This window comes from Sus scrofa, chromosome 14, assembly GCF_000003025.6.
Source record: "Sus scrofa isolate TJ Tabasco breed Duroc chromosome 14, Sscrofa11.1, whole genome shotgun sequence".
Taxonomy (NCBI): Eukaryota; Metazoa; Chordata; class Mammalia; order Artiodactyla; family Suidae; genus Sus; species Sus scrofa.
Window position 1 is genome coordinate 42,419,381 of NC_010456.5, and position 255,392 is coordinate 42,674,772.

General features: G+C 46.2%; 2 protein-coding genes and 1 long non-coding RNA gene across 13 annotated transcripts; 2 read left to right on the plus strand and 1 right to left on the minus strand.

Moving 5' to 3' along the window:
- CMKLR1 (chemerin chemokine-like receptor 1) lies at positions 786 to 48,700 on the plus strand. 3 transcript variants are annotated; one of them, NM_001123100.1, is given in 4 exon segments: positions 965 to 1,089; positions 14,297 to 14,425; positions 40,548 to 40,629; positions 41,560 to 42,693. In NM_001123100.1, a coding segment is annotated over 1 exon segment (1,092 nt). In that variant the 5' UTR covers positions 965 to 1,089; positions 14,297 to 14,425; positions 40,548 to 40,629; positions 41,560 to 41,562; the 3' UTR covers positions 42,655 to 42,693.
- Positions 63,543 to 165,008, minus strand: WSCD2 (WSC domain containing 2). 7 transcript variants are annotated; one of them, XR_002338358.1, is made up of 11 exons: positions 164,461 to 165,008; positions 113,785 to 114,731; positions 107,068 to 107,182; positions 103,661 to 103,845; positions 89,977 to 90,098; positions 87,008 to 87,182; positions 81,561 to 81,725; positions 79,725 to 79,925; positions 68,044 to 71,828; positions 66,411 to 66,556; positions 63,543 to 63,720 (listed from the first exon to the last, which is right to left on the minus strand). XR_002338358.1 is itself a non-coding variant. In XM_021072411.1 (9 exons), exons 2-9 carry the CDS (start codon positions 114,161 to 114,163, stop codon positions 71,476 to 71,478), a joined length of 1,695 nt encoding a protein of 564 aa, XP_020928070.1. In that variant the 5' UTR covers positions 114,164 to 114,731; positions 164,461 to 164,765; the 3' UTR covers positions 63,543 to 71,475. The 7 variants fall into 7 exon arrangements, 3 of the variants coding, with proteins under 3 accessions (XP_020928070.1, XP_020928071.1, XP_020928072.1); XR_002338359.1 differs by having other exon boundaries at positions 63,543 to 66,556; positions 68,044 to 68,095; positions 69,077 to 71,828; positions 164,461 to 164,765; XR_002338357.1 differs by having other exon boundaries at positions 63,543 to 68,095; positions 69,077 to 71,828; positions 164,461 to 164,765.
- Positions 126,642 to 156,099, plus strand: LOC110256611. Of its 3 annotated transcripts, none has more exons than XR_002338361.1 (3): positions 126,642 to 126,728; positions 128,220 to 128,320; positions 155,449 to 156,099. It is a non-coding gene; the product is annotated as an uncharacterized LOC110256611 (long non-coding RNA). The 3 variants fall into 3 exon arrangements; XR_002338362.1 differs by lacking the exon at positions 155,449 to 156,099 and adding an exon at positions 135,585 to 137,806; XR_002338360.1 differs by lacking the exon at positions 155,449 to 156,099 and adding an exon at positions 131,170 to 131,311.

Here is a 255,392-nt window from a genome sequence, read left to right on the forward strand (position 1 = left end):
ATACAATCATTGAATGAAAAAGCAAGTTACAATATGGTACCCAAAGTAGGACTGAGTCATTTTACTTTTATCTTTAAAATGTATGTGTGTGTTCATTCCAAACTGTTAATGATATTTACCTCTGGGAAGCTGGGTCTGGGATGAAAATAGAATTAATACTTAACGCAAGGTCTGAAAGTGGTTAAAGGTTTGTTGCAGTTTGTTATCACTCTAGAAATGGTACATGAATGTATTTGTCAATGGTGTCTAAGGTTTTTGCTTCCCTGTAACATTTACTAAAATCAAACTCTATAGAACATTTTAATTTTTTCATTTGATGCTTTAAAAAAACCCACCTCGTTGCTATTTTAATTTACAAAAAAAAAATAATAATACTAATAAAGAGGAAAAAAAGGAAGTAGGGGGTTATCAGGCCACAACTAGGGGCAGGAAACAGGAAGGGCACCCAGGTGGAAGGAACAGCATGCACAAACGCTGGGGTTAGGAGGTGACCCAGGGATATCCGGCAGCCAGTCTCGTCTGTGCATAGTCTGGCTGGAGCTCCAGAGGCCCTGGCAAGGAGCAGAAGTGGTTCCCACAGCCACGGAGAGGCCTGCATGTGCTCCTGGTTTGTGCTCAGATGGTGGGCACGGCTCCCGGCTCCCAGAGGGGCCGGTCCTCCCCAGCAGGCTGCGCCACCAGCCACCACCCACAAGCCCCAGCAGCCTCCCCTGTCGGTCCCCACTCCACGCAGCTGGCCGCCCCCGCCCTCGGTCAGCCCGGTTTCCTGCCCCTCCCTCTCTCCTCCCTCCAGCTGTTTCTCTGGCAGAGCTCTGGCCCATTCAGGACGGCAGCCCTGCTGAGCAAAGAGCGCACAGAGTGGGTCTCCCTGGGAGCCTGCGAGAGATGAGGATGTTCTGGGGGGCTGTGCTCTGGGGGATTGGAGGGGGTCTTGTATGAATGCATGAACTGCTTTCTGGGCAAACAGCCACAACCCAAGAACAGTGTGATTTCAAGAAAGAAGTCGGGGAACACAGGTCTCCTGCACAGCCTCCAGTGGCCTGAAGCCACGAAAGCCTTGGGAAGATCTGGGTGGAGACCAGCCACAAGGTATCATGCTTGGGTTTGATATCAGCCAGAGGGGCCTGGGAAGGGGAACCCTAGCAGTGACAGAAGCTCTTTGGTTCTTGCTAAAATGTAGTTTTCGTCCAAATGGAAACAGCTATATTACGACTTTGAGAGTTCCAAAGAGATGCATGCTAATTGTAAAGAACAGTGAGGTCACCGTGGTGATAAAAGCAGTGAGTTCAGTGTTTCCCTTTGGTACTTGGTCAATGCTTACAGCAGTCTGAGGAGGGAGGGACTTTCATGGTCCCCATTTTACTGGTAAAGAAACTGAGGCTCAGATTGGGGGAGGCACCTGCTCAGCATGGTGGAGATGGTAAGCTGGGGGCTGAGGTCAGAATGAATGAGAGTCTGCACAGCCCACCTTCCTAGCCGCTAGGCCATCCTACCTCTCAGCCACAGAGAGGAAAGACGGAGTTCCTAATCCAGGGGTGGACTGCTAGGTGCCTCTCTGTACCACTCATTCACGTGCTCACACGCTGATTTAGTTATGAAGCTTGTTGAGTGCCTACAATGTACCAGACACATAGGAGTGTCTCAGTGTGGACACACACACACTTTTCCACTATCTACTGTGGTAACCTACCTTGTCCTTAACCATGGATGGTGACCTTCCATCTGTACTATCCATGTTCCTCCAATGTACATTTTTATGGCTGCACAGAGACGATGACTTTATTAACCATTCCTCAATGTGGTTGCTGCTGCTTCTTTTTTCCATTAATATAAATGGCATTGCAATGTCTGCTTCTGTATATCATCTTTACGTGTTTTCCTATGGATACCTTTCCAGAGGTAAAATCATTGGCTCAAAGTTTTGCCTATTTTTAAGGCTTCCAAGGCTTTTGTCCACACCACCCTGGAAGATTGTGCTGGCTTGCACTCCCCTGGCACGATATTGGGGTGTGATAGTCTCGCACGGTTTCCCCAACCCCCTACATCCCCATTGTTCCCCATCTCCTACAACCCCCCTGATGGGAAAGCTGAGGATAACATCTGGCTATTTGACTTGATGTTTCTTTATTCATGCTGATTATTCTCTAGAATCTTACTGTTCACTTTTAGGACTGTCCTGTTCAAGTCTATTGCCATTTTTTTTCCCCCTTGCTGGCATGTCTGTCTTTATCTTATTGAGATTTAAGAGTTCTTTGCATATGAAGGATATGAACCCTTAGCCAGGGCTATCTGTCAGAAATATTCCACTCCCCATTCTGCTTTCAGACTAGCACATTTTAAATGGGTAAGCCATTCAGGCCAGCGTTTGGTAAAATGACAAGCAAACAACACGTCGTTATACTCAAGTAACTGCTACTTGATGACAGTCTGATCACTCAGACTATGTGGTTCAGGGAGCCAGCAGAGCGGCCAAGCCTTGGGTCTGTCTTCTCCCTCCATTCAAGAGCCTGGCCCCTTCGGCATCCCCAGCCTGTTTTTCAAAACCAGTCTTCTCCATGGTTCTTACTATCTCTCCTGATTTCTTCAAACTTGCTCAAAGGACAGTCTCCTTTAAACACCTCTGTTGCTGAGATGAATGTGTTTGGTCAATCCAGGAGGCCACTGGCGGGAGGAGGGCAGCTTGGCATTTTCTTAAAGTTTAACTTGAACCACTGATGCCCAAGTGGTGGGTCAGGCATTGAGAAGCCCATGGGAAGAGTTATCCGCTGGCACACAGGGACCTTCTCTGGACTCCTCCAAAACGTCAGGGAATAATAGATTTCACTTTGGGCAGGTCACTCCCCTCATTGATTTGACACCTTCTGAAAAGTGCTCTCCCCCCAACTGGGTCAAGGCCTGCCCACTAGACTCTCCCAGTACACGTACTCCACCCATCACAGTACATATTACACTGTGTAGTAATCGTCAATCATCTTGACTGTCTCTCCTGCTGGCCTGGAGGCTCCTTGAAGCCAGACGTGGGCTATTTTTCTCTTTCTGCACAAGACCTCGCTTACAGTAGGTGTTCAGGAAAGGTTCACTGAGTAAATAAAGTAACCAGGCCTCGGTTTCCCCACCCATAAAATGGGACGGGGGAGTGAGACTAAAGTCTCACTTCTTAGGTGTTTCCTTAATAACTCTTCTCAGTTTACAAACCACTTTATCGCCATGACTCTCTTGACTCCTCACCACAGCTGTATGATAAAGATATTCTTAACATGCCCATTTTATAGATTAGGAAACTGAGGTCTGAAGAGGGTTTCTGGTGTTAGACCTCCACAAGAGGTAGCAGAGCATTGTGGCTATTGGATTGGGCTCTGCTGGGTGAGTTTTAACCACCAACTGAGTGTCTACACAGCTTAATTTTATGCTCCAGTTTCTTCATTGGTAAAATGGGAAGAGGAACAGTAACTACCTCATAGGATTATTATAAAGATTAAATGAGATGATATATGTTGGACACTTTGCAGAGAGCTTGTTGTGTCAGAAGATGCTATAAACATTAGCTATTATTCTATTATCATTTCTATATCACCATGCTGACCATACCTGTCACCCATCTGAGCCAAAGAGAAATTATGATTGATTTCTTTACCAGTAAATTATTACTGCTCAGGTTCCAGCCAGTGTACAAGAAAACCAAGAGCCCATTTCATGCTCTTAGAGCTATGCTACATAGGCACAGTTACCATTGAGAGTTTCCAGGCTGTGAATCAGACTCAAGGCTTCTCAAAGGGCAATCTTGGGACCTCTAGCATTAGAATAATTATGAACATTTCCTAAAGCTTTGGTTTGTTTTTGTTTTGCTTTTAAGGGCCACACTTGGGGCACATGGAAGTTCCTGGGTGAGGGATTGAATTGGAGCTGCAGCTGCCAGCCTATGCCCCAGCCCCAGCAATGCCAGATCCGTGCCGCATCTGTGAACTATGCTGCAGCTTGCAGCAATTCCTGATCCTTAACCCACTGAGCAAGGCCAGGGATCAAATCTGCATCCTCATGGACACTAGTCAGGTTCTTAACCTGCTGAGCCACAACAGGAACTCCAGCCTTGGTTTTTTGAGTCAGAGGATGAGGTTTTTCGAGTCATCTCTGAGGATGAGGTGTGGGTGTCTGCATTCTGAACCAGCACCCCTGATGATTTTGATATACCCTAAAACTTGAGAATCACTGAGATGGAATACTTGAATATCTTTCCTTTTTGCCCTTTATCCAGGTTTCTGGGTTCTTTGCTGCTCACGGAGACATTTTTTTCCTTTCTAAGCAAATATCTATGCACTTCTGTGAGTCTGCATGTCCTATGTCAGCAGTTGAGGCCAAGAGGCAATGGTGGAGAAGAAGCGAAACTTGGTCTTATACCACAGAAAGTCAGATCCCTTAGCAATCACCCAGTGTGTGGCCTTTGACATTATTTTAAGTCACAGAACCCTTTCATCCAATGAAGATATATGGAGTGTATTCCTGTTGTGGTGCAGTAGAAATGAATCCAGCTAGTATCCATGAGGGGGTGGGTTCAATCCCTGGCCTTGCTCAGTGGGTTGGGGATCTGACATTGCCGTGAGTTGTGGTTTGGTTGCAGATGTGGCTCAGATCCCATGTTGCCATGACTGTGGCTGTGGCCTGCAGCTGTAGCTCCAATTTGACCCCTGGCTGGGAATTTCCACATGCTGCAGGTGTGGCCCTAAAAAGCAAAAAAAAAAAAAAAAAAAAAAAAAAAAAGACAGAAAAGAGAAAAAAAGAAAAAAAAACATATAAAGAACTGCAATTTGAAGACAGATAAAGTGGTGCTATTCTAGTTGAAGCAGAAGTGGAAGACTCTATACAGCAGCTCACTGAGCCTCACTGTCACTGCCGAAGGCCTCTAGGAATCCTCTTGAAAACTGCAAATCTACTCCAAATTGTTAAGACAACAAAGTTCTTAACCATTGCTGAGTTTGTTGTGTGACCTTAGGCAATGTATTTTCACTCTCTAGCCATAATCTTCTCATTTGTAAATAAGGAGATTGAATGTTGTATTAGTCAGGGAAGTAACAAATAGACCCAAACAAGTATCACGGCTCAAACAAAACACAAGTTTATTATAAGGCAGGTATTTCTGTGTGGGGGGTGGCGATTCAGGAACCCATCTCATGTCCCTACCATCCCTTGGACATCATCACTGGTGAAAGAAAGGATGGAGGGGGCATGTTTGCTTCTTAACTGCTTTCTGCCACACATGAGAACTAGGCATGTGGCCAATCCAATTGCAAAGGAGGCTGTGAAATGTAGTTCTTGGCAAGGGTGACTCAGTCTCACCTACAGCTGTGTACTGTGGAAGGGAGGACAAATTTTTGTGGACAGCTAGCTGTCTCTGCCACAAATACGGTGACTGCTTGGGTCTCTTCCAGTCCTGATTCTAAATTCTAAATTTTCACTAGTCAATCTTAAAATTAACAGGATAACGTGGGGCCCACAAATACTTTCCTATCCTCCAGATAATCCTCATCAAATACACTGAGTAAATCTCCACATTCCAGTCCCCTAAACATAGATTTTCCTAGAACTTAGGCAACTGCTGTTCTTGTTCCCTCCTGGAAAAAGGAACTATAATAATGGTATAGAGCTAAGCACGCTTGCTGAGCCAAAGGTTTTCATATCCATTATCTCACTGAACCCCCCTACAACCCTACATGGAAAGGCTTCATGGTTAGCATTTCCATTTTATAGATGAAGAAAATGAGGCTCAGAGAGGTAAAGGGACTCTCCCAAGGTCACACAGCTCTTAAGAAAAAGAACTGGGATTTCAACTCAGAAAATCCAACTCCTGTCCTAAGGTCCCATTGCACATTGGAGCACATGTGTGCAAGGTGTGTGTGTGTTTGTGTGTGTGTGCACACACACGCACGTGCATGCATGCACGAGTGTACTTCAAGACCACGTATGGGGTTAGGGTAGGGGATTTCCTTGGGCTGTATTCCCCCAGCGTGGGGTATAAGGAAATGGATATGAAGGAATCATTGTCTAAGACCCCAGAATGGGCCAGATTTGCTGATCAGAAGGCAGCTGGGTGGTTGTCTTGGGCTCAGGAAGCCCAGTGTGATTAGGTGTTACAGTCACTGGCCAGAAAAAAGAGGAGATGGCGTGTGAGGATGGACTGAAGCCATCTGTGCATCCTGGATGATGCTGAGGCCTTGACTGTGCTGGGAACAGGGTGGGTGCCTAGGGACAATTTCCTATGTGAATAAACTCATGAAGAGCGAAAGCTGTACCCAGGTGAGAACTTAAGATGGATCAGGCCCAGTCCCTCTTCTGAAGGCCTTTAGGGGAAGGGAGGCAAACCTGTCACTTAGACTTTTATTCAGTCACTCAACAAACATTCATTAGCACCTTTTCTGTGCCTGGAACTCCACAAGGCAGGATGGTGAAAAAGACAGGATTCCTGCCCTCATGGGACTTTGGAGGGGCCATGGGGGTAGTTACATTTGCCCACGTGTTAGATCTGCGGAAAGCGAGGCTCTGATTGTTTAAGTGACATTTCCAAGGTCACTTGGTAGGATTAGGATCCAGGGCTTTTGGTTCCCAGGCCAGAACTCAGGACTGGCTGAGGGTGAGGCCCTAGGCTTGAGCCTGAATACAGGGAAGGGGTCCTGTGGGTTGGCAGTGACCTTGTGCTGATGCTGTTTTAAGGCAAAATAGCGGTTAATTTACTTCTCTTTTGGAACCTGTAGATTTTTGCATAAGCTTAATTGAGAAATGGTAGAATTTCTTTTTTTCTTTTCTTTTTTTGTCTTTTTTGCTATTTCTTGGGCCGTTCCCACGACATATGTTGGTTCCCAGGCTAGGGTCGAATCAGAGCTGTAGCCACCGGCCTACACCAGAGCCACAGCAACGCGGGATCCGAGCCGCATCTGCAACCTACACCACAGCTCACGGCAACGCCGGATCGTTAACCCACTGAGCAAGGGCAGGGACTGAACCCGCAACCTCATGGTTCCTAGTCGGATTCGTTAACCACTGCGCCACGACGGGAACTCCGAGAAATAGTAGAATTTCTTGACCTGCTGGTTGGAACCCAGAGGCCATGTTATTTCTACCTGGTGCTGTCACAGAAAGATACACTGATGTCTGCTTGGCATTACTGACAGTGTGACATGGTCATAGATGCCACAGCCACCTGCTCTAGAGTTCAGATCCTGTTTCGGCCCTTTCACCTCCTGCCTCCTCAGTGTCCTCATCTGTAAGGCAGGGAGACTCTTGGGGGTTAAGTGAGTTAATATACATAAATATATACATGAGGACGGCACGTGGTCAGCTCAATGAAGTCACCTCTATTTTTATTTTCAGGAAAGTGGGAATTGAAATTTGCCTTTGTATGTGTCAGTTGATGGGGGCATCTGGTGCCTTGCGACCTTGGGCTCCCAGGGTAGAAAATGTCGTTTTGGCCAGTCTCCTTGCTTCCTGCCATGCCCCATGGAGAAGTGCTGGGCTCCAAGGGCGGGGGTGGGGAACGGGGGACGGGTAGGGGGTAATGGGGGGGTCAGGGAAGAGGGTGCTCCAGCCCCACTGACACATTGTGGCAACCTTGAAAGTATCAGCAGCTGACTCAGCAGGGGGGTCAGCTGCTCTTCAGGCAGAATGCTGGAATCGGTTCTGCTTTCTTGGGGTCTTGGGTCCTCTGATCTTAGCCTTGTGCTCCTGCTGAGGGCAGCTCTTGTGCAAGGAGGTGGGTGGGTAGGGTGATTGGCGCAAGAAACAGTGGCTAGCACGCTCAGTTTTTCCTTCTGTGGATCAGGGATCAGAGGGACAGGAGGGCTGGTGGGGTGCCATCAAGCAGATCTGGTTCTGGTCTTGGGAACCAGTCACCTGAGTGAGCTCAGGCAAGTCACATGACCTCTTTAAGCCTCGATTTCCTCTTGACTCAGAGCTGTGGCAGTGCTCAACTAATGATCTGGGGTGGTGATCAGGGACCGAGGGCATTCAAGATAGGCCTATCCCTCGTTATCAGAATTTGTTGGAATCTGTGAATTCCTGAGTCTGGGATGGACTAAGAGCCCTGTGAGTCAGTGTATGAGCCTGTTGCCTCTCTAATAATCGCTGCAAGCTCTGTGGCTTTAAAACAATACACATTTATGATCTTATATTTCTGGAGGTTGAAAGTCTCAAATGGGTTCACCTGGGCCGTTTCGACTGAGCGCTTATTGTTAAAGACTCACATCAGTGCCCGCCTGGTGCATTCAGTGTGCAGAGTAGCCCAGGAGCAAAGAGATGGGTAGCTTTGACTGGGGAAGTCGGGAAGCAGTGCCTGGAGAAGAGAGCATGTATTTGAGCTGGTTCCAAGGATGAGTTGGCTTTGAGTGCCTGGATGATAAGTTGGCCAGAAATAAAAGATATTTCTGTCTGGGAGAGCAGAGTGAGCAGAGATTTTGGAGGCTTGATGAGCAAGGGGTGTCTGGTGCAGTGGATGGAAGCAGGGAGCAGCCGGGGGGAGCCACATGTTCTGCCGGGCCTCGAAGATCCCATCCAATGTTCTGGGTGGTCCCATATGTCCCCATTTCACCAAAATAGCATCTTGTTGTCCCCAGACCTTGTCTCCTCCAAACTCAGAGCTTAAACTTGAAGATTTGGATGGTCAAGGATCCCAGACAACCCCAAGCTAATTGAGTTGGAGATTCTAGCTTGGCAGAGGGTATGTCGGTTTGTGGCTTTACCTCCTGGGTTGTCTGTCCAGAAACCAGCTCAGAAAGGAGAAGATTTCTTGCATCGGTCCTCTCTCTGAGCACACCCAGCCCTTGCTGACAGATGCAGGCATGGCGCTTGGGAGAAACAAGGTGTTTTCCTTCAGAGTTAAAGAGAGATGGCTTAGGATGGCACCTGTGCTCAGCCTGGAATGTGTTTACTTGGGGGAGAGGGACTTGGCCACTGCCTGCTGGAGCCAAATGAACCGGGCTGGGCACTGAAGGGTCCACTGGCCCCCGCATCACCGGGGGATGGAGCTGACTGACGTCAAAAACGGGTCTTCAGGGAGTGTGGGCAATTTTCACCTCTTTTTACAACAGATGTGACTCACAGGGGCCCTTTTCAACTGTCAGGGATTTAGGGTGAGGAGAAAAAGGGCGTTCCTTGAGTAAGAAAGGAACAGCCCCCAGATGGGTAGAAGTGGGACTCTGCCAGCTCATGGACCTGTTTTGAAATCCACTTCTGCCCTCGCCCACTGTGAGACCTCGGAAAGAACACAATTTCTCTGAGCCTCAGTTTCCTCCACTGTAAACTGGGGATGATAAAAGGGCTTTCCCTGTAGGGGTATTGGGGGGCTTATGTGAGATCCTGAATGGCACAGAGTTGGGGCTGAAAACCAAATGCAGCCTGAGCATGAGAGGCTGGTTCCGGTGGTAGAGGGTGGGGACAGCAGAGAGTGGAAGTCCTGAGCCACAAGAGGCTAGAAATGCCAGGTGTGGACAGTGCCAGGATCAGAGCTTCACCCCAAGCTTTCCCTCCATTTCCTGGCTTGGCCTGAGATCTCAGCAGGGGCTGGTAGAGACCCTGGATCATTGGCCTCTCTTCTCCTAGGGGCAGCGGGGCTTGACTGGCTTAAAGGGCCCTTCTTTTTATTTCCCTCTCCTCCTGTGAAAAACCTCAGACATGAAGGAAATCAGAAACGGGGCTCTGCGGAAGGGCATGGCAGCCTCCCTGAGCCTGGCTGGGCCGTCATCTCCCCAGCCAGGCTCAGGTCAGCTCATCTCAGCCTCAGTTTCCCCATTTGTAAATGATTTCTGGTGGGGCCTGGGTGAGGGGATTCGTCAGGCTGGGGCCGGGGGCCTCCCCACTGCCCCGCCGGGCTGGCCCCTGATCCAAGCATCCTGTTGGCTCCGTATTCTCAGCCCTCTCTCAGCAGCTCTGGCAGCTCACATTTTCCAGGGGGCTTGGAAGCCAGCAGTGCCCCAAAGTTCCTCCTTCCAAAAGTTTTTGTGTCGTTTCCACTGTCTAAAGGGACAGGTAGGTTTCACTTGCTGAGGCCCAGCTGGGCTTCTGCCCAGTCCCGCTTCCAACCACTGAGATTGTCTTGAGGGGGGTGGGGGTGGGGGTCTGTCACTCTTCTTCTGGGGATCATGCAGACTCATGGGAAATATGCGAGGCGGGGCAAATCGTCCCATTTTACAACTGAGAAAACTGAGGCCCAGAGAGAGGATGTGTGCTCACCCTCCTCCATTCCCTAATTCATAGCCTCCTTCCCTGCCTTGTGAATGCATCCTGCCTCCAGTGGCCCTGGCATTTTGCTCTTCATTGGGGTCCACAGAATAAGGATTCAGCTTGGAGTCAGGCAGACCTCGTTTGAATCCTGAGCCCCTTGATGACCTTGATCTCAGGTCAGCTCATCTCAGCCTCAGTTTCCCCATTTGTAAATAAGAGTGGTGGCAGGATCTGTCTGCCCTGAGTTGTGCAATGAGAATTAAATGAGATAATCCAGGCAAAGGGCTTAGCACTGGGCCTCGCACTTAGTGGGTCCCTGTAGAGACTTCTGGACATTGGCGATATGGTATGTGGGAAGTCCTTGGGAGATACTTTTTTTTTTTTGGACTTTTGTCCTTTTAGGGCCACAGTCGCAGCATATGGAGATTCCCAGGCTAGGTAGGGGTCTAATCAGAGCTGTTTCGGCCAGCCTACACCACAGCCACAGCAACATCAGATCCCAGGCGCGTCTGCGACCTACACTACAGCTCACGGCAACACCAGATCCCTAACCCACTGAGCAAAGCCAGGGATCGAACCCGAAACCGCATGGTTCCTAGTCTGATTTGTTTCCACTGAGCCACTGCGGGAACTCCGGGAAATACTTTCTGAAATGAGATTGAATTCTTTATTTTCTTGGCTGCAGACATGGCATGTGGAAGTGCCTGGCCCGGGGATCAAACCTGTGCCACAGCAGTGACCTGAGCTGCTGCAATGACAACACCCCTGAGCCACATGGAAACTCTGAGATTGAATTTTTAATCACCCCCTCTTGCCCCAACCCTCAGCCTGTTAGCAGCTTTTTTTTTTTTTTTTTTTCCCTGTAAAAGATGAGGCTCAGGAGTTCCCGTCGTGGCTCAGTGGTTAACGAATCTGACTAGGAACCACGAGGCTGCAGGTTTGATCCCTGGCCTTGCTCGGTGGGTTAAGGATCCAGCGTTGCCGTGAGCTAGAATGGCTTGGATCCCCCGTTACCGTGGCTCTGGCGTAGGCTGGCAGCTATAGCTCTGATTAGACCCCTAGCCTGGGAACCTCCATATGCCGCAGGAAGCGGCCCTAGAAAAGGCAAAAAGACAAAAAACAAACAAACAAAAAAAACCCCAAAAAATGAGGCTCAGAGACTGAGGATCAGAGATGTTAACTGGCTCCCTAAGGCCACACAGCTCATAAAAAAGGGAGACGGGCTCCTGATGCCTTGCTCTACACTTGCCTGAACAGCATGAGGGCTATTCCTGTTCTCACGGTCCCTTCTTGAGAGCCCACTGGCCTCCTCCTCTGTGATTTCTAGGCCTTTCCACCTGTGCCACAGACCCTCCCTACACCAATTAGGGCTATCTCAGATATCTTTGTTAGTTGAATCAAAACTTGGCAGTCTCAGGAGTTCCCATCATGGCTCAGCAGAAACGCATCTGACTAGTATCTATGAGGACGCAGGTTTGATCCCTGGCCTCAGTGGGTTAAGGATCTGGCGTTACCATGAGTTGTGGTGTAGGTTGCAGACGCAGCTCAGATCCCACATTCTGTGGCTATGGCGTAGGCGAGCAGCTGCAGCTCTGAGTCGACCCCTTAGCCTGGGAACTTCCATATGCCACAGCTGTGGCCCTAAAAAGCAAAAACAAAACAAAACAAAAACCCCAACTTCTTCCCCCTGAGGGGTTCGCAGCTGATAATAGCTCACAGGAGAGGGGTTTGTGAGCGTAGTGCCTTAAGTCAGCCTAGTGTGTCCATGATAGGGGACCTCAGGTCAGGGGAGCCTTTGGGCCAGGATCTTCCTGAAGGTAGGTAAAGACCTGAGGGTAGGCAGTTACTAAGTCAGTTGCATAGGAGAACTTTTTAGTCCAACTTCCTCACACCTCCACTGGGGCTTCTCTGTTTCTCCTTTTTCTTGTAGGTTGAGTGGCCAGAATTGCGTTGATTTTTTTTTTTTTTTTTTTTTAACGTGGCAAAGCTGCGTATCAGCAGAGCTCAGAGAAACAGAGCAGGCCTGGGAGGCTGTGGCTAAGTGTCGCAATCTTGGCACATCCCATGTCTACACTGCCTGCCTGCCAGCTTGTGGCTTTCTGCCAGAGCCCAAGGGCCGAGGTGGTTAAAGGTGGTTCAGGCTGTGCCCTGTGACCTGGGTGAGGAAACTGAGACCCCTGTCACCTTCTGCTGAGCTGGTCAAACTATCCTCTCTCTCATGGGCATCCTTCCTTCCCTGTTGGGGTGTTGGAGCTGATGCTGGGAGACCAGGGGAGAACTACATCTTGCCAAGGTGTGTTTGCTGTGTAGCAGGAGGGTGTGGTGGTCAGAGCTTCTGGAATTGCCTGCTTGGCTTCAAATTCCTGGACTTCCTAGTTCTGCAGCCTCAGTTTTCTCATCTGTGAAATGGGAATGACATTGCCGCACAGGGCTCTGGGGGAGGTGGCAGGGGGACGTGGATCTAGAAGAGGGCATTTTTTTTATTTATCTGATTTTTCACGGTTATGATTTTGGTAATTGCTACTGCACATGGTTTAAAGGAAAGAGCTTGGGATTGAGGAAGTTGGAACTGGGCGATCACATGGGGGATGTGCTTAGCTGGGGGCCCAGAGATTGGTAAGTGTGTGGCGCCTGCTACTCTGTCACTCGGTGTCTGGGTCCTTGGCGATGGGGCAGATTTAGCAAGACAGTCCGCCCTTTTCTGCTTTCTTGCTGTGGGACTTTTTGCTTTCTCACAAAGGGCAAATTGCTGCACCTTGTTGAGAACCATGTTCTTGAAAACTGGGGCTGTGTCAGCTCCATCTCTGTCAGTGCATATGGATGCAGGGAGGAGATCAAAGGCGGCCCTGGCCCTGGGGCACGATCAGTTCTGGAAGCATCTGAAAGGCTTCTCTGGGCATCATCACCAGGGGTGGTGGTGGCCAGCTGGTTTCTCCCCTAGGATGTTAGTTGGAAATGCTGGGAGCACCCCAGACTCTCAAATTTCTTAGAGTTCTTCTCGTGCTTGCTTCTCCTCCCCCTTCTTTCTTTTGCAGCCAGTGCTCTGAGCCACCCGCCATCCCTAGTGGAGCATCTTTTTTTTTTTTTTTTTTTTTTGGCTCTTTAGGGCGGCACCCATGGCACATGGAGGTTCCCAGGCTAGGAGTCCAATAGGAGCTACAGCTGCTGGCCTAAGCCACAGCCACTGCAACGCCAGATCCAAGCCACATCTGTGACCTATACCACAGCTCATGGCAATGCCAGTTCCTTAACCCACTGAGTGAGCCAGGGATCGAACCTGAAACCTCATGGTTCCTAGTTGGATTCGTTTCCATGGTGCCACAACAGGAGCATCTTTGGGCCAAACCAAGCACTTGGGTCCTCAAAGCTCCAGAGGCTGGCTGCATTATTGGTGGGTGTTCCCTCCGGGAGCTGGCTGTGACCAGAGGAAGCACCCCTCAGCTGTCCAAGGAACACACCCTGGGCACCTTCCATCCCTGAACCGCACACATCGTAGGCACTCAGGAACCTTCAGCAAGGGAATGAACACACAAGCCCCAACAGCAGAGGCCACACCCTCACACTTGGGGGAACCGGATCTGGGGCATCACTGGAAATCCCTCTTTCCTCAGGAAAAACCAAATCCTCACTAAAGTTATTTTGAGGCTGTGCACTTTATTTTTAAAACATAATTATTTTGAGGGCATGTACCTGGTTAAAAATAATAAGCATGAGAATTTTGCATTCAGTGCCGCAATATTCCTGTCCATTTAAAGACCAAAACTGTGTCCCTTAGAAATCTTTGGGCCGGCTCCAGGGAGAGGCGCCTCATCTGGTTCCTGCTCTGTGGCTGGCCCACTGGGAGATGGCTGGGCTAGAGAACACATGGATCATCAGGTCTGAGAGGGTCACTCACAGACAACTGAATCCACTTGCCTTGCGGCTCCACTGTGGAGATGAGGACATCAAGGCACAGAGAGGTTAAGTGACTTGCCCAAGGTCACATAGCTGGTTGGGGCAGAGCCAGAGTTTGAACCCAGACAGCTTTAACCACAACACCTGCAAAGGTGCCACTTTGGTGAGGCCAGTTTCTATCTACCCCCTACCTCTGCAGCTGGGCAGCTGGGACACATTTCCTGGACAACTGAGACCTACTCACAGCAGTGCCTCTGATCACAGCCAGCTCCCAGAGGGAAGGACCAGCCAGCAACTGGTGCCTTGAGGACCCTTCCATCAGGGACAGGTAAGTAGTTGGCTTTGCCCGGAGAGGCAAACCTTGGGGTCCCCGAGCTGGAGCTCTGGATCCCTGGCCTGGGTTGGGTCTCCGGACCCATGGGTGTCTCTGGAACTGGAAATGGCTCCACATGCTTCTCTACTGAGGCCCTGGGCTGTGGCACAACCTGTTTCTCCAGGTAATTTCCCCTTGTACCAAGTTTCCACCCCTTGGATCCCGTGCCCCTGTCTGTGAGGCAGCTGTGAGTTGGCAAGGCTCCTAGAACTCATTCCTGGAAGAGGAAACTGAGGCCCAAATGTGATATCAGAGAAAGAGGCCTGGTGTTAGTCCATTTCTCTAGCCATGCTGGCTCCTGAGCTCTGGCAGGGCCTGAGCCCCAAGCCCCCCATGCTGGACCAGAGGGTGCTTTCCAGCTCAAGGTCACCTGAAGCATCCAAAGGCTTGGGGCTCAGAGAGCAGAAGAGATTTATGCAGGTTGTCTGAAAATTAGGAGCAGAGTTGGGCCTGGAACCTGGGCCTCTTACCTCTTCTTGGTCTCCCTCAGGGGACTATTCAAGGACAGGGGTTTGGATGGAAAAGAGAGCTGTCCTGTGGGTCTCACTTTCTCCTGATGTCCAACCCTGGGGGCTGGCAATCCCAGGAACCTGCATGAGGCCAAGGGTTTACCAGCCTGCTGAGAAATGAAGAGAGAAAACCTTAGTAAAAGGAATTTTTTTCATATAGTGAAATGTTTTCAACTGGGAAAGATGTTCCAGTGATTTGGGTCGTTATTACCATACAGTTTCTTTTCTGAAATGGTGAGGACAGTAATGGACAGTTTTAATTTTTCCATGTCCTTACTGGGCACACCTGGGCACAGTGTCGGAAGTGCTGGGTTCGTGAAAGCCTACAGTTAGGAGTCTGCTTGTGCTCAGATGGTCTCTTGGGCTCCTTCGAGATGCGGGAGGGCACTGGTATGGCTGAGGTGGGGCGTCCACAAAGAACCAGAACTGGGAGGTGAAGGGTCCAGCTGCCAAGGCCAGGGCTGGGCTGCAGAGGGAAGGACATGCCCAGCATGAAGTGGGGGACCAGAGGGGGCAACAGGATGCAATGTTTGTTATGAGAGGGCTTCGTTCATGACTCAGAGTCTGAGCAGTGGGTGGAGGGAGAGGGAGGCCTGGGGAAGAAAGGGTGAAAGGGGAAGATGCTGAAGGGCAGGAGGGACACTAGGAGGGGGATGGGAAGAGGAGCAGGGGGAGAGGGAGCCTGCTCTGCCTGGGAGGGAGGATGAGGTTTTGGTGGGAAGGGGGCTGTGTGAGGAGGAGTTGAGAGAGGGGCGTAGGGCCTCCAGAGGTGGAGGACACACAGGAGAGGAATGACTAAAAGTTCCAAAGGGCTAATCATGGCCTCTTGGCTGGGTATTTGTCTTAGGTGGAGTTCACCAGAGGCAAGGGTTTGGTGAATATGAGGTGTTAAGGACGTGTCTCAGGCAGGGCTGGGATCTGGGTGAGGTGAGTGAGGCAGGGTCTTGCCAGCTCAGGCTTGGGTCTCATCTCAATTGAAAATGTTGATTCTTTGCTCATGGTGCATTTTATGCATTAGCTTTGATTTTTAAAATTTGCATTGAAGTATCATTTATCCTGATTAGTGCGTTTGGGGGGGGCACACCCTTAAATTTGCATTCAAGGATCAAGCAGGGGGAGGAGCTCAGCAAGAATGTGATCTCAGGTGAAGACTAGCCTCGGCCTGATCTCGGTGGGGTGGGGGGACCCTGGAACCTGAATGGCACCCTATGGCAGCTGTGAGCTGTATCTAGCATTCTCTGCAGCTATGGGAGGGGTGCTCTGTTTTGGTAAAGGGGATCTGGACTATACACCACCAATATCTACCACAATATTCTTGGTAATTCTTAGAGAGATGGCAGTAAACATTTGAGTTACATATAGGTATAATTACTAATAACAGAAATAGTGATCGATAACTTACTGAGAATGTAACATGGACCAGGCATTGTTCTGGATGCTCTATATTCCTTCTCTTATTTAATCCTAATACCGATTCTCTGAGGTATATACTATTACTGTTCCATTTTACAGATTGAGAAACTGAGGCACAGAGAATTTAAGCAACAAACAAGTCTCACAAGTAGGAAGTGGCAGGACTGGGATTTGAACTTGGATGGTCCAGCTCCAGAGTCTGCCTGCTTCCCTCTCACGTGTTGAGCATGGCTGTGGGTTCAAGTCCTGGCTCCTCCATTTTTGAGCTATGGGACCTTGGGCAAGTTGCTTGACCCCCTGAGCTTCAGTTTCCTTAGCTGGGAGGTGGGCGTAGTAATCAGGGCTCTTGGGAGGCTGGAGCAAAATGAGAGATAGGAAGGATCCTAAGGGCTGACGGTGATGGTTCCCACGGCTCTGCATCACAGCAGTTTCAAGGGTCCCCGCTTGTGGCTACAACTGCGGGGCCCTAGGAAACCTACACCAGTCGAGACTCTGCCAGGGTTCCTGGCAGGAAGATGAGGAAGCAGGGAAGATGGAAACAAAGCCTCCTCTGTTAGCCACTTGGGGCCTGCCCCAAGTTGGGAAGATGTGAGGGCTACAGAGAGAGAAATGAGTAGTGCCTGAGAGTGGGATGGGTACCCTGTTCTCTGCCAAGATTTGTTCTTCATGAGCAAGGGGTGTAAAGTTACTTTGAATCCTTTCCTGAGGGGCTGGGAAGGCCAGGGCCAGTTCCTGGAGGGGAGCGGTTTCTCCATCCCCCAGGAATGTGATCATGGCTTTATTTTAAGACAGAATAAAAGCAGAAAAAAGCTTCACGTTGGTGGCTGCTGGGGGCTGCTCCTGGATGCCAAGCCAGCTCCAGAAAATGGCTTCTCATGGGCTCAGGCTCCAGGCTCTGAGATTGGGGTCGACATCAGAAATGTGCTGGCTGGTCCATCACTACCCTGTTCTTTGTGGAGCCTCCTCCTCCAGAATGATTGCCTTCTTCTCTGGGAAACTACAGGATCCAGATCTACCCTTGGGGCTGTCAAGGGGACCCCAGGTATAAATTCGTCTCCACCACTCTGTAGATAGTTTCATACACCCACAGGATTCATTTCTGATCCTTGGGTAATGTGGGGACCAACACACTACATGGCTCTGAAGTATTTTCCTGATGGATTAAAAGCACAGCATAGCTAGTGCAAAGGGAGAGCTTAAAACTTGCTTGTTCATCACAAAAGAAAGAGTTTGAGAACCATGGACGCTATTAAGAATAAGTGGAGGGAGGGAGTTCTTGTCGGCTCAGCAGAAACGAATCTGACTAGTATCCATGAGGACGCTGGTTCAATCCCTGGCCTCACTTAGTGAGTTAAGGATCCAGTGTTGCTGTGAGCTGTGGTGTAGGTCCCAGACGTGGCTCAGACCTGGCATTGCTGTGGCTGTGGTATAGGCTGGCAGCTGTAGCTTTGCTTAGACCCCTAACCTGGGAACCTCCGAATAAGTGGAGGGAGTTACCTGATGCCCTAGCAATTAAGAATCTGGCATTGTCATTGCTAAAAAAAAAAAAAAAAAAAAAAAAAGAAAAAAAAAAGTGGGATCACACACACACACAATAATTTCTTGTAATATTGTAACACACATACATGAGGTGAACTATAACAGAAAGAGACTGGACACAAGCCAACCTCCTATCCCCAGAACACTAGTTAAGTAAATGGGCAAATCCAATAATGGAATACTATGTATCCATCAAAATGGATGGGTGCTTTTTACATACTGATATGAAATCAACTCCAAATGTATATTGTCAGGTAAGAAAGATAAACTGCAAAATAGTGTGCAGAGTGGACCAACTTTTACGCAATGCAGCAGAGAACTTAGGATACATATTTGTATTTGCCTCAAAAAACTCTGGCAGGAAACATAAGAACAAGTACAAGGAGTTGGGTGCGGTGTGACTGGGTGGATGGTGGAAAGATAGAAAAGAGGATTTGCATTCTAAACTTTTTATAATTTTAGATAGTTTTGAACATCACCCATTCGAAGGAGTTGTGTTGCCTAGTTAAAAATTTAAATTAAAAAAGCCAAATTAGGAGTTCCCGTCGTGGCGCAGTGGTTAACACATCCAACTAGGAACCACAAGGTTGTGGGTTCGGTCCCTGGCCTTGCTCGGTGGGTTAAGGATCCGGCGTTGCCGTGAGCTGTGGTATAGGTTGCAGACACGGCTCGGATCCCGTGTTGCTGTGGATCTGGTGTAGGCCGGTGGCTACAGCTCCGATTAGACCCCTAGCCTGGGAACCTCCATATGCCATGGGAGCGGCCCAAGAAATGGCAAGAAGACACACACATACACACACACACACACACACACAAAAGCCAATTAGAACTGTGAATGGATGTCCATTAGGCTAGTATTAAGTGTAGTTATGAAGGAGTATTATAAACTCTAAGGTCTGTGGTTTTCATTGCCATCGTTTCCTTGACCATCGCATATACATATTTGGGATTTTAAACCAAGTTATACCTGACTTCAGCTTCCTTGATGTCACAAAGGGAAAGTTCCTTCTGGTCCTCTTGAATCTAGCCTGAGAGGATCCCATTTGAGGTTCATGTAGGATCCACTCCTCCCTCCAGTAGCCCTGTCACCATGGTGGCTGAGATGTGCTCCCGGTGGCCCCCTGTGGCCATCCAGCCAATGTCTCACAGTGAACTCGCCCCCTCACTCCAAGAGAATCTCTGAATGCTTGGACCCTTGGCGAAGTGTTTGTCACAAAGAAATGGTTCTCATAGGCTAATAGCCAATGGACACAGATACCCTCTGGAGAAGGTAATGACTGCAAACTCATGCACATTGGGGTTGTGAGAGTCCTTGTCAGCATCCTGTATCCATAGAACACAGTAAAAGACAAGCAAGGGTGGCTGAGTGATGTTACGACCCCGAGGCCTGGCCCTGGCTAGTGGAGAGAATGGCTGAGTTCTAGCATTTGTCACAGAGAATGATGTTCTGCTTGCTGTTGCTAATAGCACCAAGACGTCAGTTCAGAGAAACAGCGGCAGCAGGGAGAATGCCTTAAGGGCTACACAGGTCGGGCCCTTTCCCAGACATTCTAGAAATTTCTTCACATTAAGTTGCAATGCATAACTCTGGATGTCTAGACAGAAGCAAAGAGTCACTCCTTTCTGGGCACATCTTGGGAAAGGGGCTCCTATTGAATGCCCCTTTGTGGCAGAGCTCTCAGCTTATAGGGAAAGGGGTGCTGTATTCAGGAGGCTAGTGTTTGGATGCTTCTCCTGAAACACCTGGACTCTTCAGGCTGCATCTGCAGTCAGGATGTGGCTGAGAATGCTGAGTGTTACCTCACGCTGTATCCTCTCTACATGGACCTCTGGAAAACATCCTTGTGCTCCTGGATGCTCAGGGGTTTCTCCTTCCCCAAGGTGGGTTTATTGTCAGCCAAGGGGCACATGACCCTGTGACTGGTTTTTCTTTTCCAGACTAAGAGTCTGTGAGTCCACGGTGTGGCCCACCCAGGCAAAGTATTTAGGGCATTACTTATCGTCTGCATTTTTTCCCCTTAGTCCTGGCTCCGTTTTCTGTCTCCACCCACGTTTCCCTTCCTCCTTCAACTCTCACTTTTAATTTCCATTCTCTTGGTTACACGGGCCTCTTTGGAGCTTTTTCCCACCCTTCTGGACTGAGCCAGTAATAAGCAAACAAATAATTTGACCAAACTGGCAAGCAAAAGCAGCCTATGTAGCACCCCTTTCCCTGCCTGGGGGAAAAGCAGTTCCAGTTGGTAGGAACCAGCAGGTAAGGGGTTAAAAATGATGTAGAGGAAGTGCTGGCCAAGGTTAAAGTGAGGAAGTGGCCGCTGCCAGGGGAAGGAGGTGGCCCGCTTATCCTGTGTGGCTCCAGGGGGCTGAACCAGGCTGGAGGGGAACGTGGCAGGTTGCCGGAGTTCACTTTAGTTAAAAAAGGAAGAGCTTTCGAATGACTTGATAGACTTTTTTTTTTTTTTTTCTTTTTAGGGCCACATCCGTGGCATATGGAGGTTCCCAGGCTAGGGCTTGAATTCGAGCTACAGCTGCCGGCCTATACCACAGCCACAGCCACGCCAGATCCAAGTCTTATCTGCGACCTACGCCACAGCTCATGGCAATGCTGGATCCTTAACCCACTGAGCGAGGCCAGGGATTGAACCTGAGTCCTCATGGATACCAGTCGGGTTCATTAACCCCTGAGCCATGACGGGAACTCCTTGATGGACTTTTCTAGTTCTGCTGTGGGGGAGGGGAAAGAGAGGGATGACCGTCTCTGGAAAAGAGCAGAACCCAAGACAGGTTTATTTCTGATGATTTTATTTCTGGGTGATGACTGATGACTTGAAGGCCCAGAGGACATCAGAGGGGAGGTCCAAAGTGGAGGCCTCCCCTATTTTTAGGCAAACCAATTGTCAGAAACCAAGCAACTTGCCAGGAGGGCTCCCCTTCCTACTGCCTGTGTGATGATGTCTTGTCTTTTCCTTCCCAGCACAAAGTAAACTCCACCAGGTACTGATTTTTGCCCACTCTGCTCCCTCCAATGTCCCCACACCTAGCACAGTGCCTGGCAGGGATTTGTCAAATTTAGTTGCATGAAAAAAACCAAAGTTTTTATGATGGCAGAGCTATAATAACAAACGTGATATTACCTGACTATAAAATAAAATAAAATAAAATAAAATAAAATAAAATAAAATAAAATAAAATAAAATAAAATAAAAAGTAAGGAGTTCCCATAGTAGGCTCAGTGGAAGTGAATCTGACTAGCATCCATGAGGACAAAGGTTTGATCCCTGACCTTGCTCAGTGGGTTAAAGATCCAGCGTTTCCGTGAGTTATGGTGTAGGCTGGCAGCTATGGCTCCAATTCGACCCTTAGCCTCGGAATCTCCATATGCCGTGGGTGGTGTGGCCCAAAAAGACAAAAAAAAAAAAAAAAAAAAAAAAAAAAAATTAAAATAAAACAAGATATTATCTGACTCCAGAAGTAGCTTTCTTTAAACATCACAGCCATGGGGTGACTTTATGGGGGCCGGATTTTTTATACAAGTAGGGCCATTGAACTGCCCTGGTTTGCCTGGAATGTACTGGGTGTAGCACTAAAAGTCCCACTTCTCAGGACATCTCCAAACAGGGACAGCTGGTCAACCTCTATACCCTGCATTTGTGATCTCATGTAAATGCTGGCCCATTTTGCAGATCAAGAGACTGAGTCTGTGACCCAAGATCTCAGGGGCCAGGGTGACCTTAAAACCTGGCTTGGATGCATCTGTGTGAGGCCTAAGCTTTCCCCTCTCTGCGCGCCACTTTCATTTTCCTGTAAAGAGGGAGTGGCAGGCCCCTAGATCCTATAGCCTCTCCTGCAATGGCTTTTAGGATCCTGGAATTTCCTTTGGGCTTCAACCATTTGTTTTTTCAGTTGAGGTTAGGGGACAGTTTTCCCAGGGAGCCCCATTATGGGGAAAGGCTGAGTTTCTCTGCAGGGAAAGGTGATGGGGCAGTGAGGGGGTGGAGGGGGAGGGCAGCCTGTTCCTCTCCCCGAGCCTGAGAACAGGGTGGGAAACTCCGCCATCCTGGTTGCTGGCAGCAACTCAGCCCTTCCGTCAGCTGTCTGGGCTGGAGCCAGGCAATTCCAAGGGGCCAGAGCCTGCCTGAGTGCCCCAGGGGCCCTGTGCCTGGGGCTGGCAGCCTGGGCTGGGTGTGGCTGGGGTGGCTCAGGGGTACTAGATCTCTCAGGGGTCCACCCGGCTGGACAGGCCTCTGCAGCCCCCTGCCTGCCCCGGAGCCTGGCGCCTAGCGACTGCACTGGCCAGAGGTGAGTGAGTCTGGTCACCGAGGGCTCTTTGAGGTGGGATTGTGGATAGGTGAGACACTGCTCTCCTGCCAGCCCTGTGCATGGTGGGAGTCAGTGGGTGGGAGGACAAAGTGCACCCTGTGGGTCCCCAGCAGGCAAGTCACAGAAGGTCAAGGGCTGTCACAGTGACTGAAGATGTGGCCCGTAGTGTCAGAACAGCCCAGGTTTAAATCCCATCTGTGCCCCTTCCTAGCTGTGGGATCTTGGGGTGGTGGCTTTGCTTTTCTGTGCCTCAGTTTCCACATCCGCAAAATGGGAATGAAAAGACCCGCCTTGAAGACTGGTTCTGAGGCACTGGGTACACAGTCGGTTAATGTCATCACCCCCAGCTGCTCAGTGGTTTCTGTACCTCTCACCCTAGGGCTGCACCTGGGACCCTGGGAAGACAGAGGGGGAGGAACGGAGGCAGCCTGTATGCTTGTCACAGCCTTGCAACAAAAGGGGCCTGCAGCCACCCAGGATGCTTGGAAGTGCTCTGATAAGGACAGCGGGACAGTCCACAGACCTATGTTCAAGGCCTGGCTCCACCAGGGCTGGCTGGTGATCTCGATCTGGTTCCTTTCAGAACCTCAGTTTCAACACCTGTCAAGTGGGGATAATAACCATCCTCTCCTTGGGTGGGTGGGTGGGGGCGGTGCCAGGATATGGGGAGATAAGGAAGGCCAAGCATCCAGGCAGAGGCCTGGCAAATCTCAGCATGCTCTTTCTCTGTCTTCTGTTACCGCCTTGCTCCTGCTCTGCCTGCCTTTGTGTTGGGTGTGCGGTGAGGCTGGGGGAGCGAGAGAATGAGAAGGGCACCCCCAGCAGCGGGGGTCCCTGAGAACAACGGCCCAGAGGCCTTGAGCCCACGCTAGGGGCACTGGGCTCCTGGGACACAAGGGAGCAAGTGGTCTTGGAAAGACTTGGGCTCCAAAGTTCCTTCAGTGGCCCCTCCCTGACCCCAGCTGGTGGCTTCCCAGAAACCCTGCGGCCCTGTCCTGGGCCAGTGAGTGCAGGTCATGCCTCCCGCTGGCTAAGAGGAACAGAGACCAGTGCTCACACCCAGGGACCCTCCCTTCCTCTCTCTGGAGCTTATCTCCACCCAGCCTTTTCCCCTTGACATCCCCTCCTCGGGGCTTGATGACGTCTGGATCACACGCATGCACACACACCCCACATGCATGCTTTTAGCCTTTTTCTCATCAGCAGTGAGAGCCAGGATCTATACTAAGCTCTTTACGTATGGCAAATTATTTAATCCCAGATAGTTGTGTAAGAGGTATTACTATTCTCCCCACTTTGCAGATGGGGAAACTGAGGCCCGGAGCAGGTAAATGATCCTCCCCTGGTCCCACAGATGAGATTAAACACAGGCAGCCTGGCTCCTGAGCTGGGTCCTCAGCCCCTCCACCAGCCAGCCGTGGTGAGGGCCTGAGATTGATGGACTAGGTGTCTAACCTTCCTGCAAATTCTGTTTCAACAAATAGCTAATGATGGCATAATAGCCACATTTCTGCATGTACACTGTTCCGGGTGGCTGCCCTCATCTGCCATAGCTCTGCAACTCACATGATTCCTCCACACCTGCACCTCAACTTTCTTTTCTTTCTTTCTCCTTCCTTCCTCCACTCCAAGTGTTCTCGCTCTGTCTAACCCATCCATTTTTAGAGATGTAGAAACTGAAGTCTGACCAGAGGGGCAAAGTACTTGCCTAAAGTCACACAGCAAACCAGGAAACGATGGGAGGCTCTGTCAGTCTGGTCTCTAGCTCAGCCCTCAATATACTCACCAGGTTTGCCGGAGTGGAAGGTGGGGGGAGGGGATCAAGTTGCATCCCTGAAATATGTCCTTACCCCATCATTTAGCGCTGACCATTCTCTCTGTCTCCTCTCTCCACACCCACAACTCCTCCATCCTTGCCTTGAACCAGCCTGAGACAGTGACAGGGCTGCTGCCCCCCCCCCCCCCCGGCCATTATTACTTTTACCGCAGTTTATTGTGGGGGAGTTAAAAGAACTCTAATGGTGGAAGGCAAGGCCTAGCAGCAGGGTTTCCCAGCCTTCAATTTTGGGTGGGAAGACCTTTCTGGAATCCAAAAATCAGGCCCTAGAAACTGCTCTTTCATCTGTACCCATGCACATCTCCATCTCCTGGGAGTCTTCAGACTAACCCGTCTCACACACCCCTCCTAGGATGAGCCTGTAAGCTACTGGTCTAGCTGCCCCATGGCATCGCCTTCCTCCTGTTTCTCTCCATCCCCAGTGATGCCCAAGGATGGGGAATCAGTGTTGCCATGGAGACTAGATTTCATCTGTGGCATCAGGGATTCTGGGGGGCAGAAGTTGGGTCTCAGACTCTGGGACTGGCCAGGGTGATCTGGCTTCTCCACGAAGATTCTTATTGGGGTATCTGGTCCCCACTCCTCTGCTCATCCAAGACTTGGAGCATTGGCAGTTGCCATGGAAATGACTCTTGAGGCAAACCTGCCTATGTGGCCTGAGGAAGAATTCCTCAAGAAAATGGGGAGATTGCCAGACTTCCTGGCTCTGTGATGGGGCCTTTGATTCTGCAGTCTCCAAACACTGCCACTTCTGGATGGACCTGGAGCTGGCAGAGGATTTTTATTCAGCTCATCCTCTGCTAGCCTCTTGCCTCCCATCTCCTCTCTTCCAGTGCAGCCCCCAGGTCAGCCATGTGGGCTAGAGCTGGGGTCATTTTAGAAAAATGATACCCCTCGCTTAAAAACCACCTATGGTTCCCTACTGCCCACCAGATAGGTTTGGTGGCTTGCAAGGGGTCTCATAATACGGATCCCTCTTCTTTTCTCAGTCACATCTTCTGCCATCCTTCACAAATCACACGCACATGCACACATGCACGCTCATGTGCACTCTAACCTCATGTTACCCAGCCTCTGTACCTTTGCACACAGCTTCTTCTGCAGAGGTGCCTTCTCCCTCCACTGCTCCGTTAAGCAAAGCCTTCGCATCCTCCAAGGCTCAGCTCAAATGTCACTTCCTCCAAAAAGCCTCCCCTGATTTCCCTGGCCAAGCCACTAGCAGGGTCATGCAGGAGACACAAATGACTAACATCAGATCATTCTTCGCTTCCACCATGAAATATGTGGTCTCCCATTAAAGCTAAAAGTGAGAATGACTTGATTCATCTTTCTCTCAACAGATTGCCTTTACTTCTGTACTGGGGAGCAGGGCAGGCTCTATGGTGAATTGAAGCTGACTCATTGCCCCAGAGTCCAGGTCTTATGGGGAGGAGTGGGGATGGCTTGGAACCCCATCCTGTCTGAAATGAGGGCCCAATAGGGCTAGTTTACTGGAAGTTTGGACTTTAGGTGACATTTCAGAGCAATGACTGTGCCACGTTCCTGCACCCAGCTCCCTTACTTGGGGGCAGAGACTGGGCCATCATATTCTCACAGCCTCTAACAAGGAGTGTGGCACTTAGAAAGTATTTACTAGCTGCTTTTTGAATGGATATTTGAATGAATGAATCCATGCCATTTACTGAGCCTAAGAAACCTGCTCTTGCCTCAGGGCCTTTGCACTTGCCATTCCCATTGCCTGAAGTGCTCTTCCATCAAATAGTGATCTGTCTCCCTCTCCCTGCATTCAAGTCTCTGCTCAAAGGTCTCCTTTAGAGAGGCCTTCTCTGAACACTCTGCCTAAAGGAGCATCCCGCCCCCATCTCTATGTCCCATTCCTCTTTATATTTTAATTCACAGCATATATCACCACCTGTCATTATATTCGTTTTATTTTTCCAGCATTTACGTAGTGCTGCCAGTGAACTGGACATGCTTTCACACATTATCAACGTAAATTCCTTTAATCCTTGTAACAGCCCTATGAGGGAAGAGCTATCACTTCAGATGGGAAAACTGAGGCACAGAGAGGTGTGGTGACTTACCCACAATCACACAGCTGTGAGTGGCAGGGCAGGGATTCAAACTCAGGCAGTCTGGCTCTAGAGGTGTCTGCCTTCTTTACACATTATCTGTTACTTGCTCCTCGCCCTGGAGAATGCCAGCCCCTCCAGGAAAGCAGTGTGTCCGTTTTGTTCCCTCTGTATCCTCGAGATCTGGATCTGAGCCTGGCATGCAATAGGTGTTTGATAGATATTTCTTGGAAGGCTGGCGGAAGGAAGAAAGGAGGATGAGAGAATTGGAAGGAAGACTCCTTGGCCTTCTGAGCTTTCTGTTAGCCCAATGTCAAGGGATCGTGCCGGAAGTTTCTCAGCCTCCCGGAGGCTTTGAGTCAGCCTGTCTGGAAGGATCCCCGCCTGGCCTCCCTTCCCCTCCCTCACCCTCCAACAAGGCTTCTGTTTTCTGACCCTCCCAGGCAAAGGTGCCAAACCGCACTCCTGGAACCCCAGGCCCATGCTGTGCACATTTCCTCCTGTGACAGGGCCTTGAAGGAGCATTCCAGGCCAGAGGCAGGAAGTCTCCAGAACAAGGTGGCCTGGAGTGAACTGAGCTGTTGGGCAGCCAAGGGGCCCAGGGGGGCTGCTCTGGGCCAGATGTGCTGTGAGGCCTTAGTGCTACTCAGGGGATGAGCAGATGGGACATGCAGAAGGCTGGGAAGGGGTCCGTGACCGGATGCTACGGCTTCCTGACATCTCCAATCTACCCAGTGTTCCCTGACATCTGACCCTGCCTCTGAGGTTCCAGAGAAGGGCCTGCCCTGCCCTGCCTAGTTCTCCTTGGACCCTAAAATAATGGACCCCACCAAGAGAGTGGGAACACATTTTCCAGGTCACCACTGTGAGGTAAATCCCCCCTTTCCTGTAATAGTAATAATTACTAAGATTAATAGTATTGGTAATTGTGTGTGATCACAGCAGGCTTGATGCCAAGCACTTCACCAGCCTTGTTCTATTGAATCCTCACAACTCCCAGAGAAAGATGCTAAGGACGAGGAGCCTGAGACTCAGAGAGGTAACGCAAACTGTACAGAGCCACACAGCCTCCAAGTGCTGCAGCAGGGATTGAAACCTAGTTCTAAGGGATAAGGATCATGATTCCAGGGAAAACCAGGAGAGAAGAAGCCAGAAGTTCAGCCTGGAGTTCCTGATTATACCCATTCCTCACTTGCTGGGCAACTTTGGGAAAGATTTTATGAAACTTGTTTGAATCTCAGTTTTCTTACCAGTTAAATGGGCATAAGGAGGAATTGGCATTTGAGACTCTATGAGGTGCTGGTTGTTTTGCTAGCTGTTGCATATAGATTGTTTTTCCTTCCTTTTTAACAGCACGTTGGGCCATCTCTGTGGCCCAGACATGGAGGAAGACCCAAGGCCACATAGCCAGGGCCATCTCCTTGTTACGCTTCAATGCCCTGTGCCGAGAGAGGTGGGCAAGAGCTTGTTTCAACCGAAGGACTTGAATTAGATTGAAAAAATCTTTGCGGAAGCTCTGGTAGAGGATGTGGGGATGCCAGGAAGGGAGTTGGGGCTGAGCGGGGGAGGGGAGGGCAGTAGCCAGGGTTTCCTCATCCGGCCCTCGGCGGCATCTGGTCTGTGAGGAGGAGGCTGAGAAGAACCACTGGCTATGGTCTGGCTTCCAGCCCTCCTCTGCATCCAAAACCATCCAGGCTCATCTTTGAGCTCCATGGGTTTCCTGGAAACATAGCCTTTGCTTTGGCTCAGACTCCGCAAACTGAATATGCAGCCTGGTTTTCTCCCCTTCGTGGGACAGGGATGCTCCCGGTTCTGGAAGATACATCACCATCTGGTTTTTCTATACGAAACACCTGCTGCATGCCAGGTACTGTGTTTATGTCGTTTCATGGTATGCTCATGGTATATCCTAAAAAGGAGGTAATAATATCAGCTTCCTTTTACATCTGAAGCTTGAAGGAGAGAGATAATATGTCTATGGTCACTGAGCTAGGAAGGGCCTTTAAATCTGGTCTGGCTGATTCCCAAATATGGGCTCTTAGCCACTGTGAAGCTTGGAGCAGGGGATGAGTCTGAGACAACATTATAACAGTTAGCAAGGGCCCCAGACTTGGGGTCTTGGTGGTGGGGAGGCTTGTAAATTAAATTTGAACTTCCAGCCCAGAGATCTTAGACCTGCAAGAGGTCCCAAGAGATCACTTCATCCAGACCCCTCAGTCTTCTGAAAGGAAGGTTTCATTACTGCCATTTTGTAGGTAACCCTGCAAAACTAGAGCTCAGAGAGGTAAAGTAATTTGCCCGGGGTCACACAGCATGGAGCTGAACCATGCTGTCTTTTTATTGGCACAAGGCTGGCCCATTCAACTATGGTATATTTTAAAGCTGAAAGGGAGCCTTTGACACCAACTCCAACCTCCTTGTTTTATAGATAGAGAAACCAAGGCCCCACAGGGTCAGGGATTTATCTAAGGACATCTGCCAAGTAGATCCTATAAGGTATAAAAGAAAGAGTACTGAATTTTTTTTTTTTTTTTTTGTCTTTTTGCCATTTCTTGGGCCTCTCCCGCAGCATATGGAGGTTCCCAGGCTAGGGGTCGAATTGGAGCTACAGCCACCGGCCTACGCCAGAGCCACAGCAACAGGGGATCCGAGCCATGTCTGTGACCTACACCACAGCTCACGGCAACGCGGATCGTTAACCCACTGAGCAAGGGCAGGGACCGAACCCGCAACCTCATGGTTCCCAGTCGGATTCGTTAACCACTGCGCCATGATGGGAACTCCAGCACTGAATTCTTAATCTGTGTTCAAATCCCACCCCTGCCTCTCCTTAGCCATGTGATCTTGGGTAAGGCTCTTAACCTCTCTGGCCCTGGCCTCCTCAACTCGAAAATGGCCATAATAATGGCCTCCCTCACCCTGGGTTTGTGTGAGATGATGTACATAAGGTGTTTCTCAATGTCCTGGCACACATAGTAGGTGCCCGATAAAATATCACTATTTTGGTGATTGTTATTAATAATATTTAACCCTGATATTCTAAAGTCCAAAGTTTCTTAAAAGGATGGCCAGCTGGGTCTCGTCTACCAGGCCTGGGGCTCTTTTATGAATTTCAGGGCCTGGGGAGGTTTTCAGAACAACAGAGAGAGCTTGAAAACAGGGCTGCAGAAATGGATAAGCCTGGTTCTCAGCATCCTTGCTGTTCCCTCCTGCAGCAGCTTGGGGCAATTGCTGAGGAAGTTTCCTTCGGCTGCCACCTTCCAGGTGTCTCAAGGTACCGGAAGAGAAGCCATGCTCTGGGGCAGCAGCAGATGCAGCCCGGCTCAGGGCTGAAGGTGGACTGTGCTGGCCTGGATTTAGGGGGACAGCGGCTGGAACCATGACTTCTCAGAGGTCACCCAGGAGCTGCTCAGAGTCTGGGTGCCAAGCTCATGCCATGAGCAGGACACCGAGCTCATGGCACGCATGGCTGGCTCCTGGTTTGTGGAGACGGTGATCACCACTGGCAGCCTCCCCCAACCACACCCTGAGGAGCTCACATACATACCCGTGCTCGCTGCCTTCCAGATACGCTGTGTACACAGCTCAGGGATTATTTGCGTGAATGGACGCCAGGCTGACTTCAGAGGATTAAGCAAATGGGGTTCCCGGCCTCCCAGTCCAGTGGGTTATAAGCGTGGGAGAGATTTTGTTTACAGGCCACCTCCAGGGGCTGAGGCAGTGTTTATGGGGAGAGACCCAGGCTATTTGCCCTACAGCTTTGGACGTAAGCTGAGTGACCAGGAGAACACGTAGTGTTTGTGCCTTGGACTCGCGGTGGGGGCCAGAGTGGCTTTTTGGCCTGGAAGGAGACATCCATCCAAATACTCTTGCTGGGGGGCCTTCTGTGGCTGTGAAGGACTGCTGAGTCTGCAGGGAAATAGCAGGGCTGGGTTTGCAAGGAAGCGTCCGCACCCTACCTGGGCCTGAAGCCTGCTTCTGAGTCAGGATTCTCTCTGGGGCTGGGGTCCAGCCTGGGCTCAGTCCTAGCAGAGGCAAGGCCCAGACTGCTTGGGCCTCTGGGATGTTGGTAAGGAGCTGGTGTTATTCTAAGAACAAAGAGGAGCTTCCGGGGGCTTTTAAACAGGGAGTGCCTTGATGTGGTTTGCATTTTCAAAACAATCTGTCTAGCTACTAGGTGGAAAATGGAATCATAGTTGATGTGACATGCTGGTTAGGGGTCTGTAGCCGTCATCCAAGTGGACAGAAATGATGGACAGACTTGTGAGCTGTTTAGGAAACAAAATGGATAGGATTTGACAGACATGGGGGTGGTGGACGGGAGGCACCAAGAGCTGGGATTCTGGGTCAGGGTCTCAGCGGGAAATGGGTGACCCACTCAAACGGGGGCTTGATGAGAACTTAGGCAAGGGAGGGCTTAGAGGGAGTGGACAGCAAAAAGGATGGTCAGCACTCCAGGCCTAAGACACAAGAAGACCTTCCTGCCCCCAGATCGAGGGGGCAGGGAGGGAGTGGTTACTGGGACACAGGTTGTGCAGCTATGGCCAACTCATGGAGAGCTTGCAGGGAGGGCGCTGGGAGAAGAAACACCTGATCTGCTCTCTTCCTGCCCGGCAGCCCCTGCTGGGCCTTCACTGATTAAACCCAACTAGAATCAGAGGGCAGGGAGTCTGCCGATATTCCTACAGCCCAGCCTGCAGGGCACAGACCAGGGGGCAGTGAATCTGAGGACAGAGCACACTGGAGAGAAGGAATGACACCACTCTAATGGGGGCAGGGGGGAGATGCCAGGCAGTGGAGTGGACGTTTTGGGAGGTGGGGAGGGTCTCCTACCTCTGTGTTCCCATCAGCCACTGGGGCCTGAGCAAATGGGCATCAGATCCTTGCTTCTGCCCACTGCTGCAGAGCCCTATGCTCAAAGACAGCCCCATCCAAACCCAAAGAAAGTGGGGCAGCCTGTGAGGCAGCCAGCGCCTTGCCTCCCCGCTGCGGTGACTCAGCCCGAGCTCCCAGTGTGGGCGTGGGACCAGGGAGGAAATTTCTCCCAACACAGAGCTAATTCTGTCCCAGCGCTGGCAGCCAGGCCTGCGGCTGGGACAGCTTCTGGTGCTGTGTGGTTTCGAGGTTCCTGAGTCCAAGCTAGGGATCCAGGGATGGTAACCCCAAGGTGTCTCTTGGAGCCATTGGCAGGGGGGTGCCCTCTCTCTGCACTGAAGGGTGAGAGGCTGATGTGATGGGACCAGCCTTGGGACTGTGGCAGCAGGCCAAGATATCTGACCTACAGTCGGCTGGCTGGGCCTGGGGGAGGTGGGGATGCCGCTGAGGAGGGCCCCATTACGTTTCACCTGCAGACTGTGTCTGTGATTTGGGACAAGCAGAAATAGCTAAGGTTTTGAGGTCAGAGTGTCCTTGCATCAAATCCTAGGCTGATGCTTAAAAGCTGTGTGAGGAGCTCTCTCGTAGCCTAGCGGGTTAAGGACCCGGCATTGCCAGTGCAGTGGTGTGGGTTTGATTCTTGGCCTGGGAACTTCCACTTGCCACAGGAGAGGCCAAAAAGGAAAAAAATAAAGCTGTGTAAGCTTGGGCAAGTCACTTCACCTCTCTGAGTGAGCTTTCTTTGCAAATCTACGCCACGAGGAAGACATGGAGCAGTGAGGTGTAAGGTGTGTGAGGTGCCAGGCAGATGCCACAAATGAATAGGCCAAGGCCCTCTTCTTTGTGGCTTAGGGAGGGTCACTCCCTCTCCTGGACCTCACTTTCCCCAGCTACAAAACAGGATGCCCTCTGAGTAGCCTCCCAGCTCCTGAGAGCCTTCAGAGGCTGAGAAAGCTGGAGGAGAGGCATCCGGGACCGCCCAGACCTTCGGGGTGAGCCATGGAGGAGGTGGGAGATGGGGACAGGAGCCAGGCCAAACACAGAGGGAAGAGTTTTCAGTTTCCCTAGTGGGCTCCCACACCCACGGGCCCTGACTAAGCCCCTGTTCTTGAGGCCTGGGGCCTATTGCCAGGAGAATGTTTGCAGCGGGCTAGAGAGGCAGCAGCTGTGAGGCAGTGGCTGGGCGAGAGCGTGGCAGCTAGCAGCTTAGGCCCACTAGGCACACTGGTGAGTGATGCTGGCAGGGGGTGGGAGGGAGCAGGGCGACAGAGAAGACAGGGAGAGTGCATGGAGAAGAAAGAGGCAGAGAGTGAGAGGTACAGAGATGGGGAGATACAGAGACAGAAACAGTGGGAGAGAGACCATGACAGGCTGTTGGAGAAGGAAGCAGGGTGAGACACAGACATGGACAAAAAGAGAGCAAGTCCTTTGCGGACTCTGGCAGAGGGGCAGGGCAGCAACACAGGGAGGAAGCACAAGGCAACATCTGCTGCCCAGATGCCTTGCAGCCCTGCTGTCCCTGAGCCCAGGGGGACATAGGCCAGCAGACAGCAGCTGGAAAAGGGGTGGGGGGTGGGGAACCTGGATTCCCAAGGACCTGGGTTCAAATCCCTGTACTCCGCTAAGCAGGCATGTGACCACCAGCAAGTGACCCTTCTCCCATGGATCCCCAGCCTCAGACATCTCCTTGGTAAATTAGGACTGATGACAATGACCTTGCATGGTCCAGGAGAGAAAAGCTGTGCCCACTGCACCCAAGCCTCCCCACCACACATCCCTGAAGGATGGATGAATGAATGAGGCCTGTCTCCAAAGGGCTTTTCTGGCAGCACCTGGAGTGTGACATGTCCCCATTATCTAGAAGCAGAGGACCTTGGGGGAAGCCCCAGGGGACCTCCATCTTGCCCCATCTGTAAAATGCATACCCTGATCTTGAGGGGTCTCTTGGGAGGTTTCACTGGGGCCAAGACCAGAAGATTCTGGAATGTTCCAAGGCGGCAAGGCAGTGAAAAGGAAAGAGAATGAGTTTGGCAATTCAGCAAGCTCTCAGCTTCCTCCTCTGTCTAGAATGAGGAATCTGAACTACCTTGCTTACCAGAGCTATCTGTGTGACCTGGGCAACTTCACTTCCCTCTCTGGGACAGTTTCTTTTCTCATTTGTAATAGCACTTAGAACCTTGCCTAGAATTCGGTGAGGGTGTTTGTTTAATAAAAGCTAAGCAAGTAACATCAGCTCAAGGTTTTAGCTCTCTGTGATGGGAGGAACCCTAGGGTGAGGGTTAGGGGCCCCCTTTCCCCTGCTCCTTCCCCAGCAAGGGTTGCCCTGGCCAGGTGGCAGGGCAGGACCATCTGTGCAGGATCATCTACCTGGTCCATCTGGTCCCGGCAGGAGGAATCCAGCCTCGGCCACCGCACTGGCACCTCTGACTGGGTTGACTGTTCCTTTCGTGGGCTGGTCCAAGTTCATTCCTGGCCTGATGGAGGAGGCTGGCAGGATGGAAGAGGATCCTGCTGTCAGCGGCAGGATGGGGCTCTAAAGGCCCTCGGGCAGGGCCAAGGCTGCTTGTTTGGCCCTTCTCCTGCCCCATGTGGCTTCATGAGGATTCGATGACCCAGGCACAGACCCGTCACTGCCCAGGCATGAACCCCAGACAGGGATTTGGGGTGTTTGTTTGTTTGCTTTGAGTTTTTCTGGCCCTCAGGAAGGGAAGGAGGGCTGACATAATGACACCCCTGCAACCATCCCCATCTGCATCAGAGGCCTCAGCAATCCCCCGCGCTTCTTTTATTTTCATTCTTCTCCGCATTCATTTCCTTTATCTCCATTTCCTTCTTACTTTCCCTCCCACCCCTGCTCCCATGGAGCCATTCTAATCTGTTCAGTATGTATCTTGTTCTTTGGCCATGTTCTTGCAAAACGTGTGTTACTGTTTTGTGGGTGTTGCTGCTTTTGTGTGCATGTGTTCTGTGTACTTAAGTGCTATTTGGGTAGGTGGTTTAAGATGCTCTGCGTTCCTTTGCTGTGTGTACACTTGCTAATCTGTTGCTTCTAACAGCTGCGTAGCTTTCCCCGTCCCCCCTCCCACAATGGTCGGCTTCCAGCCATCAGCAGATGCATCTGGGTGCTGGGTCCTTGATTGTCTCTTTTCATGCACCCGGTCTCTGCATGGGCGCTTGCTCCTGAGCTCGCACCTGCAGCAGCGCTTAGTCTGAGGCGCGCGGTCAGGGGCTGGGAGTGCCAGGCAGCACCCCTCCCAGGACAGGATGGAGTGTTATAAATAGCCTCCTGGAATGTGGCTTCTATTGTTCCCTGCCCACAGCATGCACCAAGGCCACCTTCCCTGGGAACTTGCCTGGCGCTGCCCCCTTGTCCAACCTCCTCCTTCTCCCAGTCCTACTTTTCCACTGCCTCACTGGGTTTTCCTGGAACGCTTCCTTAATAAATCACCTTTGCAAGAAGCCTTATTTGAAGTTTGTTTCCTGGGAACTCAAGTTAAGACATGCCTTCCAAACACCACACACAGGTATCCATGAATGTGGTTCCTCATGGGGCTGTGGGGTGCACAAGGGTTTGTGGGCACCCGCAGATGACCGGAAGCCCATGTCAGCCCTGAGGGGCGTCCAAGCCAACTTTCTATTCTTTCTGCAGTTCTCGTTTGCATGTGTTTGATTATCTGTTAAACACTTGGGCTTGGAGGTTTCCCTCCAAAATTACCTGTTTGTATCATTAGTCCATTTTTCTGTTGGGATTGTTGTCTTTTTTAGATTTGCAGGAAGGAGTTCCTTGTTTATTCTAGTTGGCAATCCTTTGTTAGGTGTGGAGACTGCAAATCTCTTCCTCTATCAAAAGCGGTGTGTGTGTGTGTGTGTGTGTGTGTGTGTGTGTGTGTAGCCCATGACAACGATAGGGCCTGGACCCCAGCATAAGTGAGGCTATGGAGCAGAGAGCTGGGAGTAAGGCTCTCCAGTACAGAGTACGCAACCTGGAGGAACAGCAAATGGCAGTAAGTTATAACAATAATGATGGCTATGTAAACTATGTAGGTTGCTATGGGCTGAATTGTATGCCCCACCCCCACCCCCACCAAATCCGTATGTTGACTGACATCCCAAACCCCAGTACTTTGGAATGTCACTGTATTTGGAGACAGGGCTTTTAAAGAGGGGATCAGGCTAAAGCGAGGTCATTGAGGTGGGTCCTAATCCAATCTGCCTGGTGTCCTCATAAGAAGAGGTGTTGAGGATAGAGGTACACACAGAGGGACAACCACGCAAGGACACAGCCATACCCTGAGGCCCTGCTTGGTGCCCACATTCTGCTCTGACCTGGGATATGGATCCGGATAAGGCCCTGGCTTCCTCCTCAGGGAGCGTGCCATCTAGTCAGGTGTGTGCTTCAGTAACTGGTGTATAAATACCTCGTGCCCCACGACAGGGTGCAGGGCGCTCTGGGAACCAGAGTGGAAGGCAGCGTAGTGTCCTGGGGCTGCTCTAAGGAGTGACTACACACGGGGTGGCTTAAGACGACAGGAATGTATTCTCTTGTGGTTCTGGGGGCCAGAAATCTGAAATGGAGCTGTCCCAGGCTGTGCTCCCTTTGAAGGTTCTCAGAGGATCCTGCCTTGTGTCTCCCAGCTTCCTGGCGCTCCAGGTGTTGCCTGGCTCATGGCTGCATCCGTCTAGTCTCTGCCTCCATCCTCACATGGCTTCACTGTTTCTTTTTTTTTTTTTTTCCGTATTTTGTCTTTTGTGTTTTTAGGGCCGCACCCCTGGCATATGGAGGGTCCCAGGGTAGGGGATAGGAGCTGTAGCTGCCGGCCTACACCACAGCCACAACAATGCAGGATCCAAGCCACGTCTGCGACCTACACCACAGCTCACGGCAATGCCAGATCCTTAACCCACTGAGTGAGGCCAGGGATTGAACCCACAACCTCATGGTTCCTAGTCGGATTTGTTAACCACTGCGCCACAACAGAAACTCCTATTTTTCTTTTTTTGAGGGAGGGCATTCAACCCACTACAGGTGGAGGGGGGGAACTTTCTATAGAGGAGCCTGGTTGTCAAGGATGAGTTTGAACTTGTAGACGAAATTTAAAAGGGAATGGAAACTCTTACACCCTGAAAAAAAGAGTGATTTTGATTTTTGGCAGGTGTCATGCAGCAAATGTGTTGGCCAAAAAGGTTTTAGTTGTTCCAGTTCATAGAAGCTTTGTCTCCCACAAAGCAGAGCTCTCAGACCTCCCAGGGCCTTGACTCAGACTAGGGTTCCCTGGGTCTTTCCTCATCATCCTCACCAAACTGGGAGGACCTTAACTCCTCCTCCCAGCAGCTTGGAGAAGTAGGCAGGGCAGGGATGTTATTATTCCCATTTTGCAGATGGCACAACTGAGGCTCAGAGGTGGGGCAGTGACTTGCTTAGGTGACACAGAGGGTCTCCTGCCTCCCATACCACCTCCTCCCTGGTGTCCCCTTTTGGGGACTTATGGGAAATGTCCACCCCAAAAGACTGCCGAGACGGGCCTGGGGAGTCTGTCCTAGGAGCCCCAGAGCAGAGCAGCTCTAGGTCCTGGTTCCAAATGGGTACAAGTTTAGGATCACAGGCAGAATCTGGGAACAAAGCCAGGACAGCTCATTGGTCCCCTGGGCTCTCTGGGAGGCCAAAGGTGGAAAGAGGGACAGGCTGGTCACAGGCTGGCCTGCCCACCTGGGCTGTGATGGACCATATCAACTTTGGCAAACAATCTCCATCTGCTGTAGACCTCAGCCATATTGTCCTGAAAACTGGAGCATGTGTATTCCTTGAGCAGCTAAAAAAAGGGGAGCAAAGTAGAGGTGTTCTAGGAGAGTGGGGCTGGGGACCCTGGGGCATCAGGAAGGATGTAAACAGATGGAAAGATGTGCTCCACTTTCTGGAAAGCAAGGTGGTTAAGAGCAGGGCTCAGAGTCAGAGAAACTTGGGTGTGAACTGGCCCCTTGCTGACCATGTGACATTGGCCTCACTGCCTTACCTGTACATTGGGAATAATAGTAGGAAACCACTGCTGGGGTTTGTGGGGGATGTATGAGCTAATGCCATTAAAGCGTTTAGTGCAATGTTTGGGCTAGCGTGTGTATTTATCACAAGGAACTAAAACCAAATTAAATGTAATTAGATGTAGATCTCAGAACCAAACAAACTAATGCAGAAATGGCAGATCAGCAGGATGAATGGGCTTGCTGGCTTTGATCTGCAAATGTGACACTGAGCTTCCTTGTGGTCACGTCAAAAAGGGAAATGTGGGAGTTCCTGTTGTGGCACAGAAGAAACGAATCCAACTAGGAACCATGAGGATGCAGGTTCAATCCCTGGCCTGGCTCAGTAGGTCGGGGATCTGACATTGCCATGAGCTGTGGTATAGGTTGCAGATGTGGCTCAGATCTGGCATTGCTGCGGCAGTGGTGGAGGCCGGCAGCGTAACTCCAATTCAACCCAAGCCTGGGAATTTCCATATGCCATGGGTGTGGCCCTGAAAAAAAAAAAAAAAAGGCGGGGGAAATGTGACCAGTTGCAGAACTTGGTTTATCAAGAATGAGGAAACACAGCAGTTACTCAGGGGAAGTGATGTTTCCGAACTCGAGTTCTCCAGGGCATTTCTCACTGTGCAGGGGGCTTCATGAAGGCACCCTGAGAGAGGCAGTGGGTAGCATCACTGTCCAGGACTAATATGGCACTGCAGGTGTGATTTCCATGGAGTAGCTGCTTGTAGGGGCCTTGAAGGAAAGGCAAAGGGAAGCTATGAAAGCAGCTCAGGAAAGCCAGCTCTGTGGGAAGATCAAGAACGTGGGAGTTCCCGTTGTGGCTCAATGGAAACTAATCCGACTAGCATCCATGAGGTTGTGGGTTCGATCCCTGGCCTTGATCAGGGATCTGGCATTGCCGTGAGCTGTGGCATAGGTTGAAGCTGTGGCTTGGATCCCATGTGGCTGCAGCTGTGGTGTCAGCTGGCGCTGTAGCTCTGATTCAACCCCTAGCCTGGGAACTTCCATATGCTACAAGTGTGGCCCTAAAAAAAAAAGAAAAAAAAAAGGGGGGGGATGAAGGTCTGGGCTCTCAGAGTTCAACACCAGGCTTAGAGGGTTCAGAGAGGTGGGGTTGGGATTACTAACTCCTCAGGAAAGCAACAGAGTCCAAGAGTCTTTTCTCTGGGGATCTTTGGAAGTAAGGTACTGGAGTTAGATTTCCTAGCTATGTGGCTTTAGGCAAGTTGTTTCACCTCTTTGAACCTCAGTTTTCTTACCTACAAGCAAATATTATCGTGGTAAAGCTGTTGCAGAGCACAATATGGCATATAGGAAGTCCTCATACATATTAGCTATGATTATATACAGTTTCCCATAAGCTTCCTGGTTATGGAGGGTTTAAGGAGAGGAGCATAAGAGAGAATTTTATAGCTCTTTCCAACTGGCAAAGGAGTCATTGTCATTTCTTACGACCCTCCCAAAGCAATGTAGGAGAGGTTCTTACCTCCCTGGAGAGATGAGGAGATGGGAGCTTAGAGGGGCAAATTCTTGCCTTTGTCGCCCTTGAGCCGCCCTTGAATCTAGATCTAGAGAAATAAAAGCAGGCAGGATTCACTTGTCCTCTGGCCATCCTGTCCCCTCCTACCATCCCAAGCAATGGCCATTTTAGGAGGGAGTTAAGAGTAGAAGCCTAAAGGGGTAATGATAATAATAACGGTAATAATAACAATAAACACCTAGTGCTTTTACCCTGTAACAGACCCTGTTCTCAGTATTTTGCATGTGACATTTTAATCCTTTTAACCATTTGGACTATTACGAGCACACCCATTTTATAGGGAAGACCATTGAGGTGCAGAGAAGATAACTGACCCCAGAGGCTCAGGGAAGGAGGGGGGAAGGTGAGCACCTTGTGGGGACACTGACTCACTCCTGGGTGGGATGAGGAATGAGGAATAATCAGACAGACGTGCCACCCTGTTAGCGCCACCTGTGTGCACCTGGCCTGTCCCCCTGCCTGCTCAAAGATGAAAAGCTGTATGGTCTCTGACCCCAAGCTTCTTCCAACCCAGCGTAAGTGCCAGACATGGTGATGTTATCTATATTCCAGGCATCTCTGCAGATGCTGCAGTGCCAAGTGCTGGGTCCTGAGACCTGCTGCTCTCCCCTCCTCCTGGGGCTCAGACACCTCCACTTCTAATGAGGAGGTGGGCAGGGGGTGGGGCAATGGCCTGGCATGCCCTCCCTCCTACATACTTCCCGTCTCAACTCAAACCTGTCCTCTAAAATTCGACTCATAGCCTACCGGCCCCAGGAAGCCTCTGATGCCCTGGCTGGGGAATGTCCCTCTGTGGGGCTTCCTGGCCGTGCCCTGAACACAGCACCACCTGTCTTGTACCCCGTGACTGACTATGAGCCTCTGTGGGAAGGGACCCTGGGCAACCATTTCCTCAACTCTGGATCCTGCACAGCCCAGCACAGAGATTGTGGACACGCTTATTCCTTCTTCAAGGACACACTCGGTGGCTGTCATCAGATCACAATTTCGGAGGCAGCATAGAGTGATAGTCAGGAGCCCAGCTTCTGTAGACATGGTTCCAATCTGGGTTCTCCCCTCCCTCCCCAACCTGCCTGGATGCCTTGGGCAAGGGTCTTTCTCTCCTTCGGCCTCGTGCGGCCCCTCCTGTGGTTAAAGTGAGACCACCTATATCACATGCTCAGCACAGGCATTATTTTCGTGAATATCTGTCACATTTCTCCAGGGTGTGGGCATGTGGGGGCAGCTGCTGTTTCCCCATCTTCTCTCTACATTCCACAGAAAGCCCTTGGGGGCCCCTGGTCAAGCAGCTCAGGAATATCCTCCCAGGCAGCAGAGTGGGATGACACCCAAGCTTAAATTTGGATCCCCTTGAGCTCAGAGTCCGCCATGGAGATTTCCAAGTGGCTTTTATTTAATAAAAAGCAAATGATGACTTTCATGCAATAAAATACAACCTCAAGCTCATCAAGGACCAGGAAAGAATTTATACGGAGGAAGGTTGGAGTTACTTATAATGAAGCATCAATTGGCAGTCTCGCCAGGCTGAATGAAACATTTGGTTCAGAGCCCATTTGTCAGATGAGGAGAGCCTGGGTGGTAGAAAGCACATGGGCTCTAGGGTGTCAGCACTCTGGGTCTGAATTCTGGCTTGGAATTCAGCTGTTTACCCCAGGCTGTAATGTAATCATTGATTTTTATCATTGTTTACTAAGTCCTAGCACAAAACTGAATGGTCCATGTTCCTGGTTGCCTGTAATTCTTATATCCATTCTATGAAGTAGTGAGTATTCCCATTTTACTGAGGAGGAAACTGAAGCTCAGGGAGGAAAAGCCAGCCTCTCTGAGCCTCTGCTTCCTCCTCTGTAAACAGGGAGTAACAGTGATTGATTCTTTCTCTGGCTCTGAGTCCACCTAAGCCTGTGGTTCTTAGACCCAGATCCAACTGCTGCCTCCTCATTTTTCTTTGCAGGTATTTCTAGCTGTGTGCTCTGAGACTGATCAGCCAAAGACCCACGTTGGAGAGCTTTGGATGTCACAACAGTGAATAAACAGTAAGGAATTTTTTTTTTTTTTTTTTGCTTTTCAGGGCTGCACCCAAGGCATATGGAGGTTCCCAGGCTAGGGGTCAAATCAGAGCTACAGCTGCCAGCCTACACCACAGCCATAGCAATGCGGGATCTGAGCTGCATCTGTGACCTACACCACAGCTCACAGCAACTCCCGATCCTTAACCCACTGAGCAAGGCCAGAGATCGAACCCACAACATCATGGTTCCTAGTCAGATTTGTTTTCACTGCGCCACAACGGGAACTCCCAGTAAGAGACTCTTGTGGTCTTAACTCATCTCTCCAAAGGACACTGGTTGGGGACTATGACAGGATGGGTGCACTGGAGAATGTCAGCATGGCTGTCCCCGGGGTTTTGGAAATACGGTTGGATCCAAGTTCACAGCACAACACATGCCTCCTTCATTGTGTTTAGCATCATTACTATTTTTCTGTGATTTGAAGTTTTTTTTTTTTTTTTTTTGATGAATTTCTGTTTCCCCCACTAGACTGTAAGGGCTTCCCAGGGTCCCAGAGAGGCAGCAAAAACCTGGTGGTCAAGATGGTAGACTCTGAAGCTGGGGCCTGACTCCTAGCTCTGCCTCTTCCCAGCTGTATGCCTTGGGCAAGTTACTTAAACTCTCTGTACCTAAGTTTCCTCATCTGTCAAGTGGGATTTGTAACAATCTCACTGAATTGTTAAGAGGAAGAAAACAGATTATACACATCAACCCTTTAGTAGAGTACTCCGTAGGTAAGAGGTGTCAGAGAGGTGTTTGTCAGATAAATAAAACAGCAAAGTGGGAACTGGTTAAACCATCCAACTGGCCTTGCTCAGAGATGGAGAGGACGCTGTCAGTCTTCCTGGTGTTGGTCAGCCCCTTAAAGTTGTTCTAATATAAAAGTTCCCCTAACCATCCCTGCCTCCCTTGCAGAGAATGGATTTTGAGGATTACAACTCCACCTATGAGGATTCGTACACAGATGATTTCGACACCATTGTTGCTTTAGAGGAGTTCTCTCCCCTGGAAGGCAGGGTGGTCAGGATCTTCCTGGTTGTGGTCTACAGCATCATCTGTTTCCTGGGGATCCTGGGCAATGGCTTGGTGATCGTCATCGCCACCTTCAAGATGAAGAAGACAGTGAACACCGTCTGGTTCCTCAATCTGGCCGTGGCAGACTTCCTATTCAACGTCTTCCTCCCAATCCACATTGCCTATGCCGCCATGGACTACCACTGGGTGTTCGGGACGGCCATGTGCAAGATCAGCAACTTCCTGCTCATCCACAACATGTACACCAGCGTCTTCCTGCTGACTGTCATCAGCTTTGACCGCTGCATCTCCGTGCTCCTCCCTGTCTGGTCCCAGAACCACCGCAGCATCCGACTGGCTTACATGGCTTGCGTGGTGATCTGGGTCCTGGCTTTCTTCTTGAGTTCCCCATCCCTCGTCTTCCGGGACACAGCCCATCTGCATGGGAAAATATCCTGCTTTAACAACTTCAGCCTGTCCGCCACCAGCTCTTCCTCATGGCCTACTCACCCCCAAATGGACACTGTGGGGTTTGGCCGGCAAATGGTGGTGACCATCACCCGCTTCCTATGTGGCTTCCTAGTCCCAGTGCTCATCATCTCAGCCTGCTACTTCACTATCGTCTATAAGCTGCGGCGCAACCGCCTGGCCAAGACCAAGAAGCCCTTCAAGATCATCGTGACCATCATTATCACCTTCTTCCTCTGCTGGTGCCCCTACCATACGCTCTACCTCCTGGAGCTCCATCACAGAGCCATGCCTGGCTCCGTCTTCAGCTTGGGTGTGCCCCTGGCCACTGCCATTGCCATTGCCAACAGCTGCATGAACCCCATTCTGTATGTCTTCATGGGTCAGGACTTCAAGAAGTTCAAGGTGGCCCTCTTCTCCCGTCTGGTCAATGCTCTAAGTGAGGACACAGGCCACTCCTCCTACCCGAGCCACAGGAGCTTTACCAAGATGTCATCCATGAATGAGAGGGAGACCAGCATGCTCTGAGCCTCACCTGGAAGCCCCCAGTAGATACTTCCAACCTTGGGGGCACAAAGCCATGCCTTCTCAAGACCACAACAAGAATCTCTTGGGTACCCACAGGTGCCCACTCTATTTTGCATGGGGCTGAGCAATGTTTTGAGCTGGGAATCCAGTTGGAACCCCTTTCTTCCAGCGGCATGGTGGACAGAGCATGCCATGGTGCTTAGCCTTGGACCAGCATCTCATGCTTCTTGGGAGACCAGATTTGATTGATGCAAAGCAAAAAAGAGATTTCTCAAAAGCACTGCCATGAAATGGGATGGGCTTAAGACAGAAGGATTAAGCTACCTACTGAGTGCTCCCCAGAAATGATACCCACACTTTCCAAGGCCCATTCCTGATGTGAGCAGAGGAGGTCAGAGCAAGCACAGTGTGATATAAATCATGCCTTGTCCCATGTCCCTACATCAACAGCCTGCCAGAAATCCTACCACTCAAGCCATTCCTCTGGGTTAGGGCATATAGAAATGCACACACCTTCTTCAGGTTCCCTGGGAGGAGAGGGTTACAAATGAGCACAGGAACTCCCAGGACCATGCATTTGACTTTCAGATCAGATGGGAAGACAGAGAACAGGTTCCAAGGGCCCATGGGGCTCTTGTGGGGGCAAGAGAAGCAGGGCTGCAATGAGGACTTGGGGCTTGGGGGAAGGAATGGAGAAAGAAAAGACCTTTCAAAGCATGTATGCATGAAGCAGCTCACCCTAGAACTTCCCAGGGCTGTAGCTCTTTTGGGGGTGGGCATGCCAGCCCCTTGTCCTAAGCCCTGTTCTCACTTGGTGTTTGTTACCCTCAGGCTGGTTCGAGGTGGCAGCTTCACAGCAGCCCACACTCTATCACAGGGACTCCTCCCTCTTCCCTGGTCCACTGGCTGTGGTGAGTGGTGCTCAGAATAAAACACCCCAAGGCAGGGGGCAGGTTGGGGGAGGACTTGTCTCCTTCTCAACTTCCTCAAAGCCTGGGCGACAACCTGGAAGCACCTCGCATATCAAAGATGTGTCCAAGGGCTCAGTCCCTGAGCTCAAAGCAGAATCTGGAGCCTGGATCCTTGGACCATGCTCCTGAGATGCAGCGCTGAGGGAGTCTCGGGCACAGGGCTCCTATATACAGTCATGTTGCCTTTTCTGGAACCTGAACCTCCCTGTGCTGCAATGTCATCATCCATTTAACAAATGAAACTCAGAGGAAGAAAGTCTCTCATCCAGTGTCATACAGCTAGCCAGAGGCAGAGTTAAGGTCTGCAGCCAGCTCTGTCTGGTCCCAGAAACTCTATTCTTTTATGGACAATATATGTACTTAGGACATTCTAGACTATCCTGGTAACCTACATTTATTTAGCACTTCTATGTTAAGCACTTTACATATGTATTTCATTTATCCCTCACAGCAGCCCTGAGTTAGGTACAATTATCACTTCCCTTTTATGGATGAGGTATATGGAACTCAGAGAGTTTAAGTAACTTGCCCAAGGGCACCCAGCTGGTCTCTGTTAGAGTCTGAACTTGAACCTAGGTCTGTCTGGCTCCAATAGGGCCACAGAGGCTTGGGGTTTTGACCCTATCTATCTATCTTCTATCTATATCAGCAGGTTAATGTAAACATCTTAAAGGCAGCTTTGCAAAGAGTTCTTAAAAATGATCCAACATGGCAAAGAAAATGTCCTTGGCTTCCAGTTCCTTTGGCACCCGTTCATATCCACCCACCTGGCTCCCACCTCCTGTGCCTCCTGAGCTCTCTGGGGAGGGTAGTGGGGACAGGGGCTTGGTGGGAAGGCCCTTTGGCCTCCAAGTGTCCATATTCTGCTCTTGTCCAAGTTTCTTCACTGCGAAGCCAATTCTCCAAAAAGATGCAGTGAACAGATGTAATGTCTACATAGCGCCAGGCAGTTCCCGAGGCCACGAGCTGTCTGGAATTATACCTCATTAAGAGACAAACTGTTCCTTCCTTTGTTGGGTCATTGTACTTGTGACAAGGCAGCTCTGAACTGACCCCAAGCTGGAGCCTCTGAGTGCTTCAAGCAATCTGCGCTTAGTTTGAGAGCAAAAAGGAAGCTTTAAATATTGTCCAGTGCCCCATGTCACTCACCTCCCCAACTTCACAGGGGAAGCATCCAGGGCACAAGATGGAGTGGGACATGTTCTGGGCCCCAGAGACAGTCATCAGCCACTTGGGGAGGACTGTGCTGTTTCTTGGGGCTCAGTTTCTTGTTACTCTGGGGCTGCGTGCATGCCAGGCCGTGCCGCAGAAGCCAGGAAACCATTTTGTTGTTGGAAAAGCTGATGAACAGGAGCAAAATTAAAACCAGCTGTTTCCCTCCTTGGAGTCAGGGCTGGCTCTTTCTGGCTGCCCCACCAGTCTTCCTGTTCTGTAGTTTCCCATCAAATGCTTAAATGCAACCACAACCTTTTTAGTCTTGTCCCTACAGCTTCTCCTGGGGACCCCCACAGGTCACACATGTAAAGGCTCTGCGGTTCCCAAAGCACATTCATCTGAACTACTCCACAAGTGGCCAATGTGCTTCATGCCCAAGAGCCCTCCTCCCAGTGCCAAGACCTGCTGATGGGGCCTCAGCGCTGCCTCCTGGGCAGGGTGGGTGGGTGGAGGGGGCTGCGAGCTGTAGGCTAAGGGACAAGAAGCGAAGATGGTGTTTGAGGGTGGGGGAGAGGGAGGAGGGAGGGAAGAACAAAGGAAACAGAATGACAATGAAGGAAAGGGATCTGGCATTAAGTATCTAGCATTATGTCAGGCATAAAATCTCACCAAGTCTCAAACCAGTCCTGTGAGAAGAAGATCCTCAGACCTGTGTGGAAGATGCAGAAAGGGGGTTGCAGATTGGGGACCTCACTTGTTCCGGGTCACACAGTAGTAAACGGCGGAACTGGGTCTGCCCCTGAGTTCTTAGCTTCTTCAGTCTTTGGGAGGATGGAGAGGCAGAGAGAGAGGGAGGGGCAGGGAGAGGGGACGGGAGAGAAGGAGGAGGAAGAGGGAGGGGCTCAGAAGGGGAGACTGACCCAGGCTCTTAAGCCTGACCCCAGAGTCAACTCTGGAGGCCTTAGGGGCCAGGATAGGTGGGAGAAGAGAGAATCCAACAATGAGAATTGGGCGGGCCTTTCAGACATCCTGCCCAGGCCTTTCCCATTTTACAGATGAGGGAACTGAGGTTGCAAGAGCTGGCCTTTGAGAAACATGCAAAAGGAGGTAGGGTTGGCTTGGATGGAAGTGGTCAGTGATTCCCTAACTCCTGCCTCTGGCCTCCCTCTCCCATCCATCTCCCTGACAGGCTACGATGCTCTGACTTTGGAAAATTGCTGCTGGGGCTGATATTCAGGACTAGGGGAACTGGAAAGTCACTTGTCTGACTAGGAAATAATTCATAAGGGACTTTCTTGCTTCCATTCTTTTTTTTAAAAAAATTTTTTTTGGCTTTTTAGGGCTGCACCCACTGTACATGGAGGTTTCCAGGCTAGGGGTCAAAGTGGAGTGGTAGCCACTGGCCTATGCCACAGCCATGGCAACGATGGATCCGAGCTGCATCAGCAACCTACACCACAACTCACAGCAATGCCAGATCCTTAACCCACTGAGCAAGGTCAGGGATCGAGCCTGCGTCCTCATGGATACTAGTCCAGATTCATTTCCACTGAGCCATGACAGGAACTCCTTGCTTCCATTCTTTGAGCACAAAGTTTCTCTTGAATAAAGACACTGAAGCAAGCCTAAGGCTCTGGGCTGCAGGTCCTGCTCCTTGTCTTCCCTGCCCACCTCGTGGAATATTAGCCAAGGCTCAGAGAGGTGAAGTGTCTTGTCCAAAGTCACACAGCTATGTTGTGAGACAGCAGGAGAAACCCTGAAATTCACAATCTCCCATTCCCCACATTTTGGACTCCAAGAAATGCATATCTTGAAAAAAATTCCCTGCACTCATTTATTTTTCCTGGCTATGAGATAGGTAGTGATTTAGCCAAGATTACATAGAAAGCCATGGCAGAGAGGAGACTGAAACCCAGGACTCTGTCCTCCTAAGTCTGTGCATTGGGCTACCCAAGGACAGAGGCTCCCATCCACACAGTCACCCAGCCATCTTTCATACACCCGTCTATTTTCATAACCGTCAATATATAAATCAACCCATTTATCCATTCTGCAAGCATCTACTTAATACTCCTTTTTGCCAGGCCCCATGGTCAGCACTGGGAATAACGGGTGGTCAGGACATACATGGTCTCTGTCCTTCTGAGCTCATTCATTGGCCAGTGGTGACAGCCAATTAAAAAAAAAAATACCCCAAATGGAAAACAACTATAATCAGTACTACCCACATATTATAGAGGGATGTGACCCTGGCCAAAGGCCAAGGAACTTCCCCAGGGGAAGAGACATTTCAGATATGAAGGATGGGTGGGCACTGATTCAGTGGAGAGGAGCAGGAGAGGGTGCTTCAGGTAGAGAAACAGCATGGGCAATGGCATTGATTCAGGGGGCGGGGAGCAGACTGACTCTGGGAGACAGAAAGGGGGTGGGGCTGCAGCACTGAGAGTGAGCAGGGACCAGATAGGATGGAGAGGAGCCTTCACCTTGAGATGAAGGGGAAGCCAGGTGGAGGGAATTAAGGGCTCAGACCTGCCTACTGAAAGGAGGCCCAATGGCCAGGGCTGCTCTTGGGGGACAAGGTGGAGAGGGGCAAGAGGGGAAGTGAGAGACTGCTGGAGCATCCAGGTGAGTACGATGGTGCCTGATTTGGGGAGCCAAGGTAGAGCTTGAGAGAAATGGACTGTTCCAGAGATAGTTAAAAGCTACCCAAGCTTTCTCTGGGGAGCGGTTAGCAGGAAACCAACCCAGGGCTCGTTTCAGCTGCAGAGGCCTCGGTGTGTTGCTTTATTGACGGGAATTAATTGTAAATATTATTCAAATTTACTTCCCAATGCACAATTATATTTCTCAGGGGAGCCCTCTGAGCACATAATAAAGCCCTATAAATAATACATATATTAACCTAAGAGGAACAGAGGCACATTAACGCAGCAGTTGCGGGTGGTGGCTGGGGCGAATTTACGCAGACAAGACTCTACGTGCTTGAACTTGGGGTTTAACCTCAGAGGTTACCGAGTTCTGCCCTGAGGGATCCTCCAGGCACCCTCCAAGAAATCTGCTGTCATTAATCTCATTGAATCCTTCTATTGAACTTTGTGGTAGGGACCATTAAGCTAGTAAGTGACAGAGCTAGGACTAAAACTCCAGTCTCTTTGATCCTAAAGGAACGTACAGACATAAACCATCCTCTAAAGGAACTCCTCCCAGCAGAGAGGATGGCAAACACATGCTCCCTCTCCAGTGGCAGATTTTGAAGAGGTGGGAGTGGGGAAACCTGAGAGATGGCGTTTTCATTTGGAGAGAAGAAATGGTGTTGGGGTGAGCTTGTCACTTCATTCTGGCTCTGGGAAGCTTAAGATTGTTGAGTGTGGAAGAGACTCCTTCATTATGTTCACTCCTTCCCATCCCCCCATTTTGCAGCAGATAAAACTAAGGCTTCTTTGCAAATAAGATTGGGAAGTCCTACCTCACTGGCTGCTGTGAGATATGTGGCAATGCTCATGTGAGTCACTTTTAAAGCATCATCATTCTAGAGTCCTGGGCATTCACCGAGCTGCCCTCCTCACTTCTTAGTTTGTTGACAAGGGTTTTGCTGCTGGTCTGCCCTGAAGGGCTCTGCCCAGGATTTGGAGTCACTGGGGAGTTTCTAGCAGAGTATCCTTCCAGGGAAGGCAGGAAATCTTGGAAAAACATGGCACAGGGCAGAGAATGCTGTGTTTGGGGCATAAACTTTACCATTCAACACTGTCCAGGGTGTGAGTGAGAGATGTTTTTTATCTTGATCTAAATGGTGGTTCCACGGCTGTCTTCACAAGTAAAAGCCCATTTATCTGTACATATAAGATGAATGCACTTCACAGGAGTATATTATGCCTCAATTAAAGGTATTTTTTAAAATAAAATAATTCATGGTGTCTGCAGGAATGACTTCTCACTTCCACTGGCACCCTGGACAGATTCCTGTCTGGGGGCTTCTCTCTGATTCAAGGGAGCAACTCAGAGGAGGGTGCTCCCTTCAGGGTCCATACAAAGAAGCAGCATCTCAGGAAGGGCTGAGCCCTCCCAGCTCTGCCCTGTGACTCAAAGGGCCTTTGACGCTTAAGACCCAGGATCACAATGAGCTCAGGAATCAGCCTGCCTCTGCTGGAATCTCGGCTCCACCATTTACATCTGCTAGGGTAAGGTGAGGGTTGAGGCTCTATGACCTTGGGTAAGCTACCCAGTAGTTCCAAAGCCTCAGTTTTCTTATCTGTAAAATAGGTATAATAAGAATTTGCAGATCACATGGTTGTTATGAGGATTGTTATGAGATGCGGCATGTAAGCATTTAGTAGGTACCTGGCTCACATGCACCACACTCTTTCATCTCAACATGCATCTGCTTGCTCACGATCTCCCCACTTCCAGCCTTGCCCCCTCGATAACCCACTCTCTGCGAAGCAGCAGAATGAGCGTTCATCACAGAGTATAATATCCAAAACTCTTACTGTGGTTTATATAGCTCTAGAAGATTGATATCACCTCCTTCATCTTTATTTCATGATGCTTCCCCCTGCCCAGGCATTCCTGTCTGCCTCCCCAGAACAAAATGAACAGACAAACAACAGTAACCAGATTAATACACCCATGACTTCCCACCTCAAGCCTTCACATTGGCTGTTCTGGGACCACTATTTACATGACTATCCCCCCCACCCCCGCCCCCGCCTCCAATGTCACCTCCTTAGAAAGGCCCTTTCCCGACCCCTCCTCCCACTTAATCCCAACTCACTGTCTATCAGATCGCTTGTTTCATTTTCATTAAAGTACTTCCTGCCAGCTGCAATAACTTATTTCTGTGTTTAGTTGCCATAAGACTGGCCCCCTATTGAACAGTGAGCTCCATCAGGACAGGGACCGTGCCCATCTTGCCCACATCTGTACCCCAGCACCCAGAGCCGTGATTAGCACAGAAAAAGTGCTCACAGTGTTTTGTTGAATGAATGAAGAAATAACCATAAACTGATGTCATCATTACCCTCTAATTTCATGATAATCATATGACAATAGATTATTTCCAAAGTACTTTCACATTTTTTCTATATTAAGGGAACCGGGAGGGGTGAGATTACCCCCCATTTCACAGACATGGAAACCAAAGCCCCAGGTCACCTAGTTCAGAAGTGGAGAAGCCATGGTTGTTCCCCTTGTACCATTAGGAGCAGTCACAAATGAAGGAGGCTTCCATTAAGTGTGTCTACCTCCCTTGGCCTTTTTCTTTCCTCTTTGTCTGATTAATTGCAGCCTGAAACTAAAGGAACCAGATGCCTCCCTCCTCCTCTCCCTCCTATTATTTTGTGTTGTTTTTCCGGATCAGGACTCTGTTAAGGATTTGGCTGGTACGACCATGACCACAAACTTCCTGTATTTATTCTTCCACTTAGAAATCATGGACAGAGCAATAAGCTGGGTTCCAGATCTGTGTTGGGCACTGGGAGATGCTCTGGCAGATAATGATTCCCTGATGCCCAAAAGGATAATGATTCCCTGGAGCCCAGATGCCTAGCTCTTGGGGAAGTGGACCCCGGATTATCTTTTCCCTGGCTTCCATCATGCAGATGTTTGACACCTACAGAGCAAATATCTGGATAATTCAGTGAGCTTCTGGTTAGCTCCCAGATGCTGGTGCTGTGGAGCAGGACACACCCAAGGAGGTGAGCAAGGGGGCTTTCAGCTTTGGCTAGTGGCTGGTAAAAGCCCGTGAACCCCTGGTTCTTGATAGGAAGTTTATAACGCCCAGGCCCCAGTGCTTTACTGGGAAGAATTGACTCATGATGGGATTCCAGGTAATTCCACATCCCTCTTCCCATTTTATCCTCATTAGAAGCCTGAAGGGTAAGAAATCCCCTAACTTTGGAGATGAAGAAGTTGAAACTCAAAGGGGTCAAGTTTCCCAGAACTGCACAGATATCCATTAGAATACCTAATGCCATATGGAATGATTTGATTTGTTTCTGGGTTTAGCTGCCTCTAGTCTGTCCCCCTACTGGGCAGTGAGCCCCACCAGGGCAGGGACTGTCTGTCTTGCTGGCCTCTGTACCCCTAGCACCCAGAGCTGTGCTTAGCACAGAAAACGTGCCCACAGCATTTTGTTGAAGGAATGAAGGAATAAGCCTATGCTGCTGTTATTTATCATTATCATCCTCATCGAGAGCCATGAAATTACTACTATAGTACACTATTTCCAAAGTATTTTCACCTGTTTTCATATCAGTGAAACTGGAGAAGGTTCATTGGTTTTTACTGAGCACCTCCACTACACTAGGCTCGGGGGATATGGTGGTAATCACCAGCCTCCCTTTCCTGAATCTTACAATCCATGTATTAGTATGTAGAAGAGATCTGAACCCATGTCTGTATAGCTTCATGGCTCATAACCTTTCACTAAGTATGCTGCTTCTTGTGTTCAATACATTTGTTTTGAAGAAATAAGTTCAGAAGGGAGAGAAGGACTTTCTGTTATAAGACCTTGAACCTCTCAGGAGATAGAGGAATCACATCCTGCTGGGAGTTGCTGAATTGAGGTTGATTTGGGAAGCCAGAATGCAGATGTCAGTGACTGCTCTCCCATCTCTGACTGCTCAAAATAAGAGCATGATCTGACCCAATATTTCTTCCCTCTTTTGAAAGAGCAGCAGAGAGATGGCACTGCTTAGCCCAAACAAATGGCATGCAAAAGGTGGAATTACAGGACTAAGTTTGAAGGAACAGAAATTGGGAATGGAATGGGGTTCCCTGCTTCCCTCTCAAGTTCACTGTAGGGACAATGGGTTTGAAGCTTGTTGGAATCTTAAATGTCACCCCTTTCTGGTTCCTGGGTTTCCCTGGCATGTCACCTGCTAGTAAACGTCATCCTGGTCCCCTGGCCACAGCATCTTCAAAGATGCAGATAGTTCTATGGAAACAGCTTGCTCAATCCTAACATTCAGAGCTTCCTTATGGTCAATTTAGTCAAGCCCCTCCACTGAATCCCTGATGGGGAATTAGTCCCACCATCCAACAGAAGTGAGCCAGGGCAAGAACCCAGATGTCCCCAAGGCCAGATCCACTGATCTCTGCTCTTCAACAGAGCAGAGGTTGTCCATTCTCTTCAACAGCTCAGACATTTTCTCACATTTTGGTTCAGATACAATCCAATATGTCAACAAATATTCCTCTATGCAGCATTAAGTGTTCAACTGATTGCCTAGCAGACCTAATAGAAGTAGCATAATTTATGAGGCAAGTCTCTTTAGATCGTTTCCTTTTTAGAGGTGGTGTCACTGTTTTTGTTTTTGTAACTCCCTGATGGGTCTTCCCTGGAGAAGCTGGTGGAGCTGAGCTTCTGAAGGCTGACCCTCAAGCTTTGGAAAGCCTGCATATCTGACTACTCTAAGCTTTCTGCAGACCAGCCCCGGCTCTGGGTCTCTGTCCCACCCCATACCTTAGAGCAGAGAGAAGCACTCTGGAGGTTTTAAGAAGTCAGCCAGCTCAGGAAAGAGGGGCAGGTATGGTGGGTGGCAGGTGGTGACCCCATGCACAGGCTCTAGAATCAGGCCAATTTGATTGGGCAATAACTTTTCCTCTCTGAGCCTCAGTTTCCCCATTCATAAGATTGGGGAATGTAGTAAAAATGCCTTGTAGGGAAAATGAGCATTCAATAAAATAATCCATGTCAAGAGCATATCAAAGCATCTGGAAAATATTCCACATCCCCAAAGTTGCTAGCTCTCGCTGTTAAAATGTATTATTCCATTTTTTCTCTTGTACTGGAGCTACAAGACTGCACTTGCTTTGTTATCTCTGGGGGCTGTGGTTAATCCAGGCCATTGTTTCAGGAGGCTGCACAAATCTACCTAAATTATGTATTGGGGTTGCACACTGAATGCTTAGTGCAATTTGGGTGTGTGAAGAAAATGTAATTTCTTTGTCTGTAGCCAATCTGGTCTTCCTACGACATCCATCCCAGTTTCTCCTACCACCCTCCTCCAACCCAGACCCCCGCACTGGCAGAAAGCAAAACAAAACAAAAGAATCAAACGATTAAGCTTAACCTATATTGTGGGTTGAATCGTGACCCCCAGGGCCTCAGAATGTGACCTGCGTTGGGGCTAGAGTTTTTAGAGAGGTAGTGGAGTTAAAATCGGGTCATTGGAGTGGGTCCTAATCCAATATGACTGGTGTCCTTATAAAAAGGGGAAATTTGACATGGGGGAAGCAACCACATACAAGCCAAGGAGAGCAACGTGGAAAAGATCTTCCCCCTCATGGCTCTCAGGAAGAACCAAACCTGCTGACATCTTCATCTCGGACTTCCAGGCTCCAGAATTGTGAGACAATATGTTTCTGTTGTTTAAGCTGCCCACCCTATGGTACTCTGTTACAGCAGCTCCAGAAAACTAATCTACCCTTGTTTTGACATCTTAGTCCAAATGATAGTTATACAGGTTCCTGTGCTAAGTGTCTTCCTGCTTTTCTCCTGGGGTGGTTTTGGGCAAGTGGAGGGCAGGGCTTGGTCTGATGGTCTCAGGGGAACTCTGGAAAGAGGTTCTTGCTCTGGCCTTGGCTGATTAGCTTTCCCTTGCCCCCCCCCCCCCCCCCAGTTATAACTCCTCCCCAATTATAAACCAACTCTGCCCTGCTCCCAGCTTGGACTCAGATTAGGCACCCCAATTTGTGTGAAGGTCACCCAGTCCTGCCCCATGGATGCCTTGCTGGCTCTTGCCCCACATCCACACCACAGAAGAACTGAGGGTGCAAAGAAAGCTACCGAGATGGGGCTGTGCTCTAGCAAGCCCCTCTACCCTCCACCAACCCTGGTCCTCAGTGTACCCGGAGCAAAGATGTGAGAGGGAGGACCAAGAAGTACCTGGCCAGTCTAGTCTCCGGAATCTCTCCCCTTCTCCTTCTACTGGTTCTGGTTCTGGAAAAGAAACACCTTTTCTTTTCCTCTCCCTACATCATATTCCCCTATTATCAGGTGGCATGCTTCAGAGTTGTAGCAGGAAAGAGGTCTGCTCCTCACTCTGGCAGAATCCAGGACCTGGGCCTCTTTTGTGTGTTGAAGAAGAGAATAAAGGAAGTTGGGAAATCCTCCCTCAAGACAACAGCCCACCTTTAGGCCATAGCCTTGTTGCAAATCCTGTTGGAGTGTCAGAGCAGAGTATCACGTCCTTCTTCCTCTTTTCCTTTTTTTTTTTTTTTTTTTTTTTTGTCTTTTAGCTATTTCTTGGCCGCTCCTGCGCATATGGAGTTCCAGGCTAGGATCGAATCGAGCTGCAGCCACCGCCTACGCCAGAGCCACAGCAACGCGGGATCCGAGCCGCGTCTGCAACCTACACCACAGCTCACGGCAACGCCAATCGTTAACCCACTGAGCAAGGGCAGGACTGAACCCGCAACCTCCTGGTTCCTAGTCGGATTCATTAACCACTGCGCCACGACGGGAACTCCCTTCTTCCTCTTAAATAACAGGTCCTACTCTCCTTCCATGCACACTGACTCTTGGGGCCAACTGGACAAAAATCTTGCATTCAGAACACTAATGATAAAAGCTCCCTCATAATTTCCAGAAGAGGCACTTGTTACCATTACTTCTTGACTCTTTCTGCTGCTCCCAACAGGGTTGGGTCTTAAAAAGTGGAATGAAAAAGTCATAATGATTGCTACTAAGATCATTATTAACAGCCTTCAACAATTATTGACAATTATTCCACATTTCACCTATAGATGAGAGATGGAGGTTTGGAGAGATGAAGTCTCTTGCCCAAGGGGACTAGGCTGGGGAGATAGTTTGGCAATGGGAATTGAACCTACCTTTGCCTTGCTTCAAGCTGTTTATCCCTGCATTGTGAAGAGGGCAATACTGCAGCCCAGGAGGACTTGGTGCTGCTGTAATAGGCTCCTGTGCATAGTCACATGTGCTTTTTCTGCTCACTTAGGTGGAGTTGCTTCCCAGATTTCTGAGACCTGGGAATCAGCCAGCGACAGGGTTGGAAAAGTTCCATGGAGAGGATGGTGCTTCATGAGATTCCCTAGGGGTCCTAATGCATGTGTAATAGGATTAGCGTTGCCTGGAATCCTGAGGCCTGCTCTCTCTCCTTGAGCTCTCTGTGTCCCCTGGGTCAGAGGGTTGCCAGGAATTAGAAACCCATCCTGGATCTTTGGCTTCAGAGTTGTAGCAGGAAAGAGGTCTGCTCCTCACTCTGGCAGAATCCAGGACCTGGGCCTCTTTTGTGTGTTAAAGAAGAGAATACATGCTCAAGCCATTCCCTAAATGTTCCGTGTGCAATGCTGTTTGCAGACAGTCGTTCTGGCTTACAAGAATGAGGCTTTAACCTGGCTGACCTCACTGCACCCTAAATATTCACTGGGACAAGGGTGATGAACCCCACTTTCGGTGAGGAGGAACCAGGTGCTCATATGTCCAAGCAACACAGCTAAGGAACAGTGGTGCCAAGACTAGAGACATGGCAGATGCCAAGCCTTTGTACTCAGCATTGAACTTGACGACTCTGGTCACCAAGAGCCTACTAAAGTTTGTGCCTCAGTTTTTTTTTGTTTTGTTTGTCTTTTTTTTTCTTTTTAAGGCCATACGTGCGGCATATGGAGGTTCCCAGGCTAGGGGTCTAATCGGAGCTGTTGCCGCCGGCCTATACCACAGCAATGCCAGATCTGAGCTGTGTCTGCAACCTACACCACAGCTCACGGCAACGCCAGATCCTTAACCCACTGAGCGAAGCCAGGTATTGAACCCACAACCTCATGGTTCCTAGTTAGATTTGTTTCCACTGCACCACGTGAATTCCTTTTTTTTTTTTTTTTTTAAATCTGCAAAACAGAGAGGCAGTGCAGGTTCTGAAATGAGATGATAAATCAGAAGGCAAGAAATTTGTGTTTGAGTCCTACCTCTGTCACAGGGTCTCTGTGTAACTTTGAGGTGGTCATGTTTCCTTTCTGGGTCTCAGCCTTCCTTTCTGAAAAAATAGGGAAGGAGAACGAGATGGATTTTGACAATGGTAGGGATGGAGTAGACACAGGTGTTTTTAGAAGTCCCAATAAAGGACCACAGATAACGAGGGAAACTTAGGGGACATTGGGAGATGGCTGTAAGTAAATAAATTGCTCAAAAAAGCTATCAGGGAGTTCCTGTCGTGGCGCAGTGGTTAACGAACCATGAGGTTGCAGGTTCGATCCCTGGCCTTGCTCAGTGGGTTAAGGATCCAGCATTGCTGTGAGCTATGGTGTAGGTTGCAGATGTGGCTCAGGTTCCACATTGCTGTGGCTCTGGCGTAGGCTGGTGGCTACAGCTCCAATTAGACCCCTAGCCTGGGAACTTCCTTATGCCAAGGGAGCAGCCCAAGAAAGGGCAAAAAGCCAAAAAGCCAAAAAGCCAAAAAAAAAAAGCTATCAGAACAAGGCAGGCTTGTTTCATTAGTGAAGCCTTGAGAATTGCCTCAGGTCACTGGGTGGGGGATGGGATTAGGCCTGCATTCACATTCAGACTGAGGGCAAGAGTTTGAGAACCACCCTTCTTCGGATTTGAATACACCCTTACCGGATACTAAGGAGGAGCTACCACTTTCAGAAAGGAAGAGGCGGGCTTTTCCAACCTCTACTCCCCTTGGATGGTAAAACTGTAGCCCACCAGATCCCCGCTTGCATCTCTCACAAGTGTTCTATCTTAATAAATCTATTTCTTGCCTATCACCTTGTCTCTCGCTGAATTCCTTCTGTTCAGAGACATGAAGAACCAGAACCTCAGTGAGTCTGGACACAGGGTGAGTGATTCTAACTTCCTTAGGTTCAAGTCCCAATCTGGGTTTGGCTAGGTTCATTAATACTGTCAGTTTCAACAACAGTGCAGTTAGCTGAAGTTATCATATAACCAGTACCTACTAGGTACCAGGTACTTAAGACACACGTCATTTCATCAACTTCTCCCTAAACCCTGGGAGGCTGGCATGATTATCTACATTTTATGGATGTGGAAACTCAGGTTTGTGTGTTCCAGCGCCTTGCTCTTGGCCAGACAACATCCAAGAACCCTTTAAGCTCTGACATTCCAAGATTCCAGGCAGAAGGTTTAGACAGATCAGGACCCAAGTCCTGCTTCGGTCACTTCCCAGTCGTGGGACATCCTGGGTAAGTTGCTTCACTTTTCTGAGCCTCAGTTCCTTCATCTGCAAAATGGGTCCATCATGTCCACCTTTGGGAGCTACTGTGATAATTAAATGGTACATTACATACAAGTTCAAGTACGTCATGTAGTGAACAGTGGAGCTTTTTGCCCTTTTCCTACCCACACTCAAGGAATGTTTGAGAGGAGCAGACTAAGTAAGGAGGTTGAAAGATCTCTCTCCAGCAAAATCCTTTCCTTCCCTCCTTCTGTTCTGCTCTACCACACTCAAGTTCCAGCAGCTGTGCTTAATTGGATTTAACTTAATAGTTTTATTGATGCCTTTTGGTTCATGGGATGAAGAGGCCTCTGGGTAATTTGCACATTTTTAACAAACTAAATAAAGAGCTGATAAGCATAAACAAGTCCATTTTAATTGGATTAAGGGGAAGCTTAGCTTGGGGACTGGAAACCACAGAGGAGCTAGAGAAAAAAAAAAGGGCTCTTAGAGATTTTAGATTTTCTGCTTCCTTGGACCTCCAAAGCACTCTGCACAAGGCACTGCTCCCTTTCTAATAAGCTGTGTTCTGGTGTATTCGTGTCTATGTCTTACTTTCTACATGAGAAGGCAGCATCTTTCCCCTGCCATCCTCCATCACCAGTTGCTGTGCACCCTGTGGCAAGTGGTTCAACCCTTTGGCTTTGGTCTCAGACCCCCCAAAGTTCAAGGCCTGGCCCTGCCTCTTCATGTTCCTCTTGAGAAGTTCAATTAATCCTCTAAGTCTCAGTTTTCTCAAGTGTGAAAGGGGATAGTGATGGTTTCAAATCTTTAGGGTTGGTATGAGCTACATGCTGGTAAGTGGCTTGCTTCTGGATAGGTCCAGCAAAATGGCAGCCATTAAGAGCAGGAGCCAGGGGGAGGGATTGCAGCCTCTCTCATGAGGGCTCACATATCTGAGTCAGATATTCTAACACTCATTGTCCAAAGCATCCCCAACTGATAGGGCAGAGGATTGTTTTGTCTTATGAACCCCTGCACAAGACCTAAATATGTGAACAGAAAACTAGCACTGTTCTAGTTAAAGTTAAGGGCTCAGACCCTCCCTGTACTCACCTCCCTCTGGATACTTCATTGACTTCTGGAATTCTGAGGACTCCTATTTTCAAACTCTTGGAATGGGTGATGTATATAATGATTCTGCGTAACAAACACAAAATTTCAGTGTATATAACTATTAGGGGGTTTTGCTCACCCATCTGGGCTGGTTGGCCAGGCAGTTTTGCTGATCTTGGCTGAGATCACTTATATGTCAGGGGATGGCTGATTGCTGGTTGATCTAGGATGGCCTCACCTTGGGCAATTAGGGTCGTTAAGCTTTGCTCTCATCCTCCAGCAAAGGGGGGCAGGCATGCAAGAGAGAGGTTGAGCCTCTAATTACATCATATTTGCTAACATCTCACTCACTGACCAAAGCAGAGTACATGGCCAAGCCCTGAATCAGGGTGGGAGGACAGTTCAAAGTCACATGGTGATGGATGCAAGGAAGGGTGAAGAACTAGGGCCCTTTCTACAATGTAACACGTGTAGTCTCTGAGAATTCTCCTGATTTTAAACACATGATCTTGAAAGCTCCATAGAAACCCTGACTTTAAAAGTCACCTTTTAGGAGATTCCCACTGTGGCTGAGCAGTAACAAACCCAACTAGTATCCATGAGAATGCAGGTTCCATCCTTGGTCTCACTCAGTGGGATAAGGATCTGGTGTTGCTGTGAGCTGTGGCATAGATCACAGATGCAGCTTGGATCCTGCATTGCTGTGGCTGTGGTGTAGGTTGGCAGCTGCAGCTCTGATTTGACCCCTAGCCTGGGAACCAACATATGCCATAGGTGCAGTCTTAAAAAGACCTCCCCCCCACCCCCACCAAAAAAAAAAAGGGTGCCTTTTTCTATTTCACCAGTTGGACCACATATTTTGGGAGGCTATCTCCTAGGGCTTATATTGCATAAATTATGAGCTCTCAGATGCTCAGTCTAGCTAGCTGTTGATCAGGTAACCCTGTGATTACAAATATGACTACCTGTGAGGATTCAGGTGATCATATCCATAGCTCTAAATTTCATCAGAAGACCAGAAGCACTGCACTGGGAGGATCAAGGAGCTTGGGATCACAACCAAAATTGTCAGGAGTGGAGGATGACCTGTAGTTCAGAAACATGGAAGGACTGTCAAATATCTGTGAAATCAGCCACAGAAAGAGTGGACCTTAAGTTACAGTTCAACTTGTGTTATGCATAAATTTCACCAAGAAGAAAAACATGGAGCATACTTATATAACTAACTAGGCCGGCATACTAATTATGACCTGTTTGTGTAGTGCTTGTTTTATTCTCCTGTCCCCAATAACCTGTTTATTTGTGTGGCCACCCACATGGCTTTGTGCCACTGAACAGACATGTTCTCACTCTCCTTCAGTTACTTGATTTTCTAGTTGTACTCACATGTGGTTTCTTTCCTGGGAGCTGTTGGCACCTGAACGTTTTGTCCAAATAAAAGACTATCTTCACTTGGTCAGTCTTTTAACGAAACTGTTGACCTTTATGCCTTTGTACATCTTATTTTTATTCATTTCTTTCTCTCTTCTTTGACCTGTATTAGAATTCCCAGGAGGGTTGGCTTGAATTTATCAGGATCTCAAGAGAAACAGTGGTTCCTCAGCATAAATGATGTTTCAGGACCATGGACAGAGCCCTACACCTGGGTAGATACGGTTTGCCTATGACACAGCCAGTGGAGGATAAATCTGTTGCTTAATTTTCCTCTGTGTAGGGCACCGTTTCATCAAGAGATGATAAAGTGGTTAAGAGCTGGAGTCTGAGGCTGAGATGTCTGAGTGCAATTCTGTCCTCTTTCCCATCACCAGCTGCCTGACTTGGCCACTGTTCCTCATCAGGAAACTAGAAATCATAATAGTGCCTAACTGATTCTTAGAGTTGTCAGGACTAAATGGCATGGTAGGTTGAATTTATTAACCCCAATTTCTTATCCCTACTTGTTTCCATGCTATATAACTTGGCAGTTAATTCCGTAAGAGTCAAAGTCTATTTTCCCACTCCATGACTTTGAGCTTGGCCACATGACTTGTTCCACCTATGGGATGTTAGCAAATGCGATATAAACAAAGACTAGAAATATGCTTAGAAATGTTCTCTTGTGTTTCTGTCACCGTCACAAGTAAAGCTTTACCTGGGTAGTCGTTGCCTCCTCAGCTTGTGCACTGGAATAAACATACAGAACAAACTTGAACTCACCCTCCAATCAAGAGTCTGGAGAGAAGTTCAGACCTGTCAAGTTCCAGCCCACACCTAGACTCATGAGAATAAATTATTTCTTTTTACATTTTTAAGGTATTTATTTTTTCTGCTTTTTTTGAATCAATGAGTTTTGGGGCTGTTTTCTGTGAAGCATTATTGAGGCAATAGTTAACCAATACAAGTAGAACCAGGTGCATAAAATGCTTAAAACAGTGCCTGCAAAAAGTAAGTGCACCATAAATTTAGGTTCTTGGGGCCATTATTATTGAGAGGAGGTGCAAAGATCAGTGGTACATTACAGAGATCTGGCTGTCTGACTTTGGGCACATTATTTAACCACTCAGGTCTTTGCTTCTCTCACATATAAAGTGAAACCAGGACGACCTCTTCTGAAAATGTCTAAAGTCATCAAAGGAAACATGAATCTAGAACAGTCTTGGAAACGATAGATTGGTCAAGAATGAAGACAACATGGAGTTCCCTTCGTGGTGCAGCAGAAACAGAATCTGACTAGTATCCATGAGGATGCAGGCTTGGTCCCCGGTCTCAAGGATCTGGTTAAGGATCCCAGTTAAAGATCTGGTGTTTCAATGAGCTGTGGTGTAGGTGGCTGATGTGGCTCAGATCCCAGGTTGCTGTGACTGTGGCAAAGGCCAGCAGCCAATTCGACCCCTAGCCTGGGAACTTCCATATGCCGCACGTGTGGTCCTTAAAAAAAACCCCAAAAAACACTTTTCAGCCAAGTCAAGCAGACTTGAATCCTGGCCACAATACTAAATAGCTACATGCCTGTGTGATTGTGGGCAATTTTTTCACCCTCTCTGGGTGCACATGGAGATAATACCACATACTTCAGGAGATTTGGTGGATTTTTAATATGGAAATTGGCTGGCATAGGGTGGATTTTAAGTATAGTAGTTGCTTATATACTAACATATTTCTCTTCATTCATTTCATTGGTGAGCATTTATTGATTACTAAAAATAAAATAATCATATTTACTGGCTTTAAAAAAACAAACAAACAAAAACCCAAAAAAACCAAAAGGAATGAAGACAATGTGATCAAGTTCTTCCAGCATATCCAAAGTGTTAAAAACAACACTCGGATTGTAGAATCCATTCTGAAGACACAAAAACACCAAATGGGGACAACAGCCATGAAATCAACAAGCCACCAGTTCTAAATCAATTTGTCAACACTACACCTTCTATCAATTTGCTGCTAGTTGCCAGGCACAGGGTCAGGCTTCACCCAAAGACATCACCATGTGTGGTATAATTTAGCATCAGGAGAAGTCACTCCCAATCTCCTGGGATGACTGGGGGAGAAAAGGGCTTCCATGAATACTGTTTCTTGGGATAAGAAGCTGGCTCCTGAAGTTCACTTTGAAAAAGGTATCTATGTTACGAGGAGCAGAGAGTCAAGAATAGCTACACCTCTAACAGCAGAGTAGCAAACTATCCATCAACGGAGAGAAAATGAAACAGAGGGTGGGTGTGTTTTGATGGAAGGCTTGAAGTAGGGCAGAAAAGAAGAAAACACGAAGCATAAAGCCAGGCCAAAGAGGAAGGGATTCGGAGAGTGGGAGGGGAGGCAGACAAGAGTGGTGTTCTTAGAAGGCACCAGGAATTAATATATATACGTGGATTGATAAGAGAATGTGGAATTTAAAGCTGTAGACTAAACTAAAAGAGAAAAACTGATAAATTGGACTTTGTTAAAATGAACAATTCTTATTCTTCAAAAAACAATATTAGGACAATGAAAAGGAAAGCCATGGACTTGAAGTGCTTGTACCTACGATATATAAAGATGCTTATAATTTCATTAATAAGAAGAAACAACCATTTTTTTAAAAGGGTAGAATATTTGAATAGACATGTCATCAAAGAAAATATAGAGCCAGTAAATACTTGAAAAGATGCACAAAGAAAAGTTATTTAGGGCCATAACCACAGCATGTGGAAATTCCCAGGTTAGTGGTCAAATTGGAGCTAGCTGCCAGCCTACACCACAGCCATGGCAATGCATGACCCAAGCTGCTTCTGTGACCTACACCATAGCTCACAGCAATGCTGGATCCTTAACCCACTGAGCAAGGCCAGGGATTGAACAGCTAGCCACAACAGGAACTCCCATGTAACATAATTTATTATTTGAGAGATACAAATTCAAACCACAGTGAGATACCACTCATACCCACGAGAATATCAGAAAGTAAAAAGACTGGCAATACAAAGGATTGGTGAAGATGTTAACAAATGAAATCTCATACACTCCTGGAGGGAATACAAAATGGTACAGCCTCTTTGGAAAAGTTTGGCAGCATCTCTTATTAAAGCTAAACATCTATTTAACTTGTGACCTGGCAGCCAAGTGCATCCCTAGGTACCTACTCAAGAAAATGAAAACATTATGTCCACACAAAGACACACATGTGAACGTTTGTAGCAGCTTTGTTCAAATAGCCAAAAACTGGACGGAATTCAAACTGCTATCAACTAGTGAATGCATTAAAATTTTTGGTATGTCCATACAATGGACTAATGCTCGGCAGTGAAAAGGACTGAACTATTTGTATATGCAACAATGAAAATAAATCTCAAAAGCCTTATGCTAGCTGAAAGAAGCAAGACCTGTTTGATTCAATTTACATGAAATCCTGGGAAATTATAATAACAGAAAGCAGACTAGTATTTGCAGGAGACTATGGAGGGGTGGAGGGAAGGAGTCAACTGCAAAGGATATCAAAGAATTTGGGGGGAAATGGTAATGTTTCATAGCATGATGGTGGTGGTGACATGACTATATATGGTGACTTAAAAATTCATCAAATTGTACAGCTGAAACTGGAAAATTCTGCTATATGTGAAATACACTTCAATAAAGCTGATCAAAAACCAAAAGAAAATGCTCAGCCCATGGTGGGAGAAATACTAATATTGATGACTACAAAAATTAAAACCCTTCAGGGGTCGGGCACTCCATATAGATGTGTCTCATTTTCTAGAACAGAAAACTGATGTTCAGGACTATAAAATAATATCTGTAAGGCCACACACCTGGCAAGTGGCAGATCTGGGACTTGAGCCTGGGAAGGTAAAAAGATCTCATCCAGGCTCCGAGACCGATGAGATGGCCATCCTGTGGCTTAGGAACTGGGTCCTTTTCTGGGGAAAGAGGCAATCCTAATACCCCTGGTTCCTCTTTGGGCATTATCTAACAATTACCAAATCCATGCATTTAATGCCGTGGAAAGTAGCCTCTGACAACAATAATTAGCACTTAAACATTGCTCTTCAACTTTAGCTTGTTTTTAAGGTGTGTTTATTAATTAAACATTTTCTCTACAGCCCTAGGAGGCAGAAGAAGGGTGGATGGCTGGCATTCCAGGATGCAAACCAAGAGGAGGAATGGGGTGTGATTTTTCCCCAGGTCAGGTTCCTGTCAGCCTCCCATCAGGACCCAGTGGCCTTAGTCCATTTAGCCTGTCAACACACAGAGAAAGGGCACATGGTGGGTGACTGTTCTGCAAATCATAGTTTTGACAACAGGGAACATAGGTGTGAATATGGTTTGGGGCAAGGCTCTTCCCCCTCCAGGCCCTACTCCCCAGTGGGTTGGCCTGTGTGATTGTACATTGCACATATACCCCTAGTTGTCCCGTCCAGGGATGACTGGATTTTTAGGGAATCGCCCAGTTCAGTGCTCTGGTTTTACAAAGGGGGAGACTGGAAAGTCCAAGATCGAGATGCCAGCATGTTTGGTGTCTGTTGAGAAACAAGCTCCTAGTCTGTAGATGCACGTCTTCTTGCGGTGTCTTCTCATGACACAAAGAGATCTTGTGCCTCTTCTTCCTTTTATAAGGGCACTTGTCCCATCACAAGGGCCCCGCCTTCCTCACCTAACGTAATCCTAATTACCTCCCAAAGGCCTCACCTCCCATCACGTTGGGGATTAGGGCTTCAAAATATAAATTTCAGGAAGACACAAACAGATCAGCCTATAGCAGTTCTTGGTCCCTCATGCTAGCCCATGCCAGACACTTTTCCGAGTCATTACAAACTGAATTCCTTATTTGCAAAATCTTCCACAACATCAGGAATAATCAGTGACAATAACAAATACCTTTGCTTTACCCTCCCCCCACTGTGTATGTAGTACTGTGCCCAGGACAAGAACCCCAGTAGTTATATTCCATGATAATCTCCATTTTAGAGATGAGGAAGCTGAAGCTCTGAGATGTTTGGCAGCTGGTCCCAAGTTCCACAGCTGAGTCCAAAAGTAAGTCAGGTTAGTCTGGTGCTAGAGTAGCTTCATACCCCACTTCCCACCCACTGAATGAAATCACTGAATGAATTTCACTGGATGAATGAATGAATGAGCAGCTCCCCTTTTATTACATCCGGATTTGTCAGCATTGGGACTATGGACATTTTGGGCCAGAGCATTCTTGGTTGTGGCGTTTGTTCTGTGCTTTGTAGGATATTGAGCTACATTCTTGGCCTCCACCCACTAGATGCAAGTAGCACCTCCCCCTCCACAAGTTGTGGAAACCAAAAATGTCTCCAGAGTTTGCTAAATATCCCCAGGGCAAAATTCCCCAATCGAGAACCACTGTTGTAGAGATGAGGATTTCACTTTTGGTTTTGATTGAAGGTAGGGTTCCACTGCCCTACTTCGGAAACCACTGGTTTACATGCCTTTTAATTTCCTACTTTAGGCCCCAAGGAGCATACATGCTCCTTGAAACTCTATGTAAAACTGTATGCATGAGAATATGTGCATTTTTCTGGAAAGACAGTTCATTGTTTCTATGAGATTTATAAGATGATTTGAAAACTCCCTTTCTGCCGTCTCTTCTCAGGCTGATGATTGGACCTGTGAGGTGTTAAGCCCCTCTTTCTCCTTCCTTCTACCCCCACTCAAATTTTCCTCCTCCATCATCATCATGAAAGAGTCTTGGGATTTTTCTTCTTCTCCAGTGCAGTCTGTCCTGGGGAAGAAGCTGTCACTTTGCCTGTAATGGCTGGGAGAAGTAGTGGTGAAAGAGTGGGAAAGACTTTCTAGAGAATCGCCGAGCTGTGGAATAAGAGATTATTGCTTGGCAGTTGCCATGGGAACCTATAAACCAACCTTGCCACTAAGAACCCAGAGTTGTCTGGAGCACCAGCTCCCAGCCCTGTCTCTACCTCCTTTTCACCCTGTGAGTCCTCAGCCCCAGAAAGGCCAATCATTTGCATGATTTGTTTTTTACCCACATCTCCTACTGCAGCCATCTCTGTGTTGCTTTGTCAGCGCCATCCCTTTCTTCTTGGCTTTGGGCTGCATCTCCCCATGATGAAGCATCGTGGCTAAACATATGGACTCTGAAGTTAGATTGCTCAAATTCAAAACCCAGACCCATCATCCCCCAGCTGTCTGACACTGGGCAAACTACTAAACCTCTCCAAACCTTGGTTTCCTTCACTGTACAATGGGGAGACTAAGTGTCCCTGTCTCCCAGGGTTCTGGTGATGATTCAATGACCTTATACATATGAAGCTCCTAGCACAGTGCCCAGCATATAACTAGTACTCAATAAATATCAGCTATTATCATCACTGTGAGTAGTTTCTCATTCCCCTGTCTTCTTGGCCATTGTCCGGGCAGGTGGATCCTTCTATCCACTCACCCCAAAGTCTGTGATTGCTGACAGGCTGACAGATGGTGTTAAACATAATTTATGTATTCACTGGGTCAACCCGTCATTGGGTCAACATTTGCCCATCACCTAGCTTGGGCCAGGAAACACATGGAGATCCAGAGGTAAAGACATGGTTTCTGCCCTAACAGAGCTGATGCTCTGGTAAGAGAGGAGACACACACACCAGATTACTGGGGAGATCACAACAGTGGCCACATCCAGAGCTGTGACTGGTTAGAGAAGGAGCTGAATTTGGTCTTCGTGGTCAGGGGAGGCTACTTGGAAGAGAAAGAGCCTGAAATGAGTCTTAAGGAGGCTTTCCAGGTAGAGGGGGCAGTACGAGTAAAAGCATGGAAAAGACTAGAAATAGCATGTGTGTCTGTGTGCTTCAGGCAGTGGGGTGCTGGTAAATACCCAACTGGCTCTCAAAAGAAAGAAAGAAAGTAAGAAAGAAAGAAAGGAAGGAAGGAAGAAAGAAAGAAACCCACTCACCTGATTTGTAGCAGTTGCCAATTTCCATGGTGTAATTATTCTCACCACAGCCAACTTCAAGCTACCAATGTGATGGCACTGAGTATGACTTTGAGAAGAGATGTGCTTTTGAGAGCCAGTATGAATGGGCTTCACCACACCATCAGCTTTAGAGGTTTAGGAAGGGGGTGAGAGAACAGAAAAATGATTCAGTATTACTGGAGAGAAAATTCAGGGCAGCTACAGGAACAATTCAGGCCTACTTTGGCTCATAACTTGTGGTTTATCTCTGAATAGCCTTTAATATCCCTTGATTTACTTACTCAGAAAATCAACAAGCATTTCCATAGCACCTACTGTGTGCCAGGCACTGTGCTAGTTGTAGGGATAAATGGATCATAATGCATGAAAAGCCATGAATGTGGGGATGAGAAAACAATCCTTTGAATGCTTCTGCCATAGTGGTGCCTAGATTAAGGCTAGAAATTATCAACGAGGTGATTGCAAATACAACTTTGCCTCTCAGCAAGCCCACCAGATCCTTCTCATCCATGCTTGGACTCCATCTTTTGGGAAACCTAATTCAGAATGTCTGGGATAAGGCATGGGCATTCTGTGTTTTGGAAGGCCAGGGAACTGGGGTATGGGTTGGGTGCCTACTTCAGGTCTTAGAACAGAATCTGACCCCTGAATTGCCTCCCCCTCCCTTTCATCCCCAATATTAGGGCACACATGTCTTGCCCCACTATGATGTACCCTCTATCTCCCTTCTGGCAGATCGTTCATTTCCCCACAATTGTTTAGCAAATGACTCCAGAATACACAAAAATCATTTTGTTGGGACACATTCCATTCTATAATGACTGTTCATTTCAATTAGCTGTCAGAGGTCTGAAATAGAGATGCATAGTCCTTCTCGGATAAATCAGCACCTCTGAAGTGGATTTAAGGCAGCCGGGGTGTGGGGGGTGGACAGAGGGGATACGTATTTTATCATTTCTTCCCTCCTTGATGTTCTGCCAGTTTGTTCTCATTTTCATGCTTCTCTCCCCACCCCCTGCATGCCAGCAGATTGCAGACTGTAAATTTGAGGGGAAATAGTAAACGTGCAAACATGATAAATAAACATGTTGCTTTTGCGGAGTCGGATATTATTATCACTCAGATTTACAGCTCTCCTTGCTTGCATGCTTTTACTGCATTTGGGGAAAAGCGGAGCTAGGTTTCTGTGTTACATTCATCAACTTTCTGCCCTTCTCCCCATCACCCCTCCAAGCCATTCAAATATCAACTGAGACTGGAGACACAATTCGTCTCCCTGAGACTGAATGCATCTTGACAGGTGTTTTCTTTGGGGACAGTTATTTATAGCTGCAAAAGCTATCATCCTGTGGGGGGCTTTTGTTTCCTTCCTCCCCCTTTCTCATTCCTCTAAAATTGAACATATTTTTGTTTTCCCAGTAGGAAAAAGTGCCAAATCGATGATTTAAATCTCTCTCTCTTCCTGTTTTTTCTCTTTCCCTGTCTCTTTCTCATCCTTTCTCTTTGTCCTTTTATAGTCTATCCTGTCTTCCATCTTTGGGACAGTCTCTGAATTGTTCCCAGATTTGAATCCAAGTGTCACCACCAACTTATGTGTCACTTGATTACTCACCGTCCTGGAGCCTCTCACCATCCTCAGTGCTGTGCTTTTTCTCCTGGGTTCCCTATTGCCAATTTATAGAAAAAAATTGAGATATTTCTGTGTCTGTTTCCACGTTCCCTCTCCCAATGTCACCCCAACTGGATGGTGAGCTCTTCGGGACATGGAGATATGTCAGCTTCCCCCACCCCATCCAATCTGCGCCTCGGTTCCATGTTCTCCATCTCCATCAAAAGACACCTTTCTGGAGATGCGCAGACAGTATCTTGGTGTCCCTTTGGCTTCTTTGCCACCTCCCCCTCCCTGCATCCAGTCTGTCATCAAGTTCTGTGGATTCCTCCCCCAGCTATCTCTACTCTCTCTGCCTCTCTCTGACCCCACAACCCCTCCAACTCTCATATTTTTAAACATTCCCAAAGTGCCAGGCATTGAGCTAGTCCCTGACCACTGTCCCCTGTCAAGAAGACCAGTACAGCAGTGTCTTTACTGACCTATCTCCAGGCTTGTCCCCACCCTCCATACTTATTAAGGGATGGGCAGCGGAGCGCGTGCCTGCAGATTCTGTTGCTAAGGAAACCACTTCCTTGGTTACCGGCCTGGGTAGCATTTGTCTCACTGTGTCTGGATCCCACTGAGTCGCCCCCACTCTCCAGGAAGATGAGAAGGAGGAGGTGAGAGAGGATGATGGGGGTGGGGAGAGGAAGGGGAGAGAGGGAGCAAGAGGCAGGTAGAGACAGATTAAGAGGTAGAGATAGAGAGATACTTGCACAAACAAGTAGAAATCAAGAAAGAAATAGTAATGAAATGAGAGAGAAGAAAGAAATGAGGTTTAATGAGCAGTTGGAGGAAATAAAAGAGACCACAAAGAGGGAAATTGAGAGCAGGAGGAATTTAAAGAAAAATAGTTGGGGGGCAAAGAGATGGGGAGAAAACAAACCAAAGCAAGAGAGACAGGGGGAAGGGAAGAAAGCCTCTAGGAGGAGCTGGGTCCCAGAAGGACCTTGCCCCTGGCATGCCCTTTGCCTCCCCTCTCTCTCCTACCCACCCTGCCCACCAGGAATATGCTTGCAGCGGCCTCTGGGCTTCCTGGAGAAATCAGGAGGAAATCCCAGCCATCAGCAGATGCTGGGCCCTGCTTGTTCTCCTTGAGTCCTGGAGCCACAATGCACTGGAGGTGACAGCGGGATGAGAGCCTGAATGTTCTGGCTTCCAGGCCAGAAGTGTCCCCTGCTCCGGAGAACACTGGAATGCAAAGCTTTCATTCCTCCTCAGGTGCCAGCATGCTGTCACCATGCATGGATGGGACTTTTTGGAGAGGGCACACAGACACATCAGACGTGGGGCAGTCATCACACCAGCTTGAGGATGCAGTCTCACCACACAGAAGAGCAAGTGAACACAGAGGCAGAGACAGTTTTATACACCAAGCCACACAGTTCACAGGTAGTTACACAGACACAAAAGCAATGAGGCACCCAGAACATTCTCTGTCTCTCTTTCTCTTACACACACACACACACACACACACACACGCACACACCAGAAAAAATCCCATTTGTGACCTGGCCTTACACAAAACTCTACCACATGGTAGAATTATCAACAAAACTTGCTTTTAATGATGATGTTGACCTGAGGAATCTTCAGAGGCTGGTGGCTTGCGGTGACCACCAGCAAAGAGCTTGCCCAGGTCTCAGACAAAGAGTCCTCCAGAGAGAGCTTACCTCTAAGTGGGAGGGGAGGCCAAGCCCTCTACTGCTTTGGGAAAGAAGGCTAGAAATTTGCCCAGGGCAAAGAAACATGGTACAAAATAGATTCAGAACCCCCTGGCTGGCCCTGGGGTGACCTGAATCCTATAGATGAAGAGATCAGGGAAGAGAATCATAGGTCTCATCCCCAGGCCCTTCTCTTTGCATGGCCAGGTTCCAAGGGGGTGGAATGTATTAGTTATATTCCTCTTAAAAAAATATATCTCTTTACACTTGCCTTCTCCATAGTCTCTTGGCTATCTGGGAATGGGCATTTACCCGCATGCCAAGGCTGCAGAGGGGTCTTCCTGGAGGGATGGCGCTGCTCCAGACAGAACAGCAGAGACCTGTGATCTATGGCTTTTGCATCTACATGGTGGGGGATGGTGCAGGTGCGCAGGTGTGCGCTGGATGCAAAACCTCTGGTACCCAATGTGGGGGGAGAGATGAGATCCTGGATCAGTGCTTTCTAAGACAGATGATCGGTGACTCGAGTCCTTGGGAATCCTTTGGTTTGATGTCTCAGCATCAGATAACTGAGTCCCTTTGCTATATAGCAGAAATCAACACAACACTGTAAATCAACTACACTTCAATAAAGTTTTTTAAAAAAGAGCAGCGTTTGTACGAACATGAAGAACCATCCCATTCACCCCATTCCTTAAAGGGCTCCCAGGGAAAGCTGGCCGCATTGGACTATGATCAAAGGGAGGTCAGTGGTCTTGGAAGATAGTGGGGGTCTCTTTTGGTCATGGTTCCACCTGATTTGGAGCACTCTTATTTTCTCGCTTGGATCGAAAAAGACCCACTGGTAGAGGTCGGAAGGGCAGTGTCAGGCCAGTGCATTGGACCCCACAATGAAGAGATGTGTTATCAGGGCTCTTGTTCTTGCTCAGATTCTGCACATGGCACATGGCCATCTTGGCAAGAGAACTGTTGGTGCCTGAGGAATCTTGGAAGTGGGTCACCTCCTGGATACAGTGGGGAGGACAAGGGCAGAATCCCAGCCCTAGAGGTGGACAGGCAACCAGATTGTTTCTCAGGAGCAGGATGACCTGGGGGTGGGCTTGGGAGGCTAGTGACCCCACGTGGTGGTGCCAATTGTCCTACTCTGAGCACCACTGCCCCCCACCCCCACCCCCAGACTGTCAGAAACCTAAGGCCACAGAGAAATTTCCCAATCTTTCTTCAAACAGAAGTGGCCCGGATAAAACTTGGTGCCAGTGCTTCCTGGGTAGAGAGGAGAGGGGGAGGTTATGAGTGCTCAGCTCAGCAGAGAAGAGAGTCTGGGTCCACTTTTTTCTACGTCATTGCCTTTAGCTCTTGTATCAGGGGTCTCAACACCAGCGGTGGGTCACTCATGTCTGCAGGACACCCATGGGCCTTCCTTCCCACAAGTGGAGCCCAGAGTAGTAGTTGGGGCAGGGACATGGGAGACAGAGAAGGGTCCATGTAGCTGGAACTCCCCAGACCAGCTGTCCCTCCATCTCCAAAGGGGTGTGAGTAGGTGGGGGTGCCCACATATCTCTTCTCCGAGCCTCCTTCATCATGCAGGAAACTCACCAAAGGCCAAGAGCAGCCAAGGGGACTGTCCCTGAACCAAAGACAGGACTGATGGGTGGGGATCCCCAGGGCTCTTAAGTCCCCAGGGCCTGCTTGGTCAGGACTCCCAGCCCCCCTTCCCCCCTCTGACCCATCATCTGGGGTAGTAGTCATCGGGAACGCCTGTGAGGTTCCTCCCTTTGAGGGCCGCGTCCACCATCTTGATGTAGGCAGAGATGGTCTTCTGCATGTCTGCCGTGTACGGGTTGTACTCCAACTTCCGGAGCCCCGAGCGCTTGAAGTTGCCGTCCTTCTGGCTCTCCACGCAGAGCAGCCGGTCCTCCCTGACGGCCACACCCAGCAGGCTGACCATCCGGCCCAGCTGCACGAAGAGGTCCTGCTTCAGGTCCTCAAAGTGCACCACCAGCACCTTCTTGCCGAACTTGAGCCAGTCCAGCGTGTGAGTGGCCCACCACGGGGCATAGTTCCTCACAAACTCTGGCCACTCTGTGGAGAGAGGCGGGGTGCGGGTCAGAGGGAGGATGCCGGCAGGACGGCGTTGGCAGTGGTTGCGGTCATGCACAGCAATGATACAATTAACTCCTTAGACCACCCGACTCACCTGCCTCCTCCTACCTAAGTGCTGCTGCTTCTGCCTGGAATATTCTTAGCTCTTCCTTCTCTTTGTGGAGAATAATATTTGTCTGGTGTTTACTCCATGCCAGGCACAGACTTAGATATAAATCTGTTACTCTGTTTTTATATTTTAATACATATTGATCATAATATATAATGTCATAAATATATTAATGTAGCTAGTTATTCATTTATTCCTCATAACAACCCTGTAGGCAGGCATCATTATTTTCTTCATTTAACTAGAAGGGAGAACTGAATTACAGAGAAGTTAAGTAAGTCATTCAGGGTCACACAGCTACTAAGTGGCAGAGTTAGGATTCGAAACCAAGCAGTCTGGGTTCAAAGTCTCCGCTATTAACCACCAGGTTATCCTGCGTAAGAATAGTTATCCTGCGTAGTAATAGTATCTTCTCATAGGATGATAATAGGGCCTTTGTACAGAGAAGTGGAAAGAGCATGTAAAATGGTTAGCATGGCACCTTGTACCTAGCAGGTGCTCAGTAAATGTTGGCTGTTATTACTGTGATAATTCTTTTCTTGGTGAGATGTCATCTTTCTTGACTTCCCAGGCTCGGGCAGGTGGTTCCTCTAAGCTTCAAAGCTCCCTCTGCTCCCTCACCCGAATATTGCTGAGGGCACAGTTTAAGCCAGATTATTTACACTGTTATGTTTACACCTTTCAACGCACTCTTTCTTTCTTTGCTTTTTATTAAAGTATCCCACACTGTTTCTTTTTGATGTTTGTTACCTTGCCATGGTAAAAGGACTGGATGGATTGTCACTAAGAGTGGGAGCACATGTTTGGGACCCCCTGACTTGAAAGACAGGCTACAACAGAATGTGGGAAATTCACTGGAGGACCCTGAAGAAGATTTCAAAGAGCCAGCTAGCCAGCCCCTGGAGCTGTTGAAACTCTGATAAAGGGGAAAGCCAGGATAGCTGCAGAAGGGGTCAAGGAAGATGTTGGGAACAGAGAAACAAATCTGCAACCTCAATTCTGAACTTAGCTGGAGAATCACAGGGCTGTTATTTTGACACCCTGAAGCCATACCCACTACTTCTCACAGGGCAGCACCACCCTGCACCCTCCAGATGGATTTGTTTATTGAACGAGGGTCAGTGAGTCTCCCAAGCTGGGTTGGGGAGCCCAGCTGGTTCTTCAAAATTAAATCCTCATCCTTTGCAGGACGATAGAGCCCCTTATCTCATTTAATAGTAATGACTACCCTGAAAAGAAAAGACTACTGTTCATTTGTCACCAGTGAGCAAAGAGAAGTGAAGTGTCTTGCCCAAGGTCACACAGCTAGGAAGCATCCTCCAGACCTGGCCTGCCTGATTTCAGGTCCTCATCTTTCCCAGAAACCAGCAGCCTCACCCCACTCCCTCCCACTGCCTTACACCCAGCAGGGGCTCAATGAACGATTGCTGAACTAAATTGAAATTTCCAACCGCCAAGTTGCGATGTGATAAAGGGCTCTTCTTTCTTTGCAGAGCACATCAGAATCTGTGGTGAGGCTTCCGCTCCCCCAGAGCCCCCTGGAACCCCACAGCTGCTTGGAAAATATTTATGCTGATGACAAAGATATTTTTTATCCTTAAAATAGATTATTTACAATGTATCTAGCTAATTGGGCCCGTACTGTTATAATGGGTTAAGACCAGATGTATCTGTGTGATTAGAAAAAATCTAGCATGTGTATAGTCTGTTTCACTTTTTTTTTTTAAATAGACTATCCCCATTCCTGAGTCATCTCACAGCATCCTTGCTGATTCAGGACAACTACCACTCCCATGGCAGAAGCCCAGATGCATGGAGGTGGCACTTGGTCACCCAGTAACATACAGATCTGGACTTCCAGGCTTGGCCACTTCTGGCCATCTCAAGAGGTTGCTGGAGGGTGGGCCTCAAGAAAAAAAAAGTGCCTGTCTGCATGATGACCTGGGTCCCCCAGATGGTGCCCCTGGTTTGAGATGCTGGTGGAATGGAGATGACATGGCATCTTTGTTGATTGCCAACCTCCCTGGGATGGGTGTGTATGCTGCTAGAGCACCTCCTGTGCATCGGGACTGTGCTGGGCACTCTGCATGCAATATCTCATGCAGCACCTACAAGAAGCCTGGGGAAAAGGAATTACTGGCCCCATTTTATACATGGGAACAAAGGAGGCTTAGAAACATGAAGCCACTTGCCCAAGGCCACACAAGGGGTGTCCAGGGCAGAATTCGAACTCACATCTATCTCAGACTGAGCCAGGCTACCACCCTCCTGGCAAACCCTGTAAGAGCACCTGATCTAACCATCTCCAGAGCCTAGTCTACAACCATTCACTGCACCTTCAGATGTTTAAGACATGGGGTCTGTTCACAGGTAACTTTAGAGTCAACTGCCAGGGCTCAAAACCCAGCTTCTCTCCAATTAGCTGTGTGACCTTGGGGATGTCAGGTGGTCTCCTTGAGTCTCAGTTTACCCATCTGCACAATAGCAACTGCTAATACCTCCATCCTAGACATGTTACGCAGATGGAATGGAATAAGATTTGCAGACCCTGGCACACTTGATGTTAGTCTCCAGCATCTCTGAGATACCCCATATGCCCTATCATTTTGGGGCAGCAAATATTTGCCTCCCCCCCCGCCCATAGCTAAGCTAGCTCACTTGAAGCTTCCAAATGACTTCACTGGAAAGAAGAACAGAAACAGAAAAAAAAAAAAAAAAAAAAAAAAAAAAAAAGGGCCTTAATTAGCTAGGGATTCCTGGTAATTGATGGCTGCCTTCGAATTGGGTAATAAAGGCACACTAAGCCATGGACCACTGGTAATGAGGGCTGGTTCCACCAGAACTGTCACCCACCTGGGCCCAGCAGGACATGGGCTGGCCACTCTCTGCTTCATCTTCTTGTCAACAGGAAGAACCGGGGCCTGATTAATAGCCTAACTGTATTTAATTCTCCATGGAATCATTAAACACAATCTCTGTTTCATTAAACAGATCCAGGACAATTCACCTTGTGTAATCATATCACATAAAACTTTGCTTTGGACCCATTCCAGGGAGATCATAAAATTAACGTTATGGAACCAAAAGCTGGGGGTCAGGTGGGGGGTTGCAGGAGCCTCAACCCAGCTATAACTGGGAGGGGACACAGGCAGGGTGAGGGGGACATGCTCAGCAGGTGTGTAACCTTTGCTCTTAGGTGGGGGTGACCCTCACATTCTAAGCTGAGGGTGTCCTAAAGCAGCAATTCTTAAACCTTAAAGTACACAAGAAGCTTCTGGGGGAATCTTGTTAAAATGTTGATTCTGATTCAGTAACCTTGGGGGAGGGGTGCTGAGAATCTGCATTTCTAACTAATTCCCAAGTGATACTGACACTGCTGGAGCAGGGACGCTAAAGCAAGGGTCTTAAACTCAAACACCTATAAAGGTCAGATGTTAATGCAAATGAGAGGAATGGGCTGAGTGGGACCATGGGGATTGGGTTCTTTGGGGAGGGCTCTCAAGCAGAGCACCTGAAGACCCGGGTCAGGCCTGGGAGGAAGCACTGGGAGAAGGCCCCTGCCATCCTAGACTAATGCAGGACCCCAGACCTCCAAGAGGAGATGCCTGGCCTGAAACCTCCTATTTCCCATCTCCTGCAGCCTCTGTGCTGGGCCTGTCCTGACAATTCCCTTATCTTTGGTTTTAAAGCTCCTGGGTGTCTTAAATAAGGACAAAGAGGCAAGGTGACTCCCAGGAATTAGGAAATTGCCTGAACCTGAGACAAGGCTCAGCAGGGGGGAACCTCTGAATGCACCAAGAGGTCAATGACATTCCAAGGTAAGAGACAACCTGGTAGCTGATGCTTGGGTTTCAATCTCAACCCAGTCAACCCTTAGGACCTCAGCCACCTGACTTTCTCCCTTCCGGGGATGGTTTTTGCACTATGAAATGGAATGCTACCCGTGACTATGGCAGCCCTCCTAACCTCCTTGGGTAATCAGAGGGTTTAAATGAGAAAATGAATGCTAAGTGCCTGGTCCCATATGAGCTTCCCAGGTGAATCCCCTCACATTTTTTAACTTGGGGCAGTAGGATGCCTGAGAGATAGAGACTGGAGTTCTAGTCCTGCCATTATATGCCCAAATGGCTGTGGCAGGTCCCTGCCTCTCTTCAGGCCTCAGTTTCCCCATTAATAGAGAATGAGTCAGTGGTTCTCAGGCCTGCCTGCACACGGCCTTAAAAATTACCAAAGCCCAGGCTCCACTGCAGTAATGGTCCAGGGTGCAGCCTGGGCACTGGGCTTTCCCCCCATCCCTCCTGAGATTCTGATGTGCTGCTGTGGCTGAGGACCACTGAGTCCAGTGACCTCCCAGGTCCCTTCCAGCTTGATAAAAAGAGCATCTGCTCCTAGGACAAGCTCCTGCCATTTGCACCTGCAGAATTCTCATCCAGGCCACAAATAGTGTTCATTTTTTATTGTTCTACAAATAAATAATGCAGAGGCCTCTTTACCCCTGGGAACACGGGAACAAATGTCACCACCTATCCAGGCTTCCACTTCCTCACTGAGAGAGGAGGAGAGGCAGAGGAAGGGACAGACAAGCCCCTTGAGCATACTGGGAATCCAGAGCACAGTTGGTTAGACAGGCCCATCAGTGCCGAGAGTCTGATTGGGGCATGGTTGAATATCACCATCCTGCCATGCTCTGGTTTTCTCCAGGGAGGGGTTGGAGTGTGGTGCAGCTGGGAGCCAGGGGGAGAGTTTGGATGAGTGGGAAGCATCCCTGGGGCTTGAGGCTGCTGCTGCCTTGTTCCTTGAGGCTAGATGAGGTGGGAAGAGCTCACATTTACAGAGCACCTACTCAGTATCAAGGGCTCTGAGCTGGGAGATTTGTAGCCACTGACATTCTAATTTATTGTCATAGCTCAGTAGTTAAGGGCATGGGCTTAGGAGCAAGACTCCCTAGGTTCAAATCCTTGCCCCACCACTTTCTGGAAAAGTGTCTTCATTTCCCTGAACTTGGCTGGTCCCTCCATAACACAGAGTTAACTGTGGGGTTTAAAAATACTCAAAGGTAGGAGTTCCCACTGTGGCTCAGCAGGTTAAGAACCTTACTAGTATCCATGAGGATTTGGGTTTGATCCCTGGCCTGGCTCAGTGGGTTAAGAATCCGGCATTGCTGTGAGCTATGGCATAAGTCACAGATACGGCTTGGATCTGGAGTTGCTGTGGCAGTGGTGTAGGTTGGCAGCTGCAGCTCTACTCTGACCCCTAGCCTAGGAACTTCCATATGCCACAGGTGCAGCCCTAAAAGGCAAACAACAACAACAACAACAACCCAAAACAAACAAACAAAAACTCATAGATGTGACTTTCATTATGGTAATGAAGATATGAAAGATACAGGATTTTGAGGGGGTTAAAGGTACTCAAGATGGCAGAGGTTGGTCTGACTTCAGAGCTCTCCCCACTACTGTGAGCCACTGCTCTGTACTGAGACATTTTTCCATTCTATCATCTACTAAGCACCAGAGGTGAACATCAAAATCAGGACATCCTTTTTACGGTATTTTTACAAAATTAAAGTATAACCGATATACAGACAGCCTCATGTAAATCATTGAAACTGGAACACACCCTCACACCATGCACAAAAATTAACTCAAAATGGCTTAAAGACTTAAATGTAAGACAAGACACCATCAAACTCCTAGAAGAGAACACAGGCAAAATATTCTCTGTTATCAACCTTACAAATGCTTTCTCAGGTCAGTCTCCCAAGGCAACAGAAATAAAAGCAAAAATAAACCAGTGGGACCTAATCAAACTGACAAGATTTTGAACAGCAAAGGCAACCATTAAAAAAAAAAACCCAAAAAACAAAAAGACAACTTACAGAATGGGAGAAAACAATTTCAAATGATGCAACTGACAAGGGCTTAATCTTTAAAATATACAAACAACTTATTCATCTCAACAGCAAAAAAGCCAACAACCCAACTGAAAAATGGGCAAAAGACCTGAATAGACATTTCTCCAAAGAAGATATACACATGACCAACAAGCACATGAAAAAATGCTCAACATTACTGATTATCAGAGAAATGCAAATCAAAACTACTATGAGGTATCACCTACACCAGTCAGAATGGCCATCATCAATAAGTCCACAAATAACAAATGCTGGAGAGATAGAGAAAAGGGAACCCTCCTGCACTGTTGGTGGGAATGTAAATTGGTACAACCACTATGGACACAGTATGGAGGTACCTTAGAAAACTATACATAGAACCACCATATGACCCAGCAATTCCACTTTGGGCATATATCCGGATAAAACTTTCCTTGAAAAAGACACATGCACCCGCATGTTCATTGCAGCACTATTCACAAGAGTCAAGACATGGAAACAACCTAAATGTCCAATGACAGATGATTGGATTAAGAAGATGTGGTATATATACACAATGGAACACTACTCAGCTATAAAAGAACAAAATAATGCCATTTGCAGCAACATGGACAGAACTAGAGATTCTCATACTAAGTGAAGTAAGTCAGAAAAAGACAAATACCCTTTGATGTCACTTACATCTGGAATCTAATACAGGGCACAAATGAACCTTTCCACAGAAAAGAAAATTGTGGACATGGAGAACAGACTTGTGGTTGCCAAGGGGGAGGGGGAGAGGGAGGAGTGGGATGGACTGGGAATTTGGGGTTAATAGATGCAAACTATTGCCTTTGGAATGGATAAGCAATGAGATCCTGCTGTATAGCTCTGGGAACTATATCTAGTCACTTATGATGGAGCATGATAATGTGAGAAAAAAATGTATATATGTATGTGTGACTGGGTCACCTTGCTGTACAGTGTAAAACTGACAGAACACTGTAAACCAGGTATAACGAAAAAAAAATCATTATTAAAAAAGTAGTTGATTTACAATGTTGTGCCAATTTCTGCTGTACAGCAAAATGACTCAGTCATTCATATATATACACACGCACATACACACACATACACACACACACATATATATATTCTTTTTTAAATATTAATTTCCCAGGAGATTGGATATAGTTCTCTGTGCTATAGGGTAGGATCTATCCACTACACTCAAAATGTAATACAAACTCAGATCATCTTAATGAAGTTAGTGCTCAAAGAGTGACACTGTCCCTTCCCAGCTATGACCTGGGGCAAGTCACTTAACCTCTCCGAGGCTCCCACACCAGAGTTGTTGGAATTTTTCATGAAATGATGCTCTATACCTGAGCTCTTAGGAGCTCATAGATGATCTCATGGCCACGTGGCCACTGACCTTTGGGCTGGGTTTCAGATCTCTTGATTCCCAGGAAAGGGCTCTTGAACCTGCTTCAAATCAATCCCATATCAACTGCATGATGAGTCACATTTACTGAGTGTTTTTAAAGGGTCAAATTCTTGGATTTTATTACCTCTACTTTATAGATGGGACAATCTATGTTCAGGGAGCTGAAGGAGTGTTTCTAGGAAGTGGTGGAGCTGAGATTTGAACCCCAGGAGTCTTTCTCCCTAACCCACTGTGCCACCTTAACCACTGTGCCATGATAACTGCCTGGCTCACAGAGGGTGATGCTGGTGGGTACGGTGGGATGTGCAAAGCACAATCTGTAAGCAGGACCTGAAGCCTCACACACATGCCCACGAAGATGCCCTCCTGGATTTCTGGCAGGAGAGAGCATTGGCCCCTCCCACTGCCCCTTGCACCCCAGAGCCCACCCTCCACTCCCCATAGTACCTTTGCCCTTCCAGTGGGCATGGGCAGCAAAGCCGATGTGTCCACCATACTTCCGGTTGAACTCCGCCATGAGGGCCTTGTAGGGGTTGCGGATGAGCAGGATCGCTGCGTCAAAGGCCTCTATCTCCTTCTGGCCACTCTCATGTGTCTTGATACAGATAGTTCTCCCACTGCGCCAGTGGTCCCGCTCACCTTTAAACCCTTCCCACAACCAGGTGGCAGGGAACATGGCAGTGAGCTGGGGGAGACCAGAGGTCCACCCCACCCCCTTCTAGGCCACCTGAGGAATCCTCAGAAAGTCATTCACTCACTCATTCATTCACTCACATATTTATTGAGCACCTACTACATGACAGGCACCATGCCAGGAGGTGGGGTAAAATGATTGGCAAAACCATCCATGGGTCTTTCTATTTTTGAGAACAAATGAATGTAGAATCACTGCTGTGGTTAGTGCTTCAGAGGAGGAGCATTCATACTTAGGTGCCATGAGAGGGGCCTGACAGTGAAGCACTGGAGAACTCCTTTTGGGCAGAGTGTACATCTCCACCCCACTGATGTTGGGCACAGCCATATGACTTGCTTTGGCAGGTATATTGAGGGTAGAAATGGGTTTCTGCTGAAGTCTCAGGATGAATCATGTTTCTGTTCACCTTGTATGTTTCTGCCATCACCATGAGAAGGACATGCCCTGGAAGGCTGTTGGTCCCAGATGTGAGAGACATATGGAATATACCTGGGTACAACCTGCATTCTGGAGCTGAGTAGCCCAGCCAGCCTGGCCAAGATCACTGACCTAGTCAGGCAGCATCCAGAAAGGTTTCCTGGGGGAAGAGATGCTTTGGCTGAGAACAGAAGGACAAGGAAGAATTTACCATCTTAAGAGAGGAGGGAAAAGTGATGGGAACAGCAGGTGAGAAGGTCCTGTGGTGAGTGGGGAAAAGTGTGTCACACATGAGTGGCTGGTACAGGAAAGCAGAGGGGAAGAGGGGAGCTGAAGCCAGAGAGGGTTGTGGGGGTTGTGAGGAAGAGTTTAGTACTGGACCAGAATGACTACACAGCCCTTAAAAGGATTTAACCAAAAGGAAGGAGGGATCAAGTTTTCATTTCAAGAGTTCAGGAACTGAAAGAAGTTGTGGGTAGCTGGAGGATGCTTCTGAAGCGCCAGCTCTGTTCTGGACGCTGGTCTAAACCTTTTACATGTAGCAGGCAACTTGATCCTTTCAAAATCCTATGAGGGTTTTATTTGATAGATGAAGAAATTGAGTCCCAAGAGATCAAATAACTTGCCCAAGTTACAGAGCTAGCGAGAGGCAGAGCCAAGGTTCAAACACAAGCTATCCTGGTGCTCAAGACTGTGCTCGTTGCCATCTAGGCTTCCCATGCTCATAGCAGCTAAGGCATCTGGATATTATCTTCAAAGCGATTTAGAATGCTAATCTACTAGGCCTTCAAGATACTGGCTGTATTCCCAAGTCAATGAATGACCTGGGACTTCATGCTGTCTCTTTGGTCCCCAGTTTCCTGTATGAGGTGCCTGGCATACAGTAAGTGCTCAAGGAATGACTTAAATGGTGAGAAGGTCCCAGGCACATAGTAGGTGCTTGATAAATGTCATTATTGAATGGATGCAAGTGAGGTACCCAGGACACGATACTAAGGAAATGTTTGTGGGATGTAAATGAAGGGAAGGTATGAAACACATAGTCAAAATAAACATGCCTGGGCGAGCTGAGTGGCACATAGTAGGTGCTCAGGAAGGGGTATTTCCCTCCCCTTCAGGGGGGTCCTCCTTGAGCTCCTGCCTTCACTCCCCCTTCCCCTCTGCCTCCTTACCTTTGTTGTAGAGTGAACCATCGAAGTAGTAGCTGCCAGTGTAGAAGCCAGTGGCCAGCTCGATGAGGTGGCGAGCCCACGTGTTGCCAGCACCTGGGAAGCTGGCCAGAGCGATGAGCTTCTTGGACTTGGCTGGAAGGAATCTCCTGTCCATACAGCGGTTGTCTGCAAAGGGCAGGGCACAGATGGAGTCAGTGGCAGGGGCAGACATGCGGAGCCTGTCTAGAAAGGACCAGGGTGTGAGTCCCATCCCTGCCACTTCCCAGCCATGCAATCCAGTGCTTTCTGGGCCTCAGTTTCCTTATCTGGAAATGGGAACATGGTTATATGAGATAATATATGAAAAGAGATGAGCATGTGGTAGGGATTCAGTGAAAGTCAGCCAGGAGGATGAGCTTTCTCTCCAGCCTCAATGTTCCCCTGACACAGTGAGTCTCTCTCATCATTCCCACACTTTCCTGCAGTTTAAAATCCACAAATGGCAGCCATCTGCATGGGATCTGATCCACGGTTTTTATTTGCACCTCCAGGCCTGCATGGCTTGGCCTTTGCATTCTCCCAGGCTCATGCCAACTACCTACTTTCCCCTCCACCCCCACCCCCACCTGCCAACCACCTGGTCCTTTCACTTCCTCATCTGTGCTCTGCTCCTTCTGGCCCTTCAGCCTTCACTGTCTCCTACCTGCCTTCATCAGGTAGACTGCTTCTTATTCTGCTCTCGGCTGAACTGGACCTTCCTTTCTTTCTCCCTCCCTCTCTCCTCCCCTTCCCTCCACCTCTGGCTCCTTGGGCTATCATTAGAGTATTATATCCAATTCTTTCATACCACTTACTGCTACTGTAATTCAAATAATTGTTTGTTTAATCAGGAACCCTTCCCATATTGTTCTTTGCTGATTCCTTATCACATTCCACACTATCTGGCATATAGCATGGATAATAAATGTTTCTTGGATGGGATGAATGGATGGGTAGATGGGTGGTCAGATGAATGAATGAGTAGGTGGGTGGATGAATGGAGCAGGTAACAGATTGGTAGATAGACGGATAGAAGGATAGATGGGTGGGAGGATGGATATAATGGTGACTGGATGGATGTATGGATAGAAATAATATCTACTTTGCTGATTACCATAGTAATTAAGAGAAATGATGCATGCAATATGTTAACACACTAAAGCATGCAAAAGAGATAGAATTTTTCTCTAGCCCACAACCTCCTCATCTGTAAACTGAGCTGGGGCAGGTGAATACCATTCTGATACTCTTGATCCTCTTTCTTTATAGAGACCTCAGGATGCCACCAGCATCACAGCTAATGGAGAGTATATGCCTCAGCACCTCCCACTGCAACCCCTCCTGGAGCTAAGAGGTCATAGTGGTGATTTCTTTTAATTCCTTCCTAAGTAAGGGAAGCTGAGGGACAGCCCAGGGTAGGGGGATTGGCAGAGGAAAGGGAAGAGGAAAGAATCCTGGATTTTTGGTCCTACCACTGCTTCTTCAGTCTGGCTGATGATCTCAATCCTAATTTACCATGCAGTAATGGCAGGCAAACCTCCCTCCCTCCCCCGCCCCAGCTCCCCTACCCCTTGAGCTCCCAAGACTTCTCTGTCTCACATCCTCTCCTCTTTCCCTCATGCTTCTGGGAAAGAAGGACCATCCCCTGTTCTAGCGTCTCCATCCCATTCCCCCCCCCCCCCCACCGCCGCCCCAAGCTCATAGCTCCATCTGTTCTCTCTAAATCTTCACTCTCTCTCAGCTGGCTTGATTATCAGCATCTAAACATGAACAAACAACTTCATCATTTAAAAACTCCCCCTCCAGCAAGCACTCTCTCTCCTCACCCTATTCAGCCAGACATCTGACAGAGTTCTCCACACCCTACATCCCACCTCCTCCTTCCCCTGGCTCCTCTGGGCTTCTCCCTGCTCACTGCACAGAACTAGTTTCCGCTAAAGTCATCAGTGATAATCAAGCATCCAATCCAGCCTCACCTCACTTGTATACTTGGCAGCATCTTATACCACCCATCATTCTGCCCTTCTTATAATTCCATCCAAGACTGTACCCCGGTTTTTCCTGTTCTGTGTTAGCTTCCATTATTGAATCTACCATGAGCTGCATGGCTTTCTCACAACAGCCCTTCAAGGGGAAAGTTTTAAATCTTACTTTTAAATCTCAATTCTGCCACTTCCTTGCTTGGGTAGCCTTGAAAAAGGATGGATCTGAATAAACCTCAGTTTTCTCACCTGTAAAATGAGACTGATCACAGTGATGACATTCTGGGGTTGTCAGGAGGGTTGAAAGAGAATGGGTCTTGAGTGTTAACACAGGGCTCATACCTTATGAATTCTTAACATTGATGCTACCAGTCAGGGATGCAGCTCTCTTCCCCTGCCACGTACATTTAATCTGTTTGTTCAGAGAAAGGCAGACTTTGGAAAAAATTAAACCAAAAACATCTTTGTTGAAGCCAAGTAGGGGTCTGGGGATGGTTTTCATGGGAATATACTGCAAAAAGGAGCCTAGATGCAAAAAACTTTCTGGAGTGTTATTATGTTTTATATTAAGACAGGGATGTGGATTTGATAGGACCCAGCTGGCATTAAAATGTACACTTAAAATTTGTACATTTTGTTCTATGTAAGTGCTTACTTTGAAAAATCATAAGAAAATATTGAATTATAATTAGTGATTTGCAGACCAAAATGTAATGATGTTTGCAACTTACTTCAAAATGCATCCAAAAATATAAAAACTGAGGGATGGAGAAATGGAGAGATGTATGACAAAGTAAATAGAACAAAACGTTGACAAATGTAAAATCTATGGGATGAGTGCAGCATGTTCACTGCGTGATTCTTTCCATTTTTTCTGGAGGGCTGACATTTTTTCATAGTAAAATGTTGGGAGAGAGAAAGAACCTGGCCCCTCAATTTCCCCTGAAAACAGAATTCTCCATTCGAATACTGCCTGGGAGGCAAGGTAAAGGTAGTTGTTTTCTTCACTAAAAAGGAAGTTTATTTGGTTCTTAAACTCCATAAATCAAAGCAGATACTGGAGGCAGTATTGTATATCGTTTGGGAATCAGGCAGACCTGGGTTTCGATCCAGGATTATTGTGACCTAGCTGGGTGACACTGATGAACAAGGCTTTTAACCTCTCTGAGCCTAGGTTTCTTTACCTGTAAAGTGGGGCTAATAAATTTTACAGGATTAAGTGGATAATGCATGTGAAGTATTTGCCTTGTATGTTGAGAAGCTTAGATTAAGAGTGCAGACTCAGGACCCAGACTGCCTAGGTCTCAATCCCAACTCCCCTCTGTCCTAGCTGTGTTACTCTGGCTGAGCTACTCAACCTCTCTGTGCATCTCAAACCCCCCAAGTGTGTAGGGCCTGTGGGTCTGACATGAGAAACTGAAGAACCCAGTAGTGGCCCAGGGCTGAGCACTGGGAATTAGAAAACCCACCAATCAGGGGCTTGCTATCTGCTATTGAAAAAGCTCCATGGAGTTCTCTTGGCTCAGTGGTTAACGAATCTGACTAGGAACCATGAGGTTGCCGGTTCAATCTCTGGCCTCGCTCCGTGGGTTAAGGATCCAGCATTGCTGTGAGCTGTGGTGTAGGTTACAGACTCGGCTCAGATCCCGCGTCGCTGTGGCTCTTGTGTAGGCTGGTGGCTGTAGCTCCGATTAGACCCCTAGCCTGGGAACCTCCATATGCTGCGGGTATGGACCTTGAAAAAAAAAAGGACAAAAAAGAAAAAAAAAGGCTCCAGTGTCTGTTCTGTCCACATCAAAGCTGTTCATGGTCATGGGATAATTAATCTGTGCATGACCCTTCTGTCAAGCTGGGACAATACAGTTCTGCACAGACTAACCAACACTTCTTGGAAACTAACAAACACTCATCCTTCCTCTGGAGTATGAATAAAGCAAGGGCTGCACTGGCTAAACACATTCCTGCTCACTGGGCTCTTAGCAGGATTCAGCTGCCACGAAAGCAGCCACAGCTGACCACCACTGTTACCTCCATTAAGCCAAACAAGGGACAGGCTATTATTGGTGGGGCTGTCACTAGCTCCTATAGCACCTTTATGCAAATCAAAGGTACCCTTCCTCTCCTCCAAGCAGATGCACTACCATCTAGAGTGCATGGCATGAGCATGGGCTGGCTTTCAGGCATTGCTTTTCCTGTAGGCTGTGCCTGTGCAGTGTTCAACCTGCCTGACCATACATGGGAGCCTAGTTCCTGGGAGATGATGAGGAGGTCTAGCCAGTGGTATCTTTTAGCCCTCCAGGCTTCAGAGGGTGTGGGGAGTATTCTTCACACTGGGCGGGGGTTTCTAGCAGGGGCTTTGGGGTCAGAGACCTGAAAGCAAATCACCTTGTAGATGTGTTACTAGAGCCAGTTCTTAACCCTTCTGAGGCTTGGTTCCCCAATATGTAAATTGGGGATAATATTGCCCTGATCATAGGCATACTGTGGGTTTTACATCATTAAATGAGATGAGGCTTGGCAAAGTAGGTGGACCTTGCAAAGTACGTGGACAAGTGTTTTCAGGTCTTTCATGAGTTTCCTTTGGACTGAGAGTCTCAGCAAGGCAACTTTCCGAATGCCACCCACTCTTCATGACCTTCATCAGGAAAAATGATTTTCATCCAGAAATTCTATAAGCAGCAGGACCTCAGGTAAGTCCTTTACCTATTTTGAGTCTGTTTCCCTACATGAAGAGCAGGTATAATGACTGTTCCACCTCATGGGAAAACTGAGGAATCAGCAAGAAAATGCATATAAAGGACTCAACACTGGGTCTGGCACAAAGAAAGATCTAGAGAAACCCTAAGTGCCACCATCAGCACCACTACCACCACTATCATCATAGTCTGGAAGCCCCAAGAGAGGGAAGAGGAGCTGAATGTGGGTTCCATTAACAAAGGGAGAAGGATGAACATGGAAAGGATGAGTGAGATGGAGAAAGAAGAAAAATTTATAGGTAAATTTACAGCACCCTAGAATTGGAAAACCAACAATCTACAGCTTCATTTTACAGATGGAGAAACTGAGGCCCTGAAAGCGGAAATGACTCATTCAGGATTATGCGCTGGGTTTGTGTTAGAGATCCAAGTCTCCCACTCTACACTCCAATGTCTTCCCGTTAATCTCACTGCCCCCTCCATTATAAGAAGAGCCACCAAGGGGGTCCTCAGTACAAGGGACAGAGATGAAGGTCTTCAGAACTGTCCCCCTTGCCCGGGGCCCTCCCTCTGTTGCCCATCCAGGATCTCTAAGTCTGGCCACGTTCCTGGCCCTGCCTTTGCCCTCTGCCCTCTGTCCTGCACAGTTCCTCTTGCTGACAGCCTGGATGGAATGGACTGGCTGGAGCATCTCTGGGTGGCCATCAGGAGAGCTTCTGGGGTCTGCTGGGTGGGGTGGGGCTGGCTTTACCTTGGACCTGCGTCTGGTACACGATGAAGTAACTGGGGGTCCCACAGCTCTCAAACTCCTCCGCGCTGCACTTTTGGGCACAGAGCTGTTCGTCCTCTCTCTCGTGGAGGGGAAATCTTGTGGTGGGGAAACCACAGTGGCAGGCAGTGCCAGCAAGGGCTGCCAGCGGGTACTCCTGGGGATGAAGTGGGAGAAGAAGGGGAAGAAGGTCACCAAATCCCGGGACAGCCCAGACTCTGGATATAGAATAGGATTTGTGTTCCAACCATCCCTTCTCCATCACTCTCCCTGACTTTAGGTCCCCAAGCTTCATTAGCAGTATTTTTTCCCTGTTTATCTCCTGTACCATTACATTTTCCAGCTGTCTTGAGGTACAACTGACAAAAACTGTATCTATTTAAGATGTACGACTTGATGTTTCGATGTATATTCATTGTGAAATCATCACACTCAGGCTAACATTGCCTCACACAGTTACCATTTTCTTTTTTGTTTTCTTGCACTATTATTTATTTACTTATTTGTTTGTTTCCTTTATGTGTCAAGTCACCTTCTGAAACTCAAATTTCAAAGAAACTTTATATCACTCCCAGTAGTAGTACTGGTGAAGCAGCATTTCCATATATCTCGGTACTGGAAACCCCAGTACTAAGAAAACAAAACCATGTGATTAAATTCTAATCAGACACCCTGTCCACCAAGATTCTGAGCCTGGGGTGGGCTCTGTTTTTCCTGTAAAAGGGAGATTAGTTGAGGGGAGCGAGGTGTTACAGACATTTTAGCACTGAGAAGCAGCTTTCTCCTGGAGGACTTTAAGAAAATGGAAAAGCAAATGTTTTTCTCATGGCTATGCTTAATTCCACAGTAAATCCACCGGGTCTGACAGTGACACAAAGCCCACGCTTTGGGAAAAGCTGCCTGAATCCATTCTTTTAAGCCAAAGAAGTTGCTGTTACCTATGTGTAGCCACAGTCTTTGCTGGAAGAGCTGTTCCTAGTGGCTTTATTTGTTCTATGGAACAGCTAAGTAGGAGTGGGATGGACTGAGATCTGGAGGGTAACAGACTGTCCTTTGTCCAATTTGCTTCTACTCAGGCCCACGGACCTGAACCCTTCCTGGTAGCTGGTCTAGGAATCATCGGGTTCAAACCAAGGTCACACCTCTGTGGCTGGATCTAGTGAGCTTTGGCATGGTAGGTTTGGTTTCCTTCTAACAGATATTAAATATGAACTATAGCACATAGCCAAAGATCAAAGAGATGACGACATGCAGGTAGGTGTTTTCTAGCAGGTGACACATACTGAAGCCTCCTTTGACACCCTACATTTCAGACCCTTCACCACTTGGCCACAAGCAGCTCTGGACCCCTGTCAACTCAATCTCTTCCATTTTCCTCCTGTGGCTTCCTGGAGATTCGAGGAAAATAGGAAAGGGAGATTTGCAGCAGGGCCTTCCTATATCCTCTCTTGCCTCCCCCACAATTTTGCTTCCCTCTAATCCTGTGTACAGTTGGACCTTTTCCCACATGGGTTTGCCCTGTGACCTCACTGCCTTGTATGTTTTCCCCCCAGCTCTAGCTGATCTGTAGGTTCCCCCAGGCCCTTGGAATGAGGAATGTCCACCTGGAGAGGATGCCACAGGAGAGGGGAATCCTGCCCAAGAGAGAAAGCTGGACAAAAGATGGTCAAACCTCCTTTAATCTTGTACACTTTGCCCCTGACCTTCCAGGATGCCTCTTGGGAGCAAAGCAAGCACTCGGGAGATGCTCAGTGATTTGAAGTTGCCTGGCTGCCCTTGAATGGCTCTTGGATGCCTCTCTGTGGGATCTCTAGGGGAGCTTAGAAATCAAGAACACAGATTTGATGTTGGTCCTGGTTCCGCCACTTGCTTATACTGTGAGCTTGGGCAAATGACTTCATCTGCCTGAGCTTTGGTTTTGTCACCTGTGAAATGAGGATAAAATTTCCCAACTCCTGGGTGTGCTATGAGAGGGAAACTATATGACCCGTGGGAGCAGAGGGCTGCATGTAGGTGGCACTCAGTAAGGAGCAGCATCCATGATGCAGTGGTCTTCCTGAGAGTTGCTTCATGGCTGAGGAGCCTTGATGAGATAAACAGCCAAGCAGGATGACACAGAGCAGGCAGGGGCCTTTGGGAGTTGGGCTGTGGGCTGAGCACCAGGAAGAGCCACAAAGTCTGCCTCCATCACTGAGGATAAAGACCATATCTTGTCGACTTTGCACCCCCAGCATTGAGCACAGGGGCCTGGAACAAAGGAGGTCCTCATCAAAGATTAGCTGATTAAGATGGCAACCGCCTTCTTGGGGTGGAGGAAAGGTGGTTTTCCATTGGACTCTCAAGTAATTAGCTCATCTTGAGTGGAAGGATGGAGCTCGTCAGACATCACTGAGCACCAGCAATGAGCCTAGTTCCATGCTGGGTATCGGGGGTGGTCACAAAGTGTTTTAGGCAGTCTCCACTCTCGTGGAGCTCCCTGCCTGGTGAGGGAGGAAAGATAAACAGTCAGCCATCAAGAATCTCAGGCTGAGAAAGGACCATCCATTAGATCATCCAGTCCAAGTGCTAACCAATGCCCCAAATTCTGGATGCCACACCTGGCCTGCCTCTGCTTACACAACTCCAGTGATGGGGAACTCAGTCTGTTCCAAGGTGGGATTGTTCTTGCTTTTGCCTGGCAATCTTCTACTCACGCTTCTAGGCCCAGTTTATATGTCACCCTCATTTTGAGCAGTCCTCACTATTAAAACAAACATGCTTCCTCTAAGGGTAAGACATGGATCCCACCCAACTCCTACCCTTCAGATCCACATGAAATGGTCACATTCCCCTTCCATGTCACAGATCACAGTAATCACTGGCTGAGCTGCTACTCCTCCAGCCAAGCATCCCATTTCTCCAGCTGTTTCACATTGGCCTCCTTGGAGTTCTATGAGCAGGAGTGGGCTCACCTTCTCTGTGCAGAGGTCCACACACTTGTCCACGGACATGTTGGGCATAGCAGCCGTCACGGGCAAGGCCAGGGAGAGGTTGTCAGGCCTGCGGAAGCAGCCTCGGAAAACTGCACTTCCATCTAGAGAGCCAGAGGGAAAGGGAGTAGTCAGGTGTAGGCTGGGAGAACTACGTTTTGAAGGAAGTGCTTATAAACTGAAGCCCAGAGAAGGCGAGAGTCTTGCAAAGGCCACACAGTGGAGACTCATGAGCTAGAAAACTCAACCCCAGCATCTCTGTCAACAACCCACGTCACTGAGATGTTCTTGCCAGGCCACACAATTCCCTTTTCTTCATCACTGTTCCTATGTCTCACTTCCTTATTCTTGGTTGTGGCAACTCCCCATTCAGGGACATGATAGATGCCACGGAAAATTTCTGTGATCCCATTGGGAGAGGGCTGGGCATTTGAGGACAGAGGGAAGCAAAAGATCCAGGGCTTTCCTGCTCCTCCTCAAGCGCCTGGGTGCTCCCCTCCCTCCCATCATCCTGGGCTTTAGTGGGAAAACCTTGGGCCTCAGGAGTTTGCCCACCCAGTGCTACAAGAGACTGATTTGTCAGAAGGATTCCCTTTAAGATAACTTAATTTGGAAACTTCTCAGTCATGCACTAGAAAATTTGGAGGCCATTGCTGTCTGTTCAACAGAAGCCATCCTCAAAACAATACTCAGAGACATTGTCTTAAGCTGGGTTTACTAGAAGCACAACTTAAGACAGTGTTTTATTGAGGGCATGTTCTCGGGAGAAGAGCAGGGGAAGCAGAACAGGGCAGAGGAAGTAAGCATGTGACCTTGGCCGGGACCCACCTTCAGCCTGGAGGGTAAACTGCACCACAGAGTTGGTCCCACTTTAAGGAAAGGGACAGATGAACCTTGGTGCTGTGTGCCCCCTCCCCAAAGTCTGTCAGTTATTGGCCATGGGACACAACTTCCTGGGAGAGGCTGTTGGGCCCACGGTCATTTTTCAGGCAAGGGGGCAGATGTGAGCCATTGGTGGTAAAGAGGATTTGAGTGGGGGCCCTTTGCATCCACTACAGATGTACACAAAGATTTATCAATAAGGAGGCTCACTGCAGCATTTATTTAAATTAGCACATGAATGACTGGAAGCAACCTCACTGGCCAACAATGAAGAATTGGACAAATAAAGTATGGAATGACAACACAATGGGATACTATGCCCTATCAAAAACAATGATATTAAAGGTTACTTTAGAGATGAAGATATGTTTGAGATAGAAAGGATTTATAGCTTAAATAAAAGCTAAGAATATGAAACTCCACATAATATAAAATAGCAATTTTGCACACCAATTATCTCTCAATATAAATCTCTAGAGGCACATATACCAAAATGTTCACAACCATGGTTATCTCTGAATAGTGGGTGTGGTGGTTAGGTTTTGTGTCAATCTGGTGAGGCTACGGTGCCCAGTTGTTTGATCAGACATTGGTCCAGGTGTTGCTGTGAAGGTTTTCTGTGGATGGAATTAACATCTACAGGTAGTTGACTTAAAGGAGACCTAGAAGAGATTCCCCTCTAAAATGCGGTGGGCAGCATCTAACCAGTTGATGGGATAAGAGGAAAACAAAAACGTTTTCCAGAGAAGGAATTCAGCCTATTGATACCAGGCTTGCCTACCTCCACAACTGCATGAGCCAGTTTCTTAAGTAAATCTCTTAATTAATATATACCCATATAGCCTATTGGTTCTGTTTCTCTGGAGAACTCTGACTGATAGAATAGGCAATTTTTATTTCCACCTTTTGGTAAAATTCTTTTCTGTTTTGAAAGTGTACATGAATTTTTAATGTAATAAAGACAAATTTAAAAAATGGCCCTTGTCAAATTTATCTAAAGGACTGCGATGCTCATTTTAAATTGGGTTCCACTTTTCTCAAATTTGAATTGTATATACTTTTCTAACCATAGGTTTTTTATTTTTGGCCACCCCAGAGCATATGGAGTTCCCAAGCCAGGGATCAGATCTGAGCAACAGTTGCAACCTATGTCACAGCAGAGGCAATGCCAGATCCTTAACCCACTGTGCTTGGTCGGGGATTGAGCCTGAGTCATAGCACTCCAGAGGCAGTGCCCATACTGTTATGCCACAGCGGGAACTCCTAGAAGCACAGTTTTCACATAAAACAAAGAACATTGTTGATGCAGTGAATCTAAGTCAGGAGCCTAAAAAGTAGGTGCCATTTATTGAGTAGGTACTATGTGTAATCCACTCTTCTGAGAACTTTGCAAATATCATCGCATTTTATCTCTTTGGGAACTTTGCAGGGTCCATAGTAAACCCTTATTTTATGGATGAGAGTAACAGGGCTTAGAGAGAGGAGGTTACATGATGATACTAAGGACCCAAGTGGCAAAAAACATACTAAGGATTATCTCAGAAACACAATGTTAACCCTTGGGGGAAAGTGAAGCAAGTTGCAAAAATCATCTATCTCCATCTATGTCTGTATCTGGGTCTACCTATTGTGTAAAACCACTTTTTCTTTAGCATATACATATGTATCTATATTTAAGTGCAAAGAAAAGGCTATGAAATTACTCTCTGGGAAGAAGGATGGTGGAGGAGAGGGAGGGAGTCTAGGAATTATAATTTTAAATTTCAGCTGTCAAAGGCACTCTAGTGATTATTTCTACCACCTGGCACCCAGTAGCCTGAAGTTGTTCATTGTGGCGGCAAATCTAACAAGCTGAGAAGACATCTGGAATTGGGTTAAATGGCTAATTTCTGGAGCATGCCTCAGGCTCACACCATCCAATGCCATCTCCTCCAGTTTCCCCATCTCTCAGTCCAGGCTGGTGGGAGAGGCAGCAGCCATGCTGGTGCGTGCTGTGGTCCCGGCCTCATTTTCCTCACATGTAAATGACAGGGAGGGGAGTTAGACTAGCAGATTCCCTTCTGTATAGGGCTGTTATCCACCTTCCAAATGAGGAATTGTCACACCTCAAATGCCACTAGTGTCCTATGAAGGAACAACACAGGACTGTTTCCCATCCCATGGCCCAGTGTGCACAGAGGGGAGCCCCATTTCATCAATCACCCTGAGGAAGGTTTAATGAAGATCAGAGAATGTGCTGTACAAGGTGAGGATGGGGAGGGAGTTGGGTATCTGAGCTAAAGATTTTCAGCAATGAGGTGGGAAGCCGGAAGCAGTGTGGACAAACCCTTGCTTAACCAGAAAACTGGTTAACAAATCAGGTCCCAGTGCAAAGAGATGCTGGTTTTCTCTCAGAAAGGACTTGCCTTCTCTCTTTAAACTCCACTAGTGTTTAATGGAGCCCCCATTGATGCACCAGCCATGAGCAATAGATGCCACAGATGCTTCTCATTTACAGATGAGACAACCGAGGCTCAAGGAGACTCTCTGGCTTCCAGGGTCACAAAGATATCAAAGGACAGAGTGAGGTCAAAGCCAGGTTGCTCTGTCTCTCAAGCCCATGCTCCTTCCAATAATAATAATCTACTATGATGATTAATTATATGCTCATATGGCAATATCATTGTTATTACAGCCACCATATATGGGTCGCTTGCTATCAGCTGAGAACAAGGCTGAACTGTTCACACACATGGTTTCATTGAACCGTTACATCACCATGGTGGTATAAGGATCCCCATTTTACAGATGGAGAAGCTCAAGGCTCAGACACAAGTCACTCAACTTACAAGAGGCAGGGCTGAGACTAGAATTGGAGATCTTTCCACCCTTGATCTTACTGAATGCTCTCTGTGTGCCAGACATGGTATAAACACTTGATATACCTTGTCCTTCTAATCCCTACAAAGTAGGTCTCATTCTTCTCATCATACAGAAGGGGAAACAGGCTCACAGGGGGTTGTGAACTGCCCAAGGCCACACAGCTGACAAGTAGCATTATCTGGATTCCAACCTGGGAACATCTGAGCTCCCAGTCCTCACACTCTCTGGGCTGTCCCTCTTTAAGAAACCACCCCCAGGCCCTGAGCATTTTTAAAACACTGTGACATTTATTTTCCCTCCCCTGCCCTTCACAGTCATTTCACTTTGACCATTAATCATTCCCAAAGTCTGGGCCTTCACTCTGGGGTCTCTTGATACTAAATTCTGATTCTCTTTAAGTACCCAAAAATACTAGACCTTGACCCTAAGAACTGAATCTCCAGAGCCATATTCAAATTGTTAACCTGCCTCTTCCCCACCGGGACCCTATTCGAAGGCCCATCATAAAATCCCCCTGGGTCACAGCTGGGGCTGGGAGGGTTGCCACTGGCAATGGTTTGGGGGTTGAAGACAAGGGCAGCTCCTTTGGAACTAGGTAGTCCTGTGTACACTGTAGGGGTGCAAAGCCCATCACCTCTTATCTTCTATGGTGGTTTCCTCCTGGAGCTCCTCCCACCACCCTGAGGGGTCTGAGATCCTCAACCCAGGACTGTGCAGGGGAAAACAGAGTTGTATCAGAAGGGGTTGGGGGTTTGGGGGCACATGTGGGCATGAGAGCATCAGTGGGGCAGGAGGGACAGACCATGAGGGTAGCTTGGCCTTGTTGTAGTGAGGGTGTGTCTTGGAAGTGGGACATGTGTGTACAGTATGTGTGACAGGAAGGCAGTGTGTGTCTGTCTGTGAGTGTGTGTGTGAGACTGGGTTTGGTCATGATAGGAATACAGATCTACCTGTTTGGGTGTGTAGATGCTGAGTGCTGAGACTCTAAATGTGGCCCCGCGGCCCTGGTTCATCCCAGTGCATTTGGGTCTGCCCATGTGGGAGTCTAGGACCCTGTGTGAGCAGATGTGTCCACTCGCCTGACAGTGGGCATGACTGTGGCTATATAGTTGTGCGTCGAACCTCTACGGGATGAGCCTTACCAAGGGGAGGAGACATAATCCTGTGTGCTTTCTCTGGGTTGCCTGGCAACCACTTACCAGAGAGGAGGTCTCCCCCTCTTTTACCAAAAGATGAGGCTGGGCCTCAGCAGGCCTCCCATGGACTAGCCCAGTGTCACTAGGGGTAGGCATTTCCCAACAACCCCTTAACAACTAGCACCCAGGTTTGAACAAAATGTTTGTTTCCCTAGTGCAAGGCTGCTTCATGTCTGAGCCATAGGAGAGAATGTAACAGGAGGGGTGGGTCCTTCTGCTGGAGTCCAGCCCAGACTGAATCTTTTCCCAGGACACTAAGAGCATGGAGACCTCACACCTGGAGCCCACAGCCAGGGGCACTGCTGGCATCAGTCCAGTCCTTTGTATCACAGAAGACCTTGCATATGGGTTCTCTGCACAGGAGTGTGTGTTTCTGACCATGGCCATGGAGAGCTGGAGTGTACCCATGATGGTCTTTGGGATTGCCTGTTGTTAGGGGTCACCCTCGCATCCTCTTGTAGACATGACCTTGAGTAACTGAGGGTACTGGGGCATCAGGCAGGGTCCTGTGAGCCCACAGACTTTTCATCTAGGCCTCCTGGGCCAAATGTTTTGCTCCTCTATCACCCCCAGCTGGGTGCTTGTCTCTTGGGCCATATCAGCACACATCTCCAGATGGCCTGGAGGGGGCTCAGCTCTCGGCTGGGGGTGGGGGTGGGGGCTCCAGAAGAGGCCATCTGGCCTGGTACCACAGTAGAAGGCCATGGAACTTCCCAGGATCAACAGACTCTGGATGAGCTGGCCTGGCCCAGGGGCAGCAGACCAGTGGTTCAGAGACACAAGTTCTAATCCTGACTATCCTTCTCCTCACTGAAAGGCAGTGTCTTCACCTGTCAAATGGGCAGCTCTCCTCTACACAGTGCACCCAGGCAGCTCCACCCTTCCTCACTGACCCTGGCATGGTTCCTCTCATTTTGGAGCCTCAGTGTTTCCATCTCTAAAATGGGGCATAAACATTGGGTGGATGATTCAGAGACGGACATGGATGAGACTTGTGAGTACACCAGAAGGGGCAGACAAAGCTCTGTCTCCCTGGAGGAAGTTGAATTCCTACCAAATGATTTTTTTTTTTTTTTTTTTTTTTTTTTTTTTTTGCCTTCCCGGATGCCAGGGGGCCAGACTGCAAGAGTGGGAAAAGGAAGAAAGACTCTGTAAGCCCAGCTCTGCTGAGACAGGTCTCCCTTTGACATTTAAGCATCTGCTAATGAGTCCCTGACCCTCCCAGCTTAGAAGGCTGAACTGAGCGGAATGCTCTGAATACCAAGTAAGGAGAGGTTTTCAGAGGCCTTAAAGGGCCAGAGAAGAATCAGAAGCTGCTGCTGCTGGGAGTCTCTCTTTGGTCAAGCAAGGTGTGCCCTGGGGTGGGGGTAGGGAGGGGAAGAGGTTTGGGAAGTTAGTTCCCAGAGCACGTAACCTGATGGATACGGGCCTTCCTACAGTCTTGCCCTCTCTGCTTTTGGGCTTTGTGATGTCCAGTGGAAAAGTCAGACTCCAAGGGATCTGGGGAGCACTCTGGAGGCCAACTCTCTCTGCAGGGTGCTCTCCACTCTGGCTTGGTGATTGGAACCCTGAGAATACACAGTGGCCAAAACATTGGATCCTCCTGCTACCCTCATTTCCTCCACCTGTAAAATGGGTCACTGGTTCTCCCAACCAGTGGTGAGAGGCTCTGTTGTCTTTTGTGTCTAAAAACAGAAGAGAAGCAGCCAGCCTGGGTCCCTTGACATTCCTAACACTCTCTTGTGATAAAAAAGAATTTTGGATTTCCATAGCAATAGGTGAATGTCTTCTTGTTTGCAAAAAGCTCTAGTGCCCAGTAGAAAGGGCATTGGTTTTAAATTCAGACAGACCTGGGTCAGCATCTTAGCTGTGTGTCCTTAGAGAGGTATCTTCACTTCCTGAACCTTGTTTTCCCCATCTGTAAATGGGGACCATTATCTCTACCCTGCACAGTTGGGATGGAAGTCAATGTGATAGCGTTTATAGTGCCTGAGACCTATCAGGATTCAGTCAATGTCTCTTTGCTCCTTCTCCATAGCTCATTAATGATATGTGAAGGGTGGCTAGATCCTATGTAGATGACACTATCAGTGCCCTATTAATACACTCTGGTAGGAGTTCCTGTCGTGGCTCAGTGGTTAACGAATCTGACTAGGAACCATGAGGTTGTGGGTTCGATCCCTGCCCTTGCTCAGTGGCTTAAGGATCCGGCATTGCCGTGATCTATGGTGTAGGTTGCAGACGCGGCTCGGTTCCCATGTTGCTGTGGCTCTGGCATAGGCTGGTGGCTATAGCTCTGATTCAACCCCTAGCCCGGGAACCTCCATATATGCCGTGGGAGCAGCCCAAGAAATGGAAAAAAGACCAAAAAAAAAAAAAATACACTCCAGTACTCACCATCCCAGTATAGGCTGAGAGTGACCTACCGTAAACACCTAAGGCATGTGAAGGACAGGCTGCACCTGCCAGGGTTGATCTTCCTAGGAGCCAGCCTCAGCCAGTGATGGATGATAAACACTGCAGCTTCCCGCCCCTCTACCAGGACATCTCTGAAGCACACTCTCCTCCATCCCCCATGGTTCCCCAGTGGGATTAAGTGACCGCTGACCTTAGCAGTGACCTGTGTTGTAAAGGGCTTGTATTGATTTCTCTGTCCTGTCCCACCTCTCCACCCCCCTGGAGGGGCATCCCAGGGTTGCCTCTCATGTAAACCAAAGCTCACATCCTTGTCTCTGGGGGAACCCAACTTATAGCATCTTGGATTTTGAGCATTCTTAATTCACAAGGGAAATCCTGCACAGAGTTCAGAACCACTTCTTGTCCCAGCTTGTGGTCTGTGAGAGTGGCACCCCCTGGAGTTGTGTAGTATAAAACCCATGGACAATAGCAGCAACCCTCAGCAGTGTCTTCCCAAAAACCAACTCTTGCTGAAGAACAGCCACAAAAGTAGTAATAACAGCTGTTTACTGTACATAATTAGTGCTAAGTGTGTAACACATATCATACCTCAATTAATCCTCTCAATAATCCATGAGGTAGACAACACTATTATCTTGTTCTCTAGGTGACGATCCTAGGACTTAACAAGATTTGATCACTTTTCCAGCTCGTACAGGTAGTGGGGGCTTTGACCCCAATCTTATTTGATATCACATCCTAGTTTCCCACCTCTCTGCTATTCTGTAGGAGGCTTTCCAAGTTCTAATATGTTGGGGCTCCAGAGACCCCATGCCAGCCACCTGAATTTCCCAGAAGCTCTCTCAGGCCCCTCATCAGGGATCCAAGGATCACAAAAGCCCGTGCCCCACATTCTGATAATGTCAGCTCTTCATTGCCAGGCCAGCTGGGATGGTGCATGACCTCAGTAGCAGGGGTTTTTACTAGCAAGAGGCAAGCAGACCAACTGTTCGTCAACTCTCTTTACTGGGGGCAGGTGAAGAACAGGCTGGAACCAGCTGCAAGTATTTGTAAAGTCCATCATCTCTTTATTCTGGGGCTTCACAAAAATGAGGTAAATGCCACCAGGCATCAGCTTAAAGGCAGACGTGGAAGAGTTCTCCTTGGTTTGAAAGAGGCCACCGCCCCCCTGGGTAATTAGGCCAAGCTCTACTGCATTAAAGATGCCGGTGAGGAAGAAAGGCAGTGAGCTGGGAGCTGTTAATGGCTACCTATAATCAGAGAAAGATTGAATTACACAAAGAGCCTAACTGTCCATGGAGAATTCAAACCAGCTATTTTTAGGCATCACCAAAGTCTTCTGTGAGCTGTTGGAAATTCCAAATAGCTTGAATTGAGTGCTGCTCAGAGTGATCTGAGGGGTTTTCACTTGGGGAAGGAGGGTGCATCACCACTACTCCATAATAGGCACTGTGCTCTGTGCTTTTTATCTCGCTTGGCAGTCAGAGCAAACTTAAAGGTTGAAATTGTCCCCATTTTACAGATGAGGCACCGTGAGGCTCAGAAAGAATAAGTGGCTTGACCAAAATCAACACAGCAAGTAAGGGAAAGAGGTGGAATAGAAGCAATGTCTGCCTGATTTCAAAGCCTACATTCTCCCACAGTTTCCATGGATTTTGATTCAGGGAGAAGAGCAAACCAGTTCTTCCCCATCAAGATGCAGAAGGTGAAAAACTTTTGATCCTACACAGCAGAACTCAGGAAGACCCATATCAATTATAAAATTCAAGGGTCTCGGGCATATAACAAAGGAAAGGAGAGGCCCAGCAAAGAAGGAGCTAAATATGACCCACCCATCCAGTGTCACTTTCCATGATCATCTGAGGTTCCCCTCAGCAGAAGTGGTTAAAAATGGAGTATCGGTGAGCATAAAGTACAACCACTGCCCCAAACTCCCCTTCTAACCTTCAAATACAAAAAAACCTTCCAGAACTAACAACAGTACAAAAAATTCACTATGTAAGCTGTGAACCATAAGTCAAGATCTATTTTTTTCAGCGATAACTTAAGCTTCGTAATACTTTAACCAAGACAGAAAAGAGAAACACAAGAGGAAAAACTGCTGAGTCCTGGGAGAGGCTGGTCTGCAGTCATGGGCATCATAGGCAGTACTATGGTCAGCACCATGGACAGCCACCCATAGGACAGCTGTGTATAGTCTGTGTAGTTCTAATGAACTTTGAAGCTCAAATCTTGCAAGAATCTTTTAGGCAAATGAAATTTCTTGCAACATCCTATAGACACATACTGTTCTCAAATCACCAGCAGGTCTCTGCCCCTGGGAGGAGAGCTACACTTGCTGACACATTTAGCAAAGTGCTGTGAAAAATGTAATCCAACCAAGGAGGAAGTCCATTCCTCAGTTCTTTTGTAACAAGGGCAAAGAGTCATGTGCCGGAGACTTTGTGTCAAGGAAGAATAGCAGGGTGCCTGTAGACATTTGCTCTCCAACCTTTTAATGCTTGCTACTGTAGGAACAATCCATAACCTCAGAAACACATAGTCTGGCTCCCTATGCAAGGCAGACACCCCAGCAGAATGGTGCTTGGGAGATAATAAGCCTCCTTTGGATCTTTACAATCAAGAGTTCTGTGCCACTGCTCAGGGAAATGCAATCAGGACACAATGTTAATATAAACTAATGATTTTACAAATGGAATCTGGTTTCCACCATACCTGTTTTCTGGAGTGTTTGCTCAATTCCCTGCTCAATGTAACACATGCCAGTGGAATGTAACACATGCCAGTGGAAGCCTTCCCTTTCTGACCTATCTGTATATAAATCAAATCTCAGGAATGGGTAGCCAAGAGTATCACTGGGTCAGAGCAAAGACACTGAAGGTTCTGTATGTATAGAGTCAGGATGCAGGGCAAAAGGAGAGATCAGGAGCCATGGAAGACAGAAGGTAAATTAGATCCAAAGAGTACTTCCAAAAGAGAGGCAATGGATTCAGAATCCAACACAAGAGGTCAAAGTTACTATAGTGAGTTAGCCCTCAAACTAGGAGTCAAAGACCTGGGTTCCAGCCCATTATCCGTTACTAAGAAGCACTATAACCTTGGAAAAGTCACACCTGCCCCTCATCTTCTAAAATTACCTTTGCTCACTCTATTCTCTCTGTCTAGATTTCTCTCCCACTCTTTGGCAATTTGTCTTCAGTCTGGATATCCTCCTTTTTCACACTGGTAAAATTCTATGCCTCTAACAAGACCCTGATCAGTCAGCCCTCCTCCGTGAAGCCTCCCCCAGCACTGTTCAATATACCCACTTCTGCTGTTTGGTTCTTAGTTTCTAAAGCTGTAAAATGGAACATCATCAAGGAAGGCAATTTCAGGGGGTTATTCAAAACATAATATTTGCTGACCCTGGATTTTTGCTCACAGCTAAATACATGACTCTCCCTTTCACCTGGAACTCTCTTTAGGATGATATTCAGCTCAAATGTTGCTCCCGTGGATCTTATATATACAGCCCCCATGCTTGAAGAGATCCCACTGGTCTTGGGTTTGTCTGTCCACTAGATGATGATCTCCCTGAGGGCAGGAACTGTGTTTTATTCCCCATTGTCCTCTCCATGGGCTAATCCACACAAGAGCTCATAAAACATTTTAGTCAATGAACACTCCCCATGCTCTTTTCAAATACTGTGTTGCCAACTGAAAGCCTACCAGGAGTTCCAGTTTGACCAACCATCTATCTTCTTATCCAAGCCACCTCCATTCCCATCCAAGCCACAGTAGCCTTGAGATTAGTAAAGTTTAGATTTCCTTCTGGAGTCTCCAGCAGAAGGCACCCAAGCTTCAAACCTTGTACAGTGATGATTCAGAACAACTGGGGTGGACTTAAAGCATCCTGGGCTCTCTCCTCAGCAGAAATGAATGTATTCTCCGTCTTGGACATAAATACAAAGACTCCTTTCTCAGATGGAACTAAACGCTAGCTTGGGTTATTTTGCCACAGCAGAGGTGGGCAAGCTGAGGGGTAGAGCAGCATTCCTGCCAGCCTTAGGGGTTTCTCACCAGCAACTACCTCACCACCCCTCCCACTGCTACAAGAGCAAAACATACCCTATTGTAACAGAATCTAGTGGTCTTGTGTGTGTTGAGGAGGCTTATATATTTCAACTGATTGAAAAAACTTTGATGGTCCATGTGAATGTTATTATACCAGGTGATCTAAATAGTGTGTGTGTGTGTGTGTGTGTGTGTGTGTGTGTGTGTGTGTGTGTGAGAAAGACAGAGACAGAGAAAGAGATGGACAGAGACAAAGAGCGACAGAGATAGAGAAACAGGACAACGTTCATATTACCCGGCCAATCCGAACATTAACCAAAAGGAGGTCTGGCTAAGCAGCTGATGATAATACACAACCCTATTCTTATTACCTAACTCTGCATCAACCACTAGAATGTTCTAGTGGTAGCAGCTTTCCCTCTAAATACACATGGCGTTAAGGTTATCTCTTCATATAGTCAAAGTCACCATCAAAATAATGTACATATTGGCATAAAGAAATCAGTATTGGGAATGATAAATCTGCCATCAAATTAAAACCTCTTTACACTAATGGCCAAACCAGAAACTTGCTGTGTGGACATAGTCCAGCCTGGATTTCACACACCCTCCCTGCCCTCTGCCAGCTGGACCTTCAGATCTGGATGAACTGAGGTAACGATGGGGAGGTAGATGGTGCTTCCGTTTTTAGAAATCAGCTGCTTTGCAAATTGACAGCACGCTTGACCCTACTGCAGAGCGAAGTTTGAACAGAGCTTCAAAAACATGGGATTTGGAATACAGAACACATTATCAAGTAAACCAGCAATCTTTTTTTTTTTTTTTTTTTTTTTTTTTGTCTTTTTGCATTTTTTAGGGCTGCTCCTGCGGCATATGGACATTCCCAGGCTAGGGGTCGAATCGGAGCTGTAGCTGCCGGCCTATGCCATAGCCACAGCCAAGCCAGATCTGAGCTGTGTCTGTGACCTACACCACAGCTCATGGCAACCCTGGATCCTTAACCCAATGACCAAGGGATCGAACCTGCAACCTCGTGGTTCCTAGTCAGATTTGTTAACCACTGAGCCTCGACGGGATCTCCAGCAATGAATTTTTATAAACAATTATGTCCACATGGAAAAGGCCTTTTTTTTTTTTGCATGCAAACAGGCATTAGGATTCTGCCAAATCCACCTGGGTGTGCAGGCCTATATTCTGGGCAGACCTGATCAGCTCCACTGAGGTCTGAGGCCTTATTATTCAAAGTATGGTCCACGGGCCAGCAGCCTAGTATCACCTGGGAACTCCTTAGAAATGCAGAATTGCACCAGACCTAGTGAATCAGAATCTGCATTTTAACAAGATCTCCTTAGTAGTCACTGGCACATTCAAATTTTAGATTGGGACTTGTGGGTTCCTATTCCTGCCTCAGACTGCATCAGAAGAGTCACACTACAAACCTCAGCCCTCCATCTTTTACCAAGGTTGTTAGCTCCTCTTACAGGTCTGAATGTCACCTCTGAGGTCACAACACTGTGTGATCTTGGGCAGGCTTGCTTAAATTCATTAAGCCTCAGTTTTCTAACTGTAAAATGGAGACGATTAACCATGGTAACTGCTTGAAAGGCTGTAGGAAAGGGAAACAAAATCAGGCATACAGTAGGCTTGGCACAGTGCCCAGCACATAGCAGATTCTTGATAAATAGACATTAACTGCTATTGAATACTCAGAGGGGGCCATGGAAAATATTCACAGAAGAAGGGGTGGCTCCTGTCCTCTCCTATTCATCCCCTTCCTTGCCTCAGTTTGGAAACCAGAGAGTTTTACCAACAAGACTGAAGCCCAGACAAGCGAGGGATAAATTCACTATGGGAGCATTAAAGACATAAGCTCTGGAGTTGATTTAAATCCTCTGCTGCTTGTGTAACATGGAGCCTCAGTCTCTTCAGCTGTAAAACGGGAGTAGGTGAATAAGAGCATGATTCATAAGCAGACCCATACAGGGCATTTAGAAAATGATGAAGTGTTTGCTCTTGTCATCATCATCACCATCATTAGAGACAAACTGCTTTCATAAAATCAGGAAGGAGAGGCTAGCTCAGGCTTTAGCTGTTTGTTAAGCAGGAAAACAGGTGAGAATGAGGGGAGTGGCTGGAGGCAAGGCTGGGGCAGGATGGTGGCTGCCTTGGAGGGTGGCCCAGGGCTTGCGAGTGGCAGGAGCCACGGAGGTGCAAGAGGGCGAGGGGCAGAGAAGGGCAGGGGCTGACTCACGTACACCTGCGGGCCGACTCCTGGGCCAGCTGCAGCCGGTAGACCGAGAGGCGATTGGCGCCACCACACACGCTGCCCCGCTCGCCCTTGCAGTCCATGTCACACTCCGCCTCGCTCACGTTCGTCGCCTGGATCTTGTGGCCGCAGTAGCACTCGGCACCGAACTCCAGCCCAGCGTACAGGTAACCCCTGGGAGAGGCTGCTGTCAGGCCAGGGCACCTGCCACCATGGAAACCCCGGGGACAGGAAGATTCACCCAGAAAGGAGGACTGGAGGATGGGAGGGCTATGGGGACCAGGAGGTCCCAGGGAAAACAGACAGATGATGGAAGGTAGGGGTAACAGAGAGACCCAGGGACAGAGGAGACATCAGGGGACAGGAGGCCCATCCAGCTTGGAAAGCTGGCTCACAGTGTCTTCCAGGAGACAAGGAGACCCCAGGGAAATGAGGAGACTGAGTAGGAGTCTCTTTATTTCCCCGAAAGGGGGTATAGGGGAGACCTTGAGGGGAACAAGGAAGACTTTGTGGTTGGGGAGACCTAAGATGATCTGGGGGACAGGGCTGCTCTAAGGATGGAGACCTGGGCTGAGAATAAGGAGACTTTGTAGCATCAGGGAGGCTGAGGGTTAGAAAGTGTTGGGGGTGGGTTGGGCAGGAAGCCAAGAAGGAGAGGTCCCCGGGGCACAGGGAGACTCAGGGAAGGGACAAGATCCCAAGGAACAGCTGCTTCCCTCCCTGCCTGACATCTTACACCCCTATACACTTACCCACATAGACACACCAAGTCACATTCACATCTACCTACATACACCTTTAGCACCTGGCACACCTGACACACACACCCCTCCAGTCCTGTGGTCCCCCGCCCCACCCCACTCTCTTGCTCTTCCCTGTCTAGAGTCAGGAGCCAATCACATCTGCAGAGTCCAGAGCCTTTATTCCAAGAAACATTCCCCAGGAATGATGCCTCTATGGCCCCAGGGAGGAGCCGGACCCAGGGGAGGAGGCAGGGACTCTCGCAGCTCTTTGGAAGATGGCAAAACCAAGGTCACATATCCAGCCAAGTTAAAAATTCCTTTCCTTAAAACAGAACAAAACAAAAAAATCCAGGCACTGCAAGGTTTTCATTTTTTTTTTTTTCATGGCTATGGAATCATTTCCTAAAAAGGACTCTCAGTTAAGACCCATTGTGTAAACAGATGAAAAGGGAATTGCCTGCTCTGGCTCGAGGAGTGGGTATGAAGTAGTGGGAGGGAAGGGAAGAGTAGGACAGCCCCTGCTTGGCCCTCTTGCCCACGGCAGCTTCTGAGCCATTTTCCACAATTGTGAAGGCTCCTGGGGGAGCAGCCTGCAAAATACTGGTCATGAAAGGCAGGACCAATGGGAGGTGTCAGCTCACGCCTTCACTGGACTTTTGCAGGCTAGTTGGAGAGGCAGACCCATCCAGACTCGTGTCTCCAAACACCCCTGTTACTCAGGATGGCATGTGATCATATGGTCACCTTAGCAGACACAGTAAAACAGTTTAAAACTAACTGGCATCTTGGAGCTGGGCCAGCCTCCTTCTTCCACCTGTCTGTCTCTGTTTCTCTCTCTCAAGTCTTGGTCCTCAGGCGCCCCTGGAGCCTGTCTCATATAATTGGACCCACTGATAGGAGGAATACTGGGCAGCAGGAGTTTCTACAGTTTCCAAACTGGGTGTAAAAATCAGAGCAGTTGTGCTCCAGCCATAGTCCCAGGACCAGCAGTATCACTTGGGGACTTGTTCAAAATGCAGATTTTCGGGACCCACCCCAAACCCGCCAAATCAAGAAGTCGGGTGGGGCCCAGCAATTTGTTTTGAAAGATTCCAGGTGATGCTGACATGCACCTCCAGAGCTCACAGACTAGATGGAGAGACAAGCATGTCATCAGAAAAGGCCAGCACAGTGACATGAGGGTTGAGATGGGAGAAATTACAGACTGTGGAAATGCAGAAGAGGCCCCCAACCTGACTGGGGTGTCAGAGGAGGCTTCTTAGAGGAGGTAACAGTCAAGGTGAACTTCAGAGGATGAGTGAGATCAATGGGCATAATATTTGGTTCAGCAAATTTCTTCTGGTTGCCTGCATGTGCTTCCAGATAGATGCAGAGATGAGTCAGCCCTAGCTTTGCCCCCAAGGGGCTCCACAGTCGGTTGGGGGAGACAGAAGCATGAACAAGCTTGGGCCATAGAATAGCAATGGCTTATTTGGTCTGTGCCAGGCACTGTTCTCAAATATTTACTCTGCAAACATTAACTTTTCAACTCCTGCAAGACCCCTCTGAGGGCATGGACTCCGAAATTCAGCTCTGTCTCCCCACAGTTCAATAAATAAATTAATGAATCAGTATCATCAAGAGCTTGGAGTCCTTCCCACACTAGAGGTGGTCCTGGGCTCAGGACGTCAGTGGTGGACTGTTCCCAAAGCTGATTATAAGAGGACAGTGTTTCCTAATCAGGGACAGAGGGGAGAGTCCCTTGGCCACCCACGTGCTCATTTCCACTCCAGCCATGCAGAGTGAGGTCCTTCAGAGGACAAGCTGAGGTCCTTCAGAGCTTGTGACCTCCAGAGGCAGCTGGCTAGAGTCTGCAGGTGAGCATGTAGAAGTCTCTCATAAGCCTCCATGGGTCAAGGGACCCACGGCACAGGGAAGGGAAAGATCAGCTCACTCCATGGTGCATGTAGGACAGCAGTGCTCGTTGCCAGGGCTGGACCAAGGGTCCTGTCCCCATTCTCCAGTCCTTTGGGGCCTCACCCACTCTTGGAAAGCCAGCTCCCCCCAAAGTGCATGTTCTAATCAAGAACATCATTTTCTTCTTCGTCCAGAAAACTGTCTGGACAAGCAAGTGTTTCTCCCTGGGAGAGAAACAAATAGTTTCTTGGCTAGGAAACCATTAAATATTCCTGATACCCAGGCTTCCACCTCACCCTTCCCATGGACATCTCACAAGCCTCATGCTCATGGACTCACACTTTCATAAACACAAACACCCACTTGTGCTTTCCCACAATTTTGGACACTTGCAGACCTATCCACAGAGATTCCTGCACTCACACCTAATATTATTTAAAGATAATTATGTATTGGCATTAAGCCCATAAACATATCCAGCTAACCCTGCACCATGTACACCGCAAACTCTCTCCTAGGAATAGTCTCACACAACTGTACAATCACAAAGTTCCACAGACCAACTCCCAGCTCACGTGCAAGCATGTATGCAGGCAGGCACACACATACACACACACAATCCTTGTATCACCCTTTCTTTGTAGTCACACGCTTGTCCTCCATCACGCCCTCTCATGGAAAAGGAAAGACCACCACAGGTAGGATCCTAAGAAGTAAAGGGTCTGAATGCATGAAGCCTGGGACATCGGGGCCCTACCGTTCTGCACAGTTGTCTTGGCAACGGAAGATGGTCATCTTTTTGTAGTCGAAAAAGGACACACCTCGAAGGGCCCGGCTCTGGGTGTCATCCAGGTAGCAGCCGATGTACTTAGCTTTGGGAAGATGAGAGAAGTCAGATTTGGGGGGTAGGGACAAAGCTGAAAGGGTTTCAGGAATAACCAGTGTGCCTCTGGCTGTGTGGCCTTATTGACATTTTGGTACCAGTTCCTTTCTCTGAGCAGTAAAGCAGAAACAAGAGAGACTGAAACTCACGTGCACTTGCAGAACCTGATCTAGAAGGGCAATGGAGTCCCATGGGTGAGGCTGTGGTCCCTGGAGGTCAACAGACAGGAAGAAGGGACCCTTCCATGGCTAGGGTAATGGTCACAGCCCTGGGCTCTACTGGTGACAACTGGTCATCCAGGAACCCAAGCCAATATCATTCCCTAAGCACCAAGAAGATGAGCCCCGTATTAAAACAACTTTAAAGAGCTTGATAGTTGACAGCTTGTCATCATTTCTACAAGATGCCTTAAGATGTTATTTTTCCTTGGAAGGAACATGGGATTTGAAGATCTCAAGATCTAGGTCTCCATCTCAATCCAGTTACATTCTAGTGATGACCTAGAGCATTTGGGCCAGTTAATCTCACTGAGGCTGAGTTTTCTTCATAGTGGGGATGAAACTATCAGCCTGATGAGGTTAAAATGGACTTACTTGTATGACTGCTTCTACCATAATATCAGGCACAAAGTTAAGGTGAGTGGAATAAGAATCCAGCATTCATGGTGCTATCTAAGTGCTTTACAGTTTGTCCACCTTGTGGGCCAAAGTGAGTATTTTCATCCAAAAGGAAAATTTCAATTACATAAAATAACCATCCAATTATAAATCATTCACTTAGTTTTCTCAAAGTAGTAAATGTACATCATATACTTCCTGTACTTCATGGTAAATAGTGAATGAAGATGGTACTTTACAGTTTATAAAATCTTTTCCCATGTGATTTTACAATTACTTATTATTAAAATGAACATGCGTTTTGCTAAGTGTTTTATTCATATTGTCTCAGTGAATCCTTAGAATGACCCTATGAGGTAAGTATTAACCTTCCTATTCAATATAGAAGAGGAAACTGAGGCCCAGAGAGGCTAGGTCACCTGCCCAAGGAAACACAGCTTATACCTGTGGAGCTAGGACTAGACCCAGACAGTCTGTCTGCAGAGCCCATGTTCTGAACCACTGCTTGCTTCTCTTTAAATCTGGAGATCTCTGCAATGACCCCTGGCGTGCTGAAACTCTTTGTTTGTTTGTTTGTTTTTGAGGGCCACACCTGCAGCATATGGAAGTTCCCAGGCTTGAGGTTGAATCAGAGCTGCAGCTGCTGGCCTACACCACAGCCACGGCAATGTGGGATCTGAGTCGCATCTTTGACCTGCGGTGCATGCAGCAACACTGGATCTTTAACCCACTGAGTGAGGCCAGGGATCACTGCCTCATGGATACTAGTCGGGTTCATAACCTGCTGAGCCACAATGGGAACTCCTGGCATGCTGAAACTCTTTGAGGATGGAACAGAGGCCCAGAAAGGTTATGTGACCTGACCGAGACCTGAAACTAATTGGTGGCAGAACAAAGATTTAAATCTAGGTCTATGGGACTTCAAGCCAGTGCTCTTTCACTCTTGCACTTGGAAGTAACTGGGGCTGGACTGGGGACCCAATCAGCCCTTTGAAATGTATGGCCCTCATAGGAATAATTGAGGAAAATACTATATGCCACTTGATCTCGTTCATGGCCAGGCTGCTGTCTATTTAAACTGAGGGCTTCTCACCGCCCTCACTTGTGGTGGAGAGCAGGGTCCAGGAGAGGTTGCAGGATCATTGTGTCCCTCAATGCCGCCCTGGTAAGTGCAGAATTTGTCAGCCTCACTGGAGACGTGTCTCAACCTTGATCACCTTGAATTTCTTTCATAAGACAGAGGTGATTTGGTCAACTAAGAACAGTCCATCTTTAAAAAAAAAAAACAACACTGTCTCCCTAGAGCAGGCATATCAGACAGTGACAATTCTGGAAAAGCCACATCTTGTCACTGTGCTCGTTCAACAACATACGTCCCTCCTGTCACAGATGGAACCACGGCCCTGGGGCATGGATGCTGTTTACAACTAGGCTGGGAGAGAGAACTTCCGAAGGCCATGTTGGAGAGGGCTTCACACCAATTTTAGCTCAATAGTTCCCCAGAGACAGAGTGTCTGAGGAGGGGCAGGAGGAGGAAAAAAAAGAGAGGGAGGAGAGAGGGAGCGAGAGGGGAAGGTGGGAGGAAGGTTGTTTATTTTGACAGCATGAGGTCATTGTCATCAGATCAAAAGCTGTGTGTGTGCATAGGAGAGAGAGAGAGAAAGCAAGGACTATGTATTGAGCACCTACTATGTGCCATGCTGCATTTTTAAAAGTTCAATCCTCATACTCTTCTAATTAACCCATTTTATAGACAAGCGGACTGATGTTAATGACTATCAGCCTGCTTTCTAAGTGAATCTTTGGGAGTTTCTGCTGCTCAGCAGGTTAAGAACCCAATGTGGTCTCTGAGGATGTGGACTCAATTCCTGGCCTTGCTCAGTGGGTTAAGGATCAGGCATCACCCCAGCTGCAGCACAGTTTGCAGATGTGGCTCAGATCTGGTGCAGGCCCACAGCTACAGCTCTGATTTGACCCCTAGCCAGGTGTGGCTGTAAAAAAGAAAAAAAAAAAAGTGAGTCTTTGTTTTGGCACATGGTATATGTTCTGACTGGTAACCACTCATGTTATTCCATGTTACCCATTTCTAAGCAGCATTTGAAGCTAGGTAATCTGCCTATGTTCCTATAGCTTGGAAGTGTCTCACTTAAAATTTAAGCCCAGGTCTGTACTCCAAACATTTTACATTTGGGGAAGTTACATTTCCATTTGGCCCACAGACTTCAGGCAGGATCACAAGGAGCCACACTGAATCCTGATGAAGAGGAATGTGCATGCCCCAGAAATGCTGGGCTTGGAGCTGGATGTATTATGGCCTTGGGTAATCTCACCTTAGGGTGAGGGTAAGTACATTTGGCTATATGTAGGGTAGTGGATTGTGTCAGATGAGATTTTTATTATCAAATTAATAGGAGTGAGAATGTATGTATATGTGTCCACTGTGGGGTAAAGGGGTGGATTGTAATGGTACTGTTCACACCTTCAAAGCACCCCTCTTCCCATTTTTCTGTTAACAGACCTCACCAACCTGCTCTGACCACAGGGACACACTGACCATAGAAGAGGCAATGTTGTATCTGCTGCCAGCCAGTGACTGATCGCTCCAGGGAAGGGCATGTGACCCATTCTTTGGATTCTTATAGATTAAAGCTGGGAGAAAGACATCTGTTTCCCTTGTTCTGACACTGGCATTATCTAAGCCCAGAGCTACCAATAGCCACAGTTCCTGGCACTAAAGTTAGTTTGCATAGGAGAACCAAGTCAGAGGCAAGAAGAGATGAGAGTTAGGAAGAGAAAGGTACAAATCATTCATTTGAAAATCTAGCCCCTTATGTAGTTTAGTGACAAGATACAATATACTTTCTTCTTTAGCTTCAGCTGATTTAAGACAAGATTTTGTCCCTTGCCATCAAAGGTGAGCTGACTAAAATGCTGATTGTTGCATTAAGTTGCTTGAGTCCACCCAGCTGTGCGGGTCTAGGCTACATCTATGTAGGATGTCCTTTCCCACGTACCACATTCAGTCTCAACTTGGAGAAGGGCTTCTCCATCCTCCCAGAGAGACCTTCCCAGAGGGATAATGGGAAAGGAGGTCTTTTGGGAGAAGAGCTGATATTTGACCATAGGTCCATCCGCCGTCAAACCTGGGCTTTAAAATTCTCTACCATTCCTTCCCTAACCCTCTTACCAGGCCAGACATCAGGCTGAGATGTCCCATACAAGAGGTGCTCAAAGACTTGCTGGGTGAAGAGATGCCCTAGTATTTCCTCATCTGTCAACAGGAGGGGAAAAAAGCTACGTGGTTCCTTCACAGATGCTCTGGAGAAGCAAGAACATGTTACACACTATGGCCTGATGGATGGCCTGACATCTTTGGGTCAGGAAATGGATATTGAGTCTGTTTCCTCCTTGTCCTGGGCAAGAGCTGGTGACTCTTTCCCCATTGACCCTTCACTACAGGCTGTGGTCAACACAACCATGGTCCCTGTTCCAGCAGTTTCATCACCCTACCAGCAATGAGCTCATCAGTGGGGTTCCAGTCTAACCCACTTTAGCTCTTTACCAAGGGACCCACCTCAAGTTCTGCTGCGGTGGCAGAATCTCCCAGAGATGAGGGTTAGGTCAGATATGTAAAAGAGGGACAAAAATCACAGGCCACCTGATGGTGGATTAATGGTCAAGTTCACATAATCTATCAGCTCTGCAGCCACCTGAATATTGCTGAAATGGCAAAGCCTCATCTCAGCCTGACTATGTATCTCAAGCGCAGAAACCAGTGAGAGATGAGCCCAGGAGAGCACAGGCATCTGGAAAAGAGCCCTCCTGTGTTTTTTCTCCTTTCCCTTCTTTTTTTTTTTTTTTTTGCTTCAATTAATCTTCCTTTTTAAGAAATTCTGCTCTCTTCAATAAAGGTACTTTGTTAAAAGAATAGTTTAAACATATGCTAATTTGTATTCCTCTTATTTACTGCTTATGAACAGATGCACAGACAGGAGCATTACAGAGCCCTACAAGAACAGTTTTGGAGTCAAACAGATCTGGGTTCTAATCCTGACACTGTCGTAGCCTTACAGTATTACTCAAGCTCCTGCCTGAAAAGTGGGAATAAAAAATAAGGGTGTTATGAGTTGAATGGTGTTCCCTGCAAGAAAAGATATTTGAAGTCCTAAGCCCAGTACACTTCAGAATGTGACCTCATTTGGAAATAGGCTCCTTGCTGATGTAATTAGTTATGAGGTGATACTGGAGTAGGTGAGCCCCAATCCAATGTGACTAGTGTCCTTATTAGAAGATGGCTTTCTGAAGACACAGAGACACAAGGAGAAGGCCACGTGAAAACAGAGGCAATGTAGTGGTTAAGGTTCAGGTGTAGGATTCAAACCACCTGGGTTCAAATACTAGCTTACCCCCTCTTCCAGCTGGATAATCCCAGGCAGGTTACTTAACCTCTCTGTGCCTCTTTTTCCTCCCTGTAAGTGCAGTTAATAACAGTATCTACTTCTCTGGGTTACTATGAAGATTATGTGATGTAATAGATGCAAAGTGTTTAGAGTGGTACCTGGCATTTAGAGACCACACAATCGATTTATCTTATATAATCATCACAGCAGTCATCTGAAGTTAAGTACCTTTCATCCCCCAAAGGTAACTGAGACTCAGAGAGCTGAAGTGACTTGCTCAAAGCTGTACGGCCAGCAAGCTGCAGAAGTGGGATTTGAAACCTTATTTGGGTGCTCAGAGCACAGGTTCCCACAAGCCTGGGGAGGTTGAAGGACCTAGCAAGGTGACAGGCAATTGTAGGTGCCAGCTCTACCCAGAAAGTAGGACTTTCAGCCCTGTCCCAGGCCAGCCTGAGAGCAGCTTCACCCTCACCTCCTGCCCCTGTGATAGGCTCTAAAATCTTTACAGCTTAAATCCTGCATCACTGCACCAAGCAGAGCCCTTGCAAACTTCTGAGAAAAAACAAAGGTATTTAGCATCAGGTCAGAGAAGCATCTCGTTTTTATTAGCGTTAATCTAATATGTTGTTTTTCCTCGATGAACTCTGAATGAGTTAATCAAGGACAAGCTGGATTTGTGTTTTCTTAATAACGCTGCCTGATTCCAGAGCTGCCTGCTGAGAGCTGTGGGCTCCAGGCTTCTTTCTTATTTCCTCTTCCATCTCTATTTACATTTTATAAAATATATAAGGTTTTTAGGGTTGGGAGGATAGCATGGCCAGATGAACAGACATCAGCGGACACTGGGAGGCAGTCATAGAGCCAAGCATCCAGGCCAGATGGGTCTGATTTGAACTTATCAGCCATGCGGCCTTGGGAAAGTGCCTTCACTTCTTCAAGCTTCAGTTTCCACATCAGTTAATTGAGCATAGGATTCACATTCCTTGTTTAAGTCCATAGAGTGTAGTGAAAATCAAATGAGGTAATGCACTTAAGAAGAAAAGCCCTTTTTAACTGTGACAGTCTAAAAAAATGCAATGAAATATGCCCAGGCAATGAGGTCCCCCAAGCGCCACCACCAAGGGATCCAGCCAGATGGACTGAGAGGCAATGTGATGGGGCAGAAGCTCTGCCACTAGCTAGCTGTGTAACCTTGGGCTCTTGGTGCCTCAGTTTCCTCATCTTTAAAACTCTACTTATCACATAGAGTTGCAGTGATAATTTGACACATGCTTAAAAAAGTAACTGGCCCCTTATTAAGTGCTCAATATATGGTAGATATTTTTATTTTTGTGTGTATTTAACAAGTACAAAAAAAGACTTCAGGGGAGGGTTAGACTTTGAACTCTGACAAGCTGTGTGACCTTGGGCAAGCTACTTAATGTCTCTGAGCTTCAATTTTCTCTTCTGTGAAATCTCTTGGATGTATGACAGCTGGTTCCTATTACACACTGAACACTGGTGGCTGTTACTATATTATCATCCCACTCCCTTCTCCTCAGCCACCTTCCAAGCCCAGATGCTCCCCCCCTTACCTCGCTCCTCCTCCTTCTCCCGGATGACCCTCCCCTTGAGGGCCCGGCTCCAGGCTCCACCGTAGTCCACAAGCTTGGTTCTCTCATTCCCGTCCTTGCCCTTGAACCAGGGTCCGTATCTGCGGGCGATGCTCGAGGCTTCACCTGTGTCCCGGAAGCCTCTGCCCAGATTGAAGTCACCTAAAAAGGGCAACTCAGCACCCTCCGCTGGGGCCCCCACGGCAGGGTTGGCCTGGTTCTGGGAGACAGCAGGCTGACCCACAAAACCAGAGTGAAGGAAGACCAGGCTCCCAGCCGTCAGGTAGAGCACCAGGAAGGTAAAGAAACGGACAGGTTTCCTGCGGAAGTACCGCTGGAATTTGAACCAGAGCTTGGCCATAGCGGGATCATTCCGGACTGGATCGTTGGGGTTCAGCTGGGGGTTGGGGGTCGAGGTCAGGGAGGGAATGGAGGGGGGCTTTGTTTCTCAAGCTTCCCTTAGGGATGGAGCCCCTGGGGGTCTTCAGTCTTAATCCCTCCGTGAAGGTGACTGCCAAGGTCAAAGCAAGAAGGCAAGTCCAGCACTTGGCTGAAGCCAAGAGAATGGAGGACAGAGTTCACCAGTTCTCCTGAGGCCAAAGTGAGCTTTTTTTGAGCCATGAAAGGGGTTTTGAGGTTTGGGACACCCAGGAGTTGGTTCCATTTTCCTACATCTTGTTCTTTGCCTCAGAGTTCCCAAAGAATTTTGAAAATAGCAATTGGAGGAGGATTTTACGAGGGTTCTCTAGCAGCTGGCGTTCACTTCTTGCCTTTTCCAGTTGCTCAGGCCTATAGGGCTTGGATTATTTCACTGAGGGCTCTTTCTGGCCTCCTCCTCAGCTGGGGACCAAGCTTGACATGTCCACCTGGTGGAAACAGAAGCTGGCGAACTTTTCATCTGGTCAAGCATTAAGGCTCAGGGCTTCCATCTGTAAAACAGCACAGGTATAGGCATAAGAAACCTCCTCACAGAGGCCAGAACTTGAAGGGTGCTTGAACATTCTCAAGGAGAAGATGAAGAGTCCAGAGAGGGGAGGAAACCAATGGCCCAAAGCACCCAGCCATGCTGGGTAGAAGCCTGTCCTGAGTCTTCTAGAACATCTGCCTTTTTCTTTAAACCAAACTAAATATTTGGGGGGTGTGAATACTTGTCTTGGTTTGGGGACAAGCTTTATCTTAGACAAGCACAGGTTCTTATGCCCCACATGCCTACATATTTGTCAATTATACACTGATTCATGGATTAAGTCCAAAAAGTACCTCTTAGGTTCTTGCTGAACAGTCTGCTGGACCTGGCTGATACTGCCCTAGATCAAATTAATTCAGGAGCTCCCACTGTGGCGCAACAGAAACAAATCTGACTAGTATCCATGAGGATGCAGGTTCGATTCCTGGCCTCACCCAGTGGTTAAGGATCCAGTGTTGCTGTGAGCTGTGGTGTAGGTTGCAGACATGACTTGAATCTGGTGTTGCTGTGGCTGTGGCATAGGCAGGCAGTTGTAGCTTCAATTCGACCCCTAGCCTGGGAATCTCCATATACCACAGGTGCGGCCCTCAAAACAAACAAACAGAAAGATCAAATTCATTTTTCCTTCCCAGCAAACATTTGGTGAAAACCTACTGTGTAGCAGGTGCTGTCCAAGGCATGGAAATAAAGCTGTGAACCAGAAAGATATAGTCTCTTCCCTTACAGGACTCACATTGTGAAGCAAGAGATCAAATCCACAGGCCCTCTCTTCTACCCAAAAGAAGAAAAGGAGAAGGAAAGAAGGCAGAATTCTTTAGTATTCACTCAGTATCTACTGAGTGTTTATGGTAGACGATGCTTTGTGCCAAACCCTCTATGTGTATTATTTATTCTTTGCTGTGTTCCTATGGGAAGTAACTGTTTTCCAATTTTATAGATGAAGGAACTGAGGACACACAGCTGTGAGTGATGATAGAGATATCTGAATCCAGGGACACAAAAACCACAGCTCTCAACCCCTGCCTTTTGACTCTTTCTCCCATGTGGTCTGGGCCTCACTTTGGAATTCAGAGACAGCCCCCCCCCACCCCCCGGCAGTGGCCCCTCTCCACTGCCTCCTAATGACCAGCAGTGCCTCATCCTTTGAGGTTCCCTCAGAGTATGGTCTGATTCAAAATCTCTTGGGAACCTGGTTAAACATGAAGATTCCTGACCTCTCCAACCAGAATCTCTGGTTGAGGAGGAAACATACAGGTGTAACAAGCTGCCCCCAGGGGATGGTAATGAGCACAAAGGTTTGAGAACCATGGCTTTATGAGTAAACATTCACGATCATCAGCCAGGAGGAAAACAATGTAAATGAGAAAATAGAAAGAAAATGCCACTCGGCCTATGTTGTTACATATTATCACCAGCAGGGGGCCTCATAGACATCTTGGCCAACGTGAAAGATTAAACTGTCAGCCAATGGACAACTCAAGTGGTAACAGTTTTTACCCATCCAGACAGCAGCATGAGAGTTTAACTGTGGTTGGAGGTAGAGTCCAGTGTCCCTCCATATGACATTCATTCAGGAACCAAGTATGGAACATCTATATGCACCAGCTATTGTTCTAGGCATTTGGAAGAGCTAAACAAATAAGACAGCCCTAGATCCATGCTCTTACGAGGTCAAGCTGTTTCTTCATCCATTCATCATCCTTTAATTCATCCAACAGTCCATCTACCGAGCCACCCATTAAGTCACAATCTATCTATCCACCCATCATCCATCCTTTAATCTATCCATCAATTCACCTACCCTTCCATCCCTCATCATTGATCTATTCATTGATTCATTAATCCATCCATCCATCCATCTGTACTATAGCAGCCCACTCATCCATCCATTGTTCCATTCATTGAAAAGCATGTGTTGCTTGCCTACTGTGTGTGTGCTTGGAATGTGGAAATAAATAATTCAGAGTTCCTGCTTTCAGAGAATTCAGAGTCTGCTGAGGAAGACAGCAATCACTATACTAAATCACTATACTAGACAGACAATGATAAATCCTATATATATATGATAAAGAACAGCAGTTTATATTAATAGCTAATGTTTACTTATTATGTGCCAGACTCTGCTCTAAACACATAGTACTCTGATTTAATCCTCAAAATAATTCTATGAGGGGGATCTGTATCTATTTTACAGAGGAGAGGAATGAGACTCAGAATGATGAAGTAACTTGCCAGGCCACACAACTGGTAAGCGGAGGCTGGATTGTGAAACCAGGCCCATCTGACTTCACAACTTGTATTCCAAACCACATGTCTATTCTGGTCTTGTATCCCTTTGAGATTATGGCAAAAACTACAGACATACACCCATAAAAGAGCCCTGCCCCATAAGCTCCTAGATTTTGGCTTACAACATCAAGGGGCTTATGGACCCTGGGATGAGAAGCCCTGGAATGTGGGAGTCCAGAGAAGTGAGAATCTGGAACTGCCCAGAGGGAATTAGGGAGGGCTTCCCCAGAGAGGGGTCTTTAAGTTGGCAAGTCTTGCAAGAGGAGTCAGCTTTCTGGGTTAAGGGACAGCAGAAGGACACCTTAGGGAGGAGGAACAACACACAAAAAGGGCAGGTCACTGGGGTGGAGGCAGCAAAGGAACTTAGAGCATGGTGAGGATGCAGTGAAACAGTGGGTAGGGCTAGACCATGGAGCCTTGACGGCCAAGCTCAGAAGTCTAGACTGTGCTCTAACAGTGTGCGTGAGGATCCACTGAAGTTTCAGGGTCACACCAGGGTGCTCTCTAGAAAGACCAATCTCTTAACAGCTTGAAAACCTCCCGGCAGTGGGCGTGCCCCATGGTATTCCACGTAGATCACACACACCCAGGGCCGATGTTTCTGCAGCTAGGCCAGGATGAGAAAAGGCCAGCAGCCCTCATAGGAATGGCAGGGGGACACCAGTTCCTCCAGAGACATGCAGGCAAGAGCATGGAGTCTGCAGGCAGACCGACCTGGATTCAAATCCTGCCTCTTTCACCCACCACCTGTGTGACTGGGGCAAAACATCTCTTCTCACTGACTGAGGCTCCTCGTCTATGAAGTGGACATGAGAAGCCTAACACCCCCCAAGGTGTATATTGCTGGGAGGACTGCACTAAAAATTGTACGAAGAATGGCTGGCACATAGTAGGTGCTCAAGAAAAGCCCCCAGCCCCTCCCTGTCTCAAGAGCACACATGAGCAGGCTTCAAAGCAGCTTGCCACAGCAGCACATTTGCTGCAGTGGAGACAGCAAAGATTTCAGCTGTTGTGTTCCCTCTGGCTTTTTGTCTCTCTGAGGATATTTCTGGGCCTAGTTCTTTTTGTTGTTCTCTTCTCATTCTTTTATATTTCAACACATCTTTTCTCTAAGTGGGTGCCAAATGGGTTTTAAGAGGATAATGAGCTCATTAGAAGCTAGCAGGGAACAGAAAGAGACTGAGGCAGTGGTGGTGGCGGGGAGTGAGGAGGGAAGGGACTTGAGGAGGGGGACTCCTCCTGGGGAAGGGGGATGCTGAACTGAGTCACCCGCCCTATCCTGCCAGTTCTGGGAGGTAGGGGGTCACCTAGATGGAAAGCACCCTGGAATCTGAGCCCCATACAAATGTGACCCTGTCTGTGTTCTCCTTGCATCAGCCCCAGCTTCTGGCACACAGTAGGTCCCCAAGAAACAGTGGTGCAGAAGATGAGTAAAAAGTGTCAGAGGAATGGCCTCCCCTGGGGCTTAAACCTACAAGCAAGGGTCTGTGCCATGTGCCAACTCCCCTGCACAGCAACCTAAGGGAGCTATAAATTCAGAGCTCTGTGAAGGCAGAATCTTGTGTTTCTCAGCTCTGGGTGGTCCTGGGGTGCAGGGGCCCCCTACTGAGCCACAGTCCCACTTCCTCAAGGGAATGTCAAAGACATCTCTGTCTCTCATGCCTGTCAATCACCCTTCTCTCCCTCTCCCCACAACCCACAATTTCCTCTCCAAGTCTCTCTCTCTCTCTCTTTTTTTTTTTTCCTCTGCTTTTTAGGGCTGTACCTGAAGCACATGCACCTGCAGTTCCCAGGCTAGGGGTCTAATCAGAGCTGTGGCTGCTGGCCTACACCACAGCCACGGCAATGCAGGATCCGAGTCACGTCTATGACTTACACAACTCACGGCAACACCGGATCCTTAACCCACTGAGAGAGGCCAGGAATTCAACCCACATGCTCATGTATACTAGTCAGGTTCGTAACCCACTGAGCCACAACAGGAACTCCTCCAGGTCTCTTGATTTCTCTTTGTCTCTCTCTTTGATTTCTCTCTGTCTCTATCTCTCCAAACAGAAATTCTACTGCAAAAGGAACAGGGGGATGAAGCTAACTGCCACTGGCTGAATACCTACTATAGGCTGAACACTGTGTTTAAAGGTTTTACAAACATCTTCTCACAAACTCCTCCCTCCCAGCAACCTATAAGGCAGGTGTGATGGTTCCTTCTAATCCATAGCTTTTGAAGGTCCAGCCCCGGGCAAGGCGTATGGCTTGGCTGCCAGCAAGTCCCTGCACCTCTCCATCTTCATTTGCTCATTACCTGCTGAAAGCCAGAACTGCATTAACATCCTCTCCTGTCACTTACGAGTGTGTAGGTCAGGCAAGCTTTTTCACCTTTCTGAGCTGTGGTTTTCTTTCTACAAGGTGGGTGGCCCACAGAATCTCCCTCCTGGGGTCCTGGGGAAGACTTGATGAGATAACCCATAGGGCTGGGGTTGGTGCTCACTAAGAGCTGGCTATCATGCCACCACCTTTCTTCATTTTACATGAGACCCCTCTGAGCCTCAGTTTCCCCATCTGTTGAATGCGGCACATGACCCCTCCCCTGCCTCCCTCCCAGGGCTAACGTGAGTTTCCACAAGGGTGAGGCTGAGCGGTCCTCTTTGTGGGAATGACAGTATTTGGTCTTCCTGCAATTCGCGTTTCCAGCCAGAGCCCCAGAGTGTCTAAACACAGACTATTTTTAGCACCAGAATGAACCTCTGGTGCTGCACTGCCAAGAAAATGATGGGCAGGGCAGAGCTGCCCTGCGGGAAGGGAAAACAAGGGACGCAGCCTGTCCCATGGCTCCTTCCCCTGGGAGAGGCCTTAGTGCTTCCCTTTCTAGATTCTGGGGATCAAGCAGGTCTGTATAGAACCCCATGAGGCTGGGCAAGGGCTTGACTCTCCCTCCACAACCCCCTGAACTTGACTTGAGGGCACAAGCCTGGGCACCAGCTGACCCCCCAACCATCCAAACTTGCCAAGAAATAGCTGCTGGAAAAACCAGGTTTGTAAGTTCAATTTCTTCACAGTTCTGGATAGGAGGGCCTCCCAGGGCTCTTTAAGATACTGGGAGTCCAGGCTAATGGTTACGTCTTAGTCTTGGTCCAATAATAACAATATCAGAAACCACTGGTACTTGTCAAGCATTTACTATGTACCAGGCACTGTACTGAGTATCTTATTTCCACTGCACCATTTGATCCTCACTAGAACCCTCTGAGGTGGTTAGTAACCTCTCTGTACCTGTTTCCATATCTATAAAGTTGGGGAAATAATGGTACTTATGTCATAGTTTTGGTATGAGTATTAAGTATTAAATTGAATCAGTGTGTGCAAATAATACCTAAGTGTTATCTCTTATAATCTGTAGAGAATACATGTTGTTTTGCCTTCCAGTTCCCCCTTTTTCCTGCTGTCCCATTTTCCTTCACAGGGCTTCCTCCTCATCTATTCTCAGCTCACATGGCTTGAGCAGAATGGTGTTCCCTTACTAGTTGCTGCAGCACTCTCATCATTATCTCCTGTTACAAATGTACAAGAATGAATGTAGGGTGTGCACATACCTAAGAGGGAAATTGCTAGGCCCTACTGTGTGAGCATCTTACCACTGTTCTAAGAAACATTGATTTGTTTTCTAAAGTGGCTGTAGTGACAACTCCGTCAGTAATGAATGAGTATTCCTATGGCTACAAATCCTATCATTTCTTAATATTGCCATTTTTTTCTTCATTTTTGTCTGTCTGGTAGATCTGTAATAAATGCTGTATGTGCCCTACCCATGGAGTTGACTTCCAAATGCCATTTGGAAGCAGCCTCAGTCAATGACTGGTGGGAGTTGGTGTACAAATGCCCAGCTCCCTCACTCCATTGATAGAATGACTCTGAGGCTATGTTTACACAGGCTCGCTGAGTTTTCCCAGAAGGATTCAGCCTTAGTCACCCTCAATGGTAGCTGACTTGACAGCACTTCCCTGTCTTCCTTGTCTACTCAGGGAAAGAAAGGAATTAGTGTGTTCTTTACCTAAATAAACTACTTACCAATGAATCCATTACTTGGAATACACCTTGATTTATCCAATCTTTTCCTTATCACTAGACATAATAAAATATTTCCAGTTTTCCTTCCTTGTAAGTAAGTAGTGCTATGATAAACCTCCTGAGTGTAGATCTTTATCCAGATTCCTGGAAGGCAATATAGGACCTCTCAAGAATATAATGCTTAGGTGTACTATTATACCCATTTTACTGATGAGGAAGCTAAGACTCACAAAAATTAAGTAACTTACCATGCACAGTTAGCAAGAAGTGGAACATAAATTCAAGGGCAGAACTAAGTCTCAATGCTGTGATGCAATGGCACATACAGAGCAGATCGCCAGGAGAGCTGGCCCTCTCTCTTACTCTCTATCTCTCTTTGTTGAATCCCAGCTGCAAAAGATGAATCCTTCCTGAGCTTGGAGACACTTCTCCAGGTAGATGAACCCCTCAAGTCCTTTAATCATAGTTCCTTCTCATCCTTCTTGCTCCTGGACCAGTCATGCGGCCAGTGAAAAAAGTAATGAAACAGTCTGAGAAATCCCATTATAAATGTCAATATTGTGGCTTTCACTCACAATTTTTAGGAATCTAGAATTTAATCAACCCAACTAACCCTGGAAAAGGATTCTGCACCCCCAGCTGATGTGGGGACTCCTCCAGGACACACCCTCCCACTCATGGGTGTGCTACAGTGTGACGGGCCCACCATGTCCATGATGGATGTGTTGTGTTGTTTTTTTCCAGTTCTTGGCCACTCTGTGTGAAGCTGCAATGGCATTTCTATACACACAGACTTACTTCCTGGGTCAAAAAAATGGGGTTGCCTTCATCCAAGACTGCATATTTGTCTGTGTGTGTACATGAGGGGAACCTTGCTCCTTGTTCCCAATCACTGGATATGTCACCTCTGGCACCCTCATCCACCTCCCAGGAAGGGTCTCCAGAACCCCGTATTCTCTTCCCTTGGTTTCCAGGATGGAGACGCACCTGCCACTCACCAGCACTCACTGCTTGCCATCCATATCCATTTTCATACATCTTTCTAAAAACTCGAGAAAATAAATGAGAAGGCAAAGTGCCATTAGCTTAATGGCCTTTAACACCCAGCCATCTGCCATGATGTAATTAAATAAAAAAATCAGAGGGAGCATATGGTGCCCATTATAAATAAATATTAAAATTTTGTTTCCCTGGGTAATGATTCCAGTGCCTCCTGCTCCACAGGCAAATTTTATGGCCATCATCACTTGCTGCAGGGAATCAGGCTGAGCCACAGTGAGAAACATGGAAAGGGGTCAGATCTAGTGTCAGACATTTCTGGTTTGAACCTGCCTCAGCCACAGGGTGGCTGTGTGATTTTCAGCGAGTGGCCTTGCTGAGATGCAGTTTCCTCACCCGTAAAAGAGGACAATCCACTCTGCCTCACTAAGAAGACACAAGAGTTAAATGAGCTAATGTGTTTAGAATACATTGCACTCTAGTAACAGCATGTGCTAATATTCATTGAGCACCTAATATGTGACAGGCATTGTTCTAGATATTAGCTTGTTTAATCCTTACAATAATCTGTATGAGAGGTTTCTTTTGTCAGCCTCATTTTGAAAATGAGAAAACTGAAGGTCAGAGAAGTTAAGTCCTCTGTGCAAGGTTACACAGCTAGAAATGATGAGCAGGGTTCAAACCCAGGCAATCTGGCTCGAGAACCTGCACTCTTAACCAAGGGGATCCAATAAGAGTTAGCAACAATTAGTTTTCAAAGGCACATCATACAAAAACTAAACATAGTCTAACCAGATGATCCAGCAATCATGCCTCATGGTATTTACCCAAAGGAGGTGAAAACTTATGCCCACACAGAAACCTGCACACAGATGTTTATAGCAGCTGTACACATAATTAACAAAACCTGCAAACAACCAACATGCCCTTCAGTAGGTGAACGGAGGAATAAACTGTGGTATGAGCAGTCAGTGGAATATTATTCAGTGTTAAAAGGAAATGAGTTATCAAGTCATGAAATGACATGAAGAAACCTTCAATTCTTTTTTTTTTTTTTTTTTTTTCCCTTTTCTAGGACTGCACCCGCAGCATACAGAGGTTCCCAGGCTAGGAGTTGAATTGGAGCTGTAGCTGCCAGCCTACACCAGAGCCACAGCAATGCGGGATCCGAGCTGTGTCTGTGACCTACACCACAGCTCACGGCAACGCTGGATCCTTAACCCACTAAGCAAGGCCAGGATCGAACCCACAACCTCATGGTTCCTAGTTGGATTCATTAACCACTGAGCCACGATGGGAACTCCTCAATTCATATTCTTAAGTGAAAGAAGCCAATCTGAAAAGGCAACATGCTATGTGATTCCAACTATATGAATTTCTGGAAAAGACAAAACTATGGAGACAGTAAAAAATCAGTGGTTTCCAGGGATTAGGAGGGGAAGGATGCATAGGTAGAGCACAGAGGATTTTTAGGGCAGGGAAACTCTTCTCTATGAAACTACAATGGTAGATCCAGATGATACATTTGCCAAAATCTACAGATTGTACAACACCAAGAATGAACCCTATTGTCACCTATCAACTTTGGGTGATAATGATATGTCAATGTAGGCTCATCAGTTGTAACAAATATCCCACTCTGGTGGGGGAGGCTGTGTGTGGTAGGGGGCAGGGAATGAATGGGAAATCCTGAACTTACTATCCAATTGTGCTGTGAACCTACAACTGCCCTAAAAAGTCAAGTCAATTTTTTAAAAGAGCAGGCAATCATATACTTGAAAAAGCATGGACCCATTTGTGAGGATGTCAGTGATCCATTTGAACTCTGAGCTAGAGGGAAGGGACAGAGTTGCAGGAAGGGACAGGGCTGGGGCCAGGGACAAAGGGAGGGGTGAAATGACAGTTTCCCTTGTCGAGTGGTTTGATGAAAGGCGCCCAAGGTGCAGGTCACTGAATCCACTGGTCCTCCCTGTCAGACAGCTGGCAGCCTTTCTCTGAGGCCAGATCACTTTCCTCCCCAAGAGGGACTTCTAAAGAAAGGCCCTAAATCCCTATCATTAAGCCATCTGGAGTCATCCTTCTCTTCCTGGAGCTGCTGTGTCATGGGTCAATTAGTGCACATGTGCATAGAGTCCCCTAATAGGTTGCTAATTGTCTCGGGGAGATAATGAATGGTTCTGCTGGTTCTGGGCAGAATGTTTACCAACAGGGGCAGACCTACAGGGGGTGGCAGAGAACAGGAAAGAAGGAAGGAGGGAGGGGAAGGGATAGGATGGAAGGGAATGAACAGAGTAAATGACTACTGACTCACATGCAATAAGGAATATGATTTTGTGAGACTTTTGCTTTAGTTGTGTGTGTGTATCCTGGGTCTCGATGTAAAGTACATCTCTCACTGTAGGTCCATTAAAGTCATGTGAAAAAGAATAGTAGGCGAGAGATACTTTGGGTAGAGTGGTTGCAGAAGGGCCTACTGAGAAGAAGGTATTTGAGTTGAGACCTGAAAAGTGAAAAGGAGGTAGCCATTGGAAGATCTGGGGCAAGATTCCCCCAGGCAGAGGGGACACAGTTCAGACTACAAGATGGGAAAGGGCCCCTGCAGATCCCAGCGATCTGCAGAAGGCAGGAGGTCTGAGTGGAGAGAGTAGGGGCCAGGGAGTGGGTGGACCCCATCTCGCTGGGGCCCTGCATTCTGCTCAGGGCTGTTTCTGAACTGCAGTGTGGGCCACACCTGCTTCCTCTAGTGTACAATGAGGCAGGTGGACGAGATGGAGTCCCTTAAGGACCCTCCCTGCCCCAGTCAACCATGGCCATGTCTCTGTGGCTTTCGGGGGCTGAGCTGGGGTGAAGAAATGTTTGTTGATCAGCGGAGCTGAAAACAGGTGGAGGTCAGGGCCCTTTTCAGGGGTCAGTGGTGGCTCCAGATTTTTTTCGGGATGGGGTTCACAGTCCAAATCTGGTCATAAGAGCAGGCTCTGGGTTGACCTGATGTTGCAAAAGACATTGGGCACTTGGATGAGGTGAGAACATACATCACTCTTAGCGATTGGCAAACCATGACCTCAGCCAAACTGGCCCACAGCCTGTTTTTGCAAGCCCTAGAGCTAAGGATGGTTTTTGTATTTTTAAGAGGTTACGAAGAAGAAGAGGAGGAGGAGGAGAAGGAGGGACAGTAGCAACAGACTGCATGTGATAGTCCAAGACTAAAACCTTTCCAGGAAGGTGTGCCAACCTTGACGTTTATCAACAATGGAGGGTTGTGGTGGAGGTCATGGGGAGAGAGGCCCAGGGCCCCTGAGGAGGGTCACTCCATCCATCCTGAGAGATCAAAGACTACCCACTGGTCTGTTAGCAACTTCCTTAGGGCAAGTAACAAAAAGCCTGAAGGAAGCCTAGAGATCCTCACCTAGGGAAATAGTCGCCTTTCACAGAAGGCAAAACTGAGGCTCAGAGAAACGCAAGTGAAATAAACGCCATCCGTGTGAAATGCCTCACATGAACCTGGACCTGAGTAAGTGTTCAATAAATTTTAGCTACTGCTTCTGCTGTTATCATTACTATTATTATTGCTGTACCACAGAGTTGTAAGAGTTCGAAGGGCCCTTAGATATCAGCTAGTACAAGTTGATATTTTACAGATGAGGTGCTGGAGTCAGAGAGGCTGAAAGGGTTGTCCAGGGTCACACAGCCAGGCCAGGGTTGAGTTGGTTCCAGGTTTCTTCTCAGTGCCCACGCCTCTCCCTGCCAGCCCCTCTCACCCCCAACCCTGACCATGACAAGTGACTTGCTGCTTGCTGGCTCCACACTGGCCATGGAAGATTAAGCTCTAATTTGGGAACAGTGACAGCTTCTATTAGCAACTTTTCCCAGAGAGGAATTTTCCACCAGAGGTTTCCCCACCAAGAACTACGGTCCCCACCCTCAAATCAAGTAAGCTTAGTTTTTTTCTGGCCAGGCCAGTGTGTGTGTGTGTGTGTGTGAGAGAGAGAGAGAGAGTGTGTGTGTGTGTGTGTGTGTGTTAGGAGAGAGGGGTCTCTGCCCTCCGCTCATCTGTACAGGTTCCAGTTTCTTACATTATGGAGCACCAAGTGACCTTGGAGGAGCCACTGGCCCCTGAAGCTGGCTCAGAGCAAGACTACAAGGTAGGCTCAGAGCCATCAGAGCTGGAAGGAGGACCCTTCACAATCCCCAGGCCAGCCTCTTCATTGACAGATGGAGAAACTGAGGCTCCAAGGGGGAAGGTGGATGGATCCTCCCAGTCATCCAGTGACTTACCCAGAACTTAAGCCTTGGTACCTTCTGTGGGAAGGAAAGAAATTGGATGGACTACTATTTACTATTATTTACTGCACACCTACTATGTGCCAGGCCCTTCCATTAAACTATGTCACTGACTCTCCCCAATGGTTCTTCCTAGCAGGTTGGTTTTATCCTCACTTTACAGATGAAGCAATTGAAATGGGGAAGGTCAGCCAACTTGCCCGAAGGCAGAGCTGGTGAGAGGCAGAGCAAGACTCGAACCCAGGCCTGTCTGTCTTTAGAACGTGAATCACAACCTCTGTGTGACTTTGTCTCCCCCAGCAGCACCCTCCTCTGACCTCTGCAGGTGAGTGCTTTGATTTGGAAGCCGCCGCATCCAGGGGCCTTTCTCCAGGGAGTCTGGTCAGTAAGCTAGTATCCTTCTTGAAGCTCCTCAGCTGGGAATGAGTAAGTGAGTGCCTTCTAGAGGGCACATGGGTCCCCAGACCCTTGGGGTATCTTCACCATGTCCTTCAGTGGCCCAAGGAGTTCTGGCATCCAACAGAAGTCCTGGCCCACACAGACAACCACTGCCAGAAACTGACCAATACTCCGGCCCCTTGGTTCATCACCTGGACACAACTGAGAAGGTGGCATGAGACCACACATGCGAAAAAAAGCATTTCCTACACCTGCTACCTCTCCCCACGGCACATACACACGCGTACCCATCCTATTGGTCCATCCCCATTCACGGCACATGGCTGGAATCCAAAACCCACTTCACAAATGAGACACAGAGAATGCTATGTGACTTGCCCAAGAAACATGTTTAGTGTTATAGGTAAAACAAGAAACTGAAACTTCTCATTTTAACCAAACATATTTTCTTAGCCCCTGGGATTACCAAGAACATACACTAGCATATGTCTTCAAAAGCCTAGACCAGGGTTTCTCAACTTCAGCACCATGGGACCTTGCGGGGGGGGGGTGTTGTTTTTTTGTTTGTTTTGTTTTGTTTGCTTTGCCTGTGGCACATGGAAGTTTCCAGGCCAGGGATGGAATCTGCATCATAGCAGCAACCTGAGCTGCTGCAGTAACAGTGCCAGATCCTTAACCTGCTGCACCAACTAGAGAACTCTCCCAGTAACATTTTAAATAGGATAAATCCTTGTTGGCAGGAGTGTGGGAGGCCACCCTGTGTACTGTAGGATATTAAAGCAGCATCCCTGGCCTCCACCCATTAGATGCCAATGTTGTCCCCCCACAACCACCCCCAGAGTTATGACAATGCACAGTGTCCCTAGACATTGTTATAGACCTTGCCTTTGTGAATAAACAGAATTGTGGACCAGACACCACTCTTGGACCCATCTGACTCCATATTTACAAAGACGTAGTGATTCTAAAACCCAATTATAGATTTTATCCTACTGCTTTTTCATGAGATTCTCTTAGAAGATTCCATATTAGGATCCCCACCTTCTATGCTGGGATTCCAGAGTCAGTTTCAATGTTGGCAGGTTCTCCAATTCTGAAATTCTGTTCTAAGCCCCTAAAATCCTATCTTCTCCCACGTTAAGGCTGAAACTCTCCCTGGGAGACAGCCATGCCTCGGTGCCTTCCAGCGACCAGGATGAGAGATGCGCCATGAATTATATATTTCCAGTCATCTCTAAATTGCTCGGCGATTACAGAACACCAAGGGTCATGTGCCAGGAGCAAGAATCTCCCCTTCAGCAGAGAAAAACAGTTGGATAGAAATTCACCAATGTACATAAAGATGTTACCTCTTGCAGGGTAGGTGTAGGGGTGATTTTCTTTTCATTTTGCTTATCTTTACTTTCTTTTTCCACAGTTGGCTGTGGTTTAAAGAAAGAGATGGAGAGTGTGTGTGCCTTGAAGTCAATTAGACCTGGGCTGGAATCTTGGCTTCATCACTTACTAGCACTTAAGAAGGTAAGGAAGCCACTTATCTTTTCTAAGCCACAGGTTCCTCGATCATAAAATGGATGAGGATGATGGTACCCACTACGTGAGTTGTTTGAAGAGTTAGTTCAAATAACGCAGGTAAGATGTTTAGCTTGTCAGGCACACTTGAGCATCTCAACACAATCACAATTATTGATAACTTCATTTTTTAATTGACCCAGGCAGCTATAGCATGGCTGAAGGCACATGGGTTCTGGAACATGTTGGTCGTTTAGGAGACCTACCAACAGGAGAGCATGTCCCCTCTCTGAGCCTCCATTTTCCTGATGTGTAAAATGGGCAGAATCACGCCACTTCTCAAGGTTCCCCCACAAGCATCTGGCACCAGCAGGCATGCCTTACTATTATTACTTGTTGCAGAGGGCTGGCAGGCACAGAGCCAGGCTGGCAGGACTGGGGCAGAAGTTAGAACTGGAGGCGGCACCTTATCTCTCAACTTATTTCTGATTCTTCTGCAAGAGAGGCCTCCCCAGCCCCAACATTAATAGTTGCTGCTGTCATGATGTCTTTAAATTTAGAACACCCCCCCACACACGCAAACACGCATCCACCCACACACCCCCAGGAATAAATCTGCCAGGGTGGGAGAGAGGAAGGTCTGTCTCATTACAGACCTTCCTCATTACAGACAGAAGAGGGAGGCAGGGAAGCTGGCTCGATGCTGGAGGCTGCGGCAGTCAGGGCCCTGGGGGTAGGGAAGCTCCTAGGCTCTCTGCCCAGAGTGCTGGATGGGAAGTCAGGATACTTGGATAATTCAACCCATGAGGCTCATCAGCAAGGCTAGTCCATTGAAGAGGGGGACTAGATGACCACTAAAGTCCATGGGTTTGAATCTGGACACACCTGCAGATGGACTGGGTATCCTGGGTGAATTTGTAGCCTCTCTGAGCTGAGGTTTCCTCATCTATAAATGAAATTGTTGCAGGGTCATTTTCAAGGGCATATGACCTGTGTGATCCCACAGGGCTCTGCACTTGGTTTTAATGCTCTGCTGTTTTGAATTTCTTAATCATTTTTGAACAAGGGACATGTTCATTTTGTACTGAGACCTGCAAATCATGTAGCTGGTTTTGGGTAGTTGTAAAGGTTGAAGAGGCTCATGTCTGGAATTTCTAGCTCAAGCAAGGTACCCAGTGGAGATACAAGCCTAGTCTCTCTTTTCTCCTCCTCTCCCTGCCCCACCTTTCAAGTTCATTCTATGACTCTGTGGCCCTGAGCAAGTGGATCACCATCTCTGTGTCTTCAGTTTCTCATCTGTAAAACACACAAAAAACTGTAAAAAAATCTGTAAAAAACTACCTTACAAAAAATCTGTAAAAAACTACCTTAAAATTTCTTCTGGCTCCTACTTACTGTTCCCCTGCACCACAGTTCAAACTACAATTCATTCATTTATTCATTCAACAAACATTCACTGAGTGCCAGACACCTATCAAGCCAAGGTTTGCCCCATGGGCCTGTCCTGAACCAGCTATCCATGGGGAGAGGTGATCTTGCACAAACGTCACAAATACTCCTTCTCTGGGGCAAATGTCTCTTTCTTCATCTCAAAAGAACTTTGCTCTGATTTACAGGAGCCCTATCCACAGTTCGGTGCATCTATACAAGGGAGTACTACTGGGCCATAAAAGGGGACAAACTGTAGATATAGACATATCCAATGGCATTGATCTCTCAAGCATTATGCTGAGTGCAAGAAGCCAGACTCAAAAGGCTGTTTCATTTATATGACATTCTAGTAAAGGCCATGGGAAAACAGATTGGTGGTTGCCAGGGGCTAGGATGGGGGGAAGTACTGACTACAAAGGAGAACAGAAGAATTTTTGAGGGTGATAGAACTGTTGTGTATCTTGATTCTGGTGGTGGTTACACAGCTGAATGCATTTGTTAAAACTTGCAGAGCTATAAACTACAATGGGTGAATTTTACGGTAGGCAAATTATACTCAAAAAAAAAAAAAATGCTAAAAAAAATTCCAACCCATTGTGCCTTTTCCTGCAATGCTGGCTGAGCCCGGAAGGGAAGGGATGCTTCCAAGAGAATCAACACCTGCTCACTTCTCATCCTGGGCCCCTGGGATGCTCACCTGGAGGGAAGGAATGGCTCAGCCAGGGCAGGGACCACTACCATGAGCACCTGGGTTCCCACATGACCCTTATCTCATTGCTGCTCTGCTCAGAGAGCAGGCAGAGTCAGGGTTATTTTTGCTCTGAGAAGTACCAGCCACAGGGTACTTTCTCGGCAGGCAGCCGCCACCCCCTGCTGTGTTTACATAAAAACACATTTGCACAGGGTTTTGTTTTTACATTTGCCTCAGCGGCCTGGATTCTATTAAATGTGGGGGGGGGGCTGATTATCTGGCTGGAAGCAGCTGATGGGAGGGGGCAGGCTGAAGGAGGATGCTTTAGGCATGTGTTTCCTCAGTCCCAGGGAGCCCTGGGGTCTCTGAGCAGGGTGATAAAAGTGCTCACTCAACTCACCTGGGTAGGCGCCAGCATTTCCCAACCTTGGCCATTTGACATTTGGGGCTGGATGATTTATCATGGAGAGGGGCTGTTGTATGTACTTCAGGATGTCCAGAAGCATCCCTGGTTTCTGCCTACCAGCATCCCTCACCCGTCATGATGATCAAAAACATCTCCAGACATTGCCAAATGTCACCTACAGGGCAAAACTGCCCCTGGTTGACAACCACTGCCATGCACAAGAAGATACACATGCAAGCTCAGCTCAGCATCCCTCTGCCTTTCAAGGCCCACCTAAGGAGAGCACTGACTCTGTCTTCTGCACCTCTGCATCCCTGATTCTTTCCCCAGTGCCTGAAACCTTCACGTTTTAGAGGCTCAAAGACATTATGTGGGATAAGCAAACCATGGCAGCAAGACTGATACCGATGGCCACCAGCTGCCTTGGTTTGGAGGACACTGTTCAGTAATCAGACTTCGGCCATGGTGTGTGGATTGGTACCATGTGTTCCACATCTCCTCACCCAGCTTCAGGAGGTCCTGAGGCCCATGTGCATCCTCATTTTCCAGGTAAAGAAACTGAAGCACTCAGCTAGTGGGTGGTAGAGCTGGGATTTGAGTCCAGAAATGTCTGATGCCAGGGCCTAGTCTCTTAATTGTCACACTCCACTAAAGGCAGCTGCAGCCTTAAATATTTTTAATGACAAGATGGGGAATAAATAGTGACAACGATTCCCTCCTTAACCAAACTCTACTCAGGCTCCCCTGAACTCTTTTTTTATGCAAATGTCTCTGCATTGTCCAATTTTAGTAAGGCTCCTGCTAAGTCAGTTTAGCAGAATATCCATCTCCATGTTGGATCGCTCACGGTATCTAATAGGGTTTCTCACCATCCCCCAGGTAATGTTTGATCACCTGGCCTGCCTGTTAGGTTGATATTTCCTTTTCATAATTTTCCTTCCACTGACCCCCTCCCCCTCTGTTTTTTATATTATAAATGCCCATTTGGCCATGCCGCATTCAGAGCTGAGATAGTTCTATCCGATGACTCTTTTTTCCTATTGCAATAGTTCTGAATAAAACCTGCTTTACATTTACCTTAAGTACTGTCCAGCTCTGATTTTTCTTTAACAATAGATCCAGACAATGTATCTGCACACCTGGGGGAGGGAATGTGGTTGGAAACCAGAAAATCTCCAAGATTAATATGGTAAGGAGTGTGGACCTAGGTGCAAGAAATCAGCATCCAAATCCCACCTGGCCACTTAGCAGCTCTGCGAATTTAAGCAAGTTGCTGGACCTTCCTTTTGTCATCTGTAAAATGGAAACCAATGACAATAATACAGGACAGGGTTTTTGTAAAGACTAAATGAGATAATGCTATAAAGTGCTTACTGGAGCCTAGAAAATAGCCCTGAGCTCAATACATATTGGTTGGAGAGACACATACAATAGGCTTTGGGGAGAATGGCCCCAGATAATGTGGAAACCAGAGGAAGAGGTGAGTTTACATCCAGTCACTGAGCAAGGCAAGAGTGTTTGAATCCCAGACAGTCCCCACCCCCATCCCCTACCCATCCCCCCACAGTAAGCCAGAGCTGGCTATTCCTAAGTGGCTTTCTGCTTTTATGGTTGGACCAAAGAGAGGTCCACTTGTGTGTGCTGACCAATGACAGGCTTTTAGGTTGGGTAAGAGGCCCACACAGGCCCCTTTTACCACAGGAATTAGGCTACTGACCCCTGGAAATTGCAGAGCCTAATTCAGCATCCCTTGAACCCTTCTAAACAGTCACATTGAAACAAGCGACTTTGACTTGGCCTCAACTGAGACTGCCCTTGTGGGAGCTACCGAGAGGCACCACTGTCCCTCCCAGATCTGACTGAGAGATAGGACAAAGGAGGGGCCTCTGGGCCATCAGCCATAGAAGGTTCTGCTTCTCTGTGTTAATTCAAGAGCATCCACAGCTCCTGCTGAGCAGCTGAAGAGCTCTCTGGAGCCTCTTTTCAACTGAAAACAGTAATTTGCAAGAGCTCACAATGTAAGGAGCAGAAGGGATGGCACAGTTGAACCACAGCCGGCCTTTCTCATAGCCCAGAGCCTGCGGAGCCACTTCGAAGATCAGCAGCTGGTATGGGCTGGTGGGAGGGTCTGGGGACAGGAGGAGGGCACATCTCAACAGCTCCCTGGAATAAGCTGGGACTTTTACAGTGAAAGGGAAGCAAGCATGTCATGCCTGGGGCATTTGTTTCCTAGGGTTGCCATAAAAAATTACCCAAACTCGGAGGGCTTAAAACAACAAAAATTTAGGCTCTCACAGTTTGGAGACCAGAAGTTCAAAATAAAGGTGTTAGCAGGAGGCAGAATCGGTTCCTTCTGGAGCTTCTGAGGGAGAATCTGTTCCATGCCTCTCTCCTAGCTCCTAGTGGTTGCTGGCAATCTCTGGCATTCTTTGGCTTGTCGGTGCATCACTCTAATTTCTGTCTCCATCTTCACATGCATTTGTTCTCTCTGTGTGTCTGTTTTCTCTTCTTATAAGGACACCAGTCATTGAATTAGGTAGGGCCCACTTGAGTCTAGTATAACCTCATTTTAACTAATTACACCTATTTTCAAATAAGGTCTAATGGTAGTTCCAGATGTCCATGAATTTTGAGATGGGACACTATATTCAATCCAGTATACCAGATATTGAATTTCACTCCTTTCTTATAATTGTGTGGTAGTAGACAAGTGACTTAACTTCTCTGATCCTGTTTCCTCATCTTTAAAAAGGGATAACTATAGGATTGTTGTGATGATGCAGTATAGCAAGTGGCTCCAAGCACAGACCCTAGAGCCAGATGACCTGCCACCTACTTGCTGTGTGACCTTGAACAGTTTGCTAACCTCTCTGGTCATCTGTTCCCCTGTCCATAAGGATGAAAAGATTGAAAGATATCATGGTCCTCCTGTCCCTCTCATAGTCCCAAGTTCTTAAAGGTTCCTGAAGTCGCCACAGGGGTCCATGGGACCTCTTAGGATTTCCAAGACTCAGAAATTATACACTAATCCTCAAAAATGGTACAACTCTGTGCTCTTTTTGGCTGGAATTGGACTATCCCACAGTTAGAGTCCATTCTTTCTCAAGACAAGCAGTGTTTCTCATCAATAGTTTTAATTTAGTGAAAAAAATTTATTTACAATCATGAAGTTTGTCTGAGAAACAAAAATCTTTCCAAACACAGAAGGAAGGAACAACAAATCAGTTCTTGGGGCTGGAGAGTTTGGGCTCTGTGGGGTTAGCAGATATCGGCTAAAAATAACCACAGTAACAACTTTCAGTTATGGAATGCTGACTTCACGCCAGGCATTTTATTCACTACTGTCCGCATCACCTCTTATCCACAGAACAACCCTATAAGGCAGGTACTCTTATTACCTTACTTTACAGGTGAGGAAACTGAGGCCCAGAGAGGAGCAATGACTTGCCCAAAGTCACAGAGCTGTTTAGGGGCTAAGTGGGGATTTGAATTCAGGTCTGTTTGACTCTAGAGCTAAAACTCTTAGCCAAGCTGTTCAGTTGCCTCAGTTGATTATAAGCTCTAGTACAGAGAAATACAATGTGAGCCATATGCATAACTTAAAATGTCCTAGTAGCCACATTAAAAAAGTATAAAGAAACAGGTGAAACGAATCTTAATAATAGATTTAACTCAATATATATAAAATATTTATATCATTTCAACATGATATAAATATAAAATATTTAATATTTAATATAAATATAAAATATTTATATCATTTCAACATGATATAAATATAAAATAATATTATCAATGAGATATTTTCATTCTTTTTTTATTTTTATTTATTTTTTTCTTTTTAGGGCCACTCCTGAGGCATATGGAAATTCCCAGGCTTAGGGATCAGATCAGAACTGCAGCTGCCGGCCTACACCACAGCCACAGCAATAGGATACAAGCCATGTTTGCGACCTACACCACAGTTCATGGCAACACCGGACCCTTAACCCACTGCACAAGGCCAGGGATTGAACCTGCATCCTCATGGATATCAGTGGGGTTTGTTACCACTGAGCCACAATGGGAACTCCTACCTTCCTTTTTTAATAAGAAGACTTCAAAATCTGGTGTGCATTTTTAGTTCAGTGGCCACCATAGTGGATGGTGTAGCTCAGGAGATCCGGATATCTGTTGGGGATTTGCAGAGGTGGAGTAAATATATAAATTCATCAGACTCCAAATCAAGAAGCATCACTGCTACTGCTCCATGGCCTCTTTATGTGGGAGAGGAGGGAGCTGAACAATTTGTTTTTCCAGATTAGTCCAGGTACTAGGTGCTCATTCCAAGTGTCCAAGAGCCTCAGCTTCCTGGCTTGACCCCCACCCTGTGGCAGTTATGCCACCCCTGCTGAGGGCCCTGCTGGGGACTGACTGAGCCCAGCTTATTCTGGAGCCAATCCAGGCTCTTGTGGACCTCTGAGCACAGCCTAAAACCAGGAAGCGGTTCAGAAAAAGACCTGCAGAAACAACTAAAACAGCTTCTGCAAGACAATAGGACTGAGAATCTACTGAACCTCAGCTCAACCTCTCCTAACTAGGAGATCTTGCCCACTGTTCCATAACACTGGGGTCATCATAATACCCCCTTTTTAACAGCGTTGACAGGAGGGTCAAATGAGGAACTATAAAAATTACTTTAATCTCCTGAATATCAAACATTGATTATGTCACAGAGCAATGCTATTTTTCTCCCCATTTTATAGATAGAGAAACTGAGGCTCTGAGAGATGAAATACCTTGTCCAGCATCACACAACTAGCAAATGATGGATTTCTCATAAGATGGTTGTGAGGATCAAATGAATCAGTAAATTATATGAAAGCACTTAGAAGAGTGCTGGGCACATAGTATGTGCTCAGTAGACTTTTTGCTTCCATTATCATCATCATCATCATCATCACTAGTACCATCATTATCACTATCACTGTCACCGTCATCATCATCATCGTTGTCCTTATCACCATCCGCATCATCATGCTCACCACCATCATTTACATCATCATTGTTGCCATCATCTTTGTCATCACCATCATCAATGTTATCACTGTCATCCTCCTCCTCATCGTCTGCCTCCCCGTGTGTGCTGTGAGCACAAAGCACAATGTTGGGCACAGAGCTGCAAAGAAACTCGAGCAAGCTTCTTAATCAGGTTAAGTAATAAATTAGGTTAAATCCAACCAATAAGGGGGAGGGGGAAGGAGTGGGATGGACTGGAAATTTGGGGTTAACAGATGCAGACTATTGCCTTTAGAATGGATTAGCAATGAGATCCTGCTCTATAGCACTGGGAACGATATCTAGTGACTTAGGATGGAGCATGATAATGTGAGAAAAAGGAATGTTTATGTGTATGTGTGACTGGTCACCTTGATGTACAGTAGAAAATTGAATAAAAAAAAAAGGTGAAGTTGAAAGATGAGTTTTGTTTGGTAGATACACACAAACACACACACAAACCCTTACACCTGGGACATTTTGTTTGGAAGATACACACACATGTGCGTGTGTACACGTGCACACACACACACACACAAACCCTTACACCTGGGACATTTTCTTTGGCCAAAGAACACTGAAGCACCCAGATTTGAGAATGCCTTTGGGGAGAGAAAAATAAGTCACTTGCAACCGTCCTGTGGAATTTGTTCTCTCCTTCCAGTACAAGAAGGCATAGGGAGCACAGCCACCATCTTTGGCTTCTTGGCCACTCATGGGGGAAGCTGCCAAGTGAAATAACCTCTCTTGGGTCTTTAATGGGCTACTTAAACAGAAGGGGCCTTGTCCAGGGTGTTTTATTTATTTATTGTTAGCACCACTGCCAACCAAGTTTATACAGAGTTGCTACAGGTCAAGCTCTGGGCAAAACCAAAGAAGCCCTCTCTGGCTGCCTTTCGGCTCACCCAGGGAGGTGGCCTCTTGATGACTTCTCCATCCATTCCTCCATCCCTGATTCCACAAAGTTTACCAGCCCCACATCTTGCTCCCCTTCCCATGCTGCCTTCGAATTAATTCTTTAAAGCCAGTGACACCAAGGTGATAATGAATTTATGTGCAGACATTTGCATGTGTGTGTGGGGGGGGTCTTCCTGAATTTCTAGGGCCTGGGTGGGTGGGAACTGAAGAGAGTAGAAAGTAGAATTTCAAAGAAGGGAAGTAATTTTAGCACTGTTCAAACTGTTATACAGGAAGCCTCCCACTCCCAGTTCACACTGGCCCTGCAAAGTTGACATTTCTGCTGAGACCTGTAGACAACTCAATTGTGTAATTCTAGGCTCTCAACAGAACTAGGGGAATTCCCTAGAACATGCTGAACTAGGACATTCATTCAACATATTCTATTGAGCATCTGCTCTATACCAGGCACACTTTTAGATAATGAGGTAAAGGAGAGAATGAAATGAAACCCTAGTTTTCTGTATATTACATGATAAGTAAGTAGGAACTTGAAATTCTGCCTGGAAATTTAAGGAGCATCATTCTTTTTCAGCTAGTGTTTACTGAGCCCAGCCCTATTTTAAATACTTACCAAAATTTTACAACATAATTACTGCAACAACCCCACTACGCACATTATCCCCATTTGACAGATAAGAAAATTAAGGCACAGTGAGGCTGACAAACTTGCCCCAAGTCATTCACTAAGAAACAGGGAGAACTGTGACTTAAACCCAGGAACCTAAGGCTGTAGAAGTACATGGAGGGGCATCCAACCTAGTCTTGCAGTGAGAAATCAAGCTATGATATGAGAGATGTGTAGGGAATGCCTGGTGAAGGCGATGGGGGCAGGAGGAAAGGACACTTGGGGGAGACATGGAGATAGTGGCCTGGGGAAGGGTAAATGACCTACTTGAAGACTCTAGGTTAAAGTGGTAGGGCATGATCTAGCCCCAGGACTTCTGACTCCAGGCCTATGTTTCTGCTCCTTTTTTATACCCTTGACCTTGTGAGCCCTGCTCTCTAACCAGCTAAGCTAAACCAGGGCTCAGCAGGAGCCTAAAATAGCTATAGCTTCCAGGCAAAATTAGTGCCAAGTCAATCTTGTCCCATTCATCACTCTGACTCCAACCTTGTTATTTTCAGGCAACACGGCACTGGGAACAAGTTGAGAGAGGGAGAAGGGGGCTCCTTCAGTCCTGTTACATCACTAAATTTCTAATGGAAAATCTGTCTTTTCTATGAACAAGTTTTAAAGACAATGATTAAAGCACCTGCAGAATCCTTTGACCCTTGCCCCCTTCTTCTGGCTGCAATATCCTGCAGAACCCAAATCTCCTCCAGACAGTGTGGTTTGAGTAGGCTTGACCTCACATTCCACTCCAAAGATGAGTCCTGACTAGACTAAGCCAATCAGCATAGCCATCTCCCTCTTCCAACACAGTTACTGGTTCAGGAACAGCAAATAATCTAGTCAGAACCATCGATACTGGCTGGAGAGAGAGGTTCTGGCTCCTTACGAGTTAAGGCATGTAGGAAATATGAGCTTGGGCTCCCAGGGACATCTTACTATTATCAGGGTGGCCAAAAATTAGGATAAGGTACAGATTCAGAGTAACTAAGATCTGATGGTCTTTTAGCCTGGATCAAGCCACACCTGAAGCAAGTATTTGTGGATCTTGATATCTATGAACCAAAACAAATTATTTCCTTTTTAGAAAGTCCATTTCAGTTGTGTTTTTGCCACTTTCAATACAAAAGTTTTACCTGTGTCAGAGCTGTTGCAGAGTTCCTACCCAGTTTTGTGACTACCTGTGGTTTGGGTCAGGAGAAGGCAGAAGTCTGGGATTGAATTGAAGTTGGATGGCAGGGGGCTTTCTGAGGCAAATTTGGAATGATTATGAGTCCAAAAGGCAGAATCTGTTCTGCAGAGATTTAAAATGCAGCCCATGGATTTTCAAGAAAGAAGAAACATAGTAACATTTTTTTCTACTAAATATCTAGCTATTGTATTTTGCACATTATCTAATCTTACCACCTTACCATCTGATGAGGTGGGGGTGAGTAGTCTGATTTACATATGAGCAAAATGAGACCCAGAGAGAAGTGGTACATGCAAGGCATACAGAAGCAGTGTAGAACTGGGCTTGAAACCCAGGTGGGTATACCATGAAGAACCCCAACCCTAACACATCACCATCTCCCTGATAGCAGGTGCCCTGGGAGATCCTGTTTACCCTCCAGTGGATGGGGTTTAATGTCAGCGCCTGAGAGCAAATGACAAAGAGAGGTAATTTCACCAGGACCATTTTCTCCACTTAACCTTGGCAGGAACCCAAGGGCAATAAACACTCCCCCAGCATGGCAGAGGACTTTGCTGAAACTAACAGATGACTTTGCTGAGAAGAGGAAGCCCTAAGAGAATCACAATGCAGGAATGTCCTGGGCATTCATTCCCATGCCAGCCACAACATTCATGAGATGTCCCCATCATGATCATACCAATATCAGAGTCATGCAATGGGTACATGCTTCCGAGGCAGGTGCTATGATGATTCCACTGTACAAACAAGGAAGCTGAGGCTCAGAGAGGTGAAGTCACTGATCCAATGTTACAGAACTAGTACTGGATTCAAACGAGCTGACTCCCAGACCAGGAGAGTTTCCAGTACTCCAGTGTTTTCCAAATTGTAGAACCAGCCTTGTTGTGAGAGAGTAAATTATTGGTTAAATAATATTTGATCACAAAGTGAGAGAGTTATTCCCTTTTAATTTTTTAATCAATCTGATTATGTCAAGAAAAAAGTCTCAGTTTGGTGCTAACAGATCACTAACACTTCTCTAAAGCTACCCATCCACCTTCATGGCAGAGAGAGGCATCAAGCTCATAGTCCCCAGCTGGTAACAGTGCCTGACTGGAATTGATCAACCTTGTTTTGTTTTTGTAGCATTTATAGTAATTAACCTCTATTTAGGGGAAGTCATATTGATTTCATATTCTTAGGTCAGTTAGCTTCTTAAGTAAACAGTTTTTGCTTTTTTTAAAAAAAGTCAATTCAAAGAAAAGCAAGCAAATGTGGCAAAAATCACCAAGGTGGTGTGCTGATGACTTAAGTCTGAGAGATGTTTCAGCCATACCCTCAGCTGAACCCCAAATTCCATCTCATCAACTCAGCAAAAGGGAGAGTCCAACAAAAATAGGGCCAAGTGAAAAAGGTCAGATGATGGCCAAGTTGTCATAATTCTTATTACCAGTGCAGGATGGAAATAGAAGATGGATCTTCTGGACAGAAAGCTGATGTGGGTAGGGAAGGCATTTCTAACATAAGCTCCAGGTTGGAGAACTAGCAGGGTCTAGTAAAGCTAAGCATCTATCTGGCCCATGACCCTGCAAGTCCACTCCCAGGCACACACCCGAGAGCAATGAGACTTGTACAAGTATCCTCTAGCAGCTCTGTTTCCTGTGGCCCCAAGCTGGAGAAACAACCCAGGCATCCTTCAACAGGAGAGTAGGTGAAAATGAAACAAAAAAGAAATGAACTGCTGTGGACTGAATAAATATTGAGGGTAAAAAGGAGGAAGGACTAGTGTATGATGCTTGGGCCAGTGACAAGATATTGGTGTTGTGGGGAGGGATGCAGGGATGGGAGAGGAGATATACAGGACCCCCTGGGATACTGAAACCCCATTTATTCTCCTGCAAAACAAGCATTATTATTATTACCACTTTTACTCTGTGTGTGTGTGTGTGTGTGTGTGTGTGTGAGAGAGAGAGAGAGAGAGAGAGAGAGAGAGAGAGAGAGAGAGAGAGAGTGTCTCCATGCTAGAGATGGAAATGGAGACTCAAAGAGATAAAGCAACCTGCCCCAAATCACACAGCACTGAAGAGGCAGGTATTGGACTCTGCCTCCAGTGTTCTTTTCACTGTTCCTTAGCCTGACCCAGAGGCCCTGAGCAGAAGTACCATCCAGGGGCTTTCTGTGGACCGAAGGATGGGGGCAAACTCACATTCTGGGTAACATTTCGCTGCCTGGAGGCTCAAGTTTTTCTCCAAAGTAAAACCTTGCAGCCAAGTTAAAGGGCTGTCTTCATTTCTGGCTGTGTCTTGGCAGGCAATGCTCTGGCCTTGAACCTCTTATAGTCTCCCCATCTACCTGTCACCACTCACTCCACACACACCCCCTCACACACTCTAGGGGCAATTTAATCTCTGGGTGTCCAGTTCCCTGACACACTGCAGGAAGCAGGTCAGTAGGGTGAATTGCAGCATTAACATAAATTATTGACCCAGCGCTGTAGCGGCCACTGAAGGACATTGTATGTAACCCACGCTAAGGCTCACAGCCTCAGACAACTGGTAGGTTCAGGTTGTGCAGAGAAGGCAGAATAAGTTTGCCAAGGGTAGGATATTGGCTGACCTCATTCTAGCCTCAGACAGCCCTGTGGCTGTGTGTTTCTGTGACCTCGGATGAGCCTCCCATGGATGACAAGACAATTTCAGAGGATTTAATTAGCACTTGATTTTTCTATATGTTTCTCTCTTCCCCATTTCCAGCATGTTGTGACACCTAGTCTCAGAGATATTTGCAGGGCCGTAAACAGAAGCCACCTCCAAATCAAAGGCTCTTCTGGTCTCTGCAGGAGACCAGAGCAGGGTTATACACTCAAATGCCTACCAGGGCCAAGGAAGGGAGTGGGGACAACATGTATGTTGACCCAGAAGAAAGAATGGGAGGCCCCACATCCCTTGTAGAGGGCACTACCTGGTACTCAGCTCCAGCCCAGAGTTACCTGGGCTATCCCAATTTTTTGAGAGCTATTGGACATCTGGGTTTTTATATGAGATAGTCTGCTTTTTAAATTTTGGGAGCTTAGTTAATTGCTTTTAAAAACACAGAAAAAGCAAAACTATGGAGACATTAAAAGATCAGTGGTTGCCAGGGGCTAGAGAGAAGGAGGGATGGAGCACAGGGGTTTTCAGGGCAATGAAATTATTCTGCATGATTCAGCAATGGTGGATACCTGTCATTGCACATTTGTCAAAGCCCATAGAATGTACAATACAGAGTGAACTCTAATGTAAACTATGGATTTTAGGTAATAATAATGTACCAATATTGGCTTACCAGTTGCAACAAATAACCACACTAACACAAGATGTTAATCATAGGGGAAAGTGGGTGTCGGGGGGTGTTGAAAGGGTGTATATCTCTTACTTTCTATCTAGTTTATCTGATGGTCTAATAATGCCCCCACCAAATAAAGTCTATTAATTAAACATGCAAATACAACAAGCCAGAGTGAAATACCTGGGTGCCTCATTCAAGCTTAGAACCCTATTAGCAAACCCTCTTGAAAGCTCACTGATGGGCCTGCAGAGGGGTCTTGGGTAGGAGGTTGGGGGAAGAGGTACTAATTTCTCTGTGACAGGGAACCAGGCAGAGGCTGAAAACAAGTCCTACGGGGAGTGGACCCTTGATATCAGAAATACCAACCTAGGTACACATTCCCTCATTCCAAGTTTGGTTCTGGACAGTTTTCAAACTTGAAGGAAACATACAGGATGAGTGACCAGGTGGACCCAGTATGATGAAAATTAAGTCTCTTACAACCCAGCAGAGAGTCCAAGTGAATCTGAATTCCCTTAAAGAGATTTAAGAAAGTCAATGTTTCTGCTACACCTAAATTTGTGGCCTTAAATAGATTCCTGTACCCACACACCCACATCAGCCTGCCTCGGTGGAATTTAGCAAACTGTCAAACCAGATTCTTAAATGTACTGGCTCCTCAAATGGACAGGCAGGGCTGGAATTTCAACCCATTCTTAGAAAGGCTCTGCTCAAATCCAACCAAAATTCATCCACTGATCCCTCTACTACAGGTCCAGCTTATGGGTAAACTAACATCTACAAAGGTCACTTCATAAGTATGATTTTAAACAGTTTTAATGGCTACTATTGGTTAGGCTTACAAGGTGCCGAGCTAACCCAATTGATTAACTTGTGAGAAACCCATTGTTCAGGAGAGGAAACATCTCTGAGATACTAAATGACTGATCTGAAGTTACCTGAGCAAATGTGGCAGAGTCAGGGGTGCACCTAGCACATCTTCACCTCCTCTTTGGGATGAACTGAACTGACTGCCTTCATTTTCTCTTCATCCGACAAGTGATTTTCACAATGCAAAGCCAATGACCAATTATATTTTTTGTTCGCGTGGGATTTTTAGTTTTGGCAAGCATTTAGGAAGCATCTTGAAAATAGTTTCAAAAATATTACATTTGAACAATATTTGAACTGCACAGATGGCTTGTTTTTGCAGAACGATGGGGGAGGGTGTGTTGTATGGGGGTGGGGTCAATGTATATTTCAAAGAACCCAAAGTGTCTCCTCATACATGGGAAATGCAGCAGTTCCCTATATGTTCTGAATGGCCCAGGAGCGGCAGGCTGCTACTGGATCATCTACATCTTCCCCAGACAACGTGAGAGGCAGGATAACAGCAATAATAACAATTGTCATTGCTAATATTTATGAAGCACTAACCATGTGCCAGGCACTGAACTGTGTGCTTTGCATAGATTATCTCATTTCAATCTCACTATAAATTTATGAATTCAGTTCTATTATTATCCCCCTTGTACAGATGAGAACACAGAGGCTCAGAAAGATGAAGTAACTTGCTCAAGGTCACATAGCTTCCATGCAGAGGCTCTGGGATTTGAAACCAGGTCTGCAGGACTTATACACTCACCACTAATTTTATGGGGGTTTCCAGTCCAATGAGGACTTTTCTTCTGTTAGTCAGTCATTGAACAATCATAGTATGTTGACTCTGTAAGCCTGGTGTGATGGCTACCAGACTGAATAAAACCCACTCTCCCCACTAAAAGTCACAGTCTCTGTACACAAATGACACTAGGTGAGATTCAGGAAGAATTAAGTAATGCTGGTCCTGGGTTGGAGTGGATTCCTACGGTGCTGCCAATTGTACCTCATAGGCATCCAAGTCAAAACTCGCCTGCCTCATCTTCTGGTGTCTGATCACTAATATACCAATAGGCTAAGAGCAAAACTATTTCATGTCTGAGCTACAGAGAGCCTTAGGAATCATCCCCATCATACAGATTTGGAAACTGAGGCCCCAGGAGAGAATGAGACTTGGCTACTGTCACAGAGCAGATCCCAAACCCAAACCCAGCTCTCTTCACTTGCCTCTTAGAGTTCTTTTTACAGCATCACTGTGATAGTTAATTTTATGTGTCAACTTGACAGGGTCACTGGGTGTCCAGATATTTGGTCAAACATGACCCTGGGTGTCAGAAAGGCCTGAGAGGGCGTTTCTGGATGAGATTAACATTTGAATTGGGAGATTGAGGAACGCGGATTGCCTTCTGCAATATGGATGGCCCCCACTCTTAGGCATGGCAGTAGGAAGATTTTTTTCCCCTCTGAGAAGCTCCCTAGAACCCTTCTGTGGTGGACAGAATTAAGACCACCAGAGATGTCCACATCCTAATCCCCAGAACCTGTGACTGTCTCCTTCCATGCAAAAGAGACTTTGCAAATATTAAGTTAAAGGTCTTGAGATGGGAAATTATCCTGGATTATACAGTGGGCACAATGTCATCATAAGGGTCTTCAGAAGAGGGAGGCTGGAGGGTAGAGTTAGAAAAGGAGATGTGACATCAGAAGGTGGCACAAGGGAGAATTCACTCTCTGCCTGACTGTATTTGAGCTAGGACATTGGTCTTCTGCCTTTAGACTCAGACTGGACTTTACACTGTCCTGGGTGTCCAGCTTGCTGACTGCAGATCTTGAGACATCAAAGCTTCCAGAATTGTGTGAGCCAATTCTTTATAATAAATCTCTGTGTCTATCTCTATCTCTGTCTCTGTCTCTGTGTCTCTCAGTTCTCTTTCTCTGGAGAACCCTGACTAATGCAATCACTTTTCAGGTGGCAGGCAAGAATTCAGGGCATATTTGCCATCTAGGAAACCTATTTGCCTTTTCCCATAGCAATCCAGAGTTCTCGGCTGTGGAGTACACAAATTCTTACAGTATTCCACAAGGTACTTTTAGGTGGTTCACATATCAACTTTCCTTAAAATGTCAATAGTTATATAATTATTTTAATGGCAATACTTAGAAAATTTATAAGTGAAAATTAAACCTTGATTTTACATGTATTATCACTTAGGATGAAGCTGAATAAAATAGTGACCCATTTAAAAGAGAAACATGCAGCTCTGGGAAAATTCCTGAAGGTAGATAAAGATATGCTGGAGCTTGGGAACATCATTCATCTAAAAAGAGATGTTAATGGAGGGGATTTTGAATTCACGGGCCTGGCAATGGGAAATTTTCCCTCTGAGAATCTCCCTAGGACCCTTTTATGGTGGGCAGAATTAAGACCCTCAAAGATGTCCACATCCTAATCCCCAGAATCTGTGACTCTGTTACCTTACATGCAAAAGGAACTTGGCAGATGTGATTAAGTTATGGGTCTTGAGATGGGAGATTATCCTGGATTGTACAGTGGGCACGATGTCATCACAAGGGTCTTTAGAAGAGGGAGATGGGAGGACAGAGTCAGAGAAGGAAATGGAACATCAGAAGCTGAAATCAGAGTAGTATGATTACTAGCTTTGAAGATGGAAGGGGGTCATGAGCCAAGGAATGTGGACAGCTTCTAGAAGCTGGAAAAGATAAGGAAACAATTTTCTCCCAGTGCCTCCAGAAGGAACACAGCCCTGCCTGTACCTTGATTTTAGTCTATTGAGACCCTTTTTGGACTTCTGAGCATTAGAGCTGTAAGAGAATAAATGTGTGCTATTTTAAACCATTAAGCTGGCAGTAATTTGTTACAGCAGCAATAGGAAACTCATACACCCTTCAACATTCTCTAAGGGGCCATTAACATACTCTGAAGACACTCGGAGGGATCCTTCGCCCTCCCTTCCAGTGCTCCTGCCTTTCCTCTTAGATAACAATGAGAATACTTTCAATTGTGTGTTGAACACCACATGGTAATTAGCTGAGGAAAGCCTTCCTGAATCAGGGCAGGTGGTAGTATCACCCATCTTTCATTTGCCCCTCCATACCAACTCCTCCCCTTCTCTATCCTGCATGGATCACATCAATGAGCTCTATGGTTCTCTGGCATCCACTTGAGTTTGACTGATAGGAGGGCAGGAGATGAGAGGGTGGGTAGAAAATGGTCAGGGCATTCTTTCCCCCAGCAACTCTGTGGAGCCACTAGAGTTGGCTAAACCCCTCTACCAAAGACCATGGCTACCTCAGATGGTCCTCTTCACACACCTTTCTCCAGGTTGCCGTCACCTCACTTGCCCTTTGCTTTTTCCAGGACTAGGGATGATAACAGCTACCCTGTGGCACTAACCCTATAGTCCTGCACTGTCCCTTGAGATTTCCCCACTTCACGCACTCCCTTAAAAAATTCTCATCTGCTGGAGTTCCCGTCGTGGCTCAGTGGTTAACAAATCCGACTAGCAACCATGAGGTTTCAGGTTTGATCCCTGGCCTTGCTCAGTGGGTTAAGGATCCGGCGTTGCCATGAGCTGTGGTGTTGGTTGCAGACGTGGCTCGGATCCCAAGTTGCTGTGGCTCTGGTATAGACCAGTGGCTACAGCTCCGATTCAACCCCTAGCCTGGGAACCTCCATATGCCGCGGGAGAGGCCCAAGAAATGGCAAAGAAGACCAAAAAAAAAAAAAAAAATCTCATCTGCTACCCAATTTGAGTGCACCATAACTTCCTGCCAGGCTCCTGCTGACACCTAGATGATGCAAACATGACACAGACAAGAACCAGGCAGTGGGAGAGAAGGAACTGGAGCCCAGGTCTTGGCCAGAGATTTCCAGGGAAGTCCATGGGGTATGACTACAGAGAGCCAGGATATAGGTTGTATTTGTTCATTTTCCAACTTGAATTCATGCCACCAGTTAACGATTCGGAGCTTCTGAATATTAACTCAAGTCCCTGCTTCTCTTGAAAGGTAAAACAAGCCAGTGCTGCTGGTTCAGAGTGCTTTTGTGCGTTAACTCATTTAATCCTCACAAAAACCCCAAAGATGTAAGTACTAGCACTAACTCAGTCTTCTATATAGGGAAAATAAGGCACAAAGATTAAAATCACTAGTCCAAGGTTATTCGGCTAAGCAGGTAGAAGAGCTGGGATCTGAACCTAGCTCATTGATCAGCTATAGTAAACTGAGCCCCATGTGGCCTGGGTTAGGTCACCTGTCTGGCCCCTGAGGACATGTGAGTTTGCAACCCCTTCCCTGGGCTCTTCTGTGTTTCCAGAGCAAGTAGATGCAAGTACTCCCCTCAGCCTCCTCGGATGGGCTTGGCTCATTCTTGGGGGTCATCTTTAACCCAAGCAGCCTTGGCCACTGAGAAGGGGAGTTTGTCAGCATCCCAAATGCATCTCACTTGGAAAGGCTCTGCTCACGGCTGTCTCAATTACCCAGCACTGGTGCCACCCGACCCAGTATTTCTCCAACCTTGTGAATTTCTGAGGGTGTCCAGCGCCTTGCTGGAGCCAGTAGGAGCCTGTGGTTCCCATCCCTCTGCCCATGAACACACAGAGCCCTTGTTTTCCTGGCCCCCACCCTTCCCAGCACAGGTTGGACCCTTGCCTTGCTTGTCTGAATGAAGCCTCTAACTTTGTCCTGCCTTGGGCACTGTCCCCTATCAGCCCGCCAATAGGGAAAACAAGCCATGCAGAGGCACCTTCTAAAAAATCTCTGACATCAGAGCTGGCTGGGCCTCATTCTCCAGAACATCGCTTTTGGAATGGGCAGTTTTGCTGGGTTTTGTTTCCTACAGTTTCTGCCTCTGTGTGTCCCAGAGGAGGAGGGACTGACTAAATGCCCTCATTGTGAGAGTAACTGAAGTGCCCCAGACGCCCAGAGATGGATCCAAGAGGGTAGAAAGGGGATCGATGGCCCTCTTATCGACATCTGGCTCCAGTGTGGCAGGGGGAAGGTGGGGAGAGAGTGTAAAAGGAGCTGATGGAAAGAACAGGTTGGACTTTAGGGGAGGCCAATACACTTTCTAGAAAAAAATGATGAGCTATCTTATCCATCCAAAGAGAGCAATTCATTGGCCATTAGCTTCTGGAGTAGGTTTTCATCTCCCAAACTCCCAGAGATTAGAGAAGAAATTAGATTGGTCTCAGGGAGCATCTCAGTGGAGTCCTCCAGCCAGCATGGTCACTAAACATTTACACGGATCCTTAACCCACTGAGCGGGGCCATGAGTCAAACCTGCATCCTCATGGACATTAGTTGGATTTGTTTCCACTGAGCCACGATGGGAACTCCTGAACTGTACATTTAAAAGTGGTTAAAATGGCAAATTTTATGTTACATAGATTTTACTGAGATAAAAATTTTTTGGAAAAAGGTACAATTTTTCAAAAGAATGGATTTATTACACGGATAACACTATACAAAGAAGGTGGCAAATATGACAGTTTCTGCCTTACAGGGAGCATGTTTTACCTATTTTACCTCAAGGAAGAGATGTTTTTATGTTTTTAAATTCCAAGAGTCTGTAAACTACATCCAGAGGGCCAAATTCTAGAAAGAAAGAAAGAAAGAAGGAAAGAAGGAAGGAAGGAAGGGGAGGAAGGAAGGAGAGAGGGAGGAAGAGGGGGAGGGGAGGGAGGGAGGAAGGAAGGAGGAAAGGAAAAGAAATAGAAAGAAACAACAAAAAAAGAAACCCTTACTGCAGTATGTGTGCCCAATACATAAATATCCCCTTCCCTTTACTTAGCTGACAGAAATTTTGAAGGGGGTAGCGACTTGCCAATTTCCAGGGAATGTAATATGATCACTCTAAACCAATGGTCTTAACTGGGGGTGACTGTGTGCCCAGGGGACAGGTGGAAATACCTGAAGACATTTTTGGCTGTCACAATTAGGGGTGAGATGCCCCTGGCATTGGATGTTGCTCAATGCACACAGGACAGCCCCCCACAACCAAGAGCTGTCTGGCCCCAACTGCCAACAGGGCCGAGGTGGAGAAACCCCACTGTAGATGGTGAGACCAACAGACCAATCAGTGGGACCTCATAGGAGAGAGAATCCCAGGAGTTGGTGTGTGATACAGTGAAAAACCATCAGGGAGGCCTTGAAGGATGACAACACTGGGCCCCAGAGGAGCACAGGCTGAGCCCTGGGGGCAGGGTGGGGAGGAGCAGTGTCAAGGAAGAGCCAGGAGCCCTGATCTCAGAAGAAACTCAGGTCAAAGGAGGGTTTATGAGGACCCAGGGCCAGACTGCAAACCTTTCAGCAGCTGCAGAGGGAAGCTGGTTTATGGCTTCAACAAGGGGCTTTTCTTAAGAGCTTCTCATGGAGGTTTGCCCAGAATGCCTACTCAGCCTGGCCACAGCCAGCCACACGGGGCTTGAGGCCTGACTTCCAAGAGGGGGCTGTCTGTCTTTCTTTTGGACCCAGAATCAGGACAGGGTGGGCAGGGAGCCTGCCAAATGGGAGGCCACAACAAGGATGGGAATACATCCCCCAGCATGCACCTACTGTACCTGGGGCCGCTCACCTCTCTCTGCATCACCTCCTCTCTCTTCACATTTGTTTCTGAGCTGCAGCTGGACTGGATGCAGCATGCAGGTCTGCAGTGCCCCCTCTCCTTGTCTAAAGGAGCCTTTCCTTGAGTTGAACTCTCCCCTCACCTGGAATATTCACCTCCCCCTTCTTTTGCTTAGTCAATTCCCACTCATCTTTCCCATCCCCGTCTCCACATCTCTTCCTTGGAGAACCCCTCTTGACCCCCTGAGACAAACTGAGTCTCCTTCCTTTGGGTTCCCATAATATATCAGCCTTTCCCCTTGGAAAAGTTCATGACACTCCCTTGAAAGTATTTATTTGAAATCTGTCTGATCAGGGAGTTCCTGTCATGGCTCAGTGGTTAACGAATCCGACTAGGAACCATGAGGTTGCGGGTTCGATCCCTGGCCTTACCCAGTGGGTTGAGAATCTGGCGTTGCCGTGAGCTGTGGTGTAGGTTGCAGACCCGGCTCAGATCCCACGTTGCTGTGGTTGTGGCGTAGGCCGGTGGCTACAGCTCCAATTAGACCCCTAGCCTGGGAACCTTCATATGCCATGGGTGTGGCCCTAGAAAAGACAAAAAGACCAAAAAAAAAAAAAAATCTGTCTGATCAGAGGGGAAAGAGAGCAGAATGGTTAAGAGCACAGCATTCAGCATCAGACAAATGCAGCTGGGCCCGGAGATCAAGGTCAAGGAGAAAGAGGTTTCACATGGCCAGGGAGCTTTGTAAAATTTACAGGGTCCCCTTGCAGGACACTTTGAAATGCAACCTTGATAATTAACACGTGGGAATCCCTTGATCATTTCTCCTTCACAGATAAGAAGGAAAGGAAAAGCACTTTGGGGTGATGCCATTATCTAAAGTTGAAGGCAGGGGAGGGGGTGTGTGCATCCTTGACTATTTGGGAGTCAGCCTCAGACTCCAGAGCCAGACAGGTCTGCTCCACTCCTGGCTGTGTGTCTTTGGGCAACTCACTCCACCTTTCTGAGACTCAGAGTCCCCACTTGTAAAAACAGGATAACAGTGATCCCATGATATTGTTAGAGGCTTTTAACGAGGCAACCCATCCAAAGCACAGTACCTGGCATGTAACAAGAAATCAACACAGCAATTGTTATATGTTGATATCTGACACTTGAAAAGACTCTGAACTTGGTTTTTAAAGACCTGGGTTCAAGCCTTGTTCCACCACTCATCCTGTGAGATTTTTACTCATATCACTTAACCTCTCTGATCCTCGTCTGTCATATGATGAAAGGAATGTGAGCCCCAGAGAAGACACTAAAGAGGACTAGGATCATCACCATAATAAATACAAAGGTAGTTCTATTTATTGATCCACTTACATCACTATTTCCCAAACCCTTCCCTTGCTCAGGCCCCATCATCTCACACTCACACATTCATTCAACAAACATTCAGTGAGCACCACTAAGAAAAGCCAGGCTTCACATTCTAGGCACCAGGGAGACAATGGTGAAAGACAAAAACTTCTCAGAACTTAAATTACTGTACAGTAGTTCTCAACCGGGGGGCGATGTTGCCTCTTTCCCCGGCCAGGGACATTGGCCAATGTCTAGAGATGTTTCCTTGGGTTGGCACAACCTGGGGAGGGGGTGCTAATGGCATCTAGTGGGTAAAAAGGCCAGAGATGCTGCTAGAACATTCCGGAATGCTCAGGACATCCCTCAACAATAAAGAATTACTGAATCCAAAATGTCAATGGTTCTGAGGTTGAAAAATTCTGTTCTTGAGAGAAGAAGCAGTGTGTAAACAAAATAAAGACATCGGAGTTCTTGTGGCTCAGTAGTAATGAACCTGACTAGTATTCATGAGGATGCCGATTTGATCCTTGCCTTGCTCAGTGGGTTAAGGATCTGGTGTGGCCATGGGCTGTGGTGTAGGTTGCCGACACGGCTCGGATCTGGTGTTGCTGTGGCTGTGGTATAGATCGGCAGATGCAGCTCCAATTTGACCCCTAGCCTGGAACTTCCATATGCTGCAGGTATGGCTCTAAAAAGCAAAAATAAAAATGTCAATCATATGGTAGATTAGAAGGTGATAACAGCTATGGAAAAAAAGCAGAGAGGGGGATGTGGGATGTCAGGAATGGGGATGTAGGTGGTGAGAAAGGGCTAGATTTACTGAAGGTCTTATGTGGGGCAGGAGATGAAGAACAGAATCAAAGATGACTCCAAGGCTTTTGGACTGAGCATCTGGGAGGACTGAGGAGCAGCCCTGCCCAATGTTCTCTTTATAGCCATTCTTAACACCCCCTGCCTCCCCCCACCCCCCCCGCCGCTTGCCCCTACCAATTCCTCCTCCATTCTCTATACAGCACCCAGGGAAATCTTTAAATAGAAATTTGGTGTCTCCATTTCCCTTCTTGAACCACCACCACCCAGGTTTCCCAAATGCCCGGTGGATGCCACCCTGACCCAAAAGGTCATCTTCTTGCTTCTCTCTCCCGTCAGAAGCCACTGTTTCCCTCCCTGACCCACCCTTCACTCCTGCCTGACCCTACTTCTCTTGAAGGGCTCCACCTCCTCCAGGGAGCTTTCCTGGACACCTTCTACTGGTTTGAGGGACTTCTTCTGGGGTTTCACTGTGCCCATGCATCCTCCACCAAAGCACTAATGTGCTGGTTTGTAATTCCCTGCCTTCTGCATGGACTGTGAGCTCTGTGAGGCTGGGCACAGAAGCATCTTGCTCACCATGGACCAATGGTTCATGTTTGCCTGGGTCTCAGGTGTTCATAGGATACTCAGAAGTTTAGTGCTTGAACTGAGAAAATCCTAGGCAAACCAAAACCAATCAGTCACTCTAATTGTATCCCTAATCCTTAGGAGAGTCTAGCCCAAGGTAACCTCAATTCATATCTGTTGAATGAATGGTAAGTAGGAGATGTACAAACGTTTCTGAAATGGATGGATGAAGTTCATCATCAAGGAGTTAATAATCCAAAACCATTAGCCAGACTTCTGGAAGCCCCTGGAAGACCTGGTCCATCCTGCCTTGAACTCCAAGGACCAAGGAAAAATCTCAATGTTTCTGCTCTCTAGCTAGAGTCCAGGTTCAAGAGTAGAGTCTAGGTTCAAGAGCAGGGTCCAGGCCACCCTCCCATCTGCACAGAAATGGAGATCAGGGTGACAGGAAAAGATCCGGGGCAGTGAGTGCACCAACCTCTTTCTTTTGGACTGGAGGCCTGCCCACCCGGGGCCTGGCACTTGGTGCCTCACCTCCAAGCCCCACATCCTCATTCTTATCTCTGCCCCAGCCCTGTTATCTGACTCTTCCATCCATGACAGCTGATCTCTGTTTTTCTCCTTAGCCTGCAAAACTAGAAACTTGAAAATGCTTCTCAGGTTTTATTTTTCTCTTTCTTTCTTACTTTCTTTTTTATTTTCTTCTGGGGCTATCAACCCTCCATCCTTATCACCGTCTGAGAAAAAGGGGCTAATTGTGTCCTCTGGCCTCTGTGCCAAGACAAAAGCCACCAGATTGTTTTTCCACATGTAAATGTGGACCCCTGGGGGCTTAGAGGACAGAGAGAGGCATACCCCAGACCACATGTGATTTTTTGCACTGGAAGTAGAGAAAAACTTGCTAAAACAGGATGGCAGAGATGTTCTCTGTGCATAAACCAAAGCAGTACAGTCCAGGTTGGGTGCCCCCAGAGGTTATTATTTGGGGACGAAGAGGATCTTTCCATGGAACCCATGACCCACAGACAAAATACAAAACAAAGATGTACAATTTGATGAATTATTGTGCAATGAATGCACACCAATGTAACCACCTTTCAGGGCAAGAAACAGAACCTGGCCAGCACCCCAAAACCCCTTTTATGCTCCTTTTAAATCATCCTTCCCCCCTTCCTCACCCAAGGTCATGACTATGCTGACTATTATAGTTATTTCTTCCTTTTTTTCTTTATAATGTCACCACCTAAGCATATGTGCATTTGCTAAATGCTAGAGTTTAGCTTGTTTTGAGTTTTTTGTAATTAATATTATAAAGTATAGGATCTTTTATTTCTGGCTATTTGTTAGGCATATTTTTGCATGATTGACCCCTTTGTGGTATGTAACCATAGCCTTCCATTTTCACTGCTGTGTACTATCCTATGTTAAGATGGAACCTCATTTTACTTGTCTATTCTGTCATAACGGACATTTGAGTAGTTTCTGATTTCTACTCTTATGACTATTACATACATAAAAAACATATATCCTCATTTCTGTTGAGTCTCTACTTCTGAGAGGAGTAGCAGTTTAGAGCATGTATCATACCACTTTAGATAGTGCCAAAAAGTTTTCCAAAGCAGTTGTACTAATTCACATTATTATCAGCAGTGTCTGAAGGTCCTAAGGGCTTCTTTTAAATTTCAGTTAATAACCACAACTTTTTGCTGTATGCATGTGGCAGGCTTGGAGTGTGAGCATAGGAAGGGTGCTAACTGGCTCCCTGACCCTCCTCAAGTGGGCAGTCTGGCAGAGCTGATACAGGTTAATTAAATCATCACACAGCACTATAATCACAAACCCTGAAGAAAAGAGGTGAATCTTGGAAAGCACACAGCAGGGGAGGTCTGACCTGGTCCAGGGGAACCCCCAGAAGAATTCTCAGAAGTAATGCTTCACCCAAGACCTGAAGGAGGAGTTGCAATTAACCATGTAAAGAGAGGTGGAGGTGGAGCAGGACAGGTGCTGGGCAGATGGCACAGCATGTGCAAAGGCCCTCAGGTGGAGGGGAGCGACATGAATTAAAGGAGCTGAGAAAACAAAGGCCCAAAGAGATCAAGAAAGTCTCCTGAGATGACAGAGTCAATTAGTAGCAGAGTTGGGTTTAGATTAAACTGTTAAGGCGTTCTTGGTGCTCATGGGTTAGAGTGAATGCAACTGCTCCTTCAGAAGGTAGGGCCCCTCTCAAGAATCAGCTGCTGGATTCAGGCACACTGGAGTTCAAGTCTCAGCTCCGCCATGTCCCAGCTATGCGACATTGAACAGATTCCTTCACCTCTTAGATCCTCAGTTTCCTCACCTTTGAAAGAGAGTGATATAAAGCTACAAGCCTCAGGGGTGCTATGAGTGAAAAAAAAAAAAAAAAAAAAAGGGCAGGGGGAGGATTCTTTGGAAAGAGCTGGCCATAGAGAGGATGCTCAGTATACACAAGAAGTATGAGCATCCATCTCCCTCTCCCCAGGCTGCTGGGGCTGGAGCTTTACAGGAAAAGCTAAGGTTGGTGAGTACCTGCTGTGTGCCCAACATCTCCTTAGAAAGCAGGGGCTATGAGGATCCCCAGATTGCAAATGAGAAAATCAAGGCTCAGAGAAGGGGAGTGACTTGCCCTCTGTCGCACAGCAGGAAATGGGGTGGGAAAGCCAGGATCCAACTCTCCTTCATGTAGAAGGATGGCAGCTGAATTACCTTCACAGTCTCTGAAGAGGAAGTTTTATCCCAGGAAATCAATAGAGTGAAGCAGGAAATCAGAGAGAACATTAATAATCTCAGGCAGCAAAATGAACTGCTTTTAAGCAGCCGTTCTCACTGAATCCCATCCACCGCATCTGTTACCAAGCTCAAAATAAAAAGGTCTTCCCATGACCACCTAAGGGGATGCTGAAGGCATGCAGCACATGACTAGAACATTGTTTCTAGAACAATGGGCAGAAGTGTCTTCTGAGGGCATCTTCAACATGCAATCCAGTTCAGGGTGGGTGGGATGTCCAGTTCAGATGGGCTCCACATCTGCATGTTGGGGAGACCTGGCTTTATAACAGTGGTCCAGCTGAGCCCCAGCTTGTTTGGTCTGTTCTGTGTTTTAAAATTGCCTGAATGGGTGGCCAACATTTACAATCAGGTAGGTTTTGCTTAACACCTTGGAGTCTTCTGGGGAAAAAAATCCCTTAAAAGGTATGGTCATCCAGGTTCTGTTCTCAAAGGGAGACAGTGGGCTGGGGTGGGAGTGGGTGCTCCCCGTAGATGGACCATTTGGCCTCTGTTTCACCACTGTCCCTCTGCCCTCTCTTTCTCTTATAGGACCTACCTACCACTGGAGGCATCTGGATTTGTGACCCCTCCCTGCATCCTTCAAGCCATCACAGCTTTTAGCCAGTGAACCATGAAGTGTGGCTTGATAGGGGATGATGGCTTTTGGCAACCAAAACTGGAGGGGAAGTGACAGGTCCAAGCCTCATAGGGCGGGTGGGATGTCCAGGCTAAGCCTTCTTGTCATGGATGTCTCCATTGCCCTGAATACTTGCAGAGCCCCTTCCTGGCCTATATTATCACCAACCAATAATAACATAGTAGTAGTAGTAGTAGTAATAGCATTTACTGAGTACATTGCATGCTGGGGTTGGTGCTAAGTACTTTGGGGGTACTGATTTTCCTTTGGGGACCTATCCTTCTCCCAGTATTGGTCTTTGTGGCTCAGGAAACCACAAAGGCCGATTCACAGCCTCCCCACCAGGAGGGTCCAAAGTGGTCACATGACCCCATTCTAGCTGAACAGCATAATCCATTTCCCTGATTCCAGGAGGCTGTAGGTCTCAATTCCAGGGCTTATGTGAATGGGGCTTGCAGCTGACACAATGTAGTATGGAGTTACTGACAGGCATCTGTGCACAGATGAAGACAGCCAGAGCCAGCCTGAGAAGGAAGCCCATCACAGACAAAAAGGAGAGTCAAGAGATGGAGGTGGGCGGGGGGAGAGAGAATTCCCTGTGACATTGTCAAACTCCTGGACCCAGCCAAACCTGAAGCTAGTTGCCAGTTACATTACCCAATATAATTCCTTTTATGCCTGAGAATAAGAATGCAATGATATTTAAACTTGGACTTTCAGTCACTTACAACCAGAAGAATCTGACAAATATAAGTATTACTATTATTCCCATTTTAGATATGGATAATTAGAAACTAAAGGGATTGAAATGCCACACAGCTGAGAACTGATAGCACTTGGATTTGAGCAAGATTTGCCCTAAACCTAAAGCTGTTAGGTCAGAAATCTTGGAATCTTATAGGGCTGTCACTCTGCCTCTAGGAGCCCAGAGTTGGGGATTTTAGAAACAGCCTATGTTCAGAGCTGCTGGTACATTTTGGAGTGTTGGGGGAGGCAAGGAAGGGTTGAGTAGAGGCTGCATGAAAATGAAATATAAAATTATTATTTAAATCAGTTCAGACACCATAAGGAGAAAAATCAAAGCTTTCTGTGGCATTTCCCCCATGCCATTTTTAATTCTATCTTATCAAAACACAGCTGGGATTTGTTTTTCAAAAGGAAAAACTCCTTTAATTAAAAAAATTCTCTAATAAAAGTTAAAATAGTGCACAGGCCATCAGGTGACAATGGAAGGAAGACGGGGGCATTTCAACAACTTAAAGCAGATTAAAAAACTAATTTGTTGACTCTTTTTTTCCAAAGCTCACCTCTCGATTGGAAAGCTGTGTTTTGCATAATGAAGCTAAAATCCGAAATCGCTGCTGTCCGCCCAGCTCCTTCTTTGTGGGGATTTTAATGGGCTCCCACCTCACGTGGGGGTGTGGTTTCTTTTTATTACTCTGGCTAAGGTTTAATGGAATCATTTCACTCCCTGTACTTAAAGTCTTTACAAGGCTTCCCACTGCTGGAAGGATAAAGAGCAAAACACGCATGGGGCCAGCAAGCCCTGAGAATTGTCTGCTTTGATCATGTGCCAGCTCTTCCTCAATCTGGAAGAGTGTCCACGTTTTGGTTCTTGCCACTTTCCTCATCCAGAGCCTTTGCACATGCTGGGTCTCTATCTTTCCACTTGGGCAATCCAATTCATTGCTTAAAGGCCAGCTCATTTTTCCTCTCTCTTGAGGAAGGCTTTCTTTCAAAGGCCTTAATTTGTGCACCCTCAGTGTCAGAGATCTTCCTTCCTAGCAGCTTTTCAGGTTGTACTTACATGCAGGTCAGTGTCTTGGTTTCCTCTCCAATGTTGCCAGAGGATATGGCACACAGCAGGTGCTCAATAAAAATTTGTCAAACAGACCAGTGGGTGAACCTTGGTGAAAGGAAGCACATGGTGCCAGGGTGCCATCAGTTCCTCAACACCTGGGGTCCTCCCCAGGCTGCATTTTCCCAGCTTGTCTCAAAGTCAGCTTGCACGCCTGCCATTAGGTGTGCATAGTGCTTTGGGGATAAGACCATGCTGTAGAGAGAACATAGGTTCTAGGGACAGACCCAGGTTCAAATCCTAGCCTCTCTAGACTTCTATTTATTTTTATTCTGGTAAAATATACATAATGAAATTTTCTATGTTAACTATTTTTAAGTGTACAGTTTAGTGGCATTAAGTACATTCACATCATTGTGCAACCATCACCACAATCCACCATGAGAATTTTGTAAACTTCCCAAATGGAAACTCCATCCCATTAAACACTAATTCCAGCCCTGAGCCCCTGGTGACCTCCACTCTACTTCCTGTCTGTATGAATTTGACTACTTTAAGAATGCTGTAAAATTTGGTTGTGATGATTGTTGTACACCTATAAATGTAATAAAATTCATTAAGTAATAAAAAAAAAGAATGTTGTATAAGTTAAATGATACAGTATTTGCCCTTTTGTGTCTGGCTTATTTCGTTTAGCATAATATCCTCAGGTTCACCCTTACTGTAGTGTATTTGAATTTGTTCCTTTTGAAGGCTGAATAATACTCCAGTGTATGGATGGGCCACATTTTGTTTACCCAGTGTCGATGGACACTTTCTCACCATTATGAGTAATGGTGCTATGAACAGGGCTGTACTCCTTACTTGAGAAAGGGGATAACAGAAACACCTTCCTGGGAGGGATGTTGTAAGAATCAATGAGCAAAAACACAAAGAGGGCAGAGCACGCTCTCTAGTACATAAAAAAGCACCTGTATCAATTGAGGACCAGTAAGTAACGGTCAGATTACCCCGGCTAGGTAACAAAGGACAGTTATGATGGGGAGGGCAGAGTGTGGGGAAGCCACCAAGGGCCTGCAACAGAGGGGGCTGTCACCACTCCCAGGCCAGAAGGGACAGGGGAAATTCCTGAATGCAGAGAACCCCAAAAGGGGCTGTCAAAAGATACTGCCATCACCTGTTGTGTTTTCCCCACTGCACTCATCACTATTTGAATTTAAGTCATCCAGTTATTTGTTTATGCACTTTTGTTCTAACTCCCATTCCCGGAATTACCCTCAAGACAGCAAAGCCTCTATTTGCTCAACACTTCATCCCCAGGGCATAGACAGACCTTGGTACATGGCAGGGGCCCAGTATATATTCATGACTGGTGCATCTAAACACTCAATAAATATGCATTCAATCAATGAATATGGAATGGCTCAATTCATTTTTTTCACTGTGGTAGCCCAATAATTACCTTCCAAAGATGTCCATGTCCTAATTCCTGGAAACTATGACTGTTAGATGACAGGATAAAAGGGCTTTTGCAGATGTGATTAAGTTAAAGGTCTTGAGATGGGGAGATTATCTTGAATTATCCAAGGGGATCCAAAGTCATTATCTGTCCTTATAAGAGGGAGGCAGGGGACTCAGAAATCAGAGATGGAGATGTGACAATGGAAGCAGAAGTCAGAGTGATGTAAGTCCTATTTGAGCCAAGGAATGTAAGTAGCCTCCAGATGCTAGAAAAGGCATGGAAGCTGATTCTCCCCTGGAACCTCCAAAAGGAATGGAGCCCCATTGACCCATTTTAGATTTCTGATCTCTAGAACTGTAAGAGAATAAATGTGTATTGTTTTAAGCCCCTGTGCCTGTGGTCATTTGTTACAGCAGCAATAGGAAACTAATTCACTCACATGTGAAAGTAGCATGGGATCTAAGACACTGAGAACCTTTCATGGGTTGAGCTGTAGAAGGCCCAGGTTCTAAACCTAGCTCTGCCCCCAGCCCTATGCAACCTTGGGCAACTCTCATTTTTACAACGCCCCAGAGGTGGTTGGGAGGGCTGATGGGCTGAATTAGTAAATACTCATAACAACCCTAGGAAAAGGCACTATTATTATCATTTCCATATTTCAGATGAGCAAACTAAAGGCACATGCCTTCCTTATTTTATTTCCTAAGATGGTAAACTGAGGTTGCTGTGCTCAGCCAGAGACCCAAGAAATATGGGGCTCAGAGAGTAATAGGGAAAATGGGCTGGACTCAAGTCTGCCTCCAGAACCCAGGTTCTCCTGCTTCCTCCCCAAGCTCCTTGAGGACAGAATTTGGGTTTGTCATCTCTGCATCTTCAGTGCCCAGGACAAAGTGTGACTCTTAGAAGATTATGAGCAAGTACTGAGCATAAGCAAATCCTGACGCTGAATGAATTAATACATGAATGAAAAAATGAACAAATGAGCAAACCTCCCTCCTCCTGATTCATTCCTGCCTACCTGACCTCCAGGTGAGCTAAGGGGAAAATGTCAAATGTGTGCCATGCTGTCAGTATGGCAAGCATGCCCACTGACACTGGGGAGGCAAGATGCCACTGTGGTTAAAAACATGGTCTCTGACATCAGGTGATCTGGGTATAAATCCCAGGAATGCCTCTTCTGGGCTATGTGGCCTGTGCCAGCCAATTCATCTCTCAGAGCCTCACAGATTATAAAAGAAGTCATAACAGAAACTATCTCAGAGGGCTGTCATGAGAAATAGATGATATATACAAAGCCTCTGGCATGGTATGTGGTATCTGGTAAATATCTTTTATCTATGATATTAGATAATAGATATTTATCTAATTATATTATCTATGATAATTATTATTATTGGTGATGTTGGCATGAGCAGAAATCCAGGTAGGAATGGGATATCCATGATGAGAAGTACAGGTGTGCATTATGCTCCTCTGAATGAGTACAAGGGTCACACAGGAGTAGGAAATACAGACTACTGGCAACGGCACTGGTTAGCTACAACCACAATAATGGTGTGTAACAAACAACCATAAAACCCCAGTGACATGAAATGAGAAGTACGTATTAACTAACCTGTTTGTGGCCAGCTGGAGCTTGGCTGAGCTAGGCTCTTCACTGAGGTTTGGGATCAGGGAGGCTTGACATGTGTTCATCTTGGAAGCAGGCTGAGGGGGCAGCAGCTACCTTGGGGAAGCCTTTCTCCCAGCCATGGCAGAAATATGCAAGGCTCCCGGAGGCCTAAGCTTGTAATGGACACACTATCATTTCCACCAATGGCCAAAGGTAGACACACAGCCAAACTCCAAATGAAGGATCAGGACATAAAGCCTGCCTGCCCCTTGAGTGGGAAGAACAGCAAAGGGCATGGATACAGGAAGCAGGGAGGAAAGGGGCCAGTGGATGTATTTACCCCAATAACCAAACACCAGGCAAACCTCAGAAAAAGGTCCTGCCCTGCCCTGCTCTCCTCACCAGCTTCTTCAGTCCCTGCTTCATTAGCTCCTGGTCAAAACCTGGAAGACCCTGAGCAGCAACATTGCAGTCCATGGGCACCTCATCTCCATCTTCCCAACATCTGGACCTGCTCTGGGGAGCCATTAATCTCGGGCAATTTCTTTCCTCACTTGATTTGTTTATTTAAGGAAAACAAGTTGCTCCTAATTAGAAACACTGCTGTCGAAATGTTCGGTGCATCCCAGGCTGCCTATGTTCAGACCTTCTGCCTAAAATTATACCTGTGCTCTTAACATCTGTGAGTCTGTTCGGCAACTGTCCTAAGTGCAGGCTTCTGGCAAGGAAGACTTAGGCTATTGTGGGATTCCACGGAGCCGGGGGCAGAGGAAGACACTGGTTTCAGAGCAACGGCACTCAGGAAAATGAACATACAACATCCCAGTGCCCTGTCTGGAGCTGGCACCACCAATCACTGAATCAACACTCAGAAGGTACGTGGCACCGGCACAGTTCAGACATGCAGAGCAGACAGAAGAGGAGTTTTAAAGGTTCAGAGATGTGTTCTGTTTGGACACTCTCAGCTCTGGTTATAGCTCCCCACACACATACCTTTACAGCCCTATGGACACTCAGACACACCGCAGAGATGCACATGCTTAGAAACACACACATATACATGAGAGAAACAAAAGTTACACCGCCCCACAGGCAAGCAAACACACACAGAAACACCCATTGTACACCCAGGGACATGTGATAAGATAGATGCAATGCAATCTCCCAGGTACACACTTTCAGAAACTCATGCATACCCAGGCACAGGAGACATGCACAAAAGTCCCACTGCAATTTCTGGATGTTACACATTCAGAGACACTAACAATGTGCACTGAGACACACTTGAGTGGACACAGCAACCAACACACCAACAATAGGAAACACACATACACAAAGATATAACCAAGAGTGAAATGCTTTGCACAGGCACACACACTCAGAAACACATGTGTACACTCAGAAATACACAAGTTTACACTGCAAGACACACAGGTAACTGCCCACAGGAACACACTCATGCACAGAGACACAATCAAATGATCCTTCTAACAATCACATATGCATATGCTCAAATACTCACACATACACACGGAGACACTAATGGAGGCTGCACCATGACAAACAGGCACACACATAGAGAGAAGTGTACAATGCTATACATGCATATAGAGAGACGCAAAGGTACATCAAAAAACATGTAGATATATATGCCTGTAAATTTATACTCACATCGTTGCACACACTGTTCACTCACACACACGCATGCACTCACAGATGCACACATACAGCTACCAAAACAGGCAACTAGGCTGACCTGCATAGCTCCTCAGAAGCAGGAATGAGCGCACAGACCCTCAAAGTACACGTGTGCATCTGTGCAGCTAATCACATACACACAACTGCTTACTGCTCACAAGTACATATGCATACCCAGATTCACATACACACACACACATACACACACACACACCCCACAGAGAACTTTTCCCGGCATGGCTGTTCCTGCAGGGAGCAGCAGCCTTGCCTGATCAGATGGCCTCAGCAGACAGAGTGACTGACACCCAAACATACTGAACTTCTCTGCCCTGGGTTCCTACACAGCTGCAAAGTTGAAGCCATGGAGACAGATTACCTCCACCTCTTGTTGTCATGGCGACGCAGTAGCTGCATGCATCCAGTCCTCCCAGACCGCCTGGGGCTCCCCACTAGGAGCTGCTGGTCCAGCAGCGCTTTTATGAAGAAGCAGCCGGGGGGGGCGGGGACTGCAGGTGTCGAGTGATTGGAAAGAACAGGTCTCTGCTCCCCAGTCAAGGATCACCTGGTGCTCAGATGGGACAGGGCCAGCCAGCCTCCCCGGGGATAACTGCACCCTGATGCCCATGCATAGGACTCCAAAACAGAGCCATGCCACCACATCTCTGCAGCTCCAGTCTCACTACACTCACCAAGCACTTTCCATGCATGTCTCAGCCCACTTGCAGTAGGAACTTTACATTGGAGGGACCGAGGTTGGGAGGGTGAAGTGACTGGTCAAACTCAGTTGGATCTGAGTCCTAGATCTCTTAAACACTAAATTATGCGAACTCTTTTCATTTTATAGAAGCAGCAACTGGGGCCTAGAGAGGTCTAGTGACTTACCCAAAGTCACACAGCAAATTGAGAGCCAACTTGAAGTTCAATCTCCTGACCCAGAGATTTATTTTTTTCTAGGACATCAAGCACTGGCTTTTGACACCCTGGAGGAATCCCCAGGTCCCTAGGGAAGCAGCTCCTAGCTTGGCCCCAGGCAGAATCCCAAGCAAAGGCAGGAAGTTCTCAGACTCCCACCTCATGCTCCAAGTACTGTCCAGGAACCAAAGAGCAATGCTATTCCCTAGAGGCAGATGTCCAGCCGGAGCAAGCCATCACAGGGCCATGGGAATACGTCCAACTTTCAGGTCATGGCCAGAAGCACCTCCACAGCCTGCTTCACTGACCAATTAGTCCATCAAGATGACCCCAGTCCTAAGCTGGACCCCTATCAAGGAAGCACAATGCCGTCTAGGGGGCTGTGACCACAAGGGTGGCTCCAAAATGATCCTTGGAGACCAGGTGGCCTCTTTGGAGCATGTTTTTCATTAGGAGGAAAAATAAGCTAGCTAAATTCATGAGCTATGTGCTGGGCTCAGCAGAGCCTCAAGGGGCCTGGAGTGTGGGGGGACCACCCACATCCCCAGAGCTGGGGATGAGAGTGCCAGGAGCCCCTCTCCAACTGTCTATTCCAACCCCTTTTCTGCAAAAGTTTGTAACTCCCCAGGCTCCAATCTGAATGGTCTCATTGAGCAGTCCAGGAAAATTCTTCCAAATCTTTTTTTCGTCTAAGGAGCTACAAGGAACAGAAAGTGATCCCCACCTCTCCTAGTGTCTCTGCCAAGGAGGTGAGTCGGCTCCTGTGATGACACTTGGGGCTGCTGGAAGGGCTTTGATGGGGGCAATCTGGCTGAACGGGTCCCCCTGCCCCCAGTTCTTTTTCCCTCTGCACACACACACACACACACACACACACACACACACACACACACCAGCCAGAATGGACATAAGCAAGACTGCAAAGCACTTTATACAGACCCCATCACCCAGGCAGTTCTGGCTGCTGGCTGCAGATGACAGGGAATCTCATTCACCAGAGTATCACCCCCAACAAGCACCTTGCAAAGCCAACTTGGAAATGCATCCAGCTCCTTCTCCCTCAGAACCCTGAACTGGCCAGAAGAGGCTGATTCGTGAATCAGATTAAGGAGGCTCACTGCCTTACCCCTGGCCCAGCTCATCCTGAGAAGCCCTGGATGTGCCTGCCATGGGGACCCAGTGGGATGCCCAGGGAAGGACGCCTGCATGAGCAGGAATGGACAACCCTCTGCCAGAGGAGAGAAAGTTTGTCATCTATCCAGAGCTGGGCTGTCACCACTTAGGGTTCTTTACTCACCGGGCTCTGGGCACTGAACCCCCAGCCTCTCTGAGAAGCCACTGAAACTGGCAACCCAGACAGGGAGCAGGAATTGTTCTGCAGCAGCTTTGCACCCCCTCCCGTTCAGCAACCTCTTAGCAGGTCTAGGCCCCTCAGTTCTTACCTGAGGGTCTCAGCCACTTGCAAACTCTGCCAGGGGAGCCCAGTTGCGCCCGGGGGCTCTTTCTCTGCGACTCCCGCGTCCCACTTGGCGCTCCCGCTCTGTGGGCGCCTTCCCAGCTGCCAGCTGCTGCAGTGGCATCAAGGAAAGCGGAATCTGTTTTTTCTTTCTAGCCACCAAGGCTCCTCTAGCCAGGCTCGGGGTTTATTTCTTTGGGTCTGGTGCAAGGGGCATCCTCCGCGCCTCCAGCGGGAAAGTGGAAGAGTGTGCGTTCTGGATTGCAGCAGCGGCGACAGCGGTGGCCGGGGACGAGGAGGCGGTGGCGACGCCAGCCGGCGAGCCGAGGAGGCGGGCGGAGGCGAGAGGAAGTGAAAGCCAAGCTCTGGCGAGCGTGGCGCTCGGGCGGGCTGGCGGGCGGGCGGCACTGCGGGTGCCCCGGCCGCGGCGAGGCCCCGCGCAAGCACCCGCCCCGGGATGCCGGGGCCGCTGCGCGCCTAGAGCTGGCTGCGGCTCGGTGCGGGGCTCTGACCGCCTTGTTTCTATCTCTCTGTCGCTGCCTCGCTCGCGCCCCCGGACTTCACGTCTCCAGCCCCAGCTCCCCGCGCCGCTGCCGCTGCCGCCAGCAGCGCCCTCAGCCCGGCGCGCTCCTCGCGCGGAGCCACAGCACTGCCTACCGCTTAACTCCTTGCATGCCACCTGGCCCTCCCGCAGCCTCCTGGGGAGCTGGGCAGAGCCGGCAACAGGCCTGCTGCGGGGCTCGAGCAAGGGCCCCAGCCTTCCAGTCTCAGTTTCCCCGTCTGTAAAATGGGCTCGAGAGACCCACATCACAGGGTTGTTTGGAGACTTGAGACTATTGTGCCTGGCACTGAGTAAGCACCCAAGAAATAGCCCATTTGTTGTTCCTGCTGCTGGTTTTGTTCAAGAGGCTTAGTACAGCAGCTCGAAAATGGCAAACACTCAATAAAGGACACTCTGAGGTGATTTTTTTTTTTTTTTTTTTTTTTTGGTGGTGTGGGGGGATGTTTGTTGTTTTACAAACTACGCAGGTAGTACACATAAGCTATGTGACCTCTGGCTGATTATTTACTCTCCCTGAATCTGTTTCAGAAGATTCCTTCTGAGCTCTACGACCTTGGAGATGTCTCAGCACCCCTGTGAACTTCTGTATCATCATCTGAGAAATGGGATGATAATGCCCATTTTCAAAGGATCTCCTGTGAAACTCGGAAAGGCGTGCATCTCATGAAAGAGCCACCACTGAGTGAGAGCCTCCTAAGTGCCAGATACCTGGCCCTGTACTTTCAAAAACCTCTCATTAAGTCATTGAAAAAACCCTAGGAGGCAGCTAGTTCCATTTTCGTTTTTCAGATGATAAAACTGGGGCCCAGAGAGGTTAAGGGACTCAGGTGGCTTAACTATTAAGCCTGGGTCTCAAGCTGAGGCTCTAAGGCAGCCATTAGCAGACTATTCCTCACTGTGACTAGCAATAAGAATTCATATCTGGGTTTCTTTTACCAGAGTGATTGTTTTCCCAATTATAAAATTAATTCTCATCTAATGTAGATAATTCAGAAAATACTAAAAAAAAAAAAAAAAAAAAAAAGAAAAAAGGAAAGAAAGAAAGAAAAGAAAAGCAATCCCATTCCCCTCACCCAGACATAGAGAGATAATAACTGTTAACATCTTGATGAGTTTCTTTCGGTCTTTTTTTCTATACCTATGTGTTAGCATAAAGAGAATTATCCATTCTGTATCAGGAGATGGAGAGGGCTTGGCAAATACAACTCAAGTTCTTTGCTAAGGCTGGACCCCTGTTTTACATGAGATAAAGACAAGTAAATGCTCATTCAGTGACAGCTGTGGCTTTTTATTAGCAAGGAGAAGTAATCTGGATAATACTAATACTGATTGCCAATAACTGTTGAGGCCTTACTAAGTGACAGGCACAATTCCTGTAAATTTTTACAGACATCTCAGGTAAAAGGTAATGGAATTGGTTCATTTAAAGATGAGGCCCAAAAAGATGAAGTCTTTTGTCCAAAGGCACACAGCAAGTTCATGGCAGAGCTTGAATTAAAACCCCAGCTCTTCTGCCCACCTGACCCCTAGTCACCAGCACCATTCCAAATGGTAGATCCTCTGTGCCTTCCCTATGCCCTCCTCTTCCCACCACCTCTTCCCACCCTCTTGCTCTATCCTAGGGACAAACTTTCTCTGGAGAGAGGTCTAGAGACTAACACCTGGTCAAGGATCCCATTGCAGAGTAGTAAGGGGTCTGAGAAGGGCGCGATCAACCTCTAGCCATGCCCACTTCACCTCCACTAAAGCCCACTTCTCCCTGCCCGTCTGTAATCTCCCTTAGGAATGGGAATTGGGAGCCTCACAAAGTCAAAAGAGCCCCAGCCTTTTGCACTAGAATCAAGTGCTAGGCAAATGTCTTTAGGTTGGTCACTCACCCCCCAGAGCCTCTGCTTCCTTATCCATGGAAGGACTAATAATGACTTGCTGCCTGCTTCTTAGGGTTTTGAGAAAATAATGGATTGAGAGTAGCAAGATATATAAATACATAAAAATGATGTTATAATCATCACTGTCATCATCATACAAGCATATAAGAACAAGTACCATGGCATCATGTAGTGGTGAAAAGTGGGAGCTTTGGAAACAAGTTTGTTTTTCCCCTTATGGATGTCCAATCGACCCATCGCAATGTACTGAAAGAACTCTTTTCCCCACTGCTCTGTAGGGCCACCTTTGTCACAAAGAGTATGTGTCCCCATGTGCACATAAGTTGGTTCAAGGTTTTCCATTTGGCTATTTGGTTATTTTTATGCTGATATGCTGATAGTGCATTGTCTTAGTAACTATAGCTCTGTAATAGTCTTGATATCAGTAAAACACATTCTTCTATCATTTTCTTTGCAAAATTATCTTGGATATTCTTGAATTTGCCTATTAATTTTAAAATAAGCTTATCAGGTCCCTCATACAACAACAAAAGACCTACTGAGTTTGGACTAGGATGACAATGAGTCTACAGATCAATTTAAGGAAATTTGCCATCATTGCAGTATTGAGTTTTCCAACCCCCCTACTTCACACTGTACACACAAATAAATCCTAGTTGGGTCATAGATCTAAATGTGAAAGGCAAAACAAATTTTCCAGAGTCCTATAGCAGAAGCAATTTTTATAACCTTGTGGGTAGGAAAAGACTTTTTTTTTTCTTTTTAGGGCCACACTTGTGGCATATGGAGGTTCCCAGGCTAGGGGTCGAATCAGAGCTGTTGCTACCGGCCTACACCACAGCCACAGAAACACCAGATCTGAGCCATGACTGCAAACTACACCACAGCTCACAGCAACACCAGATCCTTAACCCACTGGGTGAGGCCAGGGATCGAACCTGCAACCTCATGGTTCCTAGTTGGATTCGTTTCCACTGCACCATGATGGGAATTCCAAGAAAAACACTTCTTTAAACAAGAGGAAAATCACTATTCATAAAGGAAAATACTCCTATACATTAAAATCATAAGAATGTCTCTTCACTAAAAGACACCATTAAGAGAGTGAAAAGTCAAGGTATAGAGTGGGAACAGACATTTCCAACACCCATAACTATGGTCTCATATTTAGAATTTAACCCCACCCCAAGTCTGCAAATCAATAAGTAAAAGACAGACAACCCAGGGAGTTCCCATTATAGCTCGGTGGGTTATGAACCCAACTAATATCCATGAGGATGTGGGTTTGATGGCTGGCTCTGCTCAGTAGGTTAAGGATCCAGCATTGCCATGAACTGTGGTGTAGGTTGCAGACACGGCTCAGATCTGGTGTTGCTGTGGCTGTGGTGTAGGCCAGCAGCTGTAACTCTGATTCAACACCTAGCCTGGGAACGTCATATGCCACAAGTGTGGCCCTAAAAAGCAAAAAAAAAAGACAGACAACCCAACCAAATACTTAAGAAACTAGGACAGGTGCTTCACAAAAGAGGATTTCAGTGAGCCAATAAACTCATTAAAAGGTGCTCAACCTATTTAGAAATCAGGGGCATGGCTACTAAAACAGCAAGGAGCTATCACTACACTAGAATTATAAAAATTGACAATCTCAAGTGCTGGTGAGAATGTGGAACAATTGGAAATTTAATGTGCTGCTGTTTGAAGTGTAAATTGGTACAAACACTTTGAAAATCTTGTGTGGCATTATCTACCAAAGCTGAATATACACCTCCGTCCCCAGCATTTCTACTTTTAGGTGTACATCCAACAGAAATGAACACTTATGTCCACCAAAAGACAAGTACGATAATGTTTACAGCAGGAATTTTTGTTGCTTATAACTGCACATTTAAAAATAACCTCCAACAATATAAATGTTCACCAACAATGGGATGGGTTTACCATGTATAATCACTGGTGGAATACTATACAGCAATGAAAAGGACCAAGTTCCAAATATACACCACCAGAGGGTGAATCCAACAAGCCTAGTGTTGAGTGATAGAGAGCATACACCAAGGAATACTCACTGCATGATTTCACTTACATAATGTTTGAAGGCAGGTAAAACTCAACTGGTGGTTGGAAGCCAGAATGATGACATCACTGAGGAAGATGGGAGTTGCAACTTGGATGGAGCATTCCGGATTTCCAGAGAGCTGGACATCTTTTCTTCCTTGATCTGGTCAGTACCTACAGAGGGGTTTGTGATAAGTCACTGAAACTTACATTTATATACTGAGCACTTTTATGCTTTTCTGTACCCAAGTCAACTTTTGAAAAGGCTATTTTTTAAAGTGACAATTCTTAGGCAAAACAGAAATGTGTTCACATCTGAGCTCTGCTACTTTCTGGCCGTGTAGACATGCTCAAGTTACTGCATCTCACTGAGCTCTGGTTTCCTCATCCATAAAATAGGAATAATAATTGTACCTACTTGATGAGGCGATTTGAGGATGACAGGGCTTCAAGTGAAATAACAGATGCAAAGCACTGCACTCAAATGGTATCACCTGGTGATAATCATGAATCATATTCTGTAGTACTATACATGTCCCATAGTAAAGGCGCATCCAAGAAAAATGGAAAGAACAGAGTTTGAACCTCAGTAAGGGTTGCCAGTAAAAGATAGGATGCTTACATTTTTAGTATAAATCTATAATTTTATGGGACATATTTATATTAAATCTTTTTTCATTGTTTATCTGCAATTCAAATTTAATTGGGTATTCAGTATTTTTATTTTCCAAACCTTGCAATCCTAACTTCATAGTTATCAGCCATGTGCCCTGGGGTAACTTACTTGACCACATCTGGCTTGACCACTTTACCTAGTCTGTAGAATGGGAATAAAAGTCCCTTCTAGTATTGATTAAAGCAGGTAAATGTTCCCAGCATGCATCAAACATGGTTTATTTATTCCTTTCACTGCCCATCATCTCCCTCCATCTTTTTCTGTTTTTTGTTTTTTTTTTTTTCCTTTCCTTGCCTAAGTCTTAGGGTTGCCAGAGCTCCCCATAAACATAGTTTAGCTCCATTTCTGGCCTCCAAAACTAAGAGACTGTGACTAGCTATAAAAAGTAAGTAGTAAACTGTAGGTTTTTGTCTAAAACACACATAGCCAGTTTTGGCAGGAAGGGACTCTCTGCTTCTACCAGCTCAACCACTGGACAAAGTGTAATTTGGGGGGAGGACTTGCCCTGTTCTCTGCTTATCCCTGACATTGTTCCTGTTTCAGTTTTCTGAAGAGTTTCATCCTCTCTCCAAGTCATCTACTTCAGCTCAGAATTTTATCATTTCTGGCCAGAGTCTGTTGCAGGACTCATAGCGGAGAGGCAAGAAACAGAGCAATCTTTGAAATAAACTATAAAGCTCAAAACAGTGATGCAATTGCAAGAGAGTTTCCGAGCATAAGATCAGGTAACACTTCTGAGCTACTTTCATAAAAAACGAGCCACTATCCCATGCATCACTGTCATTTGAACCATAGCATCTAAAAATAGGATTTGCTCTAATTTCCTGAGTAGCTAATGCAAATGGAGAGAATGTGAGTAGTGAGTGGGCTATGTCAGATGGTAAGTAATTCCCCATTAGACGGCATTTTTCCTAAAGTGAGGAGGGGAATTTGCCTCCAGAAATGTTAGGCAAATCCTGGCAGAACTCAGAGGGTTAAGATGAAGGACGCTGGACTCAGCCAAACCTGGGATGGAGCCCCAACTCTGCCACCTCATAGCTGGGTGGCCTTGGGTAAATTAATTAACCCCTCTGTGCCTCATCTTTAAAAAAAGTTGAGCACGATAACTCTAACTTTATGAGGGTTCTGTGTGGATTAAATGATAGACATATATAGATGGTTTCCCATGATGCTGCCTATACATGAATCATGCACATGAGCCATGACCTATTATTATAGTGATTCCAGATGGAGAGGACAAATCTAAGGCAACATGAGGATGCTATTCATTTAGGGCTCTGAACAGAATTTCAGTTCCAGAATTCAAGCATGTGTGGGTTTTCCAGAGTCAGGTTTTTGTTTTTTGGTTTTTTTTTTTTTTTTTTTTTTTTTTTCAGGAATTAAGCAACTGACTCACACATCACTGTTAATGTGTGGCACAGAAACTAGGGTTGAGAAAAGGGAATTGCAAAGCTCTCTGTGACTTTGTCCCGGTGCAGATACACAATGAAGGAGGTCCTCTAACTGCAAGGAGTTACTGCACAATGTTGAGGGTGGGCTGGTCACTCCTTCTAAAACCCTGCCTCTCTGCTTCCTCTGTGGAATCTCTCCTTGCTCCCTGACCCTCCATTCACAGCCCTACCATGAGTTCCCAACACCTCCCATCCCATCTGATAGTAGTTGGTGCTTGGTCAGCCATACAAACTCCCAGAGCTCAAGAACCATGTCTTTAACCACTTCTCTGCCCCTGGAACCCAACCCAGTGCTTGGCACATGGTAGGTTATCATAGTTCATTTGAGCTTCAATAGCAAAAATACCATGCATTGGTTGGCTTATAAACAACAGAAATTTATTTATCACAGTTGTGGAGGCTGGGAAGTCCAAAGTCAAGGCACAAGTGGATTCTGTGTCCAATGAGAGCCCATGTCCTGGTCTGTAGATGGCCATCATCTTGCTGTGTCCTCACAAGGTGGAAGTGGGTGAGGAATTTCTTTGGGGCCTCTTTGATAAGGGTACTAATCCCATTTATGAGAGCTCAACACCCATAACCAAATCACTTCCCAAAGAGTCCCACCTCCTGATACTATCACTTGGGGATTTGCTTTCAATAGGTGAGTTTTGGAGGTACAAAAACATTCAATTTATAGTATAGGTGCTCAGGAAAAATAGATAAATGAATAAAGCTGCCCAGATGAAAAGAAAAGCTGGTATAATCAAGAGAAATTGCCCCTTAAAATTTCAGTAAAAGAAGCAAAGATGTATGAATGTAGAAGAATGTATACTAGAGCACCTTTAAATAGCAGAGCCCTGGAAAGAATCTAAGTGCCCAACAACAAGAGAATGGATGGATCAGTTCTGGCATATTCTTGACGGCGAGCACTAGGCAACAGTGAAAATTAATGAAATAGAATTCTATGTATCATCATGATAAACCTCAAAAATTAGCATTGAGTGAAAAGAAAAAGCTAGTTGCACAAGGAAACATACAAAATAATACTATTCAATAAAGTTCAAAAATCCAAAGGACAATTCAGAATATTTTTTATGAGTACATATACACACACACACACCACACACCACACACACATATATAGTAAAAGTATAGAAACATATGTGGGAATGATAACATCAAATACAGGAGATAGGTCACCACCTCTATAGGTAGGAGTGGGGTGGGAGGATTCCAGAGAGTTTTAACTGTTGTTTTAATATTCTATTTCTGAGGCTGTTTGGTGGCTGCAGAAAAGTTATATCATTCTCTACATTTTTTTTTTGGTGTGCCTGAAATATTGCATTAAAGAAAAAAAATTGAAGCAGCAGAGAGTGAAGACTAGATAGAATAGAACTGGCTTGATTCCTACCCCTGTTCTGATATTTGTTGTGTGTCTTGAAGAGGGGATTTAACCTCTCTGAGCTTCAGTTTCCTCAACATTACAATGTGAATAATAAATCTTGAAAGTATTAAATGGGATAATGTATATAAACCACCTAAAGCAATGTAAGCACTCAACAAATAGCTGTTTGTATCATAATTAATTATTGGCAGCAGTCAATTTCAAATAACTTGAGAACTGGAAACATCTAACAAGATTACCCATTTCTAACCGTCTTTGCAGATGAAATGGTTGAGACTGGAGAGGTTGAGTGAGTCATCTGAGGTTGTGGGGTACACAGGAGGCAGAATTGAGGATCTGAGGAACATCTTGTGAGGAGGGACCCCTCTGGATTAGATATGGGGCCTCTGTTGCAAAGCTCTTCCCACAAAACCTGTAAAACCCCTCACTTCCTTCTGAGGGACTGATGCTGGTTATACAGGGAATCTTCTAAAATTGAGACAGAGGGAGTGGGGCCCATCCTAATGTGGCTTCACCTCTTCCTCTCCCAACCCCAAAGCATATTGATATCATCATGAAAGAGACTGAGAAGAATAATGTTTTTAAGCTTATTCCTTTCTAACTCATATCTTTAAAAATAGTAAAAAATCTGATACCTAACACAAATATGCATCTATCTTAAAAAAAAAAAACAAACAAAAAACACTTACTGTAACTAGATCACACTATTTGTAATAGCCCTAAACTGGAGACAACTTAAATGTCTGTCAACAAAGAATGAACAGATATTATGTTCATTCAAAGGAATACAATCCAGCAATGAGAATGAACAAACTGCCCCTACTACTACAGCACAAATGAATGTCACAAACATAATGTGAACCAAAAAAGCCAGATGCAAAGATGCTACCCGCTGCCATTTATATAAAGTCCAAAAACTGCAACACTAACCTGGCTGCTGGAAGTCCGAATAATGGTTATTCTTGGGTGGGAGGTTGTTACTGGAAGCAGGCTGGGAGGTGTTTCTGGGGGCTGATGATATTCTTTTTGTTGAGCTGGGTGCTGATGACATGGATTTTTCTTTGTGAAATGCATGAGCTGTATGCTTATTATTTATACACTTCTGGACAATATTACATTCAATTAAATATTCATATAAATATTCAATTAAAATGTTCCTTAATGTAAAAATCTTCCAATTCCAGTCTTTCAACCTGTATTAAATTCCAATGATTATGTTCCATTATGGATCAAGCCATATAATAAAGGAGGTAAATGTAGGCCTTGAAATTAGCATCCTCTCTTAAGCCTTGACCTTGAACATACCAGCTGAAACCAGTTTTCATTTCAGACTTGCTGAAAGGGGGATTGTCTATATAGGACTCGGCCAGGTGGAGACAAGGGCCATTACTCAGGACATCTGATCCAGAGAGACAGGCAAACCACCCAAATTATCTGATTTGGCAGTTTCCTGGGATCAGATGACTCAGATAATGGTCAAACTGCCATGGTTACACCATGCATCCCAGCCAAAATACCCACAAACAGACCCTTTCCCTGAGGCCATATTTGGGGGCAGGGTCCTATGCCGCACCTCTTCCTTGGGTCTAATTTCCACAAGAGGAGCTGTGGGAGCTCTTTGAGAGTCTGCGGAGGCCACCAAAAGTCAGGCACTTTCAACCCTTGTGGGGCTCCAGGTAGACCCCCTCCAGGTCCTATGCTGAGGCTCTCCCATGGCCTCCCTAGGACACAGCTCTGAGCCACCAAGCATGGATTATCTCATTTAATCCAACAGCTATAGGAAGGAGGTAATATCCTTATTGTTATTCCCATTTTGCAGGGGATGAAACTGAGGCACAGAGGGGTTAAATCAGACCCTGGAGTGAACACCAGAAGGAAGTAGAATCATTTATTTTTTAAATGATTTTCCCACATCCATGCCTTCTCCCATTATTCCTTCTTTCAGGGTGGCTATTCCCTTCCTGTCTCCTAGCTACTCATGGATCAGGCCCCTCTATGAACCTCATTTATGCACCACCGTCAGCGAGATCAGGCCCTCTGTGAAGCAGGCACCAAGATGGAAATAGATGTGCATGGGATTCATTGGAGGAAACCTCTTAGGGGTTAAAGAGAGAGGGAGAGGTATTGATCAGAGAGAGGCTTTGGACTATGATGCTGGTCTGACATCGGGAAAGGAGAGGGGCAAGGAGAGAAGACTGTAGGAGGAGCCTCAGACACAGAACAACTGTAAGAAAGGCTTGACCAGCCCAACAGGAGCCCCAGAGCAAAGACTATCCATTGATGGAGTCCAGGTTGGGTAGGAATGGTCCAGGATGCTGTCTTCAGTAGACCCTGGAATTCATCAGCAAGTTTTACCAAAGGTTTACAGAACATTTTATTCAGTATACTTGTTATGAGCTGGGGTGCAGAAGCTCTCTTGAAAGCACCCATTGTTAACTATTCATTGGATGGCTGTCTTCCCTGCTGGGCTGTAAGCTCCGCAAGGGCATGAATCATCCTATGCAGAGAGCAAGTTTGGCATGTTGTAGATGCTCAGTTAATATTCATAACTGATAAACTACAATCGCTGGGCTTGTGGATTGCCACACATTTCCTGAGGATGTTCCATGTAGCATCTTTGTGATAAGAATGAGAGATTAGATGTTGGATCTGGGTTTAAGTTTTACACCCAGCTCTTCAGATCTGTGTGAGCTGGGGTAAGTCATCTCTCTTTCTTTGTACTTTTGTTTAGTCATGTATAGAATGGAGACAATAACGTATATCCATTAGACATTATGTGTCTATTTCAAAGATCAAATGAGATATTGCTATCATAGTATCTTTACCATTATCATTACTACAAGGAGATATTTATAGATGGTCACTTTTAGTGTTTGTGCTTACTGAAATACATTAGAGGGCTTCAGCCTCGAAGACATGAATATTATCCCAAAGTACATCATTATTTCCATGGAAAAACATCATATTCAACATACACTGACACATCTCTTAAAGAAAGGAACAGCTCCAAGCAGACTGTCATATCATCATTTGTGTACATTCAGGTAACTGTATCCCAAGCCTACCCTTGAAGCCAGGATCCATGTCTTACTTCTCTGTGTATTGCTAGCACTCAAAGAGACTCAACAAATGTGCATTCCTGATCCCAAACTGGAGGCACAGCCATGTGACAGCATGCTGCATGTATTAGTTGATTTAATCCTCATAACAGCCTCCCTTGTGGACAGCACTATTTCCATCCTCCAAACAGAGAAACTGAGTCCCTTCAAGGCAAAGTTACTCGCCCTAAATTTGCAGAACTTCCAGGTTTCAAGCCTGAGACATCCTGGCTCCTCACTGGGGTTTTTCCACTGGGACACATAGCTGTTAGCCTGGCAAATGGGTCAGTCCAAGATGCAGTCTAAAATGCGGTGTGATGCCGTCATTCTCCCCAGAAACTCCAGCCTGGCATCCTGGAAAACACTCTTGGAAACCAGCTTCTCTGGCATGTTCCAATTTAGACACATGAGTCTCCTGGGTGGAGAAAGAGCCATGGGCTTGTGGTTGGAAGAGTTCTACCTTAGGGTTCAGAGGTCAGTATGACCTGGTTACAGAGTTGCTCCAAGAAGCTTTGGTAATCTGAATGTCAATTTTTCCTGAGATCTTAACTGTTTGAACTTCATCTGTTCAAAGACTTGGAAGCACCTGTCCATTAATGCAACAGCAACATTTGCAGAGCTCCTGCTACATGTAGGTCTGAGGTCTCTTGACCTGGGGCCATCACATCCATTATGGCTTTGCACCTTCTCAACTATCATGCGAGATGGGTATTCCTACTCCCATTTTCCAGATGGGGAAAATGAGGCTCATGTAATAAGGTAAACTACCCAATGTCACAGAGCTGGGAAGTGGCACTTCTGAGACTTGGATCAAGCCTGATCAATGTCTGAGCATGAGATGGGGAGAAAGACACTAGCAGCAGAGCTGAGCCTGGAGTTCTGTCACCCTCCTCCGAGACAGCTGTTCCTTAAAGACATATTGTATTGGGACAGCCTCATCCTTGGCCCCCTGCCTCTTATTACCAGCTTGTCTATCCTCCAAATGCAGAGACTGCAATATCTTAGAGCACCCACAGCTCTGACTACACCAGCCCCTGCTTAAGACCTTCACATGGCTTCCTGTTTCCCACAGCCGAAAGCCCAACCTCCTTCACTCAGCACTCAAGGCCTCCTCCAGTCTGGCCTCAAGTTCACTTCCGCTCCTCTTCCTTCTGCTCCCATCCACCCTCCTCCAGCACAGACTCATCATTCCTCCTCCTCATGCCCTTTTAAGTGCTGCTTCTCCTCCTGAAGTCTTATTTCCTTCTTTCCACTTTTCCATCCAACAAACTCCTGGTCATCTTTCAATTTCAAATGGTGCCTTCCCTTGGGAAGCCTTGGTTTCTAGAATTCCATGGCCTCACTTACACAGCAGGGTCAGGTAGAATACAGGGAAACCAATCTTATTATTCTCATTATGGCTTTTGACATAATCAGAGCAGGCAATTTCACTGCTTCAGTCTAGCTCAAAGAAATATCTTTCAACAACCATTTGCAGAAGCGGGAATCCTCCCTCCTCCCTTCTCCCCACATTTACTGTTCTGTTTGCCCAGAAGACATTTCCCATCTTTGTGAGAACTTTCCTCCCCACCCCAACCTTGTGTGTCAAGAGAAAACCATCCCTGAATATGGAGGGGCACCTTGAGTTTAGCTGGGCCAGTCTCAGAATCTCATTGTCCTGGCCACAGTGATTGGTCCATGAATTGGCACATGACTCAAGCTCAGCCAATCAGAAAGCTTTCCTGGGAGTTTCTGATTGGTGTTGGTGGGTAGCAGCCCTATTTCATGTGGTCAGAGGGAGGCTCTGAGTTTGGAGGTCCAAAGCTACTTGTGAAATTGGTTTGAGCCCAGTGAGTACGACAAGCTTGCAGGAATGAACTGGCATGCAAACAAAAGGCTAAAGAAAAAGTATGTTGTTGAATTATTTCCTAGCTCTAATTCTCCCCCAAGATCAGCTTTGTTTTTCCGCCATCAGGTCATAAGAGCCAATAAAGTATTTGGTATGTTCATGTTCAAGGTGAGTTTTGGTCACTTACCACAGGGTTTTAATAAATATGGTTTAAAATTCCTCCTCCACTTATGTAATAATGTAGTCAGTAAATACGTATTAAGGACCTAGTGTGAGCCAGGCACTCTGCTAAGTGATGGGGATACAAAAGTGAAATAAAAATGTGATCCCTTGGAGTTCCCGTCGTGGCGCAGTGGTTAACGAATCCGACTAGGAACCATGAGGTTGCGGGTTCGATCCCTGCCCTTGCTCAGTGGGTTAACGATCCGGCGTTGCTGTGAGCTGTGGTGTAGGTCGCAGATGCGGCTCGGATCCCGCGTTGCTGTGGCTCTGGCATAGGCTGGTGTCACAGCTCCAATTGGACCCCTAGCCTGGGAACCTCCATATGCTGCAGAAGCGGCCCAACAAATGGCAAAAGACCAAAAAAAAAAAAAAAAAAAAAAAAAAAGTGGTCCCTGCTAATATAGAGCACACTGGAGCTGTGCTGTCCAATACAGTAGCCACTAGTTACCTATGGCTATTTAAATTTAAAATAGTTAAAATTAAATAAAATTTAAAATTCAGCTTTTGAGTCTCCCTTCCCATATTTCAAGTACTCAATAGCCACAGGTAATTGTTGGCCACCATACTGGGCAGCACAGATAGAGAACATTGCCATTGGCCCAGAACGTTCTATGGAACAGTACTGGTCCAGAGCCTTGCTAGTAAAAGTGTTATTCCTAAAACTGACAGCAAGAGCCTCACCTGCAGGGTCTTTGGAAATGCAGAAATCTCAAGTTCCATCGAAGACCTACTAAATCATAATCAGCATTTTAGTAAGACTGTTGTGACTTTGTTAAATTAATATTTCTTAAGTAGAGCCCCAGGAAATAGGATGTTGAGCCACAGTTGAAAGAAAGAATGAAAGAAAGAAAGAGAGAGAGAGAGAAAGGAAGAGAGAGAGAAAAAAAACCCTAAAACTCAAGAAAAATAGAGACATTTGTTATTCACAGGTCCCAGGGGCCATCTGCGGCCACCTCAAGGGGCCATGGGGGAGGTCAAGGCACATGCCTTTATTAGAGTCCAAAGAGCGAGTGCTTTGGGGTTTCCAGGCTAAAGCCAGATTTATCACTTTAAACCAGAAAGAGTGGGGTTTGGGTGAGCTTGGTAGTCCTGGGAGGCAGGGAAGCATGCTTACCACAAGGGTTTTGGGAAGAGTCATATCAGGAACTTACATGACTCTGAAGACTGTTGTCTAGAATATGTACTTATGGAAGGGCCTGGTGTGTGTTCAAGATCCCTGCAGGTCACTTGGCCACATGGAATGGACAGCGAGGCAGCAATATCATGAAGTAGTTTACCTAAATTTTCAAGGATGCCCAAATGATTCATGTGCACATTACATTTTAAGAGACCCTGTCCTGACAGCCACTTCTTTTTTTTTTTTTTTTTTTTTTTTTTTTTTGTCTTTTCTAGGGCTGCACCTGTGGCACACAGAAGTTCCCAGGCTAGGGGTCCAATTGGAGCTGTAGTCGTCGGCCTCCGCCAGAGCCACAGCAACACCAGATCTGGCTGCATCTGCGACCCACACCACAGCTCACGGCAACGCCGGATCCTTAACCCACTGAGCGAGGCCAGGGATTGAACCCGAGTCCTCATGGATACTAGTCGAATTTGTAACCACTGAGCCAAGATGGGAACCCCTGACAGCCACTTCTAATTCAGTCCCTCTCTGCCTAACTCTGTCACAACCACGCTCCCAAGAGTTGCAGAGAAGGTCTCAATCTTGAGAAGGTCAAGCAGGCTCTCCCAGCTATCAGCTCACTGACCTCCCCCGAAGCTACAAAATACACTTTATTGGTGTCTGTCCACAGACCAAAGGCTCGAAGGATGGACACCAACCTTCAGCTGAATAGACTCCTTCCTATCATCTTTGCCAAGTGGATAAATAGGATGTGAGTTAATAAGGACCATTGGACTAGGTTGGACCTTGGCAGCAATGTCATCTCAGGGATAATTTTACAATGTTTCATTTCTTCAGGGTAAAACCCCTTCAGAGAGCTAGAGCGTGTATGTGGTGTTATGTTTTTATTTTTCCAGAACAAGGAAGAAAGCCCTCACTGTGTAGCATAAGAGTCCTGTGTGTGTTCTCAAGGACTAAAGGATTTGCCTGCTCCTGTGTGGGCTTAGGGCTTAGGGGCTGTCAACTGACCCAGCCTGATTCCCAGTACACTCTTTGAAAAACCATCTCTCCCCCACCACACTCTCTCTCTTAAACTAATTGGTGGCACCCAACCATAACCAAGAAAAAAGGCAACAAGCTATCCATTTAAATTGCAGATTGTGACCTTTATGCTTGAAATGGTTTCAAACATCCTGTTTATAGCTTTGGGGTTCTGGCACTCAATAATCTCCAAATTATTTTCTTCAGGTTTTTTTTTTTTTTTTAATTTTTTTGAATGGTTGTTATTATGCTTTGCATTTCCCCAGTTTCTGGGCCTCACCCCCAGTTGGTGTCTCCTGAGAGTCTAGGTAATTTAAAGATGCCTATAGCTTGACTTGTCTGTGTAATGTCACCATTTAACCCATTTAATTCTGCTCAGCTCAACCAGTTGCAGAAGTTGGTTTGCCAAGCTTGGCCCCACCCACTCAGAGAGGAGGGAGGTTTTAAAAAGACTGGGGTGTGTAGGGTGTGGGGAGAAACAAGGGCTTTTTCTCCAAACTACAAACCTCCTCTGCCAGAAAGCTCAAGGGTCTAGGCCAGCATTCCCTTAAGTGTTAGTAAGTTACAAGGGAAGATGTTAGAAGGTGTTACAAGGTAGCTCTGGGTTCACCAGAGATGAAAGGATTCCTTAATGTGGGGCTTCTCAGAGCCTTCAAACACTACAAAATACATAGGGGAAACCCTTTTGGTGTGAGGCAGGGAGTTAGGTATAGTGTGCCAGGAGTATTTTATCAGAGAGCTTCTGTTTTCTTGGTTGGTCTCATAAAAAGTGGTGTCCACAGCCCTCTTGGGAGCTTGTTCTGGTTGCTGGGTCATATGGAGCGCTTTCTGAACCTTCAAAAGCTGGAGCTTCGGCAAGACTATGACTGTGCCCTGCCTGCCTCCTGCCTTGGTTTTCGGCTCCTCTCACCCTCCTTGGGCCAGCCCCTGCGTGAATCAAAGCATTCGGGCAGGCGAAGGAAAACTACAGCTGGGCAAGAGCCCAGAGTCAGGGGTCCTGCTTGCCAGACCTTGCTGTCTGAACAGCCCCTGTTAGGAAAGCCAACTACTCCGACACCAGAACTGAGAAATTTCAGCTAAGAGGCTCTGAAGGCCTTCAGCGGGCCCACCCCACATTCCCCGCATTCCCCACTGCCTGGGGTGGGAAGAATTTCCGACCAAACTTGGCAAGACAGGAAGGACTGTGGTTGGGCTGCGCCCTCTGGAAGGTGCTATGTGCTTTGGGCTTTTCCTCCCCAAATTCACTACTTTTTTCCTCCCCAAAGAAACTTTTTTCCTCCCCAAATTCACTACTAAGAATAGCCAGCCACCTCCATACCCTCCTTGGAGGCTGCAGTCTTTTCTGAGCTCTCTCCCTTTGCTCGGATTAAACCCTCTTTGGCAGTACATGAAGTAGAAAGTGAGGCCTGAGAGCTGGGATTTGATCCTGGTTTGCGTGAGTCCAGAGCACATTCTCTTGTAGTGCCTGGGGGAACTGCCCGTGTCCAGGGCATTTCTGGAGATTAGGCTACCTTCCTGGTACAGGAAGCAGACCTTAGATCCTCCATGGTAGCTGCTGTCAATGCCCCATCCATATTCCCATGCAATCATTACTCTGTGCAGGGCAGCTGCTTCTCAGTGCAAGGGTAGAGTTCTCTCTGCCTGAGGGTTCCCCCCAAGCCAGGCTGATTCTGCCCCCAGTAAACATGTGGCAATGCCTGGAAACTCTTTTGGTGGTCACAACTGGGAGCTGATACTGGCATCTCATAGATGCCACTCAACATCCTACAATGCACAGGGACCCTCCTCCTCTCTCCCCTCCACCGACATCCCTGCACCCCACCCTCCAGCAAAGCATTATCTAGTCCAAAGTGTCAATAGTGCCACTGCTGAGAAAATGTGGTCTATGCCAGGCATACAACTCTGAGCTAGACACAGAGTAGGTGCTTCCAGAACATTAGTTCCTTTCCATTTTATTTACTGTCAAAATGTCAGCCTGGTGTGGTGATCCTAGGTGGTGTCCTATAAGAAAAAACATTCATTAATAAATGTGGGCTGATGAGAAGGAAGTGCTAAGCCAGCGCTCTCTAACAGAAACAAGGTGCAAGCCACACATGCAGGCTACATGTAATTTTAAACATTCTCTAGTAGGGAGTTCTCTTATGGCTCATCAGGTTAAGGATCCAGCGTTGTCACTGCAGCAATCTCTGGTCCAGGAACTTCCACATGCTTTGGATGTGGGCAAAAAAATACTGTAATATTTCATGGTTTTCTTTTCCTTTCTTAATGCGTTTACTAGATTTTTTTTTTTTTTTTTTTTTTGCCACACCTGTGACGTGTGGAAGTTCCTGGGCCAGGGATCAAACCCACACCACATCAGTGACCCAAGCCACAACAATGACAATGCCAGATTCTTAACTGCTAGGCCACAAGGGAACTTTGAACTATTACAAAATTTTAAATAATATTTAATTTAACCCAACCTATCAAAGATATTATTTTCAAATAAAATCAATGTAAAATATTATTGAGATCTTTTACACTTTGTGTTAAAATTTTTTTTGCACCAAGTCTATAAAATCCAGCATGTATGTTACCCTTATAAATCACTTCAATGTGGACTTGACACGTTTCAAGACACATGTGGCTCATGACTCGTGGCTCCTGAACTGGTCAACTCTAAAGCTAGACTAAAGCTTTTTCATTCACAGATGCTTGGTGATGAATAGGTCTAGCTGGGGGAAAAAGATGAAGGGAAACAGGAAGAAAGAGAAATGGGAAGGGAATCTTCCAAAACATACAAATGGGACACAGGACTAATATCTCCCCAAAAAGGTCTGGAGCCCTCTTCTCTGCCTCTGCCCTCAGGGTGGTGGGAGATGCATCTGGATCCTGTCCCTTCTTCCCAGGTTAACCCTGCTTCCAGGCACCAGTGCCCAAGGAGGCAAGGGTGGTAGACAATGAACAAGCTAAAAAGAAATAAATGCCCAGTCAAAGAAATGCTTAATGGAGGGGTTCTAGGCTTCGTTGACAAGCATATCGCAGACAAATCCTATCACCTAAAGAGGTCTGCTTTGACCGGAGGGAGGGAACTCTGCTCTGGGAGCAAGCTCGGGAAGCTTGTTCTCCACTGGCTGCTACCAGCGGGAATCCAAGGTCCCTGGGGAGGGCCATGAGACATCCCCCCAATCAAATGAAAGAGACTGTTTGCATAAGCCTCATCCAAGACTGGCTCTTGCAATATTTTAAATCACCTTTGGCTTAGGGAGGTTGAGTGCCTGCTCGTTTCATCAAGTGATGACTCTCTGGATGAGATGAAGCCCATTTCCAGGCTAATATGATAGAGCATTTGGAGAGTGCTGAATCCATTAGGAACTAAAGTGGTTTTCCACTGTCATCAGCTGAAATCCAGATGACAATACAGCTCAGGGCCTAGGGTGGAGGTCCTGGGATCAGTGCATGGCTGTCCAGACCAACTGTCAAGTCAGGGCCTCTGTTAAGGGTACCTAAGACAACCAATGGAGTAGTTAAGGGCACAGGCACTGGGTCAGGTTGCCTGAGTCCAGAAAACTGGTCCACATTCCATTTCTGCCACTTACCATCTAACAGGCAAGCAATTTAATTTCTCCGAGTTCCTTTCTTCATCCACGAAATGGATTACTAATTGTTATTCCTTCTGGACAATCTTCCTCAGACATTCCCTTGACTCTTACACTCATCTTTTTCAAGTCTCTGTTCAGATGCTACCTTTGCCAAGAGACCTTCCCTCTCCACCTTGTTAGAAATCACAACCCATCCTTGGCATTCTTTATCTCCTTTCGTGATTTATTTTTTTCATAACATTTATTACAGAATGTATTATAACACTTTGTTATCTCTCTTTTACCAGTAGCATTTCAGTTCTCAGAGTGGCTGGGCAAGATTCCAAAACAGAACAGAAGTGTTCTAGCCTTGTGACCCCAATGATGGTCACTGCCACATGTTCTATAGGCCAAAACAAGTGACAGGGCCAGCCCAGATTCAAGGTCTTTTAGTGAGCAACTGCAAAATCACATTTGGAAGGGTAGATATAGGGAAGGATAGAGAAATGTGGTTGTTTTTGCATCTATTACACATAACTTCATGAAGTCTGGAGTTAGGAATGCCCCCGTCATGTTTTGCCTGGGTAAGAGTCCCCAGTCAGCAAACATCCAGAAAAGGCCTTAGCCCTCTCTGAAGGTGTCCCCAGCCTCTTCCTCAGCTGTATTTGCATATTTTGATTGGCTCCCCTATTTTATAATCTGTCTCAGCAGGAAGAGCCTTTCTTGTCTCAGGCCCCTGGAGAATGATTAAAATCCCACACTCTCGTCCAGAACTTACTATTAGATTCCTGGAGGCAGAAACCTGACTTGCCCTAATTTTCCATAATTAATTCATCAAGATACCTGGTGTGGAGATGGCTCTCTGCAGGGACTCCCTGGCATGCTCCCAAACTGCTCAGGGAGTCTCTCCTCATCTTATGGGGGAAGGGAGGCTATGTTTATGGAAGACCTACTGTGAGTCCACCCCTGTAGTGGGTGGTTTATACGTGCGAGCTCCCTGCTCCTCTCCACAGCCCTGCCAGGTGGATGGGATGACTCCCAGGCTGTAGATGAATTGAAAGAGGCTCAGAGAGGCGGTCACTTGCCCAAAGGCACACCGTTGGGAAACCATTCCCTGAGGTAATGGTTACTTGGTTACCTAGGGGTCCATACCTGGGCAGATGCTGAAGAAACTGAGGCTTAATGGCGGGATGCTCCTTCCGGTCAAAGCAGACCTCCTTAGGTGATAGGATTTGTCTGCCCTACTGCTTGTCATGATGCCTAGGACCCCTACATTAAGCATTTCTTTCACTGGGTATTTATTTCTTTTTCCACCACTGTCACCAAAAAGTAGCATCAGGCAAGGAGATCTTGTTAAAGTAAATACTGTGGGTCTACGATTAGTTAAAAACACAGATTCCCTGAACCTCCCTTCAGACCTTTTAGAACTGACTCTTTGGGAATGAGCCCATGGAATCTGCATTTTGAGATTTTCATCCTCCTCCCTAAATGAGTCTATGCACAAGCCACTGACTACACCCTGCACAGAAAAATGTCCACATTGTTCTTCCTAAGCGAAAAAAGTATGCTGCAGAAAGCATGCCCCCCATATGCGACAAAGAGAAGAGATCTCAAATGGGCACAAGAAAAAAGTCTGGAAGGATATGTTAAGAGTGGAAAGTTTCCGCTCAGAGTGGGGTTACAAGAGCAGGATTATAGTTGTCTATCTGGAGTGAGTACTGGGCATTGAGGATGTGTTCCCTTGTAATCAGAAAAAGCAATACGGACCTTTGAAAGCAAATATCCTCGAAGGGAGAGAGTGGGCACTAGTGGCTGGAAGGCAATACTGAAAAGAGGTTTCTGGCCGTGGCAGCTAGCTGAGGACAAAATCCTGTGGGACAATGGTTTTGGTATAGGCATCTAAGGGGGCAATGGGAGAGGTGTGCAAATCCCAGCAATGAGAAGCACTAAAATCCAGGTCTTTCGTTTTCATAACCTATAATCCTGATCTCTATGCCAGACCCTCGCAGCAGACTGCAGTGATGGCCCCAATTCTCCACCCTTCCCAAGGCCCGTGTCCTTGACCATATGACTGCAGTGCTCTCCTTCCATGATTCGGTTTAACCATGTGACTTGCTTTGGGCAATGGGATTTTAGTGCACGCACATTCAAATAACTCCAGAACCCTGTACCCACACTAAAACTTGTAAATATTAGAAATACTTTATTGAACTATATACCAGGTTTTCTGCTCAGTGCTTTAATCTTCACCAGACAGTGTAGTGGTAATCATTACTATGAGATTTTAAGAACAACAAAAAACAGTTCTAGAAAAAAAGTGGTAAAGCAGGTAAAAGATAAAATCCATACTATATTAGGATAATGTCCATACAGTAGTAAAGAGCTCTCACAAACTGACAAGAAAAATGACAAATGACCTGACAGAAAAATGAGCAAAGGATAAGAACTCATGGAAGAAATCCAAGCAGCTAACCAATAAATATAGGAAAAGATGCTTAAATTCTCTAGAAATTAGGGAAATGCAAATTAAGGTAACAATGAAAATACTGCTTTATACCCACTGAACTGGCAAAAATTAAAAAGAGCTATGACACCTCCTGCTGGCAGAGATGAGGGGAAAGGAAATTCTCATGAATGCCTGGTGAGATGACTAGAAACTAGTCCAGGAAATTATCTGATTTCCTGAGTTAACTAAAATAGTTAATGTCAGAGTCATCATTTAAGTCTGGGTAGTTGAACCCCAAAACTTATGCTATTAACCATCGAATAAATGAAAGGAACTTAGTGATCTAATCTAGAGATTTTTAGGCCTTTTTTTCTCCTCCTTCTTCTTTTAAATTAAAGCACAGAAGCATCTCTTCCAGGAACATCTTACAGAAAACCCCAATCCCATGAAAGAAATAAGAAAACAGCTCTTGTGCTTGAAGATGGGGGTGAGGGTTCCAGTCCCTGATTCTGTGCCCCTTTCTCATTACAGAGCCAGTGAATCTCTAGAACTCGGTGGAGCAGAGCTTGAAAACAACTCTGCTTGCTCCTTTATAGATAATCAAGTTTCGACAATAACACTGCTACATTGACTAGGAAACTTTGAGATGCAGATAACAGAAACCCCCATCTATACTGGCTATAACACTAAGGAAACCTATTATCCTACATAACAGATAGTCAAGAGTAGAGTGGCCTTTGGGGTTAAAGACTCAGTGGCTCAATGATGTCGATGAGGACATAGCTCCTCTTTCCACTGTCAGAGATGGCATCACCTTCTATCTTCTGGCACACAGCTGTGGTTGTCAAAGTTGCCACTGTCACATCTGTACATCCTACAGACAATACAGAAGAGTGTCCATCCCTTCCTACAGCTCCTTCTTAGGGAGAAAGCTTTTCAAAACTTATGAACAGACTTTCCCTTTCTCATTGGGCAGAACTGGGTCCCATTCTAACTCCTAAACCAGTTATTGGAAGGGAATAGTATTGCTGCAATTTGCTTAAACCAATCATCTACAGTGCAGTGGCTGATGGGAAGCTAGCTGCCTACCTTGAAAAGATACATTTAATGAGGATCTGGTGTACAAAGTGGCCAACACAGAGGGACCTCTGCTCCTTTCAGCATTAAATCCCTAGCCCCAGGACACTGCAGACACTCAGCAACTGGCAAGTGAGTGAGAGAATGAGAAATGAGGCATTTCTTTCCTCTCTCTACTTTCCCCATTGCCCAACTAGATTATTTCTTGATGACCTCAATGCCCAAATGAAGCCACGAAAGATGGTGTAAGTGGGATGAGATAGAAAGTAATTTGAACTCTTTTTTGGAAATTGCTACTGAAGAAATGAGTTGATCTGGGCTGGGTTCCTGTATCCAAAAATACTTATCATCTCATCACCGAAGCTCCCCTGAGTTAGGATGGCTACCCCATGACTGTCTTGTTGATTTTATTGTTTCTCCTACTGCTTTAAATTAACTCTTCTTGGCATTGAGGTAGCATTTTGGGAGCCTTGTTTATTAACATGATTAATGACAGCCATTGGTGTCCACAGTAAATAGCCAACCTAGTTCTGGCAGTAGAACAACCAAAAATTTCAGCCAGAGGAAACTGAATGGGCAGCATTGGCCACTGATAATTGGAATCTTGGTGGCCACTATCAAACACAGGGGCTGTTTTGAGGCTTTCCCTCACATTGGATGGACCACGGGGGTGAGACGGTAGCTGCCTTCACATTTCAGAAGTTAGGCCTTCTCGGGGGATCCACGCTGAAAAATACTTATCAGAACCCCACCAGAATAAGACATACAGTGACCTTGTGGCAACTTCCCAGCCTTTAGGACCTTCTGTGCCTGGAGACAACCATGGGAAGGAGCTCAAACCTCAGTTTCTCCATCAGTGAGGGAGGGAATTCAGATGATCTACTAAATCTTGAGAAACATAGGAGGCAATGCTAGGTGGCTCATGGAATCATATGACTCACAGTCATGCTATGAGGTTTGGCAATTGTGGAGGTGGTACAACTTGTTCACAATTCTTTGTCCTTTCTCCACCCTCATTATAATTTTCTTTGGGTGGAGGGTACTTTCATACCCCTTCCTACTTCCTTTAATACTGGGCTGGACCACGTTACATGCTTTAGCCAGTGGGATATGTCGAAGTAATTATGGGCCAGTTCTGAGCTTAAGCCTTAAGTGGTCTGTGTTTTTGCTTACACCTCTTGAAATTTCTGTTCCCTGACTTTAGAAGAGCATATCCTGCATGGCTACTGGTCCCAAAATGAAAGACAAAGGGAGCAGGTTTAAACCCAACCTGCAGAGCTACCCCCATCTGATCCATATAACTGTGAGAAAAATAAATGAGTGCTTTGTAAATCACACAGCTTGTTGACATTATGCATCATTATTATAGCAAAAGCTGGCTTGTATAGAAATTTGACTACTACCATTAATAAAAATAAAAGCCAGGAGTTCCCACTGTGGTGCAATGGATCAATGGTGTCTCAGCAGTGGCAGGGACACAGGTTCAATCCCCAACCCAGGGCAATGGGTTAAGGATCTGGCATTGCTACAGCTGTGGCATAGGTCACAACCCCAGCTCGGATGCAATCCCTGGCCTGGGAACTCCACATGATTCGAGGTAGCCAAAAAAAAAAAATTTTTTTTTTTTAAAAAAGAACGAGTAATATCCTGCTGTATAGCACAGGGGACTACATCTAGTTACTTGTGATGGAACATGATGGAAGATAATATGAGAAAAAGAATGTATATATATGTGTGACTGGGTCACTGTGTGTACAGTAGAAATTGACAGAACACTGTAAACCAACTGTAATGGAAAAAATAAAAATCATCTAAAAATTAAAAAAAGAAACAGTAATGGGGAGTTCCCATCGTGGCTCAGTGGTTAATGGACCTAGCATACGTGAGGACGTGGGTTTGATCCCTGGCCTCTCTCAGTGGGTTAAGGATCCAGCATTGCCATGAGCTGTGGTTGAAGGTCACGGACGCAGCTTGGATCCCACATTGCTGTGGCTCTGGCATAGGCTGGCAGCTATAGCTCCAATTAGACCCCTAGCCTGGGAACTTCCACATGCCATGGGGACGGCCCCCCGCCCCCACCCAAAAAACCAAACCAGTAATAAATATTGGGCAATCACTGTATGCGAAGCTATAGTTGCCATCATAACAACTCCATGACACAGGAATCATCATCCCCGTTGCGTGGATGAGAAAAATGAGGCTCTGAGAAATTAGAAAACTTGCCCAAGGTCACATAACCAGAAATCTGCAGAGCTGGGATTTGAATGGCCCAAAAGGCAGGGCTCTCCCCATCTTATCTATTTACCCAAGTGAATGAACAAGGCATAAGACCACTGTTCTGCCATCTGAGCACAGGTGGTAAAACAGGAGCCTTCTCTGAAATGCCCTTCTCCAGAGACCCACTGGAGCTGACCCCAAACTTGAAACTCTTCCAAGGTCTGGAGGTATCCCCCCGGTGGATGCATTATTGCCACCTGGACAGGTCTGCTGCTGCTAGGTGAGCATCCTGCAGGGGCAACCAAGAGCAAGCTCCCTCTCAACAGTTGGGGCTAGCATTTGTTCTATGGAATCATTTATTGAGCACCTACTACCTACCAGATGGAAATGGATGGCCTTTCCATCCCATCTAAGGCTCTTTCTAGATAAGGGAAGGAAATATGTTTTCGAAACCCTCAGCATCACATTCCAAACTCCTCTCTGGTTTCAAACAAATCCTATTGTCATTTGTGATCACCTTCCTCTTTCGTCTGCCCTCTACTCACCCTAGACTCAGGCACATGGAAACTGTTTGAATCCAAGGCTTTGCTTAACTTGTTACTGATGCCTGGGGGTGCTCTCCTCTCTTTCCCATTTCAATCATCAAATTTCTTTCCATAACTAAAGACTCAACTCAAAGGTCACCTTCTCTGAGGCCCCTTCCTCAAACCCCTCCTCCAGTCTCTCTGTCTTCTATGACAGCCCATCTTGACAGCTGATCTTTTCCACAAGCCCACAATATTCCCAAGGACAGAGGCTGTCCCTTGCTTATCTTATATCGCTTTCCAGCCCAACACACAGCATGACGCCAGGCACTGGGCAGGTTATCTATTTGGAAATTATGCCTTTAATATTGTAGAGCACTTTTCAGTTTATTAAAGAGCTTGCCTGTCAGCTCTAAGATGGAGCCCCGGATCCTCATTTTTGTAGCTCTGCGATCATGGGAAGCTGCTTATCTCCCTGAGCGCCTGCCTGATAGTATTGTTGGAAGATTCAAGGAGATCATCCACAGAAAGCAAGGAGCAGAGTGCCTGACTCACAGCCAGCACTCAAGCACTCAAGAAATGCAATGTAGGGAGTTCCTGTCTGGCAGAGAACACAAATCCGACTAGGAACCATGAGGTTGCAGGTTCGATCCCTGGCCTTGCTCAGTGGGTTAAGGATCTGGCGTTGCCATGTGCTATGGTGTACGTTGCAGATGCAGCTTGGATCTGGCATTGCTGTGGCTATGGAGTAGGCTGGCAGCTGTAGTTCCAATTAGACCCCTAGCCTGAGAACAGGTGCCGCTAAAAAGACAAAAGTCCAAAAAAAAAGAAAAAGGAAATGCAATGTGGGAGTTCCGGTTGTGGCTCAGTGGGTTAAGAACCTGACTAGTATTCATGAAGATGCAGGTCTGATCCCCAGCCTCGATTGGTGGGTTAAGGATCTGGCATTGCCATGAGCTGTGGTGTAGGTCTCAGATGCAGCTAAGATCCTATTGCTGTGACTGCATGGGCTGGCAGCAGCAGCTCCAATTCAGCCCCTAGCCTGGGAATTTCAAAATGCCAGAGATGCTGCCATAAGAAAGAAAGAAAAGAAAAGAGAAAAAAAAGGAAGAAATGCAATGTACTCAAAGGGCTGTTGCTGTTATCTATTACCCTAGATTCTGGGTAACAGATGATGATTATTCCAGATTCCAGGAGACAGAAAACTTTTTCTCTAAGGACCAGAATGTAAATATTTTAGGTTGGGTGGGCCACATGGTGTCTGCCATACCACTCAACTGTGCTTTTGTAGTGTGAACACAGGCATAAATAATATATGAATGAATGCTCCTGGCTGTGTGTCAGTAAAACTTTATTTATACAAAATGGCAATGGGCTGTAGTTTGCTGACCTCTGCCCTAGGAAATTAGAGAAAACCAGAGATGGAATGTCCACTGTACCTATTCAGGGCTGCTAGTTCTTCAGCCTGGATCTCAGGCTGCTTAATTAATTGTAGGGGTCACTGCAAGGGAAAACCTGGGGCATTGGAGGTAGCATTCTTGACTTGGCAAGTGGAGGAAGAAATCAAAATGCATCAAAGCCTAGACTTTAGATTGAGACAGACATGGGTCCAGAACCGAGCGCTACCACCTGCTGTGTGTGACTCTGGGCAACAGACCCCTCTCTGTTCAAGCCTTAATTTCCTCTTAAAAAATGGAAATCATAACAATCCTTATTTCACTGGCTTTGGGGCGGATACACCACATCAAGTGCTACCTCACCAGAATTTGCAAGAACATCTTCAAAATGCCAAAGGGAGCATTACCTACACCCTGGGCAGCAGGAAGGAAAAAAATCGAAATGGAAAACGCTGACCTTCTATTAGCTTCTAATACGTGGAATTTCTCAGCAAGAACTTGTAAACCGCTTAACTTTCAGCAAAGCTGACATTTGGGGAATGATAAGCTCAGGTGTTGTTCATTGCCAAGAAGCTTTTTTTAAGGGGACACTGAGGGTCTCAGTTTGGCAACCCCACACCTGTAATCCCATCCCAAACAGGTGCAGACAAAGAAGAGGTTTGCAGCACCTCTTGGGCTCTGGGACCCAACCGTCACCAGAGTCTAGGCACCCTAATCCCCCCAGCGTGCTGAGAGATGCAGATGGAAGGCTCACGGGTAGGTATTGTTCTCCTGATGATCCAAAGTGGAGGGAAATTGAAGGGGGAAAGCACGGATTAACACTGGCAAGCAAGAGGATTAAAAAAGGATTTAAGAGGGTAAAGAGAAACGAAGGCTGATGTATCGGATACTTCTGTACACAGAACTCCAGGCCCCCCTCCCCGCCCCGATTCCAATAAGCTCTTTAAAAAATTCATAAGGCTTTTGTTTCTCTGATTATTTATTCAGGTCCCCAGGATAAACTTATGAAAAGCTGCTTCTCATCATGGGTGAGTCCTGGGGGCAAGATATGATTTGTATAGTTCAGGAGAATAAATTACACAATATCAACATGTTCGGTCACTTCCACCCCATGGCAATCCCAGGCTCTATTAATGAAGGTGGGCAGAGTAAAAGAGGAAATCTTTCTCTCACTTCATTGTTTCTTTCTTTCTTCCCTACCCTTCCATTTCTAAAGGGCTTCCCAGTGCCAGGCACTGGGGACATAGAGAAGAAAAGGTCACTAGAATGTGAAGGTCAGGTGGGAGCAGGGACACTTTAATGGAGTAAGGCAGTGTGATGGTTGCTCAGATAGGGGCAGCATAGGTATTCCTGGGCACTCGGGAAGCTATGCTGTATACTCACTGGTGCACTAGAGACAGGAAAGGGGCAGGTAGGTGCTCCAGGATAAACCCTACCCTGTGCCTTCAAGGCCCCCATTTATTTATTTTTTTGTTTTTTAATTTCTTGCTCTTTAGGGCTGTACTCATGGCACATGGAGGTTCCCAGGCTAAGGCTCAAATCGGAGCTGTAGCCACTGGTCTACACCACAGCCACAGCAACGCTGGATCCTTAACCCACTGAGTGAGGCCAGGGATCAAACCTGCATCCTCATGGATGCTAGTCAGATTCCTTTCTGCTGAGCCACAACACAACTCCCAGGCCCCCTTTTAAATTGAACCTGCAAGCCCAAAGAAAAGGCTGGCCCTAAAAAAAGAATACGTTTGCATGAAAAAGTGAAAAAAACTAGAAAGTACTGGATAGGGGTAGTTCTGTGATAGGGGGTCAGTTATGTAAATTTGGTTACTTAGTGGCATATTATGCAGCCATTAATGTAATAAGGATGAAGACCGTACAGCAACAGGGAAAAAAAATGCTCACACAGTAACAGTGGAAGTAGAAGGTTAAATCTGCATTTTACCAAACAGGGAGATAAAAGAAATCTGACAAGGATCTGGTTGTCCAGGAGAGATGAATCTGGAGAGAGAGTGTTCTGGTGATTGGCTAAGTGAATGCCTCTCCGCTAGATTTGGACACTTGGAAAGCAGGGACTGTAATGTCTATAACTACACATCAATGTCTACCTATTTATCATCCATCTTTATCTATCTATCTATCTATCTATCTATCTATCTATCTATCTATCTAGCCAGTCAGCCATCCATCCATCCATCCATCCATCCATCTATCTATCTATCAATCTATCTATCTATCACCATCTCCTAGCCCATTGCCTAGTGGAGGGGATATAATACATATAAGAGAGAAGAAACGATGTCCATACCACTCATCCCTGCATGTGGACAAGCATAGTATCTTGCACATAGTAGTTGAAAGATCAATCATGAAAGCTAGAAGGAGGGCTGGATGAGCAAGAAGGGAAAATGGGAGATGGGAGAGGAAAAAAGCAAGAAAATGAGTAAAAAAGAAGTAAGGAAAGAGAAAAAAAGGAGGTGAAAGGAAGGGAAGGAGAGAGAAGGGTTTTTTTGTTTTGTTTTGTTTTTTGTGGGTTTTTTTGTGGGGTTTTTTTTTGTTTTTGTTTTGTTTTTTTTTTTTTTGCCACATCTGTGGCATGCAGAAGTTCCTGGACCAGGGATAGAACTTGAGCCACAGCAATAACCCAAGCCACAGCAGTGACAATGCTGAATCCTTAACCAAGAGGACACCAGGGAACTCTAAGAAAAGGATGATTTGCCTCAGTTTAACCCAGCTATATGTATTCAAGAAGATAACCTCTGCCAGAATCCAGCTGGAACACTACACCTTATACAACTAACTCCTTTGAAAGCTATTGGCCTTGGTGGATACAAAGCTAGAGCTCCTGTAAGCCACAGCCTGTGGAGCTCCTGGATAGCCTTGCCCCCCAAGGCAGGGTCATGCCAACAAACCCAGGATGGAAGAGGGGGCTGGCCCCTCTCAGGAAGTGCCCACTCTGTGACCAATTTCAGGCTGTCAGGTCCCAAAACAGAAATGGATCTACCTCTGGAGGCACTGACAAAAAGCAGGGATTCTACTGATGGTTAAGTTGGGGCCAGAGGATGGAGATTACAAAACGCATCTGAGAGCAAAGCTTCCTAAAAATCCCCTTCAAGCATCTCTCTTTCCTAGGCTCGCATTTCTTTTGTCAGCTGCCACATCTCTTCCTCTCCCCTCTCTGCCAGCCTCCTCCAGTCAAGCTCATTTCTCTTTGCTCCTTGCTTCTCCAAACCCCCTCAGCTTGCACACCCAGTGATAAATACCAAAGTCAGCTGTTAGCCACACCCACACTCCTCCATCTCCTCCAGTCGGCTCCTAATTTCTTCCTCTTTTGAGTCTGAAGTTCCTCAAGCATTATTTCCATCAAGCATCCGTGTTGGAATGTGGTTAGTGACTCTGGCGAACAAGCTGGACTCTAAATTCTTACTTAATCTCTGCAACCTGAGTGACCTCAGACAAGTGACATCATCCCTCTGGATCTGTTTTCCCATCAATAAAATGAGCACAATATGAGCACATGCCCACTAAGATGGCTGTGAGTATTAAACAAGATGATGCAGACAAAATTCTAATACATAGAGAGTGTGCAGTAATTGTTAGCTATCAGTACTATTATTTATCCACTGGAAAGTTAGGTGAGGTCAGTAGGGCAAGGACTATGATTCCTATTTTGAAATGAATGAACCGAGGACCAGAGTGGTTAATTGACATGCTCAAGGTTGCACAGGACAAACAGCCAAGCTAAATGTCTTATTCTGTTCCTTGAGTCCACAGCTTTTGGATTTCACCCCAGCTCCTTGAGGTCAAGTTCTGAGAAGGCAGGTACTGGTGAGTGGGAGACCCCGCAGTTTGGATGCTGTTTAAGCATTCTGTGGGGAAAAGATTCTCCTTTCTGGCTTCAGTTTTCAGAGTCTCCACATTAAATTATGATAATGTATGACATGGGATTGTGCTGCCTGCTAGCCCCTGACAATTACATTTCTTCCAGGCACGACTCCAGAGAGCCCATTTTGCTGTTCTCAGCATAGTCTGGAATGACCTCTTCTATACCCTCTGCTTGAAACAGGAGATTTGGTGCCCTCACATGTCATTTCTCACAGTCGCCACTCAGGGACTTCCTATGTCATTTCTAGTTGGGTGCATGTTTTCCCTCTTTGGAGTGTTGTCATCACTACCCTTAAGCACAGAATTCAAGGCTGCCTACTACTAGATCCCAGCTAGTGGCCAGAATTCCCTACCCTTACCACCCCATCCCACCCCCACACCGCCACTACCACTGTCACACTTGGAACTTTATAGTAGCGTTTGGGGAATTCTGGAGTCACACAGACTAGGTTCAAAACCTAGGTGTGCTACTTACTGACTGTAAATTTTGAAAAATTAGCCTCTCTGAGTCTCCACTTCTTCATCTGTAAAACAGATATTTGGATAATGGAAAGCAGACCAATAATACTTCATAGGACTGTAGTGATTCATTGGGATGGTATTAGTTAGCTATGACTGCAACTGTGCTGCATAACACATAACCATAAAGTCTTAGTGGCACACGGCAGGCAACAATTTACAGAAGAAATAGAGACACCGACACACACAAAAGACAGCAGTAATAATCAGAGAAAGTCAAACTAAAGAAAACCCAAGATACCATTTTTCATCTGTACCTAATAAACAACTTTTTTAAAAAAGGTATACTTTACTTCGTAGAACAGTTTTTAGATCAACAGAAAATTAGAGAAGATGGTATAAAGAGTTCTCATTATTAATACTATCTTATCTGAATATTGTATATTTGTTGCTACTGATGAACTGATATCAGAACATTATTATGAACTAGAATCCATATTTTATTAAAATTTCATTAGTTTTTTTACCTCATGTCCTTTTCGGGGGTTTCAGAATCCCATCCAAGATAGCGCACTACATATAGTGAACACATCTCCTTAGACTTTCCTACTTTTTAATGACTTTGACAAATTTTGAAGAATACTGGTCAGGTGTTTTGTAGAATGTCTCTCTACGATGACTTTTTCCCCCCATGAATTGATTGGAGTTAGGGGTTTGGGGGAGGAAGACTGGAGAGGCAAAATGCAATTTTCATCCATAGTATTGAGGGTACATAGCATCAACGTGATGTATGAATGTTGATGTTGGCCTTGACCACCTGGCTGAGGTAGTGTTTCTCAGGTGTCTCCACTGTCAAGTTACTTTTTCCTTCCCTTTCCATACTGCACACTTTGGAAGGAATTATATACACAGTCCACACATTAAGAGTGGGGAGTTATATTCACCCTCCTTAAGGGTAATGTATTTATATAAATTTTCTGGAATTCTTCTGGGAATTTGTCTTTTCATCTTCATTTATTAAGTTATTTGATCATTTATTTATACAAGGATGGATTCACAGCTATTTATTTTATACTTTGAGTTCTAGTCTAGTAACTTTTTATTTATTTTATTCAAATGGTTCCAACTTTGGCTATGGGGAGCTGTTTCAGTTGGCTCCCATGTTCCCTTGACATATGCACATCATGTTGTTTTTTTTTGGTGCACATCCTTATGATTCAGCAGTATGAGATGCTCCAGGCTCACCTTATATATTTACTGCCTCAGTCAACGAGTCAGTTATTTCTCCAATGATCCCTTGTTCTTTTTATTGAAGAATGATATTATAAACCAAGATCTGGGCATCACATGTTCTTGGTGGTATTCAGGGGTCATTGATCCTTTACCTTCTTAGCCGACAGAACAAGAAAATATATGTGACTATACTAATCCATGTATATACACATAACTATAAATATTTCTATAGGTATGAATCTGTATTTATATTAGGCAAAACATGAATTTATGTTGATATCCCCAGTTCCAATCCATCACCACATGCATCACCTCGCCTCCTACTCTTGCTTATCTGTAAACTCCCATTCCAACAGTAAGATGTCTGGCTCCCACTATGCTCTGCCCATGTACATGATTCTTCAGTTCCAGTAAATATGTACAGCAGTACTGGAACTGCTAACCTGTACCTATGGAAAACAACTTTATCAACTGTAGCACAGCACTTAACGTGCTGTTCCTTTTGCCTTTACTCTTATAGAATCTGCTCATTTCCAAAGTTCCTCAGGTCATCACTTTTTCCTCCCATTCCCTTTAGTGTGGTTCTTTCATACATTTGTAATACAGTTAGATTCTTCATCCCAGGCACCATTCCTTCCTGGGATCCCTGGCCTCCTAAATAGGTTTTTTTAAACTGCATTCATTAAGATTCATTCTTTGTGTTCGAAAGTTCTATACACTACACATTTTGACAAATGCATACAATTTTGTATTCATCATTATAATAATAATGCAGAACATTTTTACTGCCCTAAAAACCTTCTTTGCTCCACCTATTAATTCCTCTACCTACTCCCTAAACCTCCAGCATCCACTGCTCACTTCACAATTGCTATAGTTTTGCCTTTCCACGAATGGGACCTCATTTTATTATACTTCATGGCTCTTCATAGATACATTTTTTTTTATAAATTAAGTGTTTAGGACAATCTTTTGTGCAGCAAGTCTATTGGCACTATTTTTCCAACACATTTGCTCATATTATCTCTGCATCACATTTTGGTAATTCTCACAATACTTCAAACTTTTCCATTATTATTATATTTGTTATGGTGATCTGTGATAAGTAATCTTTGATGTTACCATTGTAACTGTTTAAAGGCACCACAAACCATGCCCAAAGAAGAGAGCAAACTTAATAAATGTTGTGTGTGTTTTGTCTGCTCCACTTTCTGGCCATTCTCCCACCTCTCTTCCTCTCCTAAGGCCTCCCTATTCCTTAAGACACAACAGTATTGAAATTAGGCCAATTAATGACCCTACAATGGCCTTTAAGTATTCAAGTGAAAGGAAGAGTCACACATCTCTTACTTTAAATCAAAAGCTGGATATAACTAAGCTTAGAGAAGAAGGCCTGCCAAAAGCCAAGGAAGGCTGAAAGCTAGGCTCTTACACAAAACAGTCAACATGTGTATGCAATGGAAAGTTACTGGAGGAAATTAAGAGTGATAAGAATGATTAAAAAAAGCAAAACATTCTTATTGCTGATATTTAGTGATCTGGACAGAAGATCAAACCAGCCACAACATTTCCTAAAGCCAAACCCTAATCCAGAGCAATACCCTAGCTCTCTTCAATTCTATTAAGTTTGGGAGAGGTGAGGAACCCACAGAAGAAAAGTGTGAAGCTAGCAGAGGTTGGTTTATGAAGCTTAAGAAAAGAAGCCATCTCTAAGGTGAAGCAGCAAATGCAGGTGATGCAGAAGCTGCAGCAATTTATCCAGAACATCTAGCTAAGATAATCAATGAAGGTGGCTACACTAAATAACAGGTTTTCATGTCCTGAGATCAAAGGTGAATCAGAAAAGTTCAGGAAGGGATGTAATAGGAACATCATAGGCATAGCTTATCTTAATACTAGGTAGACAATAAAACACAACACCAGAAAGAAGTTCAGAAAACAGAGCATTCCTTGCTGGTCTGGCTTGGAGCCCCAGGGAAGATCTGGGAACTTTATACAAAGTAATGTCCAGGAAGATGAATAAAGAAGCTGCTCTGAGGGCAAAAACATGGGGATGGAGAAGAGTAAGAAGCAATCTTATGAATGTGAGGTTAGTTTTCTAACATCATTTTATTCTACTTTTCAAAACAAAATTGGCCTCATCATTTTTATGACTTGGAAAGGATAGCATGCTAGTGAAAAAAAATAGCTGCATATATTCCAGTGTGGGGTTAAAGTGTGATTTACTCAGTCTCATTGACTAGATTTAGGGGTTATCTTCAAGTTTTACTACTATAACTAACCATACATTGAATATATATTTGTGCTCATTCAATTTTTGTCTTAGGATAAATTCCTAGGAGGGAAATAATTGCATCAAACAGTATATATGCATTTCAAGGTTTTTAGTATATACAGCAAGATTTCCCTATCTGTACCAATTTATACATCAAGGCATGATTGGCCATGTGTCCACAATGGCCTAATTACATATATCATTCTTTTTTTTTTCTTTTTAGGGTCACACCTGTGAAATATGGAAGTTCCTGGCTAAGTGTCGAATCAGAGCTGCACCTGCTGGCCTATGCCAAAGCCACAGCAACACCAGATCTGAGCTGCATCTTCAACCTACAGCGCAGCTTGTGGCAATATCAGATCCTTAACTCACTGAGTGAGGCCAGGGATCAAACCTACATCCTCATGGACACTAGTCAGGTTCTTAACCCACTGAGCCACCATGGGAACTCCCATATATCATTCTTTTTAATTTGCTTGCTCTGTGGGATGACGGCATAGATGATGTAAACTTGTTATCATTCTCCTTCATCTCCCTGCCTCCACTGAGCTCTGGGTGAAAACCTCAAAACCCCCACTTGCCGCATCTGGGAATCTCTGGACTCTCTTTCTGTCTTTCCCCAAGACAACTTTAAAGCAGACAGCTTATCACCTCAGCCTAAATGCAGCATCTTTGTCTCTTTCGGGCCAGGAACTGAAAACCTGGGCTGGGGGTGCGGAGGCCTGTGTTGTGATAAAGAGAAGTCCTGGCCTTTACGAAGAATATCATATTCATGCCTCTGGTGTGTACTGGCATTTCTGAAGCTATTTCTGTGTCCTTCTCTCACCCAGATCACTTAGGGCCCTCCAAGGTGGAGTTCTGTGATGGATGTCCTTGTCACCTTGGACATGGAGTTCCCATTGTGATGCAGTGGAAACAAATCTGACTAGGAACCATGAGGTTGCGGGTTCGATCCCTGGCCTCACTCAGTGGGTTAAGGATCTGGTGTTGCCATAAGCTGTGGTGTAGATTGCAGATGTGGCTCGGATCTGGTGTTGCTGAGGCTGTGGTGTAGACTGGCAGCTGTAGCTCAGATTAGACCCCTAGTTTGGGAACCTACATATACCGTGAGTGGCCCTAAAAAAAAAGGAACCTTGTCACCTTGGACACACATATTACACCCTCAGCTATTTGTGGGCTGATGTTTCCATAATTGGGGGTGGTAGGATAGTGGGAAACCCTGGGACCTTGGGAGAAGGGGTTTGGGGTGTCATTTAACAAAGAACTAAGATTTCTAGTTCTAAGCCTCTTTATGCTCTTATGCTTTGAGTAAACCAGGCTCATTAGGAAGAAAAATAAAGCACAGAGAAAGGGAGACATCTATTTGGGGTCACACAGCAAATCAACCTGTCTAAAAGCATTACAACCCTGACTCCTGTTGGACCTTACTGCCTCCCCCATGGCAAACTCTTGGTTCTAAATCTCAGCACACTGTGCATCTCATGCAGAGGGTTGTTTATGATGTTGCGTGACCAAAGCTTTTAAAAGTCCAGATGGTTCTAGTCGTGGGGGTCTTCAGGCCATAAAACTGTCATCCTCACAACTCAAGCCTCTCTCCTGGTAATGATGTAATCTGTTTGCAGAGAAAGTCCCTCTCCCAGGCTGTCGCCAGAGCAGTCACCTCCATGGAGGCCCAACCAGGGTAAGGAGGATTCACAATGACTTTGTGCAGAATAACTTTCCTTCATCTGTGTTCTCCAGCATATAAGGGCCTGATGTGTTTGGGGAAAGGAGGAATCAAATCTCTGTACCCATTTCATCTCCTATGTCTCCTTCCCAAGCAGAGTTGTAATACACACCCTTCGGTCCCCTTCGAGCCCTTGCACATGACATTTATGCTGCTGGGAATGCGTTCCCCTACTTTCAGCCTTAAAATTAGCTTAGGACTATGGGTGCAAATACTGCCTCTGAGGTTTTTTTAACTCTGTGACCCAGGACAAACCACCTCATCTGTCCGATTAATTCACTTCCTCATCTCTAAAATGGAATCAGAAATCAATCCAGCACCCCAGTAAAAACGATCCACATGGTCCGAGGTTGAGGACATTTTGGTTGTAACAAAAAACCACTAAGATGAGTGGAAGGTAAACAAAGGAGAGTAAGGATTTACTCAAAATGGGCATAAACCCAATCTTAAACTCAGGGTGCAAAAAAGTCGCATCATATTTACATTTCCAGTTGATCCCTCAAGATCTCTACATGGAGCAAGTCTAACATTCTCCTCTTAAAAACCCCGCCTGCACCCTCACCCCATGATGACCCTTCTTGGGTGGTTCATGGATCCCAAGGACAGGGCATCCACAGAGAACAGCTTCCACAGCAGTGAGTAAAGGCTGGAGTCCTGACTGGGCACTGCTGCTGGTGTGCTTTGTTAACATGCAGGCTGCTGTGAAGACAGTTCCGACGTGGCAGCTATGCTATGGGTCCAGACTCCCGCACAGATCACTCACCTGATGCCCCACCCTCATGTACCAAGTTAGCCCCCAGATCACTGTGTTCATTCAGCTTTTTCAGTTACATTCCACTTCCCAAGGATCACAGTATGTTTGCTTTTTCAGTTACATTCCACTTCCCAAGGATCCAGTATGTCTGCCAGCATCCGGAAGAATGACTTAACACATAGTAGCAATTATGTGTTGAACAGATGGATGGATGAATAGATGGATGGATGGATGTATTAATAAATGGATGAATGGTGAGGATGGCAGGAAGAAAAGAAGGAAAGTAAGGATGATGGGAGGAAAGAAGGAAGGAAGGAAAGTTGAATAGATGGACAAATGGGTGGTTAGATGGGTGAGTAGATAGATGGATGGAGGGATGAATAAATGAATGAATGGATGTATGGATTAATGAATGGATGCATGGGTGGAAGGATAGTGACGATGGTGGGAAGAAGAAAGAAAGATGGAAAGAACGGAGGGAAAGAGGTAAGAAGAATGGTTGTATCGATGGACTGACTGATGGATGAATGGATGGACAGACAAATCATGGCATGAAATATCAGCCCCAAGTCATAGTTAAGAAAAATTACAAGTGAATGCCTTTGGTAATGTAGCATTTTTAGAATAACTAGACGGTATCTTTTTTAAGAGAAAAAGTAAATCAATATATTAAAAATCATAATCTAAGAACTTGCTGATGCTGCATGAATTTGCCTCCTTCATATTGCTTTGTATTGCATATGTAATGATTCCAGTTACACAAGTAAATATATTTTATAAAAGACACAGTCTCTAACTACATGTGATTTCTATTGATGCCTCTGAGAAAGAATTGGGTCAAAAGTCACCAGAAAGGAAATGAGAGCAAATATGTATATTGAGTATCCACTAAGTATCAAGTTGTTTTATGAAAACCTTACTCTGTTAGATCCTCTTAACTCTGCATGGAGAGTAATTCTATGCCCATTTTTTCAGGGGAGAGAGCTGAGAAACAATGAGATTACAGGTCCTGCCTGAGTCCACAAAGCTAGTAAATGGCAGAGTTGGCTTTGATTTCAGCTCTGATCAGTCCCAAATTCTTGCTGTTGCCACTTCCCCTGACAGCCTTCCTGGGAAGGGGGCCTGATGGAAGGAAGGGAATAAGGTGCCCACTGTTTAAGGATTGTGCTTACCTGTGTTAGCTCATTAATCTGCAGCAATCTCATTAAGAACTGTTATTATCCCAACCTGGCAGGTGAGGAAACTGAGTTACAGAGCTGAACATCACTTCTGAGGTCGTTGGGTCAATCCTCACAAAAGCTTTTTTTCAAGGTCAACTGGATTTCATGGCAATAGGGCCCCAGCAAAGGCGAACAATGGACTTGGGGCTCCACGGACTTGCTCAGTGCCCTAAATTCCATCATTACATTCTGGAGTCACAGCATCTTGACTCTGGTTAAAATGCAAATCATACCTGGAAGGGATAACACAGAAAGCCATTATCAGTCTGGAATAAAGCCAGGCCACATTCGTGTCCAAACTTCATTCTCAATACCTTTGGATTTCTTTTTAATAACTTTAAAATGTGGGGTTTTTTTTTTTAAGTAATTCATGTTCGTTGTGGAAATTTAGGAAAGGCAAAAAAAAAATATTTTTCTCTTTGTCTTTTCATGGCCACAACTGTGGCACATGGAAGTTCCCTGGGCCAGGGGTCAAATCTGAGCCATAGCTAAAAATTGCCCGAAATCTCCCCAAGGCAGCCATTTCTTCTTGTTACATTTTGTAGCACTATTCTAATTTCACCCTGGGAAACCATATATGCCACTAATTAGTGACTAACTCTACTCCCAGATGGCTGGAGGGCAAGGAGCATGTGACCCAAAAATGGCCAATCAGAGCATGCCAGCCCTGGCCACAGTGATTGTTCACAGAAGGGAGCACAATCAAGCCTGGCCAATTAGGGCTCTGCCCAGAACCTTGCCTTTTCCTCCTGCTCCTAAGCTGAAAAGAACCTGAGATGGGAGTGGCTATTCTTGCCCATCTGTGGAAAGCTGGCCTGAGCATGAAGCCAACTCCCCAGAAGAGAAGAGAGCTGAGATATATGGAGAGAGAGATTTCTGACACTGTCTGAGCACCTGGACGCAACTACATCTGAAGCCAGTACATTAAGAGACTTTTCAGTTACTAAATTGAACCAACACAATCACCAGTATTTGAAAAGTTTCAACTTAAAAGTGACAATTTCATATCCTTCAACTTAATACATGAGGTGACAAATTCCCTTTCCTACTTAAAAAAATTTGAATTGAGTCTCTGACTCTGGCAACTGGGAAAGTCTCAATAGTCTTGTTCAATACAACCATCATCCAAAGAAAATCAACTTTCACATTTTGGTATGTCTCCTCCCATATTTATTTCTCTGTGTGTATTGGTTTGTATAATATATAATGTAGTTATGATATTTTAATTTAACTTATTATCTGTTCAATATCTGCTTCCCCCCATGGAATATTTCAGGAGAATATGTTTTATGGAGTTCTTGTTGTGGTTCATTGGAAATGAGTTCAAATAGCATCCATGAGGACTCAGGTTCCATCGCTGGCCTCGCTCTATGGGTTAAGGATCTGGCATTGCCATGAGCTGTGGTATAGGTCACAGATATGGCTCAGATATGATGTTGCTGTGGCCATGGCATAGGCCAGCAGCGTATAGCTCCGATTCAATTCCTGCCCTGGGAACCTCCATATGCCGTGGGTGTGGCCCTAAAAAGACAAAAAAAAAAAAAAAAAGAATATGTTTGATTCCAACCAAACAGTATTATGACCATAGCAGGTGCTCAATAAATATTTGTCAACTACACCAATACATGTATATACTAAAAAGCAGAATCCAGTGTGAGAGAATGATTTTGGGAAAAGCCAATCTGCAGCCACGCATACAGCTACTCTATAAAAGTGAGATATATGGTCCCATTAGAGGAGGGCCCAGATGCACAGCAAACAATGAAAATCTAGCACCTGCATTAAAATATAAATGGGAAGCTAGCTAAACCTGGCAGGTTAAATAGAAGACTGGCATTTGCTGAAGGAAATGTGTTGTTCAACTCATCAGCCTTTTTAAAAAGTTGGCAGGGGGCCAGGATAGAGAGGAGCACAAAAAAGAAATCCGACAGCAAGATTCATCGCTTGGAACCCGTAAAAAGAGGTTCAACTGAGTTTTTTAAAAATGAATCTTCTGAATGTTCATTGCTCAGACCACAGGCCTGTGACTCATTACTGCCTTCTTGAGGTGGTACATCAAAATGCAGGGGCAGAAATGAAAGGCAATCAATTGAGCTATCAGTCATGACACTGCAATTACCATAGGCTCAGTGATATCAGAACATGCAGATAACTTCTGTTGTTGCTGCTGTTGTTGTTAATGGAACCATCATCAATATGCACATCAACAACAGTAAGAGTGGCTGGTGGGCATTGCTAGGCAAGATGCTGAGAGATTCTTACATATTATCTCATTATCTCTTACAATACCCTATGAGATAGGTACCCAATTTAAAGATGGGGAACTGAGGTTTAGAGAGGTGAAACCACTTGCCCAAGGGCATATAGCTGGTAAGTGCAAAGCTAGGACTCAAACCCAAGGTCTCCTCTTTCTGCTCTATTGATTTTCCAGATGTTTTAAATAACTCCCCTCACTGTGCAAGTGAGGACAAAGAGGCACTAAGCATCCACCATAGTTCTGAAGTAGAAGAAAATGCCAGACAGCTGTTAGGACCTCTACATGTTTACACGTAAATACTGAACATTTCGCTTTTCAGAAGTGTTCCTGAGCAAAGGACGAGGAGGGTCCTGATACAGTAGGACTCAGGTGGTGTCAATCAGAAAATACTAGCTGTGATACTGATTGGGAGGGCAACCAGGGGAGACATTCTAGGGGCTGAGACCATTTGCCCATGACCTGGCAATCCACTGCCGAGAAATTCCACTTGGGACCATAAAGGGGCACATACAAGGATGCTCACCACCATGCTGTCTGCAGTGGTAGCAAGCTGAGGCCCTCGAGTGTCGGCCCCTAAATAAATGGACGAATAAAATATGATGGACACACACCAGAGAGTACCATGCAGAAGTCCTAGATGCAGGCACGACCACACAGGTGGAGCTTCAAATCACAGTGCCTACCTAGGGTGGGGGTCACAAGGATCAAAAGGAATGAGTGAATGAATGAATGGATGGATGGATAACACATGGGACGCTTGCAGACAATGAGAATGTGCCATGAGTCAAAGAATAAGAGCACCTCAAGCCCCAGAACCCCAGATTCAAAAAAATAAATACAACCCGAACAAAAATCACTATTTTCTGGGAAGGGAAAGGGAAGATCTCATTAGATGATATTAAGAGAAAAATTGTGACAATTCTAGAAAATGGCCCCATTTTTCAAAAATGTTGTCATGTGACTTTACATAGAAAGCAGTCTGGAAAGATCTGTGTCTATGTGCTCATAAGGAAATGCTGGGAGCAGGGATGAGTCTGTGCCAGTTGGCCTTGTCTATGGGGCACCCAGCCCAGCTAACCCACAAGAAAACTCAATCTGACTCATATGTGAATCTTCAGAATGTGAAATGCATGCTTTTCTCCATACCTGTACATCATCTGCATGTTTTAGAAGAGCACAAACACTTTTATAATCAAAAAGGAACAACAAAGAATTTTCTGTTTGGAAGGAAAATGTTTAGTAAGAATGAACAGAGAGGGATTCTGAGGCCAGCCATGTCTGAGATTCCCATTTCCCGTGGCAACAACTGCACATCTATTTTCAAGGAGCCATAAGTACCTCTTCAGCACTCAATTGGAGCATAGTTCAGGGCCCAGAGCTCCAGAGGGAAAAAGGGAATGCAGGTGGGAGGGGTCACAGTTAGCAGCAGAGCCCATGTAGCCTGACTCCAGACTAGTGTGTGACGCTGGACAAGTCCTTTGACTTTGCTGAGCCTCTGCTTCCACACCTGTAAAATGGGCACAGTACCAACCACAGCTTCAGGATTAAATGAAAGTAATTCATGGAAGGGATTTAGCATGAAGCCTAGCACAATTAGGGGTTCGACATGTAATTATCACGTTATTGTGGCTTCCCTAGCTTCTTAGCTGGCAGGAACTGAGAGGACAGGTATGGAACATTGACTACACAGGGCTCTTGTTTTCAAATTTCTACTTCTAAGGAATCAGAGCTGGAGAAACTTGCTCATTCTTTGTCCTTCCCCACCCTCCCTCAGAGCTGTGCCTGTGCCAAAGGGAGCCTCAATTCCTGGATAAAAAAGGCAATAAAGGATCATTTGGGCCAGTTTCATTAGCTAAGCACTCCACGCGCTGGGGTAAAAGAGAAAGAACTATAGCACAGCCCATGGCTTTCAGGCTGTGGCATCAGATCAGGTGATTAGAAATGAAGAGCTGAGATTCCAGATGCAGAAAGGAGTTGCCTGAGGATGTGAGTCAACTCCATCTAGACCAAAACCCTGGGAATAAACAGACCCCTTGCACACATCTATGGACTCAGAGATCTCTATTTCGAATTTTCTCCTTTCACCTAAATCAAATCAGAAATCACATGCCAGACTGTCCAACCACAATTCATCATGTCTTTTGCTCCTGCCTTAAAAATGATACAAATATCTATAATATACTTAATATACTGAGTGATTACTCTGAGGCAGGCATTGTGCTAACATCTTTACAGGAATTACCTCATCTAATCCCCACAAAAGCAAGTATCAATTAAGATTCAGGGAGTTCCCTCTGTGGTGCAGCAGGTCAGATCACTGCAGAGGTGCAGGTTCAATCCCTGGTCCAGTGCAGTGGGTTAAAGGATCCAGCATGGTCACAGCTGCGGTGTAGGTCACAGCTGGGGCTTAGATTCAGTCTCTTGCCCAGGAACTTCCTTATGCCATAGGGGCAGCCATTAAAATAAAAAATAAAAATAAAAATAGGATTCAGATGGGTTGCAAGGACACAAAACAAAAGAGCAGCAGCTTAAGGAAGAAAGTTTATTTCTCTCATATTAAACAAGTTCAGAAAGTTAATTCAGGACACATGCCCAATGATTGGTGTTCCTTCTTTATTGAGCATATGGATTTGTCATTCTAGAAAGTTGCATAGGACATTTATGCTTACATTGCCCTGGCCACAATTAGTCACATGACTACCCCTAATGGCAGGGAGTGATGGGAAATGAAGTTTTTACTCCAATGAATCCTCCCACAAGTCAGGGAAGGAAATGGGAGAACGGCTACTGGGTGGAGGAAGAGCACTTGTGGTCCCGGCCACAGAATTAACAATAATTCTGCTTTTCAGAAGGGGAACTGTGGCTCAGAGAGAGGCTAACTTGTTAAAGGTCACCCAGGTCATATGTGGCAGAGCCAAGAGTTGAACCACTGTCTGTCTGATATTGAGTCACTGGGCTACTGAAATCTCTATAAAAAGATATAGGTGGGAATTTCCAGGAACAGGTGAAACCCATAGAGACACAACTCCAAAATCACCGGCTTCAGGGTTTGGATTTTATATGCAGAGCTTCAAACCAGAGCCATTTTGACAACTGAATCCAAATCCCCAGGAAAAAGTTGTTTCTAGTAGTGGCTGTGACAAAGTCTTAATTACAGCAGCCTAAAGAATGCCACATCTTCAGGACTCAAGGAGCAGGCTGTGAATTCTGTTCAGAATGTCCTTCCTGGCCAGTTAAACCAGGGAGGAAGGAGGTTCACACAAGCCAGGGGACCATATCTGGAGGTCTCTCTCCAAGTTGGTGGCAGGGGTGTTTTATGGAAACTGTATGTCTTCTGTCCTCTCTATCTGTGGTGTGCAAATAATCACGATTATTTGAATTGCTTCACAGAGCAGAGAGATGATGAAATCCTGCTGAGGAGTTGGAGAGGAGAGACACTTCCAAGATGACCCATCTTCTGTTCAGTGCTGACAACCTGGGCTCATGACACCCTGGCTATGGAGCTGAGCCCTTGCTCCTCTTTCTCCCCCTGCACCAACCACTAGTGCAAATCTCCCCACAGGAGAGGAAAAGCAAATAACAATGATCACAGCTAAACCAAACTACTTTGCTGCAAATATCTGACTTCCTCGTCACAATGAGGTAGGAGATATATGGGCCCCAGGCTGAGAAGCTACAACTGGTTCCCCCAGGGTTGAGCAGCTGCAGCTTGTCTCCTGCTGATGCTTTCCAATGGGACACCACAGGAGCACTGGGCCTGACTGGGTGCACTCTTGTAGAGTTCCCTGTTCTACACATGCACAGAGAAGGCCCTCAATCTAGGGAAAGGACAAAAGGCGGAAGAAGACACCAGCTGGAATCCTTCTTGGCTGAGATTTGTGCACACACACCAGGGCCAAATATGGAGATAATTGGCTAGAAAAAAAAAAAAGACAATGGAAAACTTACCCCATATAAGCAACCTAAGTCACCCCTAATGCATGCAACACAAAGTCCACCTGTGTGATCTTCCACATGTACTTTGCTTCTAATAAATCTTTTTATCTTTTTCACAATCTGATCTCTTTGCTGAATTCTTTCTTCCAAGAAGGCAAGAACTGAGGTTCTTCCAGCTTTTCAACACAGGAATCAACAATGCCTCCATGACAGAGGGACATGCACCATGCCATTTATAGCAGAGAAAACAGGGCCTTGTTGACATAAAGTAAAATGGTACAACCACTTTGGAAATCTATTAGTTAGTTTCTAATAAAGTAATACATACTCTTACCCTTAGGCTCCAGCAACTCTACTTTGATGTATCTACCTAAGGAGTGAAAACAGCCCCATGTCCACAAACTAGAAATCGGGTTAAAAAAATTATTATGAACCCATACACTGGAATACCATTCAGCAATAAAAAGGAAGGAGCCAACGATATAGGCAACAGCATGGATGAATCTCAGAAATTACACTGAGTGAAAAAGGCTTGCCACAAAAGAGTATACATTCTAGGATTTCATACATCAAGTTGGATAGCTTGTGAGTTAAACCCTATTATCATCATGCAGCCCACAGACAAAGGAAGTGAAGGAAGAGAGATTCACAACTTGTCCCAGAAAATGCCACTAACAAAACAGTACAGGACTCCAGCCCATTACAACAGCCATGTACGGCTAGCAAACAGCCAAGTCCCAAGTGAGCTGAGATTTGGGTGTAAAATACATACCAGATTTTGAAGTCTTTTTTTGGAAACATCTCATAATAATTTTTCATATTGAATGCATATTGACCTGATAATATCTGGATGTATAGAGTTAAATAAAAGATTATTAAAAGTGATTTCACCAGCTTCTTTTTACTTTTTTAAAAAATGTGGCCACTAGAACATTTCAAATTACATATGAAGCATGCATTAAACTTTTTTTAGGCATTGTGGCCCTAAACACTTTGCTCCAGTGTGGGGGGTGAAACGTGATGCTTGCCTCTCAGGCTCTCCACCCAGGTTCTTCTGATGTTGCTGTACTTGAACTTGAGTCTGTGTACTGATGAAGTGACTCCCTTGTTCCTCATGGCTCTGTGTGTGTTTGGGGGCGGGGGGTATGCATGCATGCATGCGTCCTTTTCAAAGACATTTCCTGCTGAGTTCCTTCTTCACCATTTTTAGCATCACACCAGCTCACTGAGAGTGGGAGAAACAAGGCAGGGGGCCCTGTGAAAACTCAGCATCACAGCTCTCTATCCCCTCTCCTTCTGGCCAGTCCATCTGATGGCCCACAAGCCCTGCAGTTTCAGGTTCTATCCCCTGGCAATGTTATTGAAATTGAGATCGGCTGTCCTCCCTCTCCTAGAGAAAATAGAAATATTCTAATTAAAGCTGGGAAGGCCCTGGGAACAATAGTGCCAGCGCCAGGCTGATGGATGTAATTCAATGTGGAGCGTGAAGAGCAGGACTCTGAGCTCTCGTCATTACCAAGCTGATCGGAGGGCAAAAATGATGCAAAAGTGGGTTTAATGAATGCAGGGCAGCTCATGTGGGGGTGGAGGTGGGGGCTTGAACTAAGAGACAGAAAGAGCCCTGATCCATCTGCAGCCAGGGAGCAGATGGGGTCATGGGGTATAGGGACCCAGATATATTTGGCTCCTCCCATCGCCAATTTCCATATCTGGAAACAGGGGCTCATTTTGGTAGCCTACCTCTCAAGTCCTCATGAAGACTGAATGAGGTGATGCAGGTTAAGTGCTTGGCTCAGGACCTGGCACAAGCATATGCACTTAGTTAAATAGGAGTCATATTTTTTCATTCCCTTCCCCCTGTGGTGACATTGAACATCCTTAATTCTCATGTTCTCAGCAGATGCCTGACATTTCAGACAGATGCTTGGTTCCAAGGGTGATGTCCTTGGAAGGTAGTGCAGAGAGTAGTGAGGAGAAGCTAAGAGTTTCTGGGCTGACCTGAGGTCATAGCTATAAAAATGCATCCCAATTAGGTGGATAAAATATTATTATACCAACATCTGGCTATCAAAATCTTAGGGTCAGGGATAGAAGGCTAGATACAAAGGTCAGATCTCCTAAAGGTTTTAGAGAAAAGTCTGAAGTGGCTCTATGCTAGACAACAAGAATAATTTATGGTTTTTTGTTTTTGTTTTCCCTGGAGTGGAGAGTAAGGAAGAGAGATTAAAAAAGATTGAAGAGAGAAAAGGAAGAGAAAAGTCGGCAAGATGGTGAGGAGCTGGAAAGGGATAGGGGGATTGAATCACGCCATCACCATCAATGACCTCCAGAAGTGCTGATTAAGTGCCATCTTAAAGGTCACGGTAATGTTCCCTTTTGAAATTGTTCTCATTAAAGCAATGTTAACCCCTCCCATCAACCACTCCCACCTCTGAAATATGCAGAAAATTCTGTTTTCACAAATGACTTGTACAATTGTATTTCCTTCTATTTTTTTTTAAATGGGACTCAAACAGGAAGCTGAGGTTCATGTCTGGAGTGACATAGGACCACAAAAGCGGAAGCAAGAACCATGAAAACTTGAATCCTTCTGAAAATCGGCAGAAATCTCAAGGAGAGCTCTATGCTGGAATTAGGTTAAGGCTTCCCCTCTCCTAAGCCCCTCCTCCACAATCTTTCTGCAAAGGAGACAGTCCAGAGTTGAGGTCCTTCCACTCTGCTGGTGGCTAGCTCTGTATCATTTTGGAGTCTTTTAATGGAAAAACAAAATGAGATTGAGTCTAGCTTAAAAGCAAGGGAAGGGTAAGTTGGAAAGTTACTAGAAGCGCACAGAATCGAAGCATGAGTTAAACAGCAGACTCAGAAAGCCAGGAACGAAGGCCGTGCCAACCTCAGCAGCAGGTTAAGGGTAGTGGGAGGAGAGTGGGGTTGGCTCTCAGAGTAGAATAGCCTACCCCTTTCAATAAACAGGAAGACTCCAGCTCTGGGGAAGACGGCTCCATTCAGGCCACTTATATGGGCCACTTGTTCTTCAGGGTTGGGCTCTCACAGTGGCTCTATGAGAGAGAAAGTGATCCCACCCTATGGGACCTGGTCCAGCCCTTGGAAGACTCTATAATGGAGGCACTTGGACCTCCTGGCTGAATGAGGAATTTTACTTGGGCATGCAAATTCCTACTTGCCTATATACCCTGACAAGCTTGAGGCCTGAAACTAAGCAAATGAATAAGGACAAGTATAGAGTAGTAGTAAAGAACATAGACTTTTGGAGTGAGTTACGACTAGGTTCAAATCCTGGCTCTATGCTTCTTACTGGTTACACATCTTTGGGAAGGGCTTTACTGTTTAGAGCCCCAGTTTCCTCAATGGTGAAATGGGCTAGTGCCTAGTTCATCGTCTTGTTCTGAGGAGTAAACGAGCTAATGCATGTGATATGCGAGAACAGTAGAGGTGGACCTCAGAGATACTGCAGGTTTGGTTCTAGTCCACTGCAATAAAGCAAATCTCAAAATAAAGTGAACTGCACAATTTTTTTGGCTTTCCAGTATAAAAATTATGTTTATACTCTACTGTAGGCTATTAAGTGTGCGCAATAGCATTATGTCTAAAAAAACAATGTATACACCTTAATTTAAAAATATTGCTAAAAATGCTAATCATCTGAGCCTTCGGAGAGTCAATCTTTTTGCAATAGTAACATCAGAGATCACTGATCACAGATCACCATAACAAATATAAAAATGTAAAAGTCTGAAATATTGTCAGAATTACCAAAATGTGACACAGAGACAAAGTGAGCAAGTTGGAAAATGGTGCCAAAAAGATTTGCTCAACACAGAGTTGCCACAAACCTTCAATTTATAAAAAAATGTAGTACCTGAAGTTTTCTTGTGGTGCAGTGGGTTAAGGATCTGGTGTTGTCACTGCAGTGGCATGGGTCACTGCTGTGGTCTGGGTTTGATACCCAGCGTGGGAACTTCCACATGCTGCCAGCGCACCGCCCCCCCACCCCCACCAAATGAATCATCTGCAAATTGCAATAAAGGGAAGTGCCATAAAATGACATATGCCTATAACTATTACATAGTAAAGGCTCAATAAATAGTAACTGTGGTTAGCCTTTCCTTCTGTAGGTGAGGAAACTGAGACTCAGGGAGAAAGAAGTGATTTGTCCAGAATCGCACAGCAATTCATCAAATTTCATGAAGCAAAAACATAGAAGAGAAAGGACTAGACCAGTGTCATCCAATAGAAATATAGTGAAAGTTCCATATATAACTTCAGATTTTCTTGTAGCCACATTTTTAAAAGTAAAAAAGAAACAGGTGAAATTAATTTTAATATGACAGTTTACTCCAATATATCCCCCATATTATCATTCCAACACATACTCAATGTTAAGAAGCTACAGAGGAGTTCCCGTTGTGGCGCAGTGGTTAACGAATCCGACTAGGAACCATGAGGTTGAGGGTTCGGTCCCTGGCCTTGCTCAGTGGGTTAAGGATCCAGCGTTGCTGTGAGCTGTGGTGTAGGTTGCAAACTCAGCTCGGATCCCATGTTGCTGTGGCTCTGGCGTGGGCTGGTGGCTACAGCTCTGATTAGACTCCTAGCCTGGGAACCTCCATATGCCATGGGAGTGGCCCAAGAAATGGCAAAAAGACCAAAAAAAAAAAAAAAAAAGAAGAAGCTACAGAGATATTCTACATTCATTTTATCTGGTGGCTATATTTAAAAAAATCAAGAGAAGCAGCTGAAATTAAGTTTAATAATATATTTTATCTAACCCAACACAGCTGAAATATTATCTCAACATGCATTAGCTATGAAGAAGCATGAATATTTCCCATTGCTTTTATCATACTAAGTCTTTGAAATTAGAGGTGTCTTTTTATATTTCTAGCACATCTCTATCTGCACCTGCTGCATTTCAAGTGTTCAACAGCCACGGTGGACAGAGGAGTGTTAGACAGTCTGCATTGCTAGCCCTGTGAAGAAGTATTAATAGACCAATTTTGCAGACATGGAAATGGTCCCTGCAAGGTTAAGTGACTTGCGTAAGGTCACACAGTTAGAAAGGGCAGAGCCAGGTTTAAGGCTGTCTGGCCTATTCTCATACAACCTCTATGGGATGCAGGTTCTTCCACCTCCTCTGAAGCCCCCATGCCCGCCTTAGTGTTGTCCACCCCCAAGCCATCGATTACCACCATGATTTATAGCCCTCCTGCCAGGCACTCCTGGAGACATAATTAATTTGTTTCTGCCAGTGGAGGCCCGCCTGGATGCCCTCACCTCCCTGCACCGCCTCTGCTTCCAACCCAGACTATCGATCGATTCCCTGCTCATCAATGGTGCCATGGAGTAAACTACAGCTGCACTTAGATGCGCTTAATCAGGCACTTGCTCAGAGCAGACCCATCTGACAATTTTATTGGGCCGGGAGCATCATATTTCAGTGTCTGTTTCCACCCCGGATTCTTGTTCCTAGATTAGCCGGGGTGGATGCTGGAGCAGCTGCTTTATGTATTACAGCAGGGCCCGTGCTCCTTCCTAGTAAGAGGAAACCCACTGATTGGAAAGTAATTGATTGTCTTACATGGAAAGGGTCACCTGTCAACCAACCAGCATTTACTGAACAAAGTCTATCGGCTCTGCTTTCAGTGGGATAGCATTATTACTAATAATTCCTATACCCTGGAGTTCCCCTCATGGCTCAGCAGTAACGAGCCCAACTAGTATCCACAAGGATGTAGGTTCAACCCCTGGGCTCCCTCAGTGGGTTAAGGATCTGGCATTTCTGCGGCTGTGGTGTAGGCCAGCAGCTGTAGCTCCAATTCAACCCCTAGCCTGGGAACTTATATGCCACAGGTTGGCCCTAAAAAGCAAAATAATAATAATAATGCCTATACCTATGATAATAATACTAGCTAACATTTATTTAAGCCCTCACTATGTTCCAGCAAGCTGCACATATGCAAACAATGCTGCAAGGTAAGTTCTATTATTATTCCCATTTTACTGAAGAGGAAACTGAGGCTTGGGAAACTAAAGGGACTTTCCCAAGGTCACACAGCTGAGAAGGGATAAATTTGCGATCTAACCTCAAGTAGCCTGGCTGTCCTCAAGAGCTCACTGCCTTGTTAAAGAGGAGAGATACATAGTCCAAAAAAATGTGTTGAATAATAGAAGAGGGAAAGCAATAAGGAGGATTGTTTATGCACTAACAACAACAATAATATTATAGCAAATACCTACTGGAAAACTTAGAAAGCACAGTTTTCAGAGGCTCTGTTGTGAGACCTTTACATACCATATCTCATTAACCTATTTCAAAACCCTAGAAATAGGTACTATTATCATCTCATTTTATAGATGAGGTAACTGAGGCTTGGAGGGGTAAAATGGCTTGGCCAAGATCATGACAATGAAATCCCAGTGAATGGATGATCTCGTTGTGATGTTTACCAGTTTATTTGGTCTATTTCTGATTCCTTACCCTATCTATCCAAGGGACTATACGGTGAAGTTGATGCCCCAAGAGAAATATCTGAGAAGAAACTTACATTCAGAACTGGGCATTCCAGAATTCCCGTCATGGCTCAGTGGTTAACGAATCCAACTGGGAAGCATGAGGTTGTGGGTTCGATCCCTGGCCTCGCTCAGTGGACTAGGATCCAGCGTTGCCATGAGTTGAGGTGTAGGTCACAGACACGGCTCAGATCCCGCATTGCTATGGCTCTGGCTCTGGCATAGGCCGGCGGCTACAGCTCCGATTGGACCCCTAGTCTGAGAACCTCCATATGCCATGGGTGCAGCCCTAGAAAAGACAACAACAACAAAAAAATCTAAGACCCACTGTTTTAAAGTGATTTGTTTGGAGGAAGAAGAGGGGTTTGCCTTTCAATGGAAAGCATTAAATAAAGCAGTGAAGAGGATACAGGACATGGAACCAGGCCCAGTTTCGAATCCTGGTACTGTTGCCACATAGTTACCATCCCTAAAGTGGGATTCCTCACTCCCAGATTGGGGTCAAGAGAGTACCTGAGTTCATAGTAGGCATTTGCTATGGATTGAATGCTTTCCCCACACCTGAAATTCATATGTTAAAATCTTAACACTCAAGGTGATAGTATTTGGAGATGAGGGCCTTTGGGAAGTAAGTAGGTCATCGGAATAGAGCCCTTGTGATTAGCAGCCTTATAACGAGAGAGAAAAGGAGGCTTGCTTCCTCTCTTTCTCTCCACCAAGTGAGGATGCAGCAAGAGGGCAGTCATCCATAAAATAGGAAGCAGGTCCTCAAAGGACGTTAAATCTGCCAGTACCCTGATCTTGGATATCCTAGCCTCCAGAACTGTGAGAAATGTTTTCTGTTTAAACCAAACAGTCTCTGGTATTTGCTATAGCAGCATGAACTGACTAATATGAAATGAGATAATGTGTGTAAAGTTCTTAGAGGCTCAGCACATATTAAGCCCTCAATAAATGGAAACTTCTGTAAGGGTGGTTTCTGCACTCTTCTACCCCTCTTCTCACAACCCCAAACTGGGATTTCTCTAAAATGTAAAATTAAAAATCATCTACACCTACTCTTCTTTTGCTCCTGTACTGTTCTTTGCAAGGGTCGTGTCTTTCTCTTTTTTTTTGGGGGGGGTCATGAATTATGTATTTATTTATTTGAAATTTTATTGAAGTATAGCTGACTAACAATGTTGTATTTGTTTCAGGTGCACAAGTGTCATCTCTAACAAAGCCAGTTCAGAGCCAATGGGACTCCAAAATGTAGTTTTGGTATAATGTAAAGTGGACATTCTCTAGGATAACTTAGAATCCTCACTCTCACTGGCTCCCTGTCCTTGATGGATATTTGGATATTTTCTAATCCCACTGCTTCTCAAACCCAATCCATCTCTCCTTTCCCATTTTTAGCTAAATGAGAATGAAGGGTACCCCCATAGAATGCTGGTGATTCCTTGGAAAACTTCCAGGACCCAATTTTTTTTTCTGTCTTTTTGCCTATTCTCTGGCTGCTCCCATGGCATATGGAGGTTCTCAGGCTAGGGGTCTAATCAGAGCTGTAGCTGCCTAGAGGCAGGCCTACACCTGAGCCACAGCAATGTGGGATCCAAGCCGAGTCTGCAACCTACACCACAGCCCATGGCAACTCCAGATCCTTAACCAACTGAGCAAGGCCAGGGATTGAACATGCAACCTCATGGTTCCTAGTCAGACTCGTTAACCACTGAGCCACGACGGGAACTCCCCCAGGACCCAATTTTAAACACTTGCTGTTATGGATACTTGTGACATGCATGCATTCCCTATGCTAAGCATTCTCCATACATTTGCTCATTTAAATCCTCACAGCCCCTCTCTGTGGTAATTATATTAGTACCCTCATTTTCCAGCTGGAGAAACCAAGACTCAAAGAAAGGAAATTGCACAGCTAAAAAGATGCAGAGACAAAACATCAGTCCCATAATCTACATTCTTGACCACAGTGTTCAGCTGCCTCCTTCCCCCAAAGCAAATGGTCTCTTTTATAAAACTATTCAGTATGAATTTTAGGAAGAACCCACAGCCTAGTGGATTTTTTTCTAACCCTTATCTATCATAAAGAAACATCCAGTGGGAAGGAGCTGACAGAGAAACTGCTGTAGGAGGGAAATAAAAAGACACACCAAAATACAAAGATCACAACGGGGTGTCTTTATAATGAGGACACGTAGCTGGAAGTAAGGCGGTAAGTAAGGAGGATGAAACAGAGTTTATAATAACTTTTTTAAAGGGCTTCACAAGTTAGGATAAAGCCTTGGGCAGTAGCATAATGTTCTGAAGTATTAACTGGAATTATTTACCACATTGCATTTCCTTCTAGCTCATTCTTTCCCCCTATTCAGGCAGCAAGTGACTGGTGGGGCATCTCTGCCTAAGAAAGAATTGACACAGAAGAGTAGACATAATAAAGCAGTCAGGTTTCTGGCTTGTGAGTTTTGAAGCCTTTCTCCTGAATTAGAATCTCTGAGGATTTGACCTGCATAAACCTGCAGTTTTATTAAGTTTCCCAGCTGATTCTGATGTAAAGTTTGAGAGGCACTCTTGCATTGCCAATAAAGCATTTGGGAGAATGTTTAGTAAGAACAAGATATCTTTTTCTTAGAAAGGTTGCTTTAGAATAGAGGATTAGAGAATAAGAACCAAAATGCTCAGATAGTATTAGGACCCTGAGAAAGAGCTGTTTCTCACTCTCCTGACTTCCAGGCTGATTCTGAATAGCAATGAAGGGTCCCCAGTAGCCTGGAGTAACTGAGAGCAGCAGACGTGCACCAGCCCATCCCTTGGGTATAATCTGGGGAGAAGAGGTGATAAGACCTCAGAGCTCTCAGGACTCAGCATGGGATACGTCTGAACCTGAGTCCCATCCTTCTGAGATTCCTGAGCCAAAGCATGGCGTGAAAGCAGGAGAATAATCAGGCGTCGAAGTAGGTCCCGAAGACAGAGTTTCCTAAATTCCAGAGTGGAGTGAAAGCAGAAGGGCTCCTATAGACTAAGCTAGGGACCTGGAAGGATCTTTTGGCCAGAAATTCAGACTCATTCAACAATGACCTAGATGGACAGAGGCATAAATAGCACACAGGCCAGAGGGAACAGACTAGATGAGAAGGATCTAATCCCCATCTCACTGCCATGCTTTGGTACTACATATGTTCCCCTGAGAAACCCCAATTAGAACTAGTATAGATTTCTGCTCTGAGGCAGAATGGGGTCTGTAGCTGATGCTATTAATGCCCCACCTACACCCCTCAGATCCTTTGTTATTTTCATGCACACAGTCTCCCCATGTGCTTTGGTGCCCTATGGCCAGCACCTATATCTCTTTGTGGCAGGGCTGCCCTCAGACTTCAAAAGCCCCCTTGGCTCTGCCCACCCAGAGAACCCACAGTTTCTGGGTGGTCAGTTTAAGCATTCACATTCCCCCGTACAGCCCTTAACTAATGCAGATGGGTGCGAGGAGGAGGAGGAGATAGAAATTCTTGAGCTTCTGTGCCCCCAACCTGGAACAAAATGATATGTGACTATCATTGTTCCTAGCACCCTACGGTACTGAGCAGAGATTACCGTCCATGGACCTGTCTTGAATCCTTCCCTTGGGAGTCTCACTAGCCTACTTCTTGATCAGATTTTCCATGGATCACTTCTTATACAACATTTTTACACATTATCTTCATCTTAGGGTCTGTTTCTGAGGAATCTGATGTAAAAAATGAGCTCAAAATAAAACTGAGTTTAGCTACAGGAGGAAAATTAAATTATAATTTTGTGCTTGTCTGAGTTTATTGACTGAGATCATAAGGGTACACTAATTCATGAATACCATCATAAAAATTACTACTTTTCAGCACTTACATATTTCCATGAATGATCTCATTAAATGAGTCAGGAACCATCGTTATGCCCATTTTATAGATTTCAAGATGTTCAACAACTCTTGGTTCAATGGCTATTAGCAAAGCCAGAGCCCTCATCCTGAGCACAGGCTCTATGCCTGGGTCTGATGGAAGTCCCACGCTCTGAACAGAAGCACTGAGGGAAGTGAGAGATCCAGTCCCTGACCCTGGGTACCCTGAGCTCCTTCTACACCTCCTATGCAGGCAATTCTGGGACAGAAGAAATGAGAGGAGCAGATGTCACAAGCAGCCTTTGTAAAAGAATAGGCAGAGCCACAAGCTCAGAATATAAAGGCCTTAAAGTTTAAATCCCAGCTTCAGTACCTACCAGCTATGTGGCCTTGGATAAGTACTGTCACCCAGTGGTTAGCTTTAGATTTCTCTCTTGCTAAATGGGGTTTGAAATTCTTAAAAATGCAGATCCCCTGGATAGTGATTCAGGGATCTGATTGTGGGTTCCTGATATATGTGGTCTTAAAAAAACCCTGACAAAGTAGGCTGATGACTGCAATTTACTTTGAAATGTTATCAGGAAAATAAGAAGGGTAGGCCAATTGACAGATAAGTGATAAAGCAAGAAAAATAAAATGGTTAGTGGTAGTATCTTTAAAATGGATAAAACTCTTTCAGTTTTTCTTTAAGTTTGAAACTTTTCATAATACATTGTTGGCGAAGGAGTTCTCTTACAGCTCAGTAGGTTAAGGATCTGCCGCTGTCACTGCAGCAGCCTGGGTCACTGCTATGGCACGAGTTTGATTCTTGGCCCGGGAACTTTCACATGCCATGGGCATGGCCAAAAAAAATCCAAAAATAAACAAAAAAAATGTGGGGTAAAAACCTTCCAAGGAGGTTTTTTGTTTGTTTGTTTGTTTGTTGTTTATTTCCCCCTAATGTAAATGGTCCTTGTCTGATTCTTTTATAAGTTACTCTGATGCTCAAAGCCAGAGAGAGACAAGGCAAGAGAAGCTGAGAGCCTGAAGTGCTTATCTTTCCAGGATGCCATATCTTGGGGGGCATTTTGGCCTTCAATTTGCATTTTTTTTGTTTGTTTGTTTGGGAGTTGTCAGGTCCAGAGAACGTGTCCCCAACAAGGTCTTCAGCCACAAAGGAATGCTGGTTTTGATAATGAGATAGTGGGAACAGGGTTACAGGTACCTGGGGAGAGACAGAGATGGATGTCATTGGCACAAGATATAGCTTGCAGCCACCAGATGTGACTTCACTATGGGGCCCACAATATTTCCCAGTGCTTTGGAAATCACTCCCATTCATCACCCTTTATGCTTCTGATTCATCTTGCAGGCAAGACAAGTCATTTTACGCTGAAGCAAGAAGGATTCCTTTTATAGCCCTCTGAATCAGTGGGCTGTTTATTCTCTCTCTCCTAAGGCTTCTGTCAGTTCCTGCTGGATTCTTCCAGGTTCATCTCAAAGTGCTTCCCTCTGGCAGACAAAACCACAAGCAGCTACAAACCTCACTGGTAATTCACCCAGGCCCACAGAGATGACCACATCAGACTCGAAATAACAGGGGTCATGGTTAACAAGGCACCTTTTCATCAGAGGTACCCGAGAAATGACAAGAGAACACTGGGCACCAGTCAAGGGCTAAGAGGTGGAGAACCAGCATCTATTCTCGAGTATATTTGTTCTCTTTTTATGATACAAAAATTAACTTGACTTCTTGGTAGCAGTTCAATGCCTGACACACCAAAGCCAGCTACTATCTTTAGCACAGAGCCTGACCCATAGTAAATACTCAATAATTTTTTAATGAATAAATGAATGGAGAATATAGAAAACTACATTTACATTCATGAGTTAATAATATAATATTAGGCATCATGTGTTGAATGAACTGTGTGCCAAATTATGGTAGATTTTCTGAAAGAAAAAAAAAAAAAAGCTCTAATTATTTCCCTCCATGTATCTATACCCCTTGGCAATGTGACTTGGCAAATCCTCCAATCAAGAGATGAAGTATATTTTCCTAACCTTGATTTTGATTGGCTTTGTGACTTGTCAACACATCTTGGTCAATAAGATGTGGCAGAAATGACCCGGTGGCAGTTCCAATCCTACGCTCCAAAGGCCTTGGGCATGTTTCCTCACTATCTTGGAACCCTGTCATTAACCAATTGCAGGATAAGAAATTAAGTAGAGCAGAGGCAAGATGGTCCAGCTGGGACCCTTCTATAACAGCCAGCTCCCCCACCAAAACACCTCATCCCAGCAATCGACTGAAATGGCATGAATAAGCTCAGATCAGCTGAGATGAGAAGAATTCAAGTGAACCCAGCCCAAACTGTGAGCTAACTTGGTTCTTTTAGGATCTAAGTGTTGTTCTAAGACATAAAGTGTAAGGGTTGTTTCCTTTCACAACAAAAGCTGACTGATACACAAGTACTGTGTTACATACATAATATCATTTAGTCCTTTCAACAACCCTACAAAGTGGGTGCCACGGATACAACTGTCTGTCCTCCATAAACGTGTTCTTTCCTTATCCCATAGCAAAAGAGTTTCAGCTGAGACATATCCACCTAGCTAGAGACTAAATTTATCATCTCTTCTTGCAGTTATGCTTGGCAAAGCAAGTTCTTACCAAGAATCAGAAGAGTGAAGATGATGTTGCAATTTCTGCTTCAATTCCTTAAGATAAAATGTCTAGCCTTGGAATTCTGTTATTTTCCCCTTCCTGCTGACTGTGCTGGGGATAACTAGAATGACTGTATGTGATAAGTGGCAGAGCTCATCATCCTGAATTCCTGAATGTCCCTTGGAAGAGACACGCCCTAGACTATTACACAAGAGAGAAGTAAATGTCTGACATTATGGAGCCACTGTGTCATGGAGCCTGATAGTTAGAGTGGCTAGTATTGTACTCATGCAACAGAGGTCCTATCTCCATTTTATAGAGGAGCAAGTAGAAGAGGCTTGACAAGCCTTAAAATTGCACTGGTTATGAGACTTGCTACTTGCTACATATCACTGTTTAGAGTTATATTAATTAAAATAGATTAAAAATTCAGTTCCTGAGTCACACTAACTACATTTCAAGCACTCAGTTGCCACGTGTGGCTAGTGGCCGCCACATCGGACAGCATAGACATGGAACATTCCCATCCCCCCCAAACACTCTATCAGATGGTGCTGGTCTAGAAAGTGCAGAACCATGATTCTAACTGGGGTCTGAGTGACTTCAGTGCTCTTCTTCTCTGCCTGCCTCCTGCCATGCAGAGTTCTTTTCAAGAGCTGCTCCCTGGTGCGCGTACATGTTTGTTTACAGATCATTAGTATCTATTTGTCAGAGAGGCTAGGAGAGAGAGGAGAGGAGATACAATTAAAGGGTGATGGCAGCTGGATAGAGGATCAATGAAGAAAAAAAAAGTAGTCATATCTGAAATGTTCACACAAAGTCATTAAGAAAATCATTTGATTTGCCAGCACTGGACATGAAACAATACAATGTCTTCACCGGTGCCCTAAGCTTTAAAGCAGGACAACTCACCCCAGACAAAATGAACTGCTCCCCTTTTTTTTTTTTTGTAGCCACTAGGAATAGGATCTTTGGAGTTCCCATCATGGCTCAGCAGTTAATGAACCTGACTAGTATCCATGAGGATGCGGGCTCGAGTCCTGGCATCACTCAGTGGGTTAAGGATCCAGCATTGCCATAAGCTGTTGTGAAGGCCAGTGGCTGCGGCTCCAATTCAACACCTATAGCCTGGGAACTTCCACATGCTGCAGGTATGGCCCTAATAAGACAAAAAGACAAAAGACAAAAAAAAAAAAAAAAAAAAGAATGGGACCTTTATTGATCCATCTAGGATGGTTACAGTTGGAGAAAGCCCACTGCAGCAGGGTTGGTGGGCATCATTAGATATATTCACCACACTGGTTGATGAGATGGTAGAATGAGGGGGGCAGGATAATCAGCTCAAATAAGACAAAACCTGTAGGTGATGTCCCTCAGGAGAACCTGGGTACAACGTGCAGCCATGCAGTAGGATCCCACCATATTCAGCTACAGGTCCACCTCAAGATGAGTATATGGGTAGGTCTTCTTTCTTTTTCCCATCTCTTAATCCCAAGGATGGCCAAGCTGGCAAACATGTGCACAGGCTTTATAAATATATGTTGAGTATGCACTGTGTACAGGCAGTGTCCTAAGCACCACAGGGATACCTCAGCAGAAAAGAAAAATGCATTCCTTCCCTCACATGTATACAGTTCAGTTAGAAAGCAAGAGAAATATCCAGGCCATAACAATAGAATGTGATCATTTCTGAGTTAGAAGAAGTTGTGCAGGTGGGGGCTGTGGAAGCAAAAAGAAAAACAGTTGTTATGGGCTGAACTGTGTCCCTCTCAAAATTCCTATGTTAGTGTCCTAAACCCCAGTACCTCAGAATGTGACCGTGTTTGGAAATAAGGCCTTTAAAGAGGGGATTAAGGTAAATGAGGTTACTGGTGTGGGCCCTAATCCAATGTGATTGGTGTCCTTGTAACAAGAAATGACTAGGATACAGACAACAAAGACCAAGGGATGACTACGTGAGGACACAGAGAGAAGGTGGCCATCTACAAGTCAAGGGGGGAGGCCTCAGAAGAAACCTGACTAGCCAGCACTTTGATCTTGAACTTCCAGTCTCCAGAACTATGAGAAAACAAATTTATGTTGTTTCAGCCACCCAGCCTATAGCATTCTGTAACGGCAGCCAAGTCAACTAAGCCATTCATCTACTTTAGCAGCCAAAGGAAATACACAGCATGAAGAGATCCGGACCCCAGAATGGAGCCCTGAAGAGCACCCATCCCATGTGACAACCTGAAACTCCAGCCACTGGTCCTGTGCAGCTAAGGCTGTTGCAACCATCTATTAAAGGAACTGTAGATAAAGTCTCAGGACAAAACAGGGGAAAGTGATTACTAAGAAGAAGTATCTGAATTAAGGAAATAATTCTCTAGCATTTTTTAATTAAAACCTTCAACCCAAGAAGCCTGTTAATTTCAGCTGGAGCAAGTGGTTCTGCCACCACTCAGCACCCTGCTGCCTGCGCACTGTCTGAAGTGGCTGCCTCTGATTTCCCTAATTTGTGAGGTGCTCACACTTTGGGTGGCAGGCGGGTAACTGCAGCCAGATGGGAAGCCAGCCCCTGCAGAAGCAGATTCCTATTGGATTTTTGCACCAGTAGGAGGCTGCAGGGATTCCTGGGGACGTCAGCAATTCCCTTCTACCCGCTCCTTCCACTGGATGCATTGGAAGGGCAAAAGAGAAAAAGCATCTAGTCGCAGGGTGGTTAACAAAGAGACTGTCAAGACAGGCTGGTTTAGCACTCCCCACTGTGTGAATAAGAGTCAGGCTCATTCCCAATTAGCTCCATGGACAGACCAATAAGAGTAGCTAATATTTACTGAGTTATTTCCATGTGCCAAGCATCACGTGTGCTCTTTGCCTGTACTATCTCATTTCATCCTTACAATAAGTTTCTGTGTTAGGTGGTATTATTAGCCCCACTTTGCAGAAGATGAAACTCCAGCTTGGAGAGCTGTAAGGCCTGCTTAAAGCCACACAGCTAATGAGCTGCTAAGTCAGCAAGCCAAGTTCCAAACAGTGGATAAAACAAACACTACCAAGTACAAGCAAAGCATGGATTTCTGGAGTTAGAGAAACTAATTTGATATCACCTGCCTATATACAACTGACAGTAAGGGTCAAGGAAGGCTGCTCTGGGACGGGGCTATAGGGCTGAGACTTGAAATGAAAGAAGCAGCTGACAAAAAGGAGGTCAGGGGAGGGCACCACAAGCAGTGCAATGGCTATGCAAAGGCCCTGAGGCTGGAACTGTGGAGGGACTGAGCAGGAAACAGGGGCAGTAGGTCAAGGTGAGGCCCAAGAGGTAGGTGAGGCCCAATATGTCAGACTTTATGAGCCAAAATCAAAGACCAAATTTCATTCAAAAACCTCAGGAAGCCTTTGTAGAATTTCCAGTAGGGGGTGATATACTGTGACCTCCCTTAGGCATCATCACATTTATTGGGTATTCCAGGTATTGGCTGACTTAGCCTCCTGTGTTCTGTATACTGTGAGGGCAGAAACCATGCCCAATCCATCTTTACAATCTCTTCTCCAGGTACTAATAAACTGCTCTGGGCCTCTGCAAATATTTGTTAAATGAATAAAGAAACAAAGGAAAGATGGATGAGCCTGTTTTCTTTACATGTCTTAAACCTCCTCTTGGTTCTGCCGCATTGTCTCCTAGGGGAAGGAGTGTCGGCTTGGCTCTCGTTCTCTCATCTTTATGAGAGAAGCCCCAGGGCTGGTACAGGGAGATGTTTCCTCCATTGGCAGGAGATGGATGGGCTGGATCCACCACATTCCTGTGTGAGACCCTCAGTGACCAAGGGACTGAGGGAGAGTGATGATGGAGAAGCAGGGCTGTTGGTGAAACGACTGGTCATTCGTTACCAGCCAGCACCTCAACACAAGATAAATTGAGCCTTGGAATTCTAAATGAACCTGTCTCCTTGGACAAAATAGCCTCTTCAATCCCAGCTCAGATGTGTGGCCCTGGAAGGTACTCCAGAGAGACTGCTGGTACCCAAGCTCTAGCCAATGCAGGATTCAGAGAGGAACCATGTGGAGGCTCATTTACCCAAACTCTGAGATGAAAGAAACACTCAGATGGGAAAAAGTCCCATCTCTGATTGGTCATTTTAACTTTGTTAAACTATTCTCAAGCTCTGCTTCCCTCTCTCTCTCCTGTTTTTGGTCATTTTTTAGTGCCTCCTGGGGCTCTGACATCTGCTCTCTATCATACGATGCTAGTGAACTAATGCAGTGATGGCATATACATTTCATCTTCTTGCCAGTTCAGATTTATGGGTAATGACTGGCCATGTTGAGAAGGCCCCTGAGGTTCCATCAGGGCTCAGGAGGACAGAAGCTGTGATTGATTAGTGATGTCTGTCAGGACATAGTTTGGTGGATAAAAGTTTAGTATCACAAATTTTCCATTCTCTTCTAAAGACTAGAACCTCTAGAAAGTGTCTTGTCCCACAGAGAGAAAAAGAGGGAAAACCTATTTTTCTCCAATGCATGTGATTTTGGTTTTAATTTTGCCTCAGTGGAATAATAATATCTTTCATAACTAAGTATTTAAAATATGCTATCACTGAGCTAAGTGCTTTACATCTATTATCTTATTTAACCCACATGATTCCCCTAAGGTCATAACTAACTGAGGCATGAAGAAACTCAGGCTTAGAAAAACAAAGTGACTTGTCCGAGGACTTCTAGTCAGTAAGTGGTAGAACCAGCATTTGAACCCAGCTCTGTTGGAATCCAGTGGATTAAAGATTCCATAGCCTCTTTCACCATCTGAATCTGCACCCCCTACCACACACACATACATACCCACACATACCTTTCTCCTGTATTTGACCTCTATCCCTCTTGCCGCACAGTCCATCTTAAAATCCCACAAACTCAATGCAAGATATGAGAAGCCCTGGAGTTGTTATGCCCAATATAGTGGCCACTGGTCACATGTGACTAATGATATTTGAAATGTGGCCAGTTCAGATTGGATGTGCTTAAATGTAAAATGCACACTCGATTTTGAAGACTTAGCAAAAAAAGAACATAAAATATCACATTAATAATTTTTTATGTTAATCACATGTTGAAATTGTAATGGTTTTGACATATGGGGTTACATAAAATATTTATTTAAAATTAATCTCACCTGTTTTTTTTTTTCTCTTTCTCTCTCTTTTTAACATGGCTATGAGAAAATTTAAGATTATACTTGTGGCTGGTAAAATATTTCTTTTTTTTTTTTTTTTTTTTTTTTTTTTTTTTTGTCTTTTTGCTATTTCTTGGGCCGCTCTTGCGGCATATGGAGGTTCCCAGGCTAGGGGTTGAATCGGAGCTGTAGCCACCGGCCTACGCCAGAGCCACAGCAACGCGGGGTCCGAGCCGCGTCTGCAACCTACACCACAGCTCACGGCAACGCCGGATCCTTAACCCACTGAGCAAGGGCAGGGATCGAACCCGCAACCTCATGGTTCCTAGTCGGATTCGTTAACCACTGCGCCACGACGGGAACTCCCATGGTAAAATATTTCTACTGGGCAGTGCTGCTCTTAAGATCGACCACTCACTCTGATCCCACAATTTTTAAGAGATAAGGAAATTGCCCACCAGCATCACCTGCATTGGACTAAGGCTAGACTCAAGTCAGGATAGAACATTCTTTCCTACCCCTCCACTGCTCCATGTGCAATATTCTGTTCACACTGACCATATGGTCCAGGGTCACATAGCCAGCTCATGTCAAGCCCAGGAAGCCTGACTGCATCTGTCCCGCCAAACTGCAGTCCACACTTGGCAGGGCCAGTACCTGCCCCCTTGGGGAGTGTGGTCTGGGGACCACTGTGAGCAAAACTCAGGAAGGCAGGCGTTTCTTCCTCTTGAAAAACTACATTACACAATATATGTCTTGGCTGAGTCTCCAAGAGAGAATTCTGTTGTAACTAAAAATGAGTCTGGTTTCCTTTAGGGGAAGCCAATATTTTTTATCCCATCAGAAAAGATATTCAGTGTGGTTCTTGTTCTGTTTTAGAATCCTGCTTTCTGGCCATATTCTCACTGTAAATGCAGGATCTGCTCTCCCTCCTTGACTATTTACTCCAGAGGCTGCTCTCAGTCCAGCTACACCTTTCATTCTGTCTCATCTATCTATTTGCAAAGCATAATGGAGGACCTAGCACACAGCATACCTAGCACACTATCAGGGCACCGGCAACACTGCAGCCAACATCCCAGCTACAGTTATTCCCTCTGAAGTGGACAAAATGCTGTAGTTTCAGCTCCCTTCACAAAGCATCACCTAAAACAAAACAAAACAAAACAAAACTGGGGTCTGTGCTGAATGGGAGAGAAACAAAAGGTGGGTAAGAAATATCCTCAGTGTAATGCTCACAATGGGGATGGATTAAATGCAATAGACAGCTGCACGGGGGTCAGTCCAGCTGCAGATGGAGGGACACAGCAAGTTCTGCAGCCAGAGCTGTTCCTCCTGCCTCACCTCAGCAGCATCCCGGCAGGCTGCAATCTGCAGGCATGGGCATCAGCCGTTAGGAACCGAGGCCTCTCTCTGCACGAGGCAGTTCTCCCAGCATCCTCAGCGCTCCCGGAAAGGTTCTCCTCTGAGCTCAGCAAAAAGCCTCGCCGGCATACGGCTAATGGCCTGGCTGACTGCAGTTCCACCGGTCAGGAATTTGGAGAGGAGGCGTTCCATTTTCAGAGGCCACTGGGGCTGACCTTGGCTTCTGGGGCGAAGAGCTGCAGTTCTTGCTGGAACTGTCTGCGAAGGGTCTGGAACGGAGCCGCATCTTGCCCGGGCCTGGAACGGAGCTTCCCTTGGACACTGAGGGGTTCGTTCCGCTCTGCTAGGCTTTGAAGGACAGAGAAACGGGGCTACTAATGCCCTCCGCGTGGAATTGCTGTGAGACGAACTGTAAGGGTGTGTGTGGAGCGTTTAGCCAGAAACCTAGCCATAAAAATTACCTCAGGGTCAGTTAGCGTTTAGTCAGCCCAAGAGATTTCTGAGAGGCCTGATACCAACAAGGCTTTGTTCTAGATCACGTGACCATGCCCTCACCCTAGTCACAGCTGATTGGACAGAGATGGGCACGTGCCTTGAGGGCGACCAATCCCAAGGTGGTTGGCAAATAACATCTGTCCTGGTGGCTTCAGGGGGATGAGTAGCTAGACCAGTGCTTCTGCGGGGATGGGAGGTATATAACTGGTGGACAGTATATGACTTAAAAGGGTTTTTTTTGGTTGTTGTTATGCATTTATTTAACTATGTATCAGGAAAACACTGGTTCCTCATTTACGGTAGTGATTAAAAGTTTTCTTTTTGGAGTTCCCGTTGTGGCCCAGAAGAAACGAATCTGACCAAGAACCATGAGGTTGCGGGTTCCATCCCTGGCCTTGCTCATTGGTTTAAGGATCCAGCATTGCTGTGAGTTGTGGTATAGGTTGTAGACTCGACTCCGATGTTGCTTGGGGCTGTGGTGTAGGCCAGCAGCATAGCTCCAATTGGACTCCTAGCCTGGGAATTTCCATGTGCTGTGGGTACAGCCCTGAAAAGCAAAATAAATAAATAGATAAATAAATAAATTTTAAAAAAATAAAAGTTTTCTTTATGATACATATTAAAATTCACAAAGACTTGATTTTTTTTTTTAATGTATGAAGTGAAATTTAGCCTCCTAGTAGGTCTATGGCAAATAATGCAAGAGTGGAAAGTGAATGACACATGGCAAAGTCCCAAGGCCACATTTTTCCCTCCGGATTTGGAAATGAGGGAAACAGCTGGCTGGAGGTGATGATGAGGAGCCGAAGGTGATGAGCTTCAGGGAGCTGAGTTAGAAACAAAGCAAAACCAAAGCCCTATGCAGGCTGTCACTGTAAGGGTGAAGGGAAAACCAGGAGGGTGGGGGAGTGGTTGGGGACGAAATAGGAGACTTGAATAGATGTTTGTAAAGGAAGAGAGAGACCACAAACATTGGAGACAAAGGTAGAGATGGAGAGACAGAGACTAAGAGAAAGACAGACAGCCAGAAACAAAGACAGGTAGAAATGCCCCGAGTTACTTACCTCTGTAGACTTTCTGGTTCTGCTTCCATGCCACACACTTCTAACAGTGAATCCTGCTGGTTTCCTGAGATACCTTGTGTGGGTCTCTATCGACATCCGAAAGCCCAACAAATGGATGATTAAGAAGGATTTGCATTTTTGAACATCCCTGGGAAGGAGCCAGCATGTTTAAACCTACAGTGGCAAACAATGGGGAGCCATTGAGTGTTACTGACGAGAAACAGGGAGGGACTAGGATGAGGCAGATGAGGTGCCTAGGGAGAACTTCAAGGAGATACTTGCAAACTCAGATATCAACCCCAGCTGATGGTTGATTTCTAACTGCTTTCCTTGAAATCTTATGGAATTTACTGATCCAAAAGAGTACTGGCAATTATTTGAGGTCCTATTCTGTCCAAACCATGGGTGGCTATCTCTAGAACTTTGCTACTCTGGAAGCAAATTGAAAGAACCAGTTGGTATATAATTTAAATTCTGCTAATGCGTATTTACTATCTGCACCCAATTATCACCAATCAATATAACTGTTATTCCTTAATGGGTGAAAATTGCAATTCCGTTGCCCCAGATCGGCATGGGGTGTTGCGTCTAATTGGGACAGAAGTTATTCAGAAGCATAATGAAAATGTAAATTTCCACACATTAATCAAACAATTATTTCTATAACCATAAGACAGCTGATCCTAAACTTAATTAGGAAATAAACAAAGTTAATCAGTGAGCAGACAACATTTACTAATCATATATGTATTGCAAGAAAATAAATATTAGGCGATAATTCATTAAGACATCTCAAAACCCAACCATTCTACAATCCCCAATAGTAGTCTCCCAGCTTCAAGGAAGCAATACGCAAATTTCTATTAAAGCATTTTTTTTCCCCTCCTTTTAGGGTCTAAGAGGCACCAGTGAACAAAGAAATATATTACCACGTACAATAAATAATTGCACTGCTTTAAACAACAGAATTAAGAACTGGAAATGTACTTATGTAACATGGGGGACCATCCATAACTCTTTGAGCTTAACTACCAGGGTTTAGCTATCTTCCAGTGAGAGAGAGGGGAAAAGGAAACTAATTCCAACACAGACATAAAAACTGTAAGCAGATATAAACTAAAGCCCACTTCATTTCTCTCTCCACTGCACATTCTTAACCTTCTTATCAAAACTGCTGCCTGGTACAATCTGGGACCCAAACAAGGATTCTTCTCCTCAACTTCTGATTGGTTCCTGGGGCTTTTACTGCCCTTGATGGCTCTGCAAGGCTCTCCCCAACCATCAGGCAGATCTGATGATGGTGCAGACCCATCCAGAACTTTCCAAAGGGATATTTGCTTTTTCTTCCTGGAATTAGCAAATGTACAGAATGAAGAAATTTAAGAGGCTGCTGGGAGAGGAATAACTAATACAAAATTTGCCCTAAAAGGAATATGGATTTGGTCAGGATCAAACTACGCAGCTGACACATATGGTGTGTTGTCAGCATATTAATGCTTTACACATCGCTGTGGTCTGAATGTTTGTGTCTCCTCAAATTTCATATGTTGAAGTCTTTTAAACTCCCCAAAAGTGATCATTTTAGGAGGGGGGGCCTTGGGGAAATAATTAGGTCATTAGGGTAGAGCTCTCATGAATAAAATTAGTGTTCTTATGTAGGAGATTCTAGAGAGGTCCCTAGCCCCTTCGTCATGTGAGGACACAGAGAGAACTCTGCACCCAGAAGAGAGCCCTTGCCCAACTGTGCTGGTACCCAGATCTCAGACTTGCAGAACTCAGCCTTCAGAAATGTGAGAAATCTATTTCTGCTGTTCATAAGTCACCCAGTCTGCAGTATTTTGTTACAGCAGCCCAAATGGACTTAGACACATAATGTGTTCAACCCTCACAACAATCCTATGAAATAGGCACCATTATTATTATCTCCATTTGTACAGAGAAGGAAAGTGAGACACAGAGAGTTCAAGAAACTTGGCCTGTCACACTGTAGTTGGTGGAGCCAGGATCTGAATCTAGGGAGACAGGTTCCAGAGTCAGGGGTTCACTGTTTATTCTTTTATAGATAGACTGTCATTTGTCTAATCAGTCTCCTACTCTTGGTCATTTGGGTGATGGAACTTTGGAAACTTTCATCATTACGAATAATGCCGAAATGAATAACTCAGTACATGAGCCATTGTAAACATGGATGAATATCTGCAGTTTAACTGTCTTCAAGTAGAACTGTTGGGTCAAGCGGAATTTGAAGTTATAATGTTGCCAAGCTACCCTGCATAAGAGTTGTACCTATTTAAACTTCACATAATGAATGAGAGTACCCTGCTCTGTGATGATTAGAAATTTGTCTTTCTTTCCTTCTATACTTTGGGCTTCTTGGGGCAGCAACCATTTTGGATATCACTTGGCACACAGGAAATGCTCCATAAATATCTGGATGAGTGGATGAGTGGATGAGTGGAAGGATGGATGAATGGATGGATGGATGGATGGATGGATGGATGGATGGATGAATTACCCTAAAGGTATCCTTCTTGAGGAGACCAAGACCAAATATAAAAAATAATAACAAACTAGGAACTTGAAATTAATTACACCAGGTAGATTTCCTTCATTATATGCTCTTGAAGCACATTCTGTGTTTCCAGGAGTAGCAGGAGGAAATTCAGCCCTGCCTGGCCATAGGCAAGGTGGTCCCAGTGGCTACATCACCATGGGCCAAGACAGATAAGTCCCTGAAATTTGTTGGGCTGGCCATTGTCAGCGACTCTGCTGTCCTTTCATGAGAATGGAGCTGCTGCAGTGACAGCAGTGCAGTGACAGCCTTAGGACTTCTGTAAGAATCTCCGAACACAGTTTTTATTTCAATTTTAAATTACAGATTGATTAAAATAGCCAAACTGTCCAAAGATGCTTTTATTTTAATCCTACTAAAGATGGAGAAAATATTCATTGCTCATACTAAAGAATAATGGCATAATTTGGGGTATGGCTTCAAGATGACTGAGAAGGTAAATCCCACTCCCACCCTAGCCTTTGTCAGCAAACCCCCACCGCCCACACTGCCTCTCTGCTCAATTTTCTCTCCCCAGAGCCCCACATCCTTCCTTTCTCAAAGCTCTGCATCTTTATTCTTTCAAAGGCACAGCTGGCTGACGGACTGGATGAAGAATTTGGCTCTTCTCCTCACTTGTTCCTGAACAGATCTTAAGCTGCAGTTTGTTTTTTCCTGGAATTTTTTGCAAGCCAAGCAGACCCCAGGGAAGACCACATGGAAACATCAGGAAGAGAACTGAGTCCCATGCTTAGAACCAAAACAGCCCCATTGTTAAAACAGCAGGCAAAATAATATTCACTTTTTCCAATATAAATCTATAACACGTATTTATCATGGTAACTTCAGAAAGTACCAATAAACAAACAGGAGAAAGTAAAAGCCTACCCAGGCCCTCATACAAAGATTACAACTCTTAACTGGTCAATAATCTCATCATCTTTTTTTCTATCCACGTAGTCATTTCTCATCACAAAAATAGCATCATATGCTACAAACTCTTGTGGTCCACATTTTTCCGCTTGACGTATCCTGAGAGTCATCTCCTGTCTTTCAAATAGACTTCCATTATTTTTAACAACTGCATAATAGTCTATTGGATGGCTGTAACTTGGCTTATTTAACCTTCTCCTCTTGTTGGCTATTTCAGTTGACCCCTTTTATTATTATAAATTGTACTACTGGCAAGAATTATAGTTTTTTCATGAGCTTTCTCTTCCCCAAAATATTTCTGAGGTTTCTCAAGGGTGACCATGTCACAGCTGATGGCTATCAGGGAGAGGTATCATGGCCTATTATGTCAAGGGTGGCACTTCATTGCAAGAAGAAATGGGGTCCTTTTCCTTCAACACTGACAAGGGTGGAGCTCCTATTCCTGGGGGAGGTGATGTGGGGCTTTGCCACTGCACTGATGCGTCTTGGCATTCCGGTCTTCTGCAATTTTCACTTTGACCTCTACTTTGCCTTTCATTGATCTGTCCCCACCTGGGAGCAAACCCTTATTTTCACTCCAACAACACAGCTAATACTAGACCAGCAAGTTGGCCAAGAAGTTGCTGAACTTCCAGGAGGGATTTACAACCAAGCATGTGATTTATTTCTGCTGCTCAAGGTGGCTGCTCTCAGAATCCCCAGGCACCAAGCCCATCCTATGGGCCTTTACTGGCTGCCCCTTACCTGGCTGCTGTTCTGCCTCCAAAAAGCAGGGGCAGTAGATCTACCCTACTGGGAGCACCTTTGTGCACACCTCACTCCTGGGGTCCAGATCTCCACGTCTAAAATGCCACCTCCACTGTCCTTTCATCCTGCTCACAATTTAACACTGGGAATATAGAAATAAATGAAAACCAGGAGTTCCCGTCGTGGCGCAGTGGTTAACGAATCCGACTAGGAACCATGAGGTTGCGGGTTCGGTCCCTGCCCTTGCTCAGTGGGTTAACGATCCGGCGTTGCCATGAGCTGTGGTGTAGGTTGCAGACGTGGCTCGGATCCCGCGTTGCTGTGGCTCTGGCGTAGGCCGGTGGCTACAGCTCCGATTCAACCCCTAGCCTGGGAACTTCCCTATGCCGCGGGAGCGGCCCAAGAAATAGCAACAACAACAACAACAACAACAACAACAACAAAAGACAAAAAGACAAAAAGACAAAAAAAAAAAAAAAAGAAAAAGAAAGAAATGAAAACCACACAAATGAGAATAGGCAAAAGCTATGTTTTCAGAGGTGGCTATAAAGATAGGAGTCAGCCACAATCACTTACATGTGGCAGAAACTCAAAGGCTGGCAGAAAAGTGGGAGAGCTACATAGTAGAAAAAAGGGAAGGCTTCACACATGCCCCAGCTGTTGGCACGGGGAAGCTGGAGACAGGCAACCTATATGAACTAGAAGAAGGTATCCTATGTGGTTTTTTAGGGATGCTTATTTTTCCTTTCTCTGGCCAGTCGTAAGTTAGAAGTGGAGGCAAAATTAGGGAATCCAGCAGTTATTGATCAAGCCCTTATCATTTGGGGATACTTATTACAGAGGTTGTGATTTGGCTCACTGAGCTGGTGGCTGCAGAGGTTGTAGGTCAAAGTTCTATTCTTATATAGGGTCTGGGCCATTGTCCACTTATATATTCAGCCTCAGAACTGTCAACTCCCTTTATGAGAAGCCCCACTAGATACCAATAAGGGGGATCATATAGGAATAAAATCACTGGGCATCAGTACCTTTCCCAAAGTCTGAGTGATTGAATCTTCAATAGCACTGTAAAAAGAAAAAAAAATTCACTTTCATCAGCACTTGCCTAGAAGACATCCAAGCTAACTGCCGTGTTTCATCACAAATGGCTGTAAACAACTGAAGCTGATAAAGGGCCACAAAATCTTAATGACCCCAAATGCCAGGCCTCACTGGAAGGAAGTGAAAACTCTTTTCTGACCTGTGGATCTGCGTACGGATCTATGGATCCATTTTTCCTGTGGGCAGAGCTGGCTTCAAACCCATAATTGGCAGAGAATCATGGAAATTCCTTTCTAGCACTTGAAACTCCTGACTTCATCACCTCTGTGCATGATCTATTCAGTGAAATTCATCAGCAGCATGCTTTTGCTTCACAAATTAATCGACTTTGTTTTGTCTTTTTTTTTTTTTTTTTAACTCTGTGACACTTGTGTATTTCTGACTACATCATCTATGTGATCTCAACTGCCGAGTCCAGGTTGGACTCCCCCAAGCTAGACCAGGTTGTTTTTGTTGTTGTTGTTGTTGTTGTTGTTGTTATTGTTGTTGTTGCTATTTCTTGGGCCGCTCCCGCGGCATATGGAGGTTCCCAGGCTAGGGGTCGAATAGGAGCTGTAGCTGCCAGCCTATGCCAGAGCCACAGCAACGCGGGATCCGAGCCACGTCTGCAACCTACACCACAGCTCATGGCAACGCCGGATCGTTAACCCACTGAGCAAGGGCAGGGACCGAACCTGCAACCTCATGGTTCCTAGTCGGATTCGTTAACCACTGCGCCACGACGGGAACTCCCAGGTTGTTTTTAAAGCTGGGCTTTCTCATCCTTTTTGGGGCTACCAGGACTTCTGCCTCAGCTCCCCATCATCAGTACTCATCATAAGGATACAGCAAATCCAGAAAAGCAGTGCACAGAGCTGTTAAACACATACAGGGAAAAAAAAAAATCTCCTACCCACTGCAAATAAAATAAAGTCCTTAGAGAATTAGAAAGAGCTTGGCCTGAACATCTGCATTCAGGATAATGGCAAATTCACAGCTTTCCCTCAAACAAATGACATCCACTTGCTCTGCTCCTGTAAAGCTAAAGGGACAGAGTCTAGGCGGTTTTTCAGAACTAAGAAACAGTGTGCCCCACAGGGCATTTAAATCCCCACCACTTGCCAAGCAGAAGAGGGTTTTTCAGCCTCTGCTAGTTGCAGCAAAGTTTTTGTACCTTTGTGAGACTCAAGCAGGGCACCCTATTATAAGTGTGAAAGCAGAATGGAGCAATCCACCACTGTTTAATCCATGGATTTTCCTGGTGCATTTAAAATGGGGTTTTAATTGACCCACCCCAACAAAAGTTCTACATAAAATGGAACTATAAATTCCACAAGATGATGAGACAGATTTATCCATCTCTCATTTGCAGAGAATAATTTCCCTGGAAACTTGATCATAGTAGATACCCGATAAATAGGTATTGACTGAGTGAACAAAGTTAGTTTCTCAGGAGTGTTATAGGTCAAGAGAAAGATTTGGGGACCAGGTACTCATGATTACTTGAGGTGTGCATGCATTTGTGGAAGGAAAGAGAAAGGGAGGGAGGGAGAAAGAGTGAGAGAGAGAAAGAAAGAGGTGAGATAAAGAGATAGATAGATAGATAGATAGATAGATAGATAGATAGATAGATAGATAGATAGAAAGAAAGAAAGAAAGAAAGAAAGAAAGAAAGAAAGAAAGAAAGAAAGAAAGAAAGAAAGAAAGAAAATATAGATAGACAGACAGATAGACAGGTCTTCAGAGTAAACCCTGATCTAATTTATAAAAAAAGAATGTTCAGAGAGGGTAGACTAGAGAGAGATGGATTCAGGCAAGATAACAAAGAGAAAGGTAAGGGCCTTTCCATTACTATGTGACCTTAGGCAAGTGTCTTTATCTTCCTGATCTTGGTTTTGTCCTCTGAAGAATGAGGATCTACACAGAGTCTTTCTGATGAGCTCATCCGTGTAAAGCACTAATCAAAGGATTTAGCCTAGAGCAAATCTATATAAATATGAGCTGTTAAAAAAGAAAGACTATCTTTCATGAATTCTAAGATGCTATTGGTTACAAGACACATTATTTCATGAACGATTGGAACTGAGGAAATGGTGCCAATTACCCCATGACACAATGCTTTCACGCCAGCTATGGTAAGAAACATCCTGATTTCAGAGATGCTAAAATGTAGGAAAAAATGTGCATCTTAGAATCAATGAGCTATAGTATACAGATAAAATTCATCTTTCTCGATTACCCGCTCTAGGACAATTCTGTGCCTCTGGCAAGCAATCCTTCCCAAGCATCCCTTCATTCACAGCACATTCTGGATCCTCTCCCTTTAGTGAGAGCAAGGTCCCCTGGGCAAGGTGAGGGGGCTGCCCTTTCCTCCCTCACGGAGGCTGAAGCAGAAGCAGGTTGGATGTACCTTCTCCTCTGGCCCAGTCCAGTGTCACCCTCAGCCGCCCGGCATGCATGTGTACAACCCTGGCTGCCTGACTGAGCTTTTGATATTCACCCTACAGGATTCATACTCTTTGCAACAGGAACAGAATCCAGCTTTATATGACATTCGGGACCTAACCCCACCCTCTGTGATCTTTGGCAACGGCCCAGGGTCGCCTGGATTCTGACCTCCCTGGAAAGCCATGATTCATGTTCCCCTTCTCAACCCTTGACATCGACCTCCCAGAATCTGCTGAGGCCTCTCCAATGGGAAATCAGGACTGTGTCCTCCCACCGTCAGAAACAGGGGTGGGGGTGTAGTCTGGGCTCACCAGCAGGGAGACACTCATTGAGACATCCTAGCCCTCAAGTCTGAATGAACCCTGAATAAAATCCTAAAGTAATGGGTCTAGAATAATGAATCCCAACCACAAAAAAAGGATAATTATCACCCACGATTATGGAAAATGTACTAGTTATGTGCCAGATAATGTTCAACATGCTTTACAAACCTTCCCTCATTTAAAACTCACACCTGGGAGTTCCTGTCGTCACTCAGCAGTAAGGAACCCAACTAGTATCCATGAGGACTTGGGTTTGAGCCCTGGCCTTGCTCAGTGCATTAAAGATCCAGCGTTGCCGTGAGCTGCAGTGTGGGACGAAGATGTGGCTCAGATCGCATGTTGCAGTGGCTGTGATGTAGGCTGGCAGCCGCAGCTCTGATTCAACCCCTAGCCTGGAAACTTCCATATGCCATGGGTGGGGCCCTAAAAAGAAAAAAAAAAGGAAACTCACACCCCTTTGGGTAGGTAACCACAAGGTCCATTTTATAGATGAGGACACTGAGGCTCAAAGTCCCAAAGCTAGAAAGAGTTGGAATGAGGATTCGAAGCCAGGTAGCAATAACTCTAACCCAAGACTCCTGGGGACATGGAAGGGACATGAAATGAAGCTGGAGAGGGGTCTGCTAGGGGACACTCTTTGTGCTTTGCTGCAGGAATGGGTTTGCAAAGTGTTCCAAGCTTGAAGATGGTAAAATTCACCAGCCACCACCTAAACCTCTATTTCTCACTCACGTGTCTATGAGTCATTTGGAATCTGGCTGGTCCAGGCTGGGCTCTGCTGGGTTTGGCCCTAGTCAGGTTGGATCCACATCTGCTTCGTGTGTCCCCACACCCTCCTTGGACTAGCATTCTGACTCAAGAGGCATGTTCTACTCAGGCTATAAAGGCAGGAACTTGAGGAGGTCAACCAACAGCACAAATGCATTTCAAGTCTCTGTTTGTATGACATCCTCTGACATCCTCTTGCCAAAGCAAGTCACACAGCCCAGCCCAAGGTCAAGGGATAGAATGCACTGTTCTCTTTGCAGATGCATGAGGGAGTGAACATTTGTTGAGCAAAGACTTAATGCCCTACATCCTCCTTGTGGGCTTTTCTTTTTGAGGATTTTGCAGTCTTCTGGCCATTTATAGGGCAGAAACTGTTTCCCTGGCATAAACTGAATCAGAGCATCCACATTATTGGTGCATGGTTTCCTTTTTCTCTTGTAAACTTTGGTCTGTCACCTCCACCCACAAACTGAGTTCCTCTTCTGAATTCTATACCTCTAGCCCCTCAATCTGAATGGGAAGCCCCCTTTTTAACTAGACTTCTCACTCGTTGGAAAGCAATGTTCTCTCTTTAGGCTTCTTACCAGGTGTGGTCCCCTGAGGGCCAGGTAATAATCACTGCCTCTGACATGTAACTGATAGGCTCTCACCCCCTGGAGCCTATCCACCCGCGACCATGGCAAGTCCATCTCTTTCTCTGTAGCTTGTGGTCTGGGACATCCTCTAGGAGAAATATTCATGTTCACCATCCCTCACCTTGCCAGCTTAAAAACTCTCCCACAATTGGCTACTCCCTGCAGGTAAGCGTTATCATCTTGGCCTCTCCCAGACCCTTTAATGTGCTTCTTTCTGGCTAACCCTGGGGCCCCATGACTTTGAGGGGCCCAATCTGTTTCCTGATCTAAAGCTCATTCTTTCTTAAAAGAGCATCTTTTTCTTTTTCCTTCTTCCCTGAGCATATTTATTCAAATATATAGGTCATTGGGCTTCACACAGCCCCTCTCAGCAACCCAGGCTGTGCCCCAAAGTTTCTACCAGGCGTGAGACTGCCCCTGGATTGCTCCACTGGGCAGAGCAGAAACCAGGCACTATTTCCCATCGTCCACCAGTACCATCATCTCTCCCACTGCCCTACCAGGATCCCACTTTAATGAGCTGAACTTCCCCTGTGCTGATGGGGCCATTAGTCCAGGATGAAGAGAAGGGTGTGAATGGCCTTCTTCCCCTTGGAAGGCACTATATCAGAGGAGTCTTAGTGCTGCTGTGTGGGCATCCAGCTTCGAGAAGCTGTCCCTCTTCTTCTCCCTTGGACCCGTGTATCCAGGTGGCTGGTCTGGATTGGGGATGGATCTTTATCTTTCCACTTAGGATCCCCATGCCCTACATGAAACAAATGTTCATTATCCCTACTGATTAGAGAAATCAAATCTACAATGAGGTACCCCCCCCCACAGGTCAGAATGGCCATTGTGAAAAAGGCTACAAATAACAAATGTTGGAGAGGGTCTGTCAAAAAGGCAACCCTCTTACACTGTTGGGATTGTAAATTGGTGCAACCACTATGGAAAAGAGTATGGAGGTTCTTCAAAAATATATATCAGAGAAAAATCTAATTTAAAAAGATACATGCACCCCAATGTACACTGCAGCACTATTTTCAATAGCCCAAGACATGAAAGCAACCTAAATGCCCATTGACAGATGAATGGAAAAATAAGATGTGGTACATATATACAATAGAATACTACTCAGCCATTAAAAAAGAATGAAATATTGCCATTATAAGCAACATGGATGAAACTAGAGATTATCATGCTATGTGAAGTAAGTCAGAAAGACAAAGACCATATGATATCACATATGTGGAATCTAAAATAGGAAATAAATGAACTTATCCACAAAATAGAAATAGACTCACAGACAGAGAACAGACTTGTGGTTGCCAAGGAGGAAGGGAGTGGGGGAGGGAAGGATTAGGGGTTTGAAGTTAGCAGATGCAAACTATCATATGTAGGAAGGATAAACAACAAGGTCCTACCATATAGCACAGGCAACTATATTCAGTACCCTGGGATAAACCATTATGAAAAAGAATACACACACACATTCACACAAATGTATGACTGAATCACTTTGCTGTACAGCAGAAACTATCACAACATTGTAAATCAATGATATTTCAATAAACTAAATTTGAAAAAAAGAATCCCTGTGTCCCTGTGACAACTCTGGCTTTGCCATTAGCATAGTGTCATCATGCTAAACCACTCCTTCCCTTGGGGTGAAATCCCTCCCTGGGGGCTCCCCGGATGATGGCAGGGATCACATTCTAGCAGAGATCACTACTTGTCAATCAAATTAAAGTCTGTTTACGTGAAATAATTTTGCTTACAGGAAAATAAGTCATAAATCAATCCAAAGCATGACCAAAGAGAGGAAACATCAGGGAATTTGAACTGGAAAGAGAAACGCTTTTGCCCAGGCCAGACCCTTAATACATTCTCAATGAGGCTGAAAAGTCAGTCTTTCAATGAGTCATAATTAGACCTCCATTCGGAACTAATATCTTCCCAACTACTGAGATCTAAAAAGGCTTCTGGCCCAAGCAGCAGGAAGATAAGGGAACAATCAGCATCATTATTCATACTCTGTATGAGATTTCAAGATAAAATGATCGGGAGTAGGGGGAGAAGAAGGAGGGTCCACACAAACCAAGATGCTCACGTCCTTTGCGAGTGGTTGTGCTTGGTTGAGTTACCTCTCCGGTTTGAAAGTGTCCTGAGTGGTCCCCTCTCTAGTGCAATCAATCACCTTCCTGCTTGCAGGAGCCTGGGAAACCAAGGTGATTAGCAGAAAATTGAAATATCCCTTCTGGGACAAGAGCAAAAACTGCAATTCGCCCGCACTTGGCTGACTCCTGCCTGAGCACCACAGACTTTTCATTCTCTGCTACATTCTGCTACAGGACATTCCAGCTCCATCTGGTCACTGAGCCATAAATATTTTTCTTACCACCTGACCGGGAGTCCTGGGGAAGGCCTGGAGTTCCAGATGGAAAGCCTACATGATGGACAGACTGTGTCCTTCTCAGGATCCTCAGAGACACAGGGACATACAAGGGAGTCACAACTGAAAGAATGCAACAGCCCATCATTAGACAGAATTCACAGGAAACTGTGGGTCACCTGAGCCAGCATCTCTCAAAGTGCAGCGCATACAGCTTGGTGGTTCAGGGTCCGAGCAGTAAATAATACTGATAGAAAGCCATTCTCTTTGGGATCTTAAACAGGAGTGAGAAAATCATTCCTTCTCCATTCCTTTTCATCCTGATTAAGTCAAGGAGGAAAGTCTCTCTTTGGCAAAAACAGATCACTAACACTTACCACCAGATGATGTGTCCTGATGTAACCAGGGGTCATCAAGCCCCAGAGAAGACCCTCAGGCAGGCAGCGGTCTCTAGCCAGAATTCAGTAACCCCCTCCTATTTAAGACTTGTACCTGGAAACTGCATAGCATACCTTCTGCCATATGTTTTGGTTCAAAAGAATCCCAGGGCCAGTCAGATTCAATGGGAGGGGACCACACCAGGATGTAAATACTGGAAGGCATGGTTCACCAAGGCTGCTAATATCCAGACGTTCACTGTGTTATAGAGTCTGAACCACCCACTTTGCTACAGGGTCAGTGATGCCCTTTGCAGTTTAAAAAGATATATTTCCTCTGTTTCATATATTCCTTTAAGCTGCATATAGCAGCTCAGGCCTATTTTGTGCTAGGCTCAGAAGTCATTAAGACACAATTAAACAGAAGTTTGTCAAAACCAAGACCCTCAGCTTACTCTTCGTCTGGCTCCCACTGGGCCCAACCCAGTACCATACACAGAGCAAGTGTCAATAAGTCATGAATCTTGCCTCCACTGCTTGTGGCTCTGTGAACTGGAGCTGGTCAGTTAGCATGTTTCAACCTCCATATCACCGTTTGTAAAAGAGGAATGATATTCCATTGATCAGGTCCTTGTAAGAGTCATTAAGATTAATGTACGGTGTAGTTCCCTGGTGGCCTCATAGGTTAATGATCTGTCATTGTCACTGCTGTGGCTTGGGTCACTGCTGTGGTGCAGGTTCCATCCCTGGCCCATGAACTTCCCCAGACCACAGATTCAGCAAAAAAAAGATTAACATAGGAAGCATTTAATATGAATTGGTGAAAGAATGCATGCATAAGTGCCTAAGTGAGTGAGTGAAGGAAGGAACAGATCCAGAATCTCTTATATGCCAAGCGTGGGGCAGAGGATCAAGGGGCTGTAGAGTTGAGGGGCTAAGACCTTGAACCCTGGGATCAAACTGTCTAGGTCTGAATATCAGCTCTACAGCTCAGACGCTACATGACCCTCTCTGGATCTGTGCAAAAGATGAGAAAACTGTCTGCCTAGCCTACAGTAAGCAACAGCTGTCATTAGGGATCCAGGGGCCAGTAAGTTCTGCACAGGGCAGTGGGCAGGCACCCTGAGCCCCTGTTTTCCTGCCTCCCAGGGTGCAGGCCCTCAGAGGCTGTGAATGCCAGCTGTCTTGGCAGCTACTCATTCTGGAGAGTCTCCAAGTATAACTCAGACCCTGCAGAGAGAATCTGTAAATGAGGCCTCCCATAATCACAGCTGACCTCTCTGATCTGGCCCTTTGTGGCACTTTCAGTTCCAATAAAGCCAGGCCCTGTCTTCCGACCCATGACGCCATCACCTCACCACCATCAGACTCTGGAAGGGAGATGGCCCCAGGGCTAATGTTCTGAGACCTGTGTCCCAACTGTTTCCGCAAATGAGTTGTGAAGAGCTCAGGAGTCTCCGTGCCACTACGGTTTCCACTCCCCCGCCGTCCGCTTAGGCCATTTGATTCATCTCTCCAATTTAATAAAAATAGCATCCTCCCAGGCTCCTGCTGAGGCCAGAAACAGGTGGGATCCCTCCAAAGTTTAAACCAGGCCAGCCCTTAATTAGTCCGCAACATCAATTTCACTTTTCCCCATGATTAGCATTTCAAAGTAAATTCCGCATCTTGGGCTGTCAGCATCCAGGAGCCTGGCAGAAGGTTGTTATGTAGAGCAGGAAAAAAAAAAAAAAAAAAAAAAATCACACCATGGAGAGTCCCAGGGATTTCAGAAACTCAGCAAATTTGCCAAGGCCCCTTCCTCTCAGCTGCTGATGCCATGCCAAGGTCCCTGACTGGCTCCATTTTTCCCATTCTGTCCCTGGAACTGATCTTTGTCTGGATCAACAGCAGGTAGATGGAAGCATTGAGAGTTGTAAACTGAGGTCCTTGGGCTAATTCTCCCAGTAGATATGTAGTCATCATTATAAATAGGAAATTATACACAATATATACAAATTATACAAAAAAAATTCTCCTTTTCTCACTTCTCCTGGAAAATGCAAGATCTGGCCACACGTTTAGCCCACATTTTCTCATGTGGCAGCATCATAAGAGTTGAGTAGCAAGTGCCACCTTTAGACAAACATGAACTTTCCAGTTTACCACAGTCCCCACCATTCCCTACTGTTCTGCACCTGGCCCTCTCAGGTTGTGTGCCTGGGCCCTGCAAAAATTTGAGTATTTTGCCCTCTGTTATAGGGGTTGGATTGGAGGAAGCAGGACTGCTCATAAGAAGTGCTGGAGGGACTTCTTTCTATAACTCAGTGGGTTAAGAATCCGACTGCTGTGGCTTGGGTTGCTGCAGAGGCACAAATTCAATTCCCAGCCCAGCACAGTGGGTTAAAGGATCTGGCATTGCCACTGCTGCAGCATAGATCACAGCTATAGTGCAGATTGCAGCTAAACTCAGATTCAACCCCTGGCTCAGGAACTTCCATGCCCCATGGGTACGGTCATAAAAAAAAAGAAGTAGGGGAGTTCCCGTCGTGGCGCAGTGGTTAACGAATCCGACTAGGAACCATGAGGTTGCGGGTTCGGTCCCTGCCCTTGCTCAGTGGGTTAACGATCCGGCGTTGCCGTGAGCTGTGGTGTAGGTTGCAGACGCGGCTCGGATCCCATGTTGCTGTGGCTCTGGCATAGGCCGGTGGCTACAGCTCCGATTCAACCCCTAGCCTGGGAACCTCCATATGCCGCGGGAGCGGCCCAAGAAATAGCAACAACAACAACAACAACAACAACAACAACAACAACAACAACAAAAAGAAGTAGAAGTGTTGGAGGACAAATAAATGCTGAAGAGGAAGTGGAGAAAAAGGAACCCTCCTACACTGTTGGTGGGAATGTAAACTGGTGCAGTCACTATGGAAAACAATATGGAGATTCCTTTAAAAAATAACAATGGAGCTACCATATGATCCTGCAATTCCACTCCTGGGCATATATCCTGAGAAAACTCTAATTTGAAAAGATACATGGACCCCAATGTTCACTGCAGCACCATTTACAATAGCCAAGACATGGAAGCGACCTAGATGTTCATCAACAGATGGATAAAGAAGATGGGGTGTGTGTGTGTGGGGAGGGGGGTGATGGAATGCTACTCAGCCATAAAAAAGAATGAAATCATGTCATTTGTAGCAACATGGATGGACATAGAGATTATCATACAGTCAAGTAACAGAGAAAAACAAATGACATATAACATCCCTTATAGGTGGAATCTAAAAAGAAAATAGATACAAATGAACTTATTTGCAAAGCAGAAAGAAACTCAAACATAGAAAACAAACTCATGGTTACCAAAGGGAAAAGGAGAGAGGGATACAATAGGAGGCTGGGATTAACAGATACACATAACTATATATAAAATAGACAATCAATACTGACCTGTCACAAAGCATAGGAAACTATACTCAATCTTTATAATAACCTATGAGGGAAAAGAATTTGAAAAATAATATATATATGTTCATGTTAGTGTGTGTGTGTGTGTGTGTAAAATACTTGGTAAATCAACTATACTTTGATTAAAAAAAATATTTTATGAACATTTCCACAGACAAGAAACTCCTGCACTTGGAGAACAGACTTGTGGTTGTCAAGAGGGAGGGAGAGGGAGTGGGATAGACTGGGAATCTGGGGTTAATAGATGCCAACTGGGAACCATATCTAGTCACTTGTGGTGGAGCATGATGGAGGATAATGTCAGAAAAAGAATGTATGTGTGTGTGTGTGTGTGTGTGTGTGTGTGTGTGTGAGACAAGGTCACTTTGCTGCACAGTAGAAAATTGACAGAATACTGTAAACCAGCTATAATGGAAAAAATAAAAATCATTATAAATGAAAAAAATTTAAAAAAATTTTTTTAAGAAGGTTGGAGGAAGAGGCAGGAGATTATTGATGGCCCACAGGCCATTCAGAGATGAGGACAGAGTTTGCCTGCTCTAGAAGAGGAGGGGAATGCAGGTGGGGTGAGAAAGACCTCATGGGTGTGAGGGGAAAAAGTCTGGCAGAGCGCACTGGACACACTCAGGATGTCCCTCTGTCGCATCCCACCCCAGGCTCTCTATCCTTTCAACTCAAATCTCATGAACATCTCTGAGAATGGGGCAGAGTAGAATGAGCATGTGGGTGGGTGACAGGATAAACAGGTCCCTGCCTGGATCTGTCATTAACCTGATAGATACCATGGACACGTTTATGCGGGCCTTGGTTTCCCCTTCTGGAAAGTAAAACTGTTGCACTGGGTTACTGTCCTCTGATCTTCCTCCAGCTCCTGGTCACTTGTCCCCAGAAAGAGGTTGAATGTCCAGAGGGTCTCTGAGGTCTGGAGAGGGACAGAGTGACACTCCCCATTGGATTGAGACACCTCCCCCATCCTCAATCATCCTACCACCTGCTCCATTTGTTGATGTAAATGCGTGTTTCCTGAATCTTAAGGAAATGGCTTCGCATACTGTGCAGCTTCAAGTCAAGTGCTCATGGCTCCAGGCAAACTGCACCCCTGGGCACCTCCCAGAGGGAAATCCTGGCATTAACACCAAGCCCCATACTCAGAGCTTGGACCTAAATGCTTTCAACTCAGCTAGTCTGCCAACAAGTCTTAAATTTTCACTCCACACATGTCTTCAATTTGTTTTACATATCTTTTGTTTGTCAGGAAGAGTGCAGGGTTCTAGGGCTTTGATATGTAAGGTTTAGAGAGAATTCTGTTGCTGACCCCCACAGCTCTCTGTGAGAGAGAGACAGAGACAGAGAGAGAAGGACGAAAGGATGGTTAAGTGGATGGATGGATGGATGGACTCCACAGATCAAGTTCTTAACCGCCCCCTGACCTTATTTCCTTTTGTCTTGCTCTCAGTATCTCTCATATTCTACCCTTTTCTCCTACCCTCCCTGTACTCTGCAGGTTGAGTCAGGATAGAGTTCAGACCAGAGACCTGTTTTCTGCCCCCTCATCTGCTTTTCTAGGTTTGGGGTCTGGACCCACTTTCTGGGATCATGGCCCACCCATTCCTTACCCCCTCACTCTATGTGTCCACTCAGGACTGACGCTGCTGTTCCAGCCCCTGCCCTGTGAGCTGAGCCCCTAAGTGAGGGGCCAGCTCCTCCCTCACTGAGAACTCGGCTCCCCATGGGGACCTCCAGATTCAGAGATGAGTGGGAGGGGTAGGAGATGGGCAGTGAAATTGAGGAAGCTTTTGAGATCCTGGTGATAGCTGGGCTGCAACTAGAGATGCCACTCTCTTCCCTTCTTCTAGGCGCCAAGCACTCTTCTGAGAATATTTGCTTTGGCATCTGCACGAGGCTGGCAGCATGTGCGCAGTTCAGAAGGCTGCTGGAAGGAAGGGCCAACAGGCAGCCTCTTTCCAAGTGAACCCAGCTCCCCCCTGCCATCCTAGAGTCTCCTGAGGGAGAGGCTTCTCTTACTGTTGAAGAGGAGCAGAATACACCAGGGTCTTTTAGGGTCAAGAGCCAGTGTCTGATGAGACATCCATCTCCTGACTCATCAGCCCACATTTGGACCAGGATAGGCAGTGCTCTGGGTCTGGAGACCCACTGGTCTTGTTCTGCCTCTTGTGCTCCTTCTCCTGGACAGAAACACTACTTTTCATGGATGGCCCCATGCTCCTAGCTCCCAGGCCACCTCCAATGACAACAACCATTTCATAATGACAGTAACAATAGCAGATAATTGTTTCAACAGTAAGTGGTACACATACTGGGTAACAGCCTTGCTAAACTCTCTAGAGCCACTCCACTAGTTCATCCTCTGAAGAGTCCATCAACCATACATTTTTCTATCAGATTCACACTGTGACCTCCCTGTGTGATCTGCGCAACATACTTACCCTCTCTGAGCCTTGGTTTTCGCATCTGGAAAGTGGAAATGATGAAGACAGACTGCCTCATGGGGCTGTTGGGAAGGATTTTGCTCTGCCTACAAAAGGCTTGGCCCAAATCCTGGCTCAAGTGGAAACTGACCCATCAGAGAGGTTAAGTGATTTGTTCAAGGGACACACAACCGGAATTAGGGCCCCGGTTTTCCTGTGCACTTTTTCCAAAAACAAGTGCACTCAGCCAGTACACTATGCTTAAAATCAGAGTTCTCTGCAAATGAAAGCACCGGGGGGAAACCTTGGCCTTCCCTTAATTAGATTAAAATCCATCATAAGCATGTAAACCGTAATCCATGGCCGCTGCTGCATTTTAAATAGAAATTGAGAGTAAGCAGTTCAGATGGGACTGAGCAGCTGCTGGCCATGTCATTACCCGGCAAATCACGATGCCATGTGTATCCCACACACTGTTGGGACCCCTGGGCTTGGCTGCCGTTGATGGTGATGCCCTCTGGCTTACTCAGTCCAAAACCTGATTCTTATCTGCAGTGATCTAAAGCTTCCATCTCCGTATTGTCTGCAACGTAGATAATCCCAGGGGCCTAAGATTCAACTGCTTCTCCCTGGACAGTCCTTTCCTTAAAGAACACCATTTGCACACTTAAGAAATAAATTTTCAGGTCTTCTCCTGCCTCTTCCCCCTTCTTTTCTCTACCTTCCTTTCACCTTCTCCTCCCTCTTCTTCTTGGATCCACACAATGGACTGGATGATGTATATCCCCAGGAGCCTTATAACTGTCACCTGCTCCCACAAAGGGCAAAGGGAGAAACAGAGAAGAGAGGCATTATTGGCTACACAGAGTTGTGTAAACTTTAACTGTAAAGGGTCACGTAGAAAATACTCTAGGATTTCCAAGCCATTAGGTTTCTGTTATCACTACTCAATTCTGTCGATGGAGCATGTAGCAACCACGGACAACATGTAAATGAATAGCTCTGGTCTAATGAATTTTTTTTTTCTTTGCTTTTTAGGGCCTCACCTGTGGCACATGGAAGCTTCCAGGCTAGGGGTTGAATTGGAGCTACAGCCACTGGTCTATACCACAGCCACAGCAACACAAGGTCCAAGTTGCGTCTGTGACCTATACCATAGCTCAAGGCAAAGCCGGATCCTTAACCCACTGAGCAAGGCCAGGGATCGAATCTGCATCCTCATGGATCCTAGTCAGGTTTGTTAACCACTGAGCCATGAAGGGAACTCCCTGATAATTTTTTTTTTTTTTTTTTACAAAAACTGAAGGCTTGATTCAACCCACAGGCCATAGTTTGCTGACCCCTGTGGTTACATGCACAGGACAGCAACCATCAACACTTCCTGCAAATCCCATCTTATAGGGTAAATGGGAATTATCTACCTAATCTTCTTGGGACTCAGTTTTCACATCTCTCCAATGGGAATAAATACACCTACCCACCCCCTACTATGGTAATAAATTCTCTGTTCCCCAAATTGCCAAGCTTGCTCTGATCCCAGGGCCTTTGCACTTGCTTTGCTATCCTTTCTACTCATAAAAGTCCTTCCTTCTAGCTCTTGTATGTTGGCTCCATCTCATCATTTAGTCTCTTAAGTCACCTTCTCAGAGGCTTCCCTGGCACCCCTGTCCAAAGTGATGAACCTCTCAGCCTGGCACATAGCAGATGTAGAAGCTGCTTATTTAAGGACACTGATTCTTTCCTAGATGAAGAAAGATATGTTCTCTGCAGCCTGGGAATTCCCTGCACTGGGAATGCTACCTATTCCATCTTTCCTGAACCTTCAGAGTAGGTCACATGTGAGATCTAAAGCTCAAGGCAAGGAGATCAATGCATCTTTCTCCAGCCTGTACTTTTCAACTCTGGGCACTTCCTCCTTCAATCAAGTGACTGGTGGGGCCAGACAAAAGTAAATGAAGAGGTGACCTTCAAGGCCCTTCAACTAAGCCATGAGTACAGAGTTTAACTGTCTGGTGACCCATCCCCACCCTGCTTATGGGCCTTCCATGAGTCACCCAGAATTTTTCCGCCTAGATTTATGAAATCCATTTTCTCAGAGACAGACTAAGCAGTTTATAGAGAACCAATATCATTAGGTTAATGATTCCCTATAAATTATTCCCCACATAGCCCAGTTAATCCCACAAATGGAGCATTAATGTTGGAGGGTCAGTTGCTGCCGTTCACTATTCCCTGGGATGACCACAGCTTAGACAGATGGTGCTGTCCAGTAAGGGCTTGCTTAGGGGGCTGAATCCCCACTCCATCATAATCCTCCATCAGCCATTTGGGGGCTCCCACTGCAGCTTGGGTATGATGCCCCAAATGAACATCATGGATGGGAATTATTTTCTGTCTCATTTCATCCTTGGCCATGACTTTTCATTTTCCATTGATGTCTGATTTATTTATCTGTTTATGAAGCAACCCGTTTGGCTTGAAGCAACAGCGATAGGCGTTTGATCAAATCGAGCCACAAATCTCATCTTCTACCATGCTGAATTTTTATTCCATCATTACTTAACAAAATGGAATTAAGTCGGGGAGAAAGCGGGCTCTTGCATTATGCATTGGCCTCATTTCAGTGGTCTTTATGCTTTCTCTTGGGGTTGCAGCTTTTCTATGCTACCAAGTGTTCCCAGAGGAAAGCAGTTGCATTTCTAACACCTGAGAAATTTTGCTCTTCACTCTGATTTGCCTGGGCTCAAAAGTTAGCAGAGCTAACTGAGGGACACAGAACAGATTATCTTTAGCCAAGGTGGTTCCCATGGGAGCCCAAGGCTTTTCCACGGACTAGCAGAGCTTCCTAAAGTCTAGCCTCCTTGGAATCAAGGTATGTTTTCAAATTGTCCTATAAGCCCTGCTATTCCTCACCCAAGCTGGCAGGGAGTGGCACAGAGCAAACAATATTAGCAGCAGAATCATGATCAAAATTACTGGAAACTAATTATCAAAGTTCTTGCCAGGTGCCTGGTACTATGTGAAGTGTTTTTATATATTTACTCCCATTCTATAGATAAGAAAATTGAGTAAGGGACAGAACCAGGATTCAATTCTCATCTACCCACCAAGAGAATGAGGTTCTCAACAACCCCAGGATTCTGCCTCACAAGGAGCTACTTCATTTCTTGCCAAGAAGGAAGGGAAAGTAATACTTATCCACTAGGCACCTATGTGCTAACATTGTCCATGTTGTCTCATTTTATTCTTAAAGTCCCCTGTGACATATGCAATAACCCATCTTACAGAAAAAGTTGGGGCTGAAAGATATGACAATAATCTGACTCTAAATCTAGGATAACATTGATATCCAGTCCAATCAGGGGTCTTCAGACTAAAGTTATCTTGTGAAGTAGCTTCTATAGCAGGGGTCCTGGTGCAAGGTCCTGAGATGGCCTTCAGGACACTCATGAGCTTTTATCATGCACAATATGGAATGCATGTGTACATGCGGATATTTTCTAAGGAAAGCCCCATATCTCTGATCAGACACTGGAAGGGTTTTTAAACCTAAACTAGATGAAGAGATACTGGTCTAGAAGACAGCTTATAAATCCTTGTTGGCTTCAGGCAGTCAGCCATCCATACACATATTTTCAGCACTTACTCTGCATGGGATACTATGAAAAAGAGAAAGATTGATATCCACCCATGTCTTCAAGGAGACAAATAACAAGAGGAACAAGATCAGATCTTGTCATTTCCCTGCATAAACCCTGCCACTGGTTTTCCATCCCCCAAGAATAAAATCTAGACTCTTCACTGGTTTTTTTACGATCTATGAACAATGCTCAACAGGATCCCTACCCTCCCAACTCTTCATATACCTGGTTTCTCCTTAACCTCAGGACTCAGAACAAAGGTCATTTCAGAAAGACATTCCCTGAACTGATAGGGATAGAGTAGGACAGTTACACAGCTAAGTTGTAGAGGTCCCAGTGGGGAACCACAGATAGAGAAGGAAACCTAGGGAACTTTGGGAGAACACTGTAAGCTAATAATCACTCAAGAAAGCCACTGGAATGTTATGTATTGAAGCAGGCTTGCTTAAATATAAAACTATAAATAAAAGCCCAAGCTATTCCTCAGGTCATTAAGTAAAAGATAAAATGAGGCCTGCATTCAAGTTCAGCATAATAATAACCTTTAGGACCAAGGACAGGAATTCAAGGGAAAGAGGACATTCCCAAAGTCCTCTCATTATACAGAAACATGAAATGATTCAACATACTTCAGCATATGCTACCACCCTTCTCCTGATTTGAACAAGTGCCATGACAGTCCTAGTTCGATCTCATAGGGTCAAATACTCTCTTACCCGATACAAGGGAGAGCTAGTGATGTAAGCCTGACATCTGCTTGAAGGACAAGAAAGAAGGTGGTCTCTTCCCCCTCCTCACTTTCCTTGGATTATAAAATGTAGCCCACCTAATCCTCAGGGCAGTTGGGAAAACAAGACTGAGGAGGCATGGAGCTCTGAACCATGGCAGTGAACAGCTTCTAGAGGGGACTTTCAAAGAGCAAGAAAAGTCCTAAGAGAGTGGTCTCAAAGGATGGTCCTTGGATCAGCAGCATTGGCATTGCCTGCAACTTGTTAGCAATGCATAGTCTCAGGCTCTCCCCCAGATCTACTAAATCGAAAACTCTGGGTGATAAGGCCCAGAAATCTGGTGTGGTTTTTTTTTTGTTTGTTTGTTTGTTTGTTTGTTTTGTCTTTTCTAGGGCCACTCCCGCGGCACATAGAGATTCCCAGGCTAGGGGTCCAATCGGAGCTATAGCTGCCAGCCTATGCCACAGCCACAGCAACGCCAGATCCAAGCCGCGTCTGCAACCCACACCACAGCTCATGGCAACGCCGGATCGTCGGCCCACTGAGCAAGGCCAGGGATGGAACCCTCAACTTCATGGTTCCTAGTCGGATTCGTTAACCACTGCACCACGATGGGAACTCCAGAAATCTGTGTTTTAACAAGCCCTCCAGATGACAGGATGCACATCCAAGTTCTAAGGTTAAGGGTAAGGCAAGAAGGGTAAAGGGTTTGATATCTGCCCAAATCCGACTAGAAGGCAGTCATGAAAGAATCACAGGGGAAAACTCATTTCAGTGGTTCTCCACTCTGGCTTTACACTGGAATCACCTAGAGAGCTTTATAAACTCCTTATACCAGGCTGCATGCAGAGAAATTAAGTCAGGATCACTAGGAATGGGACCAAGGAGTCTGTATTTTTTTAAACCTCCCCATGCAATTTCCCTGTACAGACCTGGCTGAACAGCATGGGGTCTGTGCTTTTGTTGTAGAACGGGTGGCAAGGGCAGCCAGGACCCAGGACACCTGGAAATTCTGCCTGATAATGTAGCTGGCTGGGCTTCACCCAGCTGTTACAGAGAAGTTGATGGCAATACTTCTGGGAGGGGATTAATTCATTACAAAGGAGAGAATGCATTTAGTTAATTAAGTATGGTAAATGTGCCTCATAAGTACTTCTGTGAGGAAGAGGGTGGAGGGAGAAGGACAGAAGAGGTATAAAAATGTGGTTGTTTAACTTATCTCTTGCTGCTAGAAAGAGAATGTACTCAATCAGTAGAATTAGATGAAAAGGCTTGATAATGAAGAAGAGACTCAACACTGTGGATATACCTTAAGAGAATGATTTTAGAGTGGAGTCCAGGAGGACATTATGCAGAAGACAAGGGAAAATGATACCTGTGTCATAATAGCCAGGGCCATGACATCTGGAGTTGGACTGCCTGGGTTCAAATCCCATCTCTGCCTTTTCATAGCTATGTGACCTCAGGCATGTTGCTCAACCTCTCTGGACCAGTCTCTTAATTCTTTTTACCAGGGTCTATAAAACATTAATTTTTTTTCATATTTTACTATTTTTTGTGTGTGTTTTTGTTTTGTTTGTTTTTAAATCAAGAAATAATCTAGGACTAGCATTGTTTGCTAGACCTGGCCATTGTTTGGTACATAATGGGGTGGGGGCGGGGGAGGGGATAAAAATTTCTATCTCACTGGGTTTTTGTGATGATTAAATGGGTTAATCTATGCAATGTGTTTATTATGCCAGTTCCTGGCACTCAAAGGTGAGCTGCTGTATTAACTGTTTGTGTTTATAAGGTTGTGGATAACAGGGATTGCACTGAACCAGGAGCTCGAGGATTTCTTGGCATGGAGCATGCTTCCTTTCTTCCCCCAGTAACATGGCTGTGACTCTTGCAAATAAGCCGTGAATCTATGTAGTCTCAAGAGTTCTAACATTTGTTGACTTCTTCACAATTGCAGAGACTGTTGCTTCAACTGCTCTCCCGCCTCTGGCCACCATCAAAAAGTGTCAAATCAGTCCTAAGGGCATAGGAAGAGCTCAGAGACCTCCAGCCAATACAGCAGTGAGCTGACATCAGAGCCCTCTCAACACTCCAAATACACAGGAATGCTGAATAAAATATAACATCAAAAGCTTCAAATACATAGCTTGGATCAAAAATAAACATAAAGGAAAAGAGAATCCCAGGTCTCAGAAAGGACAAGCAAACGAAATGAGCCCAAAGGTCCATGAGAAATCAGAACTGCATATACCTAGAGAGTCATAACACCAATGCCTGGAGAGCAGAGCTGCCTCCACAGGATGGGAGCTGATAAAGCCCAAAGCAGGGAACCATAGAGGGCTTTCTGTCCATGAAAGGGACACAACAAAGCTCTACCTTGTGGCTTAAGCACATGGCTTTCAGGTGAGTTGGCCACCCCAGACCACAGGTGGTAAAAGATTCACTGAGAGAAATTTCAGTATCAAGGCTCTGCCATGAGCTTCCCCATTCTTGGCCCCCCGGGAGTCCCAAAGAAAAAATTCCCACTGAAAAGGAGCTCACAGTTAAAAAAATTAGAAAGCACCTAAAGAAACCAAAGCCTCCACATGAGGCAGAAGATACAACTAATGAAGGAATTCAAACCATAGAAACTAAATGCATGAGACCTCTTTAAAAGTCTCTTTGAGGTTAGGTGAGAATGTTTGATAAAATAAAGCAAAGAAAATAAAGTCAACAGCAGCTACAGATCATTAACCAAAGACACAGAGGCTACATGAAGGAGACAGCGGCCTGTTCAATTTCTGCCTGCTGGTTTTAAGGATGTGATACAGACAAGTGAAAAAAGGATACTCATGTAAGTGCAGGCTGACATGGTCTTTCTAGTCTTCATGGAAAAGCCAAGTTATCAACATGGATCAGAAGCCTTAATATTTTTGCACACATTTTTGAGAAATCCACTTTTAGGGATTTATTCTAAAAAAATAGCAATGGATATGAGTACAGATTAGCTACAAGGATTTTTTTCACTGCTGAACAACTGGAAACATCCTAAATGTTCAGCAGCAAGGGTTGTGTCAAATAAA

Coding starts and splice junctions, on each gene's coding strand:
- CMKLR1 (XM_021072209.1), top strand. CDS start 41,563: ATGGATTTTGAGGATTACAACTCCACCTATGAGGATTCGTACACAGAT.
- WSCD2 (XM_021072411.1), bottom strand. CDS start 114,163: ATGGCCAAGCTCTGGTTCAAATTCCAGCGGTACTTCCGCAGGAAACCT. Junction 87,183..89,976: donor TGGACCTCTGCACAGAGAAG/GTGAGCCCACTC, acceptor CTTCATCCCCAG/GAGTACCCGCTGGCAGCCCT. Junction 81,726..87,007: donor GTACCAGACGCAGGTCCAAG/GTAAAGCCAGCC, acceptor TGCCCTTTGCAG/ACAACCGCTGTATGGACAGG.